The following is a 288,358-nucleotide window of genomic DNA, read 5'->3' as shown; positions in this document are numbered from 1 at the left end:
GCATCTTCCTCAATCTTCCTCCACCTTTCTTTTTGAGATGAGAATTTTTGCTAAACCTATAGCTCACCAATTCAGCTAGACTAGCTAGCCAGCAAACCCTTAGTGATCCTCCTACCTCAGTGTGGGGGTTTGATGCAGGTGTTCCCCAAAACTCAGGTGTTCTGAATGTTAGATTTCCAGCTGATGAGGATTTGGGAATTAATGTCTCCTGGAGGCAGTGTACTGTTGGGGGTGGGCTTATGGTATTATAACCAGTGCCCCTTTGCCAGTGTTTGGCACACTCTCCTGTTCCTGTTGTCCACCTGATGTTGGCCAGGAGGTGATGTCCACCCTCTGCTCATGCCATCATTTTCCCCTGCCATCGTGGAGCTTCCCCTTGAGTCTGTAAGCCAAAATAAACCTGTTTTTTTCCCCACAAGCTGCTGTTGGTCGGGTGATTTCTGCCAGCAATGTGAACCTGACTACAACCCTCCTCCTCCCCAGGGCTTGGATTGCAGGCACGTGCCACTGAGCCCAGCCTTTTTCACATGTGCTGAGTCTGAGTTCATCTTGCCCAGCAAGCACTTTCCTTATTGAGCCATCTACTATCCCTTACATGTGGTCTAATTTTAAGTGACATAGATGGAGCCATTTGTTTAACTGGAAAGACCTCCTCCTCCCCTCAAATAAAATTGATATAGGTCACCAGTGATTCCCAGTCTGGTGGATGGGGTCATTTTTGCGTCCTGCCATAATTTGTGTGATGGATGCATGAACAATCCTCACTCTGTTAATACTTTACTTTTTAATTCAACTTTCACCCATCACAGGCGGAGGGGCAGGTTATGTAGCTGGTTCTGAGTTGATTACAAGTGCCATGAATATGTTATTCACAGTGCCTGAGCAAGCAGTGAAACAGCAAGTTAAGTGACGTCTGCAATGGGACCATTCCTCAGCTCGTGGTTTTGAACAATAGGCAGTAGTGATTAGGGTCACAGCAGTTGCAGCACCAGTGTCGTGCGGAGGCCTGGCTTCAGCAAAGACTATTTTACCACACGTCTCAAGGGAGGGGGTTGGACCTACCAGTTGGAGTTTCTTCTTGTCTCTTGTAAACTAGGAATGGGAATTTTTAAAGATTTTTATTTATTTATTTATTTATTTGAGAGGGAGGAAGGGAGCTAGAATGGGTGCACCAGGGCCTCCAGCCACTCTAAATGAACTCCAGATGCATGCACCACCTGTGCATCTGGCTTATGTAGGTATTGGAGAATTGAATTTGGTCCTTGGGTTTGCAGGCAAATGCCTTAACCACTAATCAATCTCTTCAGCCCTAGGAATGGAAACTCTGGAGACTATCTTCACTCATTGCTCAGCATTGGTTTATCGGCTTCTATGTTAGACGATCAGAACCCACATTAAAACTCACAGGTCCTCCAAGGTAATTGCAGTCCAGTTGACCATTCTGTGAAGAGCCAGGCTCCTGAGACTGAAAATTACATGCAGACATTAACATGTACCTGGACAACTGGATATGCAGAGGAAATTAACAGCCCTTTCAATGCTGACTTTGCAAACATGAAGCTTATAAAACTCCTTCCAGTATGAGAGTGACTGTACCCATCTTTGGGGCAAGACCTTTGAGGTATACTGTGATCATGTGACTTGGATGTGATTCCTCCAAGAGATGACCTGGCTGGGGCATCTCACTTTCATTTTAGGTATTAACATCTTGTAATACCATCTCTTCTGAACCGCAAATAATTATTTGCCTCTGATTTGCTTCTTGATGTTGGTCAGCAGAGTTGTCCTCGGGGATCCAAGACAAATTTAATTCAAGCAATGAGATGTAATGAACCTTAGGGTTAAAGAGGGCCACAGAGAGGAGCTGGGGTTTTGAACCCTCAGAGAGCATCCATCAGCTATCCTTGAATGTGAGGAAAGATGACTGGGGCCAGGTTTAGGGAAGGGCTGATGGTGTCTATGAGTCATTTCCTTCCTCCTGGGCTCCTGTTTCTTCAAAACTCCCTTCTCTCAGAAGCGGAGTCCTTGCAATCCAGCTGCTCTGGCTGTTGGTGCTTGCTGCCTGTGGTTTTACTCTCCTTGCTATGGATCTGTGGAGGGGAGCCCGCTTCTTCCCTGGATTCTGTCCACCTAAAATAAACCCTTTCCTCCAATAAGCTGCTTCTGGTTGGGTGTTTGTTCCAGCTATGAAAAGTAACTGCAACACTAAACTGAAATGCAATTTCAGGTAGATTTCTATTCAGTATAGTTCAGCAATGTTGGCTATTTCTTTTTACTTCTCTGAAGCCCTAAGTTCCAATTATTCTCTCTTCCTTTAGAACAGGATATATTCCTGTATGTTTTCCGAGACCTCCCATTATTCCATTATTTTTATGAGGGTTTAAAGCCAACAATAGAGATAATGAATATGGATAATTGGATCCATGGAAAAGACCACCTATGGGCTGGGAAGATGGCTCGGTGGTTAAAGGCGCTTGCTTGCAAAGCCTGATGGCCAAGGTTTAATTTCCCAGTACATATGTAAAGACATAGGCACAAAGTGGCACAGGCATCTGGAGTTTGCAGTTGCAAGACATCCTGGCACACCCATTCTCTTTCTCTCTTTCTCACTGTCCTTGCAAGTAAATAAAAATTAAAAAAAAAAAGAAAAGGAAAGGATGAAGGAAGGAAGAAGGAAAGAAAGAGAGAAAGAAAGGAAGAAAGGAGAGAAGAAAGGAAGGATGGAGGGGAAGGCATTGATAGAGGAGATTTAATAGTAGTGTAAGTGGAAGCACACAGGAAAGAAAGTAAACTAGGGGACAGAGAAGGGCTGTCTGATTACAAAGTTGGATATCAAAGCAACAGGATAAAAGCCTGCAAATGGATCTGAAGCATAATGGTTCAGATGCTATGAAATGTGAAGGCTAAGGTTTGGAGCAAGAGGGGAACATACTGCGCAGGGCGTAGGAATATTCCAGCAAGGGGGAGCCACAAAGAGGGCATCCGGAGTAGACATCAATCAGGGAAAAATAGACTAATCGAATTAGCTCCAAACAAGAGATACAGAAATTGAGAGACAGGCTTCGGTTTCATCAGCTTAGATATTTTAAAGGTAATATGCATACTTTCATCTCAATCACTTTTACATCTTCCATTAGTTTAAAATATCATTCCGTTTTTGATGTTCTGAACTCCTACATTTAATTTTAGTGTTTAAACTATCTCAAGATGGAATCAATAAGGCTAAAGAGATCATGCTACCCCCAAATTTATTGATACATTGGATATTTCAAGCAGAAAGAATTTGAGAAACAAGCAATCAAACAGAATCAAGAGGTCCTGGTGACCTTCCTTGCCCCTGCCTCTTTCCCCGGAAGCAGATCTGAAATCGGAGGATTTTCTGAACCTGTCTTGAGGCAGGTCAGAAAATATGAAAGGTGTCCTTTCTGAACCTGGCAGAAATGAACATTCTTATCTCCAAAGACAAAGGGATATAGAAAAGAGCCTCAACACGCAGGACTTCCTAAATCCCACATGTTTTATCATGAGATTATGGTTTTTGTTGTTTCATCTTTCTGTATATCTACCACTTCTTTATCAAACAACCCTACTATAAAAATTTGTTTCTTGTCACTTGTTTCTCTATGTCTTTATTTCCATCTGAGGACTCATGTCGTCATAAGATACATTATAAAAGCCAATACATAGGTTGCCAGGGGCTTCCTCCTCCCAGGGCACGGGTCTCCCATAACTAAATGGACCTATCAGGCAGTAACAGGTGCAGTGCCTTTGTGAGGCCTGACTGGGAGAAGTAGGTCACTCAGACCTACCTTTGAAAGGCAGAGCTTGTCCATGACCACTCCTTCCTAGTTCCCATGGGGTGATCCTGCCTCTGTGGCCTCTAGCATGATCTTTCAGCTTCATCTCAGGCCTGCAGCAGTGGAGCCATTCACCATGGGCCAACAGAAACCTTTCTCCTTTGAAGCTGACTGCCTCAGCCACTTGGTCATTGTCATGAAACACTGGCCAACACACAACTAAAAGCAGGGAGAGCTACATAAATTCTTTATGCGTTCCCTCGGTTACAAGTGTGTCCTCTCTTCTGAATTGTTAAGTTTCAGCACAATACCAGCTCTGAGAACCCACGGTCACTCGCACAGGCTAAGACTGATAGTTCAGCTGGTTTATTTTGGCTTGAACCCAGCGGAGAGAAGGCGGTAGGAGGGAAGCAGAGTACAGGAATTGTCTCCCAAATACAGGAAGGAGCTCAGCTTTTGATTTTTTTTTTATCATGTTTTATTTTGTTTCAGGGTCTCACTCTGCAGCCCAGATTGATCTGGGGTTCACTATTTCGCCTAGACTAGCCTCAAGCTCACAGTAATCCTCCTGCCTCAGCCTCACAATTGCTGGAATGGCAGCTGTAAGCCACACCACTCTAGCTTTAATTTTTGTCTTTAAAGAACCTTATTTAGTATTCACATCCAAACCTTCCTTTCAGTTATGACATATTCTTAAAAGCTGCATGTTATCACTCTTACATTAGGGACTGCTACAAAAAGAGAGGAGTTAAATTGCATCTACTTGCAATTGACTCTAGGCTCCAGAGGGTTTAGGATGAGAACTTTGCAGTTGCTAAATGAAAATTACAACTCCTACAAAAGTCGTGATGGAACCACTTTTCCGGGGGTCCCGGACTTTCATCCGGGGAGTCCTGGGTGGCAGATAGGAAAAGGCCAGGGTCTCTGAGTGAGGCATCTACTGTTAGGCCCTGAGGAAGTATGAGACAAGACTGCCTCAGCTCAACTTCCCTACTGTCAAGTTGTGGAAACCTGTGAGATAGGTTCAAGTAGATATTTACTCAGACATGAACATGAACACCTGTGAAAGATGACAGGGGCTAAGGCTTCATGCCACCTTATCACATCCCATCAGCGGTGACAATACCAAGCACGGCTGGGCTACAGCGTCTCAAGCCCCTCCCCCAGCGACACAACTCCTTCCCGAAGGCTCTGCCTCCTTAGGTTCCATAGCCCAGTGGACCCGTGCCACCAGCTGGAGACTAAATACCCAACCACTGAGGCTGCGGTGGATATTTTTCATTCAAACCACCACATCTGGGGGTGGGGAAAGCAAACAAGAATAAACTCACGATGACTTCTCTCTTGCAGGCAGCAGCGTTATGTCTCTGGAGAAGACAGACAAACACACTGACACCTGTACTAACGAGTATGATTACAGGGCTGAGGGCGCAGCTCAGTGGTAGAACCTGGGCTGAGCGTGCAGGGTTTCCTTGGTTCAATCCCCAGCACTACAAAAAAGTACATGAGCATTATCCGAAAATTTTGTATCTCCCATCTGGTATTCTGAAAACCCATTTACTTACACACACACACACACACACACACACACACACACACACACACACCCCACAAAAATCCCAACAATCTATTATTTCTCTAGACGCGTTTTCTCTCTGGGTCTCTAAGTCTCAAATTCTCATCCCTCTCCTTGAGTACCACTGCGTGTCTGACCATTGCACATGGTATAATGTTTGTAGTTTAATTCATGGTCTCCCTCATACAGAAGAGAAAGCCTACCTCTTACCTACAGTCTCTTGTGGCGGTGTTAGTTTGGTGGTGTCGTGTATTGGAGTTGAGGTGTGGGAGAAATAATCCATGGCAATGGGTTCCTGGCTATTTTGAGGCAAAAGGGAAGTGCTTAGAGAAGGAAGCTGCTCTTTGCACGAGTAATACCCTGTTTCAAAGGTTATCTTTCCAAATCCTATTTAAAGTGCTCTCCCTGTCTCTCTCTCTCTCTCTCTCCTCTCTCTCTCTCCCCCCACCACCCTTTCTCTCCTTCTCCATCCCCACCTCCCTTCATTTCTTTTGTATATAAGACTTAGTCTTACTACGTAGCCCAAGCTGGTCTTGAACTTACCTTCTGCCTCAGTCTCCATGGTTCTGGGATTGCAGGTGTGCATCACCACACCTGGAACTTATTTGAAGGTCTTGTATGCTCCATTAAGTTTGGGTTGATCAGGCAGAGGGTGTAAATGAACAGGAAGAAATAAGATATTCGAATAAGAAGAGACCAGAAAGGATGACAGGGAGCTATGTAAACCACAAGTATCCTGAGGAATTCAGACAGCATGTTTTATATTAATCTTCCCATTTGAAGGGAAGCTTTTGGTTCGTGTTAGTATGGTTATACTTCCCTCTACTCTGTATTGACTCCACTCAGAGAAGTCTTAGTGAATGCAGAAATGAAGTGTTCTTGACAACCAGTAATTATGTAGCCTCTAAATGGGAGGAATCATCTGTTTCCCTTTACTCATGCTCAGCATTGATGCTAGGCCTTGTGTCTGACTCTCTCTGGTAATGAATCCTGATTACCAGCTCAGCTGGGTTGAGACCTGCCTGAGAAGTTAATAAAGCGCACCCCTGGGTGTGCCTGTGAGGGCATTTCCAGAGCGAGGCAGGCCTTAAGGCTCTGGTGTCATCAGTGGCTTAAACCATTGATGGACTCAGTCAACTATCTGATGGGCTGGAACTGTGGCAGGTGGCCTAGTTGAAGGAAGGAGGTCAGTGGGTATGGGGGATATCTTTGGGAGGTGTATCCTACTTAAACCCCATCCTGTCTCATCTCTGCTTCTTGATTGCCATGATGTGAACAGTTTGCTCTCCATGTCCTTTTGCCGTGGTGCTCTGTCCTCTTATAGGCTCAGAAGCTATGCAGCCAGCAGACCATGGACTAAAAGCGCTCAGACAGAAAGACCAGGAAATCCTATTTTCTTGTAAGTGATTGCTGCCACAGTGATGACAAGTCTGGCCAGTGCACTCCCTAGTTGCCATCCGCTGACTCTTGTCTCCCCGTCGCCTGGCGAAGACCGTCACTTGCACTTCCGTTGGTCGAGGTGGTGAGCAGAGGGCAGGTGCCCGTCGAGCCAGCCCGTGGTGCCAGGAACTACACGCACGCAATGACGAGCGATAGTGCAAGGGAATGATGACCTTTGCTTCTATGACTCGGGGGTGGACAGTGTCTAGGAGTAGATCCGTATCATTTGGCCATAAGCCTTCATCCATGAGAGGATGCCCGTCAGTCCACAGTCATCCATCTCCTCTATGAAGCATCCCTAACGGAGTCCGCCTGTGAAAGACGGCCCTTCAGGGTACATCTTGCCAGCCTAATAAACTGCGTTCTCTGCCACCAGCTTGCCTCTTGACTAATTGGCGTCCCCCATTTAGCGAGCAGTCCATGCCTGTGAGGAGTGTTGTCTCTACCTTGGGTTCAGTGCCTGGAGCCCATGAATCAAATTGATAAAGGAATAACTAACACATGGGGGGAGGGGGAGCCTTAATTTCATATATATGTGAAGGGATTTGCAAAGGAGAGACATGCCTCAAGGAGGTAACCAGACGATCCGAGTGCATGTAACATCTTAAGTTGAACCCAGGAATAGGTAATTCTGGGTTTCTGCACCTAGGAGACAAGCCAGGGGAGGTCGAGGAGACAAAATGTGTGAAGAATAAGGTTTATTTTACCTTGCTTTCAGATGAGTCTCAGCAGAGACTGTGTCTCCAGGTTTAGCTCTCTCCCTTACACAGGCAGTTTTCATCTATGAGTGCAAATTCTCTTTCCTAAATGGGAAAGTTTTATTTAGTTTTATGCAGTAGAGATTTTTTAAAAAAATTCTTGTACCTGTTGTTTCTCTATTGCTTTCAGCTCAAAATAATCCTTAGGCAAAATTGATATATTTTGGGCTGGCGTATTCTAGCTGTCTTCATTTCTAAGAATATCTAGTCTTAGTCTAGAAAACTATCCCAAATGATAATGCAATGTGGCTGACTCGTTGGCAGGACTGGGCCAAAGACTGCAGGATATTAAAAAAAAAAAAAAGAAAGAAAGAAAGAAAAGACTGTGACTGTTCCTTTGGGTCTTAGCCCTGCCGACATGTGTATCTCAAGTCAATTACTCTGTCACACTGCTGATTCAAATCCAAACACAAGTGCTGCAAGCAGTTCATCGGAAGCGGCTTTCTCTAGATGTGGTGTGCTTAGGATTTTGTCTGTGTCCCAACGTTCAGCTTAGGAGGAGCTGTCGGAATTGCATAAGGCGTCTTGGGGTCCCTGCTCTTGGCAGGCTTATCTCACGGTCTTGTGTTTTGCTGAACAGCCCCATTGCCATCTTTTTATGTAATTAGGCACAGGGAAAAATGAGGCTTAGGGTGAAACTGAGGCAAAATTATGGTGGGAACAAAATATGCGAGAGGCTACCATTTAAAAATTTACCTATTAATTTGCACATGTGTGTGTGCATGTGCACGCGTGTGTGCATGGGCATACCGGGTCTCTTCCCACTGAAAATGAATGCAAGGTGCTTGCGCCACTTTTTGCATCTGCCTTTACAAGGGGGCTGGGGAACTGAGCCCCTGGGCTTTGCAAGCAAACACCTTCAAGCACTGAGTCATCTCACCAGCCCTGAGACTGTGATCATTGTTTCTCAGGAAAGATTCCCATCTGTAAAAATTAATTTCCTAGGAAAAGTATTACTTTCTTCTTCCTCTATTTATGCATTAGCGTCTTAAGTCTAGGACGTGACCTTTGCCGTAAGGACAGACCTGGTTGTGTGCTGGCCAACGCAAGTCCTGATGGGACTAGAAGGCAAAAGCGAGTGCTGAGAAGGTACCGGAACTTTAAAGGATGAGAAGTGAGTGAGCTCTTCTGGTGTGGCACCACGTCTTACCCATTGTTGTGCCCCTCATATGACATGGGGTACATGATTGGCACAGGTTTGCTGAGCTGAATTATTGAAGACAGCTGAATCTGTAGAATCTGATGGGTATTCTTAATCTTTTGAGGTTGTTGTCAAGGACAACCTTAGTTTTCTGGGGGAAATGTGTATTTGTTCTTATTTTTAACTATATTCCTGAAGGTTCGTACATAGACATTTGATCAACATGGCATCCAATCCAAGGACATAGTTCATTTACATTCTGCTTGGTTTAAATTAGACTTAAGGAATGCTTACTCAGCATACTCTATTATTAATAGGCAACTAATGTATTCAGGGAAGAGAGTTAAATACCAAGTGGGCAAAGGCTTATTCTAACCAGGTATGTTTCCAGCAGTTTATTTATTTTTATCTTTTAAAATATGTTTATTTCTTTCTTTACTTGTAAGAAGAGAGGGAATGAGTGAGTATGGGAATGCTGCCAGGATCTCTTGCTACTGCAAATGAACTCCAGACACAAACGCCACTTTGTGCAACTGGCTATAGGTGGGTAATGGAGAACCAAACCTGGCCAACAAGGCTTTGTAAGCAAGCGCCTTTAACTGCTGAGCTATCTCCCCAGCTCAACTTCCAGCCTTTTAGTGGGTACTGGCTATTAAATAAAAATTCCAAGATCTCCTGTTTGGACTATGCTCCTGCCCTATTTCTTCATAGAGCAGGCTAAAAGTCAAAATGGGAGGTGCTCTTCCCAGAGCTCCATGACGCCAAGTGGCAATTAAGCTATTTATCTGAGTTTCTGATAACTCAGGATTAGCAAGATGATAACCAAATTGCCCTGTAGGTCAGCTTTGATTGGTCTACTAGGGAGGATATTTTCTTTAAAGTACACCATAATAAAGGCAACCTGCTATATATAGCCTGACACTAGTTTTTCTATTTATTCTGACCCCTCATCTCTGCTTGATTTGCTGTGGCTAATGTGCCCTACCCCTTCCAGGCTGGTGGGTCTCTGTCTGTAACAAGGAACCTGACCACTCTGGGCCTTGGAATCTGGCGTTCTGGTCTCGGGGTCACTGAAACCAACCCCTCGCTCCTTCTCTCTTCCTCTTGCCTTCTGCCCTTTCAGAATCTTCCCCAATGAAAAGAAGACCTTCAAATCTGTACTGACTTACACACGTGTGTGCGGGTGTGTGGGCACGCCAGGGCCTCTTGCCGCTGCAAAGGAACATCACCTGTTGGGTTCTCTGGACTACATTGGTGGCCAATGCCTCTAAGCACTGAGTTGTCTTCCCAGCCCCAAGAATCCCTTTCTTTGGTTCAGTGATCAAGCTTCTTTAGGAGATCAAAGAACATCGTGACATTGCTGACAGAGGAAGGCATTTCAGGCTCATCCCCAGATCCTGCCTGGATCAACACAGAATACATCAGGTCAAGGCCTCCCGTTTCCAAGTCCCCAGGTCTCCTCCACCCAACCCTTCAGCTGCTAAAGCAGAAATTGTCCTAACCCTCATGGAAATGGAATAAAGATCGAAGGAGGAGTATAACCAAGCAGTGGTGGTGCAGGCTCCTAGATTTTCCTGCCATCCCCATACCTTCTTTATTTTTAAAAATTGTAGTTATTTATTTATTTGCTTATATGGGTTAGGCATGTCAAGGTCTCTTACTGCTGCCGATGAAGGTCAGACACATGTGCCATTTTGAGTCCAGCTTTATGTGAGTGCTGGGGAATTGTACCCAAGCCTGGAGACTTTGCAAGCAAGTTCCTTCAACTGCTAAACCGTCTCCCCAGTGCCCTTCTTCTCCAATCTTCTAGCAGTGCATCCTTCTTACGTGGCCTTCCTTGGTGTAGCCTCTCCTCAATTCCTGTGTTCCTAGGGAATGACCTGTCAAAAAGTGAAGCATTTATCTAAAAGTTATCTAGAAGTTACAGGTGCTGGCTTCATAAGGCCCAGATGTGGAGGGACTTCCTGGAAGAGGCATGGGAGTTTCCTCCAAAGGGACAGGGCCTTCTCAGCATGGGGCTTCCTGCCCATCATCTCACCTTTAACCCATTGCGTTGCTCTGCTTGATTGTCAACATGACATGGTCTGGAATCAACTGAGTGCTACTGCTCTGGGGATGTCTGTGAAGATGTTTCCAGAAAGGATTATCTGATAGGAATAGAATCTCCTTGAGAGTGGGCAGTACTTCATAATGGACAGTTCAGATATAAAAAGGCCTGAAGGGCCGGAGAGGTGGCAGAGCAGTGAAAGGCACTTGCCTGCAAAGCCTAAGGACCTGGGTTCGATTCCCCAGTACTCAGATACAGCCAGCTGCACTAAGTGGCACAGATATATATATCATCTATATCTTTATCTATCTATAGCATCTAATATATCTCTATCTCTATCTCATCTATCTATATATCTCCAGTATGTAGACAGTCATTGTTGGACTACCTGGATCCTGTCATGTAAGCCAGTCTAGTGAATTCCATACACACACACATACACACACACACACACACACACACACACACACACACACGCATACTTGGTTCTGCACTTCTAGAGAACACTGTCTAATACATCTACGTCCTATAAAACCTCTGGGCTCTTCAGCGTGGGGAGGTTTGAGATGGATCTCCATTGTTTTTCTCAAGACCAGTCTAGAATGAGGCTGTTTAATTACACCACTCTGTTTCCTAGCATTTTTGGTATAGCAGTGTGCAGTACAGACCTTAGATTTTGTTATCAATTGTAGAACTGAAAATAAGAACAGTTAAGAGCCATGACCTAAAGTGTAATTTTGTCTCTGAGAGCACTGGGTACTATAAACCCCTTGCATTACCAAGTTATAAAGTAAGGTTTTTTAAGTTTATTTAGATCTTTAATATCAAATCATTAATTTAATCAGGTATTATACTTTATAAAACACATATCTTCTACATGTGTTGTTAAAATTTATGCCTGGATAGGTTTCTTTTTTTTTAGTTATGTACACAGTGTGTATATAGTGTGTACATAGTTGGTACCATCATTACCCTCCTCTCTGTCCTCCCCCCTCTGCAGGGACCCTTCTCATTGGGGAATGTGGGTCTTGCATTGTGGTGTTGGCCATCAGTTATAGGGACGAGCAATGTGTCTGTGCATAATGTCCCAATTTGTGGCTCTAACAATCTTTGCGTGCCTCTTCCATGAATTTCCCTGAGCCTGAGCCATGTTGGGCTCGTTTGAGGTCTACTTCAGCAATGAGGTCTTGGGAGCCTCTGTGTCTCGGGATCTCTGGCTTGGTGGGAGTTTGTGTTCTCTGTGTCTGTCTCCTTCACCCTTGTGCTGGTACCAGGTTCACCAAGAAAGCAGCACTCTTGCTGGGTTCTCCAATTACTCTTTTTTACTCTTCAGCCGGGGCCCTGGTGAGGTGCGATGGGTTGATTCTCTCCTCAGGATCTGTTTCCACCTGAAAAAGAGAAACAAATTCTCCAACAGAGAGTGCAGTCAGCACCAGATAAATGGGATAACCGTTTTCGTTGAGAGAGAATTTAGTAGGTGGAGGCCCTCTTGCAGCCCACGGTTGGTGGGATCGTGATAGTGGAGAGCAGGCTGGTTTTTTGGATATGGTTTTGACTTGTTTCCCAGCTCATGAAGTAAATTTTAAATATAGCATCTTGGAGTAATGGAATGAACAGATGAGTAATTGGTTGGTTTTATGTCTCACCCAGAGACTATCTTTCCCTCACTAAAGTTATGACCAGTAGACAGCTGTGCTTCCCTCAAGAATGGGGAAGTGCTCGTGATGGTCTTGCTTGCATGAGATGGTGTAGCAAGCAAACTAATGGGTGAAATGGGAGAGAAGTTAGCGGCCGCTCCAACAGCTCAGGGGTGTGTGTGTGTGTGTGTGTGTGTGTGTGTGTGTGTGTGTAAGCTAGAGAGCAAAGTCAGGAACATTGAATGCTGTCTACATTTTTTTAAGAAGGTGCTGGGAAAGCAATTTCTTTATAATTTTTTGTTTTATTTTTATTTATTTATTTGGCAGTGACAGACAAAGAGGCAGATAGAGAGAAATAGAGAGAATGGGTGCACCAGGGCCTCTATCTTCTGCAAAGGAACTCCAGACATGTGCACCTCCTTGTGCATTTGGCTGACATGGGTCCTGGGAAACGAGCCTTGAACCGGGGTCCTTAGGCTTTACAGGCAAGCACTTAACCACTAAGCCATCTCTCCAGCCCTATATTTTTTAACTAGGAACTTCGTATAGACACATTACGTATCGGTAACCATCATTTCGCCTCTCCCTGCCCCCATTCCTCTGAGAGCCTTTCTCAGTGGAATTGCTGGTATTCACTGAGAGGTGCGGGCTATGAGTTGTGAAAGCAGCAGTCAGTCAGTGTATGTGTGGAAGGGGCAAAGCCTTTGGATATTCCCTCCCACCTTGTGGCTTTTTCATTCTTTCTGCCCCTCTTCTGAAAAATTCCCTGAGACTTGGTGGGTGTGTTTTTAAGTCTACTTTAGTAATGAGCGTTCAGCAACTTTTTCTGGGTTTCTGTCTTGGCATGTTTTGAGTCTCCTCAGTGTCTGTCTCCATCACCCTGGCGCAGGTCGTCAGGCTCGCCATGGAAGCAGTGCTCTTTCTCATCTCACCAGTTCCTCTGGGGTTCACCTGAGCCTTAGCTGATGTGCGAGGGATGGTTCATCTCCTGACAGGGAGTCAACTGTCTTCCTGTCTTGCTCATAGATTTTGGATACCCCAGTAGCCCAGGAAATTAAACAATCACTCAACCAGTGGGATTTCATGGAGCTAAAAAAGGTTTTACACATGCAAACATACCATAAACAGAGCTAAAAGTTGACCCACAGAATGGGGGAAAATCTGTGCCAGTTGTACTATCACTGACAGAAGCCTAATATCTAGAATCTACAAAGAACTTGCAGTAAAAAAAGAAAACCAAACAATCCACTGAAAAAATGGGGCAGAGAACTGAACAGGGAATTCTCAAAGGAATAAATATGAATGGCTAATCCTCACTTAAGAAAACATTCAACATCCTTAACCACCAGGGGAATGAAAATTAAAACAATTATGAGATTCAACCTTCCTCCAGTCATGATGGCAGTCATGAAAAGAAATCAATGGACAATCCATGTTGGCAAGGGTGTGGACAAATGGGAATCCTTGTGTTTTTTTGTTGTTGTTGTTGTTTGTTTGTTTTGGAGGCAAGCCCAACATATTGTCTTTTTAAAAATGTACGTGTGTGTATGTGTGAGACGGAGAGAATGAGCAAAAGTGAAAATGAGAGAGAGTTGGCATGCCAGGGCCTCCAGCCACTGCAATCACACGTGTCCCCCGGTGCACATGTGAGACCTTGCACACTGACATCGCTGTGTCTGGCTTACGTGGGACCTGGTGAGTTGAACATGAGTCCTTGGGCTTTTCAGGCATGTGCCTTAACCACTAAGCTATCTCTCCAGTCTCCTCACCCCTCTTTTTTTTTGTTTTGTTACTGAGACAGGGGTTCTCAGTGGCTTGGAGCTCACTAGTTAGGTCAGCAAGCTCCAGGAGTCCTCCTGTCTCTACTTCCCAGTGTGATGATCACAGTGCGTCCACCAGGCTCAGCATTTGCTGACGTGGGTTCTGGGCACTGAGCTCGGGTCATGGTGCTTGGGTGGACAGCGCTCTACTGCTTATGCCATGACCTCAGCCCTCCACGGTCGGCAGGGGAGCCCATAGATGCGGAGAGTTCTCCTCTGCCAGGGTCCCTTTCCTCGTCACCCTCTCTCACCTTTGAGAGTCCATCCTTTTACTCTGCAACAAGCTCTACCCGTTTACCACATTATGATTAATTTATTTACTAGAAAGAGAGGGAGAGAAAAATAGGAAGAGAGAGAGAGAGAGAGAGAGAGAGAGAGAGAGACAGAATGGGCGCACCAGGGCCTCTAGCCACTGCAAATGAACTCCAGACGCATGTGCCACCTGTGCATCTGGCTTTACATGGGTACTGGGAATTGAACCTGGGTCCTTTGGCTTTGCTGGAAAGCACCTTAACGACTAAGCCATCTCTCCAGCCCTTGTCTGAATTCTAGGCAGAGATCTTGAGGATCAAGGAACCAAGAAGTAACGCAGAATGAAACCCTCATGACAAGAGTCGGAGCAGGCTGACATTGAGTAAATCTGCAAAGGAGCTGAATGCCGAGGTGGTCATCACCTCTGCATTTAAATGTCAGACCCTCTGATAACGTGAAATGCTCTGGGTTTATTAAAATCCCATATTAAGCCTTTGCTGGTAAGTTTAGGCAAGGGAAAAAAAAATGATGCCTGTATTCTTTCTGAGTTCCTAGCTGGGAAACCCTTGTAACAAAAGACCACTTAATAAGAGAGAAATAGGTATAAATGTATTAACATGCAGACTTCATGTATGTCTGGGAGATGTCCAGGGGGAAATGAGTGAAACTCAGAGGCATGGCTTTGAGTTCAGACATAAATGCCATCTACCTGAATCAAATGAGGTTGCTAGGAGGCTAGAGAGATGGCCCAGCGGATAAAGCTGTTTGCTTGCAAAGCCTGGGTTCAATTTCCCAGTACCTACATAAAGCCAGATGCACCAATTGGCACATGCATCTGGAGTTCATTTGCAGCTGCAAAAGGCCCTTGTATGCTCATACACTTTCTCCCCCCCATCTTTGTCTTTCTTCCTTTGCAAATCAATAAATAAAAATATTTTAAAAATGAAAGAGTATCTCCAGTTACATAGTTCTCATGCATAAACTTTAAGAAGGCTGTTTATTGATGGCATGAGAACCCCTTTCCTTTGGGATTACGGGCAATGGGCAGTGAGTCTCTGGGGAACCTTCCAGAGAAAGAGAGGCAGCCGAGTGCTGGGCTCAGGTTATCACTGCCCTAGAGGTGATCTCGGGTGCCCTTCAGGCCAGCGCGGTCTCAGTGGGTGGTCACCGAGGGTGCAGCACAGGCTTTGGAACAGGAAGGGACATATTGGCCCAGGCAGCAATGTGGACAGGGTCCAGGAGAGGGGCCCTCTTCGGGGCCACAGTGACGCCAAAGGGATGGACCGGTGGTGCTGACCAGGGCGAAAAGAGCTTCTCTTGTCCCCACCTCAGCTTGTCACCACTCACACGTGAAGTTACTTTAGGGGGAGGAATAAGTCGCTTCCACTCCCATCTTTCGGCTCTTGTTCCCTCAAGCGTTTGTTTTCAGGCAAAGGCAAGCCTCCCAAGGCTGCTCCGTCTCCTCTCCCGCGCATCTCTCTCTCTCCGTCTGTCTTGCACACCACCACGCCAGCAAGTGAACCGGAGGCGGGGTGCTGAGCAGCTGGGGTTCTCTGGGTGAAAAGTTGCTCGGCATGAGGAGGCGATGTCAAGAGGCTGGCATTTGCACCCATCGGGAGGTGCAGAGCTCCCTTGCCCAGACTTCCTGGGAAACGAAGGAGAAGTAACAGGCAGCTCACGTGTGCAGCCAGCCTGCCTGGGTGGTATTTCTTGATGGGAAGCCTCAGAAATCCTTCCTTGGGGGCTAGCGCTGGCTGGCTGGACTGGGAGAGGATTTGGGTGGCTTGTCTGCTCTTTGTGGACAGCCTTGGGAAGTGGAGGAAATTAAATTAAAGGCTTCAAGGCTTTTTTGGATTTTGGATTTACTGATTACAAGCATAACATGACATTAAAAATGTCAGAATTATCTTCTTTTGATGGCTACTGGCTAAAAACAGTTTCCTATCAGCCTGTGACTAACTTGATGGATAGCTCATTGTTCCTGTTTTTTTTTCTTTGAGAAAAAGATGGCTATAATCTGAATGCATCACCTAGTTATTTCTTAAGGACGTCTTGTGAGTCATTTTTTTTTTTTTAACATCTGACTTGGATATATTCGTAATAAGAGTGATACATATATCTATATATTGCCAAGTCCTCAGTCACAACAATGAATACAGGCCCACATTGCTTGTTTGGTTCTTGTTAGAGATCTCACTTCAGGGGAAGAGGGATGTGTGTCCAAACACAGTTAGCAAAACCAGATGACAAATATCGATGGGCGTGCTTCCTTTTTTTTTTTTTTTTTTTTTTTTTTTTTTGTTGAGGTGGTCTCACTTGGGCACTCTGGCCTAGACTGATCAGGAACACTCTGATTGGCAATGCTCTCTGTAGTCGCAGGCCGGAGGCAATCTCGTGGCGATCCTTCTACCTCTGGCTTCCAGTGCTGGGATTAAGAGAGTAGGAAGAGTCTGGTATTTCTGCTTGTTATGCATTGGGAAGATCACGTTTTGTGAGCTGGGGGTGGTCATAGCTTGCCAGTCCAAAACACCAACAGGCAAACAGATGAATACAATTTTTTAAAAAGCTCAAAATACTACAACAGGAAAGCCAGAAGCAATCGAATCCAGTAATATTTTCAATAAATTAATGGCCTGTGTATGTGGCAGCAGACACTTCGAAAAGAGAGAGCTGACAGATGGGCAAGAATAAAGCCACAGGAAGAGCAGGAAGAGTGGTAAATGGTGTCTGCGGGCCATTTTTATCCCCCTTGTTAATTAGCCACTTTGCTTTTCTTACAGCAGCTAAGCTAACTTCCCCCTTCACTCTGACATTCTTCCATTTGATATTACTTTTTAACTTCTCGTAGTTTCTCTCTTCTGGGGTTCTTTTTATATCTCAAATTTCAGTCCTTGTTGTTTTCTCCAACGAGGTTTCCATAGAGGAGAACGCAAGGACGTTTCCTTTACTTCTTGTCAGGTTCCTAACAAGTTTCTTGATATTAATGTCTAACAACTTTCCAGCCCCAGGGAATACACACACACACTCACCTTTTCTCTTCTAAAATGTGCGGTGTGCACAGCTGTCAGCACCTGTCACACAGACACACATTTGAAAAACAAACAAAAAAACCCATACCATATGACTGATCTCTTCCCAACCACCCCCCCCAACCCTTAGAAGAATTCTACAAATGAGTCAGATCTGTCCTGCAACATTTAAGAGTTTATAGCTCCTAATGTCCAGCATGGCAGTATGGAAGGGTCATTTAGTGAAGAAACACAGGCTTTGGAAATGGCCTTTGGTGTATGCTCTGGTTTTGTCACTTATTAACTGGATGACCTTGGGTAAATTATGTCATCCCTCCCCCCCCCCCCAAGCTACTGTCTTCATTCCAACAACACTTCCTGCCTATGTATATATCAACTGGCACCTCATTTCATTTCTTTGATAACAGAAATGGGGAGGTAATGGCCATTCAAGGGGACTCTGGGCCCCATCCTGAATTTCCCTTCCAGGGAGATTAATATCTTGTTTTCTACCAGAAAGAAAACACAGTTTCTGAGTCAAAGGAGAACTTTTTTTTTGAACAGCTTTCACTGGTCCCAATTTTGATTTTTGGATAGAGGAGACAAGATTTGGAGTCCCATGATCCAACAGACATCTGGTATACCTTCCTTGGTAGCCCTACACTTCTGTTTTATTTATAGTTCCCGGTAGGTTATTTGGAGGACATAGTGGGTAATATACAAGGATGCTGGTGAAGGTTGAAAAGCTATAATAAAATGTTCCGAGGATTTCACCAAGTTGAACGATTTAGCTCCAAGCCAACTCTCACCTCCTCAGAAGTCTTTTGGAACATTCAGTCTTTGCTTCCTTGTCATAGTCCCCAGCGCCGTAAGACATTACTAGCTCATTTATATGTGTCCTCGCTTATGACTTGTGTCTGCTTCCTTCACTGAAATCTGCATCTGAAGACAGCTGGAGTATTTTCCGTTACAGCCTCATTACTTAGAACAGTGGCGACCATAGCAGCCTCCTCCGAAAGACTTGTTACATATGCAATGAGGCTACGGAGCGTCTGATGTTGAAAATTAGCCAGGCGTCTACAAAGAACCACATGTAGCAAAAACGTAGTTTAGGGTGAGAGTAGCTAATTTTAAGTGTTTTTTTAAATGTATCAGTAGATAAACTGGGCATATGTGGGAAGTTTTGTTTTGTCTTTAGATTTTTTTCCAGTGATATAGCTCTCTAGCAATGAAACAACTGTACAAGAAGAAGCAGATTACACTTACAAATAATTTGTTTTGTAACTGATTACCCCTCCATTTAATAACAGCTTATAACATTTTAAAAATTAATGCATGTGCACACACACACACGCGTGTCTCTTGCTATTGCAACTGAACACCAGACTCATGCCACTGTTTGTGTCTAGCTTTACATGGATGCTGGGGGACTGAACCCAGGCTGCCACATGTTGTAAGCAAGCCCCTCTAACCACTGGGCCATCTCCCCACCCCTGTTTAGCTCATCTTATAGAGTACTCTTCTCTCTTGACTCACCTGATTGATGTCACCAGCACCCACATCTGTGCTCACTGTGGCTTCTTCACTTCTTCATCTTACTAATTCTGACTCCTTTACTACCCCTTTGACTCCTCTCTCTCCTCCCTCCCCTGTCCCTACTGTTGTCTCTCTTCTGTTCTCCTCTTTTCTCTTTGCTTCTCCTCTTTTCTGTCTTTGACACAGGAGACAGAATCTTGCTACATAGCCCAGGTTGCCTTCAAATTCACAGTGCTCCTACCTCAGCCTCTTGTGTGCTGGGATTACAGGTGTGGACCACGATGCCCCGATCTTCCTGGCCTCTCTATGGCCTTGAACACCTTCCTGTCTGACAACTGTCCCATGTAGATCTTCAGCCCAGACATACATCTCCAACTACGTATGTGCTACCTGAACTTGGTTATTAAGATCAGTCATGCTATGCACACAGCCTTTGCCATGTGGGTGCGTATTCCATCACACTGCAGAGCTCCACTCTTCCTGCCCCTTTGCCATCTTTCTTTTATCCTGTTGAGTCTGGGCTCAGACATGCCATCTTGTTTGACCATAACAGGAAACAGAAATCAAGGTATTCTAGAGAGAAAGAAACATCTTTTTCTACTGCTACTATGTCTGGATAAGTAGATATATTATGCCCACCAAACTGCCCTCTAAATATTTATGTTTATACTCATATATTAATGTTACTCTCATTTTTGGTTAGAGAAGCTTTTCTTTTCAGATGGCAGTGACCACTAGTGTTACTCAAAACCCACCAATGTATTGAGAAGTGACAGATGACAGTGAAGTGTTCAGCACTAAAAGGAAAACCTCTATCACACCCTTCGAGGCTCAGGGTCCATTGAGGAAGAGGTGGCAGAAAGAATGGAAGGGCCAAGTGGAGGAGAGGACTGCTTACAATTCTGTCTTCCAGACAAGAAGTGACATTTGATATTTATGACCTCACAGTGGCTGACACTACCTACAAAAGACCTATATAATCGGAGGAAAAATGGATGATTTCACAATGGAAGAGTGACTGTTGACAAGAAGAAGGCGTTTAGTGGAGGGAGTACTTGGAAGGAGGAAAAGTAAAGGGCTGTTGGTAGGACTAGCATCGTCGTATCATGTCTACATATGTATGGAAGTCTTCAAGATAAAGCTGAAGAAAACAAAGACATCTCTCTTCATAACTGCTCACGGGCATGGCTGATGTCTGTGTGACGAAAGATAGGTTCTTCCGGTTGTCTTCTCATTGCTAAGACAAGACCCCCCACCAAAAGCAGTGCATGGAAGGAGGACGCTGATCTCAGGCTTACGGTTTCCAGGGAGAGTTTCGGCCTGGCAGGGAAAGCACAGTAGAGCGAGGGCTGGGCATCTCATCTTGCCCCATAAATTGGGAGGTAGCGTTAAGAATGAGCTAACTTGAATGAGACCCCAGAGACACGCCTCCCCCAGCACGATTCCACTTCCCACAGGCTCCCGCAGTCAGGGTTAAGCATAATGAGGCTTAATCACAAACACATAAGACTATGGGGAAATCTCACAGTCAATCTGCCACATAGGTTAATAACAGAAAAACATAAGAGTTTATGAAGCACACATGTATCTTCATGCTTAGTTTTGATGAAGAGTGGATAGACATGGAGAACTGTGACTAGGAGACAGAAAGACGCGGTGGATAACCGGCGTGATCTTAGCAAGGCTCTCGGGTCAAAGTCTTCTCCATACCCTGTGTCATGAGAGAGAAGGATAGTCCTTTGTTCTCGGTATGTTGAGGATCCATTTCAAATGAAGGGCTTGTGACCTGTTTTAGAGGAGAGTCGAAGGCCTTTGGAGTGACCTTTGGTCTTAATGATCTGTTCCAGGGGAGAAGTGGGGAGGGAGGAAGGCGAGCAGACTTCCTGGTCCTGTTGTTATCTCAAATGCCAAGGTTCCCCAGAAGGTGTAGCATGTGGTGAACTTCAATGTACAAATTGCAAACCTAGCCATCAGCAGTGCCTCTGAATTTCCAGTGATTGGTTCTTGTATTTCTGCTGCCACTGTGAATAATGCCAGGCAAGGCTAGGCCTCTGGTCCTAACAGAATGAGAACAATATCAGAGCAGAGCTTCCTGAGGAGTTGGGTACGTTCACTGATCTAGATGAGGACAGGTGTCAAACTACTTGCAGGGATGTCATTGAATCCAGCTGAGAGTCGCTGGGCCCCCCTTTAGAGAAGCTGTCGTCATTTAGAGCAGGCTCATGAACTGCAATAAATAGTTATGGCTTTACGTCATCAAGTTTTTCAGAATTACTATGAGAGCCAAGCAAGGTGGCTCATGCACGCAATCCTAGCACCTGGAAAGTTTAACATTCCAAAGCCATCCTCAACTACACAGTGAAGCCAGCCTGAGCTACATGAAACCTTGTCTCAAAAAAAATTCTAATAGATCATTACTGTATCCATTACATACATTTAAAAGTTGTAACCAGACATGGTCCTGTTTAAACATTTGGCATCATTAGTATTTTTATTTTATTTTTTAATTTTAACCATTCTAGTTGACAGGAAGCAGTGTTTTATTACTTTTAATTGCATTTTTTCCTAATGACTAATGCCGTTAAACACATTTTCAGTGCTTATTGGCCATTAGTTTGTCTTCTTGTTTGGTTATTGTATTTCCCATATTTTACTCCATTTAAATCTGGATGATTCCTTTTCACTCTCTGGAGCTGTAAGGATCTTTATATTAGAGTCTGGATACCAGTCCTCTGTTTCATGACCTTGCGATTTCGCCCCCCTCTTGTCTGATAGCTTGCCACCTTGACCTCTGCACAGAATTCAATTAGTTCCCCCGTGTGGATTGTGCTCTCGCGCCCTATAGACTTCCGAGTCTTGTGGTGGTTTATGACTCAGCCATCGCTGGCTGAGACACAAATCTAATTGCTGTTTCAAAATGAAGGTGTCCAAAACTTGACTTTGGATCTCACCCTCTCGCCTCTTACACACCTGTTGCTGCCACAGTTGTCCTCATCTTCAAAGCTTCAATCCCTTTGTCCAGCAGTCAGGTCAGAGTATTGGATTTTTTGTGCCACCGCATGTACAACCATCATCAGTAATTCCTGTTGGGATCTACTTCAAATCTGTCCCCGTGGTCTCTTAGCAACTCCGCCACTGTTATCCTGGTCCAAAGTGACAGCATGTCTACTCTGTTGTGTCAGCACAGACTTTACTAACAATCTTGCGTTTGACTGTATCTCATCGTGATTCATACTCACCACAGAAGCCAGCATAACACTCTGAAAACTTTAAGTCTGATCATGTTTTCTTATCTGTTCGAAATCTCCCCAAGTCTCCCTCATCATTCAGAGCAACACTCAACATCTATGCAATGGGCTGGTAAGGTCTCCCAGTCAGTAAAGTGCTTGCCTGGCAAGCAGGAAGACCTGAGCTTGATCCCCAGAAGTCATGTCGTGGAAGCCAGCATAAGTATGCACCTATCATCCCAGTGCTGGGGAGAGGGGCAGAGACAGGTGGATCCCGGGGGCTCCCTCACCAGCCAATCTAGCCTACTTTGAAGCTACCAGGTTAAAGAAGACAATCCCTGAGGAGGAATGAGACCTGGAGTTGTCTGCTTGCCTCCACATGTATTCATAAACACACACACATGTATCTGCTCACGCATATGGACATAACTGCATGATTGGAGTCACCGCTGGCCAATATCAGATGGACAATAAGCAGCAGGAAAGTGTGCCAAACACTGGCTAAAGGAAGGTGGCTATGACACCCAGAAGCCTGTCTCCAGCAATACACTGCCTCCAGGAGACTTTAATTACCAAATTGCCATCAGTTGGGGACATAGCGTTCAGAACACCTAATTGTTCAGGGGCACACCTGAATCATACCACTACAGGGGTGCTGAGCCTTGAACCTAAAGTTTTGTACATGCTTGGAAAGCACTCTACCAACTGACTCTATGCCAGGACCCCTTGCAATAACTTCTTTAAAATTTTTTTTTTTTGTTTTCTGTTTTTTTCAAGATAGGGTCTCATTCTAGCACAGGCTGACCTGGAATTTACTACGTAGTCTCAGGGTGGCCTCAAACTCACAGAGATCTTCCTACTTCTGTGTCCGGAGTGCTGGGATTAAAGGCACAAGCCACCTTGCCCACCTTTCCTTGCAATAACTCTTAATCTTTACCCCATCTTTCCTTCCACCTCCACTCTCTCTGATATCATCAACAAACACTTTCTCTAGCTATAAGGTACTGCTCACACCATTCTGTCCTTTTAATTGTTCCTTCAATATTCTATCTATTTATTTATTGGAGAGAAAGAGAAAGAGAGAGAGAGAGAGAGAGAGAGAGAGAGAGAGAGAGAGAGAGAGAGAGAGAAAGTGATAAGGCAGATAGAATGGGTGTGCCAGGGCCTCCAGCCTCTGCAAAAGAACACCAGATGCATGCACCTATCCCTCTTGTGCATCTGGCTTACATGGGCCCTGGGGAATTGAGCCTAGATCCTTTGGCTTTGCATGCAAATGCCCTAACCACTAAGCCGTCTCTCTAGCCCCCTTCCATATCCTAAACAAACATACCTTATCCAAGTCTCCTGCATCAGATAATCTCTGTATCTGTAGTCATTTTGGGTTATGACTTCATTCACTTTCCTTTCTCTCTATGCAAATGTCACGTTGACTTGTAACATTATATTGTTCATTGTCGTTTCCACAACACTTCTCATCACTGGGTTTCTCTTTATACATTTGTTTGATATGCTTTCTTTGCACTTGGTTTCCCTCTTCCTGGCCATGGTTTCTGAAACTAAGACTGGTTTGTCATTTTGCTATCTTTCAGTCATCTTGGACTGAAAATTATAGACAACTCACGAATATGGAGTTGAAGTGTTAACCAATATGATATGCAAGCTATTTTTAGAATTTTCAGATCTGGAGTTTGATATTTGATAAGCAGAAATATTCTCAACAGTCTCTACTTTTGGAGGATGTGTTTAAATGCTGATGTTCTGGATTAGTCTGTTTAGCAATGAGAAGGGTAGCAATACAGCCATAGCAATTGCTTTTGAGAATTTTCACAACATAATGAGGATGGGGAGATGGCTCAGTGGTTAAAGGCACATTCTTGCAAAGCCTGATGGCCTAAGTTCAATTCCCCAGTTTCCTTGTAAAGCCAGATGCACAAAGTGGCACATGAATCTGGAGTACATTTGCAGTGACAAGAAGCCCCGATGTGCCCGTTCCCTCCCTACCTCATTCTCCCTCTGCTTGAAAATAAATTTAAAAAAATTTTAAAAGAGAGAATTACTCTCTCTCATTCTCTCTCTCCCTAAAAAATAAAAAGAGAGAATTATGTAACATATGTAAAGTAATTCTCTAGAATAACATTTTTCTTAAAATAGGATGAAAATTTCATATGTGCTACTAGTAATGCAAAAGATATGAAAATGAGGTGAAATACACATCACTATAGAAAGGTTACTTCTTAGTTATACAATAATGGGCTATTTGGGGGATCTTTGGAATTTTCACATTTTCTGTAAGTTTATTTTAAATAAGTTGGCATACTTCCAATGGTGGCAATAACTCCAGTTTTACAAGCAATGCCATCATCATTTAAGTGTACACAGAGCCATGGAGGCGCTCTAACTGGACAATATGCCCCCACATAGACGGCTTCTGAAGGGAGTTGCATGTGACAAAGTGACAAAAAGAAGAGAAATAACCATGGGGCAACCTGGTGCTGTTAATGTGGGAGATGGCAGTCTGCGAAATGTCAGATGCGATGCCACGACTTTACAGCAAGAACATGCCGGAACTTGCCCATGTGCTCTGAGAATACGTCTGCTTTATTTTATATTTATTCTCCCAAGGAAATCATTCTTGAATTATACAAGTTCAAATTATCCTGTATCTGGTGAGATGCATCCTTTATATGAAATAAGACCTCCTCACATTTTTTACAACCAGCCATAAGCAAACCTAAAAAACAAAACAAAACAAAAAGTAAGTGCTTTTTGGCACTTAAATAATAAACAAGTTCCAGGTTATCTTTTTAATAGGAAAAACTGCATTTTCAGATTATGTAATCCATCAATTTGAATTGCTTAGAAAGTACTTAGCAAAACCCCAAGTTCAAAGACGTGTGAAGGGAATGCTTCTTGGTGATAAGAATCGGGTAGTTAATATTTCTGAAGCATTTTGCTTAGATGTGTGAAGGGCTAAACTAATTTCCTTGAACTGTTTTGGAGAATGCTGTTAGTAATGGGATGCAGCTTCGTAGTGTGCAGTTCCTAGGAATGTTACAGTGTAATAGTCAGCTGTCCACATGATTTATGCCCTCGATTATTTTCAAAAGGAGGAGGGTTTTGCATTTATTTTTTTAAAAAACATTCCCATGTGTTAACCTGGGAAGAATGGCATCCTGTTTCTAGTTTCCACGTTGTTATAAAAACAAGTTTGGCTTTTTCCTTTTTAGCCACATGATTTGTGAATGTAGTTTCAATTTGTGATATGTCAGCCAGTGAACAGCAGATTAAATAACAGTTAAAAACCTTGAACACATAGCAGTGAGTGAAGTGATGTTTCTTTAGATCAATAGTATTGCCTGATTTTACTGAGAAAATAAATCATTTTGCCACATGGTTGCCAAAACGTGAAGGTTTTTCTGGATCAATGACACAAACCTATGTTATCTTTGAAGAGATCCTGGGGCCTTAGTTCATCAATCAAATCAACTTTAATTAAATTTAATTTAATGGACTACTGTCTAATGAAAAGGAAGTCATTGTTGTAGCACACAGGGCTTTTCTTTTGCTACTAACAACTAACCCATCGAAGGAAGAGAGTGCTGTAGTGAAAATGGCTTGCAGGTTCTCCTGCCTGGTAACTTTCAGAGGTTTCCTATGTCCGTCTTCTTTTCATGTACAGGAAGGGAGCAGCAGGGGACAGCCAAGAGCCAAACAATTCTTCAATTACTGTCTTGATGTTAAAAATTGGTATTATCGAGCCAGGCATGTTGGCGCACGCCTTTAATCCCAGCACTCCGGAGGCAGAGGTAGGAGGAATGCTGAAAGTTCGAGGCCACCCAGAGACTACATAGTGAATTCTAGGTCAGCCTGGACCAGAGTGAGACCCTACCTCGAAGAACAAAAAAAAAAAAAAAGAGGTATCATCAAAAAGTTGTTTTCCTCTCTCTACACACTTATGTTGTTAGTTTGTTTATTGAGACAGAGTTTCCCCATATACCCTTGAGTGACCTTGAATTTATTTTGTAATCTAAGCTGGCCTCCAGAGTGCTAGGATTACAGGTGTGTATCACCACACTCATTTTCCTCTTTCTCCATGTCTCCCCTCATATATATTTTGTAAAATATACATATAACCAAATATTTGCTATTCTAAATTTTTCTTACTTATTTATGTGTATGTCTGTGAGTGACTCTGTGTGTGTGTGTGTGCATGTGTGTGTGTGTGTGCATGTGTGTGTGTGTGCCACAGCATGTGTAAGGAGGTCAGAGGACCACTTTTCAGCTCTGCCCTGACTCTTCAATCTCATTTTTTCTCCATTTCCCTCTGTGTTTTTATTTGCTGCACTTGCTGACAGCTTGGGGAGGGGAGTATCCTGTCTTTGCCTCCCACATGCTGTGATTACAAAAGCCAGCCAAGGTTTCTGATCTTTTGCACAGAGTCTGTGGGTTGAACTCAGGTACTCAGATTCCAGCCTCGGTGAGTGGTCTTATCCACTGAGCCATCTCCTCAGCCCCGAGTTTCAATTATTTTAAAGAAACAATTGTGTGGTGTTATTGTCAGTGTTGCACAATCGTTGCCACCAGTTTCCAAAACGTTTTCATCACCCCCAGCAGGGGCTCTATATCCTGCGGGTAATAACTCCTCATTCTTCTCTTCCTCAGCCCATGAGCACTAGTAATCTAGTTCCCCTTCCATATGAATTTTCCTTGCTAAGTATTTCTCTTCTTGTTTTCTTCAAGGTAGGATCTCACTCTATCTAGCCCAGGCTGACCTGCCTTCGGTCTGTAGTCCCTGGATGGGCTCGAACTCACAGTGATCCTCCGACCTCTGCCTCCAAAGTTCTGGGATTAAAGGCATGCGCCACCACGCCTGGCTTAGTCTAGGTATTTCATGTAAGTGCCTCCTGTGTGTGGCTTCTTTCCTGGAACACAATGTTTTCAGTCTACCCATGTGGTAGCCCGTGCCAGAATTTTCTTCCTTTTGAAAGTCTTTCCTAGGTTGCTCAGATCAACCCAGGACGTACAGTGGCATAAGGATGAGATGGGCTGATGTGATTTGAAGGGAGCAGAGATGACTTCCCTGTTACAGTCATGTCTGAAACAAAGCCTGAAGAAGGTCAAGGTTATCCAGAAAAAGAGGAGAATGAGGACAAAAGCAATTTCAGGAAAAAGGGAAGGGTTTATTTGGGCCCTCCGTTTGAGACTCCAGTCACTCGTGGGGCAGGGGGAGGCGGGCAGAGTGTGTGTCGTTGTGTTGGCGGGAGCCTGAGGCAGCTGGTCACGTTGTGTCTGCGGTCGGGAGGCAGAGTGAGACCAGTGCTGGCGCTTAGCTGACTTCCTCCTTTACTCCTTTCTGCTTATCCAGGACGCCAGCCCATGGCAATGCTATCTACACTCAGGGTGAGTCGTCCCTCCTTCTCAAGAGACTGACTCCCTCAAACATACACATACACCCCTCCTGGGTGATTGCAAATCTGGTCAAGTTGACAATGAAGACCAGCCATCACCACCCTTTTAACTTAATTACCTCATCAAAGGTGTTGCTACCTCCAAACACAGTCACAAGGGGAGGTACCTGTGACTTCAACACAAGAATATTGAAGTGACATAATTCAGGACTGTAGACACCGAGATTGTCACAGTTGTGAGCGTGCAAATGATGCTTTTCTGAGTTGGATGCATATTTCAGCATCTCTCATCAACTCTCACTAAAGGCCCAGCCTGGACTGAGAACGGTAAGCTCCTAGACAATGTGGCCTTGTAAGGAGGCACCTGGGGCCCAGTGCACTGAATGAGAGATGGTGGGAAAGATCAACTCTAAGGGCTCCCTTCAGTCAGCTCTGGAGTACTCTCCTAGCCCCGAGAGCAGAGCCTCGGCTTGTTCTCCACTCACTTTCCCTTCCTATTGACACTTAAGATAGACTTTTTCTTTCTTTCTTTTTTTTTTTAAAATTTATTGTATTGATTTGAGAGAGAGAAAGAGGCAGAGAGAAAGAATGAGAAGCCACACCAGAGCCTCTAGCAACTGCAAACAAACTCTAGACACATGCACCACCTTGTGCATCTGTGTCAGCCTCTTTCGATGCTGGTCTGTAGGACTGTTTGCCCTAGTTCCCAAAAAACATAAGCAATGGCATGCTATTTTCAAAAATGCAAATGGTGGGAAATACAGTGTATACTTTCAGAAAGTTATAGATTCAAGGAACTGCCATCCCCAAACCCTAACCATTTCCTTGTTAGCAAATTTTCTGCGAAATTATTTATGGCATATAGTATGGCCTCAGTTTTGCTCTCTGTCCCTGGAAATTATGCCTTGCAGCAAATTATCGTTGAAGGTAGGGCCAATCGTCAGTGCTTAGGAGGCTACACTCCTGTTTCCTGGAAAATACGGGCTGCCAATAAGATAAAATATGGGCTGAGGGATGGCTTAGCAGTTAAGGCGTTTTCTTGCCAAGCCAAAGGACCCAGTTTTGATTCCCCAGGACCCACGTTAGCCAGCTGCACCAAGGGGTGCACACATCTGGAGTTTGTTTACAGTGGCTAGAGGCCTTGGCATGCATGCCCATTATCTCTCTCTCTCTTTCTCTGTCAAGTAAATAAATAAATTAAAATAAAATATTTTTAAAAGAATATAAAATATGTGTGAAAGAACAACATCTATAAGCTTTTATAATCATGCAAGTTGTAAAATTATGTTTGGAGTCATAAATAGGCATAAATGTCCTGTGTGTGAGGCAACAAGCACGAATAGGCCGTCACCCTCCCTGTGTTTATCTCATGTCTTCATATTTTCCAACTTTATTACAAGTATGACTCATGATGAACCCACAGCTAAACATACAACTAACATAATGTTTGTCTGTCTTATCATTTTGAGGTGATCTTTGGATAGAGTGTTTCTCAAATTCCCAATAATATTGTTCAAAAGGGGGAGGGTTGTCTTCTTTTCTCTTTGTTTAGCCACTGTTGTATTCAGATCAGATTATTTTCAGAATTACTCTCAAAAGTTCAAATCGTCCCTCTCATTGCGACAGCATTGTTATCATACAGTCACATAGCAAATCATGTTAACTCAGGCAGGGGTAAGGGGGGTCCTATTACCTAGGGTGGGTTTGCTTAAGTACACTCTGTGAGGCTGGCACAACAACATGCCACATGGATTCAGAACACATCTCCATTCCTGAGCCATGCATGGCAGTAGCTAAAGGCAGACTCTAAAAATGCATGGATTTTGACATTTGCTGTCCACTACCTTTTTCTCTTCGTTGCGTTCTTCTGTAACTGGCAAAGGCAACTTTCATCCAAGTGTCTGTTTTGACTGCACCAAACTGTACCTACTTCCTAGTTTCAGACCTGCCTCCCACGATGCGAGGCTTGTAGTGGGCAGCGAGAGGGGACGAGGAGGGAGAGGCGGAGGGCTCTGTCTTCTGGGCAAAGCCCACGTTGCCCTTAGCCATCAGCATTCATTGCAAACAAGGCCCGCGTTCCTGTTCAAGGCATTCTTCAGCTTCCCAGACTTTCTGGGATCGGATCATTTAAACAAGCCTAGCGCTTTAGTTGTCCTGTGCAGTTGCTATGGTACCTGACATCCAGCTTTCCTTTGGCCCATGTTCATCTGACTGGTGTGTGTGTGTGTGCGTGTGTGTGTGTACGCACACTCACATCTTGCAGCTGACTGTTTTGCTGGGAGGTCTGGAGGCCAAAGCCTGGTGCAGGCGGTGTCCTCCATTTGTGCGGGGAGTGAAGGAGATAAACGGTGCTGAGATGCTGAAATTTGGTTCTCAGGAATCTGTGTGTGTGTGTGTGTGTGTGTGTGTGTGTGTGTGTGTGTTACGTGTGCTGTATGAATATGTGTGCAAATGCCTACACCGTGTGCACACTGGTGCCCAGGTCGGAGGAAGACATCTGCTTGTCCCCTCCTTTATCACTCTCCTTCCTTCCTTCCTGAGAACACAGCCTCGCCCTGGGCCTGGAGCCTCGCTGTTCTGCCGTTAGCCAGGCTGACCAGAGAGCCCCAGAAACCGCCCTGCCTCTGCCGTCCTCAGCACGGGGGTCAGCAGAGCACCACCCTGCCTTGCTTTGAATTCTCACCTTTCTTCTAGGCATGTGGCCTCAGCCGGGCACCCTACATGCAAAACATCACTTGTGAATCTTAAGTTTCGTACCTTTCTTGAGTTCTAGTAAAAGACGACAGAGATGGCTGATGCTCTTCTCCCAGGACACCCCTTGACCCCGGGTTAGCATCCCCACACACACCCAGCAGAAGGGGTGGCCACAGGCTTGTAGTTAAGTCGCTGAAGGGTCACCCTGCGGACTTACTTAGAACAAAGGGCTGGTGGTGAAGCTCCGGAATACAGGATCTAATTGTGACCCCCTGAAGAGCAGGTGTCCTTTGAGAAAATAAAACAGTTGTGGTTAGAAACCTTGAACACGAGAATTAAATTGGCCTTGGGTGGGTACTTAATCAGTACATGTGGCAAACTCATGTAGAGAGGGCCAAGCTTAACGCCCATCAGTACTCCTCCACCTGGCTCCGAATGTTTACTAAAGCACACTTGTTTCTTATGGAAAGGGTGGGCTCTTCCTTTCATGGTCTATACCCAGGAAATGAGCTGCCTTCATTACCCAGTCTGGAAAGAGCTTAGAGGAGGAGGGTTTAAGCAAGGGGGCAGAGAGGCTTGAAGGCCAACCTCACTTCCATCTATCCTTTGGTCATCTCAGATACATGTCTTTGGACTTATTACACCTACAAAATCCATTAGAGTTGGAATCACATCAAACAGAGTCAATTTATTAATTTACAGTCTCTGCAAATGGTATTCTCTCTTTCTGGACATTTCTGAGATAACTAAATTCAGATCAGAACCCTGCTGGGTGAATATATAATTAGACTCCAAAGGGAGTTATGTCTCCCAGAGGAATAGTTCTAACAAGCTATGGTAGCTTAACAGAAATACCTTTCTTCTCTCTAGGGAGAAAGAATATTTCTGTTCAGCAATTGTCTGGAGAGAAAATAGCACAGCAGCCGAGGCTGAATTTGGGGACTTCCAGCTTTTATATGGTATGTGTTTAATTTTTTTTTCCCAATGCCCTGAACTCCTCTGAATTCAGAAAACTTATACTGCTCACAGCAGCATGAGCTAATAGTTATTTTTATCTTGGTATGAATTCAAATCAGCATTATCTTTTCAATGCATTTTGCATTTTAAAGTTTACCTCAAAGTGTGGGGCCCCCAAAGCACTGTACCTATGAAAGAAAATCCATAAGTCAACGGATGTGGGCAAAAAAAAATTTTCCTATTCTTTTTTCTTTTGGAGCTAGGATCGAAGCATAGGCCTTGTGTGTGGCCGCAGTACCCTTGGCCTTGACAGTGTTTCTTGGTCAGAGGGCAATTGGTCAGTAGTACTGACGCCGTATGCCATGGGAGGGGTCTCCTGTCTTCTCCATGAACAAGGCTCTGTTTCGGCTTTCAAAAGCCAGCACTGTTTGTATGGAATTATGTAACTGTTTGGTGTGTTTTCTGGAGGAAACGCTGACATTATTGCTCAGCTATGTTTTCCTAAACTCTAGGAGGACATTCCCTCCTTTTCGCCTCTTGATTTTTTTAACTCCCCAAGTACATTTCAATAACAGGACTTTGACGGTTGTTGCCCATTCCCCTGCAAAAAAATTCTCTCAGGAAGACAGCCATGTGTGCCAAATACTGGCATGGGGAAACTGGCTATAACACCCACAGGCCCGCCCCCAACAATACACTGCCTCCAGGAGTTGTTAATTCCCCAAATCCATCAGCTAGGAACCTAGCATTCAGAACACCTAAGTTTATGAGGGACACCTGAGTCAAACTACCACACTCCCCCTCTTTCTTTCTTCCCCCTTCCCTCCCTCCCTCCTTTCTTTCTTCTGTCCTGTCTGCAGTACTGATTATTGATTGATCCTGTGTCTGTGTGTGTGCTGAGTACACCTTTTGGCACCGAGTCTGTCTCTTGCATTTGCTAGACACATGCCCGTGAGCTCTTTATTCCCCAGCTGGTGATCGTGGTGAGTCCTCCTTTCATGTTTTCCTCACTCTGAGCTCAGGCTCTTGGCTATGGGCTATGTCACTGCTGTAAGGGTGTTAAGAGTGACAAGGACTGAGCTCAGGAGGATGGGATGTGTGCTAGCCCTCACACCTGGCACACCAAAGCTATAGGATGAGTGGATGTGAGATAATCACGAGCCCCTGCATTGGAAGATCTCTGTGTGAGGCTCTGCAGCGGTGTGATGTGTGGAGAGGACAAATGCCCTGCAAGCTAGTGCTCACCACGTCGCCTAGACGATGGTTGCTTCCCCCCCCCTTATTTCAGAATCTCCTTCCTACTGCCCTTATGTAGACATAAAGAGAAATGAGAACAAATGTACCAAGTCATTGTTTCACATCTGATCATTAATCAATCATTTATCCAAAGCATGCACCATGAAATTTAGCTTGAGTTACTGAAAGCAAATTATATCAAATTAAAAACTTTATTTATAGCCATAACTTTACTTTTATTCAAGTTGACCAACCTTTTTTTTCCACAGAAACCAACTGTATTTCTATATATAAGCAATGAACAAGTATAAACCAAATTAAAAAAAACACACCATTTACATTAACTCCAAGAAAATAAATATTTAACAAAATATATACAGGATATGAATGCTGAAACAATAAAATGCTGGAAACCAAAGATTCAAATCAGAGACAGACATCACGCTGAAGGGCTCACTCGCTGTGGTAAGAATGGGGAGCCCCATGCCCACACTTACATAAATTTACTACAATTCTAGTTAGAAGTTGACCAACTTTTAAAGATGTATTTGTTTGTAAGCAGAGGAGTGGGGCAGGAGGGAGGATGGGCACACCAGGGCTTCTAGTCACTGCAAAGGAACTCCAGATGCATGCGCCACTTCGTGCATCTGATTTATGTGGGTTCTGGGGAATTGAACGTGGGTTGTCAGACTTTGCAGGAAAGCCAATTTTTGAAATAACTGGCATATATTCATAGGTCAAAATATCTTGAAATTATGTTTCATGAAAAGTTGAGTTGCTCTTTCAGCCCTGCTTTCAAGCTCCTGTGTAACAGCCCCCAACATAATTACAATTCTTTTTATGTTCAGTAGCCTTTTTGTTTCTCTAGACAAATATATGTTGAGCAATTTTAAAATAAACCATAAATGGTAATATACATTTTTCATCTTGTGGTTCTTATTTAATATAGAATTTAGAGATTGCTATGGCCTGATCATGTCTCCCCACATTAATATATTGAGTTTCTAACACTCCTAAGGTCATGGTCTTGGGCATTGGAAAAGTACTTAGGTTAAACATAAATCTTCCATGATTGGAATCAATGTCCCTACAAAAGAGACCCTAGAGGCCTAGGAATCATGTAAGGCCACAGCACAAGAAGTTCCTGTAAGTCCAAGGACGTCCCACACTATAGAACTACAAGAAATAAATGTTGTTTATTACTCTGGTCTGTGATATTTTGGTTTCAGCAGCCCAAGTGGGCTGAGACAGAGATTGGTATAGCAGAGCTGCCTACTTTCTTTGACAGTGAAGCATTAATTCTATATAAGGTCATGTTAATTTGTGATACTTTCATCTTTTTTCTACTGATTCATGCCTGATATACCTGCTATTCTCACATATTGCAATTACAAGTATTTTTTTAAGTATTTTATTTATTTACTTGAGAAAGAGGCAGATATATAGAGAGAGAATAGGCACACCAGGGCCTATAGCCACGGCAAATGAACTCCAGACAAATGTACCACCTTGCACATCTAGCTGTACATGGGTACTGGAGAATTGAACCTGGGTCCTTAGGCTTTGCTGGTAACTGCCTTAACCAGTAAGCCATCCCTCTATCCCCATAAGTATTGTTTTATACATGACAACAATTACAGACTAAAGTTGTATAAAGGCGTGGTGGTCCATGTTTATTGTCAACTTGATTTTGAATTACCTAGGAGATTGATGAGGTATGCCTGTAGGTGTGGGGGTGAGGGAGTTTCCAGAAAGGATTAAGTGAACGTAAGCAGCTCCATCCCATGGGCTGGGACACTGGGAAGCATAAAAGGAGCAAAAGTAAAAGTCCAGCTGAGTGCCAGCGTTCGTCTTTCTTGCTACTTGTTCTGCCAATGACATGAAGTGTTCTGCTCCGCCCTGCCACCCCTCCCCCAGCATCCTAAGACACACTCACCTTTCTAAAACTTTGAGCCCAAATATATCTTTTCTCCCTTAAGTTCTTTGGGTCATATATTCTTTCTTATTGACAAAAACTTCACTAATACGTGTGTGTATATGTACGTATATGACTATATGATTGTGTGTGTGTGCGTCTGTGCGTCTCTGTACGTGGAGGTGTGTCTACATGTGTTCAGGTGCACATGCATGCGTGAGTGTGTGCAAGTGGAGGCCAGACGTCGACGAGGTCTTCCTCAATTCTCTTCCGCCTCATTCTTTGACACACATTCTCCTGATGAGCCTAAAGCTGTTTTGGCTGGCCTGGTTAGCCCGTGAACTCCAGGGGCTGCAGATCTCTCCGTCCCAGATACCACTACCCCTGGCATTTTGATGAGGGTGCTGAGGGTCTGAACCCAGGTCCTCATGCTTGTACAGTAAGCACTTTACCAGCTGAACCATCTTCCAGGCCACAGCCATTTTTTTTAATTATGTTTTTTTTTTTTTTATTATGTATTATGCAAGCAGAGGGAGAGAGGAGAGGGATGAGAGAGAGTGACAGCCAGAGAGAAAATAGCCACTGGAAAGTCTTTGTAGGCAAGTGGCTTAACTGCTGAGCCATCTCCCCAGCCCCAACCATTTATTTTATTTTATTTTTTGTTTATTTTTATTTACTTATTTGAGAGCAAGAGAAAGAGAGGTGTAGGGGTGCACCAGGGCTTCCAGCCACTGCAAATGAACTCCAGACGCTTATGCCCCCTTGTGCATCTGGCTAACATGGGTCTTTGGGAATCAAGCCTTGAACCAGAGTCCTTAGCCTTCACAGGCAAGTGCTTAACCACTAAGCCATCTCTCCAACCCGTCATCGCCATTTTTAACTTTTATACATAATGCAGCCCTTGAACATTGTGCCTGGAACTATAATTGCTAGCTAGTGTGGTGGCTTGAATGTAAATGCATGCCCACCATAGACTTAGGGGTTTTACTAAGCTTGTGACTTGGATCTCCAGCCACCTGGCTGAAGGAGGTGTCACTGGGGATGAATCCTGGAGTCCAGCCCAAAAGTGTAAGGGAGCAACTTGAGCTCTGGCAGACCTGCTTGCTGCTTTCTGGTGTTTGGGGGCTGATGGTGGTTTCTCTCTCTGCTTTTTTTCCTGGGTTTATGACTAGAAGTTTCTTCCGCCATTGATGGAACATCCACAGGATCTGTAAGCTTGAAATAAGACCTTCCTCCATTAAAGTGGGTTTGGTGGGACATTCATCCCAGCATTGGGGAACTGCCTACTGAAATTATTATTGATGCAAAAGTTATATTATTTAACCTTTACCAATAATATGTTTTAAGCATTTTGGTAATTGAACCTAGTTGAAAAGAATTAAGCATAAATATACATATATTATATATCCTAATTTGTCACTTCAACTGTCATCTGTCTAGTTCCTTTTGTTGCTGTTACAGAACATCCAGCAGAACCAGCTTGAGGGAGGAAAGATTTATTTTGCCCATGGCTTCAGGGGATTTCAGTCCATCATGGTGGGGAAGGCATGAGGGCATATGTGGACTTTGAATGATGTTCCCCAGTTGATTCAGGAATTTTGTTCATGCTTGTAACTTGTTGAGTGTCACTGGGTGGATGGTAGGTCCAGCCCTAAGGTGTTTGGGGGGCCATTGGGGGAAATTCCAATCTAAAGATGTGCAAAGTGCTTGAGCTCTGCATGGGCTCCCTGCCTTTTGGCTTCTGGGTTTTTCTTCTTGCTTTTGGTGGTGGGTTTCAAAGCTTCAAATAAACTCTCTTCTTCCATAACTGTGCCTTGTTTGGAAGTTCATCCCCACCACATGTAGCGGTGTACTATAACGAGGGTCTATTCCATGGTGACAGGAGCTTGTCGCTTCTTTTTTAAAAAAATATTTTTATTTATTTATTTAGTTACTTAGTTGATATTTGCAGTGATAACTTCTCTACACAGCAAGTTACCGAGAGCACAAAGTACTTAACACCACCTCAGTGTGCAACTCAGAGATACCGAGTGTGAGGAGAGCTTCGCTGATCTCGTTCTGCTCTGCTTCTTATGGGTAAGACACTAAGGGCCATGAAATTCAATCATTTGGCAAAGCTAAGTAGCTGGGCTCAAACTGACTGGCACAATTAAGGCAACGGATTACTTTGCTATGCTGTAAGATCCACACAGATGTCACCATACACTTCCAAAAGTGGACATGCTCAGCCCGGTTCTGCATCTGAGAACACTCTTTAGATTTGATCCATGATGTCCTGCTTTGAGAAGGGAAACTCCACAGACCTTTTCCTCAGTGTCTGTGGTAACACCATGGTAAGCCCATGTCCTAGGAAGTAAAACATGGGGGCCAAGGCTCAGCAAAGGAGAAAAAACAATCAAGGTTGGAAACTATCATGGTTTGAATGTGAAATGTTCCCCATAGGTTCATGGTTTTGAACACTTAGTCCCGAGGTAGTGCCACTGTTTGGAAAGGCTGTGGCGCATTTAGGAGGCGGCACTGGAGGAAGTGGATCACTGGAGGTGGCCCTTGAGGTTGTTATCAGCCAGCGACTCTTCCTGTTTGCCCTCTGCTCCGACTGCAGCTGCAATGTGACCAGCTGGTTTTCTGTTTCCGTTGCCATGCCTTCCCTTCAGTCATGCATGGTATATCCTGAATCTGTAAGGAAGAACAGCCTTAACCTGTTTCTTGTCAGGTGTTTGGTTACAGCAACGAAAAGAACAAATAATGCAGAAAAGTTAACTATGGCCTCAGTGGGCCAGCCTTCAGCCGATAGAACCACTCCCCCACGATAAGGGTGCATCCACTGGGCAGCTCCAGTGATCGCCCACAGAACCTTTTGATTATGTGGTTCAGTGAATATATTCTGGTGTAATTTATAGGATTGTAGGTCAAGCATTTCTCAGATTTCGTAAGGACTGTTGGGAGTTTACATGCTATTTACATATTTGCCTCAAAGTTTATGAAAAGCTAAACTATTTCTATCCAAAGTCATTCAACTGACCAAACCAGAATCTTAAGAATCAGTCACACTTCGATAAAACATCCCAACACAATAATCACCCATTGATTCTGAAGCCCAGTTTTGGGCGACGGGCTCTGGGCAGTTTAGCCTTGCCCTATCTTAAGCCCTTTGCTTCCAACTCACTGAAAGACAAATCACCCAGCAGGGCCGTCTGTGTGTATAAAAGGGTGTGTGCTCTGGGCAACAGCCAATTTCACGCAGTTTAGGAATTTTTTTTTTGCCTTGTGCAGAGCCAGTCCAAATAGCTTCTTTCCTTCAGGTATTTTTAACAATTAATTGCCCAAATAAAAACAAGTCACGGTACCTGGCCCAGCTCTGGTCGTCCTTCAGATGTGGAAACCCCTTTGTTTTCCTCTAGCCTCCGTAGGGTGACTCTGGGACACCGTGTCCTGAGGTGATTCTCGCTGCAGGCCTGGAACAGGATCCATCTCCACCTTGCGAAGATGCCAGGCTTCTCTGGGGTACAGTAATTCTTCCCGACATTGCTTTTAGGGATCTTTGTTCTTAAAGCACCTGGTGAATGGGAGGGTCTTGTTTTTCAACATGATGGCTTAACATGGAATTCTGACCGAGGGAGGGTCCTGGAATTGTCCTCCCCGTGTTCGCGAAGCTTCCAGGCTGCTGCGGCTGGAGGCCCCACCTGCTCCGGGACAGCGGACCCTGGACCTCTCTTCATTGGGCATCAGGGAGGAGGCGCGCCCTCCTGTGGCCCGAAGCAGTACTGCCCAAGGTAGTGGAAGTGTTTGCTCTGCCCACAGTGTTTTTCTTTAAATTTTTTTAAAATTAGTTTTCTATTCAGCAAATACAGACAGTTTGGTACCATTATTAGGCTCATCCGTGACCTACCCCCTCCCCACTGGCCCCTCCTTGTTGAGGTATATGGGTCATGCATTGTGGAGTTAGCCCTCAGTTACCGGTAGGATCAATGTCTCTGCATATCCTGACCCAACATGTGGCTCTGACATTCTTTCCAACCCCTCTTCCGCAAAATTTCCCTGAGCCATGATGGGTTCTTTTTTGGTCTGCTTCAGTGATGAGGTGTTGGGGGCCTCTGAGGCTCTGGCTCTCTGATTTGATAGGAGTTGATTTTTCTCTGTGTTGGTCTCCTTCCCCCTTGTGCTGGTATCCGGTTCATCAGGAAAACAGCACCCTTGCTTGTTTCACCAATTTTCCTTAGTTTCAGCCGGGGCCCTGCTGAGGAATGACGGGGTGGCTCTCTCCTTAGGATCTGTGTCTATCTGAAAAGGAGAAGCAGGTTCTCCAAAGGGGAGTAGGCTAGCTCCAGTCTGCCCTCATTCTTGTCATAGGGTAGGCAGTGAAAAAACAAAACACAAAAGCTCCTCATGTTATCCTACTTCGTATCTTTTCCCACCACTTTCCTCGGAAGGAAGGATGGTGGATGCTGAGTGAAGGACAAATGAACTGAATAGTTTTCCTTTTCAGATTTTCTAGGCTGCCAGCTTCCCTCGTCAGGCTCTGTGGACAGCTCACTGTGTGCGGAAGCCCATTTCATCTCTCACCCCAAGTCTTTCCCTCATCCCCACGGCTACTCCCCGGGGCGTTCCAGAAGGTCATTTCCTGTTCCCTTGTCTTCTCATTGATTCCAAGTGTCTGTTTCTTCCCACAGCCATGTAATTTTTATTCAGGCTTCTCACTATTGGTGGGAGGACACGCAGGAAGCAGTCTCATTTTTAATGTTTGGATAACTGCCTTCCACTTTAGGACACCATCCCCTCCCACCATGACAATTTTCCTTTGAAGAGGACTGGCCTGTGCTTGAAATTGTTAGAAGTCTTAGTACAGTCCTGTTCACAATTTCATTTCAAGCTCTCTTTGGTGCCTGTCTCTTCACCTTCAGGGTTCAGGTGGAGCTGGTTTTGTGAGGGTGTGTACGTGTGTGGAGTGTATTCACCTGGTTGGAGAATTCGCCTCCCATGTTATCTTAGGCCAGTTTCCCCCTGCCCCCCGGCCCCAAATGCAAGTACTGGATCACAGAATCGACAAAGAAAGCCTCACTCAGTATTTTTCAAAAGGGAATAGGATGGAATACAAATTGCAGAGTACTTTCGTGTAATGCGGTGTTATTACCTAAAAAGCATTTCTTCTCTCTCTCTCTCTCTCTCTCTCTCTCTCTCTCTCTCTCTCTGTGTGTGTGTGTGTGTGTGTGTGTGTGCGTGAGAGAGAGAGAGAGAGAGAGAGAGAGAATAAAAGCAGCGGCAGGTTCTAGTTACCTAAATGGAGCATGTTCCATAATGAACATCTCATTTACCGTGGTTCATGCTGCACACTGGTCTTCCAGTTTGGTAGTAGCTGGGAGATGGAGTCTGTAGGGGGCGAGGTGTTAAGGAGAAACAAGGAATCTCAGATGACTTAGTTGTGGGAATATGTTTGCTTCCAGCTCAGTCCTTGGCTGGTTACATACCTATGGTGGTATTTCTCCATTGCTGGCATTTGTTGTGGCTTTGGGGTTGCTTTCAGGGTGAATCTTGTTAAGATACTGCCATGATTTCACGTGGCCTGTCAGTGACAAAGGCCTTGGTCTTTTCTCATCGTTGGGTGGCCACATAGCTCCTGCCCTACCACTTACATTGTTGGTCACACGGGCCCATGGGAAATGGAGCTCTCTTCCACTTCTTTAAAACTTGCTGCGTTCTCATGTGTACGGCCATGCTTTTCTGTTAGCCTGGCTGCCTCATAGATCTCTTGCCTAAAGAAACATACAGGCCTAGGATGGACACAGGCATCTCTTCAAATATCCTCTTTAAACATCAATGGCAGACATAGCATCTGGTGAATCAGTTCATTTCTCTGGGAACAAATCTTTTGAAAGGATTTATTTATTTGCACATGCACATGGGAAAGAGGCGTAGAGAAAGACAAACTCAAGACATGTGCACCACTTTGTGCATCTGGCTTGACATGGCTCTTGGGGAACTGAACCCAGATCAGCAGGTTTTGCAAGCAAGTACTTTTAACCACTGAGCCACCTCCCTAGCTCAAGAAGCATCTTAAGGAAGGAACAGCATTTATTTTCAGCTTACAGTGTAGAGGGGAAGCCCATCATTGTGAAGATAACATGGCAGGAGCAGAAACAAAAACACAGAGTCACCCCATCACATTAGCGAGAGGAGGCAGAGAGCCTCGAGAAGCCTTGTCACAAGACTGGCCCCTGGTGACACACGATCTCTAGCAAGGCTCCTTATGGTTCCACAACCTTCCTGAACAGTGCCACCTATGGGATCAGGTATTTAAGTATTAAACACTTGGGTCTATAGGGGACATTTTACATTCAAACCACAACTTGAGGAAAGTGTCATACATGTCCCTTCCACACCTCACTGCTGGAAGACTTCTCAGCAGGCTGTACAATGCAGCTAATGTGTGGGTGAGAAACAAGACCACAGCACTTTCTTCCACCCTACCTGCAACCCTTACTTTGTGCCTTTTTAGGTGAAAGAGAGCCTTCATCTTTTTTGTTTTCCCACAGGAAAGGACCCACTCCAAATGAACAAAGTCACAGATCTAGTCTCTTCCCCAGCTCTCTGAGGGTAGGAGAAGGAAGTGGGAGGACTGGTTCTGAGCTGAATCCTGCAAACTCTGCAGAGGAATGACTGCTGCTGCCTTGACCATGCAGGCAGAGATACTTAGGGCTTGCCTGACCTAGCTTCCATTCGGGGACATTGACAATGACAACGGGGACGGTAGTGACATGTCCTGCCTGGTTGTTTATTCTTCAGGATTTCACTGGAAGATCCTGGGTCTTTCTTCATGCACTTTTTTTCCTAAAGCCATCCTTGTCTTACACACTTGGCTTCCAGTTCCTCCCGCTGTGATAATCCTACCACTTACATTGCGTTTTTCCACAACCTTGCGCTATCTAGAAAGCTTCTTTTCATCTAAATGGAAGGTGACACACACACCCTCTAGTGTCCCGTGTCTGGTCTCCATGTCTATTTTGAGATCTGTTTCATTTTGCCTCACAGGGGAATAAGGGGCTGCTTTGTCTGCTCCTCCAGTTAACTGCGTTTTCCAGAGGGGATGTGGGCCACAGCCTTCTTCCTATAACTGGCATGGCACTTTCCATTTTGTTGGTGCTGAAAAATGTGTTCACAGCACACTGAATGGGAGAAATAACTACTTGGTAATTTCACAAGACTCTTGTATATTTGTTTGTAATTTAGGACTGTTACCGTGAGCCAGAGCAGCAAGTTCTTTTCAAGTATTGGTTTGCCCAACCTGTCAAATAGCAATGCCTTATACTGACTTTAAATTTTACAAATTGTCCTACCTCACGTGGTGGTCTCATTTGAAATAATTTTAGTCTTCAGAATAGTTCAGTCAATTAGAAAGAGTTCATGTTACTGCCTTTATTTTTTTTAAGTAACGTACTTAAAGTATAAGAGGTCTTCTCAAGCCTTTCTGCACTGTTTATTCTGGCTTATGCTCAATTCTTTTTACCTTTTTACAGAATTGTAACATTTTCCAAGTCCTTCCCTGATCTCTCATGCTTTATGGGCAACTAAATGACCTCCAAACACTTTTCCAGGGTCTTCAGTGAATTGGTTTTTGTCCCATCTCCATCTGGTGCTGATTCACTAGCCTATGACATTGGGCAAGCCATTAACCTGTGCCCACATCTTAGTTCTCTCATCCTGAAAATAAAGATGACAATAGATGCCAGCTGACTTGGATGGTGTGAAGATTAATGAGATGGTGCAGGGAAGTACCCTGAGCTCCTTGGATGAAAGGCTTTGTAAACACAGCATCTAATTTTAATTTCTTAACAGTTTCAGGCTAGTTCTTGCATTTCAGTTTGGAGATGAGGTCTGCCTGGGAGGGATATTTTCCTCATGATCAGCAGCCCTCATGTCTGCTGCTTACAATGGTTTTCAGGGCTCCGCTCTGATCCAGCAACACTCAATGTACCTGTGGTTCTCATAATGAGTAGAAGTTACGACCCTAGGCTTTCTCTCCCTTCTTCCCTGCGCATAGGAAGGAGCAAGAGTAACCTAGTTTTACAGGAATATTTGGGTTGTGTTGATCTTAGGTGGGTACAGTTCCTGGTCTAAGTATGGCATTGTGGTATAACTTGCTGCATATAGCAAAAGGGAGGGAAGATCAGATTTGTCCAAGCTGTTGGGAGTCTAGATGACTCTGTCCTGAGCCCCAGAGGCTGAACATAGAGCTTCGGGGCTTGAAGTATGCCTTGCTGGGTTTTGGCATCACTTTAATTTGGTCTTTTCTGTGTTAGTTGACCTTCATTGTCAACTTGTTGAGATTTAGAATAACCATGGAAACGCACCTTTCAATGTAACTAGTAAGGTGTTTCCATAAAAGTGTAACTGAGAAGGGAAGCCCTCGCTCCCAGTGCGGGTGTCACCATCTCATGGGCTAGGGTCCCAGACTGAGCGAAAAGGAGGAAATGAGCTGAGCACCAGCGTTCATCTCTCTGCTGCCTGACTTCAGAGGCGATGCGATCCTTTCTCTCACACCCCTGCCTGCCGCTGTGGTTTCCCCACCATGACGGACTGTGCCATCCAACTCTGACACAAAGTGCACCTTTCCTCTTTCAAGTTGCTTTCGTCAGATATTTTTTCACAGCAGAGAGGAAAGTGGACTAGTACACAGGCAGTTAGAATGCAAAGAGTCAGCTTGAATGTCCACGGAAGATCTTCTTTCCTAGGTAGAGGGAGGTCCAGAAGACCTCTAATATCTTTCTTGACTTTCACAGGATGAGTTTGGAACCTTGGAGCTTGTGACCCACTGGGAAAGTCAAGAGGGAACTGTAGGGCTGGAGAGATGGCTTAGCGGTTAAGCGCTTGCCTGTGAAGCCTAAGGACCCCGGTTCGAGGCTCGGTTCCCTAGGACCCACGTTAGCCAGATGCACAAGGGGGCGCACATGTTCGTTTGCAGAGGCTGGAAGCCCTGACGCGCCCATTCTCTCTCTCTCCCTCTATCTGTCTTTCTCTCTGTGTCTGTCGCTCTCAAATAAATAAATAAAAAAAAAAATGAACAACAACAAAAAAAGAGGGAACTGTAGCACCATTGGCCAGTCATCAACGAGTTATGAAAGCACCACAGGACATCTAGATTATGAGAAAAATAAAATTAGTGTCCAAGCCACTACCTGCCACTTATTGGCAGAAACCTGCGAATGACACATGAGAAGTCCCCTTGTCATATAATGTGTGGTTCTGGATAGAGGGGAATCACAGATTCTCTGACCTGGTATGGTTTTGTGGATATCTAATGTTGCACAGTTTTTGGCTTTATTCATTTTCTACCTGACCCAATCTACTGTAGATCACTCTGTCAGCAGATACTTGTCAAATGATCTGCCTTGAATATAGAAATAAAGTTAGCACTGGAGGCAGCATCTAAGAAGTAGGAAGTGAAATTTATCTTTTCTCTTTACTCATTTCTTAGCTCCAGCTCCAGACATCCAGAACTTCTACTGCTCCTGGCTCTCTGCTGTTTCTCATCGTGATCCAAGCCTGCCTCTTTCTTGCCCTACTTTTCACAGATATATTTGGTGCTGGCTTCATATATCACCTTCTTAGGCGGCACTGGTATTTTTTCACATAATGGAAACAACTGGGTAAAATTGTGAAGCTAGTTTTTTTTTTTAATTTTTATTTATTTATTTGACAGAGAAAGAGGGAGAGGGAGAGGGAGAGAGCGAGGGAGAGAGAGAGAGAGAGAGAGAGAGAGAGAGAGAGAGAGAGGGAGAGAATGGGCATACCAGGGCTTGCAACCACTGCAAACGAACTCCAGGCACATGTACTTCCTTTGTGTAGCTGGCTAACGTGGGTCCTGGGGAATCAAACCTGGATCCTTTGGCTTTTCAGGCAAGCACCTTAACTGCTAAGCCATCCCTCCAGCCATGAAGCTAGGTTTTTGGCAGCTTTTATTCTCTTCTCATAAAACCTTTCGGATATCTAGATCCATTTTGATGTGGAAAAGGGCACTATTCTAATTGTAATAATTAGGAATTGTAATAATAAGGAATTCAGTAGTCATATTCCAAGATGAAAGAATATTTTTTCTCTGGTCCCAAACAGTTAACTCACCCTCTTATATTTTTGGACGATGTCTGGCCTCCCATCTTGTGCCTACATAGAGAGGTGTTCTTTCTGGCTCTAGAGAAATAATCATCATTTCATCATCCCGATCCATGCTGTAATGGAGAAAAATGACTCAGTAGAGGAGATTTATCTTCTTTGAATTATCTGCATTTTCAGAGATGATCTGTGTGGGAAATCCTGGAAAATTAAAACCATGTCTGGATGCCAGTGTGGAAGTCAGCTCCTCTGCCTTTGTGATCAGCACATTGCTGAAACAAGTACGTGAAAAACTACAGTGTAGCTTTCAGTCAGATTTCCCTTCTTTCTGATGCACTGTGGGTTGGGGTATCCCAAATTAGCCAAGACTTTCAACATTTAATGGCTAACCCTCTAGAAGGAATAAGAAGATTAGCTACTTGTCTCAGAAGCAATAGAACTTCAAAAGCAGCTATAGCTTTCCTGGCCATCTCTGAGGAAGGCAGCTTTCTGTTCTTGAGAAGTCAGTAGATACCTGGAGATACTTAAAGGACTGATAAATAGCTGAGCTAATTAAGGCATCCCCTAAATATCACAAATCAGGAAGATTAATGCTGAATGGGATGCTTCAGTGACTATTTGTTTGCCTGTAGAGGATATGATTTCAGATGATAAAGTTGCCAGGAGACTCTCACAAGTATAACGTGGTTGGGGAGCAGACTGTATTATGTTTTTCTCTCTGTGCATGAGAAAGAAATCTGTTGAATTCCAACACAGAGAAACTTGGTTCTCACAAGATCAAAACATACTGGTTCTTAGGCAATTAGGACTCCTTCCCAAGCAAAATGAGAAGACTGGCTCTGCCTTAGGTTTGGAAAGAAAGTGAAGTCTGTATGGATGCCAAGAAATACTGACCTGTGAGCCAATTCATTAAGATGAACAGCGAGTGAATAAGCAAACTGTTGAGGGATGTGCTATGCACACACCCCGTTGATGATACGTCCGTGGGCACATGGAGCTTCGCTCTTCCAGATTAATAGGGAATTTTTGTTTTCCTATTGCCTCTTGGGTCGCAGGTTTCTCATCCTGTCCTCAGTGATTAATGGCTGCCCAGTACTTCTAATATCCCAGAGCTAGCTGTGGTGATTGTCTGCTCCTTTGGCTGCCCTTATGCAATCATTGAACAAAATTATACTAATGGACCATGGAATGGGTGGTACCCATGTTTGGATTGAATGATCCAGGCCATCTACTAAAGTGGCCCAGTTTATTGTTTCATAATCAGCTGTGAAGTGAGCCAGCACTCACAGAGTTAGTGATTCAATTGTCAGAGATCACTGGTCACCATGAGATAAGAGCCGCCAGACAATGGGAAGAGTGCCCTGTGGGAGGGTGGTCGTGTTCTCAGATACTGTGCAGGCCCTTCTCTGGGTCGGATGTGCTAGGTTCCGAGAACATGTTGGAGGAGAGATTAAAAGATGAACAAGGCATTACTTAACACATTGATTGCTTTTATTGGGGGCAGGGAGAAGAAATCAGGCTTCATATATACTTTCTTCAACCCAGGAGAGAAGCTTCGAAAGTGTTGAGGAACACAGGGGTAGGTGGGACCATTTACATGAAGATTTTTCATAAAACTGTCAAGTATTGGGGCTGGGAGATGGTACAGGTGATAAGGTGCTTGCCATGCACGTGGGGGAACCTGAGTTCAGATCCCCAGAACCCACGTAAAATGCTGGACATGGTGGCACATGCCTGTGAACTCAGCTCTTGGGAAGCAAGGCAGGAGGATCCCCAGGATGAGGTGGTCACCTAGACTAGATGAATGGGTGAACTGTGGGTTCCCTGAAGAGACCTGGTCTCAAATAAGGTAGAGAATGATTGGTGAAGACACTCAACATTGACTTCTGGCCTCCACCACCCCACCTACACACAAACACACACACACACGCACATGCATGCACCCCACCACACATGCACATACACAAACGCACATGCACATACCCACACACACCTGCACGTACACACACACACACACACACATACACACACACATACATAAATGTCAAGCAGAATGAAGAGTAGTAGAAAGAATCTAACTCAAAGGCGCTCTTTAATCTCTGGCTCTAACCTGGCTGTTGTAACAAGGCTCCACAAATCAGAGGCTTGAAATACCAGGGGAAATTCACAATCAAAATGTGGTTGGGTTAATTCCCTATTGGGGCATTAGAGGAGGTCTCTGTGTGCCTCATTTCTAGCTTCTGGTAGTTTTGGGCAGTTTTAGCATTTTTGGCTTGCAGCAATGTTACTCATGTATTTTTTTTTAATTTTATTTTTAAGAGGCAGGGTCTCTTGTATCCCACACTGACCTCTAACTCACTTATATAGTTCGAGGATAGCTTTGAACACCAGATACTCCTTCTTTTCCCTCTCAGTGCAGTGATTGCAGGCAGGGCATGCACAGCTGGTTGATGGGGTGTGGGGTTTCAAATGCAGCGTTTTCTGTTAGCTAGGCAGGGACTCTCCTGGGTGAGCTATAGTACCATCTCTGTAAAGTCTTACCATCTACTGTCACATGGCCATCTCCCCTCTGTGTTGATATCTAGCTCTCTTTCCTTCTTCTCATCAGGACACTACTACATATTGTATTTAAGGTCTACTTTAATTCAACATGGCATTATCTTGGCTATGTTTATCCTTAGGCTTCACAGGCAGGTGCCTTAACTGCTAAGCCATCTCCCCAGTCCTGTTGTAATATATTTATATTTTTTATTGACAACTTCCATGATTATAAACAATATCCCATGGTAATGCCCTTCCTCCCCCCACTTTTCCCTTTGCAGCTCCACTCTCCATCATATCCCCTCCCCCTCTCAACCAGTCGAGACTCAAGTAGTGTTTTGAAAGGGAGAAGTGGAGACATTTTCTATTATGAAGTGGTTACATTTTACTCTCTTGCCTTTTCTTTTTTCTTTTCTTTATGAGAGAGAGAATTGGCATGCCAAGGCCTCTGGTCACTGCAATCGAGCTCCAGATGCATGTGCCGCCTTGTATGCATAGGTCGCACATGTGTCACTTGTGAATCTGGCTTATGTGGGATCTGGGGAGTGGAACATGAGTCCTTAGGCTTCACAGGGAAGTGCCTTAACCACTAAGCAATCCCTCCAGCCCTTTGTTGCCTCTTCATGGTGCTGGGGGGTGCACTAGCTTGGACACTGCATATAAGGTAGCACTGTAGTCTCTGGTTCTTCTCCACCTATTTAAAGTGTATACACCCATCAAACTCCATCCTGTGGAGCCTTCTTGTCTGGGGACAGTCCCTACCTCTTTGGAGCTCTCATGTACAGACACTTTTAACTCTGGAGAGACAGAGACACTGGGTGGGAAAATAAAGGAGGGAGTAGACAGCTGAGGTTGGTCTGGGCTCAGGATAATAGAGTAATGGGACATCTTGTGTTTTGTCTAACTTGATCAGAAGAGCTCATTTGGATACAAGAGTAGCTAGAAATCCAAGGCTGGTATTGGCCCTGGAATAATAATGAATCATTCTATGAATAATTCTCCTATGAATCTCTAGGATACTTGAAAATGCAGTGTTCAGAGGGTAGAGAATTCTAAACACTCAGGCCCAGAGAACCACAATACTAGTGAATGTATTGAGTTTATTGGGAGGTAGGAAGCCTACACATGAGGTCTGCAAGAGTTAGGGACTATCTCTGGATTGAAGGTTCCATGAGGATGAAGTCTAGCAGATGAGTCTACTTCAATAGGACTAGAAGGAACACAGACTCCAGGGATGTTTTATGTCTCTACTCTCAATGTGTGCTATTGATTTTGAAGAGAAACAGAAGAAGGTGAATTGGTCAGTGAAACCAATTCTTCCCCATGGATTAAAACCCACAGTGTGGGGATCATGAACTTTCCATGAGACATTCATAAGTCCTCATTCTGTTCAAACCATTTATACAAGTCAGTTTCTCTCCTTAGAAGTCTGCAATTGCATTATACACGATAAGATAAGTTGTGCTAAGGTAACGAATATCTCTAAAATCTCAGTGGATTAACACTAAAATTAGATGTCTGTGTGATCTGAAAGCTGTCATTCATATTTCGGGTTCCAGATCTTAGGGATCCAAGTAAGCAGAGGCACCATCTTGGTTCAGACTTTAAAGGTCACTGCAGCAGGGAAAAGAGACCATGACCAATGATCCATCGTTTCTTGCAGTTCATACTCAAATTTCATTCATTAGTTACATGGGGTTGAGAAGCTTAGTTCTACCTGCTTTGGTGACTTTGGGATCCCCTAGTGGAATAAAATAGAGGGACTTAGACAACAAAAAATGATTTATTTTAGTTTGGTAGGCTTTAAAGCCCAAGATCAAAGTTTTACCAGGAGTTAAAGATAGATTTTTACATAATGGTATTTTTCCTGGCTTGTACATACTTCTTGGTTCTCACAGGCAAGAGAGGGAACTTCAGGGTTAGAGAAATGGTGCAGAGGTCAAAGGTGCTTGTTTGCAGAGCCTCGTGTCCAGAAAGTCTGGGTTTGCCTGTCTACTATCCACATACAAGTCCAGATACCCAAAGTGGCACGCGTGTCTGGCGTTCGTCGTGGAGGCAGCATGCCCTGGCGCATTCTCATTCTCTCTCTCTCTCTTTCTCTAACAAATACATGAATAATTTTTTTTTTAAATAGAGGTGGAGTTTCAGTATTTTTTTTTCCTTTATATAAGGACAATTCCCACTATAATGGCTTACCTGCATGATCTCATTTAAACTAAATTATTCCCCAGAGTCCTCGCCTCCTGATACTGTTGGGGTTGGCGTTAATCTATGGTTGTTGTGGGGCTCCAAATATGAGAAATTTAGTAAAAGAGAGCTGGGGTATCCGGGAATGGCTCAAATGACTGCCACAGTTTCTTCACTTGTGGGTTGTTTAAGTTTAGAATCTTACAAATTGACATTACTGTTCTTTCCAGTTTAGGAGGAGCTTTTGCACCTGCAGTCTAGACCTTGAGCCAACAGAATGTGATGTTGGCTGTGCAGAGCAGCATTTATAAGCAGAGTCTTAGAACAGGACAAAGCCCATACGACCATGCCTTGAAGAGTCTTATAATTGGTGTTCAATAATTTAGGCTCCCAAATGCACTGGCTGACACAGAGGGTATAAAAATAACACATCCCCAGATATTCACTATTTATCTAGTGCATTTGTTTACTACTGATTAGAAATCTTGGCCAGGGACAGCCAAGCCCTGCAGCCATTGTGAGCCTCAATTAAAGGGCTGTGCTTCTGCCGTATTTATTTCACATTCTTGTCTGTGTGTGGCTACTGGGAGTTCATGAAGACACCTCTGCTGTGAGTTTCTGTTTCTGCGTCTCACAATTCCTTTTGTTTCTTTTCTCCTTTAGGTAGAATGGGAGAGGTTTTTTTTTTTTTTTTATTGTTTTCTGTCCTCCTGTAGGAAAATGTTTAGTGGTGATATGTAAGGCCTCTGCCATAATGAAGTCATAGTTCAGTGGAGTCGTAGTGCATTCTAGGGAATGCTACCAGTGAGGATGATGCTGAAATGAATAGAGAAGAAATAAGTACCAGCATTCCGTTCCAGAAAAGCCTTATCCTCGTTCCTTTGTTAAAAGGGTGCTCTCATTAACAATAGCAGTAGGATTTTCCCTTGTGCTGCGGTTGTCTGTGATGAAAAGGCCAACTATGAATAAAGAACAGTCTACCCTCACAGCAGGAAACACTGCTCCAGGAAGCTCCTTAATGATGCTGTATTTAATAATTAGACATATGAGCAGAAGTTGACCATCCAAGTTGGATATGTCATGATTCACTTTACCTGCTCCATGTCGCAGCGGGAGCTGTCACACATACTGTGACTAAAACCCCTGATAATGACTTCTCTGCCAAGTCCTATAAATAATCCCTTTGCCAAATGTGCCTGAGATGTACACGGCATATGCTTAGATCCAAGCAGGAGTCTGGATGTGGTAAGTGGTCTTGACTTTCCAGAGAATTTGTACCCTGTTTATAGGGATGGGATACACTGTACATGTGGCAGAATGCCAGTGTCCTCCAGAAATAGCTTCCTGCTCGTTTGAGAGATTCTTCTGGGTTATATAAGTTCCCAATAACAAGGCCCTATTTGATAGCATCTACTTTTTAAAGTTTCTTCTCTTTTTTTTTTTTTTTTTTTTGAGTTAGGGTCTCAGTCTAGCCCAGGCTGACCTGGAATTCACTCTGTAATCTCAGGGCGGCCTCGAACTCACGGTGATCTTCCTGCCTTTGCCTCCCGAGTGCTGGGATTGAAGGTGTGTGCCACCATGTCCAGCTTAAAGTATTTTTAAAAAATATATTTAATTTACTTGAGAGCGAGACGGAGAGGGGAAAAGAGAGAGGCAGGGAGGGAGAGAGAATGAATGAAAGAATGCACATGTCAAGGCCGCCTGCCACTGCTGATGAACTTCAGGCACATGCACCACTTTGTGCATCTTGCTTTACGTGCGTATTGGAAATTAGAACCCTGGCTGACAGGCTTTATAAGCAAGCACCTTTAACTGATGAGCAATCTCCCAGACACCAAAATATCTTTACATATTGTAGCAAAATAATGCTTTTAGGAAAATAAAAAACCAAAAATTCAACATTAAAAGATGATCACTCTCTGTTTCTCAGGTGATTTGTAACAAGCATCCTCACCTGGTCTTACTGCCCACTGTCCACTAGTTCAATACCTGTTCTTCATGGCTAAAAGGAAGAAGGCAGAAGGTCTGGATCACTCTGTGTGGTACTATTCTTGGAAGAACTAATGGTCTCACATCAAAGGAGGTGTTTCAGCTTCTGTTTCCTTTCTTGGTCCTCAGTGTTTGCTTTGCCCAAGTTTTCACGTCATCATGAGCGTGGAGACATCTTGCGGCACTCCTCCATTCCGTAGTGCTCAATAGTTGTCGGCTTCTCTCCCTGCCTTGGTCTCAATTCTGCAGCTCAGTGTAGAGATAAGGGCCTGGACCATGCTGGTGAGACCCTGGGGTATATCCTGGGTGTAATCAGTGTCTTCCCACAGATAGCTCCTGTCACTTGAGAATTTCATCTCGCAAGTGACGCTATCGAATCCATCAGTCAGCGTTTCAAGAGACTGGATGGAAAAGTGGCGGTTGAAGAGGCTGATCCTGTAGGTAAAATAGCAGACCAGGCCACTGCTGGCATCCTTCCCCCACCCCCGGGCAGGCTGGTGAAGAATGGCAGTTAGGATGAGCCAATCTCACTGCATATGGGCCTGGCGGGGAACCCACAGAAGAACACATCAGGTTCCTGGGCAGCCAGGGAATGTCGAGTGGAAGAGACAGAAGGAAACTCCACAGACTGCCCTCGGAAGGTTAATTCCTTGTAACACAGCTCATCACCAGCAGAGGGTCACGGCAAGGAGAAATCCACCAGCCTGGTACTTATGCTGTGAGGTGGAGCAGAACCTGGGGCATCCCCGAAGACCGTGTCGTTTGGCCACTGTGTCTGAGGACCAGTGGGAACTTAGTGCTGTTTCCAGCAAGCAGAAGGTGCTCTCCATTCACTGTGACCCCTCTGTGCAGTGGAGTCGCATGAAGGGAAATGTCTCTGTTCAGCCATTGACTTTTCCTACCCTCCTGCATGGAACTGTGAGAGAGTAGCCAAGTCACCTTCAGAGGATGGCTGCCACCTGTGTTCTGTCCAATTCCAGTGGCATATTCATAGGTTAAAAGAAAAGTCATAGAAGTTGCCAATAAAAAATAAATTAATTAAAAACAAAAGTCCTACGGGCTGGAGAAATGGCTTAGTGGTTAAGATGTTTGCCTGCAAAGCCTAAGGAGCCAGGTTCTGTTCCCCAGGACTCACGAAAGCCAGATGCAGAAGGTGGTGCATACGTATGGAGTTCATTTGCAGTGGCTAGAGGCCCTGGAATGTCCATTCTCCCCCCCTCCCTCAAATAAATATATAAAGAAAAATTAAAGTCCTACAAAATGAGCACAAGCCAAAGGATAGTTAAACTACGGTGTATATGTGTGTGCTCATGTAATATTCAAAGCAACAAGAACATATGAAGGATGTGCTTATAGCTTTTATTCATGTTACAATAGATTTAAAGACATGCTGAATGCATAAGTAGCATCTAAATATACATCCTAGGGAAACTGGAATAAACTGAGGGGCGTAAAGCAGTAGAACTCTGTGAATAGTTCCGGAGGTCAACAGTCTGAGGTCAAGGTGCTGGCAGGGTTTGTGTCTTCTGGGGGGCACAGTCTGTGCCCCGACAGGCCTAACATACCAGGCTCAGCCAATGCCCCTTCCTAAACCAATTGAAAGAGCCAGATTAATGGTGAAAAGCAGAAAATGAAGATTTACTTAATGTGGCAACACTGGAAAGAGAGATAAAAATAGATCTACTGATTCAGCCTCAAGCCCATGTTCAAGATGCAGACTCCACAGAGGGCCAAAGGTGTGCCGCACCCAGCAGCCTTGGGCAAGGTGAGGTCAAGCCCATCACTGTGGGCTCCTGGTCTCTCCCGCACAGTGGTGTGAGAAGTTACGAGCACTGCATGGAATTCCTCTTGGGGGAAGACAAGTTTTCCGTCTGACTGGCACCAGGCTTTGGCCTTTTCATTCTTACAGCACGAGCTTTTGCAAAAATTCTCATGTCTTTAGGTTAACTATTTTAAAATGTTTTACTTATTTGCAAACACAGAGAGGTAAAAGTATACAGACAGAGAGAATGGGTATGCCAGGGCCTCCAGCCATTGCAAATGAACTCCAAATGCATGCACCACTTTGTTTAACTGACTACATGGGTATTGGAGAATCGAAACCAGATTGTTAGGCTTTGCAGGCAAGTGTCTTAACCTCTAAGCCATCTCTCCAGCCCTGAGGTTAACTATTTTAATAGTCTGGTAGCCACAGGAAATGGCTTGAGTATCTTCCTTTCTGCCACGTCAGTTACAAGATAGTCACTCCCACACCTTTCTCCCAGTTTCAAGAAGTTACCACCAGCTCTCCGCCTTGGCTGGTTGAGGCACTGTCAGTATACAAGCCCATCATCATATGCCATTCTCTTCTCTGTGCCCCCGTATTAGTGCCCACATCTCCTTGTTTATAATGATGCAGGTCAATCAGGGTATCCAATTTGACCTCATTTCAACTTGACTATTTTATGAACAAAGACTTTTATTTCCAAACAAGTTCACATTCACTAGCTCTGGAAGTTAGAACCTGTGAACACATCTTTGAGGGTTGTTGCATGATTTCAGTCATAACAAGGCTTAAAGGCAAGAGAATTCAGTGAAAATGCCTTCAATTCCAGCACTGGGGAGGCTCAGGTAGGAGGATTGCCATGTGTTGGAGGCCAGCCTGGACTATAGAATGTGTTTCAGATCAGCCTGGGCTGGAGTGAGACCCTTGATTTAAATAACAACAATAAGATCTATCTCTCCCTTCCCTTTCTCCTTTCCCTTGTCACTTTCTCTTTCTTTCCTTTCACCTCGGGCCTTGCATATGTATGTTAGGTCAGTGTCCTACCTCTGAGCCACATCCCCAGCTAGACTCCAGCTAAAGACTTTCTAGACATACAACCACACGCACAACCTATAAGAGAGCAAATTGGTAGAGTGGGATTTCTTCAAAATAAAAGCCTACTGGCTTTTCAAAAGGTATTGCTCAGAATATAAAGACAAGCTTCAGACTACAGCTTTGACAGCGTATCTTGGCAAATCATATATATGATTATTGTATCCTGAAATGATAAAGAAATCTCAGCACTCAATAACTACAAATGATCCAATTTTATATTTTGCTTTTATTTATTTATTTGACAGAGAAAGAGGAGAGAGAGAGAGAGAGAGAGAGAGAGAGAGAGAGAGAGTGAGAGAGTGAGAGAGGGGGAGAATGGGCCCATCAGGGCCTCTAGCCACTACAAACGAACTCCAGACGTGTGTGCCCTTATGTGCATCTGGATAATGTGGGTCCTGAGAAATCAAACTTGGGTCATTTGGTGTTTCAGGCAAACACCTTAAGCACTATGACATCCCTCCAGCCCAACAACCCAACAATACAATTTTAAAAAGGGACAAAATAGGCTGATTGTGGTGGTGCATGCCTTTAATCCCAGCACTAGGGAGGCAGAGGTAGGAGGATTACTGTGAGTTCGAGGCCATCCTGAGACTACATAGTTAATTCCAGATCAGTCTGAGCCAGAGTGAGACCATACCTCCACTCCAAAAACCAAAGGAAAAAAAAAAGGAAAAAACATTTTGATACATCTCTCAGGCAGATGTACACATGAAAATATACTCAGCATTATTGATCCTCAGGATACTGTAAATTAAAACTCAAGTGAGAAATATAGCGCTATTACTGTTGTGCTGAAGTTAGAGAGGTTGACTATACAGGTACTGGGAAGATGTGCTTAACATGGGCCCCTCTGACAGTGCTGGTGGAGATGGAAGATGGTAAAACTCTTTGAAGACAGGTCGGCAGGTATCTTTAAACATACACCTACTTTAATGCTTCAGCCATCCCATTACTTGGTGTTTACCAAGAAGAGGCTATATGTGCAATTACGACTCTCCTGTTCTTATCAGCTTCCCTTATCAACAGCTCCTAACTGCAAACAAATTGTGGCATGTTGATAAAATGGAATACCATTTTCACCAACACAGCACAGTGAACTTTGATGTAATGATATTGATGAATCTCAAATAAATATTGCTGATGCAGGGAAACCAGATCAAAGGGAAAACATATATAATTCCATTACATATAAGCCTAGAAAATGTGAGTCTATATTGATAAGATGTATAAATAGTTACTGGATTCAAAAGGGTAGGAAGAGATGAGAGGAGGTGATTATAAAGCTGTGCGACAGAGCTTTGGGCCATAACAGGTATATTCAACTATCTCAGCTGTTGTGATGTTTTCATTTGCATACTTAAAAATACTGTATACTTAAATATATGGAGTTGATTTGATGTCAAGTATACCTCAATAAAATTCATTACAATGCCTGTTACATGTCAGATGTTTTCATGAGCTGTTCCTTCACTTGTGACATCATCATGTGGTGGGGTAAGATTGGCTTGCAGAGGACAGTGACATATTTATAGAATGAGAATGTATTCTACGGGGAGGAAGGAAGTGGAAGAGAAAAGGAAATAACACATGGACACCAAGTGACTCCTGAGGTAAGAGAAAAGGTATGGTCAAAAGCAGGGAAAAGAGGGTGTGCCGGATTGTATTTCCCAACAGCAGGTGCAATGTGAGGTCTGCTCGTTTTGCTTCCCCTTGAGAGGTGGCCAGGTTCTCTCTTCTTGAAGTCTGGGAAGCTTGTGAGGACCACAGAGGCAATTCTGGTTAACTGTGTAGTTATAAGAGGTGACTCCGGGGACCGGAGAGATGGCTTAGCAGTTAAGCGCTTGTCTGTGAAGCCTGAGGACCCCAGTTCGAGGCTCGATTCCCTAGGACCCACATTAGCCAGGAGCACAAGGGGACGCACGCGTCTGGTGTTCAGCTGCACTGGCTGGAGGCCCTGGCGTGCCCATTCTCTCTCTCTCTCTCTCTCTCTGCCTCTTTCTTTCTCTGTCACTCTCAAATAAATAAATAAAAATAAACAAAAGAAAATTAAAAAAAAAGAGGTGACTCAGCCTTTGCCTGGTGTTTTTGTGATGTTCTCCTTGGGACACTAGTACTGTGAGGAAGTCCAAGCAGTCAGATGCTCAGGATGACAGTCACTCCATCTGACCCTAGCCGACAGGCAGCATCAACCACCAGACCCGTGGATCAACGAGTCTTTGGGGGAGTCAAGTCCCAGCCCTTGAGTCACCTCTATCCTTGGAATCGTCCCAATGGGTGCCCTGAAAATTGTGCAGCAGGGATGAGGTGTCTTTCTTTGATGGACCCTTTCTGAATTCCGGACCCACAGGCTCTCTAAGCATAATAAAACGGTTATTACTTAATGTTTTTGTTTTTAAATGCAGCAATGACAACTTGAACAGGTGAGAGGAAAGTAGTAGGGAGGACTATAGAAATAATAAAAGAAATACGAAGATCTGGTCCTTATGAATAATTAGAAAACATTCTGTGGGTAGTTGAAGTAGATTTCGAGAGTAGATATGCTAGAGGTGTGTCCTACGGTTTTCTGATAGTTGGTAGAGCCACTGGCATATGGGCATCAGGATGGTGGTCACATAAAGTAACAGAGTGGAAGAAAACCCTTCATGCAAAACCACCTGGTCATCCTTTAAAAATATGAGTGTTGCCAAACAAACAGGGCAGAATTTGTCAGGTTCTTGTCCCAGGAAGAAAGACGTAAAAACACTGTGCTTTAAGTTGTTATATTAATTACATACGTTATAAATTAACATTTCTTTTTTTATTGCTTGAATCATGAGATGTAGGTCTCATTAGCAGATCATTTAAATAGAGAACCTTTGACCTAATTTTGTCTAGCTCCTGAGAGAAACTTGGTTCTTGATTATTATTCTTATTTGTGGTACTGGAAATTGAAGTCTGGGCTTTGCATATGCTAGACAAGCACTCTGTCATGGAGCTAACTACCCAGCCAACATCCTTCTTAAAAATCAGGGAGCACCTTCTCAAATCCACATACATAACTTTAAATTTTCTTTAACCCTTATGACAGTGAAAAATGAGTTTGCAAATGAATCGATCTGCAGTGAGCACTGTTTGTGTAGTGTATCTTATGTCCATAAGACTCTGAATGTTATTTGGATATATTGTGAGTTCTGCTATCAAAGTCTACTTTTACATCACTAGTGAACTAGTGTTAACCTTTAATCGATGTGCTTGTAATGTCACTTGTCTGAAATGTTTCCAGCTCTTTTCTGTGTAAGCCACCACATCTTTCTTTTTGCTTTCTACTAAGTAGATATAGTCTCCTTTTTATTGTGAATTTTAATCTTAGCTTGTATTCTTATTTAAAATATAGTTTCAAAGCTGGGCATGGTGGTGCATGCCTTTAATTCTTGGCAGATCAGTGCGAGTTCAAAGCAACCCTGAGACTACGTAGTGAATTCAAGGCCAGCCTGGGCTACAGAGCAAGACTCTACTTCAAAGAAACCAAATATATAATTTCAGATTGAATATAAGGTCAGTTGATACATCAAGATGTCCCTGTGTCTCTCTATCATGTGAATTGCAAACTGTAAAAAAAAAAAGTTAGAATAATTTTATAGATTTCTGGTGACCTGAACACACTACCGGTGTAGGGATGGTCATTTCTTGTCTCTTTCACTGATAGGGAACAGCATGGTGGTACACTCTGGCAGCAGAAAGGGAGTTTTCAAACACATTAGGAGAGGCAGGATCTCTTTCAGTCTTTAATATGAACTGAAATGGATTTCCTATTTTGTGCTTCTCCCACATTTCCTGATATTACACTACTAAACATCCTCCAAGGGACCAGAAGACCCAGGAAATTGTTTAATCATTTCATGCCTAGTATCACTGGGGAACCACATTTGCAGGATGTGGGGCATGATGGCCCCGTGTGGTTAGGATAACAGCTGTTCCCAGTTGTGAAGTATGCTATACACAGTAAAATAGTCCTGAAATCATCTTCAGAGCTTGTGGTTAAAAGGGAGAGTGTTATTAGAGGTGAATGTGGCTATATTCACATAATTAGCATGCTCTAGTGCCAAATTTGAGTACAAATTTGCATTTTTTGTTTTTTAAATGTATTTATTTTTATATTATTATGCCTTAACCTCCTGGAGGCTGAATAAGAGTTGCGTGGTTTCATGAGAGGTAAAGGCTTGTACAATAAGAAAGCTACAGATAAGAATTTCCTGGCTGTTAGTGCAGCGAGTAATATGCACAGAATCATGTCTCACTGACTCCCAGACTCTCTTTTGCCTTCTCTTATGTTTGGTCAGCATTCTTGCAGGATGCTGACACACTTTTTTGTTAGAAGAGATTCCCAATTCCATTCTGTTGGTAGGATGGGCCTCACATGGGTTGATGATATAATCTTCCTATTGCAGACAGGAGAAAGAAAGGAGGAGAGGAAAAGGAGAGAGGGAGGAACGGGGATAAGCTATATACCAGATGTTCTCAAAATGTGGTTCTTAGACTAGCAGCGTGGCATCAGCATTAATTACCTGGGACCTTGTTACGGAGGTAAATGGCTTCAGAACCACTTAATCAGAAATCCTGTGGGAGAGGTAATACAACCAGTTCTCCATTCAATTTTGATACATGTTACAATTGAGAACCATGACTATAATCTAGATTCTCAGAAAACCATTTTGATCACAACTGTCCTCAACTTTAGGAATAACTCTAGACTCTTCTTCAACAACTGAATGTCAAAGAAAGAGCTCTCTTCCCTCTGTTTCCACTATGTACTTGATTAAGCATCTACTGTAGGCAATGGACTATGCTAAGTATTACAGAGGCAGGGCTGATGAGTAGATAAGGCCCCAAACTCTGGTGAGTTTATCTACAGAAAATGAGCTTATTGCATTTGGTTTGGCAATAACGCAGATGAAAGTAGCACAGCATCTCACCTCATTGTTGTCATATGCCCACAAAGTGGGGAAATACAGGTATCATATCACTGATACTATTAAGAGACCCTTTGCTTTTTTTCAGAGCTGGGAGGATGAATTGTAAATTAACATCTACCTGGTCAGTAACCAAGATACTTCTTTGACATTGCCTCTGTGTTATGAATCAATACATTTCTAGGAGCTGAAGGTTAAACCAGTATCACAAAGTCGTCTACTTCCTCAACAATCAAATAAAATTTCCACAGACTTTCCCTTCTATTTAACTTTTATTAAAAGAAGTGCTAAGGTACTGAGATGCAGTACGTCATATTTATTACCAAAATTATTAACAAATATACAAAACTTATACATGTAATTCTCTTACATCCATTTATTCTCTATAATACTGATATTTTTTGTTGTTCAAGTAGGTTATCTACAGTATGTAAACATCCCTTGGATTGACCTCACACAGATTAGGAAAGCCCTCTAACCCATGCTTTTATCAGATAATTCTTTTTATTTGGCTTTCGTTTGTAGCATCTAATCTCCACATTTGGCACACGGAAGAGACATCTACAGTGCAAAAAGAGGCAGATTTTTTTTTCTGGTTTCTTTCTGAACACTTTTGGGGCATAAAGAGCTGAGAGGGGGAAAGAAACACTCTTTTAATTCACTGGTGTTGGACTAGTGATAGTGCCAACTCTTGGTTCAGCTATTAAATTTGAGCACAAAGTAAATATCTCTTCCTCCTTCTCCCACCCTCCCGCCCATCCCCCATGCAAGGCTGAGTCAGTCTTAACCTTGTCTCGAAAGGGTTAAAAGAAATACCATCCATCCCAGAACAAAGTAGGTTAGCTTCACCGAGGAATCTTTTTTCAGTGGTCGCTTTGTGTGGGTTGGTTTTCTGCTGTTTTATAATCCAGCAAGAACTCTTAAAATAGACAATAAAGATTAAAAAAAATAATAACAACATAAAAAAAAACCTGAAGGGTTCAAGAATAGAATTTTCTACTTGTGTTTCTTTGCCATTTTATATATATATATATATATATATATATATATATTTAATTTAAAACTACAAGCCTTCCTTTCTGTGGTGCCAAGGCCTTGGTGAATGGTACGAAAAGCTAAGCTTCAAGCCTTTAAAGTCATTTCAGAAAACATTAAAAAAAAAAAAAAAGTGGAGGGGGGAATAAAAGGTACTTGGAGATTCTGCCCTCTTCTTCCTGGGTTTCCTCTTGCTGACGTAACTTAATCTAACCAAGTGTAAAGCTGATCCAGAGAGCGCTCTGCGCGCCTCGCCCACTCGCTCCACCTCACTATTGCTCCGCCGAGGGCCCCGCGCCTCGTGCGCACGAAGCGCCCTCCGAGAGAGAAACGTCTAGGTTTGGACGCGCGCCCGCCTCCGGGCTTCCGTCACCAGAGGGGCGCTGGCCCCTCCGAGGCGCCGTAGAGCTCGGCTAGCTTCCGGAAGCGGGGCCCCCAGTCCGTGAGGAAGTCGAAGCTCTGCTCCGAGTCCGAGGCGGCCGACTGCAGGGAGCTGAGCGAGCCGGCCACCGAGCCGTCGCCCTCGAACATGTAGGTCTGCAGCGAGTCGAAGGGCGGCGCCCACAGGTCCATGTCGGCCTCGTAGAGCTTGGCCAGCACGTAGCCGTGGACCGTGCCGTGCATGGCGCACGCCTGGGGCACGTAGCGTGACAGGCTCTCGATCTCCATGTCGGGCAGCATGTCCTGGCGCGTTTTGGGGCCCGGGCCCGCCTGCGCCTCCCGCGGGTTCCACATGGCCGCGATGTCGAAGGCCTCCGTGTCCTCCTCGCCGCCGCCCTCGTCGTCGTAGCGCACGATGTTCTCGTGGATGTTGTCGTCGTCGTCCAGCACGTACGGCTGCTTCCGGTGCCGCCGCAGGGACACGATGAGCAGCAGCAGCACTGCGGGGACAGCGGTGCGTGAGGCCCGGAGGTGGGGGACAGGCGGCGGGCGTGGGGCCCTGGCGTGCGGCTCTCTCCGCACCCTGTGATGAGGGGGGGGTCCTCTGCCCCCAGCCCCCGCCACGTGACCCTGGGTCCCCTCCCCTCCGCCAACGTGCACTAAGACGGGGTTCTCTTCCCAGTCCTTTCCTCTGGCAAGTTGGCCATGTCAACCCTGGGACAGCCCCCTGGCATGGTGACTGAGTATACCTCGCAGTCGGCAGTGTGGGAGCTCGCTACCCATTGCCCTCTCCTCTGCTGAGCTGGCCATGTGGACCCTGGGACTGCCTCCTGGCATGATGACTGAATCTACCTCTCAGCTGAGTGGGGAACTCTACCCATTCCCCTCTCACTCCTCTACTGAGCTGGCCATTTCTCTGGGACTGCCCCCTGGCATGATGACTGAGTGAGTATGCCTCTGAGCTAAGAGGAGGGAACTCTACCCATGCCGCCTCCTCTGCCAGGTGGTCGGGTTAACCCTGGAACTTGGACTGCCCCCCAGTCCGTACCCACCTGTGCCCACCACCCAAGGCCGCTTTCTCACAGAGCTTTTCCACCTCTTCCCACTCCCTGGGTCTTGCTCTGTTTTTGGCTGTCCTGTTACAGGTGCAGTGCATCCCTCTTGTCTCCCACTCACTGTCTCTTCTTTCTCCGATGCACACACACCCCTTTTCTCCCTTTTCTCTCTCTTTACACTTCTCTCTCCCACCTCCCACCCCCCCCATTTCAATAAATCTTAGATCCAAGAAGCTGTCTTGGTCCTTCATCACAAACCCCAGAATTGAGCAGTTACTAAGAATTCTCTTGACTAAGCACAGACAAGGGAGCACTCAGAGTGGTGGTGAGAACTACGGTGTCTCCATTTTTGACCTCCGATGGCCATTTTACTGTTCGTGAGTTTCTGGTTCCCAGGAGGGGCCCAGGTCACCATTGCAAAGCCATGTGTGAATTGCCCTTTCTCTGAAATGGCCCAAATCAGGGCTATAACTGCTGCTGCCTTGAGGTGGCCCAGACCACCTAACCACCATAACCCCGATGTGGCCCAGCCCCAAAAGCAAAATGCTTTGCAAGGAAGAGTTCCAGTGACTCCACCGTCCCTGTAGCAACCCTCCATCCTTCTCCGACTTTCCCCAAACAACGCTTATCTCTGCCTGTTCCTGGCTTTTCTCTAACAGTGGTGAGCTCAGAGGGCAAGCCTGCATTTTAAATCTCAGGCAATGATCTGCCTGGTTCTCATCTCTTCTGCCTTGTGCACAAATGAAACCTTGTATTTCTTGGATCAGTTAGAAGTTAAATATAAAGTGTCCTTATTTCAGCCTGCTGCTTTATTTTTATTTTTATTTTTGGAGGTAGGGTCTCACTCTAGCCCAGGCTGACCTGGAATTCACTATGGAGTCTCAGGGTGGCCTAGAACTCACGGCAATCCTCTTACCCCTGCCTCCTGAGTGCTGGGGTTAAAGGCGTGCGCCACCACGCCTGGCTAAGCCTGCTGCTTTTAAATTGAGCGTGAATACACAACCAGCCCATAGGAAACCCCACTAAGATACCCCCCCCCAAAAGGCAAGATCTATGATGGCCCTGATTACATTCTCTGTTTATATAATAATGAATATACATTTATTATAATGTGAAAATCTCATGTAGGTGGAATTCTGCTTGCTTACATTAGCATCTTAATAGGATTCTACTCTATAAATACAATCACATATTAATGCATATGCATATAAATACAAGCTAAAAATGAGCTACAATCATTTTCTTTTTATATCACTTCTAGAAAATTATAGCATAAATGACTCTTCAGGTCCAGTAACCTTAGATTCCTCAGAAAAGCCTTTCATGAGAGATGTGGTTTGCTGGATCCAGTGGTTTTCAGGGAAGGGAAAGGAGGACCAATAACATTTTATATAATTCATCATATTATCAAAGAAGCACCATACTCTTAGATGTGCTCTTCCAGGTTTGGATAAAATTTTATCCCAACAAATGCATTTTCCCCCAGAGTATGTTCACTGGGGTTTAAAGGAGAGAGAGAGAGATAATCCCATTGAATTGTTTATCTTTGTGACTGAATTTGCTTTGCAGGAAGTATGCTGAGGTTTTAGTTGTAGAACTGCTATTGATTTTTTTTTTTCCGGTGTGCTCTGTTACAGCTGGTGGACAGTGAGAGCTTGACAGCACTGCAAAATAAGACCCTCGTTCATCCCAGGGGAAAAGGGAGTATTGTCGTTTGTGTGGTAAGAGACTAGAGACTGACTAATAAAACTCACACAGATGATTTTTCATGTTTTGATGAGCCTTTTGTATACATTGCAACTAACTAATGATGCAACTAATACCTAGTATTTTTGTGCATACAAGTGACAAAATACACACCCACAGAAAGCAGTGCCATTCTCTTGTGTATTTTCTCACCGAAAAATGAGGCATGGACTAGAACTGTGTGATTTTAGGAAAAGAGACTACTAGGATTCTCGGAGGGTTGGAAGGGCACTTGGATGCAGTGTCAAAGGCTTGAGTGTAATTGGATTGAAAGCAGCATAGAAAACGGGATTCTAAGTGGATGTGCTGTATTTGTGGGATTCCGTAAACACTAAACACAAAATTTTCAAGGCTTTGTACTAAGTGAGGAGTTGATGATAACCTGAACTTGCTAGGAGCTGCCAAAGCAAGGAGACTAAAGATGTGGATGACTACCACCAATCGGGCAGCGACAAGGGTTATCATTGGGTCACAAGGGTTGCCAGGAGTGGATGCACAGCCATTATTCCTGCCTGGAGGACTGGAAGGGATTCACACAGGTGACCTTGGAGTGGTAGTGATGGTATTTATTTTAGTAGAACATGCTAGGAAAGAAAACTGGATAGCCAGGCATAGTGGCCAGGGTCACTGAGGATAACACGAGTCTAGGAGTTTGACCATTTGAGATCAGTTTGGTCAATACAATAGTATACCATACCAGCTCTAACAATGAATAGTCCTTCAGAATGTTCTGGAGAAATTTGCTGAAGGTGGTGTATTAGGCAAATTGTGAAACTGCGTCATGTATTGAAAGACCAAGGTTATTACTCATCTTACTTTTAGGTAATCTGATTTAAATAGTGATCATCAAATTATGCCTTGAAATCTAGATTTTGGGGGAAATGGCTCTATTCAGCTGCTAAGCTCTCCTGATTCCCTGGGAGAAGCGTCAGTTTTGGAGAGTTTACACTTAAGGTACTGCAGGCATGCTATGTATGGCTTAGGAGATTTTTCTAGGAACTGATACATACTCAAGACCTAAGAACAGCCTTCAGAAGCAAGAATTATTGAAATTAACATGTCTTGTTATCCACAAATACTGTATTTTGTAAATGAATCAACTGCAACTCAAGTCCTTCAGGTTTACCAAGTATGCTTGAGATGGGATGTGTTCTCTTAGAACTAAAAATATGCAAAGCTGTCAGGATTTTTTGATACCTTTGCATAATTTAACTTCTGAGAACTGCTTACCTATTCTGTATAGGACACAATGGGTTTGGGAGGGACAGAATTATCTCTTGCACACTGCTTCTAGCCTGAGAGTTCCTCTGACCCAGTCGTTTACAGTCAGTCTTTCTGTAATAATGGCGCTTTGAGGGCCAGGGTGAACTTATAACAGTGTCCAAAGATAGAAATGAGAAGAGCCAGTCTGGAAATGTCTACCGGGAATGTTTCTTCAAAGGCAAAGTGTGGATTTTGTCCTCCTGCACTCAAGGACTCCCACTGCCACCCTGTGGACATTCCGGGAATTGCAGGTGGGGTTTCCTTGCCAGTATGGGTAGGGACTGGGAACTGGAACAGTTAGTTCTCTGACCCAGGCATCCAAGGACTTAGAAAGGTCATTTATAATGTAATACTGAGCAACAGCAAAACGAAGCCCCGCGCTGTATTTAAAATGTGGTGTGAGAAGCCTGCTCCATGGAACGGAGTACATTGCAGTGAGATGCTGACATTTCTCAGAGAAGAATTCCTTCCTTTGGTCTGACTCAGTCAGTTGATGTATAGGTAAACTACAGATCAGTGGTCAGTGTGCACATCTTCAAGGTTATTTCCATTTAAATCTTTTGTTTCTGTTTCATTTGAATAAAACTGATTTTTCTCTTAAAATTTTTTTATGAACTTAATTTTTTTGTGTGGGTACAATGTATATATGCGTGTGTTGATGTATGGATGCACGTGTTCCATGGTGTGTTTGTGGAAGTGAGAGCACAACTTCAGATTTTCTTGCCTTCTGCTTTGAGGCAGGGTTTCTCACTCACCATTGTGGTCGCCAGGCTGGCTGTCCTGTGAGCCTCTGCGTGATCCTCCACCTCCCTCTGTTCTAGGCTGAGGCGTGGCAGACACTCCTGCTGTAGCATCTGAACTCACGTACTCCAGCCTGCACTGCAGGTGCTTTATCCACTGAGCCATCTTCCTAACCCTGTTTATTTTTTGAGTCTGTTTTCATTATGTAGCCTAGGCTAGCTTGGACTTTGCTGAGTAGTGGGTTTCACACTTGGAGCAATCCTCCTGTCTCAGTCTCCCGAGTACTGAGACTATAGGTATGTGCTACCATGCCTTGATGTCAATTCTTTTCTCATCGTAGCCCAGGGTGATCTTGAACTCACAGCGTCCCTCTTACCTCCACCTTCCTGCTGAATTACCAGTGTGTATCACCATGGCTGGCTTTGGTGTTTTGTTCTGAAGGTTTTTTATATTATTGATTGATCTTATATTTGCATTTCTCTAAGCAGAATATACATATTATGGGTTAGCTCAGTCAGGAGAGGGGAGATACCTGCGCAGTCGTTTCTTGACCTGATAGATGATTTGTTTTTGAGGACCAAGTCAGGGAGCAGTTTCATGGGAGGCTTTTTGTCTAGGAAGTTGGGGAACTGCCTTGAAAAGCGAGTCGAGAGGAGGAAGGCAAGATCCTTTCCTTCATCACACTCTCCCACTAGTCTCTTGCCACCTCTCTCCCTCTCTTATTTTCTTCAGAAGAGTCAGCGTGGCTACTGAGCTGAAGTTTGTTAGATGACCACAGTACCTAGGAGAGCACCGATGCCCCAACCAGCTTATTTCACAGAAATTCACGTGGTCCGCCTTCCCTTACTGTCCTAAGATCTCCACTCAGAGTTCTCTGCAGCGAAGGCCTGGCTGACCAGCCTACTTGAAGTGCATGTACCCTTTGCCTAGTCTTCCAGACAACTCTTCTCTGTAACACTCAGAATCAGGACAGTGCCGTCCAAGCACGGTGTCCCCATGCATGGCCTGACTGCTTTTCAGCTCCAGCCTTGCTTCTGCCATCGGGCTGTGGGCCTCACATAGTCACTTACCTCTCTGTGGTTTACTGCTAACTGAAATGAAGGAGTGTTGTAAGAGGATTACAGCAGCCACTTACCTAAGAGGACAAAGATGCAAGCCAGGATTGCAATGAGGGCACCCCGGCTCAAACTGACCGGAAGCATGAAGGCCTCGGGGCTGCAGGACATGACGTGGCCACCATCGTCACAGCTGCACACCTGAATGGTCAGTGTGCCGGTGCTGCTCAGCACTGGCTGCCCACTGTCCGCTATCAGGATTGGCAGGTAAAAGACACTCTGCTCCTGCTGCCGGAAGCCAGATCTTCTAGTTAGAATCCGGGCAGTGTTATCTGAAGGATAAAGGGTTCCGGAATTGAAAGAGAGAAAGGGGAAAATGAGAGGGGAGAAGGAAATACAAGAATCAATAGTCGAAAAAAAAAAAAAAGAATCAATAGGTGGAGCTGGGGAGATGCTCAGTGGTGAAAAGTGCTTGCTGAGCAGGCCTGATAATCAGTTTGGATCCCCAGGACCCAGATACAAGCAGCACATGCATCTGGAAGCCCAGCACCCTACAGCAGCAGGAGGATCAGACAAGAGGGACTCCACACTGACATCCTAAGATTTCCTTTAACCTGCACATGGATACTGTGACACTGCCCATACACACACACACACACACGGTTAAGAAAAAAGAACCAGTAGGTGAATTAATTTCTTGGATTGAGGAAAGTAGGGAGCTGAAATATGGTACAGGAAAAAGAGAGGAGAGTCCAAAGGTGATGAGCTACAGCCATGATGGGTTGGCCTAGATCAATGTTCAGATTCAGAAACCAAGAGTTTTGCTTGCTCTTAGGCAAAACCCCGAGGCTTAAGAGAGAAACCCTTTTTTTCAGAGTGTGCCTTACCCTTTGTGACATCAAGTGCCCACAGCGAACTGTCAGCCTTCAGATCTAGCAAAATGTCCCTGGGAAAGCTTGACAGAAATGAACAATTGCTTGGCAACTGTGGTCACTGTCCCCGTTCAGCAGCTGGTCAAGGCCCTGTGTTGCGTTGTGCCTCCAGGACAAGAATGCCGAGGAGCCCGTGTGGCTGCGGCAGATTGCCGAGTTTGCCACTCTGCCCGGAATTCATGTCCTTTGCTATTTTCTTTTATGCCTCCAAAGCATCGCCATGAGCTTCCTGAACAACTCACTCATGTAGCAGAAGCTTTTTCAACCCCTGTCACATGACACACTCCTTTAACCTAAGCCTGGTCTGAGGTACACAGTTAATGTGTCACATGACACACTCCTTTCTTACCCAGACCTGGTCTGAGGTAAACAGTTAATGTGAAGTGGAGAGAATGTATTACCAATCAGTAATTCTAGTTATTTTTCCTCCAGTTTTAAGAAATAAATTTTAATTGAGATAACTGTACATTATGCAATATTTCAGTATAGTTATGCATTGATGTGATATTTCAAGGCTGCTTATCACCTTAAACAGCTATCATTTCTTTGTGATTACAGCATTTAAAAAACATCTCTTGGGCTGGAAAGATGGCTGAATGGTTGAAGGCGCTTGCTTGCAAATCCTGACAGCCTGGGTTTGATTCTCCAGTATCCACATAAAGCCAGATGTACAAAGTGGCACATGTATGTGGAGTTCATGTGCAGGGGCAGGAGGCCCTGGCCCACCTACACTCACTCTCTCTTTCTACTTCTTTCTGTTTGTCTGCCTGTCTCAAATAAAAAATAAAAATAAAAATAAAAATAGTCTTTAAAAAACTTACCATTGCAGCTAAATTACTAGATGTGTTTCTAAAGTTCTCTGTATTTACATTTGCCAGCACTACGCTTAGTATTGTTTTGTTCTTAAAACTCGTTTTCTCAAGTGTCTTTGGATTCCAGAGCAGGTATTTTTTTTTTTCTCAAAGTTCAGATCTCTGGAGCACAAGAGCAGGCTGCAGTATGCTGTAGGACACACAGGAAGTAAGCGCCTCTGTTTCACTGGGCTGACCTTGGTGGAGTAGGTCTATAACCCAAGCACTTGGGAGGCAGAGGCAGGAGGAGTGATAAAACTTTAGGCCAGCCTGGTCTACATAAGAGAGTTTCTAGCCAGCCAGAACAACAAGAGGAGATCCTATCTTAAAAACAAAGAAAAACAGCATACCAGTAATAGGGGCCTGTTTGGATTCCCAAACCCATGTGAAATTAGTGTGGTGGCATGTACCTTTAATCCCAGCACTGGGGACAAAGGGACAGGACAGTATCTAGGGGTGACTGGCCAGGTAGTTTAACTGCATTGGTGAGCTCTAGGCTAAGCTAGAGATCCTGTCTGAACAGATGTGGGAGGCATTAACTGCTTTGCGATTAGATTTGAGGCTTGCTTCACAGGAAGGGTTTCATGCCTGGTGCTGTAAACGTGGCCAGAAGTCCATGGTTAGGAATATAGGCCCTATGGGGGGGGGGTGCTACTACTGAGGTTATGCTAAATGGACTGTATGTCAGACTGCCTTCTGTGTTTCCATAGATGAGTACCCTTGAAGCCTGGATCACAGAAGTTCCTACTACAGTGAGCAGTGAGTAATGCACAGATGCATAGCTAGCAAAGTTAGAATAAGTGACTGCTATCTGCTCAGCTTCAAACAACATCTAAAACCCCTCTCCAAGGCTCAAGGAACCTCACTGAAGAGGGAGTCGAACGAATGTAAAAGCAAGAGGAGGGGGAGAGCTGAGAGAAGCCGTCATCTGGACAAACATGGGCATTACGCTCACAGGTTCACTCAGTTCTGGCTTCCCGGCGAGAGCCTGTCAGTGCGTCACCGTCCACGGGGAGGACAGCACCAGCTCCCGCACCTTCCGTACCAGCTAGTGGACACTGGGAGGGGTCGGTCATCAGTGGCGTAGTTATTGATAAGTGCCCATTCCACAGTAAATAACCCTCCACCCTCTGCTCAGTGGGTGAAAGAACTATGAAATAAGATGAAGACTAATTAGGAGGTAAGAAAAGGCATTGGGGGAAGATCAAGTAAGATAAAAAATTACATGTACAAAAATGGAAAAAGAAAGGTTGAGAATTATTTAGGAACACACTGAAGGTAGACTTCCGGCCTCTGTGTGGCACACATAAACAAAACACTCCCTGCACAGTTGTTTGCCCACACAAGAACACATACACACATGCTTGCACGGTATACATGTAACAGCAACAGACAAATACCAATACAGAGGAAAGCTAATGCCATTGCCATAGAAGGTTTCCTGAGGAGTCTCATGTTTGACGGGACATGGGCTCAACATTGCTAGTGCACGTCAGTGTTCTGATTCCCTTTCCCTTCCTGGGGCTAACAAAGGACTTTGTCTTGCCGGACTTTTGACTCTGGGCATAGATAGCTTGTGGTCATTTGTCTTAGTTGACGAATAATAATGACCTGTGTCACTTTCAGCCCCAGTAAAGGATAGTGGCAAGGCCCGTTGTCATTTGGTGGCTGGGCAGGCCATGCTTTCTCAAGATGTGCTGACTTTACTTTGCGATGCCTTGTGAATGGTGAGTCCCGTGCTCTGACTACTCTCCTGTTGCGGCAGCACAACTTTGTGCGACATTGGTTCCGGTCACCTTTCAGAGACCTGCAGCCTCTTGCTGCGTGTTTTCTGTTGATCCCGGCAGTAGGCTTGAGTATCTCGCTGGTAGTTTAAGGAAAGTTAATTTTTAATCCCACCTACTCCGGTTTCCTTTGTAAAACCAACCCTGAGGAGCTGAAGATTCTTTCTATAGAAAGGATAATTGAAGGATTCAAAAGTTGACCCAATCAAAATCCTATTCTGTTATGATTTATGTCCTAGAATCATCATAGTAATTTTAGACAACATGTAGAAAGCTGAATAATACTTCTACTTAGAAAAAAAGTTCGAGATTCCCAAGATTTATAGCAGAAGAATGTCACGGGGTTGAACTCTGACTTCAAATATAAAATGGTGAATGTTTGAGAATAAGACAGGCGATGCATGCCCTTGGCTTTGTTGTGACACTTTGTTTAGAGAGATGCAGTCACACGATGAGGCCACTGTACCCCAGAACAGTGATGACCCCCACCCAGGCCAGCTAGTCACCAGCAGAGGTCACAGAAGGGATTTGTCTGGCAGGTTTAAATACTTTTTAAATCTGTTCTCAACTTTGAGGAAGTTCATCTGGCTAGAGAACAAATCCCTGTTTTTCCCATCTGAGTCTAGCTTGTGCTGAGTACTCCACCCCTCTGCTGAGCCACATGCCTGGAGAAACCTTAGAATTCTAACTCAGCAGAGATACAGTGGAGCACAAACACTTTCTGCAATAGGAACCCTACCTGAGTATCATCCTCCAAACTGCAAAGTTGTCTGAAACTTCATGGTGGGACAGCATCCCGGTAATGCCAGCACCTTGGACGCCGAGGCAGGAAAATCACGCCTTTGAGCTCAGCCCAGGCTGCATAGCAAGACCTGAAAGCAGCCTGTCAGAGCTGGGGTGCTGTTTATGTTCCTATGTGTGCCTGTGGCTCCTTTATTAGCAAATATTATCTAGCCTTTGTTTCCCTCTGTTGTGAAGGTGCCACTTTGCATTTTGAATAAAAGTGTTCCTTCAGGCTTGTTTTCTCTTTATTGAGGTTGCTCTATGTTACTGTTCTCAGAGAGTTTCCATCTCTACAGAAAATGTCAGTGGGCTGTCACAGGGGACTAAAGGAGAGACGTTTGCCTGTGTGTCTTGAATAGTGGTGCAGAAAAGGGATCCCTAAACATTTGCCTCAGGAATGAACGTTTTGGAGACAGCAGAGGGCGTTCTTGGCCTTTGATGTTCTGAAACAGAACCAGTCAGCACGAATATCCTCCTTGCTGTGCAAGAGCGGGCACACTTTCCTTGCATGGATAGTCATTCCAGATGTCCAGCACCCATCTACTTGATTACCTTGGTTGTCCCTGACCGTGAAGTTGGGATTGTTTGCAGCCTCGGGAGCCAGGCTGTAGTAGAAATGCTGACCATGGTAAGGGTCGTCGTGGTCCACAGCACTCACTGTCTGGATCAGCTGAAGGAGGGACATGAAATAAGGTGAGCTGGAGCCACAGGGAAAAGCTGCAGTGTGCAGTGAGATCCTAAACCCTTGCATCCAGTGATAGGCTGTTTTCCCTCCTGAGAGGATGTGATGAAACTTACCTGGAAAGTATGTGCTGTCTGTCTGTCACACCATTTAGGATTTAATTCAGGCTTATTTGGGGTTACGAATATATTAAGGGAAAATACTGTGGTTTGATTCATGTGTCTCCCCAAAATTTAAGTGTTCTGAATGAGAGGTCTCCAGCTGGTGGCAGTTTGGGAATTGGAGCCTCCTGTAGGCAGTGCATTGATGGGGGCAGGCTTGTGGATGTTATAGCCAGCTTCCCCTTGCCAGTGTTTGGCTCACTTTCCTCCTGCTGTTGTCTGCATGATGTTGGTCATGAGATGATGTCCAACCTCAGCTTCATGCCTTGCTTCCCCCTGTCATCATGGAGCTTCCCCTCAAAGTCTGTAAGCCAAAATAAATCCTTTCCTCCCACAAGCTGCTCTTGGTAGACTGTTTTCTGCCTGCCATGTGAAACTAACTGAAACAGTAAAATTTGTACCAGAGGGGTGGGGCAATTGCTGCTAGAAAACTATGTGGCTTTTGGAACTGATTTGCAGGAGGAATGTGGGAGGATTTGAAACCTTGGCCTAAGAGACGCCTTGCAGTGCTGTCAGTACATCTTGATGGACCATCCTGGTCAGAATTGAAAGACCAGAATGCAGTAAGAACTGTGGACTCTGAGATCTGGCTTATGAAGTTGAGAAAGAACTTTTCTGGGACTGGGCTAGAAATAGTTCGTGTGAGAGGCTTGTTCTGTTCTGCCTCCCTGTGTCCTGAGAACGTGTGCAGGGTTGTGTTGCATTGAAATGGACTGGTGTGAGCAGAATCGTATGGCACAGAAGGAAATGAAATCTTAGGGCCGAAACTGCTGCGTGTTCAGCTGCAATTGCTTGAGAGATTATACACATTGAGTTTGGGAAAGCAGGAAGAATGTGGACACATTTGGAAGTAAGGGCCCGAAGGCTGAAGGAGTGTCCTGCTTTTCAAAGTTGGACTTATTTCTCCCTTGGATTAACAAATTGGTGGCCCACCTGGTACTATAGTATATACCAAATGCTGGAAAGAGAGAGTCATTGAATTTGCAACTTAATTTTGTTTTTTTTTTTTTAAATGGTCATGGGCAGAGTGAGGAAGTTTTGTTGGATTACCTATGCAAATGCCTGATGGAGCCATGAGAAGAACTGTGGAGATACCAGGACTACGGGATGGCTGCTGCAGAGAGCTGATGGCATTGGATGGGGTATACATTGAGATATGAGCACCTGATCTTGAGGGGCAGAATTGGGTCTCCAGAGACTCATCACTGGTTAGAATTAGCAGACTTGGAGACTGGTCACTGGCTAGAGTTGTCCAGCTACAGCTTGATGCTTGCCTTGTTTGTCTTACATCTTATATTGGTTGGCTATTTCTTTGCTATGCCCAGCACCATCTTTTGTAGTGTGAATGTTTATCTGTGCCATTTTGTTGTTGTTGTTATTATTTTGTATTGCAGCTCAGTTAAAATACCTTGGACTGAAAAAAATTAGGATTGGTGAAAACTATGGGGATTCTGAAAGTTTGACTGAATGCATTGCTTTTTACATCATGTATAGTTTTCAGTTTATGGGGCCCAGGGGCAGAATATGGTGGTTTGATTATGTTTTCCGAATGCTAGGTCCCTCGCTGGTGGCAATTTGGGAATTGGATCATCCTGGAGGCATTGTATTTTTAGGGGTGGGCTTATGGGTGTTATAGCCTGCTTCCTCTTGCCAGTGTTTGGCATACTCTATTGCTGCTGTTCACCTAATGTTGGCCAGGAGGTGATGTCCACCCTTTGCTCATGCCATGTTTCTTCCCACCATCATGGACCTTCCCCGTGAAGTCTGTAAGCCAAAATAAATCCTTTCCTCCTGCAATCTGCTCTTGGTAGTGTTTTCTGCCAGCAGTACAAAACTGACTGCAACAGGAAAGTCTGTTTTCTAAATACTTCCAATATACTATATTCCCACACCACAGCAAGTAGGTTTACGTAGTTCAAATACAAGTCTAAGTGAAAGGACTGAAATGTCACAAGGTCCTGCTTATCCACCATTTTCCTCTTCTCACCTGATCTACATCACAGCATCAAATGAATATTTCATAGGCAAATTGCTGTGCTTGAGAAATTCCTATTTAAGAAGGACTCCTACCTAGAAGGGAAGTCAGTGCAGTGTTAGGGTAACAGTATGCATGAGTGGCCTGGCTCACAGAGCAGTCATGTTTCGTAAGCTCAGCAGCTTGAGAAACAGACTAGAGTCAGAGTGTGAGTGCAGCGTAGTGGAGGAGGGAAGAGTGAAGAGAGGAGTGCAGCGTAGTGGAGGAGGGAAGAGTGAAGAGAGGAGTGCAGCGTAGTGGAGGAGGGAAGAGTGAAAGAGAGGAGTGCAGCGTAGTGGAGGAGGGAAGAGTGAAAGAGAGGAGTGCAGCGTAGTGGAGGAGGGAAGAGTGAAGAGAGGACACAGTCAGAAGCAGAACTTGTTAGTGATGCCAGAGGGCCACTGCTTGAGCCCTTGGGCCAAGTTGTGTCTTTTTCACAGGCCTCTTCCAAAGAGTGAATTCCATGAAGGCATGAGGACCAATGAAGCTATGAAAGAAAGTATGAGATGTCAGCCAGTAGGCTGCAGGGGTACAGGCAGATGTGGATCAGATGGTCTCCTGATCTTTGCCCATCTGACATTCTTTAGCGCAGACAAGTCCTACCCTGCTTGGGCCTGACCCTATGTGGCTGTCTCTCCAACACGAGACTATCAAAGGTAAATTGGAAGGCCTAGGTGGGTTATCAATGAAGGGTTTCCTCACATGTTAAAGATTATGCACCATCTGCTAAGGGACTTGCACACCATGGTTCAAATACCCCTCAGTGAAGGCTTTTTGCCCTGAATTCTCTTACATGTCTCTTCAGAGACTGCCTCCTTATGGATCTTACCCCGTCCCAGAAAAAAATAAAAGCTGGGCAAGGAAGCTCATTCCTGCAATTCCAGGACGTGGAAATTAGAAGTTGGAATAGTGAGTTCACAGCTAGACCGAGCTAGATGAGACCGTGTGCAGAAAACAGGTGGATGAGAGGACAGCGAGGCTGTCCTCTGGGGCACACACATGGCATGCACATTAAGGGAGGGCGGGCAGATGACTTGGCAGCTAGAGCACTGGCTTGCCATGCACTGTGAGTACTGAGTTCAGATACCCAGAACGCACAAGAAGCACAGGTGAATGGAACGTGAGCACCTACGGTGGGTGGGCAGGAGTGTCCCTGGAAACTTGTGAAAGCATGGGCCAACGAGAGTGCCCGCCTCAAACAGGGTGGAAGGTGAGAAGGTTGTCCTCTGACCTCCACGTGTGTGCTGTGACATGGGTCCCCCCATTCACACTAACACACACATATACACAAATACTTGGGAGGTGGGATGACAGAGTAATAACACCTTCCCTGTTGTTTAATATTGTCAGGGATTGGTGCTATATTTGCTTTAACAGTTGTTTCTGTGCTTTGAGATTTATTCAGACATCTGGCTCACAGCTTGCCTTACCTGCCCAGCTTTGGCATTCTCGCAGAGGAAAGCTTCGTAGAATCGGGGGAACTCGGGTGCATTGTCATTCACATCCAAGACTCTGATAGTGACAGCCACGCTTCCCACCTGGGAGGGATTGTCTAAGAAGAACATAGGGAATTGGGAGGTGAGAACTAACTCAGAACTTCAGGCAAGCAGCATTTTGCTGGAAGGAGGCTTTGCTTGTCACTCTGGTTGGTAAAGTAATTGATAACATGCATGGAAATGGGGACATGGTCATAGGATGTGTACGTGTTCTGCTGCGGTGGCTGGACACAAGCTGGAACAGAAGGAGGGGTCTGCCGGGCTTGCGTTTAACATCAGGAGTGTGAGGGGAAGGATAAGACTTAAAGGAAAGCAACTTCAAAAACTGAATCCTAGAATGAGGTCTTGACTGTCCCACTTGGCTCACACTCAGCAGTTTAGAATGAAAGGCAGGTCAGTTCTGTTCTCAGCTTTAAGTCCATCCCTAGTCTAATGCATTGGGTACATTTGGTTTTATTCCTGTTGGAATAACCAGTGCTTTGAATTAGGTTTCAAAATGTTTCCAGTTACTGGGATACATATAACACATTTCTTTCACCTCAGGATTAAAAGGATATTATAGAATCAGAAGTATGCCACCTCCATATCTGGGCTGGAGTAGGAGCCCTGTCTGGGCACTCATGGGGAAAAATGACTTTTTGGTCTGTGTCTTTTGCTTGTCTTTGTGACACAGCCCCAAGTTGTGACCTTCTTGTCCTTTTCTGTTTAGGACACCATTTGAAGGATTGACAAAATGGAAATTTCCAAGGCACAGGAAGTTTTGAGTGAATAATTTTGTTAATGTGTGGAATGCCCTGTTTTGGTTCACCTTTTGCTTCTCAAAAATGTCGATGCTCTACTTTGTTTCCCCATAAATCTGCTTAGACAACATTATTTCTGGAAATGATGGTAGGATAGAAGCTGTCTCTTTGGTGCCACAAATGCATTAACAAAGGACAGACTTCCAAAGGAAGAAAAGAGGAATGTTGTAGGACATGACAGATGATGAGCTACGGTTGCTAGAAAGCACGTGGAATCCGCAAAGCTGTGCAGCGAAAGTGAGGAGGTGATGGGCTCGGCGCCGGGTGACTGCAGGAGGAACACGACACCTCCGCAGACTCCATCCTCCCACTGACACACTGCAGAAGTACATGTGCCTGTGGGACACCTGATTCTGATGGGCTCAGCACGCGGGTGACTGTAAGAGGAACAAGACACCCCAGAAGACTGACTGTCCTCCCACTGACACACTCCTGAAGTAAATGCAGCCTTGTGGGGCACCTGCTCTGGACGGGCTCAGCACCTTGGTGACTGTAGGAGGGACACAACCCTCCAGAAGACCAACCATCCTTTCACTTCCACACTCCAGGGTTACAGACCCAGGACAAAGCTGCTTCAGTGCTTTGTCGTCTTAGAACATTTTCGCTGCCTTTTATTGCCTCTTCCCTTTCTTCTCTATAGTATGGATTTTCCTTTCTTTTTTTTAAAGAAGGCTTGTGTTTTTATTTTTATTCCTCTTACATTTATTTAATTTTTACATGTATTTTATTGCACAGTCAGGCTATTTCTTGGCTTTCTGTCCTCCTTCCTAACTTACTTTTTCTATATTTTATTTATTTACTTGAGAGAGAGAAGAGTTAGAGAGAGAGAGAGAGGAAGAGAGAGAGAAAGAGAGAATGGGCATGCCAGGGCCTCCAGCTACTGCAGGTGAACTCCAGATGCTTGTGCCTCCTTGTGTATCTGGCTTATGTGGGTCCTGGGGAATTGAACCAGGTCTTTTGGCTTTGTAGGCAAATGCCTTAAACACTAAGCCATGTTCTCCAGCCCCTTTCTTTTATGTAATCTTGCTCCTTTAGGCAGGATCTCATGCTCTCACTTTTTAGGTCTGCCTGGACTGGCCTAGAACTTATTATGTAGACCAGTCTGGCCTTGAACTTGTGGTACTTTCCTGCCTCCACTTTCTTTCTGCTAACACTATGTATGCCCAGTTCCATACCCATCTTTCTGTCTGTTGCCTTCATTTCAATTATTGTCTTTGCTTTGAACCTGGTGCATTTTTAGCCTCATAGCTTACTCTGTATTATTTTTGCTGTTTTCACTCTCATTGGTGGTGGAGTAGTTGGCTTTAATTAATTTTAAATATATATCTATATCTGCTTTGGTGCATTGCTTTTGCTGTTGTAGCAGCTTGTTTTCTGCTCTCAAAGCAGTACTGGGAACTGAGCCATTTACGTGGAGGTTGCTCTCTGAGAAGATATCTCACTTCATCAGATTTGCACATCACAACACAGACACATAGGAAACATGAAAATCAGACAGCATGGCCCCTCCAAAATAGCACAATTTCTTAATGTCTGAACCCAAAGAGAGTGAAATGGTTGAAATGCCAACCAAGGAATGAAAAATTCTAATTTTAAACATGTTCAGCGAATTCAGGGAAAATGCAGACAAGTGGGTAAATGAGGTAAGGAAGTAATTTCACTTTCTTGATAGGAAAGTATGTAACATGGATGAGAAATTGAGCAATAAAATAAAGATTTTGAAAGAAAAAACAGTTGAGAGAGGATGGAAATTAACACTGAATATGTAAAATAAAAAGAATGGGAAAGCATCAATGATAGACAAGATGAAGGAGAAGAAAGATGACCAGGAACTGAAAACAAGGTTAAGGAAATCCTGTGTTCAGACATCAACATAGACCAGAACAACTGAGCATTACTGCCATGATGTAGAACTCTGGGCCATGATGAACAATCCAAACTCAGGGATGCAAAGGGGAGAAAGAGTGTATATAATTTACAATCCACAGAAAACCTATTCAATGAAATTATAGCAGAAAATTTTCCAAGTCCGGGGAAAGAAATGGACATACAAGCACAGAAAGCACTTGGGGTCCCCAATAAATGTATGTGGAAAAGAACCTCTTCAGAACACATTCTAGTGAAAATGCAAGACTACCAAGCAGAAAGCATTATTAAGAGCTGAGAGAGGAAAGCCCAACTCACAAAGGTAAACCAAAGCCATCAGAGTAGCATTGGATCTTGCTGCAGAAATGCAAAAAGCCAAGAAAGTATGGAATTACGTATTTCAAGACCCAAAAGTGAATAACTGACAAACACAGTTACCATATCCAACAATCATCTTTCAGATCAGGTAAGAAAGTAAAGACCTTCCAAAATGAGTACAATTTGTCATCATATTTTAGCATCACTGAGCTTAATTCCAGGAATCCTACACACAGAAATGGAAGAATAATTTCATAAGAGGAAAAGTGAGCAACAAGAACCAGTTAAAAATCAGTTATGTTTAGAGCGATCCCAATTTAATAACCTAATTGTCCACCTAAAGGCATTGGAAAAATAAGAATTCAACATTAAGAGCTCCAGATGGAAAGAAATAATCAAGATAAGAAATTAATGAATGGGAAACTAAGAAATCAATTTTTAAAATGAAGAGCTGTTCTTTGAAAAAATAAACAAGATTGATAAACCCCTCACCAATTTGACCAAGCCAAAATAATTGGAAATGAAATGGGTGAGGCCACAACAGACATCAATGAAATTGGAAGTATCATCAGGGAATATTTCCAAAACTTTTACTCCACAAAATTGGATAATCTAGAAGAAATGGATGAATTCCTAGCCATATACCACCTACCAAAACTAAACTCAGAGCAGATTAATCCTTAAACAAACATATCACATCCATGGAGATTGAAAAGGTAATCAAAAATCTCAAAAAGAAGAGTCCAGCACCAGATGGCTTCTTAGCTAAATTCTATCAAACTTTCATTGAAAAATTGCAGACAATTTTTCTCAAACTGTTTTCATAGTGGAAGATAAGGAAATCCTCCCCAAATCCTTTTATGAAGCTAGCATCACCCTAATACCCAAACGAGACAGAGATGCAACAAGAACAGAAAACTATAGGCCTATCTTCCTGGTGAATTTAGATGCAAAGATCGTGAACAAAATCCTTGCAAACCAAATTCCACAACACATCAAAAGCATTATCCACCTTGATCAAGTAAGCTTCATCCCAATGATGCAGGAATGGTTTAACATACAGGACTTGGTCAGCATAATATACAACATAAGAACCACATGATCATCTCAATTGATGCAGAGGAGGCCTTTGACAAAATACAACACCACTTCATGATCAAAACACTAGAAATAATAGGCATGGAAGGTTTATATCTCAACACAACTATATATAAAGTACCTAAAGCCCAAACAATACATAATGGGGAAAGACTCATGGAGTTACCACTGAGATTGGGAACAAGACGGGTTCCCACACTCACCACTGCTCTTCAACATAGTACTAGAAGTACTAGCCCAAGCAATAAGACAGGAGAAAGAAAAGAGGTACACATTAGGAAGGAAGAATCATATTAGTCCTATTTGCAGAGACACGATCCTATATATAAGTGACCTGAAAGACTGCATCTCAAAACTTCTAAAGGTGATTAATTCCTTCAGTAAAGTGGCAGGATACAAATCAATGCATAAAATTAGTAACCTTTCTATATGTAAAGAACAAATATACAGATAAATCAGTGAGGCTGACCCATTTTCAATAGTAACAAAAAAGTTAAATACCTTGGAATAACACTAACCAAGTATGTGAAAGACTTATATGATGAAAACATTAAAAAAAAAACTCAAGAAAGAAAGTGAGGAAGACTTAAGAAGATGGAACAACCTCCCATGCTCCTGGATAGGTAGAATTAATAATTGTGAAAATAGCAACTCTCCAAAAGCAATATACAGATTTAATGAAATACTAATAAAATTCCAGCATCATTCTTCACAGAAATAGAAAAAAGTACTCAAAATTCATGTAGAACGGTAGCAGTCTTTGCATATCCAAACATATCTTTAGCAAAAATCAAAAACAAACAAACAAAAACACAACAAACACACCCTGGAGATATCACCTTACCTGATCTAAAGCTATACTGCAAAACCATAACAACAGCATGGCACTGGCATAAAAATAGAAACACAGACCAATGGGACAGAATTGAAGACATGGACCTTAGTTCATGTAACTACAGCTGCTTGATCTTTGACAAAGGTGCCAATAATGTAGACTGGAGAAAGACAGCATCTTTAACAAATGGTGTTTTATAAATCGGATGACCATATGTATGAAAATGAGACTAAACCCACTCTTCTCTCCATATCTCAAAGTCATATCCAGACGGATTAACGACCTCAGTATAAGACCTGAAACTCTTCTCCTACTGAAAGAAAAATAGGATTGGGCTGGAGAGATGGCTTAGCGGTTAAGCGCTTGCCTGTGAAGCCTAAGGACCCCGGTTTGAGGCTCGGTTCCCCGGGTCCCACGTTAGCCAGATGCACAAGGGGGCGCACGTGTCTGGAGTTCGTTTGCAGAGGCTGGAAGCCCTGGTGTGCCCATTTTCTCTCCCTCTATCTGCCTTTCCCTCTGTGTCTGTCGCTTTCAAATAAAAAAAATTGAAAAAAAAAAAAAAAGAAAAATAGGATTAACTCTCCATGATATGGGAGTGGGGAAAGACTTCCTGAACAAAACCCCAATAGTCCAGGAAATTAATCACTCAACCAATGAGATCTCATGAAGCTAATATGCTTTTGCTCAGACAAATATACCATAACCAGAGCCATAGATTACCACTGAATGGGAGAAAATCTTCACCAGCTATACCATTTACAGAAGCCAAATATTTAGACTCTATGAAGAATTCAAACAACTAAACAATAAAAAAAAAAGCAAAATCAAACAACCCACTCCACAAATGGGACAGAGAACTAAATAGAGAGTTCTTAGAGGAAGAAATACAAATGGCTAAAGCACACTAAAGAAATTGTTCAACATCCCTAACCACTAGAGAAATTCAAATTAAAATAACTGTGAGATTCCACCTTACTCCAGTAAGGATGGCAATCATTAAAAAAAATCTAACAATCACAAATGTTGGTGACGACAAAGGGAAAGGGATTGCTCATCCACTGTTGGTGGGAATGTAAACTTGTACAACCACTATGGAAACCAATATGGAGATTTCTGAAAAGGATAAACACAGAGCTAATGTCCCTTATTGGACATTCATCCTAAATGCTGCGTGCATCACTACAGAGATAGTGGCTCAAGTATATTTATAGCTGCTCAAATCATTATAGCTGAGAACTAATCAACCAAGATGCCTGTCATTGGATGAATGGCTAATGAAATGGTACATTTATGCAATGGAATTCTACTCAGCAGTAAGAAAAAATGATACAATGAACTTTATAGAAAAAAACTGATAGATTTGGAACAGATAATACTCAGAGAACTCACACAATCACAGAAAGATAAATGCCGCATGGTGTCGCTTATCTCCAGCTTCTAACTTGGACCTGCTGGAGTTGCTGTCATACCTTATAGGCAACTCAAGGCTCAGACAACAGGGATGGAAAAGCTTGGGGGGAGAGAAACGGGGGGGGGGGGGTTGTGAAGCAAACACAAAACTAAATCCAAAATGAGCTGGTACCATCGAAACCTTCATCCTTGGAGATAGCCTAAAAGATAAAACCCTCAAAAGAAGTAAGGGGAAAGCCCCTAAAAAGTGGAGCCCTGGAGAGGGAGGGAGGAAGCTAAAGCTTAAAATATATTTTTTTTTCTGTCTTTGCCCTGAAATTCCTAGTAGCAGAAATCAGTTGCTACCCACATTGAGCTTTTGATCAAAGATCCCTACAAGGTTCCCAAATCAAGACAGCTTTCTGTCAAAACACTCAATTACCTGCCTGAGGCAAAAGGTAAGACCCTATTGCTGAATATACCATATGCTGCAGACACAGGACATGGAGAGACCTGGTTGGAATTCAGAAGAAAGCCCATCCCGAGGCAGCCTCTCTAGTGCTGGAAAGCACTACTTGAGCTACAGGGGAAACTGGCCAGCGATGGTCTGAGCAACCAGAGGTCTAAGCTAAGCTACTCAGAAAGAAACATTCTGATAGGATGTACACAGCATTGTAGTACTGTCACACATCCTTGGTCGGTAACCAGTGGTTTTCTGATTTGCTAAGAGATCCACTCACTGTTATATAACCTGGATCTGGAATTGGGAGCCAGATCAGAATCACATGGAGACAAAGATTATGCTCTACAGTCTCAAGCTCTCACTAGTCTTTGACTAAAAAAGGGACTGCATACATCACATTCTCCCTAAATCAGTAGTGCTTTATCCCACTTAAGCTATGCTGACTTCACTGTCTGTTGGAGAATTTGGTCCTGTTTTTTTTTTTTTAGAAAGCAGCAAGATAGGAAGAGGTAAACTACCCCGTGCATGTCAGCCAAACCACAGCTGAAACCACAGAGGAAATGGGGAGATGAGCAAGAGTGTTGCTTCCATGCTGTTTCTAATAATAAGCACCAGGGTAGGTATAGGAGACAGACCCTGAGGGCACTCAAAACCCACCAAAGCAGAGATCCAGAGGCTCCTAAGAGCTTATCACTGAAGTAGACTTAAAACTCACCCACCACAGCTCATGGAATTTTATGGAAGAGAAGGTGGAAAGAATAATAGCCACAGGTTGAGATGTCATGCCCAGAGGTATTCCTTCCCCTCCCAGAATAGTTAACTGCTACTTCCCCACACATAAACCACAACCCCATAGAGAATACCTGCAATCCCACTGAGAAATGTACCCAGTGGAATGGGGGCAGGGACAAGGGCATAGAGGGTACCAATACATGAGGTACCATATGAAATATGTTGTTAATAACAACAATAATAATGATAAATCAGTCATGTCTAACTCAGCAACCCACCAAGCCCCTAATATAAACAGAAGAGAAAGAAAAGACCTAGTAATTCAAACAAATCAGGAAACAACCAATAAGGTTACAGGAATCAGAAAATCACCTCAAAAATAACATGAAATGTAAATGGTCCTAGCTCTTCAATTAAAAATTGCTGATTAGAGGTTGGAGAGATTGCTTAGTGGTTATGCCACTTGTCTGCAAAGCCAAAGACCTGGGTTAAATTCCCCAAGACCCACATAAGCCAGATGCACAAGGTGGTGCATGTGTCGAGTTTGTTTGCAGCAGTTGGAGACCCTGGCACACCCATTTATTCTCTTTCTCTATCTGCCTCTCTCTCTCTGAAATAAATGAATAAAAATCAAAGAAATTGCTGATTATCTGATTTGATTAGACAGTAAGACACAGTTTGTTCTTTGTGAGAAACAAGATATGCAAAGGTATGAAGCGAGAGGATGGAAAGTGGTACACGAATCAAGCGAAAGCTGAAAGTAGGCGGAGCTCCCCATACATGCCTGATGAAGCCAAACAAAATTTAGAAGTGATAAAGGTCCTACATGATAATGAAGAGAACGATCTACCAGCACGCCATGATTGTCAATTTATATGCACCGAATGTTGGTGCACCCAGTTTCATAAAGTAAGACATGAAAGGATAAAAAGATCCAGTTAAAGTATTTGCAGGTTATATCAGTACCCCACTGTCATCCGTAGATAGATCATATAAATGAAAAGAGAATTCAAACCAGATTAAGCTGTGCCATAGATAAAATAGGCTTAAAAGCATCTGTAGAATATCTAGTCAAGAGCTATGAATATCACATTCTCAGCAGCCCACAAAATTTCTCTAAAATAGATCACATCTTAGGTCCTAAAGCAAATCTTAATAAATACAAAAAAGCAAACAATTTCTAGCATCTTATCCAAAAGTAGTACAACAAAACTAGAAATCAAGAACAAGAAAAACCACAGAAACTATACAAACATGGAGACTGAAGAGTGCATCTTAAGTGATCATTGAGTCATAGAGGAAATCAAAGAGGACATTGAAAAATTCCCAGAGTCAAATGAAAATGAAATAAAGCTCATGAGAACCTTTGGGACTAGCAAAGGCAGTTACAAGAGGGGAGTTTATAGCAATGAGTGCTTACATTAAAAACTTAGAACTCATATAATTTAATAAATCACCTTAACAAAAAAGAAAACAGTAATTTCCCTGCTGAACATAGACATGGGAATTCTCAATAAAATAATTACAAAGTGAATTCTACTATATTACAGAGATCATAGAGCATGACAAAGTTGATTTCATTCTAAGAATGATAGGGTGATTCAGCACCTGCCAATCAATCAATCAATCAAACAATCATTATATAGCCCAGAAATAGACTAAGGACACAACTGATCTCAACAGATGAGACAAGGCTTTTTGACAAAGTTCAACATTCATCCTGATAAAAGTTACAAAGAAACTTGGAATAGACAGAATATTCATAGCATAATGAAGACTATATATCACATATTGATAGCCAGTTGTGTACTAAATGTAGGAAAACAAACCACATTGTCTAAAACCATAGTTTTCACTCCTATTCAATGTAATTCTTAAGGTCTGAGTCAGAACAATATGCAAGATAAATAAGAAGGAAAAAGTCAAATATTTGCAGAAGACATAATCCTGTACTTAAAACACCTTCAAGATTTTGGGCTGGCCCCATAGCTTAGAGATAAAACACTTGCCTAGTGAGGCCAAGGACCTGGAATTGGGCTCCAGCATTCTCCTTCTCAAAAGACCTGTGTTCCTGGAACTGCATCCTAAAGGTGGGACTATAAAACACTCAAATTTGATGAGCCTTTCCAGGACAGTATTGGGAAACAAAATCAATGTATACCTCTTCACTGCGTGTGCGTGTGGTGCGGTTTCATCTGTGTGTAGTGCACATGCCTGTTAGCACACACACATACCTCTTCACCGCGTGTGTGCGTGTGGTAAAAGTTCATCAGGAGCTTTTTCTATATACTAACAACAGACAGTAAGAAAGAGATCAGAGGGCTGGAGAGATGGCTTAGCGGTTAAGCGCTTGCCTGTGAAGCCTAAGGACCCCAGTTCGAGGCTCGGTTCCCCAGGTCCCACGTTAGCCAGATGCACAAGGGGGCGCGCACGCGTCTGGAGTTCGTTTGCAGAGGCTGGAAAGCCCTGGCACGCCCATTCTCTCTCTTTCCCTCTACCTGTCTTTCTCTCTGTGTCTGTCACTCTCAAAAAAAAAAAAAAAAAAAAAAGAGATAAGAAACACAAGTTAATTTACAATACCCTCAAAAAGTATCTAGGAAAACATCTAACCAAGGAGGTGGGAGACTTCCATATGGAAAACTTTGAGATATGGAAGAAATTGGTGAATACTCTAAATTATTGAAAGTTTTCTGATGCTCATGTGTTGACAGAATTAATAGTGTGAAAATGGCTAATTACCTAAAGTGATGTGATCTATAGAATCAATGTAAACCTCATCAAAGCTTCTATGAGATTCTTCATAGAAGTAGAAAACATTAAAATTCATATGGAATAAATAAAAGAACATAAATACACAAAGAAGTCTTGAGCCAAAAGAACAATTTTGGAAACATCACAATACTTGATTTCAAATTATCCTTCAGTCATAGTAACAAAAATAGTATGATACTGACAAATAAGACATTTAGTCCAATGGAATAGAAATAAATACACCCATCCACAGCCACAGGATTTTTGGCAAAGTGCCAAAAACATACTTTTAAAAAGCCTCTTCAACAAATGTCTCCAGGAAAATTGGGTGTCCACATATAGGACAATGGAACTCGATTTCTGTCTCCCACCTTGTGCACCAGTCAATTCACAATGGACCAGAGACCTTAATGTAGGATTTGAAACTTTGAAATTGTTAAAAAGAAAAGAACCATAGGGAAAACACTTAAGATACAGGCATGCTCAAATTTTTGGTAAAGGATTCCAACAGTATAGGAAATGATCCCAAGATATGACACGGGACATTTCCCTAATTTAGCTTCTGCATAGGAAAGGAAGCAACAAAGAGAAGAGAGAGCCTGTAGAATGGGGGAGAATCTCTGCCAGCTATAAATATGATGGGGATTAGTGTCTAGAATATGGGAAGAACTCAAAACCTGAAGCACACATACTTGCAAACACAATCCTAAATTATCCAGTGAATAAATGGACAACTGAGTTGATAATTCTGAAAAGTGCAAGTAGCCCATAAACATGTGAAAAATGTTCAACATCCTCAGCCACTAGGGAAATACAAATAAAAACTATGGGCTGGAAAGAGGGCTTAGCAGTTAAGGTGCATGCTGGTGAAGCATAAGAACACAGGTTTGATTCTTCATGTTCCACGCAAGCCAGATGCACATGGTAGTGCATGCATCTGGAGTTCGTTTGCAGTGGCTAGAGGCCCTAGTGTGTCCATTCTCACTGTCTCTCTCTCTTTCTCTCTCCCTCTTTCTGTTTCTAATAAGTAAATAAAAATTAAAATAAAAAATCTATATTATCTAAGTGAGGTCAGGGGAAGGGACTGAGTAAAGGAGAATGGGGAGAGTCAAAATTCAGGATATTGTGAATAAGCCACATGATAACCTACTTTTTTGGATAATGGAACACCCAGAAGCCATGTATACTAGAAAAATTTTAGTGCCAGGAATTCCAGTGATTTGTTGGCCAGGGAGGTCCTTGATGTCCCCAAAACATTATAGGCTATTGCCAAGACTCTTGGTTTCCAACCAGGAATAGATGATAAGACCCTATTGCTGAAGACTGTACATGCCTGGGCTGCAAGGTCACTGAAAACCAAAACTGGGGATGAGCTGAATACCTTCTACCAGTAGACTAGCTGACAGAAAGGTGCACTGCATGCCATCAATGGTGAAAACAGTGGACTGAAAGCCTCAAGTTTGGCCAGTAAGGCCAAATGAGCCAATGGGTACAATAGTGGCAAGTCTGTTATGGGAGATGCCAACTGCTCTCCAGTTGGACTGGAGACCCGCTGTATGGGAGGGAATACATGCTTGATACTGATAACCTAATCAAAAGCCTTTGGCAGGGGTGGTTATGAGTAATGGAGTGTAATGTCTGTTCTTGTCTAGCCAAATGCATATATTATGCTCACAAACTGCCCTGTAAGCACTTTCATGAACCCATATATTAATGCTACTCTAACTTTTGGTTAGAGAAACTTCTCTTTTCGGATGGTGGTGACCCAAAAGGCACCATAATGCTGAGAAAAGGTAATGGAGTAATGTTCAGCACAGTAGCATCTCTATCACACCTTCCAGGGCTCAGGGTCCATTGCAGAAGAGGTGGTGGAAAGAATGTAAGAGCTGAAAGAAGGGTAGGACTGCTTACAATGCAGCAGACCAGACAGAAATTGGCCTTGATGTCCATGACCTCACAGTGCTTATCATTATCTTCACAGGCCCTCATAATAGGAGGAAAAGATGATGACATCAAAACAAAAGTGAGACTAATGTAGAGAGAGATATGATGGAGTGCAGATTTGTGAAGGGGAAAGTGGGGCAGGGGAGGGAATTTTCATGGTTTATTGTCTGTAAGTATGGAAGCTGTCAATAAAAAGAAATACTATGTTAGGATTCTAATTGATCCCAGTAAGACCCTTTCAGAGTTTTTGAGAGAAATGACAACAATAAGTGCAGGACAGGATACAGGATAAATTGAACTTTTATACACTGCTGATGACATAAATTAGGGCAGCCACCATAGAAGTGGTTATGGAGGTTTCTAAGAAACCTGAAGCTAGGACTACTATAAGATACAATTGTACCACACCTAGGTATATGCCTGAAGGAGTCTCAAAACCCACACACCACAGAGAAACCTGTCCATTTATCTTCATCGCGACAGTACTCATGGTAGCTGAGATAGGAAATAGCATATATATGCAGATGGATTGCTAAAGAAAATGCCATGCATGCTGAATTGAGTTTTATTTAGCTACAAAGATAATGATATTATATAATTTTAAGGAAAATGTACTGAAATGGGTATCATCATGTTCAACGAAATAAGCCAGATACAAAGGAAAAATAATGCATGTTCTCTCTTATGTAGAATTTAGATTTAAATACCCACACACACATCATGAAAGCAAAAGGGAGCACTTCTTAGAGGATGGAAGGGAACTAGGAGGAGAGGGAACAAAACAGGGCATTTGGAAGTGAATATGAGTGAAATACATTGCATGCATGTGTGAAGATGTCCATCATAAAATTTCTTATTATATATACTAATTTAAAATTTTGTGTGGTAGGGAAAATTGTCTTATGTACCATTAAAAGTAGAAACCTTAAAAATGCACTTGGTTACCATAAAGTACCAACATTATTAAAATGTTTGTTTTAATTAAAAGGGGAATACTGCAGTGGAAATTACGTTATCTAAATCTTTGCTAATACCTATAGTTAAGATAATTACTAGCAGTGAAATCCCTGAAAACAGACAGGATATTTTGAAAACATTTGAATATATATTTGACAAATTTCCCTCCTGAATAACTTTGTGTAGTTATATCGCCAGTAGATATGAGTTTACTGTTCCTCGGCTCCTGACTATCGCTAAATAGTATGAAACACATTGAATTATAATAGCGTATAACCTAGGTTTGTCAGGTCTCTTATTTATTTATGTATTTATTTGGCAGGGTTGGGGACAAAACTCGAGGCTTTGTGCATGGAGCACTGAGTGACATCCTCAAACCCCTTTTATATCACATATTCAGTTTTTATTAACTTCCATTTATAACTACTATGATAGTAAATCTGCCATTTGTCACAGAATGCCTCAAGTTCTTAAAGTCATGGAAGTGTATATGTGTGCATAACAGTAACATATTAATGTTTCCTTTCAACCATAAATAATATTTCAAACTTTGTATAGTTACAATATTATTAAAAGATTGAAAGCTTCTTAGATTTCTTTTTGCTTAGAGCCATGTGGGGTAAGAATGGTATCACTGCTTTTGCGTATTTTATCTCTAGCAAAACACTAAGTATTGTAATAGATACTATAAAGGCAATTGAACCAACTATATCCAGTTTTGTATGAAATATAATTTAACTTAACTTACTCTCTTGAATGTATTTCATTTCTTTTCTTTTCTTTTCTTTCCCTCCCTCCCTTCCTTCCTTCCTTCCTTCCTTCCTTCCTTCCTTCCTTCCTTCCTTCCTTCCTTCCTTCCTTCTTTCTTTCTTCCTTTTTTTTTTTTTTTGTAAAGGTAGGGTTTTCCTCTAACCCAGGTTGACCTGGAATTCATTATGTATTTTCAGGGTGGCCTTGAATTCACAGCAATCCACCTACCTATGCATCCCAAGTGCTGGGATTAAAGGTATCTTTTTTTTATTTCTTACTTATATTTATTTATTTGAGAGGGAGGGAGGGAGGGAGGGAGCGAGGGAGGGAGGGAGAGAGAGAGAGAGAGAGAGAGAGAGAGAGGGAGAGAGGGAGAGAGAATGGGTACACCATCACCTCCAGCCACTGCAAATGAGCTCCAGACATGTGTGCCACCTTGTTCATCCTGCTTATGTGGGTACTGGGGAATCAAACCTGGTTTCTTAGGGTTCACAGGCAAGTGCCTTAATTGCTATGCCATCTCTCCAGACCCCCCTCTTGAACTCGTTTCTTATTAAAAGTGTATTTTTGTTACAACTTTCACTTTCAACATACATTTGTAAATGTGTGGAGACAAGTTTATCATGTAACTTACTCATTTCCATAGCAAGGACAGTGATATTATGCCAAGAAAACTCTTCCCGGTCTAGGGGCCTTGCAGTCATTAGGGCTCCTGTTGTAATGTCAACGTAGAAGAATCTTCCAGGGTCACTGCTTCTGTCAATGGAGTATCTGTGAGAATATGGATTATGTATGTCATTTGCATTTGGATAAACACAGGCCAGCGCCCCACAGGAGTGAACTGTTTGCACATACCATGCTAGATAGGCAGGGCTAGCTCTAAGTTAATGGATATTTGGAAGACTGATTTTAATCATGTTTAAAAACAAAAAGGAAAACTTCATATGAGAAAACTATTGCTTTGGTTTTCTTATTCAAAAAGTGAAATTAGAAGGGTGCAGAGAATCTTATGGCACTTAAAAAATCAGCTCATGCTGCTTAGAGCTTGAAAGTGCCAAAAGGATTTCAGGGCATGGTCAGTGTTAACCATGCTGTGATCTGAAGGTAAATGTCCCCCATAGGTCCAGGTGTCTGTGCTGTTAGGGAAGGTTGTGTGACCTTTAGGAGGAAGCAGGTCACCCGGGCTGGACTTCTGGTTGTCTGGACTCACTTCCCGTTTGTCCTCTGCTTCTTGTACTTCCTGACTCTGCAGTGAGATCAGCCAGCCTGCTGGTCACACTGCATGAAACTTCCTGAAAGTACAAGCTGAAAATAAACCCTTTTCTTTCCTTAAGTCACTTCTGGTTTGGAGCAGCAAGAAAGTAATGCCTACTAGAGGAAGTAGGCTGGTGGGGGCGGGCCTACTTCTGGTTATTCCCTTGCTTTCTGCCTCACACATGTGACAAGCTGGCTTCTGGCTTCTGCCACCCTACCTTCCCAGCCAGGAAACTAAGGTGGTATAAACCCTGTTCCTTAAGTAGCATGTGGTCAGGTGTTTGTTCATAGCAACAAGAAGTGACTCATACAGACACCTACAAGTATTTGTTAGAAATTCAGGTGGGCTCTCAAATGCTGACCTGAAATTGGAAGAAAGTGAAGATGGATAGCTTGGTGGTTCTGGTTCTTGGAATTAGGATTGCTTCTTGGGAAGGAGAGCTGTGCTCCAAGATGCTGTGAACACGTCAAGGACTTCTTCCTGACAGGTACAGGAATGCACTTGTAACCAGTTGAAGATCCCTTATCTTCTAGAACACTTTTAGTGCGACAGGCCAAGGTGACCTATGTTGCTTATCAATAACCCTGAATGTTATGCATCTATGGGGGAGAACCTGCTGGAAAGATGGGGTGAACTACAGAATCTGTAAGGCATCATAAGCAGATGTTCCGGTAGTCAGTCAGGTTTGTTGCTTCTGTCATGTTCAACTTGGATCACTATTCATCGTTAGGGAAAGAAGGAAGCTTAAGGCACTCATGAGGTAGTTTCTGGCTGCTCCCAAGGAAGAGTATTTGACTCACTGTGTTGGCTGTGACTCTGAATTGCTCATGCATGTGGCTCTGGCTGAGAACTGTAATGTATTTGGTAATGTGATTCCTTTGTGTTCTTGTTGTTTGGTTTTTCGAGGTAGGGTCTTGCTCTAGCCCAGGCTGACCTGGAATTCACTATGTAGTCTCAGGGTGGTCTTGAACTTGAGGTGATCCTCCTACCTCTGCCTCCCGAGAGCTGGGATTAAAGAAATGCACCACCACACCTGGCTTCTTTATGTTCTTGATACATAGCTATGATTAAGGACTGCCCTTGAGAATTTTGGTGAGAAAGACTAGCAATTATTATTGTATTTTATTTGACAAAAATGCATATGTGGCATATAATATGATGTTTCATTATATACCGCATATATTATTTATTTGTGATAAAAGCATTGAGAATACACCTTCTAGCAATTTTTAAAAATACAGTTCAGCTGGGTGTGATGGTGTACACCTTTAATTCCAGCACTCAAAAGGAAGATGCAGGAGGATCACTGTGAGTTCAAGGCCAGTCTGAGACTACATAGTGAATTCCAGATCAGCCTGGGCCATACTGTCCCCTACCTCAATAAACCAAAATAAAAAAATAAAATAAAAATATAGCTCATTATTAACTGATTTTACCATGCTATACAGTAGATGACAAGAACTAATCCTCCTGTCTTAATTGAAACTTTGTACCCATTATCAATATCTTTGTTTCCTCAGTCCATCAGCATTGTTGGTCCTAGCCTCTGGTAACCACCATTTTACTTTCTTGTATCAGTTCAAATCTTAGATGCTGTATTTAAGTAAGATGCATTATTTGCCTTCGTATCCCTGACTTGTTCCACATAGTACAATGTTCTCTAGAGTCATGCGTGTTATTTCAAATGACAAAATTTCCTTCCTTTTTTAAAGCTGAATAGCTTTCTCTTCTCTGTATATAAAATACCACATTACAAAATCCATTCATCTGTTGATAGATGCTTAGGTTGTTTTCATATCTTGGCTATTGTGAATAATGCTGCAGTTGACATCAAAATGTGTATGCTTCTTCAACATGCTGATCATACTTCCTCTGGCTGTATGCCCAGAATGGGATTCCCAGACCATAGTCTTATGTCCTGTATTTTCAGAAGCCTCCATGCTGTTCTCCAAAATGGATGTACTAACATATTTTCATACTAACAACATCCTTTGTTATCTTTCTTCCTGATGTTAATAGCCGTTTGATCAGGTAGCTCTCATTTCATTGTAGTTTCAAGAAGATGAATAACATGGTTGGGCATTTTTCATATATTTGTAAGGTAGTTGCAAATCTTCTCTAGAGAAGTTGCCTCTTTGGGCAAAACTTGCCTCTGTCAATTTTTGGCTGTACTGAGAATTGACCGCAGTGCCTCATACATGCAAGACAGGTGGTCTACCATATTCAACCTGGTGCATGTCTGGAGTCCTTGCAGCAGCAACAGACCCTGGCCCACCCACTCATTCTCTCTCCTTTTATGTCAAAGAAATAAATAAAACTACTACAAACAATAAAATTCTTATAGTAGCTTTGTAAAGCAATTCTCGTCATCACATAAACTAAAACTTAGGAGAGCTAAGTCACTTCCAATTAAAATTTGAAACCACACATGTGGGTTATAACTATAGTACTCTTACAAATTGTTTAAATAGAGGTCAGGGGAAATGCTGGGTTCTAAATTATATTTGAAGTTACTGGCAATTGCAGTCTATTTCCACATGTTTTTAAGGTGGAGAAACTGCCGTTTTGGTGGAAAGAACTTTCTTTAGCACATTGTTTTCTAACTGCAGCTTACTGGGTTGAGAAGTGGTGGATTGACTAGCATTGAAACAAAATGAAATAGGATGGAACATACGCATGCCATGTTATTGTGTGTGTGCGTGTGCGTGTGTGTGTGTGCGTGTGTGTGCATGTGTGTGCAGGGCGCACATGTGGAGGTCAGAGGACAAGCCAGGAATTAGGTTGCCCCTTGCACTTTGTTTGCAGCAGGCTATGTGTAGAACTGTGCGTGTGAAATGTCCCCACGTCCTTATGTGTTTCTGATTAAGCCTCTTACTCCATTCTTAGCTAGTGGCAGTCCGGGAGGCGGAGCCCCAGGGCTTCCCAGTCTCCACCTCTGCAGTACTGGGATTGTAGGTACATATCTACACCTAGAGTTTAAGTAGGTGCTAAAGATCTGAACTCAGGCCCTCATAATTAGCTGCAAGCACTTTACCCAGTGAGCCATGTCTCTAGCTGCTAAACATTTAACTTTTTCAAATATCTCAATGTGTAAATTTAGTTTGCATTATCCTAATGGGTTATAATGTTGAACATGTTTTCATTTGCTGTATGTAGCAAATACATGCATATGGTGCATACCTAGAGGAATGAAACTTTTTGCCCATTTTCTAATTGCATTGTTTTGGTATTTTTTTTTATTTTATTAAGGAAAAATTTGTATGGCCACTGTAGCAGACAGATTCAGGTTCGCTGACTTCCAGACCAGGCACAGTTATTGAGGAAGGGATATTTATTGAAGCCTACAGATCTAGGGAAAGTTCCATAATGGTAGAAGAAGCTGGCCTGCCTTCACAGGCCAAGCACAGAGAGAGAAGCACAAGCCTAAAAGCCAAAAGCCACAGCACACTTCAGGAACTCCAGCTAGGCACACTTCGCATATCTTTAGATTGAAATTGGAAACCCATCACCACAACTTTAGATCACCCAGTGACATTGCCTCCAGCCAGGTAGCCAGCAGATGCAAACTGCAAACAATAAAGAACTGAATATATTGGGGGCCATCTATTCTATTCAAACCACCACAGCCACATCAGGTGTTGGTACCATCATTTTTCTCCTCCCTGCCCCTCTCCACTGAGGGCCGCTCCTAGTGGGATTGCTGGTGTTCACCATGGAGTGTGGGTTGGGTTGTGAGAGCAGCAGCCTGTCACTGTGGGGATGGCTGTGTCTCTGGGAATTCCTTCCCACCCTTCACTGTGGGGAGGGCTGCGTCTCTGGGTATTCCTTCCCACCCTTCACTGTGGGGAGGGCTGTGTCTCTGGGTATTCCTTCCCAGCCTGTGGCTTTGACGTTCTTTCCGCCCCTCTTCTACAAACTTCCCTGAGCTTTAATTCTACTTTAGTGTTGAGTCCTCAGCAGCTTCTGGGTTTCTGCTTTTGTGCATTTTGAGTATCCTCAATATCTGTCTGCATACCCTGGCTACAGGTTATCACGCTCGCTTTGGAAGCAGCACGTTACAGTTCCTCTGTGATTTCTTTTTTATTAAAAAAAAAAAAAGCACATACATCTAGCAAATTCATTTAAAAAGGACTAGAGCATATTTTTTCTAGGCATAAAATATGATTTAGTTTTAATGTTTATCAGCTGTTTTTAAGAATTAAATTTTCTTATGGGGAAGAAAGTACTTTTTGGCTCAGGACAATTTGATATGTCAGTTGCTCAGACATGAGAAAAGCGCAGCATCTGGTCCTCAGAGCCATAACCCTGCTGGCAGCCCTCCAAGCTGTAGACTTAACACCGAGAGGGAACAGCCTATCAGGAACCAGCAACCTACAGCACCACAGCACATGTCACAGATGGTAAGGGAGATGGAGTGATAGAAATAGCCAAGCGACAGACCCCGGACAGAAATGCCTGGTCTGCACAGCAGGCGCCTGCCCTGGAAGCTTCTCTCCTCAACTTGAACCCTCCACTTCCCCAAGCTGGACCACAGTGAGGGAGTAATGGTTTCACTTCTCTGAACGGGGCATTGGGCCAATGTCCAGGGTTTGGAGAACAAATTGTGGGATTGGATACAGATAGAAAATGTAGAAATTGGGACGTACTAATGAATTTTGTAGGTGGTTTTCCTCTCTCCACCTGTAACAAACACTCTTGGCCACTGTGACACACACGTAGTAAACTGCCTGAAGCAACAGCAGCAGGGTGTGTTGTCCTTCCTGCTTGTTGGGGCGTTCTCTCATCGTGAGCACTAAGCAGGCCCATTGGCTGCGGGAGGGCAGGCTGTTTCCACACCAGCAGATGCTGATTTCAGTTGCCAAGTGGTTCAGTGGCCTGCTCTCTAGCAATTCCTCGAGGATTTTTAACAATCAGTCTAAACTTTGTAGTTTTCATATATGTAACTAAATTTGTAAACATTTGTTTAACCAGTAAATGATGGCCATTTTATACATGCAGATACAACATCAACCCTCTAGAAAGGATACTGAAAAATCCTAATAATCTTTTATTTATTTATTCCCTTATCTTTTGAGACAGCAACTCATGTAGTCCAGACTAGCCTTAAAGGTGAAGTCACTGAAATTTAGTGTGATATTGAACTGTACCTTAATAGTTGTTAAAAGTGTCAAATGGCCTTTATAACATTTTATCCTTGGGTAATATGTTAGTTTTGAGGTCACTGAATAGATCTTTTTTTTAAGTGAATATATCTCATTCTTTTTAATAACAATGTAGAATTATCCCCATAGCATATAAGTTATTTTAAAAGCATTAAATTTGGGCTGGAGAGATGGCTTAGTGGTTAAGCACTTGCCTGTGAAGCCTAAGGACCCCAGTTCGAGGCTTGGTTCTCCAGGTCCCACGTTAGCCAGATGCACAAGGGGGCGCACGTGTCTGGAGTTCGTTTGCAGAGGCTGGAAGCCCTGGCGTGCCCATTCTCTCTCTCTCTCCCTCTATCTGTCTTTCTCTCTGTGTCTGTCACTCTCAAATAAATAAATAATTAATTAAAAAAACATTAAATTTTACATAAAAATAAGGATGAAATAAGCAATTTGGGGAAAGAGAACAGAAAAAGATAATCTTACATAGGTTTATTAAATGAGAGTCACAGAGTTGCCTTTTCTGTACTTTGTCTTTTGAGAACCTATTCTTTATTGCTGACAGATAGCACATGATCATGGACCTTATATCAGCTGATATTAATTCTCTTAGTAACCAAAATTCAGAGGGAGACTCACACCCTCTGATGATTATTGCAAGGATGCCACGATCCCTGTGTCTAAGTCTATCTGGTTACCTCAGGTCTGCAGCCTGTCCTGCCGGTTCTCAGAGTCCGACCCCAGAAGAGCCTAGTGGACCTCATTTTAGACTTCCAGCCTGTTCACTTTTGGGTCCACACCTGCTTCAGTTAGAAGAGCCAGGAGCTTCTTTATGCCTAGGTCAACAGGGCAGGTTTCAGCTGCCCATCTGAAGCAGCAGTTTCTGTTTGCCAGACAATTACTTTCATTGGGTCTGCCTCATTTTCTCCATGCGAGGAGTGGACCTAGAACCCTGTGATTCCTGTTTATTCCCAGAGGGGTCCTGAGATAGCAGTCCCAGTCTGAGCACCAGGCACACACTCTACAGCCTCGGGTGCTCTTTGTTTGCTTTTCTTTCGCTAGTGATGTGCCTAGTGGCCCTTGCTTCCATGCCCACCACACAGGCTCCACAGCCTGGATGTGGAAAGATGATGAGGAAAGAAGCACAGCACATTCGGCCTGTCTTAGAACTTGGTTACATTTTTTTTTCAAGCTTGCATTATTTTATTTCATTTTTCTCCACAAAGTTTTATCCTCTGAGGTTTCTCCCCATAGTATCCTTTGATTTGAAGATGAATTTACGTAGAGTAATAAATATGTAATTAACAAATTGTGATCCTAATGTATATGTTCTTAGTTTCTGAAAATACAGATTTATAGCAGAATCTGCTGAATTTTTGTTGTGTCTGTTTTGGATACCACAAGTTTTTACCCGTTCTGTGTTACACTTACAAAGCTTAAGGTGGAAATATTTTGTTACATTGTTATAACTCAGATTCATTGTCTTTAAAAGCATAAAACAGAGGAATGAAAACAAAATCATTTTAGCCATTTTAATGCATAAACATGTAACATGTTTATTAGTTGGAAAGAGGAGGTATATTTACCCCTGAATAGTATAGTTATTCTCTGGAGAGAAACATTCTTGTTAAACTATAGAAGCACATTTTCATTAAATACAAAACAGTTCCAGGTGAGGGAAGTAGCCAGCTGATAGAAAAAGCACTTGATAAATTGGGGTCTGTTTAAAATGTGTTATCTGCAATGGGGCCCTGGATTCATTTTACTGTGTGGCTTTCCACAATTAATGTGACAGATGGCCTCAAACAGCATTGGAATTCTGATCATTTGTGTCAAGCTTCAGAGACTTGGCAGTTGCTGTGGAAGGTTGTGGTGTCAACCTGTTTACCAGCTGTCTGCACTTTGGTTCCAGGACTGACAGGAAACAGCCAATGTTCTGAGAGTACCTCTCCTGTCTTGGGGAGGAGGAAAGTATCTTGGTTGGAATCTTTAATTCCAAAACATACCCTGGAGAGGTAGAGATGTGAGATTTCAATATAAACTGTCTGGTTTGTCTGCTTGCCATCAGTCAAATCCATTGATCTCAGGAGTACTTCCTATATCTGCTCTTTGTATAGTATATAGAAATATATATGATGCATGTTATTTTGCTGTGTTTTCTTGAGAAGTGGCTGGCTGTGTGGCTGTGCATTCCTGGCTGGCTCAGAACTCACAATGTAGACCAGGTGGCTTCAAACTTGCAGTATTGTCCCTATTGCTTCCCTGGCATATGTAGACCAGTGAAATAGAAGACAGCACCCGAGATAAATGTACACAGCCACATCTACCTAACTTTAACAGACAACTGGATATGCATATACAGCTGACTGAACCTAGATCGGTATCTCTCACCCTATACAAAAATCACTTTAAAAGAAACCAAAGTCTTTAATGTAAGATTTGAAACATTGAAACTGCTATAGAGAAATATAGGTAAAACATTCAAAGATATAGACATAGGTAAAGTCTTTGTGTAAAGGACTACAACAATACAGGAAATAATTCTAAGAATATAAAAATGATCATGGGAAGTGAAGTAGCTTCTTTAGGGCAATGGAAACATCATGAGGGCAAAGAGATGGCCTAGGAGCGGGAAATACATCTTTGCCAATTATGCATCAGACTAAGGAACTGATAGGTAGAAGATGCACAGAACTGCAAAAATGGCACATCCAAATCCTCCCAATCCTCTTTGCCTCACTCGTGCACCAACCCATGCCCTTATCTCCAGATATTGGGATATGGAGGAACAGATAGGTTTGAGACTGGTGTGAGTAAACCCTCTCCTCTTCTTCTCTTCATCCTTCTACCTGATGCTGCACATTCCCCATAACCTGCCATTGTGAGAAGCTAGGACACAAGGTTTCAGTTGTGGTCAGGCACGTCCTCCACACTGACATTGTCATGTGCACCTGAGTGGGATAATCCCCTTCCCCTCACCGTGCGAGGGTGCACATAAAGCCGCATTGTGAATGGATTGACGTCTCCTCAGGAATTCTTTAAACTCTACCACATGGGTGCAACTGTCCATGGGAGCCAAGACCTGCACTGAGTTTCAGCATCCAGATTTCCATCAGCAACACTCCTCCACACCATGGGACCACCTCCCATAGCAACACAATTCTGTGGCCCCAGATGTCAAAGGCATCATGACTGAGATCTAGGTATGAGTGTGTGTGTGCGTGACACACATATCTGAACCAAGTGAAAGTGAGTTAAAGTGTCAATAGCACTTCTTTTCCAAGGATGGGATATAAAAGGAAGAAACAAAAGGGATCATGCTGTGGTAAGTGACATGAAAGGAAAATCAGATGTTGTAAGGAAAAAGCAAAATATGTGGCCAAACCTGATTGAGTTGTTGGTCACATCTGGATCCTTTGCAGAAATTATCTGAATGGTGGTTCCAATTGTCACGTCCTCAGGCACCTCCACAAAATAAAAGCCAGGTTCAAACACAGGGGGCTCGTCCACATCCTCCACAGTGATGTGCACAGTCGTCGTATCCTGAAATGGGCCAAGGCTGAGAAAACGCATCTCTATGTGAGGATTGGCTCCTTCTACCTTTAAGGTATAGCTTTTCTTGCTCTCATAACTCAGGGGCTGAAAAATAAGCAGAGGAAAATTGATTAGTGGCATATGTGTCAGAGCTCAAAAAAGTTCTTCATGAACTGGAAAATTGGCTCAGCAGTTGAAGTGTTTACCTACAAAGACTAATGACCTGTGTTCCATTCCCAGTACCCACGTAAAACCAGATGCACAAAGTGGTGCATGTGTCTGGAGTTTGTTTGCAGTGGCTGTAGGCTTTGGTATACCCATTGTCCCTTAGCTTTCTCTCTCTGCTTACAAACAAATAAGTAAATAATTTTTTAAAAAAATGTTTTTCAATATGGGTGACTCATTGAGGACCTCCCCAAGTCCATTAAAATTATGGGAAGAAGGGAAAGATAAAAATATAACTTTTTTCTCTTATTCTGTAGTTTTTGGTTATAACATCATCAGATTCAATCTTGCATAGGAAAGGCAGGAAGATGGCAGAATTTCTGAGGTGGTTAAAGACATCATTTCCTCTTGGAAAGCTAGTTTAATGTGCCTCCTCCATCAGCATGATCTGTAGCCCAGGGTTTGGAGAGCATCTTCTGTCCTGTTCTGTTCAATGAGGATTTGAAAATGGAAAGTTTCATTTCCTGAGAACTTCTGTTCTAGGCCACTGTTCCTGGATGGTTGGTCACCTTGTGGTCAGAAGTACATCCTCTGACAATGTGTTGTAAGTTCATGTACTGTTCTAGAGCGTCCCTGCAGCCATGCAGGGTTTTCTGTTTTCTCCCTGTCTTGAAGTGACGCTGTCTAGAGAACAAAGGGAAAAAGTGGCAGGGGGAGGGGGGGACAGGTGAGGTAGACGTGTGTGCAGGAATATGCTCAGTATACAGTTAACAACTATGAACGTCAAAGAAAGGAGAGGGACTATGCTGGTGACAGTAGGGAAGGAGAGATGGGGGAAATGAATATGAATGAGGCAGAGTAATACAAAAGTGTCATAATGAGACCTGTCATTTTATATGCCAGCTACAAAGTTAATAGAAAACTAAACAACATTTCTTCTAGAGTTCAAAGACAATAGTGATTCTAATGAACATGCTAAGTATCTCACAAGGATTCTTGAAACACTGTGTGAAGTCATTCTTTGTGTATTTGGTTTACCATAGATTGTCCCTCTGAGACTATATAGTGAATTATTTCAGGTAACCTGGGCTAGAGTGAGACCCTACCTCAAAAAACAAAAACAAAAAAAACAAAAGCAAAACCCACATTATTTTGGGGTAGAGGTGGCTCAGTGGCAAAGAGCACTTCCCATGTAAGCGTGAGTCCCCAAAGGGGCCTGAGACTGTGAGTTCAGTGCCCAGCACCCACTAAATAGCCACCCACTTCTGTAACCCCAGGCCTGGGGGAACCGAGATGGAAGAACTGTTGGGGCTTGCAAAGATGGCGAGCTTTTCAAGCCGTAAGAGACACCACTCAAGAAAGAAAGCATTGAGTGGTGAAGGAAGGACACCCAGACTTCTCTGGCCTCTACATTCATGAATGAGGGGTACTCACATCTGCACACACATTTGCGTACACCACACACAAAACACATACTACACACATGTACACAAAGAACAAATAGTTTCAAACCCTGTTCACACCCCACTTTGCAGATTCAGAAAGCTCAGAAGACTGCAGTAAGCCAACAGGGCTACATCATGTCATTTGAAATGTGGGTCCAGGTTACGGTTTCCTTTTCCACAGGAATTTCATCTCATAAAATAAATGTTTTGGTTGCACTTTCTTTTATTTAACCATACCTTCAGAATGTGCTATTTCAAAATAAATACAGCACTTCAGGGAAGAAAGTAAACTTAAATTTCTGAAGAATACTCAGTTAATTTTTTTTCTGGAAATGACAGATATATTTGTCTTTATTTTGTTTTAAGCAATGCTTATCTCAAAACACCAATCATAAAACATCATAGAAAGGCCAGTGCATAACAAAGCAGTTACTGGAGCTTAGGCATCAGGTGTCACTATGCTGACAGTTTTTCTAACTAAACGATTCAGTTGTGCTCTTCATAAAACATAGTGAATCTCAGCACACGTAACAGATACACATCTGTACCTAAAAACTGATTTTCTTTGGAAAAACAGCAGTGGGGCCTGCTTTAAGGACATCTCAAATGCTAATGACAACTTTTTTGTGTGTGTGGAGAGGGATTCAGCATTTCCTTGGTACCAGATGTTGTGGTCCATGTTGCATGCATCCTTGTCTTTTCCTTTCCTCTTCTCTATTCTTTGCTGGCATGAGTGTGCAGTGTGCATATGTCATCATGTTCGCATGCGTATGTGCGCGTGTGCGTGGGGCTGGAGGCTCTCTGTTCGCATGCGTATGTGCGCGTGTGCGTGGGGCTGGGGGCTGTCTGTGTTCGCATGCGTATGAGCGCGTGTGCGTGTGGCTGGGGGCTGTCTGTGTTCGCATGCGCATGAGCGCGTGTGCGTGGGGCTGGGGGCTGTCTGTGTTCGCATGCGTATGAGCGCGTGTGCGTGGGGCTGTAGGCTCTCTGTGTTCGCATGCGTATGAGCGCGTGTGCGTGGGGCTGGAGGCTCTCTGTGTTCGCATGCGTATGTGCGCGTGTGCGTGGGGCTGGAGGCTCTCTGTTCGCATGCGTATGTGCGCGTGTGCGTGGGGCTGGGGGCTCTCTGTGTTCACATACGTATGAGCGCGTGTGCGTGGGGCTGGAGGCTCTCTGTTCGCATGCGTATGTGCGCGTGTGCGTGGGGCTGGGGGCTGTCTGTGTTCGCATGCGTATGAGCGCGTGTGCGTGGGGCTGGGGGCTCTCTGTGTTCGCATATGTATGAGCGCGTGTGCGTGGGGCTGGGGGCTCTCTGTGTTCGCATGCGCATGAGCGCGTGTGCGTGGGGCTGGGGGCTGTCTGTGTTCGCATGCGTATGAGCGCGTGTGCGTGGGGCTGGGGGCTGTCTGTGTTCGCATGCGTATGAGCGCGTGTGCGTGGGGCTGTAGGCTCTCTGTGTTCACATGCGTATGAGCGCGTGTGCGTGAGGCTGAAGGCTGTCTGTGTTCGCATGCGTATGAGCGCGTGTGCGTGGGGCTGGAGGCTCTCTGTGTTGCCTCAGCTGTGCCCGCATTCTCCTCACTTTGCACCGCGTCCCTCATTGGTCTGGGGCTCACCAGCTGGCTAGTGAGCTCCAGTGATGCACCTGTCTCCGCCTTTTCAGTGCTGGGAAGACAGGTGTGCGCCACCACTCCTGGCATTTTGCGTGGCTTCTGGGGGTCTGAACTCTGGTCCTCACAGCAGTTTCCATGATGCCAAGCATCTTACCTGCAGCAGCCCTGCCTCCTTAGTTACAAGGAAAAGGAAGGGATCACACATGGAAAACTGCCAGCCTTATTAGGACATATTTGAAGGGCCAGCTTTACTAATTCATCTGTACTTCTTAAATCTACAGTTTTCCTGGTAAATTGTTTTCTCATGAAATTCTTTCCTTATATATGGGCAACCCAAAGTGGACACTTGACTGTATTAGGATTGAACCAGGTAAATTTTGTTTTCTCTTTACTTTGTTTTAAATTTTTCTCTTTCCTTTTGTGGATTTTCTGTAGTTTTTTTTTTTTTTTTTTTTTTGAGGCAACCCCAACACACTGCCATTTAAAAAATGTTTTGTTTGTTTATTTTTATTTGTTTATTTGAGAGTGACAGACAGAGAGAAGAAGGCATAAAGAGAGAGATAGAGAGAGAAAATGGGCAGAGAGACACAGAGAGAATGGGCATGCCAGGGCCTCCAGCCACTGCAAATGAACTCCAGATACGTGCGCCCCCTTGTGCATCTGGCTAACATGGGTCCTGGGGAATCGAGCCTCGAACCAGGGTCCTTAGGCTTCACAGGCAAGCGCTTAACTGCTAAGCCATCTCTCCAGCCCACACTGCCTTTTTTAAAATGCAAGAATTAGGGCGGGGAGGGGAGAATTGGCATGCCAGGGCCTCCAGCCACTGCAACCAAACCACATGTGTGTGCCCCTTGTGCACAGGTGTGACCTTGTGCTTGTGTCACCTTGTGTGTCTGGTTATGTGGGACTTGGAGAGTTGAACATGAGTCCATAGGCTTCGCTGGCAAGTGTCTTAGCCACTAAGCCATCTCTCCAGCCCTGATTTTATGTTTTTAAAATCAAGACATCATTTTTATACATTAACCTAGATCTTATTAATGTAAAAATTTTCAGGTGTGCTTTGCCACATTCAAGGATATGTCCCTTAAAGTGATAGGCTTAACAACCGCCCCCTTGGGCTTCCTTAACTCATTTTCCTACACAGCCAGGCGGGAGAGCTGCCACCCCAGGCCTCCTTGTAGTTAGTCTCTGCTGCACACCCAGCCTGGCGGCCACTGAGCAGCTTCCCTCATTGCAAGAATGCCATGTCCGTGGATTCACGTTGCGTGTCATGTTTTGAACCTGGCCTTCTCACTTTGTAATGCATATGTGGTATGCATGGGAAGTTCTTTTATTGTCAAGTGGTGTTCTGTTGTACGTGTTCTTTACTACAAGTGTGCTGGGGGGCAGGTTCCTATTTCTAGCAGTTATCAGCAAAGCTGCTGTGAACATCTACACATAGATGATTTGTGTGTGAGTATAGGTTAGCATTTACTTGGGTAAATGTCTGAATGTATGCTTGTGTGGTGGTATAGTAAGTATATTTAAAAATTTACAGGAAACTTCTAAACCAGTTTTCCAGGTGACAGTAGTGTTTTGCATTTCCAGCCTCTGCATCCTGGTTGGTACTTAGTTATGTCAGTTTTTAAATTTCCTTTTATTTTGGCTATCCTCCCATGGGTGAGGGTATCTCATTGTGGTTTTGATTTGTACTTCTCATGCCTAATCTTTGCATGCTCTTGAGGAGTGCCTTATACTTTCTACAGTCAAGTCCTCCATTAGACTTAGGACTTGCAGATATTTCCTCCAAATCTGTGATTTGTATTTTCATAGGTTTTTCTGCAGAACAAACTTTCTTTTTGGGGGGGGGGCAAGATCTCACTCTAGTCTATACTGACCTTTCAACTCACTCTACCCCAGGCTGGCCCCGAACTCACAGTGATCCTCCTACCTCTGTGCTCAAGTGCTGGGATTCAAGGTGTACACCATCATGCCTAGTTAAGAGCAAGCATTCTTATGGTTACAAAGGCTTATTTCTTTCTCTTCATCTCCCATTTTCTTTCGGAGACTAAAATTCTAGTGTCATATTGAAGAAATCATTGCCTCATAGAATAAAAACTTTTCTCCTATGTTTTTCTTTAAGAAATATTATAATTCTAGCCTTTTTTCACTTAGTAGTATAATCCACCTTATTTCTGTAAAGTATAATTGGGATTCTTTCTCTTTCTGCGTATGGTGTCCAGCTGTTCCAGTACCAACCATCTTGTAAGACTTTAATTATTGTCGGGATTTATTTTAAATAAATAATTTGATGATTTTTAGAGTATTAAAGATTATGTCATTCTTATGTCCACCTTTGAAATTGACAGTAAACATTGCCTTAAATAACCTCATCTTTTAATTTCTCCCACCACCATCCTTTTCTTTTTCTCCTTCCCTTTAGACCTAGGCTGGGCTTGAACTTATAATTCCCCTGCCTCAATCTACTGAGTAGTAAAGGTATGTGCCACCATGCTTGGCTCAGAATTATGTTTGTATTCCCAATGATATATCACATAGTATTAACAAACTGAGATTCCAAATTCAAGAATTAATTCACACTAATGCAAAACCACATGTTTTTAAAAATGAAGATTATAGAACACAACAACAATCCAGTTTTAATGAAGTTAATTAAGCAGAATTATGTGTCCTGTTCTGTTCACATAGAATTTTGTAGTGTTTCCATTGAAGCTCTTTGGACTTTGTATTGTAAATGCTTATTCTGTTTGTCCTTCCTCAGATTCAAGGGCAAGCGTGATGACCTAGTTGATTTGTTTTTAGTTTAGATGATTTTCATACTGTGTATACAGTGTACTTTGATCTTATCAATTCCCAGTTACCTTCTCTTATCCCCCTCCTCCCACTAAAACCTTTCTTCCCAGTTAACCCCATTCCACTTTCACACCTTTTTTGAGCCCCTGAGCTAAGTTTAGAGTTGCCTGTGTGCCCATGGTGAGGAGCTCTTTACAGAGCATGAGGAGCAACCCGCTGCTGAGCGAGGAATGCGATCCCTCTCCTGGCAACTTGGAGCTGCCTTTCGCTGCTCTAGGAGGTGTGGGGTCTTACAAAACTTCCCCTTACTATGATGGAAGTTTAACAGGCTTAACCTTGTGTAGGAAACAGCTCTGTGAATTTGTGAGTTGAGCTTTATTTTCCAGTGCCTAGCCAAGCCAAACTCCAAACTGCAGCAAACACTGGGTGCACTGTGTCATGGGCAGAGCTCCTCTATGTGGGCTTGGACATGCACTTTTTGGAGTGAGGATACATGGCGTGTTTGTGTTACCCAGTTCCAGTAATTCCAAAGTGCACATTGCTCATGTTATTGTACCTGGAGTTATGGTTGCTTTTCTAATTGATGACACCTTGCACGGAGTAAATGTGATGTGATGAGGCAAGCATGTCTCCCTATGTCATGAGAGCTCCTTAGGTCACCACAAGCATTGGACTACAAAGAATTGGCTAGAGTGTTGTAAGTCGAACATAAAGCAATGATGAGAATCATACTTCATGGCCTCTTAGATTTGGTGAAGTTTAGAATTTTTGTGTTTGGTCATCTGCCTGAGAGGAGAATGCACTGTCTGCACACAGTGACTTAGTGTATCTGGCAGACGGGAGGAAGCTGAAGGCTAGAAAATGAGACCATGTCATGCTCATGCAGAAGGAAGAAGATGCTGAGAGTTACAGCTCTCAAGTTACATCTCAGCTTTCAAGGTAAGAGACTGAAAATCAATTGATTGATTACTTAAAAGCTAAAAAGACTCCTGCTTCTGTTCAGTCATCAGTTTGAACTTCCATCAGTTCAACTTAATTTCTCTTCTTGAAAAACTATGTGAATTTTAGACAAATAATAAGCTTAAGGGAAATAAATCAAAACTGAGTTTCAATTTGATATGACATTATTAATGATGGAGTAGGAGGAGGTTGAGAGTCGACCAGGCATCGGAGACGGTGCTGTTTCAGAGGTGTGGTGGGAGGTCAGTATTTATTACATGTGACTGTGTATTCTCCAGTGTATTGACCTCTTCCTTCATATTTTCTGGCAGCTCATTATGTTCAGAAAAGAAATCAAAATGACCTCAAAAAACTTGATATATTCTTTTATTAATATAGTTTGGTTAATGACAATGACAGATAGTGTTCTGCCTTGTGACATTTAATCTTCTTTTCCAGGTAAGGGAGCTATAGAAAAGATAGTTTTAGTTTCTATAAATGATAATATTAATTTTTTAATGAGCTGGTTTTAATCTAGGCATGGTGGCACATGCCTTTTTTTTTTTTTTTTTTTTTTTTTTTTTTTTTTTTTTTTTTGGTTTTTCGCGATCGTGTCTCGCTCTAGCCCAGGCTGACCTGGAATTCACTATGGAGTCTCAGGCTGGCCTCGAACTCACAGCTATCCTCCTACTTCTGCCTCCCTCCCAAGTGCTAAGATAAAAGGCATGTGCTGGGTGTGGTGGCGCACGCCTTTAATCCCAGCACTTGGGAGGCAGAGGTAGGAGGTTCACCATGAGTTCAAGGCCACCCTGAGACTCCATAGTGAATTCCAGGTCAGCCTGGGCTAAAGTGATACCCCACCTTGAAAAGCCAAAACACAAAGAGAGGTTTTTAATGAGATTTAAACAATGTCATGATTAATATATCCCAAAGCTCTTTTTGTGATTATTTAATTTTTTTAATATTCAAGAAACATTAATTCTTTAAACTTTTGGCCATAAAATTACCAGCCATGGTTAACAGTGTATTATTGTTTAGTGCATACCACATAATGGGATTGTTCTTAATGCTGTGACATACAACACTTTATTATTTTTGGTCACCTCTCATCAATGTATCATGCTAGCTTTTTTTTTTAAAGAATGAGAGCAAAATAACAAATTATGGTTTTTCAATTTCATCAGTTTATTTGATGATTCCCAAGTTAATCTTAACATTTTGTACTACCTCAAGGTTGTGCACCAATCATAAGGATTTCTGGTTAGAGGAATTTTGAATATATCTCTCTTTGCTGTTTGGTTGTACCTAAACAAACACTTGAAGTTGTGCTGAACGGCCTTATTGTTTTTGTGGTGGTCACCAGTAGCCCCATCTGGGCGCAGCCTGCAGTTACTTTCCAGTTCTTTGCTGACGGAAGCATTGGCACAGGTGGTCACTCCCTTCTTCATGCCTGCTTTATACCACACTCCTGGATTTTCCTCATTCCCCTTGGCTGTGTTTGCAGGTGTCTCACGACTCAGGTCACTGTCCCTTGTCTGTCCAGGCTCAGGCCCTTGGAATCCATTCTGTTGAAGTATCATCTGTCTCCTTATGAGGCTCAACCTTCTCTTCAGCCCAGGGCTCTCCTGCAGACTGTTCACCCACAGCCGCAGTCACCAGCCGTTGCTGCTGTGAGTCTGAGGGACACTGCAGGCGTAGCTCCTCCTGAACACAGCTCCACAACTCGTCACCTCCTGCCATGTCTGCTTTCAGTTGCAGACTTCCCCGTGCTGCTTCATGGCAGCTCCATCTTCCTGTTGCTCGTTTACCCACTCTCTCTTCTTCCCTCCCTTTCTCCTTCCTCTCCCCATTGCCTCCCTCCCTCTTTCCCCCTTCCTTCCTTCCTTCCTTCCTTCCTTCCTTCCTTCCTTCCTTCCTTCCTTCCTTCCTTCCTTCCTTCCTTCCCTCCCTCCCTCCCTCCCTCCCTCCCTCCCTCCCTCCCTCCCTCCTTCCTTCCTCCCTCCTTCCTTCCTTTCTTCCATCGGCCCACCGTCTGTTGTTTTAGGAAGCCCTGTTGCTCTTACTTTACAGAATGCTTTCACATCCTAACTCCTTCTCCAAACTCTATCTTACCACACTGGGCCAGACCACAGCTTACCAGGATTGTTGTAGTGTCGGGTCAGCTGTTCTTGTTTATATACTTCTCTTTACATTTTTATTTCCACAAAACCCACAGAGTAATAATTCTGATCAGAAAAGCCTAATCATGTTACACATCTGTCAAAATCCTCCCATCAGTTTCCCTTTGTTCAGAGTAAAAATTAAAGTTCTTCCAGCAACCTGTCAGGTCCTATATAATGTGTAAGAGAGCCTGTGAGGTCCTATACAATGTGTGAGAGAGCCTGTGACATCCTATGTAATGTGTAAGTGAGCCTGTGAGGTCCTATGTAATGTGTAAGAGAGCCTGTGAAGTCCTATGTAATGTGTAAGAGAGCCTGTGAGGTCCTGTGTAATGTGTAAGAGAGCCTGTGAGGTCCTATGTAATGTGTAAGAGAGCCTGTGAGGTCCTATGTAATGTGTAAGAGAGCCTGTGAGGTCCTGTGTAATGTGTAAGTGAGCCTGTGAGGTCCTATGTAATGTGTAAGTGAGCCTGTGAGGTCCTATGTAATGTGTAAGAGAGCCTATGAGGTCATATGTAATGTGTAAGAGAGCCTGTGAGGTCCTATGTAATGCATAAGAGAGACTATGAGGTCCTATGTAATGTGTAAGTGAGACCATGAGGTCCTACGCAATGTGTCGGAGAGCCTCTGAGGTCCTATGTAATGAATAAGAGAGTCTATAAGGTTCTATACAATCTGGTCCGCCTTTTTTTAACTTTTTGACCTCATCTCCTAGGACTCCTTCTCACTCCTCAGCCTTGCATCTCCCATTGCTATTATGGAAACACACCATACACAGTTCCCTACCTCAGGATCCTGGCACTGACTGCTGTATTGTCAAAACACTTTTTTTTCAATAGCTGTATACTTGCTCCCACTGATCTAGTATGGCCATAGACACTTCTCTCAAATAGTCATTGGCTGTGTTCCTTATACAGTGATATACTTATGACATTCCTAGTGACTGCTCACTTTATGTCTTTGCCTACATCTGATTTCTCCGTGAGTCAATCTTTATCATTCAATTAAATTTGAAGTTATTTTCATTTTCCCTATGTCATTTACTTTGTTCCATTTTACCTCCTCCTCACATAGCAAATATCTGTGTCCATTTCCTTCTATTTCACTACTCTATTGGTTGACTAGCTGATTTTTTTTTGTTGTTTTAAATTTAAATTTTTTTTTTTTTTTTTTTGTGGTAAGGTCTCACTCTGGCCCAGGCTGATCTGGAATTCACTATGTAGTCTCAGGGTGGCTTCAAACCCATAGCAATCCTCCTACTTCTGCCTCCTGAGTGCTAGAATTAAAGGCATGTGCCACCATGCCCGGCTTTTTTTTTTTTTTTTTTTTTTGCTTTTTAATAGAATATAAGTTTCATGAGTACAGAGTTTTATTTTTTTGTTGTTGTTGTTTTGCTTTGTTTTTTGTCATTTTCTTTTTTCAAGGTATGGTCTTACTCTAGCCCAGGCTGACTTGGAATTCATTATGTAGTCTCAGGGTGGCCTGGAACTGACAGTGATTCTTCTACCTCAGCCTCCTGAGTGCTGGTATTAATGGTATGCGCCACCATGCCTGGCTTTGGATAGAGTTTTAAAATTTAATTTAATTTTTGTTTTTTTTTTACATTGTACATTCAATGTCCAGAATATGTGTAAAGTAGGCACTTATCTTGGGTTTTTAAATATATTCATAATTAGAGGATTAAATCAGTGTTTCCTAGTCAATATATTAGATATTTATTCATAAGGTATTACATTCAATTTTTTTAAAAATATTTTTATTTATTTATTTGCAAGCAGAGATAAAGGGAGGGGGAGGGAGAGAGAATGGCACACCTGGGCCACATTCATTTTAAATTTTAAAAATATTTTGTCTACTTATGAGAGAGAGAGAGAGAGAGAGAGGACAAACATGGGTGAGCTAGGGCCTCTTGCCTACAAACAAAGTCCAGACACATGTGGCCACTTTGTGCATCTGGCTTTACATGGGTACTGGGAATTTGGTTTTTTTTTTTTTTAAATTATTTATTTATTTGAGAGTGACAGACGGAGGGAAAGACGCAGAGAGAAAGAGAGAATGGACGTGCCAGGGCTTCCAGCCACTGCAAATGAACTCCAGACACATGCGCCCCCTTGTATATCTGGCTAACGCGGGTCCTGAGGAATCGAGCCTCAAACCGGGGTCTTAGGCTTCACAGGCAAGCACTTAACCACTAAGCCATGTCTCCAGCCCCAGGTACTGGGAATTTGAATCTGGGCCATAAGACTTTGTAATCAAGCACCTTTAACCACTGAGCAATGTCTTCACACCCTTAAATTCATTTCTTAAAAGCTCGTCTTCGAGCTGCGTCAATCTATATCATGCCACAGAACCAAGAGCTGACCTTCAGTGAACTTGATAATTATGAAACAAAGAAGTGTTGTGCTTGCTAAAACTTTCCTGTACTTAATTTGCATGTATGAGTCTTCAAGAAGCAATTAAAAAGCCCATGTGTTATTTATTGATTTATAGCTTATCATACAGTCTGCTTTGCTACTTATGTGCACTGTTGTAAAAATATGGGATTCAAATACTGATCAAATCATCATGTTAAAGGATTAAGCTATAAAGTTTTAAGTGGCTAAGTAGAAGTGACATATTTGTAATGTATTTTATCATAACTTGCTACTACTGTCTATGAAATATATCCACTGTTTTCACATAAGCACAAAAATAAGAGTTTTCTTTTACTAAAAGGAAGGAAGCTTTTCTCAGGATTGAGTCAATAGCTGTCCCACAGTCCAGCAACACCCCTTAGCATTTCCTGCATAAATCGCCACCAAAAGCAGCTGGGAGGGATGTGTCGGGTTACCTTCTTCACAGTTATGACGCCGACTTGGAGATTTGGGTCTGTGTTAATGTCAAAAGCATCTGCGCCATCTCCATCCACAATAGTATATTTCATCTCGGCATTGATTCCTTCATCCAGGTCCTTGGCAAACACTCGCCCCACAGTGGAGCTGACTGGAGCTGATTCCAGTACACTCATCTGGTAATGTTCTGTGGAGAAAGGCAAGATGTGCATTCTTGACAATGAGCTGCTACAAAAATACACCGTGCTATTCCTATAATGCATCAGGTGTACCATGCACAACATCCTTTTCTTGGTTCAGAAGTTAAAACTCGAGTTTTACAGATGAAAAGTGGAGTTCAGAGAGGCTAAGTGAATGGGCATTCAGATCACAGACTGCACCCAATGGTCAACAGGGAGGGGTCAAAATCCGACAAGATAAAGGTGAAACTGCTTCAGAGTGGTGGGAATCACATTGCTTCTCAATGTTTAGAATTCGTAAATATTAGATAGAATCCCACTCATAATGAATGAGAATATTATTCCCAGATGCCATTTTTCCCCAAGGTAAGAAAAACACATGCTGATAAGACACATATTTATTCTGTTATGTTTCAAGTGACCACATTTTTCCCTGTGACCTGGCTAGTGGGCTTAGGCACATCTCTGTCGCCTCTCGAGAGTGGTGGAGATCTGCGTCTGTAGGGGAGAAACAGCCACAGAGAGAAGCTCCGTGAGCCCATGTGTGGTCTGTTAACACGTGCTTGCAGCTGGAACCCTCTCTTTGGGAAGACTCCTAAAGCATCAGGTTCTCATTCTAGAACTGAATACCAGAAAAGTTCCCACGTATAAGAAGCTTGCTCTACATGGTAGTATTAATCTGCTCCTTCTCTTTGTTGAGGTAGGGTCTGACTCTAGCCCAGGCTGACCTGGAATCACTATGCAGTCTCAGGCTGGGCTCACACTCACAGCAATCCTCTCACCTCTGCCTCCCGACTGCTGGGATACAGGTGTGCGCCATCGTGCCTGGCTAGCGTGCTCCTTTCTGACTTGATTCCTTGTTCCCAGTTACCTGACGCTCATGTCCTTCTCTGTGCAGTTGTGTTTTTGCTCACTTCTGGAGCTCAGCGTTTTGTGAGTTATAGACTGTCTAAATCACAAACTGCATACACATTTCCAATGTTTGTGGTCTCTTTTATTTTAATAAAATCATAAGCTACTGGCAGGCCTGAGGCCTGGCAGCTTAAGTTTCACGGAGACTGGGGGAATCCAACAAGTTAGAGCACCCTCTCTTGCCCAGAAGAACTGATGTTTGTTCCTCACACGTGGGAGCCAGGACATCTCTACTTGCTAAGCTTCCAGACATCTGAATTGTATTATTTTTTTTCCCATTCATTCCCAATGTTATTGATCAGTTACACTTAGTTTTTATAGAACTTTCAGGAAAAACAAACAAGTACCTGCCTCTAATTTTCTCAACACCAAGAAAGCTTTGCTGTGTGTTTAAACTTATAGATACAGTTTCTACATATGATACATGTTATTAGAATCAGTAACTGGAGCTCTTCATATTCTCTCATATGTGGCTTTGATAACGGTGACAGAAACTGATCACTATGAAAGAGAAGTTTTGCCATTTTGTTAACATCCTACATTCAGTTATGGTAGTTATTTGTGAAAAGGAAGCTTAATGGAATTATTGCAATGAGGAATCAGAAGAATTTAAGATAGGGCTAAGGAATAATGAGGAAACTGGCAAGTTTATCTAAGATAAGGCTAAGGAATAGTGAAACTATTCAAATTCAGCTTTAGCAAATAGATGGTGAAATATTTACTGGTGAATTAAGGTAATGTTTTTCAAGATTCCAATAATAATGAACACTTTAGAAGAAACTATTGATGTATGAAGATTCCATTTTGTTTTCCAGGAAATGCACTCTACCCCAGAGTTTCCATCATTACTGAACTTTGAAGCAGAGACTACTCAAAATATAGAATGGTGTTAGGATTTGCAAGGGGGGCGGGGCGAGCTTCAATCCCCAGTCCTCTTGTACTGTGCTGAGCCGTGGAGAAGTGGCCATGCTTGGAGGGGCATGACTCACCCGCTGTGTCTCCCAATCCCTGAGCTTTGGAGCTTGTTAACAACTCAGTTCTTTGATGCCATGCCTCCATCAGGGTGGCCTATCTACTATCAAATTAGAAGTGAAACAGGAGCTGGCTCAGTGCTGCACAAGCATGAGGGCCTGATTTGGGTCCCCAGTACCCACATGAGGGCCAGGAGTTGTGGTGAACATCTGCGATGCCAGCACGAGGGAGGCAGAGAGTGGTGGATCCCTGGGTTAAGCTGGTTAGCTAGACTAGCCAAACTGGTAAGCTCTGTCCTCATGAAGAGATCCTGGCTCAGCAAATGAGATGGAGAGTGATCAGGGGACACAAAGCTCTCTGGCCTCCATGTGCACACACATATGTGTGCATGCACAAGAACACACATATGCACAGTATATACAACTAGTTCAGAGCTGCTCAAGGCTCTACAGTGTACAGTATGCAGTGCGAGCCACTCATGAACTGTGATGACGGAACTCACAGCACCAGGAAAGCCACAAGCCGCTCCATTTGCCATTCTACAAACTGCCGTGACGGAGCGTTCACTTGTGGGCCACATAGTGGTCTATGCATCCGTACCACTTGTGAGGTGCTCATCTAGTGCCCTGTCTTTTTCTTTTACGAATGCTCATAGTGGCTTTCTGAAAACCAGTTCCATATGAATATTTGAGTTCTCTTTCTGTATTTGGCATAGGTGAACATAAAGGTTTACTTGGTCTGGTTGATTACAAATGTAAGCTACTCAGCTATTAGTCTGGCTTGATTCTAGTTTTACTTTAGTTTTTTTTTTTTTTTTTTAAATTAACCCCATTTCCCTAGCTAAGGCATCCCTGGACAGCGACTGTTCTTGCTTCTCCAGCTTCCTTCCTGCAGGCACCAGCTTTTCGAAGTCCCACCTGCATCTCAGGGCTCTGCTCCACCATCAGAGCTCGGGGCTGCCACCCCCCTTCAGGACAGCCAACCTACTTGTTCGCCGTCTCTCTACGCATGTTCACATCGGAATCGTTTCCCTCTCTCCTTCCTTGACATTAGCTCCATGACACACCCCCCGTTTTTCTGTCCTTAGGACCGTCTTCCTGTCACCCCCAGTGAAAACACGATTGTTGGGCTGGAGAAATGGCTTAGTGGTTAAGCGCTTGCCTGTGAAGCCTAAGGACCCCGGTTCAAGGCTTCATTCCCTAGGACCCACGTTAGCCAGATGCACAAGGGGATGCACGCATCTGGAGTTCGTTTGCAGTGGCTGGAAGCCCTGGCATGCCCTCTCTCTCTCTCTCTCTCACTCTCTCTTGCTCTCAAATAAATAAATAAATTAAATAAACAAAAACTTTTAATTAAAACCACGGTTGTCGTCTTTCAAGTCAGAAGTCATTGCTTCTCATTTGTCCTACTCTGCTCCTGCTGACATTTCCTCAAGTCCTTATCTGCTCAGACGGGACCCTATGAAAGCTCTCTGATCACTTTTCTGCCTTACTTATTGTTGTTTTTAGTTTCCATTTTTGCCAGCCCATCCCCTTATGTCTTTCTCTCAAAACATGACCCTTGGCTTCTGTTAGAAATCCAGCACATTTGAAGATCAACAGCAGCTCTTGATTTTAGGAGTCTTTGAATGTAAAAATGACATAAGCAATTTTATTTTCAGACATATACATGTATTTCTTACATGCAAGTTCCTACTCAAATCATCTGTAGTACATTGGGAAATTTTTGTGTTCTGTGCACAGTTCTGAAGTCCACACCAAGAATGCTGCCTGGAATAGGCAGTTCTTCAATAAATGTGGCTTCTTGATTCTGGTGTGTCAATCTTTCTGCCTGTATAAATCTTCTCTGCCTGTCAGCCTCTGTTCAAGTCTCACCTCCCTGTGAAGCCTTCATTCATCTTAGCTTGTTGATCATAAAACACCAATGCGTATGCATTTCACCAGCCAACCATGACACTTTGTGCGTCCACAATGTAGGCCCAGTCTACTTAGTAACTACTTACTGTTTGTGCTCTTTAAGTGGCACACAAAATATTCCTGTATTGACTGTCCCCATCTGTACAGGAATATACACACTCAGGTGAGGAATACACTAGTGTCTGTCCCTCATGCCTGGTGCACTTTCAGAGAAAATACTTGCTACAGACTTGAGAATGACTGGTTAGTGCAAGCAGATGTGTGGTGTGTTCAGTTACAGCCCGGGCCTTAATTTTACACAGCCCGCTCTGAATGTCCTGCTCTTGGCTGCAAAACTTGGTTGTTGGTGGGGGAGGATGGTGGTGAGAATATCTTAGGTATAGCCATGCTTGTGACTCCTAACAGTTCAACCCTACCCAGCAAGTTTTATTTCTTAGCATTTTATTCTGTGCGGTAGCTATCAGAATGGACCCCGCAGGGAGGAAATAAGGAGAAAGAGCTTGGGAAACACTGGTTGGATGTTGTGGAAGCCGGGGCCCAGAAATGACGAGGTTGCACAATGGTGTAGGGAAGGAGCGTGCGTCACACTAGCCTACCTCGCTGTCCTGCGCTCTGGCCGGCTAGGTACTCACTCTGGGGAAAGCGAGGCGGGTTATCATTGACATCCGAGAGGGTGATGTTGACCGTCGTGGTCCCCGCCAGGCCTCCGAGCTGCCCGCCCATGTCCTTGGCCTGGACTATCACTTCATAGTACTGTTTGGCTTCTCTGTCCATGTTCATGAGTGCTGTCCTGATTATACCTGCCGGGTGCAAGCGACTGGGTTTAAAAGTGAATCCACAAATTCAGCTTTCCAAAGGTGCAGTTTTAGCTTTCTTCCTTATGCAGTGCACATCACCTGTTTAGTTAGACTTGAGATTGAAGCCACAGCCTCGCTAGTGCTGAACTGGCACACGTGGCAGGTAGCCGGTACGCTGGGAGGGGGTGCCGGGCGCGATCCCGCGTCGGCCGGGAGGGGGCAGCAGCGCCCCTCGTTCAGACGCGAGCTGCTGCCTCCCCAGGGAAACGGGGTGTTCCGGCTAGAAAGCAGCCTGATGTCTACAAATCTGTGATTTTAGATAATTCTCCCTGGAGCCCTCCCAGTGTGAAAGACTTCCGCAGCTGCCTGGCTCATGGGCCGCCCTCCCCTCCCTGCCCGCACCTGAAAGGAGGGTGAATCTGGGATGCGGCCGCCGCCAGCTTCACTGATGGGACCGAGTTGTCTGTTTTTAGCATAAAAGACGAGCTTCCCCAGGCGGGGCGGGCAGTGCGGAGCTGGGACCACCCCTCGGGTTCCTTTCTTTAAGAGGGTTCTGAGCCGAACCCAGGGACATGGGGTCTCACCCTGCCAGGGCTGTGCGCTGAGGTTCATCTCCTTTTCAACCCTTCAGCTCAGAAGAATTGACTCATACACGCTCCAGGAAGGACAGCAGGATTTATTTCCCACAGGCTTATGAGTGACCCTGAGCCAAACAGACCTTCTGCATGCAAAGGGAAGGGCCTGCCACTTGACTGCTCCAATGCCAGTGCCGCAAGCAGTGCAGCACTCCAGAGTAAAATGTGCCGTGTTTTCTTTTCTCAAGTACCTCATGGGCCCAGCAGTGACTATCCTTTCATGTACTCTTTGGCCTTCACACTATAGATGCCCCCCGGGAGCTGTCAAAATGATGTGAGAGACATGTCAGGATGTTCAGGACGACCTGCCCTGTTCCTGCCTGGGCTCTCTCCCCATGGGCAGGCCTTCTCTCCTCTCCCCACCCCAGTCACCTGCTTTATGGCTGTCCTTGCTGCAGCCTTTTCTCTTTCCTCTCACGTAATCTACCCTTCCGCACACTCTACTTTGATGATACCTTTTTCTTAATGCCTGGCACCCTGTACGACTCCTGGGGAAAAAAAAAATCCTACCATGCTATTATTAATAATAGAAATACATACATTTTCCTCTTTCAAATAAAGAGGTGACTTTGTTGATCACAGACTTGACCTCTGTGGGTGTGAGTTTCTTTTCTTACATCTGTTTTTCCACGTAGGAATTGGGGGTAATAATACCTACTGTAAAATTCACTATCTCTTCCCAAGATGACTGGGAAGCTCTCAAGACCGGTATTGCTCATTGTCATGGAAAGGAAAAGGAGAGAGCCTGGCCCAAGGGTAATGTAATAATGACATAAAAATTATTCTGTCCAACTCAAGCATTCTAAGGAGATCCCCTTTGTGGATTAAAACCTACTAATTCTGCGGTTAACTCTCTGAAACAAAGCCTCTGATTTTGTGTTGATTAGTGTCTTGGGCCACGCTGCTCCTGGCCATCAGCTGTCCTTGCCAGCCTCCCTAGCCCGAGCTTCCACCACACCGACTAGGTGGGGGCCACGGCCGTGCGTTCTTCCCGCCTCCATCTCACCTGTCTCAGCAATGCCTTGCACTCTGCCCCCGTGCTCTGCTTAGCAAAGGTTGGTCCAGCAGACTGACTATCAAACCCTGTGCCAAGGGGCTTCTTTACAACCCGATGAGCTTGGTTAGCTCTCAGTGTGTCTGCTCAGTGGATGGAGATGGGCTGGACAACTGCACTGAGGGCGGCTCTCTTTTGCTTTCACAGTCCATGATTCTGGACCTATAACAGGCCCAGGAGAATGTGTCAGTCTTCTTGGGTCTTTTGAGTCGAGTCCTTAGAGCCTGGGAAATACAACCATGAGCTTTGTGGAGACAAGTGAGGAGCTATTTCTGTGAAGGCAGGCCATGGCCTCTCCCAGCAGCCTCTGTACCCTGTCTTGGCATCACACTGCTCTCATTCTCTAGCGGGGGGTGGGGTGGGTGTGCACTCTTCATCCTAACGTTTTTAGTGGGTTTCTGTGCTTAGTACACGGCCTGGAGAGTCCCTGAAAAGGGGGTGCCTGTGTCATAAGCAGCAGGGAGCAGGGTTAAGGAATAAGCGCTTGCCTCTGGCTTTGCCATGCATAGATACCTGTTTTGGAGTCCACAGAAAAGTATGGCTGGCCCTGAAGAACGCTGTACACGACCCGGGCACTGTTGCCATAGGTGGGGTCATCAGCATCTGTGGCTGTCACCTGGATCACAGACGTACCTGGGAAGAGAAGCAGTAGAGAGTTGTTCAAGATGAGTTGTGAAAGGCTGAATGTCCCTGAATGGTCACCGTGGAAGCATTTGAAGATGTTGCACATGCTGCCTGAGAGAGTCCTTGACTGTGCCACACTCTGGGAGATCCTCTCACTGTGTCTCACTCTGGGAGATCCTCTCACTGTGTCTCACTCTGGGAGGTCCTCTCACTGTGTCTCACTCTGGGAGGTCCTCTCACTGTGTCTCACTCTGGGAGGTCCTCTCACTGTGTCTCACTCTGGGAGATCCTCTCACTGTGTCTCACTCTGGGAGGTCCTCTCACTGTGTCTCACTCTGGGAGGTCCTCTCACTGTGTCTCACTCTGGGAGATCCTCTCACTGTGTCTCACTCTGGGAGATCCTCTCACTGTGTCTCACTCTGGGAGATCCTCTCACTGTGTCTCACTCTGGGAGGTCCTCGCACTGTGTCTCACTCTGGGAGATCCTCTCACTGTGTCTCACTCTGGGAGATCCTCTCACTGTGTCTCACTCTGGGAGATCCTCTCACTGTGTCTCACTCTGGGAGGTCCTCTCACTGTGTCTCACTCTGGGAGATCCTCTCCCTGTGTCTCACTCTGGGAGATCCTCTCCCTGTGTCTCACTCTGGGAGATCCTCTCCCTGTGTCTCACTCTGGGAGGTCCTCTCCCTGTGTCTCACTCTGGGAGGTCCTCTCCCTGTGTCTCACTCTGGGAGATCCTCTCACTGTGTCTCACTCTGGGAGAGCCTCTCACTGTGTCTCACTCTGGGAGGTCCTCTCACTGTGTCTCACTCTGGGAGGTCCTCTCACTGTGTCTCACTCTGGGAGGTCCTCTCACTGTGTCTCACTCTGGGAGGTCCTCTCACTGTGTCTCACTCTGGGAGGTCCTCTCACTGTGTCTCACTCTGGGAGATCCTCTCACTGTGTCTCACTCTGGGAGATCCTCTCACTGTGTCTCACTCTGGGAGATCCTCTCACTGTGTCTCACTCTGGGAGATCCTCTCACTGTGTCTCACTCTGGGAGATCCTCTCACTGTGTCTCACTCTGGGAGGTCCTCTCACTGTGTCTCACTCTGGGAGGTCCTCTCACTGTGTCTCACTCTGGGAGATCCTCTCACTGTGTCTCACTCTGGGAGGTCCTCTCACTGTGTCTCACTCTGGGAGGTCCTCTCACTGTGTCTCACTCTGGGAGGTCCTCTCACTGTGTCTCACTCTGGGAGGTCCTCTCACTGTGTCTCACTCTGGGAGGTCCTCTCACTGTGTCTCACTCTGGGAGGTCCTCTCACTGTGTCTCACTCTGGGAGATCCTCTCACTGTGTCTCACTCTGGGAGATCCTCTCACTGTGTCTCACTCTGGGAGATCCTCTCACTGTGTCTCACTCTGGGAGATCCTCTCACTGTGTCTCACTCTGGGAGGTCCTCTCACTGTGTCTCACTCTGGGAGATCCTCTCACTGTGTCTCACTCTGGGAGGTCCTCTCACTGTGTCTCACTCTGGGAGGTCCTCTCACTGTGTCTCACTCTGGGAGATCCTCTCACTGTGTCTCACTCTGGGAGATCCTCTCACTGTGTCTCACTCTGGGAGATCCTCTCACTGTGTCTCACTCTGGGAGATCCTCTCACTGTGTCTCACTCTGGGAGGTCCTCTCACTGTGTCTCACTCTGGGAGATCCTCTCACTGTGTCTCACTCTGGGAGGTCCTCTCACTGTGTCTCACTCTGGGAGATCCTCTCACTGTGTCTCACTCTGGGAGGTCCTCTCACTGTGTCTCACTCTGGGAGGTCCTCTCACTGTGTCTCACTCTGGGAGATCCTCTCACTGTGTCTCACTCTGGGAGGTCCTCTCACTGTGTCTCACTCTGGGAGATCCTCTCACTGTGTCTCACTCTGGGAGATCCTCTCACTGTGTCTCACTCTGGGAGATCCTCTCACTGTGTCTCACTCTGGGAGATCCTCTCACTGTGTCTCACTCTGGGAGGTCCTCTCACTGTGTCTCACTCTGGGAGATCCTCTCACTGTGTCTCACTCTGGGAGGTCCTCTCACTGTGTCTCACTCTGGGAGGTCCTCTCACTGTGTCTCACTCTGGGAGATCCTCTCACTGTGTCTCACTCTGGGAGGTCCTCTCACTGTGTCTCACTCTGGGAGGTCCTCTCACTGTGTCTCACTCTGGGAGGTCCTCTCACTGTGTCTCACTCTGGGAGAGCCTCTCACTGTGTCTCACTCTGGGAGAGCCCCTGGCTATGCCACTCTCTAGAGATCCCCCTTGCAATGAATGTCAGATTCCAGGATCTCTTGTGATTGGGTGATCATCATTTGAGTTTAGATTCATAATAACTGGTGAGGACAATGCAATATTTGGGTCTTCGTGGTTATTCGACAATAGAAATGCTTCTGCCTTATGAAACACAACTCTGTGAACCTCTGTCTTTAATTTTATTGTTTTTGTTTATGTATGTGGTGTTCGCGTGTGTGTGTGCACGTGTGTATGCATGTATCGATGAGCAGACAGAGGACAACCTTGTGTGTCGTCCTGAGAAGCACCCCTCACCTCTTTTTGAGACAGGCTTTTTGGTTGGCCTCGAGCTCACCAATTAAGCTGGCTAGAAAGTTCCCTGTCTAGCCCTCCCCAGCACTGTGATTATAGGTGAGCACCACCAAGCCTTGCACGTAATCAGGGACTTGAGCTCAGGTCCTCATGCTTGCAAGACAAGCACTTTTCCAGCTGAGTCATCTCTGCTTCCTAAAGAATCAACTGGAACACGTGACAGGCATATGGCCAGTGGCCGATTCACATGTCTATTAGCTTCCTGCCTGCTGAAGGTCTTAGTGTTCAGTTTTGGTTCCATTTTATGACTTGTGATCTATTCTGAATCTTCTGCTCTTTTCTGTGTGATGCAGGCAGGGGCGTCTCCTACAGGGCACCTGCTGTGTGTGACTATCAGTGAGGCACCCCCTTACCCACTGGTGACATTTCTGGCACGGTGGCGACGTAAGGCCCGTCCAGGAACTTGGGCTCATTGTCGTTGATGTCTTGGATTTTGATGATGAACTCTGACTCGGGTTCCATCGGCCGGCCTGTCCGCCTGTCCAGGGCTTGAGCCCGTAATGTGTACTGGGCTCGTTCCTCACGGTCGAGCCTCTGGATGGCATGGATGTCACCAGTGGTGTCGTCGATGGTAAACACGACGCCTGCACCTTCTCCCGAGAGGATGTACTTGATGGAGCCATCTCCTCTGTCCATGTCTGAATGGAGCTGAGGGAACAAGCATCAAAGCCTCATTGTGGAGATGAACAGGTGTGGGAAGTAAATTATTATTTTCTATTCTTTTATTTTTACTTATTTATTTGAGAGTGAGAGAGAGAGAGAGCGAGAGAATGGTCAGGGCTTCCAGCCACCGCAAACGAACTCCAGATGCATTGCATGTGCACCCCTGTGCATCTGACTCACGTGGGTCCTGGGGAATCGAGCCTTGAACCAGGGTCCTTAGGCTTCACAGGCAAGCACTTAACCGCTAAGTCATCTCTCCAGCCCTGTTTTTAACGTTGACCTCCCTTCGCATTGGAATGCTTTTTCACCTAAATGCTTGATGGGTCTGTGGAGAGTTAATATGTTTTCAACATGATTGTACTAATAGCAACAAATAGCAAGTCGAGGGTGATGAACAAAGTCTGTTTTACTTTTCATAGTCAGTATTTGAACTCAGTATTTTTAAATTGAGCAATATAGAATGATATTGAGAAACGCATAAAACATCTTTAGAAAGTGTGGGATCCCTGGTGTGTAGGAGCAAGTGTCAAAAAGGAGAAATCTTGCCTTTCCATTTATGAGAAAAAGAAAATAAAACAGCCACCTCTAAACATCTTCAACTGAAGATAGATTAGTATAAGTTAATTTTTGGAGTATCAAAAAACTTTTCGTGACAATCAAGTTGGCTGAAAAGCTGATGAAGTAAGTCATTGAAAGGCTGTGGCCACTGCACAAGAAGCACTAGAGGCTTTCCCAGCCTCGCAGTATTTCCTTCCTGAGACAGAGTAGAACCATGCTTCCTGTGTTTCACATGTCAAGTGGAATTTAACTGCTGGGTAGAAAAGCTGTTAAGTGGGGCTAGTTACGGTGATGTCACACCGCAGAGAGACAAGGCTGTAACGTACTAGCTCTTCTTCATTCCCTGTGAGTCTCTAGGAGCCGAGCATAGAGACAAGGAAGGGGCAGGGCTCCCTGGAACCTTAGAGGGTCCTGTTGCTCCAAGGGTGGACAGCAGGGACACTGACAAGACACTGGAGGCCTTCAGGCCTCCTCAGAAAGGGAAGGCTGTGAAATTGTGGCTGGCTTCTGAGCTGCTTCACCCTTGGCCAAGCCATGGAGCTTAGAGTAACTCAGCTGGGTCTTATTGATAGAAGGGAAATAGGAATTTATTTATCAACTGAAAACAAAACAAAACAAAAGTGGTAGAGTGCAGTCATGGAGTGGCGGTAGGAATGTCCTCAGCCCTGGTGGCAAGAGCCTCAGTTCTGTGGCAATGACAGAGCAGGGCTTGGGAAGACAACCCTGGGAAGCTCTGGCTCACTCCCGCATTCATTCACTCTACCCCAAAGGATAGTGGAGGGCCGGGGTGGTGGCCAATGGGCTCAGTGACCTGTCCAAAGTCCCTGGAAGCAATTGGTAGGGCTGGGTATTGAGCCGCATGTGTTCACAGCTGAAACCCATGGTCTTAGCCTTTATGCTAAACAAGTGCTTAAGTTATTATTTGAATGAATTATTTTCTGATTAGTTCCTTGTCGCCTATTCTCTTGCACTTGGTGGCTCTCATAAGAATGTTCTCTGATTGACATCCAAATAAAGTAAACATAGAAAAAAGCCAGGATTAAAAATGAGATATGATATATAAATCAAGGGAACTTAAATATGAATCTTTTAAATACATTCATCAGTTTTCTCCTACTATTCCAAAGACTATATTAACCAATTCTGGAATGAAGAATCACCTGGGGTTTTTTTTTTTTGTTTGTTTGTTTTTCATTAAATTTAGTCCTCAAGCTATACCTGTGAACATGCATTAGTAGCAAACAAAACAACATAAAACCTCTCCTCTCCTTTTTGTGTTTCTGTTCTTTTCTCCATTCTGTTCCTCCAGACAGCTGCTGCTGAAGACTGCCTGGATGCTGAAAGTTTTGAGGCTTCTCCAAAACATGCTTCTAGTTCTTTCTACTCTGAACAGAATTGTGGAGGACAGCAGACTTTCTCTCTGACAGGTGTCTGGTACAGCACAGCTGTCTCAGCTAGTGATCAAGCCAAAGCTACTAGGTGCAGTTTTGGGGTTCTGAGCACAGACCTGGTGAGCGCTCATGCTCCACTCATATCCACACCCCATTCCAACACTGTAGACTCAGTACTGAGCTTTCTACCGGGCATCTCACCTTGCCAACATACAGAGGATCCGTCCCTGTGTACTCTTCTAGAACGAAGAACTGGTTCCAAACCCAGCTCCTCTTGGCTCGCTGATGTAACTGCATCTTGCCCGAAAAGAGTGCTTCTAACTGACCATGGGGTGTCGGGGTGCTGGAGAGAACAGGGCTGGTCAAGTCCATCAGTCCCCAGAAGTACAAGGACATGCCGAGTCCAAGCCAGCTCTTTGCATGGCACATTCTACCCGAAGTCCTCGTGGGCTTGCAGGCCGGTGGTCAGAAAGTAGAGTGTGGAGCGTGGGGTGAGACGACTGTGGCACTTGAGTGTTTCCCAAACTAGAAGCAAAGGAAAGCTGCAGCACTGTCTGTGGACACTCACTGTAGTCCAGGCGCAGTGGGCTCTTGGTTCCAGCGGGTCTCCTTGCAGCTGGCTTCCTGCCAGTGAAGAAAAACATGGTGATGAGGCTAGATTTTTCTGCTAGTTTTCAAGGACTGCTCACAGATAGTTTTCTACTCTATGATTTAGAGTCAATTGGTTATTACTTCAGAAATGCCTCTGTCATAAAAAAAAAAAAATGGCGCAAGCAAGACAATGTATCAGTCCCAAGTCTTGGGACTTGTTTTCTGTGTCAATAAAGAGAGTCAATGACTTTCCTCTTCTCAATGGTAATGTAATGTGCTTTGGTATTGATTGGTTTGAAAATTAATAACAAGTCCTTCAAAATAGTTATAATCAGGCAGCCTGCTAAACTCTTAATAGCATTTGCTTCCAGAATTTACAGTCAATAACGAATGTTTCCATAGGTTAACTGCTTCTCTCTTATTAAAAATAGCAAAATTGGGCTGGAGAGATGGCTTAGTGGTTAAGGCATTTGTCTGTAAAGGATCAGGTCCAATTCCCCAGTATCCACATAAGCCAGAGGCACAGGTGGCACATATGTTTCAAGATCATTTGTAGTGGCAGAAGGTCCTTTCTCTCTCATCTGCCTTTCTTTCTCTCATACATAAATAAATTATTATTTTTTTTTTAAGTAGCAAAATAGAACTTTTTGTGCCTACTTCTGTTACCGATGACCTAGGGATTGTAGGTTTCATTTATAAGCAGCTACGGGTGACTTCTGGCTTTAGTCGTTCTCTGAACTCATAAGAATTCAGGGTTCGCCTGCTCCTGCTTTGGATTGAGGCATAACTAGGGGCTGCTCATGTGACTGTTCTAGGAGGTGAGTATCCTTCACGGCAGACTTTCAAGTGAGGTCACTCCCGTGCCCTTGTGAGTGAGCTAGGAGGGGTCCAACAGACGTCTTTTCCTGACCTGGGAGATCTGTTTAGTCATTGGAATACTAGCCTCTCCTCGGGGGCACCTTTCCGTCAGCCAAACTACCTCTGTGGCCATAAAGCCAGGTTTGTCCGGGGCCCTGGCGTGTGGACCACAGCCTTGCTGCTCTTACTTGGCTGGGTTAATGAGGTAGCATTGCACCCAGTCCCTCCTCCAAGCAACAAGAGTGTTTCCTGCGCGTCTAAAGTTTTTACTGTCAAACAGAAGAACCGTCGTGTCTCAGAACAAACGCGTGCACCTGGTACTTTCAGATCTGTGCAACTAAATAACATTTCTTTTCTGAAAGTGGCTTCAAGTGAGTGCATTGACGCTCAGCCCCAGCTTCACCTGTCACTGTCAGAGCCGGTTTGGGCTTCCTCTGTAATGCTTGCTGTTGAAATGAACGAAAGTATTACACAAAGATAATCATCTCATCCAGTAAGGCACCACATTTTTCTATAAGAAATCACTCCAGGGAGAGGGGATAAAGAGAAAAAAGCAGGAGAAACAAGAGATTTGTGTGTGTGTGTGTGTGTGTGTGTGTGACATAATGGGAGCCTTGCCTCTAGCAAGTTCTAGTGCTAAAGGGAGATGATTGAGAAAAGCCAGCCAGGTGTGTGATTTCAGATGACACGTTTGTCCATAAAGAATAGTGGTGCTGGTCACCAGATGTTAGCAGCTCATTCTCCCCTTCAACTGAAAACCAAGAGCCACCTCAGGGCACTCTGCTCCCTGTCTAGGTGAGCTGTTCCGGGAGGGGGAGGTGAACTGGTGAACATGGCTGATGGGAGCTCAGAGGGCAAAGCCCCCTTTGTGCAAGCATGGCAGCCTGAGTTTGGATCCCCAGGGAGCGTCTGTGATCCCAGCCCTGCTACGGAGAGATGAGGGGTGGAGTCAGGAAGATCCTAAGACACTCACAGGCCAGCAAATGACATTTCCCGCTGGAAAGTTACAACTGACACTCAAGGCTGTCCTTGCATCTCCACATGTGTGCCATGGCATGTGTGCACCCCAACTCGTGTCCATGAACACACACACACACACACACACACACACAGACAAAGAAATCAAAAAACTAAAAAGATGGATGAGAGAGAGCGGTGCTCTTTTGGGGATCTACAAGATGGTTAAAGGCTCTAACCAAACAACAGCTGCAGCTAGAACAGTCTGCTTGGCAGACCACGGGGACTGGTCTAGGCATCGTAAGAGACATGCCTGTGACTTTCTAGGGAGCAATAGACTGAGTTATGCACTTAGGTTCCCACTTCTTTCTTCACCTTGGACTCATCAGTTCTGGACCGAGGTGATGGGTATTTGGCTCTGCTAGTGATTTCACATGATTTGTTTCCTTGTCTGTTAAGTAGGGATAACAATTCTCCTACCTACTTCATAGGACTCTCATAAGGAACTGATTCAGTAATGTCATTGAAAATACCGTAAATGACAGAAGTAGCAAGTCACATTTGGAGAATAGCATAAATTGCCTGGGTTATGTATGTGACAAGAGAAGCTGGGCCTATAGCATATAGCATGGACACATTTAGTATGAAAGTTCCTCAAGGCGTCGTGATGTGTGTTAGCCGTCCCATATGGCTCTACATGTGTGGTAAATGCTTTTTGCTAACAAATCCTAGCTCAGGCCGTGTCCATTGTAACCACACACTGTTCTCTCGTGTGTGGGGATTATGTGGGGCTGGCTACTAGAAATCCTCTTTCGTAGCAGAGAAAATTTTTTCATGGCTTGTACTCCTAGTCAACAAACAATGTGTGTGTGTGTCTGTCAGTCTGTCTTCTGGCTGAGGAATTTGTTTTCATATCGAGATTCCATTTTCCTTTGGCACACTTACCAGCTGTGCGCTCCATTTGCTTCAGCAGCGTGCTTTGGATGTGCATGTGTGTGGGTGTGCAAATGTGCCCTCCACTGGCTCATTTTCATGAACAGAATAAGGTTTGAAGAAATGCTGAGAGATTTTTGAGTAGTGAGCTTTAGATTGTACCATTTGCGTTCTTGCCAGTTAGACTCTGTCTTTCCCTGCAGGTGCGAGCTTAAGAGTTCAGGGAGCGTCGTCCCCGGGAGCCTGTGGTTAATGCCTCACAGGCAGCCTGGGTGCTTATCTACCTCTCTTGCCTATTCAGATCTCCTACAAATTAGCACAGAGTTCTCATTTTCTTCTCTTCACTGAACAAGCACAAAGGTGGCTTTGGGTTCCTTAGGACCCGTGGAGCCCTGGGCAGTTCTGTGAAAGTGGGTGGTCCCTGGACTCTCTCAGTTCACTAATGGAGACTGTCATGCCTGTAAACACTCTCTGTGTAAAGGAACTAGCCAGTGGCAGTTGATGGAAAGCAGGTTACCTCTCATGTTGAAATGCATGGCAAATGCTTCCTGCCTGAAGTTTTAGACAGGAGGAGCTGGGCTATGCGATAGTCACATTGTCCTTATCGCAATTAGAGATGCTTTATAACCCGAGAAGAGGACAGTCAGTCCTGGGAGAACTAATGACCATCTTGCAGTTATAAATGATGTGCCTCTCATAGTCATGTGTTTTCTAGAAATATGAATATATTATGTGCTTGAGGGTAATTATTCTTATCAAGGAATACACCAGCACGTGAATATTTGTATATATCGGTTAGTTTTGGGAGACTACACATGCTATGTGAAGACTACATTAGTGGAAATAGACTTCTGTGTTAAATGAGTCTTTTAAAAGCTCCCCCCATCCTCCCTAAAGAAAGCAAACAGCTTGGTAATGAACACAGTAGGAGGAAATTAAAGTTGTATGTAAAGTGTGTTCTCTCAATTGTTTATTTTGTTACTTAAATTTGTTGTGATATTTAAAATGTAGGAGAGAGGGATGGTTACAGCTTTCTCCTTGAAATGAACTGGGCTTTTATGGTCTTTCCTCTGATTTCTTTCCTCATTATTCCAGTTTTCCAGAGCTTTTCATGGTAGTGGAAGAGCTACCAAGAAAAGCTCAGATGAGATCTCTGCAGAAGCAGTTGACTATTAGTGACTCCCTGTGGGCAGGTGGGCTCTTAATACTCTGATGTGGCCTGATGCCTCTAATGAAGTATAAGTACTGTTATAGTGTTTTAGCGACTAGATTTCTTATGCTATCACTTTTACATATACAGAAAGCCCCATAGTGCACTTAAAAGTAAGAAAGAGTAACCTTATTATTAAGACCTAACATGACAGGGCACCACACAGTTCATCAGCATTAAAACAGAATATATGAATGTCACAGCATTATTTCATCTCCCAACCCAAGGTCTCTTGAGAAATATGAGTGAATTTATTTTACTTAGTTAGACTCCTTCACAGTAGATTAAAGAATCTGCACAGAATGACATAAGTGGCCATGGGTAAATATTCATATGATGGGCATCTGCTGGATCATGTGTGTCTCACAAAAGACATTCTCATCATAGAGTTCCAGAAAGAAGATGTTTTCAATGCCTTTGTAAGCACACTTTGAGCATTCCTGGATCTATTTGGAGAAGACTGCATAACGTGATTTTGTATGCAACAAGGTGGGACAGTTGTCTCATAGGAAGTCATTTTTACTTCCCACAGTGGTTCTGTTTCTCACCATTTCCTCCAGCAGCTATTTTATTAGGAGTTCCAGGCCAGTTTGCTTACCCACACCCCATCTATGGAGGCTCCCATCTCTCAATTGAGCCTGGACCTCCCAGGTACTAGACTTTTAATATGTTATTTATTTGTTTGCAAGGAGAGAGAAAGAGAGAGAACAAACAAATGAATGAATTAATATGGACATGCCAGGGCCCTTAGCCTCTGCAAATGAACTCCAGATGCACATACCACTTTGTGCATCTGGTTTTATGTGGGTGCTGGGTAGTGAACCTGGGTCTTTAGGCTTTTCAGACAAGCACCTTAATCACTGAGAAATCTCTCCAGATTTTTGTTTTTAATTTGTGTTATCGCCTTCATTTCAGCCCTCATGCCTCACAGTACCCAAGCTTAAGATTTCTGAAATGGGATGTATCATAAGATCAGTTTGTACACATTTTATAGGCTCATATTTCCTTTTTCCACCCCTCTAGGAAACCTTAGTAAATTGATGCTATATAAACAATGAGACATTTTGGTATTTAAAAATGACAGAAGAAGTAAAAAGACTAACCAATTCCCACAGAAGTTTCTTAGGGTAGATGATCAGACATGTATGTTCTAATTTTGGTTACTTAATTTTGTACCGATTTGCTTCTCCAAGTTCCTTATGAACAGTGGAAATCCTGAGCCTAAAGATCAGCTCATAGGATAACCACTGTATTCCTTTTCTCTTTCCTACCTCACCTTCTTGTTTTCCCTCCTTTCTCACAGCACAGCTAGTTTATGTGAAGGCATGCTCTCTTATCAATGGAACTGTGAAGTACATAATTGGAATTGTGGGGTGATGTGGGGAGTGGGAATGGTGTGGCTTCTTGAAGCTTGGGAGCAGTATCCAGTTTTATGTAAGAAAGGAGTGAGAGTGGGGGGAGAAAGAGGAGAGAAGTATGGATGAGAGGAGTAGAGAAAGGAGTAGAAAATTTTAATTATATAATCAAGACCTGCCTTTAAAAACCCTGACTGGACCCATCTTAAAAGCTGATATTTTCTGGTTTACATATTGACCTTCTAGCTATGGAGTCACTTGCTCGGGTCATGCATAAAGGTAGTTCCACTTTAGAAATCATCTTTCTGCTTTTCATTCCCATTCTAACCAATTTTCCCAGTTGGGGTGCCTGTCTTCTTCCATAGCCTCCAAGAGTAGTAGATTATTACTGACCCTTCCACACACGCTTAGTACCTCGTAAATGTTTTAATCCTCAAGGAGCCAGAAGTTTTGACCTACTTTACTCTTCCTCCAGTTTTCACTTTTAATCAAGCTAATAAAACTGCAGCCCAGTCCATGGGCAATTTCTCTGACTACAGTCAGACAAGAATGATCATCCTTGATTTTGGAGAATTGTCCCTCATGCACACTCATTTCTCATCTTATGGGACGTTTATAATTGCATCACATTTGTGCCTGTTAATTAGAAAAGCATTTGTTTAAAATGTAATTCTGTCTAAAGTTCTTGTTTAATAAGAAGCTCCTGCTAGATGTGAAGCACATGCTGTGATTCTGGCACTTGAGGGGCAGAAGCACAAGAATCAACACAAGTTTTGGCTGGTCTGATCCACAGACTGAGTTCTAGGCCAGCAATACCAATCTCAAAAAATACCACACCCCAAAGTTGTTGCAAATGATTGGTCCACTGCGTAGTTTCTCCAATTATTTGCCTTCTTATAGGAGAATAATGAATTACCTGTACAAAGAAAAATTTGGGGCACAGTTTGCTATCTAAACTTTAGGTTTTGTTTGTTTCCTGAGCCAGGGTCTTGCTGTGAACTCTAAGCTTCCTGTGGACCCCAAGTTTGCTTGGAAACTTTTATCCTCACCATCTCAAGTGCAGGTATTATAGGCATGTACCACCATGACCAGCTTAAAATCTAGACTTAAGATGTGAGTATCAAATATGCTTAATCAAAGACTGGATAGTGCATGAGTTACTTCCTTATTGATACATACAAATACCTGACCAGAAGCAGGGTGGGTAAGGAAAAAGTTTATTTTGACCTATAGTTCCTGAGAATGCACTTCGTCATGGTGGGGAAAGCCTTGTAGGGGTGGGCGGTGGGAGGCCAGCATTACATTTTTACCAGCACAGGAAGCTAAGCTTGAACAGGGTTTAATGCTGGTGGTGTAAGACCTCAAGGCTGGCCTCCAGTGACCCTTCTTCCAGTTCCGTTACAGTCCTGAACAGCGCCACCTGTTGGGGACCAGCTGTTCAAATTCATGAGTCTGTGGGGGCATTGTATATATCAACCACTGCAGATGAGATATAAACTCCTTGAGTTTGTTTACAGAGGACATGATTATAACTATGTTCTAGGGTGTATGAATTCAGGAAATATACATGAAACTCCTACCATAGTATTTGACAGACGGTTGGTCTTGTGTTTGAGAAATAGTAGGTGTTCAATCTATGCCGGTTGCCTTTGTCTCTTTCATTAAGTTTACAGTTTAGCGGGGGTGGGGTACCATGAACACTAGCGGTAGCCGTGGGAGGAGGAGGAGGAGGAGGCATTGGTGTAATAGCATCACTAGCTGTCATGGCATGCGTGGTGTGTTCCTTCCATGCCAGGCTGTGTACACTACTGCATTTGCTTCATTCATTAATCTTCACAAGAATTTCATGGGACAGTTTGATTTGCCTAATTTGCAAAGAAACAAACAGTGGTCTGTTTATGCTGCTGGTTCTCAGGAGAGTGGATTGGCATGGTCTGCTTCCTGGATGGACACTGACAGGGATGGCTCACTAGAAGAGGCTGAGCTAAGATTCTTCCTCAGGAGCTGTGTCCCAGCATGCGCTTGGCACATGACAGACCATAGCACAGGCTTGGCTGGAGGGCGGCGCCAGACTCCTGAGTGCATGGTGCGAGGCCAGAGAAGAAGGGGGACATGGTCTGTGGCCATGCCACCCTGAACTCATGCAAGTCCCAGCTTGGGTGGTCTGCCCAAGGAGAAGAAAAGCTTGCCGGGTTCCTCATAAAACTGACCACCACCATGATGGCTGAGGTCCATTATTTTCCTTGTTGAAGGAAGAGAAGCATGTGCTTTTAGAAAAGGTGTCTCTTGGGCTGGAGAGATGGCTTAGCGGTTAAGCGCTTGCCTGTGAAGCCTAAGGACCCCGGTTCGAGGCTCGGTTCCCCAGGTCCCACGTTAGCCAGATGCACAAGAGGACGCATGCGTCTGGAGTTCGTTTGCAGAGGCTGGCAGCCCTGGCGCGCCCATTCTCTCTCTCTCCCTCTATCTGTCTTTCTCCCTGTGTCTGTCGCTCTTAAATAAATAAATAAATAAATAAATAAGAAAAGGTGTCTCTTGTGGCACAATGACATGTGTCTTTAAGACCGGTTCCAATTCTACCAGTCAGTGTGTGGCAGCAGACAGTAATCATCGAGCTATCTTTCTCTGCTCTCCATACTGTAAGCTCCTGAAGGGAGTAACGTCTTTTACCCATGCATCGTTGACACTTTGTGTAATATTTGACACATGCTAGGTGCTTAGAAGTGATATATTTTAAATTTTAAAAAAGTAACAATTTTGTATTTCTGTTTTCAAACATTAGTTTTTATTGAATAGATATTTTCCATGGACACTTAAAAAAATATATATTTTATTTATTTATTTGAAAGCGAGAAAGAGGGAGAGAGAGAGAGAGAAAGAGAGAGAGAGATTTGGTGTGTCCGGGCCTCCAGCTATTGTAGACATATTCCAGATGCATGTGCCCTCTTGTGCATCTGGCGTACATGGGTTCTGGAGAATTGAACCCGGATCGTTTGGCATTGCAGGCAAATGCTTAACTGCTAAGCCATCTCTCCACCCCCCGCCATGACTGATTTTTGTTATCTATTTTTCTGCAGTGAACCCAGGGCCTTGCACTTGCCAAGCAAATGCTTTAACACTGAGCTCTATTCCATACCCTTTGATAGCCATTCTTACCAATGACACCTTAGTAAACATCTTAAGGGGCATAAAAAGACAATAGAACATCAGCCAAAGTCAAGAACACATTGAGATTTTACAAACAATATTCTTGTTCTTGAACAGAAAGCGCAATAAACTCCTTTAAATGTTTATTTATTTGGAGAGAGAGTGAGTTGGGGGAAATTAGGTGTTCCAGGGTATCTTAGTACTACAGAGAGTCAAACATGGGCCTTCAGGATTTGTAAGCAAGCACCTTTAACTCTTGAGCCACCTCTCTAGCCCTCGCCCCCACTTCTAAAATATTTATTTATTTGAGTATGTGCATGAGAGAGAGAGAGAGAGAGAGAGAGAGAGAGAGAGAGAGAGAGAGAGAGAGCACAATCAACTCTTAAGTGTCAGAAGTGTTCTAGAATCATGACATCACTTATAATGTGATGTTAAAGAATCCTTTGTAGAAATGTTTGGAAATTTCATTTGGGAAGTGGGATTTTTAAAAATTGTAAGAGCAGATGATTGTGTGTTGTGTATTTGCTGCAGTCAGGGTTACATTTCTGGTAGAAATCACCCAACTAAGAGCAAGAGCGGCTAATGGAAAAAAGAGGTTTATTTTGGCTTACAGGCTCAAGGGGACGCTCCATGGTGGCAGGGGAAAACGATGTCATGAGTAGAGTTGGACATCACCCCATGGCCAACATAAGATGAATGAGAGCAACAGGAGAATGTGCCAAACACTAGCTAGGGGACACTGGCCATAACACCCATAAGCCCGCCCCCAACAATACGCTGCCTCCTGGAGGTGTTAATTCCCAAATCTCCATCAGCTGGGAACCTAGCATCCAGGACACCTGAGTTTATTGTGGACACCTGAATCAAACCACCACACTATTCATTGTTTAGTTAAAAGGATTTGACCCTCAGAACACCTGTGCTGATTTTGGTTTGGTGAGAGGGATGTGACATGAGAGCTCTTTTTGTCCTAATTCTTTTCAAGGTCAACTTCCACCATTTGTTAGTAATCCTTCTTTTTTTTTTTTAATTAATTACTTTATTTATTTGAGGGCGACACACACAGAGAGAAAGACAGGTAGAGGGGGAGAGAGAGAATGGGCGCGCCAGGGCTGCCAGCCTCTGCAAACGAACTCCAGACGCGTGCGCCCCCTTGTGCATCTGGCTAACGTGGGACCTGGGGAACTGAGCCTCGAACCGGGGTCCTTAGGCTTCACAGGCAAGTGCTTAACCGCTAAGCCATCTCTCCAGCCCCATAATCCTTCTTTGTAGACTCTTCCTCGAACTTTATTGCCCAGTCTCTACTGCATGATTGTTTCCGTGTATCCTCTGAGGGACTAGATCCCGCATAAGCCAGATGCACACAGGTGGCGTGAGCACAAGGCTGCACACGCACGCCGGCTATCACAGCTGTGTGCAGCTCAGTTGCAGAGGCCGCGGCCCTGGTGGACTAGTTCTCTCTCTAAAAACATAGAATGAACGTTTCAATGCCCTGTGCTACAGGAAAACAGCGCTGATGCACAATAGGACATCGATCATTCTTTTAAGGAATACTGAAATACAACTGTGTGAAGGTGAGGTAGGGGAGAGAGGGAGAGAGAAAGTTACAAGGGGATTGCATCCATAACTGCGTGGCTGTGAAGCCGGCATGGATACCAGGAAAGGATATGCCAGTGTTTATCCTTGACAAATACACCACAAACACTTGAAGCAGCAACTCAAGTTCACCTTTGGGTCTTATTAATAATCACAATAGATACTGAACAATTGAATAAATTTTGGACAAGCCCGCAAGTAGACCTAGTGATTTATGTTGTTTTAGTATCTTTCACTTTTTTCTTTCTTGCTTGGTTTTTCAAGGTAGCATAGGCTGACCTGGAGTTCCCTGTGTAGTCTCAGGGTGGCCTCAAACTCACAGTGATACTCTTCCCTCTACCTCCTAAGTGCTGGGATTAAAGGTGTGTACCATCATGCCCAGCTTCACTTTTTTCTTTTACAGGGTCCAGAGATGATATCAAAACAGATCTTACAATTTACACAGATATGTTGCAATCTACACACATATGTATTAGAGTTATTCCTCCTCCTGAAATTTATAACTCATATTTCTGGAGTGTCTTTCCATTGTGATCTCAAAGGACTAAGGGAGTTTGAGTATGCATCAGAATAACATCTCACAATTATTCTCTTCCAGGCTGTAGAACATTTTTTAAGGCCTGCTATGAAATTTGTCTACTTTCTGGTTTCATTATTTCCTTTTCTCCGTTGTTATTTCTTTTCCAAATAAGCTCCACCTTAATTTGGATAGCCAGAAAAAGTCCTTCAGCTAACTTGTTTACCTATGGGTAACTGATGACACTCATCCATTCCTAAGGTATTGAGTAGTCAAATGGAGAAAAACTGAACCATCTACAGGTTAGTACAACACATGAAAAAACAAACAAGCAAACAAAATAAAAACCACTAAGGAAAGATGTAGGTGAATATTATTTTTATACTATTGGAATGGATAATTCTTCCCAAAGTACTATCAAAGTTGGTCAACCTGAATGTTGATAGAATGGGCTAAATAATTATTTGAAATTGTCAAATCATTACATATAAAAACCAGGTAATAGGCATGAGCAAACAAGAGCCTAGTCATCTTACCCTGTCAAGGAATCTTTATGCTCACTGTTGAAAGTGATCAGTGCAATAGAAAACTACCAAATGACAGCTAGAAACCCATAAATAACGGAAAGTAAACATTGTATGTGAAAAACATAACATCTCCTTTTATAAAGGCTTAATGCTGAGGAACACAAGTCAAGTGGTAAAATAAAAATTGAACCTAGTAAGTAAACTGGTCAACATTAGCCAGTCACTGGCTGATCAGTGGTGCTGAGCATGTGCTGTTTACGGGCATTGGGTGGAGGATAAGCTGATAAAAACTTCCAGAAGAAGATATTGCAATATGCATCATGTCTTTTAAATGACCAGTTTAGGGCTGGAGAGATGGCTTCTAAAGAGCTTCCTATGGTATATATTTTATTTAAATCTATATTGATTACAACAATTAATTAGAATAGTCAAGATTTGCAACAATAGATGATGTAAAAATTATGATACCAATTAGAAGACTATATATTCTGTTCTTTGAAGAAGGACTGAAAATTAGGTTTTTAGCTCTTTTCAAAAACATCATTTTGGGGCTGGAGAGATGGCTCGTTGGTTAAAGGTACTTGCTTACAAAGCCTGAGGGCCTGGATCTGATTCCCCAGTACCCACATAAAGCCAGATGCACAATGTGGTACATGCGTCTAGAGTTTTGTTTCCAGTGGTAGGAGGTCGTGGCATGCCCATCCTCTCTGTGTATCTCTCTTTCTTGTGCTCTCTGCTTCTAAATAAATCATATATAAACATTTTTTAAAACCATTTAAAAATAGCTTGTTTGTTATTTATTTATTTGCCAGGAGAGAGAGAGAGACAGAGGGACTAGAGACAGAGAGATGGAGGGAAGGGGGGATGGGCATGCCAGGGCCTCCTAGCCTCTGCAAACATATGCACCAGTTTATGACTCTGGCTTTGCATGGGTACTAGGGAGCCAAATCCAGGTCTTTAGGCTTTTCAGTCAAGCTCCTTAACTACTGAACCATTTCTCCAGCTCCCAACACACCATTTATCAACTTCTGAACACATGATTGCCGCATAACCTTCCATTGGAGAAACAGAATTCAGCCACTTCATAGTTTTGTGAGAGAGTAGATAACTATCCCATAGAAACACTTCCCAGTGATGTGACAGTTGAGTCTTTGTATCAGCATTACCTGGCCGAGACCAGCAGTGTCCCCTGCAGATCCTAGGTACAGTTTGGAAGGTGAGCATGCATGCTTGTTTACATGCCTGACATTCAGCATTTATACCTCCTTGAAACCACTGTGTCTTGGGTACCCACACTGTGCCCACAGGTGTGCATGGCCAGAGATGCTGGTTGATCACCCTTCAGGCTACAGCAGCAACAGCTCGCCTCTCATTACACTCATAGGGCAATATCCTCATTTTTCTAGGCTGCTCTTCTTCCCTGATGGTCCATCCGCAGTGTCCTCTAGCTTGGCAAATGAAGCCATCTTTCACACAAGCACGTGAGTAAGCATGTGAGGTGTGGGTATAATATGGATTCTGCTCCTCCCAACTGCTCCATCTCCTCAAAAGTCTAGCTTGATGGCCCCTGAGAGGATCATCCTACACACTTCAGTGTTTATCCTTCTTCAGAAATCCTACCATGTCACAGTGAATTCATTAAATAAACAGGTTTCCAAATGACCCAAGGCATGCTGTTCCCACATGAGGTTCTTCTAAATGAGGTAGAGGTGACGTGCGTCACCGGGAGTGAGAACCGTCCTGAGACAGAACTACCCCAGCCCTTAGGGGCTCGAGAGAGTCCAAGCTAGTTTGGGCAATGAGGCCAGCAGCTAGTAGATCAGGAGCCGAATTGACAGTGGAAATTTCAGTGTCATACAAGAGGGAAGAGGAGCCAGTCCAGTGGGTATCTGTTACTTGACCCTGTACTGAATCTCTTTGGTATTGAGTCTCATTTTCTGGCCAGCTACTGTGAAACAAATCACCTTCCAGTGCAGAAGCGTGAACGAGCAATCACTGACTCCGTTCTTGTGGTTCCTGTGGGGCAAGGGTTTGGATGCCTCACTAAGGTGGCTCTGCTAAGGGCTTTCCTGTATGTTTGCCACCAAATGGTGGCTGGACCTGTGACATCTAGGGCCTGGTACGGCTGGGACTGCCAGTCCTCTGACACTCCTTGTTGTCTCCTTTAGGACTGTGATGTGATTTTTCACACACACTGACTTGGGCTGTCTTGGCAGTGTGGGCTCTCCTCCTCTCAAAGTGGGAGCTTCATCTTTACAACACAACCTCAGGATTCCTTTGATTGCACTTCCTTCCACTGTGTTCTGCCAGTTAGGAACCCACAGCAGACATGCATACCAGCAGACTTCATACCCTCCTCTGGTGACACCTTCATGTTCTTGCTCAATGACAAATGGCTGTCCATGCCCATCGTTTCTTGGCACTCTCTCTTCCAGAAGCATTCATCAGTCTTTGGGAGGTCTTCTTTATCATGTGGCACTGTCCTTTATGTTAGAATGCCCATGTACAGAATTTGCATTCTCCACTAGTCCATGAATTCACTGAAGACAAGGCATCCTTAAAATTAGTAGAGTATCAGCCCCAAGTAAGAATTTTATAAACTCTGGAATAGAGTTAAATGCAATAAAAAAGTAAGCAATAATTCAGCCATGCAAGGTCTCCTTTCAAAGAGATGCTTACCACTTGCAAGCAACTATTGAAGGAGTTGTATCCAAGAGACCTGGGACTGGAACTAGGGTCCACACCACAGTGGTTAGTCTTGGAGAGCTCCAGCCCGGCTGGGCTTGGGGAGGGAGGATGCGTTGAAGCTCGGAGGAGGCTCAGAGGAGTCCACAGAGCCTAAGTGATTCAGGGAGAAGTCATTTAAGGCCATGGAAGAAAAGGTCAAGGTGCAGCTCAGTAATGATATCCACATTTAAAAACGCGTTATCACAGAGGATGGAACCATTTCATGAACCAGAGACAGGGAGTACAGCCTTATCAGAGAACAAGATATTTAGATGGCAAGATCCTGACTCTGATGCTTATAACCTGGCTTGGGAGACGAAGGTGCCTTCTGCTTCTTTATTGTTGGGCCTTTCAGGCGTGAGGCCTAGTGGAACTTCCTGAGCCTAGTTAAAGTTTGGTGACCTGTCTCTGGCCAGCTATGACTCAGCAGGATGCCTAATGGCTTCTGACCTGCTACTTCCATGTGTTAATTGTAATTACCATTTCAATAGTTAAAGTTTACTATTGGCCCTTACCTCTTCCCCCATCCTAAAATCCCCGCCTTTGTCCCCAACATGATAGATACAGGCAGCTGCTCAGAGTAGTAAAGCGAGTTGTTTCTGCATGGAAAAGACTCCCGACTCAGTGTGGTTTGTCTCCGGTGGCCAGGAGAGGTTTCTGGGTCGTCCGACGCTCATCGTCCCCTCAACTCCTAGGGAGGAACCAGCAGGCCTGGTCCTTCCCTTGGCACTACCTGAGCAGGAAGGAGCCCTGCACTTTATGGCCAGGGGCTGACGCTGAGAATGGAAGGTAGGAGGTTTGCCATCAATTTAAGTGTAGGGCTGCCAAACATGAGAAGTGGAGCTAAAGGGACTTTGGGTCCTCTACAAACCCTAGAAGTCCAAGAAATTTCTATCAGGAGTAAGTGTCCCTAACGCTTCACTCATACTTTCCCTGGGGATTTGTTAAATTTCAAGTACACAGCATATGTAAATACATATATATCTGGGTTTTAAAAAGTGTGACCCTAATTAGTTCTACCCTTGCTGTAAAATGTCATTGAAACAGAAAAGCTCCTCTCTCTGTCTCTTGTGTGTGTTTGTCTGTCTCTGTCTCTCCTTTCTCACTTAATGGCCTGCTACTTGATTTCTGGCACTCCTCATGAGCCAGAGTGGCCCTGTTTGCTCTGGTGTGTGGAAAATGGTTGTTACTTGGAATTACAGTCAGCTCCCCTTGCTTTGATGCTGGCATTTTCTCCCTTTCTGATATTTAAACACCATATTCTAGCAACACAAGGATTTCAAATGTTAGTAGTGGAAATAGCATTAGCAGCTAAAATTCCTCTATGTTTCTTTTGCATGTCTGTAAAGGAATTTGAGGGTTGTTTTTTTGGGGGGGGGATAAAAATATTCTTACACATATTGTGCAAAACTTAATTCATTATTCCTTTTTTAATGATCCTTTTCATCGTTCCTATACAGTAAGTACAATAAATACAGAAGACCCCTACAAACTCTGCAAGTGCTTGTCCTCAGACTCCAAGGTTACGAACAAAGCCCCTTAATCCACATTAAGGAAAATGATTTTTCAAATGTTTCTATGAAAAGTGTGAAAAGTAAATGAAGGTTAAAGAAATAAACTAAAATGAGAGCCTTATTAATGGGAAATACATTCTGATAAATCAAACTGATTGCAATCTTAATAGTCAATTTAAATAATGGAATTGGTTAATAGCATCAAATTAGAATTAAAGCAAGAGACGAAAATCTATTTCCACAAGTTGTTTCAAAATATAGCATTTACTGGATAATGCTATACTATGTCAGTCTGATTGTACTGTATGTAATAAAATACGCCCTTTGATAAAACCCTGCTGGGAGATGTGTTTAATCAGATGCTTTTGATATGATTTGAATGAAAGCTACTTTGGGCTAGAAAGAATCAAAGAGAAAAATCGTTGACTCTTGCAATCAATCTTAATCCACAATGGAAGTTAGTGCTTTGTACACGCACCACCCCGATCCACTCCAGACATAGGTATGACCTCACCACTAGGGGGTTCAGACGTCTTCAGAACCCATGAAAGATACTTGTTTTTGGTTCATAAGCATGTTCCACATTGACCATTTCTGAGTTTATCACAAAGAAAGTCAAGATAAAGATTTTCTTTTGGCAAGACTTTCAATGGCACTGCAACTTCAGTGCCCAGTGACCCACTAACAATGTAAAGTTCCAATCTCAGACAGCTGTGTCTGCTCCCAAAGGCTCTAAATGGACACATCCATTTCCCAAGACAATCTCCGTTTCAGTGACCAGTCTTTGAACAGTTTGTGAAGAATGCCACAGACATAACAGGCGAGGTGCAGAGTTTTCTAACTTACTTTTCTCCGTCTTCCATGGAGTGCTGCTATTTTTACATTTCCCCAAGCTTGCCGCTCAAGATATGGAGTTCATCTCTTGCTGCCAGCTCCCATGGGATATTGGAACAACTTAGAGGGCTAGTTTTAAATTGCTCTTTAAACTGTTATCACTCTGAAGGGAGCCACTGGATGCAGGGAATTGAGTCCTCTGTAACTTCAAAGTGAGAAGTCTGAGTGGTCTTTGGTGGGGATGTGAGACCCAGTGAGCCACCAAGTGGCTGATACAACCTAACATCCTTGAGAAGGGAGTGAGAACAAAGAATATCACTTCTGCTGGGGGTCAGAGCACCTGAGGGATGGTGGGATGGAGCCTGGGATACAGTGAGGGGCTCTGGCAGGTGCCCTTGTCTAGAGGGGAAGGACAGCCAATGCTGTCCCTGACTACTTGAGCCTCTAGGGGCTTTCTTAGCAGAATCCAGCCACTAAGTACTATTAGCAGCCTTGTGTAGCAGGAGCTATTTGGACATGATGGCCTCACACACTGCTGAAGAGATCCAGTGGCAAAGGCCTATCAGCGACTTACGTATTTCTGAAGTAAGGGATAATGGGAAGGCTAACAAATTGCTTGTCCTCTTCACTTACCATTGCTTAGTGTTTCCAGTAAGTAAATGCAGCTGAGCTGCTCTTTCAAATTATTGTTAATTAAATAATACTCCCTAAGAAATCTGTCATTACCGGCAGCCAGGAATGGGCTTGTTGAGCTTGCCTGAGGCTGCTAATGCTCTAACAGTCTCCTAATTGCTGTAAGAGGTGATTTCACTGGGGACTATAGTCCACTTTCCCACTGTTTCATAGTGTGTTTTATATCTTAAACTTTTCCTTCTTGTTTCTATATGTGGGGCTTCATAAGGCCGGAGGGATCATTCTCTAATTATTCATCCACTGCGTAAGTCACTCTTGTAATGGAAAAAATAAAGCATGCATGTTGTTATTGAATCCGTAAGTCTCCCCTGTTTCCATTATAGCTAAAGAGAAGAAACTAATAACAGATTTTAAAATTAGCCTAATTTCCTCTTACTCACTTTATTATTGGTTCTTTAAAATCAGTGACTTTTGCTGGGAGGAATCATCTTGGGTATGTCAGAGATCCCACTCTTGCCATTACTTCCTGACAACTGTCTTTCTGGAAGACGGGAGGTAGGGTGGACAGAAAACGATCGCCGATGTAGATGAAAGGGGAAGAGGAGGCATTTGCCTCCAAAGAGGAACGTGCGCCAGAGCCTGGGACTGAAGGTGACCTTATCTGCAAACATTTTCCTTCTGTTCATGAGCAGAGAATAAGGACAAGTATTAAGAAAAAGTCACTTTTCCTCAGTGTTAGAAAAGCCTCCATATGCCATTTCCAATAAAAGTGCTATTTCAGCCTTTTCCTAAATGACCTCACTTTCATCATAATTCAATATATTTCTTTCACCTTTTGATGGGTGCTTCAGTTTTTTAATAAAGTTACATGCTTGTTTCCAAGGAATTACACTTTAGACTGCATCTCGGTGGTATTTCACCTGAAAAGCTTCATTTGGTTGAATTAATGTGCAGCTTGCTTCAGTGCGGTGGGGAAGGAAAAGGGAGAGATCCCATAATCCACCTTCCATGCATAACATCGCCTTCCACATTTCAATATCACAATAGTAACCTGTGTTTACAATAAAAAACGATATAGCTGAATAGTACTGAAATACATGAAACTACATTTTATCTATCTATCTATCTATCTATCTATCTATCTATCTATCTATCTATATGTTTTAATGCAACTTCATACTAAAATCTCTGCGTCATTTCAATGATTTGCTTTCAAATCATTAGAATCATTTCTGTTCTTTCTGTTTACATCTTGATTTTTATCCCATATTTTTAAAGATGTCACTTGATAATCTTTCATCTCCCCTTCCCACCGCAGTCCTTGCCTTTCGCTCTTCCTCATTAAGACATGAATGGACAGGCATTCCAGCCAATGTGTCTGTACATGGCTGAGTACACTTGGAGAAAAGCATTGTTCCTCTGTCTGGACCCTGGGTGACCACATGTCATTATGCACCAAAGGGCAGGGCCTCCCTCACTGTAGGAACTGTGCAGTAATTGCCAGAATAAATTGAGCTCAGACTTATCAGTTTTGTCCCTCGTTCAGTTGGAAGATGGAGGAACCAGGAGAACAAGACCTTTTTTGACCAGTGACAGTGCAGCCTAGACATAGATTGGATACAGCCAGTGTCCCACTGCGTGGGCGGTTCCCCAAGCCAAAGGAGCCTTGTTTTCCCAACGTGCTGTCGAGCATCCTCACGCACAGCAGTTGCGCAGCATCTTAGCAGACTCCCCAAAGCCAGCCAGCCAGCCGGGGAAGCACAGGGGATGTGGTGGGCAGAAGTGACACTCAGCTAGTGTCCACCAGATAGCAGGGAGAAGAAAATGGTCTTTGGCAAGAAATCTGAACCTAGGGAAAATAAATTCATTTAGAAATCCCATCACATAGTTCCCTGCATGTCTTTATGAGAAAGTCAATGAGTCATTGGTCTGTCTTACACATCTCTCCCTGGTGTGTGTCTACACATCTCTCCCTGCATTTGGCACCTGTGTGTATGCGTGTGTACACTTGTATAGCTTTGCGTTTTTATTCACCCATTAACTTCATATGCATACAGGTGGCTGGAAATAGTAATGCATGCATGCAGATGTGACTGCAGAGATGCAACCACCCAGGCGACTTTCTCTTACATGCAAACATGTGTGCACACACTTATACTCCTAAGGCTGATTCTAATCTACCCCACCATAAGCTCCTTCTAAAGATTTCCGGCTGGGATGAGGGACTGTGCGATATCCGAAAGCCACTTACACAAGCATGGCAGTGGACTGTTTCGTCACTCCAGGATGTTTGGGCGGGGAAAGGCCCGGAGGCAAAGGCCTTTGCCAAACTGGGCAGCGAGCCTGGTGTTTCAAAACTGCTAAGACAGCCAGACCACCTGTCTGTGTGACGGCCAGTCTGTATTTTTAAAGTAGTATTATTTATATAAACATTTGGAAGTGTGCATATGTGTTAATTCTCATTCAATAGGGGTGAGGCTTTGCTCAGCTGCTTCCAAAGTGACCAGAGGTGGAAAAGACAGGAGGCTGAGATTTTCCATCTGCCTCTGCCTTGCTTGCAAACCACCATCTCGACTAACTGGATTCAGCTTTGTTCCTGCTTTTCTTTCCCTGTTGTTGCTCTGATCTGTGGCAGAGGCTGACATGAAACAAACATGGCATTTCCTTTTGAAAATTGGGTTCTGAAATTGGCTTCCTCTCTCCAGCAGTCCTGTGCTCTTGCAGCTCCTTCTCAGCCTTGTGAATGTCATCAAGAGTTTGCACAACAGACTGAATCTGCAGGCAATCACTGCATTTGTTTTCTGAGGTTTGTTTTGACTGGGGGGCATTTGGCTGTTCTGCAGTGGTTTTGAGGGGGGGGTGTCTGCTTGGTGGTGGTTGTTGGTATCATGGAAGGCTGTGTTATGATGGTTTTTGTCTAGTTGTTGATATCACAGAAGGCTGTGCTATATTAATGGAGATTATTTTCCCACTGTAGAGGGCATGATTCAAAAGTGGAACAATTTAAGAGTCAAAAGCACATCTTTGGCCTTTTATTAGCAAACATGAAGTGGACATGGCAACATGTGGAGTCATCCAAATGTGGCTCTGGAAGAACTTCACGGTGTCAATCTGGATGGGCATCTCCCAGGTCATGGCCTGTGGCCCACTCACTACGTAGAAGAGATACTTAGTGTAAGGCAAGTCCCCTAGACACAGAGTGTGTCTGCATGGACAGGCATGGACGGTGGCGCATTTGCTGATTTGAAATTGGACAACTTTTAATGGGGCAGTCAGAGGGGGAAAAGTGAAATGGACAGAGTCCATTAAGTGTCTCTTAGCAGTAAATGTACTAAAAAGGCGAGATAAGAGAATAATGGCCTCAGAACAGAGTCACTAATGCTATTTGAGACTGGACCCTTTTCCTTTCCATGCACACACAACGCACGCTCACGTACACAACCTTCAGAAGAAGCAAGCAGGAATTTCTTCACAGTATCCTCAATACATCTGATGTGTTGAATCCTTAGGAGCTGCAAGGAATATGAACTTTCAGGGAAGAAGTGAGCATTTGAATCCCAACTGCCTCGATTGCTACTTCTGTCATCTATCCTGGAAGAACAGACAAGGCTTGCAATATTAATTCAGTCTCACTCCGAACTGTGGCAGACACTAGGTGGCTCTGGCAGATAGCGCTGAGGCTCACTGATTGAGTGAGAGTCGTGGCCAAGATGGGATGCAGGATACCCGCAGAACCAAATTCTCCAGAGGAGACAGCTTAAGTGCTATGCTCTGATCACGTCGGTTCTCATCTCTTCTTTCACAGGCTGTGTAAACACACACATTTAACTTCTTGGTACCTCCTCCTCACACCTGCAAGATGGAACTAGTAGAAACTAGCCTCCACACCTGTCTCTTAAGTCAACATGTGGGACGAGCTTAGTGCGCTCTGCGAGCACTAACACTAGCTAGCAGCGGCAGCACTAGAAGTGAAAGCAGGGCTCTGCACTCAGTCAGAATCGGGTTCACGTGCTACCTCGTACTGCTTGGCAAATGGTGTAATCTTTCTTAGGCTCAGAGAGTTCTCAATACAGAGAACTGCCAGGTTGCCATATGTATGAAATTATATATGTAACAGGGAAATCACAACACTCGGGCATGAAAGTTTCTCTCCCGAGATGGGAAACACAATGCTGCTATGGTGCAAACACTCATTTTAGTCTTTCTGCACAACTGTTACGACCTTTTCCTTCATGTTTTCAGATGAGGAATGACTCTTTCCACCTTGGCATTTTTATGCCAGGTATTTTCCAGCAATGATGGTTTCCCACAGCTATTGATGTTGTAAGCTGGGTCCTTGGTGGGTGGTGGAAAGTGGGAAATGGAAGCACTTTAGCAATGAGGTGAAAATTCTGCCTGGCTCGTCATAAGAACACTATTCTTGACATATTGTTTGGAGGGAGAGAACCTTTAATAACCGCAAACAAATTTCTTCACTGGGACATGTAGGAATTTTCAGATTCTCAAGAGAGGAGAAAAATTACATCTCATATATCTCCCCAAAGATAGAATAGGAAACATACTTTGCGATAAAATGATTTATGTACAATCCTACTGAGAGCATCTCATGTGGCTCTCTGAACAATATGTCTCCCTACAGACGGTGGACTCACCATTGCAAATGGAGACTTAGAGATGGTATTTATTTGGGATTCTTGCTCAGCCTATTTCGGCCTAAGAACTGTTTCCACCCAAGAAGGTGATTCACTGCAGTCTCATTCTTAGCAAAGGACTCTGCCTCCTTCCCCGGGCCAGAGCAGTCAGCCCAGGTTGGCATGTGATGTGTAACCAAGGGCTGGGTCCCTGCCCTGCCCAAGCAGGACTAGGAAGTGGCACAAAGGGCAGGTGGGAGGGCATGGGCCGCAGGACTCTGGCCTTCTCTGCTCGTTCTCTGGGAAGCTGAGCTGAACCGCTTGTCGCAGATCCCGTGAGTTTCCAGTCATTCTGCACGAAGATCTCCCTTTTCCTCAAAGTGAGTCTGAGGGAATGCTGGATGATGGTGGCCAAAGACCTTTCCTGGGAGGAATCACACCTGTCTCATGAACAGTGGCCTCAAGTTGTGGGTCCAAGGAAAACACTGCCCCACTATCCTCAGAGAATGAATACTTTTTTGATTTTTTATTAATGAGATGAACTGAGCAAGGCCCACTGAACAAGGTGGCCCTTGAAGAAATATCTATGATGCCATGAACAGCATGTTCTGAAACTTGATATGACTAGAACCTCCTGCTATAGAGGGATTTATGAATACTAATTTTAAACTTTTTTGTTTATTTTTATTTATTTATTTGAGAGCAACAGACAGAGAGAGAAAGAGGTAGAGAGAGAGATAAAGAGAAAGAGTGAGAGAGAGGGAGAGAGAGAGAGAGGGAGAGAGAGAATGGACACGCCAGGGCCTCCAGCCACTCTGAACAAACTCTAGATTTGAGCACCCCCTTGTGCATCTGGCTAACATGGGTCCTGGGGAATTGAGCCTCGAACCGGGGTCCTTAAGCTTCACAGGCAAGAGCTTAACCACTAAGCCATCTCTCCAGCCCCATTTTTAAAAAAAATTATTTGTTTATCTTTATTTATTTATTTGAGAGCGACAGACAGAGAGAGAAAGAGAGAGAGAGAGAGAGAGAGAGAGAGAGAGAGACAGGAGTACTAATATTAAATGAGATGATTTATGATAGCATTTAAATGAAAGTAAGTTTCTATGGTAAATCGTGGAAAATGACCTTTGAACATGTATGACATAAGTCGGGTCTTAAGTTGCTTTCATGACCAGAACACCAGCTTTCCGGGACAGCTCCTTTGGTGGGGCGTCGCTGAGGGTGAGGCTGTTGTTTCTGACGTTGTCTTCACGCGTGTGTTCCACGTGTGCTCCATGTGTGTTCCACGTGTGTTCCTGCTGTTTCAGTTGCCCATGCTGTCTAACCCTCTTGTTTTACAGCAGTGTGTATATGTATGTATACATATATGTATGTTTGCAAGCAGAGAGATACAGACAGAGAAAGAAACAGAAGGAGGGGAGAAGAGAGGGAACATGGGTGTGCCAGGGTCTCTAGCTGTGGAAATTAATTCCAGACGCGTGCACCACTTTGTGCATCTGGCTTTATGTGGGTAATTGAGCCATGTTGCCAGGCTTTGCAGGCAAGCACCTTAACCATGCAGTGTTTCTTTTTAAAGCAAGCAATTAAAATTCACTTGGCTTGATCACAGTTTCCACTGTAGGCAATTCTTTCTCTGAAATAAGAATTATTTGTAGACATTAAAGTTTAGAAATGTTTTGGGAACCAGAGTGCCAATAAGTTTTTTGCCAACCTGGTAATTTTAACCAGCTCCAGGATTTTTATTTTATTTTCTCCAATGGGATGGGAAATGTGTGCTAAAGGCCCACTTAGGGACAAGATCAGCCATGCGCCATTCTTTGTGGGACATGATTATTTTTGCTGTCGTGTACAAAGTTACATTGGGGGTCTGGGGGACTGGAGAATGAGTCGCAGTAATATATTTGGTGCTGTGTCCTTTGTTTTTCTGACATATTTCTCAGGGGTGGTTGGAGTGCATGTTTGTGAAAGTGTTCATTTAAATGATCCTGTTTCAACTTAAACTTCAACTTAAAATAGTATCAAGCTATATTTTTGGATAACTAGGCCAACCAGTTCATCTCCCATTAATCCTAAGGTAAGTATATTCAAAACATTTTCAGAATTGACCTAGACCCAAGGTTGTTTGACATTGTGAGGCTTCTTCTAATGGCTTGAGTCCATGTATGGGAACTGTCATTTCCTGAGGTCAGTTAGGAATCAAGATGACTGTCACACAGTGATAGACAGGGTTCAGGATTTCCTAACTACTGCCAATGGCTTTCTAGGTTTCACAAGTCAGCACAGTGCCTCTGCCAACCATGATGGAGAGTTCCCACAGTCTCAGTTGACTTCAGCTCTGGGGCTTGTTCATGAATGTCTGCTTTCAAGTTTGAGAAGTCCAGCTGTCTTTCCCTCTGACGCTCACATTTCCTCCTGGCCCAAGATATTGATACATGGGGTGTGGTTGCTTCCAGCTGCTTTGGCTGCAAGTTGCAGCCCTCATTCAAGTTCGCTGCCAGCCAGGGATCTGACCAGTGACTTTGCAGAGCGTGAACTGGCGGTGCCAGTTTCTGCAGCATTCTCCGCGTTCCCCAGACTGCGGGTTCAACTGCACCCCTCAAGAGACGTAGTGGGGGTCTCCTAGAGGCTGCCTGGTCTTTGCTGGCAGTGACAAGTGAGTTCTTCCTAATTTAAGTTTTCAAATGAGGGTAAAGGCAGGAGAAATATCCTCATCAGTGCTGAGCGGATAATGGTAAGTTGGTGAGGATGACCCGGGTTAAAGGTGAGGCTGACTTTGGATAGGAATAACAAGAAGTGTAGTGAAATCTCACACACCCACAGGTTGTTAAACAACTTTCCTTTTAAGGCTTAAACCAGTATTTTCTTTTCTCTCAGATGGTCCCTTGATTTTTTTTTTTTTTTTGAAAGGTAGGAACAGGTAGCCATAGCTAAGCTGCATAAGCAGAAAAACTCTGAGCCTACATAATGTGTGTAATTATATTATCAGTACAGTTTAGACACGAAGTTACCATAGTGGAACATACTTAATTATGCACACACTTCTTACTGTTCTGCATGGTAATAATGGCTAGCGGATCACCTAAACACTGTAGCTGGTGTTCTTTTTGATAGGGAAGGGAGCTAGTATTTGTTGAATTTCTAATATCTGCTGGGCTCCTTGCTGGGTGCTCTACATGTGTTGTCTTCCTTAACGTATTTCTTATCAAGGTGTCTCTCTAGGGCCTGTGGGTAGAGGAGGGGGAATTAAACTCCCCCGTCTTTCTGAGGCCTTGGATTCTCGTTCCCTTGGCAGGGTGCACATTTCTCCGTCTTTGCTTTCTTGGGCTTAGGAGTTTGCATTTGTTTAATCTTAAATTTCGCTTTGAAACCTAAGGCCTTGTGCCTGCTAGAAGCTTTCTGCCACTGAGCATGCTGACTCCTAGCCTGGGTGCCCACACATCTTGAGCCCAGCAAACTTCAGTCCATCTGCACGGAGTGAGCACACAGCCTCTTTCTTGCACATCCCATCTGGTCTTCCCTTTTCACTAGAAACTGGGGGTTCACCAGGCAGTCACACTCTAGCATTCAAATGCTAGTTCTAAGTACAAGGAGGCAGAATGCAACAATCCTTTGAGTTCTTGAAGGCATACATGAAGGAGAACTTCTGCAGCCTCCAGGTTGGGTCTTCTCTGTTGTCTCCATGCACAGCCAGGGGCTGCACTCTGGGGAAGCCCCTCCCATCCCACCTTCTCACGCCCCTGCAGGCCCATTCCTGCCAGTGCCCCGGCATGGCATTTCATCACTGAGATTATGCTTTCTATACTTGGGGTGAGGAAAACCCTTGAAAGTCTGCTGTGACCCCCTTCCTAGGAACAGTAGGTGGATAAAGCTTCTTGGTGTAGAGGTTCTCCTAGAGCACCAAAGGAACTCCCTAGGAGGATGGAGATTTCTGTTGTGCTTATCAGCGGAGCAGTGACAAGCCAGCGCTGGCTAGAAGCAGCCAGCACCCAGGAAGGAGCCAGAAGGAAAAGAAGAGCAATCCAGACAGGTGGAAGGGGTTCACAGGGGTGCTTCAAGGGGAAGATGGGAAAATCATGCTCTATGTCTATTTAAATGCTGGCACAGGGGCTACAGAGATGGCTTAGTGGTTAAGGCACTGGCCTGTGAAGCCTAAGGACCCAGGTTTGATTCTCCGGGACCCATATAAGCCAGGTGCACAAGGTGGCGCAGGCATCTGGAGTTTGTTTGCACTAGCTACAGGCCCTAGCATGCCCATTCTCTCTCTATATATCTACAGCTCTTCTCTATCTCTCTCTATCTTAAATAAATGAATAAGTAAATAAAGTATTAAAAAATAAATGCTGGCACAGAACTGTAAGAAGAAGAAAAAAGACTTACTTGCTATGAGATGTTAAGTTCACAATGGCATATAATTTAGTGTGCCTTATGCTTTCTAAACCTATAAATGTTATCAAAGGATGACTAATGTCATTCTGAATTATTTATAATATTTATACAGTAAATGACTTTCACCACTAAGGCTTCTAACTTTTCCCCTTGACAACTCTTTTGAACTTACCTTAAATTAATTGGGTCCTGGGGCCCTAGGGCCAGCCAAGCAGATGTATTTCTGCAAACTTACGGGATCCTTTTTTCTTTTCTGTGTTGAACTGAGAGCCATACACATTTTAGGCAAACACTTTATGACTGAGCTAATACCATCCCTCAGTTTTTTAAAGACAAAGTCCTGGAGTGTCACTCAGGTTGTCCTCAAACTCAAGAACTTCCTGTCCTCAAACTCAAGATCTTCCTGTCCTCAAACTCAAGATCTTCCCGTCCTCAAACTCAAGATCTTCCCGTCCTCAAACTCAAGGTCTTCCCGTCCTCAAACTCAAGGTCTTCCCGTCCTCAAACTCAAGATATTCCTGTCTTCAAACTCAAGGTCATCCCGTCCTCAAACTCAAGGTCTTCCCGTCCTCAAACTCAAGATCTTCCCGTCCTCAAACTCAAGAACTTCCTGTCCTCAAACTCAAGATCTTCCTGTCCTCAAACTCAAGATCTTCCTGTCCTCAAACTCAAGATCTTCCTGTCCTCAAACTCAAGGTCTTCCTGTCCTCAAACTCAAGATCTTCCTGTCCTCAAACTCAAGATCTTCCTGTCCTCAAACTCAAGATCTTCCTGTCCTCAAACTCAAGATCTTCCTGTCCTCAAACTCAAGATCTTCCCGTCCTCAAACTCAAGATCTTCCTGTCCTCAAACTCAAGATCTTCCTGTCCTCAAACTCAAGATCTTCCCGTCCTCAAACTCAAGATCTTCCTGTCCTCAAACTCAAGATCTTCCCGTCCTCAAACTCAAGGTCTTCCCGTCCTCAAACTCAAGATCTTCCCGTCCTCAAACTCAAGATCTTCCCGTCCTCAAACTCAAGGTCTTCCCGTCCTCAAACTCAAGATCTTCCCGTCCTCAAACTCAAGATCTTCCCGTCCTCAAACTCAAGATCTTCCTGTCCTCAAACTCAAGATCTTCCCGTCCTCAAACTCAAGGTCTTCCCGTCCTCAAACTCAAGATCTTCCCGTCCTCAAACTCAAGATCTTCCTGTCCTCAAACTCAAGATCTTCCCGTCCTCAAACTCAAGATCTTCCCGTCCTCAAACTCAAGATCTTCCTGTCCTCAAACTCAAGATCTTCCCGTCCTCAAACTCAAGGTCTTCCCGTCCTCAAACTCAAGATCTTCCCGTCCTCAAACTCAAGGTCTTCCTGTCCTCAAACTCAAGGTCTTCCTGTCCTCAAACTCAAGATCTTCCTGTCCTCAAACTCAAGATATTCCTGTCTTCAAACTCAAGGTCTTCCCGTCCTCAAACTCAAGGTCTTCCTGTCCTCAAACTCAAGATCTTCCTGTCCTCAAACTCAAGATATTCCTGTCTTCAAACTCAAGGTCTTCCTGCCTCCACCTCAGTGCTGAGATTTTTTGCATAGGCCACTGTGCCCAAGTCTTATAATCAGAGCTAGTGTGTGTGTGGGTGTGTGATGCAGAAACCAGAGGTAAATGTTAGGTGTCTTTCTTAGTCACCTTCCACTTTATTGTTTGAGGCAGGGTACATCACTTAACCTAGAGCTCACCAATTTGGCTAGACCAGTTATTCAAGCCCTTGGAAACCTCGTGTTTCTGCTTCCCTACTGCTGGGATCACATGTGTACATTGACTGAGGCACTGTGGGTACAAACTCAGGTACTCATGCTTGTGTGACAAGCATTCTACCCACTGAGCCACTTCCCCAACTCCCATACTCTTGGTTTTCACCCAGGGTTTCTGGTTCTTGTTGCCATGGCTAGACACACTTGGGCATTTTAGGTTTCAGAAGCAATCCTCAAGCATGCTGCCTGGCCTAGATGGCCTTTTCTCTTCTGCAAGAGAATCTGCATGTAGTATTGGCTCAGTGCTTCAGACTAGCTTGATTTCTAATCACTCCTTATTTTGTGAACAGAAGTTTTATTTTAATTTCTTTGGAGCAAAGGTAGAATAAAATGTTTTCTGGTAAAGTTTTAGCTATGTTCTGTCACTTACAAAAACACTTGTTACCTGTGAGGGGCTGAATCATGCCCACTCAAAAAAAGACATGTGGAAGTCCTAATGCCTGCTACCTGTGAATATGACCTTGTTCTGCATTTGCAGATTTGATGAAGAAGCCATTGGGGTGGGCCCTTAATGCAATATGACTGATGTCCTTGTAGGAGCAGAAGACAGACAGATAGACAAGGAAGGTGGTCCTGAAGAGGTGGAGGCATAGGCTGTACTCATGCAGTCACAAGTCAAGGACTGCTGCGGGCTGCCCCGACATGGAAGGGCCTTCTCACCTTGTCTTTGGAGGGAGGATGGATGGCACATCCCCACCTGGGTTTTAGCCTGTTGCTTTCAAGCTGTGAGACAATGTGTGTCTGTTGGTTTAAGGTCCCCAGTTGGTGATACTTCATTATGTAAGCCTAGAGAACAGACATACCACATTCCACTACTTTTCTATAGCATCTTTTTGATCGTGTTTTGAATAAGTTCATTGGTTTTATAGCGATTACGTATTTCTCTTTGAGCATCTGGCTTTGCATGGCTACGGGGGGAAGTGAACCACAGGCTGTCGGCCTCACAAGCAAGCACCTCCCACTGCGGAGCCATCTCTCTAGTCCCGTGCTTCTTTTAGAAATGGGCTAGTCATTGTCATCATAGAAAGTAAAATGTTTCCCAATTAACACTCGATAACTTTCACTTGTATAGGTCACTTAATATTATATTTTATATATGCTATTACTGAAATTTACCTTTTCCTGAAATGCAAAATTGGCATTACTTTTAAAACTAAAAAATACTAGTGACATATTCTTAGTGATGTAAAGATGTGGTTAATAACATTGTAGCTTTGTTCGCGCTTATTACTCAAGACACAAGTAACAGCCTGAAACAAAAATAGTAAGAAACAAATTTCCTCCTAAATCAGTAAATACTTAGAAAAGTGGTTCAATTGGGCTGGAGAGATGGCTTAGCTGTTAAGCGCTTGCCTGTGAAGCCTAACGAACCCACGTTCAAGGCTTGATTCCCCAGGACCCACGTTAGCCAGATGCACAAGGGGGTGCACACATTTGGAATTTGTTTGCGGTGGCCGGAGGCCCTGGTGTGCCCATTCTCTCTCTCTGTGTGTCTGTCACTCTCAAATAAATAAATAATTAATTAACAACAATTTTTTAAAAAGTGGTTAAATGTTGCCTGATTATTAGCAGCGCTTGATTTCTGGAGATGAAATTATTGACAATGACAAATTGACGCAACTCAAGAAAATACGAACAAATAGATAAAGGAGAGCTTCCAGAAACACTGAATGCAACAAATTATATGGTGAAAGTCAAGACTCTGGGTTTATTTTGAGACCAGAGTCACTCTGATCCTTCAGATTCCTTCGGAGGAAGGTGTGGGAGCTGGCCCCGGGGTTCCCATGAGGCGTAAAGGGCGTAGATTGGTGACCACACGCTTTGCAGTGGTGCTTGCCCATTTATGCGGTTATCCCTGTGGCATTGTTATACATATTTTTGGGTTTTATCCATGGTTTCCTGCTCTTTACTCATAGCCCTTGCTGCTTCTGAAGTAACTAGAGAAATGTTCAAACCCTTAGAATTTCAGAAGCAGCCCTCAGAAAGCGAGGTCTCTCTGACCTCCTACCACCTTTCACCTGTTTCCATTTTCTGTGAGGCAAGGGCCTAGAAATTACAATTCCTCTTTTCCAAGACAGGAGGTGGAAACTGTAATCCTTCCCCACCATTTTGACTGACCACTGGCCATAAAGAACTTCTCTGACTTGCTTTGTCTGATATAGATCACAACACCTGCTTTCATGAGGGGTTCTGTCCCGGACCTATGAAAGAAATGTTGCACACAGAGACCAAGAAGACCCTGGTCAGACAGCCTTGCTGGGTCTCCCCACCTCACCCATCATGTTAGACCTCTCCAGACACCTTATGACAGGGTTGGCCCTGGTTCAGTTGTGCCAATGCCACGAAGTCTATGTGAAACTCAAAGGGCAGGTCTCAGAGAGGTTCCGTAGCTGAAGAGGTGGAGGCTATGGGAGGACGGCGTGATCGCACAGGGCGTGACAGCTCCACACGCCTGTGTCTTGTCCTACACACGCCTTGACCTGCATTTTGTAGTGCCCTTTATTTTTTTCAGGAGCCAGTAAGTGTATTTTCCTTACTTCTGTGAGCCCTCAAGCAAATTAATGAAACTTGAGGAAGGGGCTGTGACGCCTCCGTTTAGAGCTGCTTGCTTGGACGCACAGGAAGCACCTAGGCCTAGCAGCATCCCCATGGGGATAGGGGCTGCCAGCTGGCATCCGAAGCAGGGGTGGAGCCCTTGAGTCCTCACCCTTGTGACCCAACTCTACATCCAGGTGGACAGTGTCACTTTCCAAACTTCTTACAGGACCCCCACCACACCACTGGTGGCCTGCTGTGGCAATGAGAAATGGCTCACAAGGGTGATCTGACTTGTGAGCAGAGGAAGTGGCACTGAGTTTTATGTTTTCCTTTGTCTCACACTCCCTGCTATTCTCCATAAGTTCACCTTCACCTGCAGCTGTGGTGGATGTGGTTTAGGTCTCAGAGCACAGCTTGCTTTCTGTCATCCGCCTGCATGAGATTTAGCATAGAGTCTGCAATTTTGAGCTTAGTGTTGGGAAGATGGAGTTGCATGGGTGTCCAAAGGAGCGAATTCCAAGGTGGCTCTGAGATCTGAATTTCATGGCAGAACCATTCCAAGGACACCTTTTTTGTTTATTTTCTTAAATTGTTTCATGACTTTAAAATGCCTTTGGAATTCCAACTCTAAATTCTAACCCCTTTCAGTGAGCTCAGTCTCTGGGCAAAAGTTGCTTTGGTTTGCTGGATAGGAAGCATCTGGATGGAATACAGGATTTAGGTCATTTTAAAACAGTGTACCCTCTAGAAGAAAGAAAAGCAAACCTAAGGACACCACATAAAGAATGGAGTAAAACAGTTCCAACAGGAGCTTTCTTCCCAACAGTTAGTTGTAAACAAGAGCACAGTCCTTTCCCCTCTTCCCCATGTCTACATGCTTCAGATACCAAGGGCTGATTTGCATTTTTCAAGTTTTAGCCTTCTTCTATTTTATTTTATTTGAATTTTTGAGTGACAGAGAGCAAAAGAGGGAGGGAGGGAGGGAGAGAGAGAGAGAATGAACAGGTGTGCCAGGGCCTTTCAGCTGCTGTGAATGAACTCCAGATGCATGTGCCCCCTTGAGGTACATGTGTGACATTGTGTGTTGTGTCACTGTGGGACCTGGAGATTTGAACATGTGTTCTTAGGCTTTGCAGGCAAGTGCCTTAACCACTAAGCCATCTCTTCAGCCCCTTTCTGTTTTTAGTATCACTGAAGCATTGCTCTTTGTTAAGGGAAAGGATAGCCCATGCCAAGATTGGAACCCCTAAGGCAAAACAGGGATGTTCTCTTGATTCCTGTGGAGGTTTCTAGAGGGCTATTGCTTAGTTTCTCAAGCACATAGAAAACCTCCTTATTAGGTCAGACTGGGGTGAGGCCTGAACCTTTGAATTTTTCAGAAGCTTCTGGATGGTAATGAGTTAATAGACAGTGGGCCATATCTTGACTACCATAGGTGTTAGGATTTCATGACATGTAGTTCATGCCAATTTTCTTAGATCCATCTTTCTCCAAACATTTGGCCATTTCTAGTTGGATGTAGAATGCCCCACACAGGTTCTTGTGTTTGAACACTTTGTCCGCAGCTGTCAGGGAAGTTGGTGGGGCCTAGCTGGAGGAAGCCAGTCTATGGAGGCAGTCTCTGACGTGTGTAGCCTGGCTCAACTTTCTGGCCGCTGTCTGCGTCCTGGCTGGCTGAGATGTGAGCAGGCAGCTCCTCATTCCCACAGCCACAATTATGAGCCGTGTCCATGCCCCGCCTCCCCTGCCGCGGTGGGCTGTGCCTCAAACCTTGAGGCAAACTAAATTCTTTCTACCCCAAGATGCATCTTGTTGGGTCTTTTTTTTTTATCATAGCAATAAGAAGAGTAGCTGATACTCTAGGTTTTGGGTCAGTTTTACATGGAACATGCTGGATTTGGTATCATTATTATCCACCCACAGATGGATGTGCTCCCACCACTTCGCCTTTCTCCTCTAGCCCATCTAGCCCATCTCAGTCCTCACTGGTATGTGAAAAAGCAGAGCACACATATCCTTGTCCTTAAAAACAAAACAGTCTTAATTGAGTAGAGAGAGGGAAAGATGTGTATCCACATTGAACCTGTATCTTATCATCATAGAACTCAGAATATAATTTTGTCTGAGATGATAGAATTTCATTAGCATTTACTTAGCATTAAGGTAAGTAATGGCTAGAATAATGGCAGATTGAGTCATATTTAATTTTCAGCTTTCCATGTGCTCTAAATAATAATAATAATAAAAGATTCTGGTAATGTGACCAAAGCTATTACATCCTCAGCAGCACTTAAGACTGATAGATATAATGTTCCACTTAGGAGCTATTATGGTGCAATTAACTAGATGGTATTAAAAAGAAGTTTCTTAAAACACTTAAAGTTGTAAACCTATTCAGAAATAGATCTGTTCTTCACAAGTAAACACAAACAGGGACTGGAGTCATTTGGGAGGATAATAAAAGAAATCAACAAGCCCAATGCTAGCTCCCTGTAGATGAGATTTGAAGCTACACATCTATGCTACTTTCTGCAATTAACATAAAATACACTTAAATTCGGGAGATTTACTCTGCCATCACCTTCCCACACAGCAAACACAAATCCTAGGCTAATTTGCCTTCATTAGTTCACATGCAATTGCAAGGCTGACTTCTGCTCTCAGATGCCGATCATCTACCTTTAAGTGAAGTGACTGGGTATGGGCCTTTTAGTTTCTGTTCAATCCTGAAGGAATCACAAGTTACCTCTGTAATGAGCCTGATGCCTCCTCCTTGAGGGAGGCCCTACTGAGTTACATGGAATTAAAGAGATTGTGAGCTGGGTTCTTGCCTATTGTTCAGCAGAACTGAGACCCGGTGGTTTGGTTTCGCTGGGGAGGGGCCTGTGATGGACTCCTACAGGAGGAAATACCTTTCAAGATGCCCTGTGATGAGCGACTTTGCTGAACCCTTACCCTCCCCCATGGCCAGGAATAGTCTTGTAAATTATGAAGGAGGACTCAGTAACTCTTTACAGCTTCCAGTGTTTGGGCGTTCCTTTTGGAAAGGCAGATTTTGAGCATTCCACTCTTGTTGTCAACTAAAGGAACCTCATTCTAAGATGCAGCAAGCAATAGGTAACATACTGGTTCAACACAGCCACTTACAGTGAAACAGAAGGGGACGGAACAAGGGAAGGAGGTTGAAGAGATTGTGAGAAGCATGTTTGGCAAGAGGATATGGCAGCAGAGGATGTAACATAGGGCGGAAAGACATGATATCATGTTGGGTTAAACATGTTCTGCTCTATCTGAGTGGTCAGTCCCTTCACTCAAGAAAGGAGTCAGCCAAGAATCCAGGTTGCTTATGGTACAATTTACATTTTAAAAGTAGATCTAGCAGAGATGGGGGCAGCCATGGTATGAAGAGAAGGCAGTAGGTTGCCATAGCAATGGAAGCTCCAGGCTGACTGCATGGAGAGAGGGATGGAGCGGAGGCTGGGGAATTGTCACTGTAAGTGTTCAGAGTCCTGGGTTGACTCTAGAAAGTACTCATTTGTCCTAAAGAGCTTAGGGATTGCCACACATTTGTATGTTCTGTGTTGCAAAAAGAGCTACAAAGAGCAAGCCCGTGGAGCAGAGATGACGCATATTAACACTGACATCATCCTGTCAAATGGTAGGTGACACTGAGATCTGGTGTTGAAGCGCTTGAGGAAATTCACCAGCTTGGAAGGAGTATACAGTGGGAGCAGCGGGTGATCTGTCACTTTGGTATTTTGGGCAAATAATTAAACTTTTCTGTATTTTGACTTTCTTTCTATAAAATGATGATGCTAATACAGGCAACTTGACTATCCAGGTTGTCTTCATTAATTGATAGTATAGCAGACAGGTTAAAGAGTGTCTGACTAAACTTTAAAGTGCTTAACAAATGCCTATTATCATTGTCAGGGAAGACTTAAAAGTTCAGACCGGGTGCTCAGGTTCAAATCCATAGCTCATTTCAGTAAGCTGTGGTTGGGCACCTACTGGAGCATTAGTGAATGCCCAGAAACACCACCTCTGTTTACATGAGCAGAGGTAGATGAACAGAGCTGCCAGCTCTCTAGATGTGCAGAGATACTTGATGTCTTAGGCTCTGACTCTGTATCAAGAAGAAGATTGCTGCTGTGCAATGGAAGAAGGAATGGAGTTTTGAAACAGAACAAAGGGTATGTGTAAGAGGATTTCTTTTTCAAAAATATTTCTACAAAAAAATAGATTCCTGGGTTGGAGAGATGGCTTAGCAGTTGAACACTTGCTTGTGAAGCCTAAGGACCTTAGTTCAAGGCTCGATTCCCCAGGACCCACGTTAGCCAGATGCACAAGGGGGCACATGTGTCTGGAGTTCGTTTGCAGTGGCTAGAAGCCCTGGTGCACCCACTCTCCTCTCTCTGCCTCTTTCTCTTTCTGTCTGTCACTCTCAAATAAATAAATAAAAATTTAAAAAAATAGATTCCTGTTGTGGGCAAAGTATGCTTTTCTTCCCTCAGAATTCATATGTTGACACTGTAGCTTCCTATCTGATAGTATTAGGAGATGAGGACTTTGAGGTTGGATCATGTGGATAGAGTCTTTATGAATGAATTTCGTTAATTTGTAAAAATAAGCTTGAACTGAGCATGGTGGCCTAAGTCTGTTATCCCAGCACATGTAAGCCTGAGACAGGAAGATTGTCATGTTTAAGATCAGCCTGGATTACAGAGAGATGGCTTCTCTGTCAGCCATGAGAGGGTACAATGAGACATACATAAGCCATTGATAAACTTGGAACAGGTTCCTGAGCAGGCAGCTCATCTGTGGACACATTGATCTTGGAAGCTTGGGCCTTTAGAACAAAGAACCAAATGTTTGTGATTTTCATCACTTTGTAGCATTCTGCTGTTGCATGCCAAATGTCTGATGCAGATTCATCAACTAGGGAATCTTGTTTTCTATTAAGATCAAGTGTTTCCATTGCAAAATATCTGTCATACAAATATAGGCTTCTATAGCTAAAATTTTCTCCTCCAAAACTTTTTTTTTTGTTTTCCAACAGTTATGCAATTATATAGTCTGTTGAATCATGCAGAGATTTTATTTTTTATTTTTAACATCAAAACAGCTCTATTAAGATTAGAAGTCTTAGGGCTGTGGAGATGGCTCAATATGTAAAGAGCTTGCACACGCACCTGAGTTCGGACCCTCAGAGCTGTGAAAACCAGAGCTGGGAGCTGGAGACCGAGGAATCACAGACACCCATACCCTGGGGTGCACACAGGAGGTGGGAGGTGGAGAAAGAAGAATCTGGAAGCTGGCAGAGCTGATGGCCAGTGCTGACAGCAGCTACTTGTGAGAGACAAGATGCGCAGAAATTGACCTCTGACCTCTACGCCTGCACAATGGCATGTGTGCCCACCCACAGAAGACCACACATGCACATACATCATTCACACACTCACATACCTACAAGATTAGAAGCCCTTTACATATTGGAAAAGGTTGCATTTGTTGGTTTTAAGTACCAAATACAAGAATGAATCATATTGGTATCACCCCAAAGAGCAAACAGAAATGACCATAGACCTGAGAGAACCTAAGAGATGCATCTCCGAATCCTGTGGACAGCATAGGATATCCAGGCTAGCGGAGGCTTTGAAGTCGGTAACCTGAAGAGCAGAAATAAATTTGAGCCCACGACTAAGTGCATCGAAGTTTATTATCTAGTGGCTGTTTGATTTTGTAGCTACACAGAGGCAAATAAGATGAATGGGCATCCAAACTACAGAACAAAACAACACAGTATGGAGTGGGGGCATTTCAAACTATGACAGTATTAATGGAGAGAATTTCTCAGAACTCTTTTTTTTTAAAGATTTTTTTGTGTATTTATTTATTTGAGAGCAACAGACAAAGAGGCAGAGAAAGAGAGAGAGAGAGAGAGGAGAGTGGGTATACCAGGGCCTCCAGCTGCTGCAAATGAACTCCAGATGTGTGCATCCCCTTGTGCATCTGGCTAACATGGGTCCTGGGGAATCGAGCCTTGAACCGGGGTCCTTAGGCTTCACAGGCAAGTGCTTAACCACTAAGCCATCTCTCCAGCCCTCTTAGAACTCTTTAATGATAAGTTTTATAGTAAAGAAAAGTTTAGAATTTAAGTTTATAAGCCTCTTTTACAATGTTTTTTAGTAATTTAAGAACCTCTTGTTTCAAAGAGACCAATGATATTACCTGTCCTATTTATGTGACAAACAATATTTTGATATGGAATTAAAAGAAATCTTTTTGATATCACTTAGCATGCAGTTATATGATTCTTGATCTTTATAGCAAATAATATTTGTCTTCCTGGTTCTATAACTTGAGTTCTTATAATATCATCACACTTCACATCTGGCAAATAACTGTATTGTAGAATCTCTGAGTAGATGATTACGTTGTCAAAATAATTTGTTAGAATAATATGACCTTCCAACAGTTTTAAGAATGTCCACATTGAAGACACCCAGCCCATGGAAAAGTAACTCAGTGCTCTCACGGAATCTCCTCCAGAAAGACAGCAGTAGACACGGAAGAGACTGAAACCCAGCAGAGCAGAAGTTTAGAGGCTGCAGAGAGCTCAACACTAAAGGAGACTTATGGCATGCCCTGTAAAGCGCAGGGACCATTGTGGAAGAGGGAATGGAAGACTTGAAGAGCCACATGGTGGGGAGGAGTATCCTGAGACTTTGCCTCCGCACAACCGAAACTGACAGGTGCTTTCGTAATACCACTACCACTGTGAATCCCGATAACCCCACCGAGTGGGGTCCTCCGTGACTGGGCGGGAGAGGAGAGGATGTAGACTATAACCCAGTGGGAATATTACCACTATGTTCATACAGTAACTTCACAATAAAAACAGGATTAAGTAAAAAAAAAAAAAAATGAAATGTGACTTAATGCTTGTGACATCTTATATTTCCTTATGTATATTCACCTCTAAAAAGAAGAGATGACTTATTCTTCAAAGAATAATTTGTCAATAGCTCTCGAAACTTTGTGTTTCAAAGTGTTCTATTAAAATTTTTATCCATTACTCAGATTGATTAACTCAAAGTACAGATTTCTGCAATTTTTCTTCTTATGTCTGTTTCTAATTCCAAAATTCATTCTGGGACCCTGCATTGCATCAGGGTGTGTCTCTTTAATCTTCTCCAATTTGTGAGATTTTATTAACTGTTTCACATCTTTTATAAGACTGATCTTTGAAGAAAGGACTAGGTATTTGGTAACATACCTATCATACCTCCAAGTGAAATTTCCATATATTTTCAGTGGAAATAAAAAAAAAAAAACAACAAAACTTACCATCTGGAAGTGACCTCAAATTTTATTTATTTATTTATTTATTTATTTATTTATTTATTTGGTTTTTCAAGGTAGGGTCTCACACTAGCCCAGGCTGACCTGGAATTCACTGTGTAGTCTCAGGGTGGCCTTGAACTCACGGTGATCCACCTACCTCTGCCTCCCAAGTGCTGGGATTAAATAAAGGCTGCGCCACCACGCCCAGCTCAAAGTTCATTTTAATTGATCAATTTATGTTCTTGATTCAAATGGATGGAAGGCAAAGCCTGTAGGACTTAGACTGTTCACTTAAATCAGAGGGCAATGAATTAAGGCCAAGACTAATGTTGCCTTGATTCATGTTAAAATTTTATATATAAGGTATGTAAAACACAAAATAGTGAGATGTGGGGAGCAGAAAGTACAGGATATATGTGAAGAAAATATTAAAACTGACAAGGACGATAAGGACGGAGTGGAGGGAAGAAACATCACTGGAAGGGGCTGTAAGAGGTTTCGTTTTAAGTTTGTCTGGAATAGCTAAGGGGTAGAAAATAATGTGTAATTTGTGTTTTCAGAAGTTAAATGCATTTCTAAATCCTTTTCTTTAACAGAATGTCTTTTTCTTTTTATTAAATATTTTATTTATTTATTTGAGTATGAGAGAGAGAACAAAAGAGGCAAATAAAATGAGAGAGAATGGGTGTGCCAGGGCCCCCAGCCAGTGCAAATGAACTCCAGATGCATACATCACCTTCTGCATCTGGCTTACTTGGATCCTGGGGAACTGAACCTGGGTTCTTTGGCTTTGCAGGCAAGAGCCTTAACGGCTAAGCAATCCCTAAAGCCCCTAAATGCATGTTTAAAAGCTATAATGATTTAATAATTTCATTACAAAACAAAACACATAGAAAGCTCCACAGACCAGAACAGAAATAGCAGACTATAGAACATATATGTGGTATTTCTCATTTTATCATGGGAAAGCATCTCAAACAATGATTGCTAAGAAATAGCATGTCAGTAAATATTTAACAGCCAGACATCTAAAAGTATGTAAATATACATATACATGAATTTATTATACATTTTACTAATATGAAATGTATGAAACAATTCATAAATAATAAAAGTACACAATGCTCTTTATTGCAAATAAGTGTAAATCTGTATCATTGTTGATTCTCAAAGAATGCTTTTCCTGATTTTTTTTTTTCTACCTTGGAATGATCAGTCAACGTTCAGCCATGATTTGACAACTGGACTGGAATTCTAGCCTTATAATTCTTCTCTCAATAAATTTATTATCACTAACTCTTACAAACGGCTAACCTGTTTCACACCCTTGATGCATTATAAAATGAAACTGTCAGCTTCAGCATGAAATGAAGACCTTCTTGTCAATGTCCACATTGTGTATATTTCCACTAGGAAATAATTTCAGACCACCAACATAACTGAATGTTGAGCTGGGTAAGACTCAGGATAGTCGCTTCTTATACTGTTTCTACTTTCCAGATCCCACAGTCATAGCTGACTTGGAGCACATGCATAGTATTCAAACTGGAAGCACCACACTTTTAATATTTAAAAAACTTCCAAATTTATTTGCAAAGAGAGAGGTAGAGAGAAAAGACAGATATAGAGAATGGGCATTCCAGGGCCTCCAGCCACTTCAAACAAACTCCAGATACATGTGCTACTTTGTGCATCTGGTTTTATGTGGGTACTAGAGAATCAAAATCTAGGTTGTTAGGCTTTTCAGACAAGTGCCTTACCACTGAACCATCTCTCCAGTTCAACACTTTGAATATTTTAACCTTTGTTTCTATTCTAACTCATTTAAGTAAAATTTTAAATAACTTAAAAATAATGGCTATCCTGGGAAATGGAACCAGCCTAGATGTCCCTCAACTGATGAGTGGATAATGAAGATCTGGCACATTTATACAAATGGAGTTCTACTCAGCGGTAAAGAAAAATGAAGTTATGAAATTTGCAGAAAAATGGATGGACCTGGAAAGGATTATACTAAGTGAGGTAACCCAGGCCCAGAAAGCCAAGCGCCACATGTTCTCTCTCATATGTGGATCCTAGCTACAGATGATTGGGCTTCTGCGTGAGAATGAAAATACTTAGTAGCAGAGGCCAGCAAGTTAAAAAGGAGACATAAAGGGAAAAGAAAGGAAGGGAGGAGGGTACTAAATAGGTTGATATTGTATATATGTAAGTACAATGATTGAGATAGGGAGGTAACATGATGGAGAATGGAATTTCTAAGGGGAAAGGGTGGGGGGGGGGAGGGAGGGAATTACCATGGGATTTTTTTTTATAATCATGGAAAATGCTAATAAAAATTAAAATAAATAGAAAAAAATAATGTCTATCGTTACAATAGTTTCAAAATTCCTGAAAATTTACACTTGCCATTCACAAGTTGTAATTCTACAGTACTGTGTCCCCACGACAAACCTTCACAGTAAAGTATTTGAAACTTCCTGGAATATGTAAATTGTAATCCAAGCTTAAAAGGTTTAAATAGGGCTGGAGGAATGGCTTAGTGGTTAAGACACTTGCCTGCACAGCCAAAGGACCCAGGTTCATTTCCCCAGGACGCAAGTAAGCCAGATGCACAAGGTGGCACATACATCTGGAGTTCGTTTGCAGTGGCTAGAGGCCCTGGCACACCCATTCTCTCTCTGTGTGTGTCTCAAATAAATTTAAAAAATGAAAAAAGTTTAAATAATAGATAGTAGATTATTTACCGTTCTGAAAGACAAGTTACCAATGCATATAAAAATATCAAATTGATTGTTTCTTTGACCAAGCCATTTTACTTTTCTTTTGTCGGCAAAGTTATTAGGATCCTACCATGTGCCAGAGACTCCTAATTTCACAAGTGCATGAAATATACAATATACAATAAAGGAGCTTTGCTATATTATATTTACAATAACAAAATATTAAAAAAATAAATTCACATCATTGAATAATTGGCCAAGTAAATGATAGTTCAATGATATAATGGAATATAAAGTAAGCATTATGAATAAGAACATTGGTCTAAATGAAATGTATCCATTGAACAATTGAATTGAAACAAGTTTTAAGGCTGCTCAGAGAATAACAACTGACTGTTTTGGAAGTATTCCATATAAAGCACATACATGTGAAGAGAAAGTCTGGATACATATGTGCAACTCATTAATCAAGACTGTTGTTCAGATTTGCATAACTGTGACAAAGTGCCTCAAATAAGCAGCTTGAGAGGAGGAAGCTTCTATTTTAGTTCATGGTTTCAGGGATTTTACTCCATAGTCAATTTTTTGAGCCCTTGGAAATTCAGAGCCTCATGGTGGAACAAGGCTGCTTATCACACAGTGGCCTGGAAGCAAAAGGAAAACCAGGAGGAACCCAGTGTCCCAATACTCACATCAAAGGATGACCCACTGACCTGACTTCCTTTTTAAAAAATATATTATTTATTTATTTATGAGAAAGAGAGAGAGAGAGAGATTGACAATGGGCTGCCAGGGCCTTTAGCCACTGCAAAAGAACTCCAGATGCATGCACCACTTTGTGCATCTGGCTGTCTTGGGCTCTGGGGAATCAAACCTGGGTCCTTAGGCTTTGCAGGAAGTGCCTTGACCACTAAACCATCTCTCCAGCCCCTTATAATAGACCACTTCCTAAAAGATCTACAACTTCCAAAGAGCAGGTCTTTAGCTTAGGGCATTTGGGGACCATTTAGAATCCCAACTGTACAGAAGCAAACCTTTGAATGAACAGTAAGGACTTACATTTCACATTCACTTTTCTCTGTCTATGTGACCTTGATTGTAATATTGCCTACTCTGTGCCTCATTTTCTTCTCTGAGATGCAGGATGGACTGACCAATCATTTACTCCCTGGAAACATTGGTTTTCATGCTAAAGTGTTCTGCAGTTTTAATTTTCCTTTTGAGAAAAGAGGGGATAATGGTAATTTAGCTACATCACAGCTATTGTATCAGATATATTAAGAGATGTGCCTGGTGTTTAAGAGGTTATGATTATTCTTATTACCTATAAAATAGGATGCTGATGTTGGTGATACTAAAATAGGCCTCCAGTTTTATTGTTTGATTAAATTAAGTAAAGCAGCTGACATCTATTAAGTGTTGACTAGATTCTAGCTGCACCCACACTGGTAATCAAATTGACAAAATCCTAACTAAGTGTTCTTTATCTCTAGAGTAGCCAGGATAATTTATAGAATCTCATGTCCAGAATATAGGTAACATAAGAATCTGAGCTTTTATTCATTGAAGAATCAAAGTTGTTTATCAATTATCTAACATATTGTTCTATTTCAAGCTAAAATTTAGGCTATTTTATTAAACAACACAAATATTTCTGTTTAATTTTATTTCCAGAAATCTTCATGGGATCTTCTTAATTCTTTATGATTCCATTAACTCAAGACAATTTATACTGCCTCACTTGATATTCTCTGTAAATGGAAGCAATACAATTATATTACTTTAAATAATTTAACGTGCCGCATTCTTTACCACCTATCCATCTGGACAGTATATTATTCTGTCTATATGGCTATCAGATGCCAACATGCTGCCTGGTCTTTTAACGCAGAGCCACTGACATGTAAGGATCAGATACTAAATATATGTGCTAATTATATATTTTAATTTAACACATGACAGCAGGAAAGACTAAGTGACAGATCATACTTAGTTATAAAGAAGGAAAGAACTCCTTGCCTAGGTATGTTAAGTCACAGGTGAATAGCAAAAGGATTTTATTTCTTCACTGACAGAATAAATTTATCTCCTTAGAAGTCACCTTTATGCTTTTATCCTTATCCTCAGGAAGGCTGCATTCTGTATTTCAATTTTATGTGGACAAGACATTAATTTTAAGTGAAAGACAATGTTCAGTACTAGAATTAAATGAGGTCATTTTTGGTTTGAGTGGTAAAGGCAGAGGGTTTGGGTTCATGTTCAGGTTTAATGAGGAAAGCACTCCCTGGATATGGTTCTCTTAATGTTTTGGCATTGAAAGCAAAATGCGAAAGGGCAGTGAAGTTGAAAGTCACCAGCCACTCTGTATGTCATTCTGGTATCATCTGCATGTGAACATATCAGTCTTTGTTCAGTCAAATGACTGGTGAGGTAACTTAGAGGTGATTTTAGGCAGTGAGGAGGGTTGACTTGTCATTGGTGACTTGGTTCAGCTCTTTCATCAGAAATGTCTTTTTCTTACATGATGCACCAGGATTTAGTCACTTCTGTTATGCACACATTAGCAAGGTGGCAGAACAGAGAGAAAGGATTAATATTTATTTTCATTTTTCGAACACATTTTAGGATGAATATTCTAACAGGTTCATTGTTGATAGCTTAATCCCCAGCTGATTGCGTGATTTGGGGGACTCCAGAAACTTTAGGAGCCAGGTCTCAGCTAGAAGAAGTAGTGGTATCCTAGGGGGATATATGGCGACCCTGGATTTACTCTGACTCTTAACTCTCTCCACCTCCCTCCCTTTCTTTTCCTCTTTCTTCCTCCCTCCCCCAGTCTCTCTCTTTCCACCCACCGCGAGGGCCGTGGCCTCTGCTATGGGCTTCTACTGCCATGTTGTGTCTCATTGTGAGTCTGCAGTCAACAGACCACTGAGTCTTGTTCATAAAGTGCTGAGGAACGACCCCAGGGTTGTGTGCATGCTGAGCAACCATCTTACCAAGTGAAGCACACCCACAGCCCCTTTGTTTTGACTTGTAATGAGCATAGGCAAAACACCATGTTCCACATTTGAGATATAGGACCTGATTCAATTTCCTGCTGCTTCCTTAGAGGGAGAGAGTATCACCTTCACTGTGTGGCCGAGAAGAGTGGAGTCAGTAGTGGGCACATCAGGAAGCTAGTACAGTCCAAGCTCAAGTCCTTGTCCGGTGTGGAATAGCAGGTCACTGCTGCGGGCAGCACACAGCTGGCCAGACATGGGTTTCTCAGGACGTCCGTTGCAGGAGCAGGATCTGAGCATATATTGGAGGCCGGGGTTTGCCGGGCAGGGCAGACGGGCGAGAACGAGCAGGCTTTCGCGTGTGGAGGTCGGGGATGTGGCTTCAGTGCGGTGGCCCAGGACAGTGACTGACGTCGTGATGCGCACTTACATCTTCCAAAGAAAACTGTTGGTTTTGCTTACTCCTCTTCCAGCGACTATTTGTGTGTCTGTTTATGCCACAGGCCACGCACTTTGCTCATCTTTGTTGTCAGTGTGTCCTCAGCCTGTAGTGCCAAGGCAAGCGGATGACCGTTGCAGTTCTCTTTCCTCTTGACATTCCTTAATACTTGTGAGCACACTCTCCAGGGTGTCCTCCACACTCACTCCTCCTCTCCACCCTGCGGGCTCTGCTCCTCCCTGACACCCTGCTGTCTTCAAGAGCACACCTTTAGCAGGCTACCCCACTTACGTTGTAGGGAGTATAAGCTCCACCCACTGTCTGAGCTCACCCACATCTAACATCTCCAAAATCAGTTTGAGGTTCTCTTCCGAGCACCATAACTGTCTGGGTATGATCTTCTGGAAAACTCTCCTTTGGAATCTCACAACAACTTCAAATTTAGAAAGTCTGTGATCAAGCTGAACACCGTAGACGTCCACCTTCAAACAGCTTGCCCCTTCTTTGTAACAATTCTTTCTAAAAGCTGGGTGTAAGATTTTCAGTAAGTACTTTAAAGTTCCACAGCCCAGGAAGAAAAAAAAATAGAACTATTGCACATTCTTCCCCGTCAAAACTTTCCCATTAATGATAGTCCCAGTGGTTGGAGCAGACACTTCTGTGCAGAATTTAAAATGTTGACCATTGCAAGATTCGAGGTCAAATCCTTTGCCTCTTGTAGCGCTAGCGGTAATCTGGTGTGCACGTGTGGCACTTGCTGTGAGCTGTAATTGCTCATGTGTTTACACTGGGCCCTGCTGTGAAGACTGGCCTTCCTCTTGCTATGGTTTGGATTTGTCTGTGACAAGGACAAACATGTCCCTGGACATCAAAATAGGAACAACTTTAAGGAAAGACAATAGACAAATATGCCAAATGACAAGGGAAAAGGAGAAGTAGAAATGGGAACATGTTTTTAGGGGACTAGGGAGTAACTGAAAAATGTTGAGGAAGTCATTTGAGAGGAGTTGAAGGACAACAAGACAAGCTACACAGTGATAAAACCAGTACCGTCACCAAAGGAGGCATAGGGAATCTTCAAGTGCTAGAAAGGGTGGTAAAAGGGTAGTAAAAATTTCTGCCAGTGGAGCCCAAACTGAGAGATGACGGGCTTAAAGCGTGTGGAGGGAGGGATTGGCTCGACGGGGAAGAGGGCTCACGGCAGGAAACTGGGTGATGCCGAGGTGCAGGAGGGGTTGCTCCGTGAGTAGCTGGGCTCAGTGCAGAGGAGGGCGGGAGTGCCCGTGGACCAGTGCCTGCGGGGCTCAGCGCGGTGCAGTGTGAGAGCGGCTGTGGGCTGGCGTGTGCACTTTGCAGCATGCTGCACACGCTCCCGTGTTTGTCCTTTGAGGGGTGTGTGTGTGTGTGTGTGTGTGTGTGTGTGTGTGTGTGTGTGTGCTTTTCTGCTCACCTATAGCTGCCTTTCATATATATATATATTTAACAAGTTCTCTCTGCCTCCCTCTTGGGGTATTGGCCACATAATCCCTGCCACTGTGCTTTGGGGAGTGCAGGCCACATGGAGGAAGAACCTTGAATTCTATTCCCAGGCTTAGCACCCAGCCTCATCCAGCAGTGAGCAGCAGTCTTGCAAATAAATTCCATGGGAAACAGGTGAGCAGGTCTTTGGTTTAACCAGCACACAACAGTTGAGGCCCATGGCACACAGAGCAATATTCCTTGCTGAGCCCTGCCCTGCTGCAAGAGTCATGATTATTGTTCTAATTATCTAATAAAACTAGATGGTGTGTATATAGAGATAGAAAACTACACTAGGGGTTTAGTAATTAATCAATGAGGGTGTCTCCATCTTATGTCACGGTGGGCTGTCTGAAAAGCAAGAATGCACTGAGTCTGAACCTTTGATCGTTTCTGAGCTCTGTTTTTGTATGTTTAACATGTGAGTGACACAGGCCATGTCAGATAGTACAGGGATGTGGAAATGGTGCCAACATGGCGGTCATCCTAGCAACGGTCCTTTTTGTTACTACGGAGCCAGGAGACGAGCTCGAGGGTCGGCGTCCACTAGATGTGTGCGCTCCTTGCGGCTGCAGCGCATTCTTCGTGTCAGCGCAGGACAAAGCACACTGTGCAGAATGTTGCAGATGAGAAAAAGCATCTGCAAAACACAGTGCCAAACTCCTGGCGCATGGCAGGCACTCAATAGTCATAGGCATAGTGATTATAAATATAATAACTCATAGTAGAGCCATGAATATCCTCTGGTATTTAGAGAACTTGGGAAAGAAGGAAATTCAGAAGCAGGCTGTGAGGTTTTTGAGGAAGTTGGAGGAAGCTTCTAGGCATCAGTGAAAGAAGATGTTGTTTCTGAAGAGGTAATATTAATCAAAGATATAAATATTAAATGGAGACACTTTTGAATGATGGGAGTAGAATAAAGATATAGAAACACAGAGTAACCACTTCTTTCTACTAGCACTGCACATAGGAGGAAATACACTAAGGAGATTAGAAAAATGAGTTTTGAAAATATTAGAAAGGGCCACTAAACTCCATCACAATGGACATGAAGATATGAAAGAGCCAAGGAGGTCAAGAGCCTGAAAGCACAGTACTGTAAGTGACCAGCAAGATTGTTCCCAGGACCTTTGGTACAGAGGGGGGAGCCTGGAAGCCCTGCCTTGTCCAGTAGACAACACCAGCCGAAGCTCTGAGTGGTGCCCTCCCATAAGCCACACACGTGGTCTGGTCAGGGCCTTCCACCTTCTGCCTGACTGGGTCTTAAATGTTCTGAGACAGAGTAATCTACTTTTATTTTTATTAAAGATAAGTACTATCATGTATTAGGTTAATGTTCAGGAGGTTTCTATCTTAATTTCCTCACTCCTGCTCTGTCCAGTCCTTCCTATAGGAGCTCCACCTTCAAACAGTTTCCCTGAGTAATTCAGTAGATAGCACGTATCCCTTTTTGGTCTGAACATTTAAAAAGTTATATGTTTATCTGCTCTGTTGTACAATTTGCAGGCCTCACTGCTGGCCAAGAACAGTGATGAGCTTTCTCTGGAAGTCTGCAGAGCTCTTTCCAGCACTATGAGAGCATGCCAGCAGGGAGGGGCAGGAGCAGGGGAGGAGGGAGAGGAGGGAGAGGTAGGGGAGAAGGGAGAGGAGGGGGAAGAAGCAGCTTCTAGCTCAGAGCCAGCTTGATTTCTTAGTATCTTGCAACTGAGTGTCTCCAGCAGTAGGGTATTACAGTCGTGGGGAAACTAAGAGAATTGGCAATAGTCTGTGCTGTTTGAGGGACTCAGAGGCCTCCTTTTTTTTTTTTTTTATTTTTTTATTTTTTTTTTATTTTTTTTTTTTTAAATTTTTATTTATTTATTTGAGAGCGATAGACACAGAGAGAAAGACAGAGAGAGGGAGAGAGAGAGAATGGGCGCGCCAGGGCTTCCAGCCTCTGCAAACGAACTCCAGACGCATGCGCCCCCTTGTGCATCTGGCTAACGTGGGACCTGGGGAACCGAGCCTCGAACCGGGGTCCTTAGGCTTCACAGGCAAGCGCTTAACCGCTAAGCCATCTTTCCAGCCCCTCAGAGGCCTCCTTGACCAGCAGCTCACTGGGAGGTTTTCCATCTCTGGCATTGAGATTTTTCTGATAGCAACCCATGCCTTACGGTGGATTTTCCGCTGTCTAACAGAGAGCGGGTGTCTATGGGTTCTACTCACACCGCCTTTAGTGTCGGTGGATGTCCCCTCACCTCCGCTCTTCCACCTGCCCCCTCTCCACCCTCTCTAGGTCTTTCCGGGGTTCTGCCCGTGTACATATTTGCTCTCCTCCCCTCCTCCTCCTCCCCTCCTCCTCCTCCATGGCTTCTTGTAGCTTCCTGGCCTCCAGTACTCACTGTTAATCAATTTCACATACAAATCTAAAATTTCATTTCTATTACCTGTGCATGAGAGAAAACATGCACTTTCTATCTTTCTGTACGTGGGTTACCTCAGTATAACATTTTCCAGGTCCGTCTATTTTCCTGAAAATTTTATTTTACTTTGCAGACGAATAAGGTGCTATTGTGTATCTGTTAGTCGGTTGTCTAATGAGCCTGCTGGTGCAATAGTGAGCCACAGGTCTGCTTGGATCCAGCTGCTGTGTGACTGGATTTGAGACCCACTCCACAGGGAGAGTCCACGCCTCGTAGTGAAAACCTAGTTAAAAGCCCATAGCTTAGAAGGCCATAGGCACTACTGGGAAAGCTACTACTGCTGTTTCGTTAAGGGATATGTTGTACCCATCAAATTACCATTTAAATATTCATGTTTATGCTCATATAGAAATGCAGCTTTCACTTTTGATCAGAGAAGCTTCTTCTCACACAAGGCACTGACTAATGGGGAGACTCAGACTCACACTGCTGAGGAGGAATAAGGAATAAGGAGGTTAAGTGCTCAGCATTAAATGAGATGTCTCTGCCACATCCACCAGGGCTCAGGCCACACTGGGGAAGAGGTGGCAGGAAGAATGTAAGAGCCAAAGGCTGGGGAGGCGTGCTTTGAAACATTGCATCCCAGACACATGGTAGCTGCTGCATTCATGGTCTCACAGCAGTCGCAGTTAGATTCATAATTGAGCTCATCAGTAAGTCACAATGGATGATGAAGGAAGGCAAAATAAAATAAAAATATCAAAATAGTAGTGGGCCTGGTTGGGGAGAGGAGGGAGTTCAGTGGAAGGGATATGGGTGAATATATTCAAGAGAAAGTGGTGAGAAGTAACTAGAACTGAAGTACATCTTTATTTGTAACTTTTAAAACTTTTTCTGTTTATTTTTATTTATTTATTTGAGAGCAACAGACAGAGAAAGAGGCAGAGAGAGAGAGAGAGAGAGAGAGAGAGAGAGAGAGAGAGAGAGAGAATGGGCACGCCAGGGCCTCCAGCCACTGCACGCGAACTCCAGACACGTGAGCCCCCTTGTTCATTTGGCTAATGTGAGTCCTGGGGAAATCAAGCTTCGAACCGAGGTCCTTAGGCTTCACAGACAAGTGCTTAACCACTAAGCAATCTCTCCAGCCCCTGAAGTACATCTTATACATGGATAAAACTTGTCAATAAAATGTTTTAAGAAGTAATATGCCGCAGTTCCCAGTCTGTCTATGAAAACCCAAAATAATAGTTTCTCATTCTACCCGGGCGTGGTGGTGCATGCCTTTAATCCCAGCACTCTGGAGGCAGAGGTAGGAGGATTGCTGTGAGTTCTAGGCCACCCTGAGACTCCATAGTGAATTCCAGGTCAGCCTGGGCTAGAGTGAAACCCTACCTCAAAAAATCAAAAAAACAAAAATTTCTCGTTCTAGTGTGATGTGTGATGTGTCTGTGTGTATATGAACCTGTACCTTTGATAGGATATCGTTCACTCATACTGTTTGTGGGGTGTCTATGTATTGGACACTGGCCTAGACACTCCTGAACTTACGTTCTACGGTGGGTGATGGAAGGGCATGGCAGTGACGGGGAGACATATGATAAACAGAGACAGAAGTCTCACTGAAAGAACATCCACGCTGTGTGACAAACCTCAGTCAGCTACAAGCTCCAAAGTCGTGAGCTCCTGAAGGAGCCCAGGTTTCAGATATGTTGCAGGCGGGGACATGTCGTCATTCTTGGTGGCCCATGGCCTGTCCACCCACAGCGGGATCTTCCTCCCCCACTGCCCCTGTGGGTTCCCTCCAGGGACGTCTAGAACCACAGGAATGTTCTCAGACCTTGCGAGTGGTCTACTGCCTCCTCTCTCTTTCTCTTTCTTTCTTTTTCTCTCCCTCACGGGAACCTTTGCTATAAAATGCCATACAGAGAGAGGGGCCCTGCAGGTTTCTTCCAAAAGCTGTGTTACCCAGAATGCAACCAGAAGGAGATAAGGAGCTTGTTGTGGAATGTAAGTCAGCTCCCTGCTTGTTCTGTAAAGAAGTCCCCCGTGGAAACGGTGCTGGCTAGCCAGACAGCACTCTGAGTGGAGCGGCTGATTGACACTGGGGTGGCCCCCGTCCTTCTGACACAGGGTACGTTGTGGACAGGCGCTGATCAAGCCACTGTCCTGCAGTGTGGGTTACTTGCTCCGGGTCCTTTCTGCTGTGCGTGGCCTTCCAGACATGTGTTTTTTTGCCCTGCATGGTGTTACCAGCATTTTAAAATGGCAAGACTTCCACAGCAAATTCTAGCTTCCCAACCTTTTTCTTTTAAAAAATATTTTTAATTTTTATTCACTTACATGTGAGCAGAGATAGGCAGGGAGACAGAGGAAAGAGAATTATAATGGTCACACCAGGGCCTTTTGCCATTGCAAATGAATTCCAGATGCATGTGCCACTTTGTATATCTTGCTTTACCTGGGTGGTGTGGAATCAAACCTGGGCCAGTAGACTTTGCCAGCAAGAGTCTTTAACTGCTAAACCATTTCCCCACCCCCCCAAGCTCTTTTCATTGTACTGTTATTTTGTGTCCTTCAGGCTTTATTAATGGGGTTCCATATTCCTACCTGGCAAGGTCAGTGGAACTTGCAGGTGACTACTGTCTTTATGCACTCCTTTTCAAGGAGCCCAAGGAGCAAGCTCGGCCCAGTCTGTTCATTCGCTTTCCCTGCTGGCCCGGTGGTGCTTGATTTCATCACTCTTAAGGATTGTGAGGCTCGTTGACCAAGCAGACCTGTGGCTCATCCCTGGACGGGAGAACCAGGTCGCTATGTGGTTTAGACTACTCCAGCTCCTTCCTTTCTTCCTTCCTCCATGAATAGGTATGAGATTCCTCTCCTGCTTTTTCCATCATGAAAACACTCAAAACTTGCCACTTAGAATCTGCTCAGCCACGGGGAAGGTATAGAAATGGAGGAAAGGTGACTGTGCCTACACTCTCATCTCAAATAGTACTTCAAGTTGGCACCCCATTTTCTCCAGACATCTGGGAATTGGATCTATACACCATAAGTGAGGACTGAAGAGGCCATCTCCGAAAAGCATCCTTGTGTACTGAGCTGACCTGCGCTGACCATCCAGAGGCATTGCTGTCAACCTTCCCAAGAGAGCAGGCTGTATCAAAGGGCTACTCTAGAAAGTGCTTTTTGCTTTCTTATGGCTCAGTGATCTGCTTGGCACAGAGATTTCCCGTTTACTGTCTCCTCTAATCCTTACAAATTTTACAAAATGGTGTTTGATGTAACTTCTCTGAAAACACATCAGAGTCTCGGGTTTTAGATTTCTTGAAGCTATTTTCCTGACAGTTTAAAGCTGAGCATATATTTTCTCCTGCTCTGTGAGGGACACTGATCGTAGAGTCTCCAGTGGGCACTGGCAGTGATGGAGGAGCCTGGGTTCTGGGATCTGGCCCCGAGCCGGGTTTGGCTTGGACGGCACTCTAAATGTCACTCGCTGTCCAAGAGCCCCGCCTGGCATGTTCCCATGACCAGCTCTTGGCTTGGTACTTCCTGATTTCTGTTTTGCATTTCTTGGCTTTCACTAATTTTCTCAATGTAAAACAGTGTGACAGGTTGAGGTCGTGAGTTCAGGGAATGGAGGGAAACAGGTTGTCAGGTAAGCTTCTCTTCAATCTAAATCCAGGCACAGGCTTGCAGACACGGAACAGTCCAACTGTAAACTCTACGCCAAGAACCTCATTGTCAAGTTGTGTGCACAGAAGTCCCAAAAGCCACAGTATAAGCAACTAGATCCTACACTTTTGGGAAGAAAGTATATAAATGGAAATGTGTTTTCATTTAATACAAAATATATAAGTTAAACAGAATGTCAAGGTCCTGGATTGAAGGGACACAGAATCAAAGGGGTGATGGAATGGGAGTAGTGTTAGCTACTTGGAGGAACCTGGCATTGCAAGAGGCGCTGGCTCCCAGTGACGTCAGCCTGACTGTGTTTTGTGGCACCCTAGCTTGTCAGTGTTTCTTATCTGTGCTGCGCCATCTTCAGGATATTTATAGAACACCTTGTGTATGCAACGTCTACATTTATTCTTTATTGGTTCACCAACAAAAGGACAGGATCAGAAGGAGCTCTAGGTCTTCTTTAAGTTCAGTAAAATCAATTCACCAGGATGTTTAACACACACAAGGCATAAATATGCTTCATTGAATCAATGCTTTACTAGATGGACATGGAGAGGCAAGCTAAAAAGTAAAATTATTAAAAAAAAAAAGAAAATAATAATTAGAGTCCTACCACTGAGTATGATAGAGTTGCAAACCTAAGCTTTCCAACCTATCACTCATTTCCCCAAGAAAAGGGATATTGAGGTGAATTTTAAGAAATGTAATTAATGTGCAAGCATGAAGATGGAGCCTTATAGGGACATGAGTGACAGGCAGCTTGCAATATCTGACCTTGTAATCAACCATTTTGAATGTAGGAAGATCTTGTGAACAAGTATTAACAGTCATTTGCTACGAGTACTTTCTATATTCTGTTTGGATATTTTAAAAGTTGATTTTGTTTTCTGTCACTGAGTCTCATTATTTATCCTGGACCGAGCTAGATCTTATTATGCAGCCCAGGTGGGCTCACACTCACAACCCGCCTGCCTCACTTTCCCAAGCGCTGTGATTATAAGCATGAGCCACCTGGGCCTTCTACTTGGATTTTCCCCCAGTACTGGGGATTGTGCACAGGGTCTCATGAATGCTTGACAAGTGCTCTACCCTGTGGAACATCCCAACTCTCTTTAATACTTTTAAACTTTTAAAACCGAATATCACTAATTTGCCCAGGCCAGCTTTGAACTCACTCTGTAGTCCAGATAGGCCTGTACTTTCAATATTTCTGTTTCAGCCTTATGTGCATTTGGAATTATAGGCCTGTGACTCCAGGCCTGCCTCCATTTGGGCTCATCATTCACTGTTTCATTATATACGCTGAGCTGTGCTAAATTGATTGCAAAGGGGGCTGCCGTTCTCTGCCCAGCCCTGTGCCCACCCACTGCGATGTGACTGCAGCTCCAGTGAGTCACCTGTGGAGTCTCACAGCACAGGAAGAGGCAGGAGCCAAGCCAATTGCACAGGCAACACACGTTCAGAGCCTTTGCTGGCATTTCATAGCCTCTACTGAGACTCGAAGTCACATGCTGAACCAAAGTCAAAGTGGCCGCATGGACTTTACTGCAGCCCTGCAAAGTCACAGGGCAATACAAGTGTGTGAACTGGTGATGGAAAAGAAGTAAAGACTTGGGAACAAGGAGAACTCCTCAGAAGTGGAATGGAGGAACTGTTTTCTGAATTACTTCAAGCTCAAGGGAATAAGAATTTGTCTCAGAAAACCACAGCAGCCCATCAGTGCCCTGGGACAATTTGCTAGTATGAGCTTTAACTATTTTCCTGAAAAATAAGTTTTTTGGAATAGGAATATACCAGAGATGTTTTCCTTTTTCTTGCTTTGCTCTTGTTTTCTGGATCCTGTTCCAATTTCTGCCAGTATGTGTGGGGGTCATACGCTGCTTCTCCTCTCTGGGGTGTATGATTTGATACCCTCTCTTCAACTGGGATTCCCATGGGTCGTAATATTCTAAACATAGGAAACTATCTTTTTCTGTGCTCTGCAAAATGCTATAGACTGCAAGCTGCTATATGCTGCTGTAGACTAATATGCACTGTAATTATCAAAGTAATTCTTATTCTGAACCGTAAATTGATTGAAACAGCTCCATCAGAGACTGAATGCATGCTATTACAGACTAGAGAGCCTGGCGCGGGATGCAACATGCCACACACGAACGTGCTGCCGCACCGGTTCTGCTCAGAACCTTGATTCTGTCCTCCAGCCGAGGGACTTAGAACACAGGCATGGCTTTTGTGGCTAACTTCTCTCACGGACAGACAGGTTTTCTTTGAACACTGCCACTTCATCATTTGGGAATGCGACAGTCACAAAATCACATTTCTTTCTTAAAAATAAACACATACCAGTATTTCAGCATCTGTAATCATGTACCAGGTGACCTGGCTTAGAACAGTGTTAGAAGATGGATCAGCTTGCCTCAAGGGATGGTTGTCAAAGGTGGCCCCTGTCTGCCCATGTGTCCGCGGGTCAAATGTTGTGGCACTTCCAGCCACAGCACGTGTCTCTGGGGAAGTTCAAGCCCTGTCCAGGCATCATTTTCTTCCCCATCAGCTCTTGACTCCTCTTCCGGTCACCACCCACACACCTGAGCACCTGCCATGCCTGGAAAGAAGCCGGCCATGCCCTGCAAGAGCCACGGATGTCAGAGGAGCTGCAGAGAAAGCCAGAGAGATGGTGGGGTGGGCAGTATCAGAAGCCAGCCTCATCAAGCAGAATAGGAAGTAGGTGGGAGAGGAATTGGTGGAAAAGTCCCATAGTAAGTTTGGATGAAAAGAGTTGGGGACCAGCAAGCCAAACCATAAAGCTCAAATGAAAACCATCCACACCATTTTCTAACCTTCGAATATTTCTTACCACCATACATGGCACAGCTGCTCAACCTCTCTCCCCTTGGTTGGGGACTCCATGGCAAGTACAAGCAGTTTATCAGCACCACCTTGAAACTCCTTGTATTCAGGCTTTCTTCCAACCCAACCTGCAAACATAGTATAGCTGGAACTAATAAAGGATTCACCTAGGAGGAAAAAGTGGGGCAGTAATAAATTGTACACTGAATATTTTTATAGTTTTGAAAAGTGTCAAAGCTTTCTAGATGCTGTACAACCAACCATTCTACAGGTTGTTTGATATACTGAGAGGCAAAATAACTTTCTTAAGGTAGTGTGGATGCCAGAGCCAGTACCTGAATTAGGCTTTTAAGCCCTAAGCCAGCACTCTTTATCCAGAGTGTTACTTCTTCATGGCCTCATCGAGCCATTAACAGTGATCTTTGTGCAAGGAACAATGGGGAAATGTTGTGGTGACTTCCTGTGGCATCAGTGGGGTTAACAAATTCTTTCACCATGCAGGCTTTGTAATGCATCTATTCGGCCCTTCATTTAACCATGTTTAATAACGTCTATTGTAAGTTCCATGTCTTATGCAGTAAGCACATAGGGCCGATAATATTTTATGCATTCTCATCAACAGTGAAATTGTCAGGGCCATAAATGGCCTGATGGAAGAGGATGATGAACGTGCGCTCACAAATCATGTTTGCTATACTGAAAGAGCTGAGGCGCTGTGGTCAGGAAACCTTCTGCTTTTCCAGGCTCAGGGGAGAGCCACTGGCAAGAGGGCAGAATACAGGAAGACATATGCCATTTATGTTTGTTTCTGGCCACAGGCTTATTTTAACAATAGAATGGGTGCCCTTTTTGCCCATTAACCTAGATTTGCATGTACTGAATACAGTGACTGTAGAGTACTCGGCAAGGACAGGACACCGTGCAGGTAGAGGCATCCCTCTAAATCTGTGATTCTGGGATCTCCTGGGGACACCAGAATCCACAGGCACTCACTGGTTTCTTTGAATGGTATGGTATTTGCATATAACCTGTAAATATCCTTCTGTGTATTTCAAGTCATGCCTACGATATCTAATCAAAGTGTAATGTTATGTATATAGATGTCACTTAGGAAATAATACAAAAATGGCCTGTATAGAATCAGTATAGGAACAATTTTTTCCAAATATTTTTAAAAACATTTTTTTTAAACTTTTTTTAAAAATTTTTTATTTATTTATTTGAGAGCAACAGACACAGAGAGAAAGACAGATAGAGGGAGAGAGAGAATGGGCGTGCCAGGGCTTCCAGCTTCTGCAAACGAACTCCAGACGCGTGCGCCCCCTTGTGCATCTGGCCAACGTGGGACCTGGGGAACGGAGCCTTGAACCGAGGTCCTTAGGCTTCACAGGCAAGCGCTTAACCGCTAAGCCTTCTCTCCAGCCCTTTAAAAACATTTTTAATTTTTATTTATTTGAGAAAGAGAGGGATAGAAAGAGGCAGAGAGAAAAAGAATGGGCCCTCTAGCCACTGCAAATGAACTCCAGACACACGTGCTACCTTGTACTTCTGGCTCATGTGGGTACTGGGGAATCAAACCTAGGTCCTTAGGTTTTTCAGGCAAATGCCCTAACTGTTAAGCCATCTTTCCAGCACTTTTACAAATACTTTAATAGAAAGTTGATTGAATGCATAAATGCAGAACTCATGGGTGCTATCTTTCCTGTTGCTATGATAAAATATCCAAGCAAAATGACTTATAGGATGAAGAAATTATTTTGGTTCATTCAGAATTTCCAGCCAGTGGACTCTAGGCTCTGTTGTTCCTGGGTGATGGACAGGCAGAGCATGGTGGGGAAGCCTGTGGGAGCAGAGTTGCTTACCCAATGGCTGAAAGGAAGCAGTGATGAAAAAACAAGGGCCTCCTGACAAGACATGGCCTTCAAGAGCACATCCCTCATGACCTACTTCCTTCAAGCAGACTCTGTCTCCAAATAGTCCATTCACCTACACTTCATTAATGGTTTGGTCCATTGATGAGGTTAGCATCTCTCAGTACCACTGGCTGGGACCAAGACCTCATTCAGTCTAGCATTCCTCTGGGACATTTCATAACTGAACCATAACACTATGGATATAGGGGGCCATCTATACATTCATTCATTCATTTACTATTATGTGCCAGGTCCTTTTATATACTCTTGTCAAAGGAAACCAAGATTTAGAGAGATTGAGTAAAACATCCATTAGTCACACAGTCATTTAATGTGCAGGTCAAGATTCAAACAGACAGGCTGGGCTTTTAGTCACTAAATATACAACCTCTCCTGACATTAGAAAATCTCTAGACATAATATAGAGCAGGAAGAGCATAGAATTAATTTAGAAATAGTCTCCTGGTGGGAATATGAAATAGTACAACTGTTTTGAAAACCCTTTTCAGTCCCTCAAAACAGTTACTCAGCAATTCCACTCAGTAGTAATTGGAAGCCAGGTGTTGTGGCATATGCTTTTAATCCCAGCACTCGAAAGACAGAGGTAGGAGGATTGCTGTGAATTCAGGGCCAGCCTGGGACTACAGAGTGAGTTCCAGGTCAGCCTGGGCTAGAGTGAGATCCTACCTCAAAAAAAAAAAAAATAAGGGAAAAACAATAACAAAATAACCGGAAACCTAAGTCTACCAAAAAGCTTATATATATCCATGCCAATAATGTTTATAGTAGGCAAAAGGTTGAATCAGTCCAACTGTCAAGTGTTGATAACTGGGGAGCCAAAATATGGCATAGCCATACAGCTGAATATCACTCAGACAAGAACAGGAGGTGTGGGGCTGGGAGCATCGTGATGAGAATGGCTGCCTTCCAGAAACGACAGGGAATATAGATCTCACACGTGCATAAACAATGAAAACAGCCAAATCAAAAGAAGTAAATCACAAAGCACCATAGAGCATATCATGTGCTGATTGATAGGAGACATCTAGAACAGATAAACCTCTAAGTACAGAACGTAGGTTACGTTTGCTTAGCGTTGTAGTGGGATACATGTCAGTGTGGAAATGGAGAGTGACTCCTGTTCTGCACAAGAGGATCTGGAGTGTTGATATACTAAGATTGACCACGGTGATAGTAGTGTGCTCTGCAAAGATATTAACAACCACTGGATTGTGCACTTTCAATGGATGAATTATATCACATGTGCATTAAACCTCCACGAAGGTGTTTTATACAATTTAAAAAATCTTGGATGCTGCAGAAGTAGCTTAGTTAAGGCACTTACCTGCAAAGACAAAGGACTCAGATTAGATTCCGTAGTACCCACATAAAACCAGATGCACATGGTGGCACAAGTGTCTGTAGTTTGCAGTGGTTAGAGGCCCTGAAGCACCCATTCTGTTTCTCCCCCCCCCCCCTCTCTCTCTCTCTCTCTCTCTCTCTCTGTCTCTCTCTCAATCTGTATCTCTCCCCCCTCAAATAAATAAATAAATCCTTTTTAAAATCATGAATTGTCCTGTTCCATGTCTGCTCATGAATCTGTTCGCTCAGATATTTGCTTTTGCTTGGACAGTCCATCATTTGCTAGTGAGTGTGTGTGCGTGTGTGTGTGTGTGTGTGTGTGTGTGTGTGTGTGTGTGTGTGTGTTGGGACAATTACATGAAACTTTGCATAACTGCATCATATATTGGTACCATCATTCCCCTCTTTCCTGCTCCCATTCCGCTGAGGGTCCTCCTCAGTGGGATTGCTGGCACTCACCATGGAGTTGTGGTTTATGAGTTGTGAGAGCAGCAGTCAGTCATTGTGGGGCCAATGTCTCTGGATATTCCTTCCAACCCTGTGGCTCTTACATTCCTTCCACCACCTCTTTAGCAAATTTCTCTGAGCCTTGGTGGATGTGCTTTCTGATTACTTTTAATGCATTAAATGGACCAGTTAAGTGATAACATTTCTATCATCAAGGATCCTTTAACTGATTCACATGCACCATAAGTTTTTACACGATTTTCTATGAATACACACACACATGTACTTTTAACTGCTAGTGTTTTGGAACCCCCCCAAAATATGTTTTTCTATGTGTCTCAAAATGATAAACTTTTTCCCATGGAAATTCTGGTCACACACCCAAGAACTCAGTGCCGTCAATGTTGTATTGATTCTACCCTAAATTTGCTTCTAAGATTGTAATTTATAAGCATAACCAGAAATGGCATTGGCTGGGCTGCGTCCTGGGTTCTTTCTATGTGGAGAGCCTGCCTGTGCCCTAGAGGAAGACCAGTGGCAAGAGTGGCAACCACAGAGACCATCCCCAGCACAACACCAGGAAGGCAGCTGCTCAAACAACATTAAGGAAACAGTCTGATGATCTGTATCCCGTTTAGACACACAGATCACTCCACGGAGCTCAAGATCGATCCCTGACCCAGATGGAGCACGTGGTCTGAGGAGCCGATGCACAAGAGAGCCGAGGATCTACTAGAAACACCGTGGTCCTCTAGCTGTACTTGGAAGTGGACCAGTCATCCCACGAGACACTGAAAATTTTAAAGTGGTCATTCTGAGCTGAGGATGCAGCTCAGTGGCACAGCACCTGTCTAACATGAGCAAAAAAGGCCCCAAGTTTTATCCTTTGCATCACCCAAGTAAAAATTTCAAAATTTTTACTTAGGTTTTTTTTTTTTTTAGGCAATCCTAACAGACTGGACTTTTTTTATATAAGAGAGAGAGAGAGAGAAAGAGGGAGAATTGGCACGCCAGGGCCTCCAGCCAGTGTCATCGAGATCTAGATGCATGCACAACCTTGTGCACATATGTCACCTTGTGCATCTGGCTTACAAGGGATCTGGGGAGTCAAACATGGGTCCTTAGGCTGTACCTTAAGGCAAGCACCTTAACTGCTAAGCCATGTCTCCAGCCTCCAAATCTTTATTTAAAAACATGATAATTCCTCAGGAGATGGGAAAACCTGGAGAGTACCTAAGAACTGGTAATGTGTGATGCTTGTTATTTTATTATTTATTTATTTCAGTGTGAAAAGCATGATGTGCACATGTGTGTAAGTGTGCGGCTGCATGCATCGATGGTGAGCACAGGGAGGCCAGTCTTCACCTTTGACCTCAGTTAGCGCCAGCCTCTTGCTCACCGCTCTATTTGCACACCTCTGAGAAACGCTCCTGTCGCCCGCCACCTTCCCCGTTGCTGAAGGTGCCCTGGGATGGCAGAAGCCGGTAACAGCTCCCAGCCTGGACACGTGCTTTGGGGAGCTGAGAAAGTACCCAGAGGACAAGCAAGTCCTCAGAGTTGCTTGGCAAGCACTTTAGCCATTTAGCCATCTCCCCAGCTCTCATTAATGATTTTTAACATATGCTTGTCCATGTTGTATTTTAAAATAAAAACTACAACACAAAAAAGGAACACTCAATATGATAATGCAGATCAATATTTAATCACAGAGCGATTGCTTCTTTCTTAGCGAAAACAACAGGTACCTGTTTGAAATGTTTGCATGACCTCATGTTTGAGAATGTTTATGTTTTAAATCCCAATGTCGAGGAGTTATTCTGGCTCTGGCACTGTACCTAGTAATTTACATGCAACTTTTTAGTCCTGACAATAATAATTATGATAATCATAATAATAAGGTACATACTGATAATAGTTTATCATTTCTCTTTGTTTCACAGCTGTAAAAACTGAGGCTGGAGAGGTCAGATAACTTGCTCAAGGTCACACATACAAATGTGCTTGATGCCAACAATGTCTCCATGTGGCTTCACTGTCAAAAATAGGTGGAAGAAACAGATGCTGAACAGAAATTTTATCTGTGGGTGATGGTAGAATTCATCTTTCTAAATGCACGTGTTCCTGTTAATCCTGGCTGGGATGGCAGCATAATTGAGGACTGTCTCTGACAACCTGGGAGGTTTGGTCACCCTAGAGAAGCCAGATATATCAGGAGGATTCAGATGCAGGGGAAATAAAGGACAAGGACATAAGATAACTTTCAGAAGCTACCTTGTTAGTCATTAGACAACAAATACTTCTTTCTGATTGCCATTGTCTTTTATAATCATCCACTCTCTCTCTGTATGCGTGTATGATGCAAGGGCGCTAGAGCATGCGTGCAGAGGTCGGAGGACAACCTTTGAGTGCTAGTTCTCTCCTTGCACCCTGTTGAAGAGAGGGTCCCTCTTGTTTGAAAGGTTAGCTGGCCTTCAAACTTCAGGATTCCCCTGACTGTCTCCTTTGCCTTATGGTGCATTGGGATTTAAGAATCAAGGGCTCCTGTGCATCCGGCTTTATTTTTGTAGCTAGTTAAAAACTCTTTTATTTAGAGCATGGAGGCACATGGCTATAATTTCAGCACTTGGAAGTTTCAGGCAAGAGGATCATGGGTTTGAAGTTAGCTAGCTGTGGTGTTTTGAATGGATGGTCCCAGTATGTTGAGGATTTTATTAAAGTGTGTAGTTTAGATCTGCAGCCGCTTGGCTAGAGGAGGTGTCATTGTGGGAGGACCTGGAATTCCAGTCTAAAGATAAGCAGAGAGCCTGAACGTAGCCTGGATTTCCTGAAGTGTGCTTTCTTGCTGCTGGTATCTTGTGACTGTCCTCTCTCTGCTTGGGCCTGTGAAAGTGGGCCAGCTTTTTCTTCCATTAAGGAACTTCCCTTGAATCTGTCAGCTTCAATAAATATCCCTCCCTCCTTATATAACTGTGCCTGGTTTGGCAGTTCCTTCCAGTGACCTGAGGCTATCTACTACACTAAACCTATGCAGTGAGTCCAAGGCATTTGAGCTACATATCAAGAGTGTCTCAACAACAACTTTCAACAATTATTTTGGGTTTTGTTTCTTTCAAAGTGTTACACTCATACTAATTAACTATATTTTTAACATGATTTAGTATGGTTCTTCCCCATGGTCTTGTCTCGGAAGGTTGCAGAACCTTCAGCATGTGGAGCCTGGCTGGAAGGATTGTGTCACTGGGGGACAGGCCTGGAGGCCGAATGCCAGCTTTCTGTTCTCGCCATGCTTTCCTTGCCATGATACAATGTACCCGCTAGAAACATGTCAGAGTAAATTCTGGAAATGCTTCTGTGACTACAGCCATACCACCCTGCACATGTCTAATCTTGTCTGGAAGAGCCCCTGTGGCCAAGGCACAATTGGACCTGAAGAAACTATTATAGAAACGCATCATGGCCCAGAGTATAAAATAAATATTCACTAGTTAATATTGATATAAAATAATAATTATATAACAAACTGAGTGAGAGGAAAGAGACAAATCTCACAGAATTATTGCAGATAATTTGTGCACATACTCTACAACCAAGGAAATAGAACTTCTTTCCTCATTCCGTAAGTGTGGGCGCCATGGAACTTCGTCCCACGCCCTTGTAGTGTGGGAAAGTAAGTCTGTAGTGGCCTTGGCAGTGTGCCCGGAGCCGCGATCCAGGCTCACATCAGCAGTGTTGCCATGTTGCTTCTGCCCACATGAGCTCGGGATGTGATGTGAGGAGACTGGCACTTCTTGGTCTTCTGAGCACGTATTAATATCTGTTGCTGTTTGAAAGGAGAGAGGGAGGAAGGAGAGGAGAGGAAGGAAGGAAGTAGAAAGGGAGACTCTTCCAGCCTCACAGAGGGTATCATCTAGATGCTGCAAGATTTGTGTCCCTGAGATGATGAATGTGCAGAGCCATCGCGACATTGTAATGGTTTATACTGGTTGTCAACTGGACAGGACCTAGCCTCACCGGCGAGAGATTGTGTAGACTAGGCTAGCCTCATTGCTTGTCTGTGAGGATTATTTTCATTAGGTTGTTTAAGGTAGGCAGACCCCCATAACCGCGGCTGTATCTCATAGGCTGCGGTCCTGGCAGCCCTCCTCCCTCTTTGGTTTCTTCCTTCCCTCTTTGGCTCCTTGCTGTGCTGAATGTGACCAGCTGCTTCGAGTTCCTTCCGCCATACTTTCCCTGGCATGGTGGACTTTAACCTGAAGCTGTAAGATGAAATAAACCCTTCCTCTTTTTAAAAAATATTCTTGTTTATTCTATTTATTTATTTGAGAGCGACAGACAGAGAGAGAAACCGGTAGATAGGTAGAGAAAGAATGGATTGCCAGGGTCTCCAGCTACTGCAAACGAAATGGAGATGTATGCGCCACCTTATGCATCTGGCTTACGTTGGTCCTGGGGAATCGAGCCTAGAACCGGGGTCCTTAGGCTTCATAGGCAAGCGCTTAACTGCTAAGCCATCTCTCTAGCACCCGACCTTTCCTCTTTTAAACTTATTTTTGCCAGGTATTTTGTGCAATCAATAAGGAGTTGACTCTCAGACATTTTCCTGAATAAACAATGACCCAAGGAGTAAGTGGACAAGAGCAGTGAGGGGACAGAGACTGGCGCTCACACTCTGCTGTCATTGCTGCGTCCTTCGGTGGAGCCAGGTCAGCATGACTGGCCAGAGCACCACTGGAGTTGTGGACCTCTTGCAGTTTCAAGTGAGCATGACACAAAGCACAGGAGTTGAGGTGTAGGGTGCCAGCAAGAGCACCGTCTGGTGCTGCAGCAGTACCAGCAGTAACCGCCAGTGCTTACTGGGAAAGGTTAGCAAGGGCTCAGTGTGAAGTGCCCCTCCCCCCAGAGCTTCTCTCCAAGCTTTATTGAGTAGGAATGTGGCCAAGAATTGGGGAGCATCGCCAAGGTGGTTTAACTCTTTTGTGTTGAGGGAATCTGGGGAGGAGAGGCCGTCCAGATTGCCCGTGAGAACCAGAGGAGAAAGGATGCTGTGCATTTCCTCCAGGAGATGGGGGCAAAAGTGAAAGGCAGGAGAAGGCTACGATGATGTAATCAGACCGTCAGCCCTGAAGAAGAGAAGCCAGCCTTTCTCTGCAAGACAGAGGTCGCTGGGGAGCTTGCACTGCTGTGCTAGTTACTTGCACAGCATACACAATTTTAATTATTTGGAGATCATAATTAATCTACGGGACAGGGCACACAAAAATCAGATCTTATTTTAAAGCTGACTTCCAGATAAGTTAGAACAACCGAGAGTGAAGCAGAACTCTAAGATGCAGGGGATGTCCTGCAAAGCCGAGCGGGGCTGCAGCGCCGCATCAGTGCCACGGGGCGAGTGCAGAGGACCAGCTGGGCAGCACCCGGGAAAGCCGCGGATGAGCAGCCCGTTTGTTCATTTAGCTTTATTATAACCATTAACACTTTTTTTTTGAGGCAAGCCCAACAGACTGCCTTTTTATGCAAGAGGGATTGCAAGAGAGAGAGAATTGGTGTGCGAGGGCCTCCAGCCACTGCGCTTGAACCCCAGATGTGTGTGCCCCCTGTGTGCATGCGCGCCCTTGTGTCACTGTGTGTTTGGCTTACGTAGGACCCGGAGCATCAAACATGAGTCCTTAGGCTTCGCAGGCAAGCGCCTTCACCGCTAAGCCATCTCTCCAGCCCATTGTTACTAACACTTTTTGAAGTGGTGAGTATCAAGTGTAGGGCCTTGCACACAAGGCAGTTTCTCTATACTGAGGTACCTTTGCAGCCCTATCAATGCACACAGGTTATATGCACTAGTGAGGCTCTCAATAGTATTCCACACATGTACATATCATGTATTGATCATGTCTGTCCTCCCCACCTCTACCTCCTTCTCATTTCTGAGTTAGTATTTACACAGTTCACCCCATTATGACTTACCTAAAAATTACTTTTTCTGGAATTTAAAATAAGGAACTCTTTATCAGTCATAGGCCTATGAACCTCTGCCTAACATCCTGCCTTGTGGAAATTTGGATGCGACTCCCCTCACCACCTGGGACTTCCCACTTGACTCTACTGCTGTGGCACTGAGATGTGCCACAGGGCGTGGCGTGTGTGGAGGCTTATTTACCAGAACACCAGCGTGATTTAGGCCAGTGGCAGTCACTATGCATAAAGACAAGAGACGCATGTCGAGCGGTAGGAGTAATCTTGATTATTCCGGCATGTCTGAGGGGAGGCTGGTGGGAAGGCTCACCATGAGCCTCTTTTCCTGGAAAGAACTAAGGGAACTGGGATGGTCTCACTTCCAAGGGGAAGGTGTAAGGCTAACTCAGGAAGAAAGGTTTGTCTCGGGCATCATGGGCATTCGAGACATGTGGTGGTTCTTAAATTCTACTGGAATTTTTGGGCCCTGTGAGCTCTGCAGTGAGTTCAGTACAAGGGGCATGGGCTCCACACAAACTTGGTTCTGTGGCAGGGGAGCGGAACATGCACAGAGGAAAGGTATGCACACCGAGAGAGCTGCGATGCCGAGAAGCAGCACATGAGCTGCTCTGGCTCTTCACAGAGACGGGAAAGGGAACCGGTGATCCTGCAGCAAGACCCTCCCCGTCGGGCCCTGGAGACTGTCTGGCTGAGTCATCACTGGTGCATGTTTAATCCAGGAGACTTCACCACCACAAGCCAGGCCAACTGGGAGGAAAATGGCCCACGATGCCTATGTATTTCAGGAGAACTCATTACAGAGTACAGGGGAGACATCCTATGGGGCCAGCCAGACCTATTATGGGAGAAATGTTCAAGTGGGAAAAGGTCAGAGATGCTGGTGCTTGGGGAAACACAGTATTTTGGCATTGCACAACATCCAATTCTGGGATCCCTCTTCTGGTATTTCATATTTGCAGTATTCAAATAATGTTGATTGGGCTGGAGAGATTGCTTAGTGATTAAGGTGCTTGCTTGCCAGCCTGATGGCCCAGGTTCAAATCCCCAGTACTCATGTAAAGCCAAATGCACAAGGCAGTGCATGCATCTGGAGTTTGTTTGCAGTGGCTAGAGGTCCTGGTAAGCTGATATTCCCCCCCCACACACACACTTGCAAATAATAAAAGTTTTAAAAATAAATATTGTTGATTTCTGAAGGACAGGTGGTAATAGAGGTTGTTTGGTTGGTCTCAGACAATGCATGAGACCACATTTGTAGTTTTCCATCTCTCCAGAGGAGCAGCACAGCTTGACAATGAGGCTGGAGTCTCCTGGTGGCCATGCAACGTCCTGGGTCTCCTCAATGGGGATGGGTGACCTTAGAAACGTACTCAGTCATCGTTCCTCACGCTTCTCACTTGTAAACTGGGGTTCATGACGATGACAGTAAAGTCGGCCATCATTAATTTTTATAGGTGACAAATAGACTCAGGAGTGTAAACGAGCAGCCTGAGGTTACAGTGTGTCAGTTACTTTTCTCATTGCTACAGAAAATACCTGACAAGAGCAACTTAAGGAGAGAAGATTTTATTTTGTCTCACAGTTTGTGGTCATGGTCCAGCATGGTGGGGAGGCGTGGCAGGAGGAACATGAAGCGTATCCGGTCCCAGTGTGACCTCACTGGGGAGGCAGGGAGCCATGAATTCTCCTGCTGAGCTTCTCTTTTTCCTTGTCTTCGGTCTGGGCCCTGGCTCATGGAATGGAGCCACTCACAGTTAAGATGGGCCTGCCCACCTCAGTAGAGCCTTGTAGAAACCCACTCACACACACTCAGGAATTTCGTCTGCTGGATCATTCTATCCAATCAAGTCAATTTACTACTAACCATACAAGATTCCCCTTTCTCACAATTTACTCTCTGAATCTCAACTTACTCCTTACCACCAATAACAACGTTCTCTTCTTTCTCACCTGCTCTCCTGTCACTTTATTCTGACCTCTAATTTGTTCTGTGTCTCCTTCATGCTTTTTTGTTCCTTTTTTTCTAAAAAAATATTTATTTATTTTCAAACAGAGGGACACCAAAGAGTGACAAGAGAGAATGGGCCCTCTAAGGCCTCCAGCCACTGCAAATAAACTCCACATTCATGTGCCACTTTGTGCATCTGGCTTCATATAGGCACTGGGGAATCAAACCTGGGTCATTAGGCTTAGCAGGCAAGCACCTTAACCATGGAGTCATCTCTCCAGCCCCATGCTGTTTATTCTTAAGATACATTTCAGTCACTGTGGCCTTAGTCAGGCCTCCAGTTAACCAGCCACTGGCACAGTCATTTTGTTCCCTTGTTTGAGGCTTTCATGTCCCTGCTGGAGTCGCCACATAAATCAGCAGGGTTAGTGGGTGTCCTGACACAGCATGCATTCTTGCTGCTTAACGAAACCTCGAGGTCATGTCACAGGAGCTCTGCTGCAGAGCTGAGCAGTGACTGCAGATGTTTATTAAAATTATGGCCAACTCCCCCCACAGAAAACAAATCACACAGTATGCAGCTGATGCAGGCCATTCGGTCAGTCCTGTGGGACAGCTGAGCACCATTCGCTGGTTATGCAGAGACCTGTGAGACACTGGACAGATGTTCCTATTCTCCTTAGACTTCACCCACATGAAGAAACAGATTTATTTGTAAGGCTGGATGTGGAAAGCTTTACTTATATTTGGTTGAAAAAACAAAAGAAAAAAACCCACACAAATAAGCCACAAAAACAAGAACACCCTTGCCAGTTTCCTGGGCCTACTGAAGAATTATGTACTTTGAGAAGGTAAAGAATGCCGTTTTCCTCCCATAACTCCACTCCTCATCTAAGGCTTTGAAAAATATTTTCACACTTCTTTCTAAATTGAATGTCCTTTGCCCACTTGTATGCCATATTGTATTTCTTAAAAAGTGATTCAATGAGAGCTCATTGTCTGCTGGGCACTGTTCTAACAGCTGTACAGATGTGGATTCATTTATTCTTCACAAGAGTCTGGGAAGGTGCTTTCTTGATTCCCATGGGGCTCAGAAAGAGGCAGCGAGCATCAGGGCTATGTGTTTCAGCAGGGATCCTGATACCCATCACCTGAGGGGTGCTGAGGGAAGACTGGGAACTACCACCCCATTCACACTCCTCCCTTGGTCTCTGTCTCCTGCCAGATTTCTGCTTCTTTCGGTGTCTAGGGCATGCTTTCTGTCCTGGGGTGCAGATGTGGATTGTGGACGGAATCTCCACCACTGTCCTGTTCATCTGTCTCTGCAGACACCTGAACAGACCACAGTCTGACATCAGCACGACAGGATCTTAGCTTTCCCCACTGAATACAGTTCTTAGTCTTGCCTTTGAGTTTCACTGAGATATTTTCAGAAGTAGGGAGAGAGCAGACCACTAGAACTAGGGAGGACCATCAGTTAGCATTCTATTTGTGGGCACTGTATTCATGGATTCAGCCAACTGGGGCATCAAAAATATTTGGATGTCTCTCCAAACTGACTGCTGCTCCCATAATACTTAACCCACAATCCCGTGGGGGAACACCTTCAACCCCACTTAGAAGGGTCCCCAGCGGAATGGGAGCAGGGATGGGGGGAAAAGAGGGTGCCAACACACGATGTATCCATAAAAATATGTTGCTAATAATAATAAATTAAAACATATTTGGAGAAAAATTATCTGTATATTTTCTTCTCATTATTTCCTGAACAGTAAAGCATGACATATTTTTGCAGGTTTTCTATCATACCAGGTATTACAAGTACCTTAGACAGTTATGAGAGGATGTGTAGAGGTTATATTCCAGCGCTGCACCATTTTTATAAGGAACATTTCTGGAGTTTGGTATCCTTAGGAATCCTGGATCTAATCCCCTATGGACACCAGAAAATGAGAGATGATAGGCATGTGTGTGTGTATGTATGTATGCAAGCATGCATGTATGTATTGAAACTATTTAGTAATGAAAGATACTTTAGGCACTCTTGAATCTTAAATATTGACATGGCATATGTCTTATTTTTTATTGTTTGTGGGAAAAATGGGATTAAATATATTGATGAATTCCCTAAAATAGTTTGTGGCATGTTCTAGGTCATATTTTTTTGTCATTTTATTATGCAAGAAAAATTTATAAAGTAAGAAGAAGCAATAGTAGGTGCCTTAAATTCCATAGGCAGATATTCTTATGTCAGTAGATTCCAATATTAGCCTAGGGACACTAAGAAGCCTCCCCGAAAGCAAATGTCAAAAAGAATATGCATTCTGGGAAGTGCTTTTCCACAGTCGACACTGACTAATCCTAAATCAATGCTGTATGACATTAAATAACATTAGGATATACAGAAGTCGAGATGGATGAAATCTCAGAAGAATAGTCACTGTATATTTTGTAAGTCTCGATAATATGATGGATATTGTATCGATCTGGAAGGGCAGAATCTATCACCTACAGCAGATTAAGTCTGATTTAGACACCGATCATAAACAGTGCTAATACTACCATGCTTCCACTGCCGAGAGAGAGAAGACTGCTTCCTGGTCTTGGCATCCTCCCATTTTCTGAAAGTTGCACAAGATGGCAGGTGAATCTCCAGTGCCTTTAGCATCCTGGTTGTAAGATGAAAGTCCCCTTTTCACACAGTCCAGTTGGCACTGCATTCAATGCCAGGTTGTGTTGTCTGCTAAGTTTTTGTGAGTATAGAACAACCAGGGGTACACTTGCAGAAATTGGGAAGAAGATAACATCAGGACGAAATTACAGACCTTTAGAAACATGAAAATCTTTGAAAATGAGATTTTGACCTTGGAATGCATACTGCGTCCTTCAATTAATTTTAGGAAAATTTTAGGAAATTTAGGAAACTATGAAACCCTGTCATGTTGAAAAAAAAAATTACCTTAGCATTTGGAGTCAAGACACAGACAGCCCATTTTCAAGCATCTGAATGTAAAATATAAACAACTTAGATGAAACTAAACAATTTCCTAGAAACTTGAGTTTACAGAATTAGATTATAAAGCTTTGTATTTAGTGATTTGTATGAAGAGGAGGGCAGGAATGAGAATGAGTAGAGGATTCCAAAACATATTATTATTGAATAGTAGCTTTTCTTGGTAGCATAAACCCATTGCCTTGAAAGGAAACAAACGTAAATAGCTGGCGTGGTGGTCCTTCCATGAGGCACAGCTGGAGGCATCTTGAGTTGGGAGGCCAGCCTGGGACATAGGGTAAGACTGCCTCAAAAAGACAAGTCTGAAAAAGAAGAAACATTTCTTGAAAGAATCAGTAGAGACTTAATTTTCAAGTTTGTGGCAAATCATATCCAGGAGAGGAGAGTACAGGGAGCTGGGGCACTGACCCTGGAGGATGAAGTCTAAAATTTGGTATATAGACTAATGGCATTGTGTAGTTCCAGTAAGAGTGGGTTGTTCACACCCGGAAGTCCTCACTGCCACTCAGAAGCTCAAGGTAGAAGAAGGTCCAGCTTGGTGCTCTGGCGGAGCCCTTGCTGGGCTGTTAGATACACGCAGAGGGCCAGGGGCCTCCCACACCACGCTCCACGCTCTGGGAACACCTCCTCCCTCAGCGTCCGTGAAGCTGATCTGCCTCTTGTCCACATCCTTCATGGTCCTCTCTGCACATGATTTCTGACTTTCTCAGCATCAGTCTTCATTCCTACTTCCCACACTGGGCCAAGCCACTGCCTATCTAGATGATAATGCTGAAGCTGGACTTTTATTTCAGCAATAAATCACCATCTATCCATAAGACTTAACTGGTCCCCTCTTTTGCCCCTGCCACTTCCAGGAGAGCTATCTTGCTCAGAAAAAGAGATAGAAAAATCACAACTGCTTTATATACTCAGAAAGTACTTCCTCCTTTCTAATTGCTACTATATACTCAAAGATAGGAAATAAACAAAAGAAATAGGAAGACATTGCTTTATGTGTCAAAAGAATCTCATTATGAACCTAGAGAAAACTATGGTGATCATTGCAATGTATTTTCTCCTAGTGTTACATAGAAAAGTTTATCTATAGATAACTTTTTATCTATAGATATATTTATCAATTTGAAATATATGCTCATAAATATATGCTTATAATATGCTCACATACATATATCATTAAAATATATATTTTTTCCTTTCAGTATTTGCCCTGAATAATCTCCTTTGAAATCTTAGGCAATCAAAAGCTCACGGTGTGATGATGTATTTCAGAATCTTGGCTCCCATACTGAGTAACAGTAATATTTCCCTGAGAAGTCAGATTTCTTTGACTTTTTTTCAAAAGTGTAATTTGTAGTTATAACTATGTCATTTTCTCTTAATAACAGTGTCTCCCAAAAAACACAGAGCAAAGGTCAACAGAGAGCTTGGGTAACTGGAAAGCAATTAGAGAAATTCACATTAATTTGAGTATTTGATATATATATATATATATATATATATATATATATATATATATATATTTTACTTTTAAAAACATATTTTTTTCCAGTAAAACACTAACTTGTAATTAAACAAATAATATCAAGACAGAGGAGGGTGAGGTGAACAGACAAAAGGCACATTTGAAAAGCTGCAAGGCAGTTTATAAAGAACCAGTCATTTTCTCTTGACTTGAAAGCTGCCACTGGCTTTCTCTGCAGCTGTATCTGATGAGTTCAAAAGAATATTCTTGAAAGAGAAGTGAAGTATATGTTTAATTATGTCTTTAAGCATATGTACAAAATCTCTTTTCTGTCCTATGGCGCTAAAGAGCCACTCATGTTAATTTAGCAGTGCATTTTGTGAATTTTTTTTTTAGATGAACTTCCTGATTAAGGTCATGAATACATTGACTTAAGACCATATTAATCTCAAATCAATATCCTTCCATTGTTAGTTTAGCTATTAAGCACAGTACATATGGTATTGTATAGATTTTTGATAAACACCTGGGAAAATGAGCTAATCTTATAATATGGATACTGTTGTAAATGGAATTTGTGATTATGTAGATGAAACTACTGACTCCCCCCCCATTACTGGCCCTGAACAAATCAAACTCAGATTTTCCAAGGGAATTAGGATTAACTCTGTTAGCAGGTGCCCTTCTAAAGAAGCAGTGATCATGATAGTTTATATTTGTGAGATATTTACAAACAAAGGGCATATCTGCAACTTTATAGTTACAGATTGCGTAAGTATATCACAAAACATTTAAGTCTGATTGACAGAGATGCAGAGACTCCAGTTCTGGGCTTCCCTTTTGGAATATGACAGTGGGAATTATGCCTCTAGTGATAATAGTAAATTTTCAAATATAACAAAAGAATATTATGAAGTTCATTAATTGAATACATCTTCATGGTCCATAGAATAAATTACTCTGGTTTGTTTTTTAAATATATTTTATTTATTTGTTTGAGAGACAGAAAGAAGCATACAGAGACAGAGAGAGAGAGAAAGTGCAAGAGAAGAGAATGGGTACGTCAGGGCCTCCAGCCACTGCAAAGGAACTCCAGATTCATTCGCCCCTTTGTGCATCTGGTTTACATGGGTCCTGGAGAGTGGAACCAGGATCCTTTGGCTTTGCAGGCAGATGCCTTAACCTCTAAGCCATATCTCCAGCCAAAATTACACTAGTTTTAAATGTGTTCACTGCCATATTTTTGCTACTTTCTTGGTTTTTCTATTCTGCATCATTTGTTTACAAATAATTCTTGAACATTTTTAGATACCATTTTAAGTTTACCATTCTCAGAGCTGGTCAAATATATAATGCCAACCTCAATACTTAGTCATTTAAACTTTGAAAGATCAAGGCAGGCCCCTAACCCTATGTACTCTATAGTTGGAAAGATTTCAGAGTGGATTATTTAATAGGAGGCTGTGAACACTCGGCAGGGAACATGATGAGGAAGAGGAGGCAGCTCGGGCATTGCAACTTCTCTCCAGACTACAAGCTACTAGGGAGGCCTCATGCTGTCCTGGGCACCTCTGTAGCTCAGGCACCACACCCAGTACCTCACACGGTAAACCACTCAATAAACATTTAGAAAGAATAAAAAGAACAGTGAGGAAATGCAAACAAATGTTAGTTTCTATTTTGATGCTTCAGCTATTGGTCTGTCATACTACAGGACACTATGCTCGAAGTGTGCTCGTACTAGAGCAGAGCTGTTGGCCAGTCTGCAGAGGCTCCTTTCTGAGGAAGGCAAGCGTAGGTTGCAGGGCTGTGACTCCAGAGCCTGGCTCTAAGTGATCACTCAAATTATTCATCAGAAAGTAAAAGTTTGTAGAGACAAGACATATGGCATGTTGTGTCCTAACGTAAATCATTTCCATTAAGATGATTGAAGACACTCATAAATTAGGTGATAATAAAATTACAATTCCCAAACAGCTGAATGGGTTGATGGGATAAGCAGAAATTCAAAAGATGAAATATTAGGAGAATAATACAAACACTTGGCATCTAGGCTCAAAGAGTATAAACATATATGCTGAGAAGGATGTAATTTTCCCGTCTTCAGTATAAATTAGATGTAAGATATGGTTGATTGCAAATTCAATGTCAATCAGTAATAATATGATGCCAGTATTGAAGTATAAATGTGATTTGGTGCTGCATAAATTAATAATTAACCATAAATATATGGTCCATGAAACCTCTGGGCTGGCAGGGAGTGTTCTCCGAGATGTCTTGGAAGAAACATAGCAAGTAACCTATTTGATCTACATGAAGACACTGCATATAGACCATCTGGTCTAAACATTTTGATGTGTAGATGGAAACTGCTGACTTCCCTTCAGCACAATTTACCTCCTAAGAACTTTCAGAAAGGGGAGGATCCATCATCCACTCTGGCAAGGAAAAAAATGTTTTCCAGTATACTTCTTACTTTATTTTTGATATGTATGACTATATTACTTAAGTTTTATAATTCATCTGCTTCTCCATGTTGATTAAGTTTTATGAATGGACTGTTTCTCCACCTATTGTATTTTTATTTCTCTGTTATAATCTATATATTTGCCTTCTCATTGCTATCACATTTCCCTTTTCTCTTATATGCTGTCCCCTCCTGTTTTACTTGTTCACTATGAATGAATCTCTATAAATTTAGTTATATATAAAGACCACTTATCCCAACAATATCTCAACTTCTTCCTTTCTTTATTTTTAAATATTTTATTTATTTATTTATTTGTGTGTGTATATGTGTGTGTGTGTGTGTGTGTGTGTGTGTGTGTGAGAGAGAGAGAGAGAGAGAGAGAGAGAGAGAGAGAGAGAGAGAGAGAGAGAGAGAGAGAGAATGAATGGGCTTCTACCCACTGCAGATGAACTCCAGGAACATGTACCACCCTGTGCATCTGGCTTATGTAAGTATATGTGAGTACTGGGGAATCGAACCTGGGTCTTGAACTTTGCAGGCAAATTCTTTAACTGCTAAGCCATCCCTCCAGTCCTCAACTTCTTCCTTATTATTCTCATTTCATTGTTCTGTTTCTTCTTCTGTTGTTCTGATGCTAATTACTAGTCTTATTTGGCTTATATTCTGTCCATTCCCTTCCTTAGTAACCAGTATATTAGTATACACTGTACCATCCTTATTCGTTTGTTCCCCCAAAGTCAGTGGAGTTGAGGATATTTTCATTTTTAATTGACTATACTGTATTTGATTGTTGGCCTACTGATTAGTTGTAGTTGTTTTGTAGTCTTCTACTCTCAGACTAGGGGTTGTTCCCAGTGCCCTGAAAATATAGACTGAACATTTAGCAACTGAGCTGCACTCTGAGGCCGAAGTAAAGGGATGACCCCTTGACTCCAGTATAACCTAGTCCTTCTTAAACATTGTAAATGCTTCATTGGAACAAACAGGGTGATTTTTAAAACAGAGGAAAAGTATGCTGTGATGTCTCCAGGTACACAAGTTCCAATGCAGAAACATAAGAAATGTGAAAATCAAAGGCATCATGACTCTTCCAGTAATTACTAATTATGCAGTAATTGTTCCCAATGAATGAATTAGATAAAATTCCAAAGAATATAAAAAAGATGATTTTAATAATGTGTAATGAAAGTAAGAAGGTACCATCTCAATTACTTTCTCATTAATGTGGGAATATACATGACAAGAGACAGCTTAGGGAAGGGAAGAGTTTAATACAGCTCACAGTTCCAGTAGGTAGAATCCATGTGCCATATGAAAGAGCAGGAAGCCTGTGTCATGTCATAACATCAGCAGGGAGGGAGGAGGTAACAGGAGAGTGAATAGTGTATGGGGTCAGCTTAAAATAATTCAAGGCCCATTCCCAGTATCACACTTCCTCCAGCAAGTGTCTACATCCTAAGGGTTCTACAAACTTCCAGAACAGCACCACCAGACAGGGATTACATATTTACATACATGAGTCTATAGGAGACATTTAACATTCAAACTACCGAAGACAGAAATAAACTCCCAAAATAAGTCAGACAGTACAGATAAATAGCTGAATGAAATAAAGAAGTCAATATATGATATAAAAGAATTCAAGAAATACTGAAAAAAATCTGAAGTGGAATATTAGAATTGAAAAGCTCAGTAAGTTAAACTGAAAAAAAAAAAAAAAACTGAATGGGAAATTTCACCAAAAGAATGGATGAAGCAGAAGATAGAATTTCAAGTCGTAAAAAAACTGGTAGGTCACTTAGAAAACCCCAAAACAAACACAGATAAAATATTAATAAATATCAGACAGAAAATATCAGATCTATGGGACATGATTAAAATACAAAATTTGTAAATAATTGTCTAGAAGAAGTAAAACTCTAAGGTAAGGGCATAGATAATATTCTCAATAAAAAAAATCATACCAGACATTTCCCTAAATTTAGAAATAAATGGCCACTCAGATAAGGAGGCATTTAGAAACCCAAAGAAACAAGGCTACAACAAATCCTCTTTGCATAATACTATACTTAAAATATTAAATATGCAGAACAGAGAAAAAACATTGAAATTTGTGAGAATAAGATGTAAAGTCTTATAAAAGGCTAGCCCATGGTAAGAGCAGAGTTAAAATCCAGGAGGGCATAGTATGTTATATTTAAATTTCTGAAAGACAATAACTCTGAACCCAGATGACTGTATACAGTAAATTTATCTATCATTTGAAGGAAAAAAAAAAAAAAAACTTTCTGTGAAAGACGTGACAATCAAGGATTCATGACCACTAAGCCAGCACTATAGACCATACTTAAAGGAACCCTACATACTAAAGAGAAGGACAAACACATCAGTGAGGTCACAAGAGTGAACACACCATAGTAGAACAATAGATAAACAAATGACCATTAGGAAATTACCAAACATGACAAAACATCAAAATGAATACCTTTCAACAGTAACTCTAAGTATTACTGGCTGCTTCTATTTTCCACTCAAAAGACAACTAGCAGATTGAATTACATACACACACATACACATACACACACAGACACACACAGCAGGAGCCATCTAATTGTTTTCTGTAAGAAACACACCTCCTTGTGTGGGGGCAATCATAGTCGTAGGGTTAATTAAAAAAACAAAACACATAATAAAAGACATTCCAAGAAAACAGAGCTGGAAATCAAGAAGTTAAACTAATTGTAATCTGACAAAGCAGACTTCAAACTGAAATTAGTTAGATGAGATAAATAAGAAAATTTCATATTGAATAAGGGAGCAATATATCAAGAGAGTACAACATTTCTAAACAAATGTGTACTGAACATAGCCCAACCTAATTTCATGAGATAAACACAACTCCATGTAAAGGTATCACTTGACTTCAACACAGTAATAGTGGATGATTTCAATTCTATACTCTCATCAATAAGCCATACAGACAAAAAAAACCGAACATTGGTTAAATAGCATTATAGACCAAATGGCCTTAACATATATCTAGGTAATATTCTACACAAATACTGTAGAATACACATTCTTCTGGCAATCTGTGGAGATCTCTCTAAAGCAGAACATAATTTAGAACACAAATAAATTCATTTAACAAATAGAGAATATTGAAATAATTTCTTCTATCTAATCACAATGGAATAAAACTAGTAATCAAGATAAATTATAGGAAAATATGTAAACTCATGGAGATTTAACACCATGTTATTGAACAATGTAAGGGTCATCAATAAAAGTAGAATGGACATCTAAAAATTACTAAAATTGAATGAAAATGCAATGAGAACCAGTGAAATACAATGCAACCAGTTCTAAGAGATTTATAACTATAGGTTCACACATTTTAAAATACCACTGAATCAAGGAATGAAATGATCTGGTCATTTCTCCATGCTTATTTAGTATAGTGCTTAGTGTCTTAACTAGAGTCATAAGACAGGGAAATAAAAGGAGAACCAATAGGAAAGAAGAAATCGGAGCATCTTCATTTGCATATGACATAAGCCCATGTGTCAGAGTCACTAAAGACTCTAGCAGAGACCTCTGGATGTCATGAACACTTCAGCAGAATTGCCCTATGAAAACACCAGTATGCAAAAACTCAGCAGCCCTGGTACATATATATAGAAAAGTAATATGCCGAGAAACAAACCATGAAAATAATCTCATTAACAATAGCCTCAAGAAACCATAAAAATAGCCTAAAGTCCCCCAAACCTTTGAATAAGCTTAATCAAAGAAGTGAAAAAACAAGCAAACAAACAAAACCTCTATGATGAAGAATACTGAAGAGGACAGCAGATGATGGAAATACCTTCCCTGCTGATGAATCGGTAAAATTTGTACTGTAAATGACTTTATGACCAAAGACAGTCTACAATCCAATTCCAGTCAAAATTCCAATGGCAGTTCATAGAAAAAAAGCAACCCTAAAATTAATATTTAAGCACAAAAGGCTTTGAATTACCAAAGCAATACTGATCAAATAATAATGCTGGCAGTATTACCATACCTGATTCCAAGTTTTGCTATACAGCAAACATCACAAAAAACAGCATGGTACAAAACATGGACTGGGATTGAGAACCCAGCAATAAACACTCACAGCTACAGCTACTTGATTTTTAAAGAACAAAAATACCAAAACAAAATACATTGGAGAAAGAAAGTCTCCTTAACAAATGGTGCTAGGGCAACTGGATTTCCAAATATGGAAGAATGAAACTAGACCCTATCTCTTACCATGTACAAAATCCAGTTCAAAACGGACTAAAAGCAACTCTGAGACTGTTAGAAGAAAACACTTCATGATGTGTTATTTTGTTTAGTTTTTATTTACTTATTTATTTGTAAGTAAGAAGAAGATGAGAGAGAGAGAGAGAGAGAGAGATTGGAAGGGAAAGAATGAGAATGGATGCACCAGAGCCTCTTGCTGCTGCGAACAAACTCCAGATGCATATGTTACTTTGTGCATCTGGCTTTATATGGTAATGGGGAAACAGCTGCAGGCTGTTAGGCTGTGTAAACAAGTCTCTTTAACCATTGAACCCTATCTCCTAAGGACTTGATGAAAAGGACTCCAATACCTCAGCGAGTAAATCTAAGAACTGTCACATGGCAGTGTGTGAAATTGGAAAGCATCTGCATAGCAAAGGAAATAATCAAGTATAGAGACAGCCCAGCACATGGGAAAAACTGCAAGCTTTACATCACACTGACTATATAGAGAATTAGAATATATAAAGAACTAAAAAAACCCTAGTGAAACTTAAAAAAAATTAAGCACAGATCATTCTGCAAAAATGAAGTATAAATGGTCAAAAGGATTGGAAATATTTATCATATTTAACCATCAGAGAAATGCAAATTTAAGATACACTGAGAATTTTGACTGTCTCCATCATGCTCAGGGTTTGTGTGGGTAACCAATGTTGGTGAGTTTATAGGTGAATGGTTTTGTTATATCCTGACACCAGAGATTCCATCTCACTCCAGTCAGAATGGTTATCATTGAATAAGCAATTAACAAGAAACTGGTGAGGCCGTGGTAAAATGTGGTACATTGCTGCTGGTAATGTAAATTAGTTCAGCTTCTATATATCACATGCTTAATAATCTATCTGTAAATAAATCTGTTTAGCTAGCAAATAATGATTTGCCCTCAGTCCCTTACACCTGTCAGAGTTCCCATTGTGCTCACACATTCCTGTGGCTGAGCCAAATTCATTTCACTAGGCAGCTTCCTTTGTGCTTATCAATTTTCTGCATCAAGCTACACACAAGATTCTGAGATGTTGTTCTCAAATATTCAATATCCAAGACAAAATGGGTTCCATATTTTGGATCTGTTCCATATGTGTCTGGTGTTTCCCACGGGTTTCTTTCCATCCCACACTACCCATTGTGCCGTCTGTACCTGCACCACTAATACTTTACTTTTTGTTTCTGGAATATGATGCTGGGACCATGACATCCACAAGAAGACTCACTCTGAAACATTAGATGTCATTGGTCAAGATCAGAAGGCAAGGGAGCACAGAACCCAGTGAGAGATAAAACCGTGCCAGGGTAGAAATGAAGGCTCTCCATCTGCTGAGTTCCATTATTGTTACCACTACTATTATTTATTACTTTAGGTACATTCCATTATACTAAAATATGTGAGATTTGCATAATGAAGTGTGACAGAGGAAGTGTTTTAAATGTTCCCTTTGAAAATTTCTTTTTATTTGTATGTTGAATGTTTCTATCATATTTCTAAGGAGACTCTTTTTTCTTAAAATATTGAAATGGTTTTGCGCTTCTTTTCATGACAAGGATTTTTCTGCAATTTTTTAAAAGCATTTCCACCTCTGTGGTCATTTCAGAACACTTACTGAGGATATAAAAATATATCATTGTGCATTGTCTTGATGTCAAGAGAGCTGTGTGTTTTCATGCCACTGTGATGTCAGAACAATGCAGAATATCTTTCACTGTGCCAACTCACTGGAATAAAAGGTCCATTCAGAGAGAAACCCTTGGATGGTCACAGTTTTTACAAGTTTTTATGCATGGCCACACAAGCTTATAACTTTATTTAAACTTTTTTTTTATAATGCATTCTATTCTCTTACTGTTGTAGCTGAGCTTTCAAAGAGAGAATATTTTCATATATATCAGCTAAAACAACTATTTATTCTTTGTTTTAAAAAATTTAAAAAAATGCTGTCTAGAATGACAGCCTGCCAAGGCCAGGGTTAGGACACTTCATTCATGCTACTTCCCAAACTCCCTGGGGTTAAGATTGATGGCTGAATATGGATTTCATAAGTCTTGCGCCATAGTCCCCCAAATAGCGAGTCACAGTTTCAGTTTGGATGGACTAGTGGATTGGAGACGAAATGACAACATTTTGTATTTTGTGCCCAAAATAAACACAAAGCGTTTCATTTTAGAAGTCAGGCTTTAGAAAGAAAATAAAGCACTTGCAGTTCCAGAATTCTCCTTCCTCTGACTTCATTTTATTGTTGATAAATTTCTTTTCCCTTACAAGTTCATTTTGTCTACTAAGGAAATTAGAAAATAGAAGTAAAAATAATACTATTTTTTAATACCTTTTTCTCTCCCACTATGTTGTTGTATGTCTATATGTTGGTGAATGGTATTCTTGGAACATATATATCACAAAAATGGTTCCACTGAACATATGATGTTATAACCATATTCTAATTGGTATATAATTGCCCCTTTCCTTTATAAATATGTATCATTAAAGCATCATTTTATTGGCTGTAAATTATTTCATTATAGATCAACTATTAGCAAAAAGCTTATTTAGGATACTTAGGTTATTTTTGTTTTCCAAAATTTATTACTAGTGATTTTAAGTTGGATTTGGATTTTGCCCATCTTTGCTCTTCCCATACTCATCCTCAGATGGGCCTTTGCATTGCTGCTTTTTGTTTATACTTTCCAGTTAGAAAAAAAAAACAAACTTTTTTTCTCACACACTTCCTTGACGCTGCTGTCTTTCTGCACGCTATGCAGTAGGGCTCCTTGAGAGAGAAGATCTGGGTAACGGAATGCGACCTTTTTGTGTTTTAATAGATGGTCAAATAGTTGTTCAAAAGGCCTTAATGCCAGGGTAATGCGCAGTCCCATTTTTATACACTTTCAGATGTGAGTAATAGAATGTGACCTTTTTGTGTTTTAATGGATGGTCAAAGTGTTGTTCAAAAGGCCCTGATGCCAGGGTAATGCGCAGTCCCATTTTTATGCACTTTCAAATGTGAGTAAGGAAAGTTTTGCCAATCTTGAAGGCAAAACTGCATGTGTAGTTTAACTTCCTTTTCCCTCTTACCCTGTTTTTCTTTTCTTCTTTATTCCATTCATTTTTCCCTCTTATTTCCCCTTTGTGTGTATGTGTGCCTGTTTGCATGTGTATATGGGTGCATGTATGTGTGCAGGAACACACAGTGGCCCGAGGACAACCTTAGGTGTTCTTGTTCCTCAGGCACCATCCACCTTTCCGTAAACTGGGCCGCTCACTCACCTGGAGTTTGCTGAGTAGGCTGGACTAGCTGACACGTGAACCCCAGGACTGGCTCCTCAGTCTCCCAGTGCTGGGATTACAGGCATGGCCACCAGGCTCAGCTTTCTTTGCATTTCACATTTACATCCCCACATTCTATTCACTCATTTACCAAAATTTTTTCCTGGAAAAGAGTTTTCCATCTCAGACGTGGTATATGCACCACATTCACAGGCCTAAATCAGGATCCAATACGTGAGTGGAGGCCTCTGTAAGGGACAGTGTATTTTAAAGTGACCTGTGCTCAGTCCCAGAGATCTAGGCTTATGCTGGGACATTTCTTGTCACTCTGTGCTTCCCTTAATCTCTGTGAAGAAATGACACATCCAAATAGAACTCTTGCACACCCTAAAAATGATCCGCTGTTCTGCTTCTCCTAATTTTAATGTCTTACATGTATTATGAGTCATAGAAAGCAGGAAATTGCCGCGATACAATGTTATTACTTAAACTACAGCACTCGTTCATCTTTCATTTGGTGTCACTCCCATATTTCTGGTTCAGGATCCTACATTACATTTATAGGTATATCTCTTTAAAGCCCCACAATTTGCTACAGGTCTTTAGTCATTCTCTTTCTTGACTTTTTTTTTAAGTACTGTCTGGTTCTATAGAATATTCTTCAACTCATGCTTGTCTGTTTGTTCCGTGATTGGATTGAAATTATACATTTTGGGCAAGAACATCATGTCAAGGGCTTAAAAATTATAAATTAGATCATGTCACAAACCTTCAGTTGTTTTCCATTTCTTTGAGAGTAAAATATAATCCATTCCAAATCCTGCACTACATTGTCAATTACATTACTTCATGAATATTGTAAGGGTGAGTACAAATTAAAAATAAGATGCTTTTAAACATTTTTATTGAAAAAATTTATAAATGAACATACTGTAATTTGATCATCATTGCTTTCATTTTTTGTCACTTCTCCCCTACACCCATTTCTTTTAACTCCTTTCTAACCAATCCCTCTTCTATTTTTGATCTCTCTCTCTCTCTCTCTCTCTCTCTCTCTCTCTCTCTGTCTCTCTCTCTCCTCTCTCTCTCTCTCCTTTCCATGACAAAATGATGATGGGCTCGATATTGTGATAGGGGGAAATTGCCAACAGCTGCTATGAGGTCATGAATGTGGTGGTCACTTTAGTATTCTCTGTCGAGAATAAAAAGGCCCACCCTCCTTGTTCCTGGGCCATTAACTTTAGAAAACGTGTACATTCTTTTTTTCTCTCTCTCCTTGAAATGCATGGACATCATTTTAAGTCAAATGAGCCTCTTGCCAGTTTCAGATCCAGGACTGTCTTTGTCAGGGTCTTTGAGCCAGCTTTTGGCACTCAATCAACCAGGAAGACAGTACCCATCTCTCAGATTCTGTGGAACTTGGCCTCCTTGCCCCACATTACAAAACTTCCTCTTACTATGGAGTCGTCTGGCTTTCTTCCATATGTAGAGCCACTTAGCTAACCTGGCCACGTGCAACCATCAAGTTCTTGTAGGTGGAACTATGTTTGACAATCAGTACCTCAGGTTCTCCCATGTGAGGATACCTCATTGTTTATCCTGGGAAGCTTAGAAGCCATGCATGGCATTTGCTTGGCTGAACAAAAGGGTGCATTGTGCCTCAGTCTCTGTCCTCTGTTAGTGGATTACCTGTGGTGTGCGATTCTACTTTGATATGATTCAGTAATAGAATTCCTTACTGTCTTTGTGGGGAAGTTTTCTGGAGGGGATATGGTGCTTTTAGTTGTAGTCTCCATTATTTTCCCTGTCGAATCAATATGGCTTTCACTCACGTGTGTGTGTGTGTGTGTGTGTGTGTGGAGAGAGAGAGAGAGAGAGAGAGACTGTGGGTACACACATGCTATGTAACCTTTATGGAGGTCAGATGACAACTTTCAGATGCCTTTACTTCCACGCCATTTTAAAACAGTTTTTATTTATGTAGCAGACAGTTTCACATTGCCTAGGCCAGGCACAGTAATGGAGGAAGCTTATGAAGCTTACGGGTCCGGAGGAACTTCCATAATGACCGAAGAAGCTGGCCCCCTCTTAAAGGACCGAGAGAGAGAGAGAAACCACAAGCCAAAACATGCAAAGAAAACCAAAACAAAACAAACAAACAACAACAACAACAAAACTACACCACACACAAGCACACTTAAGACATCCAGGTACTTTGTGTATCTTTAGACTGGAATTTTAAATCCACCATCACCCCTTAGGGCTGAACCTAAAGACCTGTCTAGCCAGTTGGCTAGAAATCCAGGAAGATTTAATGAACTCCTGATTCTCTTGAGGGCTCTATTCAAACTGCCACAGTTGAGAACTTTAACACATGGACAAGATCATGTTCCCACCCTTGATCCTCTTGTCCCTCTCCTCCATCCCCATTCAACCATTCTACCGACCACCCTTCCTGTAAGCTGTCCTTCCTTTGTTCATATGTCTCGTTCTTTTAGTTCTCCTTAATCCTCCATATCAAAATGTTGGTGGGCTCAGAATTGTGCCGGTCTATGGGGACAATGACACCACTGAGTCATGAACGCACTGTTTCCTTTCCAGAGGACAGTGCTTGCCCTGTTTTGAGGCAGGGGTTCTCTTTGGATCAGGATGTCCTCTACTGTTGTTGTTTTTTTTTTTTAATTTTTTATTTATTTATTTGAGAGAGACAGACAAAGAGAGAAAGACAGATAGAGGGAGAGAGAGAGAATGGGCACGCCAGGGCTTCCAGCCTCTGCAAACGAACTCCAGACGCGTGCGCCCCCTTGTGCATCTGGATAACGTGGGACCTGGGGAACCAAGCCTCGAACCGGGGTCCTTAGGCTTCACAGGCAAGTGCTTAACTGCTAAGCCATCTCTCCAGCCCTCTACTGTTGTTTTTGCTGCATTCACAGCTGATGGCTTCTGGGACATTCTCCTGTCTCCACCTCCCCATCTTGCTATCAGAACGTTGGGATTACAAATGCCTGCCACAGCTTCTGGCTTTTTAATTTGGAACCTGGGGATGGTGGAGCTCCGGTCTGCAGGTTTCAGCAGTGAGCAAGAACATCACTGTTTCCCAGCCCTCTCTCCTTTCTTGAAAAGTGCTGAGCCCTCCCTTAACGTGAATGGCCCACAGCCTGCAATCCTTTCTCTCCCTCTTCATCAAAGTGTCTCCTTCTATTCTTTAGAACTGAACTCATATGTACTCACCCTAAAGATACCTTTCTCCACATCCTGCCTAAAAATACCACCTTTTCCTGGGGTTTGATCACACCATCCTGTTTATATCTTGCAGAATACTTAGTACAACCCACAGCAACTTATTTATTGATTGCTTGATGCCTTTACAATGCATTTCCCTCCATGGTAATGCAAGTTATAGGAGGAAGAGACTCCACTACCCTGGCCCACATGTCCTGTTCACAGCTGATCCTCCCCTCCCTGGTCGGTGCCTGGCATATAGGGTGCTTGGTGGACTTTCATTTGTGGAGTGAACCAGAGTCCATGACTAAGCTGCGGATGCTACGTAGCTTGGGGCAGTGGTGTGATGAAGATGCACATCTGTTTTATTTTACTCCTTACAGTAGTACTTGCATGTAGTGAGCATATAACACACTTACGTCAAGGGAAAGATCAAGTAAAATGCACCTTCCTACTTGAGTGAAAAATAGGCCTAAATGCTTGTTTTTCAAATAGAAAGGTCTCTGGTGTTTAAAAAAGAACCTAGTCAAATATTTTAGTAATGTGTTCATGTTAATTCTGGATCCAGCTAGGGCCATTGGCATTGTAGCATTCGTGAGTGGGCCAGTGAGCATAAGTTAGTCCTGAGTGAAGGACAGGAGGTACATGCCAACAAGGGAGAAGAGGGGTCTCAGATTGGTCAACAAACCCACTAGGTGTTTGTACAACCTTAAGGACAAAGAAGGGACCGTCTCACCCCAAGAGAAAGAGAAAGCATGCTGTGTTACACTAACACTTATGGCTTAAAGCAGTGCCTCTGTCCACAGCTCCCCTGTACCTTGAGGGCTTGTTTAACATGGTTTTCTGAGCCCCTCCCTCAACATATCCCAGTTATGAGTGCTTGCTGGGATGGGGTCCAGACTGACACTGTAATCAGTTTCCAGTGGTGGAGATGTTGTTGGTCCAGGCTCAGCACTTGAGAACTAAGTGCTACTTTGCTACCAAAAGATGGCCTTCATTTGTATGACTCTTTTTCAAGGTTGGCCATGGCTTTGTGAACATCCCATGTTTCACTTGCCAAGGAAAAGGGTCCTTACACACGCCCTGTTTTCCCAGGCCTCCTGTCACCACATTCTACCTATCATTTACAGAGCATACAGTAGTTACCCACATTATTTCATTTAATCCTTGTAATCACACACCAGGGTAAATGCTATTATCTCCATATTACTCAGAAGAACTTAAGCCTCAGAGCCATTTGATCCTGCCTTGAGTTTCACACCGGACCTGTCATATGACCACATCTTCAACAGGTGCTCAGACTCTGGGTGGAGTTTCTCACCGTGCTGCTTCTCAGCCTCAGAGAGTAAAAGTAACTTTAGTTTCCTAGTGGGTAACACCTTGTGTTGTAAGACTGAAGTAGAAGATGCCCATTTGATTGAGGCTAGCCCCTTCTAACATGAAAGGGTGGTTAGCATCGTTTTAAAGTCTTAATATTAATGAAGTACCATACCTTGATGATTTGTTACTCATGAAATATGGGTACACCAAGATGGTAGGGTGTTTTATTATAAACTGTATCAAGGCACCCATTTCTCCTTGAGTCTGAATAATTTTGTCTAGATTGCAAAAAACATTTTGACATTTTCTGCACTTTGCTTAATACCCTGCATGGTTTACTGAATTCTTCATGAGAAACCAAGACCAACAAAGTTCTACTTAACATCCCAGAAATGCTTGGATCGCCATTGAAATCTCTGAAAAATACTAACCCCAAGAAGCAAATGACTGAGCTCATAATTGCTTCTCTTTCTGTAAGCCAAAATTGATGGCCAGTAGGGAGGCATTGAAATCCAGAGCACATTGACACTGTTTATAAGGCCTTGATATTTTAAACTTGTATTGTACCATTCATCCTAGAATCATAAAAATGGTTGTTAAAATTTATACCATATTAATCTGATTAATACTGAGACAGGCAAAAATAAAGGATTGAGGAGAAATATTTATTTCACAGGGGTAGGGACTTTAATATACAGAAAGCTGCATAAATCTGCAGATGTTCTAATTAGATTCAGCTCAAGTGCCCCAGTCTGCAGGATAACATGGATTTACTCTGGCAACCACTAAGAATAACTTTTCTGATGCAGAGAATGTTGAAGTTTCAATATTGAAACATAAAATACCCCCAGCCCAGGGGACAGATTCCTTTCACATAAATTTCATTGGCTTGGATTATTCTAGCACTTAAGTTACTTCTTTATTATAAAACTTAAACAGGATTTGCTAAATGGTACCCTAATGATAGTCTCCTTGGAATGTAGTATCAGGAATCCTGTTTTCTGTTAATAGTGAACATTAACCTAAGATCACTAGAATATCATCAAGCACGTATTCATGCGATGTTCAATGTACATTCAGGGAGTAGTTTGGACCAGGAGAAGACCTGGCTCATAAACAGATGACATTAAAGAACTAAGGGACGGTTTGGAGAGGTGACATTAAAGGGCTAAGGGATGGGCTGGAGAAGTGGCTAAGTGGAGAAACATGAAGGCCCGGGGGTCCTGAAACCAGCTCCTCTATAGACCACATGGAAACAGCTGGGTATGGCCAGGGTGCCCGTCACCCCCGTTCAGCCAAGGGGAACAGACACCAGGAAGTCACTGGGCTTTTGAAAAACAGCACGCTCCAGTATTAGTAAGAGACTCTGGCTCAAATGAGAATGGGTGGCAGAGGAAGGTAGTGGGACATCTTAACTTCTGCTCTGGCCACCTCAGACAAGTGTATGGGACACACCAAGGGTACACACACATGCATGTAACACATACACACACCACATTACATACATACACCCATACACTATAAAAAAGAACCAAGAACTAAGGAGATCTAAAGTGATGGCTCAGTGGCTAAAGGTGCTTGCTTGCAAAGTCCAACGGCATGTGTTTGATTCCCCAGTACCCACATAAAGCCAGATGCATAAAGTTGTGCTTGTGTCTAGAGTTCGTTGCAGTGGCAGGAGGCTCCGGTGTGTCCATCCATCCATCCATCCTCTCTCTCTCTCTCTTTCTCTGTGTCTCTCACAAATAATTAAATAAAATATTTGGAAAAAATAACTGATTTTCACTTTTTTTCTTGGAGATATGTCAATTTTTAATCCCTTGTGTCTCCGCACAGTAAACCTGTGTTGTCTTGCATCAGGAAGCTAGGACCTGGTGATAGGGAGATGGCTCAGGAGTTAATTAAAGGCACTTGGATGTAAAGCTTGACAGCCCCATACCCACCTAAAGCCAGAACAAAGTGGTGCGTGCATCTGGAGTTCATTTGAAGTGAGCCCATTCTCACTCCTTCTGTTTGCTTTCATATAAATAGATAAGAATATTTTAAAGAAAGAAGTAGTTGAGCTTCAGTGAATTTCACTGGAGGCATTGTTGAGGCCCAAGTATAGCCAGGGTGAAGACTGAACCCTCCTCTGGCATGATGACCCTACTTGATCCCCAAATACACGGAGACACTTTTGGTGTCTGACTTTGGACAAGTCCTTCAGCACGAAAGGTCTTACACTTTCATTAGTCACTGGACCTTGCTGTTAGATGGATCTGGGGATTTTAGTTTAATTATTTTTGCCAATAGGGAGTATTATGGTTAATCTCCAATGTTTTGACAGGATTTAGAGTCATCCTGGAAAGAAACATCTGAATCTAACAATGAGAGATTTTCTAGATTAGGTTGATTGAAATGAGAAGACCCACCCTAAACATGAGCAGTGCCATTCCATGGGCTGAGGGCCTGGGCTGCATAAAAGGGAGAAAGCCAGCTGAGGCCGAGCGTTCTTCACTTTCCTTATGCCTGGATGCAATGCGACTGACTGCTTCCTGTTTCTCTCGCCATGCCATCTCTACCATGATGGGCCATATCCCCACAAGCATGAGCTAAAAGAACCCTTCCTTCCTTCCTTAAGTTGCCTTTGTCAGGTATTTGCCACAACGATGAGAAAAGTGAGCAATTCAGAAGACAAGGTAAAAGGGAACGTTCTTCTCAAAGGATGTCAAGGGGAATGTGATTGAAGATGTGTCTTGAACCTCATGTTCTGCTGACTGCCCCTCAGACAAACTACACTTAGGTCAATATTCCTCAATTATATTTGATATGCCAACCTATTTTCCTTAATTAAAATGTTGGCAGACTATCTTCTTGTGAAGTTTTGCCAAGGATTGGTTGTACTCTGTGTTTTATTATTTCCCATTTTGAGTAGTGAAAGAATAATTTCATGAGTCCTTCTAAAGGAGAGCTTCTTACAAGTGCCTTTATCTCCCTCATAATTGTTTTGGATCTCTGTGAATGTGAAAGGAACAAAAAATAATGCATTGCTTAAATATGCTATGTTTTAATTTATTAACAAAACAATGTGTGAAAAGCATTTACAGGAAATTGATTTGTAATAGATGTTAGCATATGCATTAGTTGGCAACATTAGGGACAATAATCAAAGAAAATCAGCATTCTTTATAGACTTACCAGCTACTATTACTATAGAACCTGAGTTAGGAATATTATAAAGCCTATGTCACCAGGCCTTGGCATTTACAGTTAGTACTTGGTCGTCCAGTGTATAAGCCAAATTACCTTGTTTCCTATATGTATGCGTATATGCTACGTAGTGCACGTGTTATATTTGTATCATGTATGCATGTACATTGTAATAAATACTTGCATTTATGATACACATGCTATAATCACTGATATAAAAACAAACTGGCCACTCACATAAAAACTGAACAGAACCTATAGCATATATAGAACATGGAACATATGAATTTCTCTTATCCGTCCTATATCTTTTTCTTATTCCTTGGGCATTCATTCGCCTTTGGATCCCCACTTCCATTGAGGATATGTTGGGAATTCAAAGGAGATGGAATTGGGTTAAGCTTATTACTATGCTGTGCAGCACATCGCACAGGGAAATATTGGCAGATGAATTTGAACATGGCTAAAATGAGAACAAGAATGATTAGTACCTCTCCTCATTCCAAGGCAGCATTCTTATTAGCATGGATCCTGGAGACACAGCTGCACGGAAGGCAGAAACTGATGTCAGAGCTCAGAGACACTCAACGGAGCCAGGCTTTCAGTGGAGCAGATCACATGTTTGCAGTTTGAGGAGGCCAACATGTCAACTCTGCCCAATGGCTTCAACTTCCTCTTCCCAATTAACTATTTACCATGACTCAGGGTCTGATCATCTGTGGCTTCCAGCCCAAGAGGACTGAATGCCACTAGGACATTAAAGGCTGATTCCCAGTCACCCTTGATTCTCAAGTCCAATTTGCTCACCAAGCTGGGTTGCTGCTTGGACACTGTCTTAGTTGAAAAATTTTCTTTATGTTTGAGGTGAATGACTTGCCTATTACTCTATCACTTTATCACTCTAGAAAAGAGCATCTGGCCCCTGTGAATTAAGTCCTAGAAATAAAATGCTGCTGGCATCAGACTGCTGCATGTCCCTGAGCCTAGCAGAAGCACTTTAGAAGCAGCTGGATGACTATATGCAGGGAAAGTCTGAGATGTGCTCCTTTTACCTCTTCTGGGCTACTGAAGCCCAGTTATTGTAGCAAGCCTTCCTAGGTTCAGCAGATACTTAGCCCAGCTCCCTCTGCTCATTTCACTTGCAAACCATGTGGCACATATCAGTGAAGAGAGTCTTCCTTTTGCCTTGAAATCTTCAGCAAGTTAAGCAAGGCAGGGATTTTTAGATTGACTATTATCTTACTGAGCACATCTACTCCCAAGTTAAACAATATCTACTTTGCTTTGTCTAGACAGAGTTAAAGCTCATTAGCAGTCTGCAGAGTACCCTGGACTTTGTTTGCCAGATAATGTGATATCACAGCTTCCTCCTCTGATAGAATCTGGAAAGAGGCTGAGACTACAGGTCAGGGAGAGGGACATGCGACAGGAAGCAGCTCCATTGTCCCTTCTCTTGGTAACAGGCTCACAGTACAGCAACACATTCAGCTCCCAGGATAAAAGCAGGTGTTTTGCTTTAATTAAGACCAACAAAGACGTTTCTGTTCTCAATAGGCTTATATTTTTAGACATGAAGGTAAGAAGGAAGAGAACATTATCCCATTCTGTGCATAAAAATAAAGATTCAGCACAGAACTGCATAATTAAGAACTGAAAGGGGGAAATGCAATTCAATTAAAACTGACAGAATAATATACGGAATCAATGGCTTTATTTGGTGTTTAATGATGATACTGTTTTCATTTCATTATACACGAGTCATAACCAGCTTTGCCTCACTTTAATTGTACTTCTTATAGAGTAAACCCAAGTATGCAATTTGCAGTAGAATCATCAACTTAAAAGAGGCTTATTTAAGATGATCATATATTGATCCCTGAGACTAAAACCAAGAATTTCCCATTCAAATTTTTGGAATTATGGACATAGTGAGAAGAGTAGTATGCAAAGGGTAACGTGACTGATTTCCATGGGAAAAGTAGTAACAGTAGTATGACTTTCAGGGGAAAATGATATGGCAATGTGGTTTTGATCCAGTGAGCTGAACAAAAAGCATGATGGGATTTTGGGTGAGAGAAGAAATGCTAGATTGAACTCTTATATAAGATGAATCACAATATTAAGTGTAAAGGGGAAATATCATTTCTATATATGGTCTTATGGCTATTTTGAACTTTTTGAGATGCCTTAAATTTGCTGTGTAACCCAAGCTGGCCTCAAATTTGTGGCCCTCCTGCCTCAGGTTAACAAATACTGGAATAACAGGTGTGTGTTACCAAAGCCAGTACCATTTGGTTTATTTTTTTTAATGGAATTTATAGAAATGAGAAAACAAAAGGTAAATGCTGGAGTTAGACTAAAGTACTTGGTAGAATATAGGACTTTGTGCTGTTGGGCACATGCACTACATTGAACTCTAAGAATGCCTCCTAATATGGCACATGCTGATTCTCACTGCTCTGGGAAGCTCACTGCAGACCCACTGCGAAGTAGCAGCAAATAGCCAATGAGGACTGACAGGCTCTGAGAGGTTGGTCATGGAATATGTGCCTAGCTTGTGCCTTATCATTAATCAAGTGGATAAATTCCAAATGTATTGCATAAGCAGATAAAGAGACTTTTATTTACTCATGGAAGTCTTGAGCTCCTTGAGAGAGCTGATACTAGATTTGTTAGAGGAATAGTAATTCTCACCTTCCTCATCATGGGGTCAAAGGGACCAATATACCTCAGCTGCATGGCTCAAGCTAGCCACCAAAACAAGCCGTTCTTGTGTGGGCTAAACCTTCCCATAGTAAACGTGTCTGTCTGGTTCATTTCTGTTTACTAATATCAGTACAATCAGATTGAGCCATGCTAAGTCAACTCTCTAGACCAGTGGTTCATTTCCAGAGACCTTACATGGACAGAGAGAAAGCAAGGCAAGGAGAAAAAAATAATCTGCATAACAGTCTGAAAGCCCACAGAGTAATGAAACAGGAAAGCCTGTGTTGGGCAGATATGCTAATCAAATCCATAACAACTCATCTGTATGAATGTTTATATCATCTTTAAATACTTTAGATTTTCCTTTTCTTCTTGTTCTGAGGTTAGACATTTTTAAAAAATCAATATCTGGATTGGCAGGAAGACTTTTCAGATATTTATGAGGGTTGCCCCTAAATTCTTAAAATTGAAATTGATCTTCAAAACTTGCTGTATATAGGTAAATATGTACACATAGATACATTAATTTTCCTCATAAATAATTTCAAGGAGACTAGAATTAATTATTCTACTTAAGTTCATGTATTATTATTGGCAAATGATATTTTTCAAAGGATGTTTGAAATGAGAACTACCTGTAGGAAGCAGATGAAACTACAATGCATGTTGTGTGTATGATTTGTATCTTAGCTATGAAAACCAAGCCCTGACCTATGCAGACTCTGTCTGCATTACAGCTCATTAGCCTCAAGTTTCAGGTGCTCAATGTTCACATAGATGTAGGGATGCCACTACAGGCTATGGAGCAATGAGCAATGCCACCTTCTTAGGAGTCAAGGCATGACCTTGATCTTGCTGCATTAGGCATTAGCTGGTGGAGCAAGTAAGTCACAGAGAGAGAGAGAGACACTATATTTATTTGGATGTGTAGTGTTCACTCATTCATCCATTCATTCACCCATGTCTCCAATGAAAAATTTGATTTGCCTGTCTCATACAATTTTAGGCATTATGTGAAATGCTAGATATTTTGATTAATAAACACTTTATAGAACCTACTATGTACCAGGCATTGACTCATCTCTTAATTGCTGCCTAGAGGTCAGTCTGTTTACAAATGATCAAAATAAGTCACCGGGAGTGGGAGAACTTGCCCAAGGTCATAGAGCTAGGAGATGGTAGCACTGAGTTTGGAACCCAGGAAAGCTGGCTTTACAGCTTCACAAGAAATATAGGCTTTCTGTTTGCAACATGTACTGAGAGATGGGAAATAGACAAATAATAGGTAAGAAAGACAGAAACAATGATAATAAGAGCAATAAACTGATGGGCAGGGTAGGGTGGTCCATATGGGGAGAGGGCAGGGAGATAAAGTACAGTGGGCTTCTGCTCCAGGGAAGTGGCATGAAAGCTGAGGCAGGCAGGGAAGGAGCCAAGCAGGACTGAAGCATACTCTGCCCTGATAATTCCCAAGTGTTCAGGGGGGCTGCTCAGGGGCTACTGTGCTGGCTTCTGTTTGTCATATCAGGGGAGTTGCAGGCCAGAGCAGGGCCCCAGTAAGAGTGCCTGGAAAAGCTGGGCGTGGTGGCGCACACCTTTAATCCCAGCATGTGGGAGACAGAGGTAGGAGGATCGCCATGAGTTCAAGGCTGCCCTGAGACTACATAGTGAATTCCAGGTCAGCCAGGGCTAGAGTGAGACCCTACCTCGAAAAACAAAACCAAAAAGAAAGAAAGAAAGAAAGAAAGAAAGAAAGAAAGAAAGAAAGAAAGAAAGAAAGAAAGAAAGAAAGAAAGAAAGACAGAAAGAAAGAAGGAAAGAAAGAAAGTTAGTTCCTGGAAAGAATGACCTAAGGGGAAAAAATAGTGGGGCAAGATATTTCTGGGAGCGTGGTGGGGTGTTAAGAAGGGATGAGACACACACGAGAAACAAGACTGTCAGACACAGGTGTGGGTCCAGAGAGCACCAGGTAAGTCACCAGTCCTTGTTAGTCTCAAAGACACTGAGCTGAGGTCACCCACTATCCATCTCCTGAAGTGTATAGATGCTCATGGAAACAGTGCCCCACCTGCTCCCCATCTCCTTGAGTATACAGATGCTCTTGGGCCTTAGGGACACACAGAAAGAGAGAGTGGTGGGGGGGGGGACAGCTATTCTCAAAGACATAATGCAGTCAATGCCCTGAGCATGTCTCACAACCATATAAGTTCCCCTCTCCTCTAGAAAGTTAGGTGACCCCCACGAAAAGGGAGGTGGATTGTTGGGGGTTAATTGCTTGAGGAATAAAGGTTGAGAAGGGAAGGGACTCATGCTAAAAATAGTTAATCTCTTGCACATCTGAGTCCGTGGACTGAAGTTCCTACTGTTTCATGGGAAGCCCTCTTCTTGCATTGCTAAGAAGCTCCTGCACCAAACACCCGCACCGTGGGCCGATCACAGACTCCAGGAGGAAAGCCAGAGCACCTGGGACAGCACACAGGACCGTGGGAGAAGCGTTTGGCAGAAAGGAGGTTAGCGCTCAGTCACTGTGGATCTGGGGAGTGCCCGTGGGCTGTGATAAGACAGTTTGACAAAGCAAGAGAATGTTTCAATTCCCCTGGGCAAGTAAAAATCATCTTCAGAAAAGGGGGAGAAGAGGCGAAGATATGTCCTTAGTTTGTAAAAACGTTGTTATCTCAGTAAATTAAATTGTTGATTTCCAGAAAAATATATCTAGCAAATGAGGTGGTTTTGAAAATTATTGCTTATTTTATTTATCTGTGATGTCAAGAGAAAGGGAGAAGATGGGCTTGCCACAGCCTCTTGCCACTACAAATAAATTCCAGATGCATACGCCACTTTGTGCCTAAGTACTGGGGAACTGAACACGAGCTGGCGGGCTTCATAAGCATGTGTCTTTAACCACTTTGCCATCTCTCCATCAATGAAAATTATTTTCATAGCTTCCAATTTGCGCTGTAATTTGTCTCAATGAACAATGCCCACCCAGGGAAATTTCTGAAGTGCCCACTAAAGTGAGAGAACTCTGCTTTAAGAAGCTGCCCATGCTGCCCCACCCCTCCCTGAGGAGTGGTTTTCTTCAGCTATGTCGTCACTGGTACTTGCCTTGCACCGGTGAGTAACCCCTAGCCTGTGCTTGTGCAAGCCACCCTCCTTAAACTCAGTGGGCAACAGACGAGGAAAGCAGAGAGCAGGAGGAGGGTTGGGGTCTGGGTGCAGTAGGAACTGGATAAGAGAATGTAATGGGCGGTGAGTGTAATCAAAATTCATCCCACATGCGTGAAACTGCGAAAATCTACACTCACAAAGAAAGGACTGCAGAGGAAGCAGCCTCCCGAGTACCGGTCCTAGTGCCAGCCAGACATCCACGTCCCGAACATAACAGCAACCACCACAGTGACCTGAGCTCCATCATACCAGAAACACACAGGCTGCAGAGAACCCAGCTGGCTGGCAGCAGAACCACCAAGGCTTAGGCACTGTCGCAGAAGAGAGGCGGGCAGATTGTAAGAGCCACAAGGCGGGAGGAAGAGCTGACCCAGCGCTGCCCAGGGACAGAGGCCCTGCTCACCACACAGGGCACACAAATAACCCTCTGAGGAGGGACCACTGGGGGCAGGGGACGCACTACAAGTTGTGTTTAAAAATTAATAAAAATATATGTATTTTGTATATGTATATGTACATACATATATATATTATAATATATATGATACATATAATATATATTACACACATATATAAAATATATATTATATAACATATGATATTATATTGATATAACATACATATATATTATATATATGTATGTAATATATACAAAATAATATATGTAATATTACATGCATATAGATAATATATATTGCATATATATTATATAGGTTATATATAATATATATAATACATATACGAAAACGCTACCAAAGTAAACGTCAGTCAGGTCTCCTTCATGGTACCTGTCCTAAATTTGCCAATGATAGTCTCTTTTCTGAGACGTAAGACACGAAACATGAACACACATGTGCACAGACACACACACACAGACAGGAGATGCTATGCCTGAGGAGAGAGTAGGGAATAAGACTTCTCTGACAAGCTGGCACACAACCACAAGAAGGGAGGCTTTGATGGTGATGGAAAAAAAGATGTTCTGTTTTAAATATGGTTTATTTAATGAATATTTTTGCATAGAATATCACTTTAAAGGGTGTTCTGATGGTCAAGTAGACCAGCATGAATGCGAGCGTACAGGCTATGCTTGGAGGTGCCTATTTGCCTTTTGAAACAGACGTCCGCGACTGATACTGACAGCTACAACCAGGGGTGGGATTGGGAACCAGCAGCCAGAGACAGCTGCTCACACACCCAGTGGTTATGAGGGAAGCTTGTGAGTCATGCCTACTGATGCATTTAAAAGAACAGTCTTACTGCTGTGTGCAAGAGACTACCAGAGGGAGGGAAGGATTGAAAATAGGTTAAATTCACCAAAGCGGTTTAAATGGTTTCACAAATCTCTGTGGAAAGGCTCATCTCACTGAGGACAGGCATGGAGAGAAGCAATGCAAGCGGCAAATGAAGCCAGGGAGGGTTGATGTGTGTGGAGAATGGCAAGCGTGCACTGGAAGCTGCACAAGGCAGTAGAATTTTATTATGGACAGCATTCGACCAAAGATTATTTTTAGTAATAACAGATAACTTTATTTAAAAACTACAGGTTTGGAGAGACAGCTTAGTGGTTAAGGTCCTTGCTTGCGAAGCCTAAGGACCCGTGTTTGACTCTCCAGATCCCTTGTAAACCAGATGCACAAGGTAATACAAGTGCAAGGTCACAGATGTGCACTAGCTGGTTCACAGGTCTGGAGTCTGATTGCCGTGGCTGGAGGCTCTTGTGTGCCAGCTGTCTTTCTCTTTCTGTCTCTCATAAATACAATACAATACAAATACAAAGCACATATGACAAAACATTCACCTGTGATTGGAGTTTGGGTCTTAATTTCAGAGGTTGGAAGTGGTATAGATTTTGAAGTGAATAAGGCCAGAATGTGTTCAGGGCCATCTGATGATGTTAAGGAGATGTTGTTAGATGTGAGGAGACTAAGAAACAAAAGCCAGGAGTTGGGATGGGTCTCCCAAGTGTATGTCTGTGGGGATGAACTTTAGCAACAAACTGTTGGAATGAACTATAAACTTGTGATTCAGGAATGAACTATGGGAAAGAGCTGTGGGAATATTTCTTATAGCCCTCACAGATAACTTTTCTGAGGACACTGCTGTGAGATGTTTTTTTTTCTGCTAAGTTTCCAACTTGTAACTTGCCCTGAAGTTAATGTTATAACCACGTAATCAATCCATCTAATTAAAGCAATATGACCCAGTCTCCTGTGCATTGGTGTACCTTTAGCCTGAATAGCACCGAGGGCGGGTGCTGACAAGGTGTGTTCAGAGAGGCTGACTGGTCTTCAGCCGTGCTGTTTACACTTAAAAAAAAATATTTTATTTACTTATTTATTTAAGAAAGAGAGGGGTAGGGAGAGAGAAGAAAAGGCAGATAGAATGTGCACCTCCAGCCCTTGCAAACAAAGTCCAGATGCATGCACCTTGTGCATCTGGCTCATGTGGGTACTGGGGAAACAAACCTTGGTTTTTACTTTTCACAGGCAAGTGCCTTCATGGGTAAACCATCTCTCCAGCCACTTGGTCGCACTTTTTTTTTTTAAAAAATTATTTATTTATTTATTTATTTATTTGAGAGCGTCAGACAGAGAGAAAGACAGATAGAGGGAGAGAGAGAGAATGGGCGCTCCAGGGCTTCCAGCCTCTGCAAAAGAACTCCAGATGCATGCGCCCCCTTGTGCATTTGGCTAACGTGGGACCTGGGGAACCGAGCCTCGAACCGCAGTCCTTAGGCTTCACAGGCAAGTGCTTAACCACTAAGCCATCTCTCCAGCCCTTGATCGCACTTTTGATTGAGAAGAATTGTGCATGTGTGAGTGCGGACCACAGCACTGAAGACAGTGCAGTCAGCAAGGAGTTGTCCTCAGAACTACCACAGATCTGTGGAGGACGACCGGCGGGCTCAGTGTAACTGCATTTGTGAACAGAGGGTGTGTTCTGGATCACCAGAGTCCAGCAGATCACACCCCTAAATCCCTTCCTTAACAAATGTTTAAATAATTATTCAAAGCTGAAGCTCCTTGCCTTTCACTCATGTGTTGCCTGTACTTTGCCCTTGTGATATAATTCTTCATGTATGGCTGAGTTTTGCTGTTCCATGAAAACACTAATTAGTGCCCGTCAGCAGAAGCTGTACATGCACAAACATCCGAGCAGCAGCAACAGCAGAGGCAGCAGGTTCACCCTGGGTGTGCATGACTCCAGGGATCGGCTTTCCAGTTTCCTTGCAGGCTCTGCTTCAAGAAGCAGGCATCCCACTCGTGAGCAAAGAAATCCAAGAGTCGGTTTCTGTAACTCCGGCAGTGCCCCGACAGGACATGCGTCAAGGACACCAAGAAAGAAGCTAGTTGGTACCCTGCAGTGAAAGGAGGAAGCTCAGATCTAAAAGTTGACGCCGGGTACGTCTACGTCCCTAACCTCCTTTGTGTCCCGTGCCCGTGCTTGTGTGACTGGGGCAGGACAGTGGCAGGTGTGAACCTTAACAGGACGAGAGGGGCTACAAGGGAGAGGGGAGGAAGCAGTCGCACTTGGCACAAACTTTTGATCTGGTAGCAGGAGTGGCTTCAAGTGCAGAAACTCACCATGCCTCACTTCCTTCCATAGGCTTGAAATCTAGGACCAAGGCAATGACTGGCTTTGTTCCTTGAGGGCTGTGGAGAGACACTGCCTCAGGCCTGTCTCCTAGCTCCTGCTGGTTGTTGACAGTCTTTGATGTTCCTTGGAGGGTAGACGTGTTACTATGGTCCTTGTCTTCTTGGTGTGGCTTCTTGCCCATATGCATCTATGCCCAGATATCCTTTTTCTCCTGAGTGTATTAATCATATTAGATTAAGGCCGACCCTAATGATCTCATCTTAAGAATTAATAGCATTTGCAATAACACTTTCCAAATAGAACATATTCTGTGTTGCTAGGGGTTGCATTTGTCGCATAAAATTTGAGAAATGCGATTCAGTCCACAGCAGAAGATTTCAGGCCACTCCCATTGAATTTGTTATCTCTGTGAACACCTGTGCAGTCAGTGTACTTTTCTACAGTTTTTAGTCCCCTTTTTGTTATTATGAAATATCCGAGGCAGGCTACTTTGTGAAGTACTGAGGTGTGCTTTGGATTGTTGTTCTAGTGAACTCACCTGGTGATAGCCTTCTTGCTAGTATGACAAGATATTAGCAAGTGCATGTGTTCATCTGTGTATCTTCTCTGTCCTTGTTATAAAGCCATTGAGACTTCATCAAGGTGGCTTAATCCAAATGGGCTCATCTCAATTTAGTAATTTCCCAAGACTTTACCTCTAAACACGACTGTCAGATTACATTTTCACGCTCCTTCTATACCAATAACATGCACCTTTGCAGATTAAATGCCTACCTGAGTTTTGGGGCAGGGACATCACACCCAAACCATAGCATTGGTGTAAGGGAAAGATGTAAATGAATGAAAGGAACAAACCTTCTGGCTTCAAGGTCCTGGAGAGGTAGAGAAATGCATAGGTTATAAAAAAAAATCAGACCTTCATTCATCAGTACACTCTGGTAAGTGTGAGATGCAAGCGATTATATTATATGATTGAGAAGAAGAGACTTACGACTAATGAGAATTACATGTTTATTTACTGGTTTGTTTTATGGGTCAGAAATCTCATTTCCAAATATGTTAAATGATCTGCTGAAGGTCTGCCAACTTAAAAAAAAATCTGCCATTTCAGTTACAGTGTGAATATAAACACATGTATAGGTCCATTTTGCACTGTGTCAAATGTCTTTGAAATACATTATTTTAAAAATAATTTTCATAGAGCTATTTAGGAAATAATTATAAGAGTTTGTGGACATAATGTTTATAAGAAGTTATATAGACATTTATATCTATAACAAAATGACTGAGCTATTGACTATAAATCCTCAACCACTCACTATCTACAGGTGTTGATCTGCCTACAGCTATACACAGTTTATGTAATATATGTTTGATGCCAAAATATACCATGTTTCTTCAATCCTTTGAAATTAAAATTATTTGCCACCTTGAACCACCATAGGCTCCTTCTTCTTTAAAATCCTTATTTTTCCTAAGAGTTCAGCCTAGCTTGGCAGAGAGAAGACAGCAGCCCTCCACAAACAGACTCAGACTCCTCTCCACATGGACAGATGGGCAGTGATGGCTGACAACGTAGCTGCAGGTTGACATTCGCAGTCCTGAGCTGGGAACAGCTTGATAACCAGGGGGAACAAAATGTCTGTTCTCAGTTTCCTAGTTGACTGTGGGTAGGTTTGGTGGAAATTGTGGTCTACAGTGGACAGCCCAGAAAAAGTGAATGCAGATAAAGGGCAAATTGGGCTTCCTCTTTTTAGTTTAAGGTAAAAATTTCCCAAGAAAGTGAAATTATCTTAGGGCCATATTGAAAAAGAGAACTAAGTAAAGACCTGGAATCATCAACTCAACAAGAATTTCTGATTTTATTCTGTATGTCTATGAAAATCTGAACAGGCTTCATCACTGATCACTTAGGAAGTCAGGGTTCTGGGTTCAACATGGGCTTGGCACTCACGATGAGAGTTGCAGAGTTTACTATAAACTTTGCCCTGGCGCTGACCTGGCCCTTGACGATGAGTCTGGCATACTATCTTCATCAATAAGCATAAAATACTCCAATGATCTGGTTTTATAAGTAAATTTTTAGTAGAAAAAAGTACAAAATTTTTGGTTTAAAGTTTGTAATGAATTATATGTATTCTTACAATAATTACATTTGTATAGCTGCCCATCTGCTCCTCATAGATGCCAAATAACAAAGTAATAGAATCTCATTGTTCCCTTTCATGCTCCCCACTCCTTTTACTGGTTAGATATTGAGTCTCTCTGACGTAAGTCAATCTCTAAAGTGTGTTCACGGGGCTGGGAAGATAGCTCAGAGGGTAAAGCACTTGTCATGCAAGCATGAAGACCTGAGTTTTGATCTTTGAACTCTTGCAAAGCTGGACATGGTGTTAGGTGTCTGTAATTCCAGCACTCCGGGGGCAACATAGGAGGCAGAGACAGGAGGATCTCAGAGGCTCACAGACCAGTAGCCTGTCACGTATAGCATGACAAGAGACCCTGCCTCAAACAAGGCAAAGGATGATCACTGATGGACGGAGCTGTCCTCAGACTCCGATATGCATATGCCTACACTCACACACTCAAATGCAAATGCATGCACACATGCACGCACACATGCATACACAAGCTTTCCAATGTGTTAAAAACATAGCAGGGATACAACAATGAGGAAAATTGACACTGTCCTTGACCTAGAGAGGGAGATGGGCAGCTGTAATCTATCCACTAGCATGTAGTTGCAAACGCTGACAAGGTGATCAAGGTAAAAGGAAGACTGCTGTGTGGACATATAGATGGAGAGCTGATCCGTGGTGTGTAGCCAGGGATGACTGGTCTGAGGAGACTGTGTTTGTGTGGAGTGCAAAAGGGGCCTTAATCAAAGAGGTACTTTGCGAAGCCAGTATGGGCATGAAGGCTCCGTGGACAGAAGGACGAGTACAAAGAGCCAAGGTTGGAGTGTGCAGGGGGTGGTATAAGGGAAAGGAGGCCATTGTGGCCGGGGGGTCACAGCAGGCAGAAGAGAGGAGAGGAGAAGAAAGGAGTGAAGAAACAGAATTCCAGGGGCCTGAGCAGGGACCAGATTAGGCAAGAGGTAGGAAATAGCAATAGAAAAATCTTTCCAGTTTTTATGTATGGAGTGAGAGAAAGAGGTAGTTAGCATTGTAGTGCTATCCCCATGGCTAATTGGCAGGAGGAAGACCTGGGGGACCATGAAATAGAGATGTGGAAAAACGATGGGGAAAAATAGAATGGGGGTGACTGAACAAATACTGGGGAGTTACAATAGTTTTGTAGCATGGTTCTCTTCCATTTGATGTGCTAGGAATCTCTTTCTACATTTTTCAGACTTGTAGGTCTCCATCATTAGATCTCCATAGTACTTTCTTGAATGGATCCAGAAGACATATTAAGCAGTCTACTACTGTACTTGTCTTTTAATTATAAATTACTGCAAAGACTACCCTTCATGTGTTAGTTGTCTAATTATTCCCTGAATGGATATTTTACATTAAATATTAACTAGAAACACTGCACCAGTTAACTCTCACAAGTCATGTTTAAAGGTTCCATTTTCCATCCTCTTGCCAACCTGATGTATCATCAGTCTTTCAGTTTTAGCTGGAATGTAGGTATAGGGACATCAATATTCTAACACACTTCCTTTAAATTTTTTAAAATTTAATTTATTTATGAGAGAGAGGGAGGGAGAAAGACTATGGGCACACAGGGCCTCTTGCCACAGCAAACAAACTCTATCCCTAAGTGCCCTTTTGTGCCTCTGGCTTTATGTGTGTCCTGAGCAACCAAGCCTGGGGTGGCAGGATTTGCACAGTTTACCTCTGAGCCATCCTCCAGCCCCCGACATTCTTTTGATTCATATGAGGCTTCTGCCACTTTGTGTGTTTATTCACCATTTATCTTTATTCTTCTGTGTCATATCTACCATACCCTCATGCATGTTTTGGGGTGTTCTTGCCCCTGCTGAGTCAACATACCTCATCTTTAGCTCTTGTCACATTATATGTGTTGAAAACTGTTTGCTTATATTCTGTTTGCCTTTAATCTTGTTGACAGGGATTTCTAGGGTTTTTTTTTTTTTTTTTTTTTTGTTGTTCTGTTTTGCTCTTACCGTATACATTTCACTTTTAAGTAATTGAGTTGGTCACCTGTCAGTGTTTTCTGTGTGGTTCTAGCTTTGCTGGTATGTTCTTAAAAAGCCTTACTTTAAGGCTAGAAAACATTTCCAAACACTTTATTTTCTATCATGAGTTTCTTTGCAGTCTGTGTCAGCGAGGGAGAGTGATCCGCTCGACAAGCACCTTGTCCATTAGTTAGTGAGCTTCCACTCCTTCTTCCCCCAGTTGGTGTAAGGCTCGGGAGTGACCAGGACCACAGAGACCACTCTGAGGCAAAGATGGAAGCTTTTATTAGAGGCGGGGAGGGACGAGCTGCCAGGACTGACTCTCAAGAGTGCATCAGTGGACTGGGGATTGCAAACAGTGGACTATGTAGTGCTCTTTAGTTGGAGGAAGGCGAGGAAGGGGGAAATGAAAAAAGAAAAAAGGTTTCTTTAGGGGAGATCTAAGATAGCCAAGGTGTGACATCAGAACAGTAACACGTGTCCTGAGAGATAAGGGGGCAGGAAACCTAGACCTGGGCATGGCTAGGCAAGGAAGGGATGATGGCGGTTCCTTGAAGAGTGTGGACAGCCCCCTTCCGTAGGTCTCGGTCGCCCTCTTGCTCTCACTCGACTTTTGTCTTGACCTAAGAGTTGGGAGTGCTATCTTTTCATGTACAAGATCTGCGGAGACACGGATTCTCAGTTCTGAACTCCAGGTTTGTTTCCTGCCTCTCATCTTGTGCCAGAATCATGCTGTTTTAATTACTGTTATTTTGAAACACAGTTTATATATTGAGTAGTGAACTTTTACCCACATTATTCATCTTTGTCAGAATTTTCCTAGTAATTTAAAAATATTTATTCTTCAGAATGGATTTTAGGGTTATTTTGCCAAGTTACACAAAAGTATCCTGTTGTGACTTTGGTGGGGATTAAATGACAATTATAAATTAATTTTAGCATGCCAGGTCATTATAAATTTTCTTCAAATAGTGATGGAGGTCATTTGAACTTGGGATCCAGTGGAGCCTATGATATATTGTGATCTATTTTTCAAAAATATATGAGGCATTGGAAAGTTCTGAATTATGAAATTCACTGAATGACTGTGGTTTTAGATGATTTATTCATTCAAACAAATATTTACTGAGCTAGGCATATGATAGGCATGGTTCCAAATGCTGGAAATGGCAGAAAGATGGGGACCCCTGTTCCCAAAGTCCACAGAGGAGACACTGGAGTTTGTCTCTGAACATGGATGGGGTGGGCATTAATTAGGATAAGAAGGCCACAAGGACTTCAGACATGTTTTCAAAAATATTTACTTTAGGGCTGGAGAAATGGCTCAGCACTTAAGGCACTTGCCTGCAAAGCATAATGATGCTGGTTTGATTCCCCAGTACTGACATAGAGGCAGATGTACCAAGTGGAACATGCATCTGGAGTTCGTTTGCAGCAGCTGGAGGCTGTCATACACATCTCTCTGACTCTCTCTATCTCTCTCTACTTGCATATAAATAAATAAAAAATACTTTTTAAAAGACATTTTGGAAGTTGAGTGTCATTTAACTAGGGAGATAAAGAGGGTTTGTAAAACATGAGCTGTAGGAACATACATGAGGCATCATGATTACCAGGAAATGGGGAGATGAATAGGTGGAGCTGAAGGAGGGTCTTGAGATATCCGCATAATTTACTGAAGGCCAGAATAGGCAGCACATGCTCTGTACATGCAAAATTAGATGTAGGTGGGCACAGCAAGTTCAAAACTCAAAAGTTAGAGTGGGCCCAGGTACTAGTGTTCCCTTAACTAGTGAAAAAAAAAGAGGACAGTTCTTTCTGCATGGGTAATAACCGTGTATATGATACTACAATAACCCTTCCCCATTTCAGTGAAAGCAGATGTTTTATGCCAGTGGTAAGCCTGGGCGTCATAATCCCTTTGTCAGTGAGTTTCATAGTGTCGCCATCAGAGCTTCATAGTGTCGCCATCAGAGCCTAGTCCAGCACCTGGCAGGGGCCTGACAGGTCTCACGACAGAGCACGCACCCAGGTGGGGAGTGCGCCACGGCTGTTGCTGGCTCCACTCTGCAGGGGGCGTCCTGTCTTCAATCCACACATGCGCTGCTCCACGGCACGTCTACGTGGGCGCGTGCTGCTTGTCTTACTCACCACATAATTGAGCACAAAAGGCACTGGGCTTGGAATGTAAGACTGAAGCACACTTATCTGGCCTGTCATGTTTTAGTTACTGAAAGCTGAGAAGGTTTTTAGCTTCCCTTGGTTTAATTTTTATAAAATAAAGTAATTGGAGTACTTGGTGATTTTCAACCCTTCTAAAACATTTTCCTTTTCTCTCGTCTTTCTTTTCTCTTTTCCTTTTTCTTCTCCTTCTTCCTTGCTTTCTTTCCCTTCCATTTTTTTTTTAAAGACATTGTTACCTTGTTTATCTCTGGATGTCTTAGAACTTTCTATGTAGCCCAGGCTTCCAAATGCTGGGATTAAAAGCATGTGCCAACATGCCTGGCTTGCCACTGGACCCTTGACAATAGAAGCTTTCCTAGAGCCCAGCTTAACAAGCAGAGAACCCAGCCCCCTTGAGATGGAAGAGGACATGCAAGAGAGGTGACCCCTGGGCCTGCTCCACTCTTCCTGCATCTCACTGTTCAAGACCTCTAAGTTGGGTTTCTTGGAGCAACATTTAGACACTTGCATTGATTTCCTATATGGTCTTTTACGGTTGTAAAACTTCTGATAGGTATTGCCTGATGGGATGTTAGTGTCATGAAACAAGGAGTGTATCATGTCAGTTCCCAAGTGGAGAAACTCATCCAGAGGTTATCATTTGGTATCTGCTTAGCAAATGGAGGAAAGAGGCTGGAGCCCCCTCTTCAGCTCTTTGTTCAGGCAATCTTTCGTTGCTATCCAATGACCCCCTCACTGGGCCCATGCTGACTCAGCACAGATGCTGGTGAAAACACCTGAAAGAAGCTCTGCCGGGAACTAATACCGCACGTTTGTGCTCCAGCTCACATTCCCACATGTGACGTGAAATTGCTTAAAATGTTTTCCTGCGTGGTATTCTACACTTGAATTAGCTGAGTTAGGAACCTTTAATCAAATTGCTAAAAAATAATGAGATGTGAGGGATTATTATAATTTCTCCACAGAAATCTCTAAAATGCAAATCAGATGAATTGACAGAACACTTAAATCTGTTTAATTTTGAAGTCAGTTTTCATTTTTGAAATAACCTTCGCATTGAGGCAGATGAAGCCTGTAGTCTTGCTTGACATGGCATACATTCAGTGAGAGACTGATTGTATCCTGAGTGCGTACTGAAACGCCAAGCATGCATCCGAGCGAGCACTGAGTTGGACCGAGACAGCAGCCTGGGTGGCTCCATCTAACAAGGACTCTCACCCTAGGACACGCCTAGGATGCTCTGTCTTCTCGCATCTGTTTCCTCAAGCTGTTGCCCTTCCTGTTGTAATGTTCTTATTGATCACATACATGTATCATCCTTCATATTATAAATTGCTTCCCCTGTGAAGATTCCTTGTTCCCTGGGTCCTCATCTTCCTGGACAGAATTAATCTCCCCTCCTCGGAGAGCTCCCCTACTACTTGGTACCGTACTTGCAGCTCTCTACAAAGGCATAAGCCTAGTTGTAAACTCTCCTTCCTCCTTGCCAGTCTACACATATATTTTTTTTAATTTTCGTAAGAGAGAGAGACAGAGAGAGGGAGAGAGAGAATTTGTGCACCAGAGCTTCAGCCGCTATACTGGAACTCCAGAAGCTTGCGTCACCTAGTGGATATGCGCGACCTTGCTCTTGCCTCACTTTTGTGCATCTGGCTTAGGTGGGATCTGGGGAGTAGAATGTGGGTCATTAGGCTTCACAGGCAAGTGCCTTCACCCACTAAGCCATCTCTCCAGCCCAAGCCAGCATACAGTTCTGCAAGAGCAGTGGGCATATAAAAAAATGCTCAGTTCTGTTCTTATAAAAGTAATGTTTTACTCAATCCATGAAAATTTGCAAAAATACAAAAATGAAATAAAAAAAGGATCCCTTCCTCACCGCAAGTAATGCTTACAAATTGAAATGATTCGAATGTGTCCCTTGCCACATACCACGAATGACTGCCCTCGAGTGGGCACAGCTGGCTTCAAGAGTTACCTCAGGCTTATTCAGCAGTTTAGCAGGGGGGGATGAGTGGCAGTCTGGTCATTCACCAGATTAAGCAAACAGACAGCCTCCCCGGAGCGAAAGCATGCTCCCAAGGGCTCTCCTCTACTGGTCTAAAAGTTAGACGTGAGCTTCACGTCTCAGTGACCTTTCCATCATTAAAATAAGGACCACAATTCTACAGCTTCAAGCGCAGGCCCTGGTTTCCCCTCCTCCAGTCCCTACTTCTTTTGGCAGGACAGACAGTGTGCCTGGGGAAGAAAGCCAGGTTCCAGGACAGCAGCGAAGGCATGCTTGCAGTGAGGGCCACACTATTGATCACCAACATTGTCACCCTAATGAATCTCAGCCTGTTCTATTTGTGAAAATGGGATAGAAATATGTGTGACAATAGATGACTCATATGGGAACTTCTCACTGACAAAAGTCTGATTAGGTGCTTGCAAAATATCTCATTAGTTTCAGCCCACTTATAACATTTTTAAGAGAATAAAAATCATGCAGGTTCCTTTTAATGGTTTTGGCAAGTTCAGAAATGTACAAAGACACAGAAATAGGTCCTGTAGATATTTTCATTGCTACATTTAGTCATCTTCTCCTAATATATAGAGACATAATTGAAATTCCTATCAGGTGCTGTCCTCATTCTGGTGACAAAATGCATGACAACAGCAACTTCAGGAAGGGTCAGTTTGGGGTCACAGTTTGAGGAGGTGCCATTCATCATGGTGGGGAAGACATAGTCCTGGGCTGTCACACTCAATCCATAGTCAGGAGCTGAGGAAGAGAGGGATTATCAGCTGGCTTTTTATTTTTTCCTTTTTATTCAGTCTGGGCTCATGGGCTAGTGTCACCAGCATTCAAGTTGGGTGTTCCTTCTTCAGTTAAACTCTGGAAAAACCACACAAACATCCCTAGAGCAGTGTCTCATTAATGACCTGGGTGCTTCTCACCTGTAGAAGTTGGCAATCAAAATTATCCATCACAGGGTTTGCATATAGCTAATCTATCCTGTTTTCATTTAGCTTATGATACTTGCATCTTTTATTTAAGTCATGTTTAAGTAAACAAATGTTAATGCAACATTTTGAAAATGAACTTAGTATTCTGGCCGAAAGATGAACTACAATTAATTTAACCATTCTCTATCATTAAGTAGTGAGGCTGGTGCCAGTTTCTTTTTCACTGTTACAGATATGACATGTCAAAAAAAAAAAAACCCTCCCTTTAAAAAAATATATTTATTTGAAAGAGAGAGTCAGATAGAGGGAGAGAGAATGTGTACACCAGGGCTCTAGCCACTGCAAACGAACACCAGATACATCTGTCACCTTGTGTATTTGGCTTATGTGGGTCCTAGGAAATTGAATCCGGGTCCTTTGGCTTTGCAGGCAAGTGCCTTAACCACTAAGTCATCATCACTGCAGCCCAAAGGATGGCCATTTTAATATTTTCTTTTACTTTTCTTGCAAGGAGAGAGAGAGAGAGAATGAGTGTACCAGAGACTCTAGCCACTGAAAACAAGCTCCAGATGAATTCATCACTTTTTACAACTGGCTTTACATGGATATGTGGGAGTCAAACATTAGGCTTCGCAGGAAAGCATCTTAACAGCTGAGCCATCTCTCCAGCCTCAAAGGACAGCTTTTTATATAAACCATTGACCAAATTTCAAGTCAGTCCCTTAGGATGAATATGTATTATAGGAATTATTTGAACATGGATAGTTTAGTTCTTTGGGGGTTGCTATAACAAAATTCCATGAACTAGGTGGTTGCAAGCAATAGGAATTCATTCCTCATAGCTCTGGAGGCTGAGGAGGGAGGCAGCCCATATTCAGTATGAGGGAACAGCAAAGCTAGTGGAAGAGCCTTTCTTAGCTCGTAAGGAGAATATCTTAGATGTGCCTTTTCACTCAACAGTGGCAGAAGCAAATCTCCTGGGCCATTTAAGGGTACCATTCATGAGTCCTTACAACATAATCACTATCCAAAAGCCCTCCCATAAATATTCTCAGATTGTGGATTAGGATGTGGGAACTCTTGCATTTATAGGTAAGTTTCTGACCAAAGAAATTAAAGAAATTTATTTCTCTGCAAGCTGTTATTCCAGGTACCTTCCGGACATATTGGATACTATGTATGAACTGTTAATATTTTAATAGGCATAGAATACCATATTGCTAAAAATAATATGCTTTTAAAAATTGTATTTATTTATTTATGAGACAGAAAAAGAGAAGGAGAAAATGGGTACTCCAGGGCCTCTAGCCACCACAAATGAACTCCAGATGCATGTGCCACCTTGTGCATCTGCTTTGTGTGGGTACTGGGGAATTGAACCTAAGTCCTTAGACTTTGCAGGCAAGTATATTAACCACTAAGCCATCTGTCCAGCTCAAATGATGCTCTTGATTGCTAGTGAATCTTTCACATATTTACATACTTGCATTAAAAAAATACTTTATTTTTATTTATTTGACAGAGAAAGAGGGAGAGAGAGTGAGAACATGGACATGCCAAGGCCTCCAGCCACTGCAAATGAACCCCAGATGTGTGTGCCCCCTTGTGCAGCTGGTTAACGTGGGTCCTGGGGAATCAAACCTAGGTCCTTTGGCTTTGCAGGCAAATGCCTTAACTGCTAAGCCTACCTATATAGAAAAGCTCATCTCTCTCTTGGTCTTTTTCATTGTGGAAGCATAGGGCAGGGATGGGCAGGTCTTCTGCTAGAATACTGAGAAATACATCGACTTGAAAGTCCAGGCTCTAAATGTGGCATCTCATTTTGTTAATGTCACTGTAGTTTCAAACAAATGAAATTTTCTACTTTAAACAGTAGATTTTTAAAAGAAGAATATAACATTTCTGGTTGAATGAATCCTCAAATACACTGCTGCTTCTCTTTAAGAATTGAGGAGATACGTCAGCTCTGGTATAGAGTCCTGTAATGCCCACCTACTAGGGAGACTAAGGTGGGAAACCACAAATTCAAGTCCAAGTACTTCCTGGACTGCAGAGTGAGGTCAAGGCCAATTTAGGCAACTCCGTGTGACCCTGTTTCAAAATTAAAAGTGCTGAGAGGGCTGGGCAGTGGTAGTGAGCTTGCCCAGGACTCCAGGGGCCTGAGGCTCAATCCCTAGAGCCACAAAACAAGGAAACACACAAAACAGTAACAAAAGGATCCAGGGCAAAGAGTGTAACTGACATGGTGCATGTATGTGCGTGTGCGTGTGTGTGCACACGCGTGTGTGTCTTGACAGTGCAGCTGTGTGTGCACTGGGAGGTCCTGGTTTGCCGTTAGGTGAGTCTTCCTTGCTCTTCCTCCACTTCCTTTGCCGAGAAAGGGTCTTTCACCTGAGCTTAGAGATTACCAGTTCCTCTAGTCTAGCTACTGAACTTTAACGGGGATCCTGAAAGCAGAGATTATAGCAAGGACTGCCATGCCTGATGGGCATTAATGTGGGTGCTGGGGATCCAAGCTCCAGGCCCCATGTTTGCATGTCAAGTGCTTCATCCACTGAACAATCTTTTCAGCCCATGTTCAGATTTTCACACAAGGATTATTGATGATACTGTCTTGCTCAAACACAGACAAATGCTTCTGTGGTCACTCAGCACAGGCCAAGCACTGTCCTGAGTGCCTTTTAGCAAATAAATCCTTATCTGTATGTTTATTTACCTTGGCCATAGTTACAGTGAGTCAACTCTGAGGCCCTGAGAACTGAAGAGACTTGTCCTCCACAATGAGCTAGCCAGCAGAGATCTGGGAGCCAAAGCTATGCAGTCAGAATTGAGTCAGAGTGTTTAACCCGCACTCCAGGTTCTTCCTGCGCCTGGGCAGTTCCCCTTAATGCTGTGCACTTGAGTTCTGTATGTTGTATCTGTACATTAATGTGTCTCCTCAAGTTTCCATTCTGCCCTCTCCTTCTCACCATTTTTATTCTCCTTGCCTTCCAATTTACTATTATTCTTCAAATTCAAGCTGAGAAATTAGAATTAAAGAATCTTGGTATAGTTGTGTGTCATTCCTAAGCATAAATACTCTTGGTTTTGGATATAAAGTGGGTAACCCAGTCTTTGGGGGAAGTCCTAGTAAAACGAGCAGTGATAGTTGTAGTTATGAAATGAGTGCCCACTGCCATTTTGCACTATATTCTCAGTTTCTGTTACTTCATTTAAAACCTCCAGTAATTTCCTAAGTGGAAGCCAGGCATGGTGCTGCGTGCCTTTAATCCCATCAGTGGGGACTGGACTCACTGTGTTCGTGAAGGAGGGAAGTAGAGCTCGGAGACGGCATTGTCCTTACCTGCTTCTACTCACCTAGCATGCTAAAAGTGGTTCACAACTTCCTCACTGAAATGCCCTTATTTTTCTCATTCAGTTCTTAGGTTTACTCAGTTTTCTTTAGCCAATGTGATTCCACATAAGCCATTTTGCTTATTGTATAATGTAATTTCTGTCAGCACTAATAGACTGAATGCTTTTAACCATAGACTTGTGAAAGGAGATGGTCTGAAGCTTGATATTCAGAAAGGTTTGGAGGGTTCTAGTAAGTAGTGCCCGACCAGAAGCAGCATGTGGGAGCAAAGGGTTGATTTCGGGTTTCCGATTGCAAGTGGAAGCTCCATCACGGTGAGCCAGCTGGCTGACCTCATCACTCATCCACAGCAGAGAGAGAGGACAGTAGTAAGTGCGAGCTAGCTCTGAGCACACTGGTGGGCTGGACTCCACAGCCGCTGGTCTGCCCCCAGAAAATATAGCCGCTTCTAACAAGGCTCCACCTCCCCCAACTGGGGACTGAGTAAGCAGCTGAATCAAAACTAGCTGAGACTATGAGGGGACATTTGCATTCTAAGCACCACAGCGTCCAGTGATATTCGTCATTCTAATAATGGTGCATGGTGATGTGTCATATTGGAGTCAGGTATGTCTGAAGTCTAGAAGACCATTGCTAGCATTGGTATAATAGGACATTAGGATGTACTAGGGCAAGAAAATGGGAAGGGTGAGCAAAAATGAAACCAGGAAACGTTCTGGACCTGGGAATAACACAGTGACGGGCAGAATGGCAAGAAGTGATGAGGGAGGGTCAAGGATGGCTGTGGAATTTCCAGTTTGTTTGACTCGGTGAAAGAGGTCTTGTGCCCAAAGATGTGGATATCAAAGACGGAGTGACTTTTGAGTTTTATTTAAACATGTTGAGTGTGATGAACTTAAAACACATTCGGGAAGAAATGCCACACCTCTGAAAATGCCAATCTGATATCTGATCTCCCCTCACAGTTCTCAGAGATTCTGTGGGTTCCTGACCACCACTTCAGTGACTTTCTTGTGCGTCACACAGTTTGGGTTCATTTCTGGAGCACCTGTGCCTCCCTTTGCTCTTCTTGCAATCACCCAGCTTTTCCTATACATCATGGCTGATGCATCTCTCATGTGCCTTTCAGCTCTTTAGCTAGGTTCCTGTGTGTGGGCAGGGCACTGGTATGACCTTAGGGATACCAAACTTTGAAGTCCTGTAAGAAACATATAAATATACCCATGTCAAATCTTCTATTTTGGAGGGTGAGGATGCTACCTTTTCTTTTATTCTTTGTCCAAAATGATTCTTGCAGACAGTGCTCCAAGTAAGCTGTCCTGCCAGAGATTAAATGAGGCCTTCAGTGCACATACCATTAATGGTTGTGTCGTTAAAGCTAAACATAATGCCTGACTTATGGTCCCAGCATCGGTGTGCCTCAGGACCTCTTATTTTAGCTCCAAACAACCTTGTTCTCTTTGAATGACTGGCAAGTTGGTGATATCGTAGTTCCTTTCCTTTTCATAATGTTTTAGTTTTCAGTTATCAAGTCGGTAGGCACAAAAGTGCCTAGAGCCTTCTTTAAAGTGACAAAAATGCCCTCGTCCCCAGGGGTTGTCAGATTTATGTCCTCAGATGAAAATAATTACATTAATAATTTTAAGAACTAGCAAGCATTTTATAGTAAACACATTGTTCATCACATAAAAGGGAGTGCTGTAGTCAGGTTTGCGTTGCTGGCAGAAATCACCCGACCAAGAGCAGTTTTTGGGAAAAAAAAGGGGGGGGGGTTATTTTGGCTTACAGACTCAAGGGAAGCTCCATGATGGCAGGGAATTGACAACATGAGCAGAGGGGGGACGTCACCCCCTGGTCCACATAAGGTGAACAGCAGGAACAGAAGAGTGTGCCAAACGCTGGCAAAGGGGAAACTGGCTGTAACACCCATAAGCCTGCCCCCAACAATACACTGCCTCCAGCAGACATTAATTCCCAAATCTCCATCAGCTGGGAACCTACCATTCAGAACACTTGAGTTTATAGGGCACACCTGAATCAAACCACCATAGGGAGGGATGGCTGTATTCTTTGTACAGAATAATTGCTTTTCAAGTTCAGATACCATTTATCTTACTTCAGCAATACACACCATCAACTGGTCAAGAAACACTTCTATGTCAATTTTTCCCCCTGAGTCTTAAGACTTAATTAATTCTTACAACAAAAGTGGCAGAAACGGACATGTGAACCAGGTACAATTTTTGCATTTGTGAACAACAGCAATGACCACAAAAATCCCTCCCACTACCCTGTACCGTGCCACACTTGGCTCACCTGTTTCTTGTCCTTAACTGTGTTGAGGTGTTTGTCGCACTTGCACTGAGGCCACCCATTGCCCTGCTCAGAAATGCAGGAAAGCGCTGCCAGGCTTTCTTCAGTGTATCACACTTTGCTTCCTCTTAGCTTTTACAACCCCAAAGGCAGCCGTGGATAAATCCAAAGAGATTTTTCATGATGATATTGGCCTTTCTCCCCAGAAGCCCCCTTCAGGGGTTCTGATATGCCCATACAAACCTTCAGTCTTTCCCTTAATCAGCTGTTACAGCAACTCCAAATCGACAGTCTTGTCAGAACAGATGATCTGAAACAAACATCCACTTGTCTGCCCCCATTTCTAATCCTGTCAAGGCTGCCTTTGCCTGAATCAACTCCAGTCTGACTGTCCTTGAATACACTCAGCTCATCGGGTACCCAGTGAAGAGAGGACACAGGGCTGGTGTCTGACATGGTTCATGATGTTAAAGCCCAGGTGAAATCGAGGCCCACCTGTCTTCTCCCTCTCGGTATCGTTCTCCATGTTAATTGTCATCTCATTTGAGTGAAACCCTCCGAGTCAGTCAGCAGATTATTTTTGAATGCCTTTGACAGTAATTGTTTATGGATAAAGACACTAGATGAGGGAAGACAGAAACACATCTCAAGTCCATACTTTAGCTAAACTCCCTTCTAATGTTCTTTTAGCTTAATAATGCTCACTAAAACTTGGATACATTTGGGATTTATGGTGGGAGTTACCTTATGATATCAACTATCAGTTAATGATCAGCACTCTGACTGTCTTAAGGAATAATGTGTAGGGTTTTCATAGTAAACTATGCTCTGTGAGCCTCAATAGAAGAAAAAGTGATGACTGTACATGCTGTGTCTTAAAGTCTTTATGTTTGTGTACACTGTATCTTAAGTAGTTATGTTTGTATATGCTGTATCTTAAAAAGCCATTACATTTGCATACTCTATCTTATAGTTATGCTTGCACACTCTGTATCTTAAAGTTGTTATGTTTGTATACAGTCTATCTTAAAGCCAATACAGCACCATAAAGGGAAAAATTCTATTAATGCCTTCAAGTCCAGTGTGCCCAGCAAAGCTCTTAAAATTTCAGCATTTCAGTTTTCTAAAAATCCCAGCAAAAAAGTTTAAGAGAGAATAATAATGCTTAAAGGCTGTTGAAATTTTATAATCCTAGCACAAATTAAGTAGAAATTGCTTGATTATTAGGTTTATCTGATGAATTTAAAAAGCCAGCTAAAATAGAAGAAATTGACTGTTCTGTAATCTCAACGGATGGGCTGTGGTCTGCATACCCTATCTAAATCAACATCCTTATACATCCCTTTAAGGATAAGGACAGCCTATAAGTCTACAAGTTATATAATGGTTGTGCGAGGGATCTAATTTTAAAGTTTATTCTTAAGTTTTAATTTCATCTGCTACTTAATGTTGGTATACCAAGTTTTAACATTATTGGAAAAGTCTAAGAGCAGAGGAAAACACGGTGCCATCCATTTTGTCTTCTTAAATTACCACATGTTCTCTCCCAGACATTTTGTAGCGTATGTTCTCTTCCTGGTAAGTGGCTCTGAATGTCTCCTACTAATTCTTCTTGAGGGTGTTTTTTTCCCCCTTAAAATATATCTCCAGTCACACCTAAGCTGAGGTGACAAGTACCCATCCTTTAGGGTTTTCTTTTTTTGTTGTTGTTCATTTTTATTTATTTATTTGAGAATGACAGAGAGAGAAAGAGGCAGAGAGAGAGAGAGAGAGAGAGAATGGGCGCGCCAGGGCCTCCAGCCACTGCAAACAAACTCCAGATGCGTGTGCCCCCTAGTGCATCTGGCTATCGTGGGTCCTGGGGGTCCTTAGGCTTCACAGGCAAGCACTTAACTGCTAAGCCATCTCTCCAACCCTAGGGTTTTCTTTTTAATTCAGAATTGTTTTCCTCATTATTTACCTGATATTTTTGTCACATTATCTGATTTAGAATTTTTACCAAAGAGAACAAGCTCAGCCAACATCTGTAGTGGTTCGCTTTGTATGTCAACTTGGCTGTGCCCTAGGGGTTCAGACGCTTGATCAAACACTGTTGTGGATGTGTGTGTAAGGACATTTCTGCAGGAGATGAGCCTGGAATCTGAGTACGAGCCTCACTCATGCACTGAAGACAGAGAGGGAGCCGAGTAAATGGGAACTTTGTTCTTCTGATCTTTGACCTGGTACATCAGTCTTCTCTTGCCATTGGATGTGAACTGATATTGGAACCTTCACTATCAACTTTCCTGGGTCGCTAGTTTGTAAATTCAAGATCTTAGGAATACTAACCTTGTAGATCTCTATTTATCTCTCTCTCTCTGTCACACACACACAAACACACACATGCACACATATCCTCACTAATTTTCTCCACTTCTTTGAAGATAGTACTTAGAACAATGGACTAGGGATGTGGCTCGTATGTGTGGATCCTAGATCCACTCATTCCTGGGGATGCGCACACTATGAGGTGACCATCTCATATCACATAACGGGCTCTCAGAGAGCGTTGGTGGCTCTACTCTACTTAGGGGGGGAAAGCACGTGTCCATAAGCTGTTATGGGACTTCTGTTTGAATTATTATTCATCTAGAACTGCTATCCAGTGCTTTGTTATATTAAGAAACATTTTGTCGATGAATAATATATGGTCTTCATAATAGAAACCTAACCTGTGCATTGGTGTGGTTCTCTCTGAGTCAGTCAGTGTATTTTTCAGCCAGTACTTTTATTCTATCAATGGGTATGTATTTTAAACATCAAAATTCTTAATTATTGAATCACTGATTTAAAATACAGTATGAACAGTTAAATCCATACAGATTATAAGAGGATGAGGGGCTAGAGAGATGACTGTGGGCAAAAGCATTTGCTGCCCAAGCATGAGGACCTGATTCCGGGACCTCAGCACTGACCCAACGCAAAGGCATGGTGGTGTGTGCCGCCAACAGGTTAAGCAGGAGACCCTGTCTCGAGCATTCATGTGGAAAGTGACTACAGGAGACACCTGGACACCTCTGGCCTCCATGTGCATGCACACACAGGTACACATACATCTGCACATGTGTGCCCACACATATGACCATGCATACCCATCCACGGGCACACTGCAGAAACATATATAAACACACATGCAGGATGGAGAGATGTTCTAGTGGTTAGTGAGCTGGCCTGCAAGGCCTAACGACCTGGGTTTGATTCGCCAGTACCCATTAAAGCCAGGTCCACAAAGAGACGCATGCATCTAGAGTTGTTTGCAGCAGCTAGAGGCCATGGCACACACATTCTCTCTGTCTCTCTTCTCTGTATCTGTCTTTGCTGGCAAATAAATGAATGAAAATATTAAAAAATATATATTTGGGTAAATATTTTTTGCTTGAAAAAGTTGGGCAAAAAAGTTGCCCCAAAAAATGAGCAAAGGGGCACACATCACTTACCAGTTTTCTTTTAAGCCTGATGAGCCCTGACCGATGCAGGAGATCAAAGGTAGAAGCATGTGGCCCATGATGCATATTAAAAGTAGGATGGCGTCTCCACTGGTGCATGGTTAGTTATGTTCGCTTAAAGGAATGAATACTGTCTGCTAAAAAGGATGGCTATGGAAAGGCTTTGTAGATTGTTGACACTTAAGACAAATATGGAAGTGTGGGAGCTTGAGATGGCTCACTGAGCAACCTCTAGGTGTTCCCCTATACAGCAGGAATTTTGTAGTGTCCATGGAACAATGAACCATCCCAGAAATTAGCACTGTGTGAAATGCTTCAGTAGTTACATGCAACAAAGGTGCAGGAATAAACATCTGTAACGTCCTTTAAATTATACTGTGAATGAGCACTAAACATGGACAAATCTTGAAAATTATCAGCCATTGCTAAAGTCAGTTTGTTTTTTTTTTTGTTTTTGTTTTTTAAGGTAGGGTCTCATTCTGGTCCAGGCTGACCTAGAATTAACTATGTAGTTTCAGGGTGGCATCAAACTTATGGCAATCCTCCTACCTCTGCCTCTGGTGTGCTGGGATTAAAGGCGTGCACCACCACTCCCAGCCTAAAGTCACTTTTAATAGTGAGAAGTGAGAAACCCAGTGTGGGCCAGGCTGGACATGTCAAAGGAAGAATCTTGCAAATGAGCCATGTTTTGTAGCCTCTCTAATGCGTAGGGATTGGAATTTATCCCATACAATATGGTCAGTCATTTTCAACTAATCTAATATTTTTTTACCATCTTTAGAAAAGTGCACACCAAGAACCTGCATTCCTATGGCTAAAGAACCCTAAATTTGGAACATCAACAGAACTTCCCAGAGTAAACAGAACAGGAAATCAGTAGCTTTTGCAAAAATGCACAAAAGACATTTGTGTGTTTGCATTGTGTAGACACATCTTTGGTGACCTAGATCTGAAACCACAGGGACACAGTTCAGCCTTTAACAGACAACTGGATGCCAAAGTATTGAAGCCTCAGAGCTCTAGAGTCTCTGAAGAGTTTTAGAAATGGTTGAAGCAGAATATAATGTAAGAGTCCTAAAAAGACTAAGCACAAAATTTCGTGTAAAACTCTGGCTCACTTCTTTCTACTGTTTTGTAAAACAAATGCAGGCAAGATGTAAAAATATCCATTTCCAAAAGAGTAGACTGATTTTAACTTTCAAATATTTTGATTTTTTAATATGCACTTTATAAATGCTAGTAATTTTGGTTGTAGTTCATATTCAAAAGACTGAACCTAACATGTTTTGGTTTTCATTTAATTATTTATTTTTAGATAGAAAAATTGATTAGTAAGGCATTACAGGAATTTTCCTTGATTTGGAACAGACCCTCTTATTGTTCTTGGAGGAGTAAGTTTAGTGGCGGGCATTAGTAGTTTCACACATGTCCAGTGAATCTCCATCCTGGACTCTCGGGTAGTGCTTATGCTGGAACAAGTCAGTAACGAAACTTTGCATAATGGTGCCACATGCTCTCTTCAATAACGAGGTTGAGTGTAGGACTAATGCTCCGTTAGAGTCAGATGGCAATCAACAGCACGCTATAAATTTGAATTTAGGCTGCTTACACTGAGGGTTTTGGTTTGATACAGGTAGAACCATGATTAAAGATGGGACTCAGAAAAGATCCTGATTTTTAAAATCACTTCAGCTTTGAGAAAAGCTTGTGACAGAATGAGAGACCATTCAAAATTTGGGAAAGAAGAATTATATGACAGATTTTACCAGAGCCATGGTGCCTAATCGGTCCCTAGCTTTTGAAAACTGGCTTCCAGTGAGGACCATGACATATGACTTGGGGTAGGCATGGGGAATGTTGCAGTCAGGTTCGCACTGCTGTCAGAAATAATCCAACCAAGAGCAGCTTGTGTGAAAAAAAGGTTTATTTTGGCTTACTGACTCAAGGGGAAGCTCCATGATGGGAGGGGAAAATGATGGCATGAGCAGAGGGTGGACCTCACCTCCTGACCCACATCAGGTGGATGACAGTGACAAGAGAGTGTGCCAGACACTGGCAAGAGGACACTGGCTGTCACACCCATAAGCTGGTCCCCAACAACACACTGCCTCCAGGAGGCGATAGTTTCCAAATCTCCAGCAGCTGTGACGCTAACATTCAGAACACCTGAATCAAACCACCACAGGTAGATTTGGAATGGATGGACTGGTGTCCTGCTCTTTTCCCAGGTACTTGGTTGGCGCCCCAATGCTAAGGCAAGAGGCTGGTGATTGGTTTCTTGGAAGGAGGAAGAAGGCAGCCTGTGGGCGTGATCTAGTTGGCTGCCTGCCATAGTTTGTGCTGTCCTTTCTTCTGTCTTCCCTCAGCCGTCATTGAAGATCTTTAGCGCATGCATGATGTGGAGAATTCCGCATTTGAAAAGCAGCAGCAGAATCTGTAAGCTGACGTGCTGGTGGACGTTATGGTCCGAGAGGCCCGTGAGCATTTCTGGGAGTGGCAGGTAGTGCCTTTCGGTCCCTCAGTCACAGCTGTTTAGCTCTGCAGCTGTAAACAGATGTGTTCCAATAAAACTCTACTGACTTTGAAATCTCAGATTCATGTAATTTTTCATTTCATGGGTTAGTATTCTTCTTTTGATATTTTTTTTTTCCCCCAGTGATTCAGAGCTGGTGGGAGAGTAGAGCCTCTAAACTTCTAGGTCATACAAAAGCATGCAGTAGACCACAGTTTGATAGCTTCTAGTCTAAATTTGAAGTTCCTGTGGGGATGAATGTTGCTCACTCCAGGGTATTTTGGGAAATTGTGTAGGGGGATAAATTTTGTCTTAGAGTTTGTCAAGCATCCACATAATGGAACACACATTAGTTATATCCAAAATATGTTCCTTTTATTGATCGGTCATGATCAAATTAGAAATGAGTTGGACATTTGAATGGATCAACAGACTCAGAGAACTGTTTGAGCACGGCCTCCTGCGCAGCACAGCACAGTTAAAACTAGGAGAGCGGATTACGGGCATCCCCAGAGCTAGGAAAGACAAACAGGAATTTATAGTATGTGCCTGTCATTTCCAACATTTTAGCTAGTACAATCTCCTTGTTCACTAGCGTAGTGTACCTTTTTTATGTACACATCTTCAGTGAGTGTAAAGGGTCAGGGCTTTTATAGCTTCATTCCCTGACTGTAACCCCAACCTCCTTCCTCTAGTGATAGTTTCTCATCTTGTAATTTTACTCCCACGGGGATTCTAAGAACATGACTTTCAGGCACGAGGTGGGAATGAGTATGTCTGGAATAGCATTTGTGAGGTCCGTATATTTCTGAGTAGCCCAGCTATTTACAGGTAGCTGCCCTTCACTGGAATCAGCCGTCAGACATGTGGACTTGCAGAAGTGTGGGCTCCTGTGATGAAAGGAGGGAAGGAGGGAAAGAGGAAAGGAGGAAGCCCACTTGGAAAATGTAAGGCCAAGAATCATGTTGGTCACAACTTCAGCTGGGGGAGGTAGGAAGTCATTGATAGTTAACTTCTAACGGGCTACTTTTCTTTCAGCCGTTCATTAGTTTTTCTTAAGACCAAACCTTCTGGGCAGCTGTCAGTTATTATTATATAATGACACCTAGGGCATGGAGTATTTTTGTGTTTTTGTTTTTGGTGTTTTTTATTTTTTATTTTTTAGAAAGAAAATCAATTTTTCTCTTTGGTTCTATTAAAAGGGTTTTTGTTTTTCTTTTTATAGCTAAGGCAGTGCATGTATTTATATCCTGCATGCAAATGTGTTTAAAAACGCATGTGACCTTATTTTCTCAAGTCCAGCCTCCTCAACTCAGGGCATGTTATGCTGCAATAACATGGATAACGACTCCAAAGAGTGTCACGGAAAAAGTGACTCGACATACAAAACCCATAACAAGGTTCGATTCAGGAGAGAGAATATATCATTATATATATTCAGCTTGTGTTGTGTTTTGTTTTTAATTAGGAAACAAAAACTGAAAACAAACCGACTATAATGAATATGGTTTTGTCTCATCAGTTATAGGACAAAACTCTCAGATTAATATGAGGTATGCTGACACAGGTTAATTACAGGTTACAAATCCCCACAGCTCCTTTTCTTCAAACCTAGAAAACACAAATGGGAAAGATGCTCTCTCTTTTTAAAGGGTTTTGTTGTTGTTGTTGCTGCTGTTCTCAAAATGTATCCTATAGTCAGGCGTGGTGGCACACACCTTTAATGCCAGCACTTAGGAGGGAGAGGTAGGAGGATCGCTGTGAGTTTGAGTCCACCCTGAGACTATGTAGTGAATTCCAGGTCAGCCTAGGCTAGAGAGAGACTGTACCTCAAAAAAATCATTATTTAGAATATCCGATCTAAAATTATAGCTGTGTCAACAAAAGGCTTCTTGGCTGTTCAATAAAGTAGATTTTATCACCATCAGTAACTATCACCTGGGGCTCTTGCCTAGTCTAAGTTTTTTATAGTTTGATAAAATTATGTTGTTGCATTAAAAAATGTTCTGATTCTTGTTTTTGACTTTAAAAAAATGACCTTGAGGGCTGGAGAGATGGCTTAGCGGTTAAGCGCTTGCCTGTGAAGCCTAAGAACCCTGGTTTGAGGCTCGGTTCCCCAGGACCCACGTTAGCCAGATGCACAAGGGGGCGCACGCGTCTAGAGTTCGTTTGCAGTGGCTGGCAGCCCTGGCACGCCCGTTTTCTCTCTCTGTTGCTCTCAAATAAATAAACAAAAAAAATTTAAAAAAAAATGACCTTGATACTTTTCAAAAGAGATACCACTGATGCTGTCTGCTGTCACAGAGTCAGTGCTGAGAAGGGAAAATCCGTGCCCTGGACCAAGACAGTTTCCATTACTGCAGTATGAGTAAATTGTGGCTGACCAGATGGCAGCTCAACGCTATGCCGGTACCTGAACTTCACCAAGGTGGTGGTTCTTCCAAGCTCTTACCACATCTGTTAAGACAGTAAGAAAACCATGATAACTGTGTGAGGTGGGCAATATATGGTTTGTGGTGATTATTTCATAATGTATACATATACCAGAAGTCACATTGTGTATCTTAAATATACATAATTTTTATCCGTTAGAAGTAAGGAATAAGGAAAATGTTCACACTGGAAAAAGTCATATGGTGATTATTAAATCCCAAAATGAAAGTTACCCTCCATCGAGTCAATATGAGAAGTAAAACAGAGATGTGTCACTTCTGAGTAAGCTACCTCAGACATGCCCTACCAACTTTTTTTTTCTTCTTCAAATTTTTATTAACAACTTCCATGATTATAAAAAATATCCCATGGTAATACCCTCCCTCCCCCCACTTTCTCATTGAAACTACCAACTTTTTATAAAGGTATTTTTATTGATTTATTTGCGGGAACACCAGGGCCTCTTACCACTGCAGTCAAATTCTAGATGCATGTGCCGCTTTGTACACCTGGCTTTATATGTTTACTTGGGACTCAAACCCCAGGCCAGCAGACTTTGCAGAAGAGTGCCTCAGCCCCTGGACCATCTCTCCAGCCCTGTTGTACCAACTTTTGAGAAGCCTCACCATGACCACCAACACTAGGCCTATTTGTTGATAGGTTTTCTTTGTCCAGAGGAGGTTAAGTGAAAATCATGTGACCAGAATGACAGAGGACATAGCAGTGAGAGCAGAAATCCTGAGCAATGAGGAGTCACAATTCAAAGGCAGCTCTAGGAGAGGGAAGTGTCTACGTTCTCCTCTTAGAATACATCACCGGAAACAATGAGGCTGAGTATTTAGTATTACCAGGCGTATTTTCAAAGAGGAATTGTAATTTCAGTATAGATTATGCTTAGAATTATGTACTCCCCAAGTCACATTATCCTCCTGCATGAATGTTGTCAACAAAAGAGTAAAAACAAGAATTAAATATTCCTGTGAAGCATCTTCTGTAATTAAGGAGATTAGGATGCATATGGTATGTTTGCTTCTGCATCAGAGAAGCAGCCTGGAGCAGAGCATGGCTTCTGTAGTCACAGAAACCCAAGGTCAGTTCCCTCAAGATTTCATCTGTTTAAGTCTTAACATTTGAGGTACCTCCCATGGCCACTTAATTTGGAAACAGAGTCTCTGCAGAGGGCATCAGGTTAAAATGAAGTCACTAGAGCACTAGTTGAATACGGGGGTTGTCTTACATAAAGAAAAAGGATGACACATTCAAATGCAGAGGAGAAGTGTACTAAAGGTGGATTCTGAGGCCGGAGCAGTTGCCCCTAAGAGGCGGCAGCCTGAGCCAGACCTGCCAGCTTCCAGTGCAATGTCTAACATCCACAGCTGAGACAGACTGTCGTTTAAGGAACCCATTTGTGATAATTCACTACTTAGCTCTGGGAAACTAGTGTGGGTCCTTCAAATGCAGAGAAAGAAAGCAGGCGTCTCAGAATGACTCACGGGGAGAAAGGCTTACTAGCCCTTGCTACCTTTGAAGTTGGCAAGGGGCCATAAGCCAAGGAATGCCAGCGCCTGGAGAAACTAGGAAAGACAAGGCCACCAACTCGCCCATAGGACCTCTGGGAAACATGCTGGCTTGCTGACATCTTGCGTGTTGGCCAAGGAGACCTAGTTTGGCCTTTGGAACTGCTCACCTGTACAGTAATAAAGGGCTGGTGTCCAGCCATCCGGGAGCAAGTTGTGCAGCAGCTGCAGAAAACTTGCCATGAGCGAGTTTAATTTCTTTTGCTATGAATCCTGATTCCCTTAGGAATCTTCTCTTCTCTTCTTTTGTTCTGGTTTTATCTCTTTGGGGTTCAAAGCTTTCAGATTCTCCCTCACTTTTCCAGCTACTATTGTAGAGAACATGTAAAAAGCATTTCTCTCTAACGGGTCTTGGAGCCCGCACGTCTTCTCTTCTCACTTCAAGAATTGCAGGCTCTTTAAGGTGCTCCCTTGCTCTACATAAGAAGCAGCGTCTAAAAATGTGCACCTCTTCCAAAAGAGACCGGAGAAGCTCTTTATGCGAAGGCAGACAATAGACCCGCTTTCCTAGGCCTTCTTCCTCTGAAAGGGCCAACCGAGCGCCTTGTGTCACAGAGGACGGGACCGTTCGCTCAGTAGGAATTAACAGCTGATGGCTGTTTCTAGAGGCTCATTTCTAACTCTGTGGTTTGTCCCTGTGACTTAGTCTTGTGTGTAGTAACGGTTAACAAATTATCTTCAGGGAAAATACAGCCATGCAAGGAGAGACTGTGGTTTCATCACATCTCTGCTTTGTTTCACTATTGAAAATGAAATTAGGGAAAGGAATTATGAAAAGCTGGTGTGCATATGTGTGGGGTAAACTACACTGTAATTTTTCATTTTTTTTTCAACTAATTCATATAATGAATGATTTCAAATGGTAATGAGGACATGTTGGAAACCTGAGCTTGTGGCTATTTGTTGGAGATTAATTTCATCTTAATAGGTAAGAAATACAAGTCTTATTATTTGTAGATTATGCTTAGAATTATGTACTCCCCAAGTCACATTATCTCCATGCGTGAACACTGTCAATAAAAGAGTAAAAACAAGAATTATGTACTCCTGTGAAAGCATCTTCTGTAATTAAGGAGATTTGGATGTGTATGGTAGGTTTTCTTCTGCATCAGAGAAGCAGCCTGGAGCAGAGCATGGCTTCTGTGGTCACAGAAACCCAAGGTCAGTTCCCTCAAAGTTTCATCTGTTGAGGTCCTAACATCTGAAGTACCTCACATGGCCATAACTTACATTGGTTGCTATTTTTTAAAAACTCAAGTATGTGTTGTAAAAACACAAATATCTATGGGGATGTCTAGATCTTTAGTCCATATCTTAGAGAAATTAAATCAAATTCACAGAACAGACATTAAATTTTCTTAACTACATAACCAATGTGTTTTAATGAAGTCTAAGGATTTTTAAATGGTCAAAAGAAGGTCATGAGGTAAGCACAAGCCTTTTCCCTCTAACTTTAGAAAACACCTTAGGATTTGCAGTGCTTGCCACAAATAGTGTCGACACTAATGATGTTGGCTTAGATTCCTTGCTTTATGTCAAATGGTAGAGTGTGAGTTTATTTTTCTCTGGCTTCTGACATTTGCACAAGAAATGAATAATGTGTAGGGTAAGAGAATCCTGAAGGCCAGATTAAAAACTAAATGAAATCTGAGAGTTTAGTGCAACATATTAATTGATAAAGTTCTTGCAGCAGTGGATATTCATGAGTGACCATCATGGAATCCCAGTTAGGCAATACATGTAAGCAAGCATAAGGGGCTTAAAATGTGAAAGCACCACAAGTTGTACTTTATTGGGATCAAGACTTAGTAATAACATTCTAGTATTTATACCAAAAATTTACTGAAGAATTTTTAAATATTTTAAAACTATTAAGCATATGCATCTTAAAAGACCATTTCTTGCTGGGCATGGTGGCATACGCCTTTAATCCCAGCACTCGGAAGGCAGAGGTAGGAGGATTGCCGTGAGTTTGAAGTCACTCTGAGACTCCATAGTGAATTCTAGGTCAGCCTGGGCTAGAGTGATACCCTACCTCAAAAAACAAAACCGAACAAAAAGACCATTTCTCTCTAGCTGAGAGACAGGCTTGTGAGACTCAGTGTATGGCCTAATGTGTCATGGGGAAGCATGACTTTTACTATTCCATTAACTTGCAGAATGTATGAATTCCAGAAACCTTTTATTTGACTGAGGGCTGGATTTCCAAGAATTTATGAACCTATTGTAACTACAGGATTTCTTGAGGTCAGAAAATATATACTCTCAGATACTTCATCTGAGAAATGCCTAATTGACAAAGAACCAAAAATTTAAAAAAGCTAAAAGGGGGAAGGGAGGGAGAGCTAACCTGAATTTTCAGGAATGAATTCACAAAAGCCTGGCATTAAAATTTTTATTTTTACAAGTCAGGTGTGGTGGCGCATGCCTTTCATCCCAGGACTTGGGAGGCAGAGGTAGGAGGATTGCCGTGAGTTCAAGGCCACCCTGAGACTCCACAGTGAATTCCAGGTCAGCCTGGGCTAGAGTGAGACCCTACCTCGAAAAAATATATATATATATTTTTACTTATTAGACCAACATTTCTAAAAACCCATTACTCTGTCAAAGAATCTGGGGCAGGGGGTGATTTTCTGGCTTTTTCAGCACATTACAGATGATAGTTAAAATCCAAAACTTGAAGTAGGAATTTGAAGCCCACAGCATCGGGGACTGCTGACTCTAGAGGCAAATGATACTGCAGTCCTCAGTGGCACCAAAGGCATCGTCGTGACCATCTTGCTCAGTCTTGGGCACTGCAGCCAGTGGCGAGGGCACTGCTGACACCCCACAGAGGCTCTGCCCACCCGCTCCACGGGAAGCCAAGGAAAACTCCTGCTGCCAAGGGGCAGACTTGGAAGAGGAGAGAAGTGATGTCTAGATTGGGTTCTGTGCCCTCAAGTGCACACATGAAGACTGTTAGCAGCGCAGGCTTTTCCAGGTTCAAACCGTGGGATTCTGTCAACATCAAAACAATAATAGTAGTTGCAGATGTTCTAAGTTGTAAACCTCAACAATAGCTTAGCTTTACCATGCTTTCTCCTAATAATTGACTTGGGGAAGTTTAATTTAAGGAATTTTAAATAGCTTTTGGTAGTCCCAGAAATGTCATCTAGTTGGTTCAGGGACGGAGTTTGAGTCACCCTCACCTGTTCTATTTCACCCTAGGAAGATGCTCATAACTAGTACTTTCTTTTGCTGGTGTTCTCTCTCTCTCTCTCTCTCTCTCTCTCTCTCTCTCTCTCTCTCTCTCTCTCTCTCTCGCTGTGCTATTTTTTAAATAATATTTTTAAAAAATCCCCCAAGAGAAAGTCTTCTATGTCATTTCATTTAGGTCACGAAGCTACACACCAGAGAGGGCCATTGTCTCCTCCATAATCTACTTCCAGCTGTAATGTAAGAAAAACTGTTACTACCAGCCGCTGGGGTGAATTCCCTGACTCTTGCTTTAAGTAAGATAAAATAAAATTTTATAGACCCTCTTCATAACTCTGCAGTAAGTCACTATTCTCTTTCTGACACCTAGCACATACCCAGAACAAAGCATTACCTTAAGCCTCCCAGTTGTTCAAGATGGACAAGCTTTCTGCCCAAAGAGCAAAAGTTTTGCAAATTTACCAAAGCACACTTTTCACCTGTTAATTACATAACACCCAGTTTATGAAAGGAATGCTAAATTTTATTGCCCTTATATATCTCATTCATTTTTAAAACTTTTAAATTTTACCTATGAGAGATCATCTTTATCAGTAGAAATTAGCTACTATACAAAAGGTGACATTATTCCATGCTTGCTACATGACTACTTGGTGGGGAGGCTTCCTCGCTAAAGCAATTCTTGGGTATCATAAAAAGCATCTGCTCAACAAAGATTTGAACCGAAGGCATCTGTACAAACCTTCTAGCATGCATTGACCCATGTTTGTGCCGACAATGCTCACCTGACCCTCTATGGCTCTGGAGACGCCCTAAGTTTGTCATGTTCAGATCAGTCAAGCTAGATTAGAAACTCCACTAACCAAACTAAGCATCCTCTTTTTGTTTTGTCCATAAGTCAAGCATTGGTCTGGGCATGCTACGGGCACAGGACAACTGCTTGTTAATTAATCATAATTGGTGCATCTGTTCTCTACTCTGTCCCGTGGGTCACAATGAGGCAGAAGCACTGCTTGGAACTTTCCCAAGGCATTTGAATCTTCAGAGTCTCATCTCAAAGGCTATATTTTCTGTGAAGGTCAGTGAACTACAATTTTGTTTTGAATGCTGTCCATCATTAGCCAACAGTGATGATAGTTCTGTGAAGTCTGGAGTAAATTACAAGTGTGTGTGTGTGATGTCAGAATTATACATTTCAGCAAAGACCTATGATGTCTCTACCATGACGACTTTGCCCCAAATTGCTTCTTCTTTTGTTCACATGCTCCTCTTCCTCATTTCATTTCACCACTGCTTATCATTGTCTCAGTTCATATGTAACGTACTCATTTTTATGTCTATTCTCTGTATGTGCCACTAGAATGTAAGCTGCAAAAGAGCTGGCATTTTTGTTTGATGTTTGTTTGTTTGTTTGTTTGTTTTTGAGACAGGGTTTCACATAGCCCAGGCTAACTTTGAACTTTTCATTATTCCTCCACTTTCCACATGCTCACATTGTGGGTCTGTACAGCCACCACCAGCTAGGGCTGGGACCTTCCTTGTTTGTATCTTCAACACCAAGGAAGACACTGGATATCACAGGCCTACTCAATAATTGCGTCCTTAATTCATCAGCAAGAGAGACAGAGTGGATGTGTAGACCGGGCGCGGGCCAGAGGCTTGCTAGGTGATGAGCCCTGGCTCTGCGCAGGCACAGTTTATGACAGGAACAAGCATGCGAGTGATTGATACAAAACCAGAAGAATCTTCAAGTGACTATCCTGAGCCCTGCCTTTGAAAACTATGAGCACATCGATTCCTCTGTTGTTACATCTTACTAACTTTTCTGGAATTTCACTTTCAAGTTATGACAAGATAGAAAAACAGGAAACCTTTCTTGCAGTGAGGTGGATTTATGAGAAGACCTGCTCCTCAGTTGGCCTGTCTCTGAGACTCTCACTCACCCTCCCTGGAGAAGGATTTCTTCTATAATGTGGACATGCATCATCCGTTGGGTTGCTATCAGACCCAAAAATTGTTGTAAAAACCTAACGCACAGTGCACCTGCCAATTAATATTACAATGATTATGGCCTGTGAAAAGCCACAGGTGTGTCTGAGATCAGGGTACCTCACCATCTGTAGTGAAGGATGGGCTGGCTTTATTTTCTATATTTTTGATGCTTTTATAAAATATAGCAAAAACTTACTTGCTAGAAAAGTGAAAGGAAAGATCATAAACACCAGTCAGGAATTTGAATTTGACAGACAAAATACTTCTCTCTCAAATCGCTATCAACGCTGAGAAGCATCCCCAGCGCCTGTGCCCAGCTGCTCAAGGTGGGGTACAGGCCAGCACATTGGGAACCCCAGACCATCTTCTGTTACTACAGCCATTGAGTGTGCAGAGAGGCACTACACAAGAAATTCTGTTCTTAATTCCATAGTTGTTATTTTCCTTGGATGTGTATGAATTCTAATGCCTGATTTTCATAGATGATAACTCAAAATGAAATAAAATCAACAAAATTGAATAACTAATGATCAACAGAGAAAGTGCCATAAATTGTCTAGCAAGTTTGTCCCCTTGTTTTAAAATCCATTTCCATGCCCAGAGTAGACAGTGAAGAGTCTGGAGTATGTGTTGGGGGCATGTCCATGAGTTCACATGCTTACGACATTCTGCTTTATTTTGTCACCACCACACAATATGCTACAGACAAGGAGAAAACAAGCCCTGAGCAATGAGGGGAAAGGAATGGAACTTATTTTGGCAAAGCCATAGACGTCCATGTGCTCACCACACTAGCAGGCGAGGGACTTAAATAAAAATTGTCTGAATGATAATCACATTAATCCTGGTTACAGGTAGAGCCTCAGACTGGGCCTCTTGTGGAAACGCTGAGGCACAAATCAGGGAAATGTCTACTCTGCGTAACACCCATGTGGCAAATAAGAAATGAGTTCTGAAAATCACAACTACAACATTAAAAGGACGTGATTTGTATAGAAAAATTTGCATGGATTCCAAGGCAGCCTTAGGAAATGCCATCTCCCTCCACTTCTCTCCCTGCCTTCAGCCTTGGGCCCAGGGCAGCCGGAAGTAGGTGTGTCCTTCCACCTGGCTGCGCTTAGATCGTCCCTCCTCCCTTTCCCTGGACTGTCCCCAGCTCAGTCAGCAGGTAAAAATCTCTTGTTCCTTTTCTGGTACATTTGTTTTGCATAACACACAGCATGGTGGTTTTCATGAAGACATTATTTCGGCTGCCCCTTTTGCCAGTCCACTCAACCCAGCCTCCTCCCGGCCTGTACCCTTGCACCCAAGTAGTACCGTGTCCACTCTCATGTCACATGTATTCTCCTCCTCCTCCTTGAGGCCTATTCCCTCCCTTCCGTGATCCCCGTTTCATGACCTATATCCACACCCACATAAATACTCATGTACAAAAATTCAAATCTAGGATCTATGTACAAGACAGAATAAGTGATGTTTGTCTTTCTGAGTCTGGGTGACCTCACTAAATGTAAGCATTTTAAGATCCATCCATTGTTGCCAGGTGAATTCTTTTTCATTGCCTTCTGAGGTTTGACTCAGTGCCCCACAGGGGCGGCATGCAAGCATCGCGTGCCTGGCACAACCCCCTTCCCCTGCTCTGCTCTTCCACACCTCTTTCCTCCCTCCTCTGAATGCTCTGTCCTGCAGGGGGCAATAGGGTGCTTCTGCAGGACTCAAGAGACTCTAGGCACTCGGTGGTGGGGGTTGTTTCTTTTTTATTTCTTCCTTAAATGGTAGTGAACAAACACTCTATTCATCCATTCATCTATGCTCTTCTTCCTTCCACTCAACAAGCTAGTAGCTACCATCATCAGGTTTTGGAGAACAGGCTTAATTTTAAGGCACGAGCTATATGTATCCCCATTTCCCACATAAATATTTGAGAGGGTCATTGACATCCAAGCCACCTGCAGAGGTCATTAGAGGTAGGTTTCCAGGTGCCACACCCCCCCTCTAGAATATCCGATCTTAGTTTAGCCCTGTCTTCCCTCCATCATCCATGGTCTCCACCCTGGTCTGATAGAATTCTAGTGAAAAGGAAAATGACTGCTTTTGTGATTTTTTTGTCATTCTCCCATGCCTTGAAACTTGATCATGGATCTTTCTTCCAATATGGCTAGTGATGTCCTACAATTTACAAGAAGCATTTTTCCGGGGGTGGCTGCCTGTGTCAGTCTGCTGTGAGGCATAAATCGGGCTGAAGCCACAGAAAGCAAGAGCGCGCGAGGCAGTCCCTGTCTGGGGGCCTGCGGGGATGACGGATGGCGCATGGCCGCCACTGGCTAGAGCCACATCAGAAAGATCAATTTTGGGTCACCTCTAGGAAACATCCTTTTTTTGTTGTTTTTGTTTTTGCCTCCATAGATGTTTAACTCTCCAATGATAGGGCAATTTTATGGCTTCCTTTAAACCATCCTGAGCCTCAGGCATCAGAAGAGGCGCATCCCTTAATTTAGCACTATTTTCTTTTTTTACTTTTACTTTCATCAGATATTCCGTGATTCCTGCCCTTACTCATTGAAGCCAAGGGGAAAGAAAAAATAAATTCTCAAAAAAGTTGGTCACAAACATGTTAGCATTTATGTCTAAAAAGGAAAACGAAAAAGATTTCTAAGCCTAGCACTTTTTTTGTTTCTTCTTTCTTTCATTCCCTTTTTTTAAATTTTATTTACCTTCTGCTGTAGGCTTCTTCTCCCTACAGCCAGACAAATGAACACAAAGGAAAAACCTTTACAAGATTTAAACACGGTAAATGTTAAATCCTCAGAGTAGAAAAGAAAAAGGCCTGGTATAATACTCTACAAAATGTATTGTGAAATATGAAAAAAAAAAAAAAAAAACATGATGGGGTAAGGAACCAAATTCAGGGAGTAAAAACATTTGCATTTAAAGATGTATGGATGTGTATGAAAGTAGGAGGTGAAAACTAAATGTTCTCATTATTCATTTCATGCAGCTTTCTAGAAATGTCTGTGAGCAATTATTTAATGTATAATCTTAGATTTAAAAAAAAAGAAAATGGTATAAGACCATTTGTGGATAACAGTCCCTGGAATGTGGAGAAGCACTGATAAAGTTATGAAATAATGCTGATTACAACAATATGTGGAACCATTCAAAGCAGTCTTAACAGTGGTGGAGAAAGCAAAGGTGTGAAACCCATTTGATACCATTTCCTGATACCTCATTTGTTAGCAAGGATTTCATGCTTACACAAACGAAGTGAGAAATATTAGAATCTAGAAAAAAAACATGAAATGTCACTGAAAATTCAGGTAGAATTAGTGTTTGCTCATTTCAAAGTAAGAACGTGGTGGAGAGATGGGTTGGTCTTTGAAAACAAGTCATAAAACCCGATGGATCCACTCACTGGGTCAGAGGAAAGCTGTCTGCTTGGCACCTCCTTCTGGGACTGAGCGGCCTCTAGGGCACGGAAGGCAGCAGAGACAAACAAGAGCCCCTAAGAGGAAGCTCTGCTCCAGCTCTTTCTAGATCAACATTCGGGCACACGCGCAGCAGGTCGGGGCACGGCAGCGCGCTGTGTCCTAGCTGGCGTGGGTCACACGTGGACACAAATGGCCACTCAGGCCAACCGTCAAGAAATACCTGCGCTGTGGACATGATGCGGCCGTTAAAGGCTCTTCCCTGCCTACTTGGCCTCACTCCTCAACTGCCCACATAAGACACACACAAAAGCTGGTACAAGTGGGTGGCATTCATTTGCAGTGGCAAGAGGCCTAGCATGTTAGCTCCCCCCCCACATACACACACCTCACAAATAAACTTAAAAAGAAATAAATCTGGGCTGGGGAACTGGCTGAGTGATTAAAAGTACCTTTCTGCTGGATGTACACATCTGGATTTAGTTTATAATAGCATGTGTGCACGCACACACACATACCACATAAATAAACTTAAATTTTAAAAATGCTATGAAGAAAGTAAGTACTAACAGCAACATCTAAGAGGTAGAGGGCTACATATACAGCTCGGAGACAGACTTTACCTAACATGTGAAAGGCCAGCACTGTGCAGAAGAAAGGAAGAGGAGGTGGAAGAGAGGAAAGGAAAGAGGGTAACTGGAGGTGGACTCTCAGAGGGATCAGTCAAGGCTGCCTGAGTTGGTGAGAACGCTTCCTGATTCCCGAAGCTCAGGCATAAACGAGGGACTGCTTGAGGAAAGACAGGTCCAGGTGGAGGAAATAGCTGGCCCCATGATTTAAAAAAAAAATATGATAGAGAAAGTGGGAAGGCTTGAAACATGGAGAAAAGATTAGAGATAAGTCAGGATAGGGTTAGCTAGTAAACATGTCAGCTACTACCCGTGTTCAGCCTTCTTTCACCCTGCCCTCTTTGTGTGTGTGTGTATGTGTGTGTGTGTGTGTGTGTGTGCACGCGCGCGTGCGCGTGTGAGCGCGTGCACATGTAGTAAGTAAACCACAGACATGAATACACGAGGCATACGTATGCGTGTCCTTTGCTTGTTCTCCTTCTTCTTGCTAGGAACACGGATCCTGTGCCTGGAGATACAGTAGCCATTTTGTACCTACAAGGACAAAAGCCACCCAGCAGACAGAATTTGATTTCTTAATAAGTGTTGAACAGCTGCACCAGCCCTGCACAGCCAACCTCTTGACCTCTCGGTACAGGAGGAAAATAAATCTCGTGTTGAGTAGCACATTAACAAACAAAGGGCTGAAGCCATGGTAGTTACGCTCTTCATTCCTGAAGCTGAATGGGGACCTGGTCAGGGGTGAGATCGCACAGAGTTCATATGCTATGGTAAAGAAATGCTCTGGATTCTGATTGCAATAAGAACACTATGAAGGGTTCTCAGAAAAAAACATATATACTGATATAATCTAGTGTGTTCTTGGATAGTATTCTGGCTGCTGTGTGTAAATGAGACGGCAGGGAAACAGGATGGAAGCAGGGAGAGCCATTTGAAGGCTGGTGTGAGGGAGTTTATGCTCTCTTTCCATTTGTTTCCCTTGTGTGCATAGGTACAGTGCAGACAAGCATTAAAACACCGGGTGCTGCAGTAGTGCTATCTGGCAGGCGACTGGACACATTCCTGTGTGTCTGGGGTACAGGACCAGGGCCACTCCGAAGCAAGCTCTTCCAGGTCCTGTCAGCAGCATAGGGATACTTCAGTGTCACCTCGTAGCTTGCGGATGTTGGAATTGATAGTGTGAGTTAATTGGCAGTTATGTTCTCTGTCCCACTGTCTAATCTAGTTTATCCTGACCACCATAAATCTCCTTGTATCTTATTTATCCCTCATCTGTTTCTTTTGCTAGGGATCATTAGCATGTTTACCAGAGCACTCAGCCAAACTAATTGAAGACCACTTGCCTTAAGGATCATCCTAGTAAGAAACAAGGGACTTAGGAAATGGAGTGAACTGGGTTTCTTAACTTCCAGTAACTGTGTATAAGATTGGGAATAAAATTTGGATTTACCAAAGTAAAATGATAGCATATAATACTGATTAGTAATTGTTTCCATTTACATATTTTGGATGTGGAAGCAAAGAAGAATTTCTTGAGTAATAACATGATCTTCATTTTAGTAACCAAGGGCCAAGAGAATTATGATTGTACAAAATAGCACTATACTTGTAAGTACCTAATTATAAGTGTGCAATTTCCAGATTGAAAACATGATAATCTATGTAAAGAAAAACATTCTGAAAAAGTCATAAATAAAATGAAAAGATTTGGTACTATTAAAAGGTAGGCTGAAAAATGTTCTACGTCACTAGTCATCAGGGAAATGCAGATTAAAACTACATTGAGATTCCATCTCACTCCTGTCAGATTGGCCACCATCATGAAAACAAATGATCATAAATGTTGGCGGGGATGTGGAAAAAAAGGAACCCTTCTACACTGCTGGTGGGAATGCAATCTGGTCCAGCCATTGTGGAAAACAGTGTGGAGGTTCCTAAAACAGCTAGAGATTGATCTACCATATGACCCAGCTATAGCACTCCTAGGCATATATCCAAAGGACTCATCTCATTTCCTTAGAAGTACATGCTCAACCATGTTTATTGCTGCTCAATTTATAATAGCTGGGAAATGGAACCAGCCAAGATGTCCCTCAACAGATGAGTGGATAATGAAGATGTGGTACATCTATACAATGGAGTTCTACTCAGCGGTAAAGAAAAATGAAGTTATGAAATTTGCAGAAAAATGAATGGACCTGGAAAGTATTATACTAAGTGAGGTAACCCAGGCCCAGAAAGCCAAGCGCCACATGTTCTCTCTCATATGTGGATCCTAGCTACAGATGACTGGGCTTTTGCGTGAGAATGAAAATACTTAGTAGCAGAGGCCAGTAAGTTGAAAAGGAGACATAAAGGGTGGAGAAAGGAAGGGAGGAGGATACTTAATAGGTTGATATTGTATATATGTAATTACAATGATTGTAATGGGGAGGTAATATGATCGAGAATGGAATTTCAAATGGGAAAGTGTGGGGGTGGGGAGGGAGGGAATTACCATGGGATATATTTTATAATCATGGAAAATGTTAATAAAAAATAAATAAATAAATAAATAAATAAATAAATAAATAAATAAAAGGTAGGCTGTATCCATTTGCTAACCATAGGAGAAATTTTTTTAAAAAATGACAACTTCAGAACGAAAAGGTTTGATCATAATTGAGAATTATAGCATTATTAAGTTTGTATAAAAATGACCAGGAGTCCAAGGGTAGAGGAGAAGAAGGAAAGATTTCTTTAGCTCACAGTTTCATAGATTTAAATACACAGTTCTTGGATATTTTGTTGCTGGGTAATAGTGATGTAACATATCATGATAGTGTGAGCGTGTGCAGGAAACTGTTCATCCACGTTAGACAAGAAGCAGAGTGAGAGGGGTGTGTGCAGGAGGATGTTCACTCATGGTGACAGGAAGCAGAGTGAGAGTAGAGGGAAGACCTTGCTAGGCACATCCACATTGACCTGCCTTCATACTGTTCCTACTCCCTCGAGTTTCACCACCTTCCCTAATGAAAGACGTCCGCTAGTTTCCAAGCAGGGAAAACTTGTACTTTCAGATGATGTTTTTATTCAAACCAAAACACATTTTTTTAGTTTGTATGAGAGGCTTTATTTACTTCTCAATATATACTTCCAATTTTAGATTTTTCAACCTTAAGAACTCTTGGGCTCATGTTGGTTATTATTCAGTTTGGGTGTTTGAAGCAGCCTCTTCAGCATCAAGGATTGTTATATGATGAAAACATTAGCTGACTAACATTTCAGATCTTGTTAGAAGAATCCCACCCAGTCTTTATCTCCTAGTTTCTGTTTAATATTATTGTTTTGTCTTTTTCCTTCAATCATTCGCTATGATCTTTACTAAAATTTTTGCTCTGTTGAAATGATGGCACAGAGCATGGTGAAAATGGACTCCCAGACAGATGGTTTTCGTGTGCTTTCAAGTGCTACCTTCATCTTATTCATTCTCTTCCCAGGGTCTGTTCTTGGTTTTGTCATTATTTTAAACAGGGTTTATGTTCCATGGTTTAGAGTTTTCTTAGAAATCTGTGGATCATGATGGCTTAACTGCTAAGCCATCTCTCCAGCCTGAAATTAGTTATTTTTAAAAACTATTTATTGCAAGTCAAGAGATGAGAGGAAGAGAAAAAGAGAGAGTGAGAGAGAAAAGAAAGAGCACACCAGGGCTTCTAGCTCTAATGAACTCCAGTTGCATGCATCACTTAGTGCTTCAGGCTTTACATGGGTACTGGGGAAGTGAACTTGTAGTCGTCAGGCTTTGCAGGCAAGTGCCTTAACTGCAGAGCCATCTGTCCAACCCTACACATGTTTCTGTGGTGGTTGTTTTTCTTTTCCCTCTGTAAACAAGATTGCTAATTTCACTCATCTATTGAATGATGAAGGTAGTAAAAGGATGATGAGACTGAGGAGTGGAATTTCTGGTTTTAATTTCCATTAATACAAGCTTCACACTGAGTGACAGCATGTGGTTAGTGATCACCCCTTGAACCATGTGGATAGAAACGACGCAGCAGTAATTGAGATGGCAAACAGGGGCAAACTTGTAATAGGTGATGTGAATTTGAAGGTATTAAATTAAACCTAAAAATGTTAATACACATTCAATTATTTGCAAAGCACTGTGGTGGACATAAGATATTAACAAAGCAAGGAAGGCTGCCAGGGCAACTACAGATCTTACCACCTCCCGACCCAAGTGACAAGAAGGCGGGGCGGGCCTCACTACCCGAGAATTGTAATTCACAGTCAATCTCATGTCCTCCAGGGGAGGACACGGTGAGCACAAAGCCTTGGTATTTTGAGAAGGTGTTGGAGCAAATCCAGGTCTACAAAAATAGTCAGCTTTCAAGAGTGAGAGAGAACGACACTTGGCTGAGAGGAGCCCAGGGTCATAAATGTTAAAAATGAAGGAAAACTATGAGTATATGTCCTGCCAAAAGGGTTATGTAGACGTAGACAACACAGACACTAACACCACACCAAAACAAAACAAAACCAACCAACCAAACAACAACAACAAAACAATGTTTTAAACTCTGGGTTCTGAACTCTAGACAATTAAATGAGTATTTCGAAGTTGAAAACTGCTGTGTGGGACCTGCGCTTTAACAGAGACACGTCTCTGCGGTGAGTGGAGGGGAGGAAGTGGCCTAGTGAGGGTGACTGCAGGGGAGAGGCTGGCTTCCCTCCCATGTTTGAAGGACGTTACAACAACAGATGGGGTGGACATCACCCTGCTTGGGGGTCAGGGGCTGAAACAGTGCTGACGACGTAGACAGTGGATTTGCCTCAATAATGAAAGCTTCTATAGATGGAAGAGAAAACTTGTAAAGGTAGGTAAGCGTGCTTTCTAGCGAAGTTTTAGGGCCCGAAGGGGTCTGTCTGGCTTGCTCTGGGTTCAATCTCTAGGACCCAAGGAAATAGGTGGGTGTGGTCCTAAACACCCACAACTCCAGTCCTGTGGGGAGCAGAGACCAGCGAATCACTGTGGCTTTGGAGTGGGTGAGACCCCTTCTTAAGGAAGCCCTCAGATGAATGATGTGCAGGACACCCACCTTCCTCCTCCGCTTCCACATATGGCACACAGGGGGCCATGCACATCTGCACACGTGCATACAGTACACACGTATGCACACCATATCCTACACACACACACTAATAATAAGTTCTGGTGTCCTAAGAATTTTGTTGTTGGTTGTTACAGATTTCCAAAATTTGATGGTTTCAAAATTTAAGAGTTCAAGTATTGGTCAGAATGGAAAGAGGGAGAAGTTAAAATAGCTAACTTTTAACTTTACAAGGAAGAATATTACCTCCCCCAACTTTGCCTAAATTCTACATTCTACTATTATTATTACCATGTAAGTCAAGAAAGTTTTTTTTTTTTTTTTTCCCTTCCCAGTAACATCCTACACACCTACCCACAATGCTGGAAGGTTCTCCTTTTAAAATAAAAAAGTAGCCCATTTCCAAAACCAGGTAGTAGGAATTCTGATTCAACTCCTCCTCTTTCTACTCTGCCCTCATGATGTGGGCGGTGCATCTCTGAAGACTTCATCTCCTCCTTCTCTTTTACCTGGCCACTACTAAGTAATAATATGTAAGTTGAAATAGTAATTACTGTTTGTTTAACTCTACCAGGCAGCTTAGTCCAAGACCTAAGGCAATTGTTGTATCTTAAATTTACATGGGAAGAGTCATGATTGTTGAAATGGTATCACGGTGAAACCCTGGGGAATCAGTAGCACTCTGACAGGAATAAGCTGGTGGGCCAGGCACAGAGTACTGTAATAATTAGCACAACAAATGTCATTTACAAAGCCTCCAGACACAGTAAAAAAGAATAAAAAGGAGAAATGTGAGGCAAAAATAGTTATCACAGAGGGCAAAACTTTCTGTTTCTTTATTATCATAAATCACGAAGCTCCTTGATGCATATTTTATCACAGGATTCCTGCCATGAGTGATCTGAAGTTTCTGAGTGTATCCCCGGGGACCGCGGTAACTGAAATAGATAATCAAGAATTCCTTTTATGCTCCTCTCAACACCGCGGCTGTTCCGAGCAGAATTAGCATCTTTTACAATGAAATACCCGTTGCTGTCACAAACCTACATGACAGCTGGAGAGAGAGGCCTGTTTGTCCCGTTATTCTTCATGTCTTTGGTTCATCATGGTTTATTAAGATGTGTACTGTAAGTTCCTGAATGAAGAGACAGTTGATATTTTGCATAGTGATTATCATTTGAATGGAGGTTTGAAGAAGCCATTCCCCAGGGGAATAATGAAGGTTGAAAACGAGAAACACTGTTCTCTCTAGCCTCTTCTGGAAACCCTCACCGTTCATCCGATCAAAATATGCCACATAAGATGGCCTTTCTCACCTCCTCGTCTGAAGCATCCCTTTCAATTACAGATCCATTTAAGAGTGGCTCGGGAATCTCAGTCACCACATGCTGACTACTGCCATGTGAAAGGAACGATGCGTACTAGAGTTGTCCCGTGACAAAGCCATCACGGAATCTGAGGTTTGCGGTTCTGTTTTAAAGAAAGATGTCGAGTCACTTGCCCACAGACAGCTCACGCACAGATACAGGCATTCATTCCAAAAGCGCTGCCTGAGCCCTGTGCCACCTGAAATACAGCTCTACAAGAATTCGATGTTATAGTTACTTTTGTTGGCTGAAGGTAGATTACACACAGTCTTTATATTCTGTTAATAACTCTATGTGTCCCCTATATCTTAGGAGGATACGAAGTGTTTACCTGTGGGTAATCAAATGCAGTGCCTTTGACATTGGCATTATTACTCTTTTAAAATGAATAAGCTTGGGCTGGAGAGATGGTTTAGCATTTAAAGTGCTTGCCTGCAAAGCCAAAGGACCCAGGTTCGATTCCCCAGGACCCACATAAGCCAGATGCATAAGGTGGCGCATGCGTCTTGAGTTTGCTTGCAACAGCTGAAGGCCCTGGTGTGCCCATTCCCTCTCTCTATCTGCCTCGTTCTCTCTCTCAAGTAAATAAAATAACTTTTAAAAATTAAGAAATAAAATGAGTGAGCTTACTTGGATAGATGAAGTAACTTGACTAAGGGCAGAAACATTGACCTAAAGCCTATCAGACCCCAACATCTAACAAATGAGGCCTTATTCATTGCTTCAGGTCTTAGTTCTCAAATTAAGGAGTGACACATGCATAAAAAATAGAATGGCTTATGACTGTGGGGGTTCTCAGCAAGCTGTTCTGGGACCAACTTCATCTGTATCCAGACGGTCTGAAGCCAGAGAAAATGTACCTACCCATTACACAGTGGTGTTTCCTCATGTCTTGAGCATTTTCCAAAAGAGTTTGTATTTCATTTATGCTTATTAAACTGGAAAAACTGACAGTTAGTTGTTATGCTTCCTTCTCTTGTGCCCCTAAAATAAAGAGAATTCACATCGAGTCAGGGTGCTGCTTGGTAGTGAGGCAAAGGTGTGGCGGTGCGGTGCGCATGACAAGATGCCAACTCGACTTGTCCACTTCCCCTTCCCTTGTGACTGGAAGAGTTTGGTTCTTACCTGCCCTCAGGCCAGAGTCTTATGACATGAGTCTTCCCAGTGGAAGGCCTTTCTCAGCACTAGCTAGAAAACTTTCTGAAAGATCCTCAGTTCTGTCTGTCTTTGCACTTCTCTGACTTGGAGGAAAGATTTCTTTTTCTCCCCACCCCACCCCAGTACTTCTGTATTTGAGCCACAAGGTGGAAGCAACCTGGGTCGCTACTCAGAGGAAACCTCTCAGGACCATTATCATAGATTGGAACTATGATCCTAACAAGAAGGAACCTGCTGCTGGGTTCAGCTGCTGAGCTGTGATGTTTTGTTATCACAGCTGGCATTTACCAACCCACTACGTTGTTGGCTCTCACTTTAGCTCTGCCTGTGGTAACAGCCTTGAACTTATCCTCTGTACTCTTTCTGTTTCCACTGTATAAGCTTCAGTCATCCATTTGTGGTTCCACTGGATCGAGAATGGGGTCTTGCTTGGATTTGCCCTCCACCTGGATAGTTACCTTGACCTCGAGTCTCCATTGCAGTTTCATTAGAAAGTCACATGCCCTGGGTGAAGGGAGAGAATGGAGGCCTGGAGACCAGTAAATAATTTTACGATGTAAATTAAACAAGAATGATTAAAGTCAGAACATGATGCAGTGAAGTAGGAAAGAAAACAGATCTTTGGGTATCACTGGATGTTACTAAGCAACAGAACACGAAATGGCCACCTTCTCTCTGCAAAAGGTGGTGATGGGGAAGGGAAAACATAGTGTACCTCACGAAAAACGGCATGTGGGTTCTGGAATCCAGTATCAGGTTAGTGACCTGCTGTGCGACCACTGTGAATGTCACTCACAATGAGTGGATTTCAAGCAACGTGCAGTGACTTTAGAGCTCGGTTGCTCTGGAAGCACACAGCAGCCCTTGGACTTGGCTGTTGGAAAGCCTCTTCTGCTTAGGTCCTTTAGATGTTCAACTCAGGTAAGTTTGAAGAGATAGCAGTCAAATTTCATTATAGGAAGCTTCAGTGTGAAAAAGAACAAAGGTTTGTACTTGTGTGTGTTTGTGCGAGCGTAGGCGAATGCACGTGTGTGTGCTGGTGCAGGAGTGTGTGTTCTAGAGCACATATGTGTATGTGCTGGTGCATGTGTATGTGTGGGTTGGCGCACATGTGATTGTGATGTGAAGGCAAAGGTCCATTTCCAGTGTCTTTCCTCCGGGCTGTCCACATATCATAAGACCGTGTCTCTCACTGGCCCAGAGCTCACCAAGCAGGCTAGACCAGCCGCCCCGTGATCTTTGGACGACCTGCCTCTCTTGGCCTCCTCAGTGCTGGCATTACAAATGCACACCACCACATCCATGCTTTTATACATGGGCTGTGGGGGTCCAGCTCAGGTCCTTACGCTTGCAAGGCAATCACTCCTCTGACTGAGAGATTGTCTCAGTCCAAAATGCCTGCTTAGGTCACTGTGTGCTCATCTTCCGGTGGTGGCAAGTAAGAGGCAGTTCAAGGAGTTTGTGTACTCTTTGGCCTAAGCTGAGGCAGTGTCGTGTTCGCCTCTTAGTCATGGTTTAGAGAGATGTGGCTTGAAGAAAGATGTTACAACTCTAAATTCAGGACTATGTGCTGAATCTATAGCTATCTATGAAAACAGGAAGAAGAAAGAAACAACAATTGCTACTATCATGTGTGGGAGGAGAGCTTTAAAAAGCACATGTGAACAACAACGAAAAGGCCATACTTCTTTACACAGCAGAAACAGAATGGATTCATTATGGAATCTGTAGGAAACATTCATTAAGGACTCAAATCTCTTCTAAATTAGCCTATTTGCTCGATGCCTCGCGTGTATACATCACAACCCGAAATGGCACACTGTGCACTAGATTCAACTTGTAAATGAGCATTTGAAATGGCTAATAGGAACTCATTTCTGTAGGTCCCCCCGGGGCAGCTGCATTCTCCTGGGTGTGAATCAACAACCCAGTCCCTTCATCTTGCAGTTTGCACGCAGGCTATGGGGCTGTATGTGCCAGGAAGAAGCAGAGAGTGAGAACTGGAGGGTTTTAGCTGTAGACACTCAGAGAAGGACATTCTGATTTTTTGTTTTGCTAATTCCAACAGTCCCTCTAAAAGTGACCAACTGAAAAGTGGATATTTACTCCCCTTCAGAATTCAATTTTCAAAGCACAGTCCACATGCAGTTCAAAAATTTTTAAATAAGCTAGATGCACAAAGTGGCACATGCATCTGGAGTTAGTTTGCAGAGGCTAGAGGCCCTACTGTGCTTATTCTTTTCCTCTCTCTCTCTCTCTCTCTCTCTCTCTCTCTGCATCTTTCTCTCTAGTAAATAATGAAAGTATTTTTTTTTTAAATTAAAAAATAACTCTACATAGCTAGTGTGGTGGTGCACACCTTTAGTCCTGGTGCCCACTAGCGGAGCATTGACATAGAGCATCACCATGAGCTTGAGGCCAGCCTGGGCTGCAGAGTGAGTTTCTCATCAGCCTGGTCTAGAGAGAGATCTTGCCTTGGAAAAAGAAAAGCATAAAGACAATAAGTAAATAAATTTCCTTCGCTCAGTGTATTATAAGGCCATTTCTAGATTGCAATGAATAAAAAGAAACTGTAGTTATTTACATTTTAAAAGAGCCAAATCTTCCCTTTGCTATACAATGCTGTGTTTCTGACTCTTCCAAACTCCTTTCTTAACTCTCCTTCTCCTTGTTTTGGTGCTAGTTCAGTTCTCTTGCTACTCACTTTCCCTTTTCATAGTCTCTCTGTGAAACGGGTGACAATCTGGATTTTATCTTTTTGTATAGATCAGATAACATGCTCACTAACAGGAGTGTGGTCTCAACATTCCCAGCCCTAAACCTGCATAGGAGAATGTTCCAGGGATGCCCTGTAGCACAGGACTCCCTCCAGTCTGAATGGGGAACTTTGCCAGACAAAAGAGGAGAGAGAAAATATATCTCTGAGCCTACAACTGTGATTTATGAAAATGCCATCAGACACTGTGTCCAAGGGTACAATAATCCAGGAATAACATCTGTCTTGGAATAAAGACAAAGAAATCTGTGGCTTATGGTTTGAAGTCTTCTTCAGAAAGAGAAGTTTAGATCTATCTTTTGGAACAAATGATCAGAGCTAGTTGGAAAGAAATGTGCAGTCCCCTCAAAGAAGGAATACAAATGAGCCATTGGCAAGAACAGTTCCTAGGAGTGTAAGAGTAAAGAGAGTGGATCATTTGGGAAAGTCCATATTTCCACTGAAAAATGTTAACTGAGACTACAAATGTGCAAGTAAATCAAGGATACATGATTAATTAGGGCTGAGAGAAAAGTTGTAGGTAGATAATTGGAAAACATGGAAGTAACACTAGTGAAACTAAAGTTTGCATTAAGAATGTTCCATAAGCCCAGGAGATGGTTTTATTTCCATAATCATCAGCCAATGAATGACAGTGTTTGGTTCTTTAGCTGCATACTGCCCTGGATGGGGAGCCATTGATAACATTTAGCTGTAAACCCACGCGTTTCAAGAAAACATCAGCAGTGTGCCTGTCTGAAAGAAGAGGAGGGCTGTCTGTGACTTTGAGTCTCTCAAGAGATACATATACACTTTCTCCTTTTAAATTAAATGGAGAAAAGTCGAGATCATCTTGGAGGAGGTCATAAGAGGAGAAGGTAGAAAAGGGATAAATAAAATGTGTTTGCTCCAAGGAAAATTATTATTCAAAGTTTATTGACAGCAGCTCACCTCCTTAATTATAACTTTGTTGACATTCATTTTGCATGCACAAAATTTTTATTGAAAGGCTTCATACTCCAGTTGGTCTTAGAACTAGAGAAATGTTTAATGGGTGATTTTTTGTTGTTGTTTTATTTTCAAACTTTTGATAGTGGTAAACTGCTTGGGCACAATTAGACCTGTGTCATGTCACTAGCATTTATTGCTGGGGCAAAGCTTCTTTGGTTAATCCTCCCAACACATCCTCCTATATCTTGCTCTCAGGCAGGCACACATGCTCACATCTAGTTTTATATTTATTTATTTTAGACAGAGAAAGAAGCAGATGAGAGAGAGAGAGAATGAATGAATGAATGAATGAATGAATGAATGAATGAATGAGTGGGCACGCTAGGGCCTCTAGCCACGGCAAATGAACTCCAGATGCTGCATCACCTTGCAATCTGGCTTAAGGTGGGTACTGGGGATTCGATCCCAGATCTGTGGGTTTTGCAGGCAAGTACCTTAACAGCTGAGCCACTCTGCAGCCCAAGGCACACACATTTATAAAATCACAGGTGCTATAAAGGAACATAAAATGAAATCAAGACCCTAGCTGAGCTGCCCCTGGGCGCCCAGCACCGTTAGCGGAATGTAAGCTCAGGCTGTTTTGGGTTCGGGGCCCAATGGCCCACAGGGGCCTGGAGGGAGGGAGCTGCATTGCTGGAGAAGGCGAACGAGAGCAGTTTCCGAGCACGGGCACCCAGGTCGACCTCCGAGACCTCTGTGCCGCTGGGAAGACTTCTACTCAGCCCCCTGACACCGCCCTTATCAACTACAACTTCTTTCAGATCACTCATAGTTCCACATCATCTGTCAGGCCTCTTCCGTACTCTCAGTTGGTGAAGATAATAATTAAATCATGAAATTAACCTCATAGCTACCTTGATTTGTCTTTTTTTATTTTTTTGCCAAACCTCAAAGTGAAATGTATGTGTCAAATTTACATTTCATTTTAGTATTTTTGTGTTCCTTGAAAAATTCTACTTACACTCATAAATAAAGAACACTTGTCAGAAGTTATGCTTTTCAATTTTCAAAAAACAAACATTTTCCTGAACTCTTGCCATAAATTGTTCATTGTTCAATATGACTGTGACTTTCCAGTATAGTTACTTAGTTTGATGTCATCAGTCTGCCTTAAATATTTCTTTCACTCAGCACCAAATGTATAATGATGGCTCTTTCCATCTCAGAAGTGCAAGACTCACCTGTGCTGTCCTCCATAGAACAGCAAATTGTGGGTAGAGGTTGAGGAAAGGGAGTTGAAATTCTTTAAACGTAAAGGTCCCTATGTAATAAAACTTATAACACGAATGTGTTTCTTCTCTTCCCCTCTGATAAATAGGTCATGACTTAGTGACCATTCTATTATATGTATCACTTACTCTAACCCTAACAATTACAAACTCTAGTCAATGGAAATTTAATAACTAGGGCAATAAGTGGTACTCCAAGGTTGCCGTGGCTTAAAGTCAGCTAATCTCTGAAGTCTGGATCGGGGTTCGGATGGCTGTTGTAATGACTCTGACATGCTAACCAAGGGAGCCAGGGGTTAAAGTAATAGCACTTGTCTGTGCATCCTTAAACACTCATGGGATCTCTTTGGTGTGAAGTTTGGTGAATCTAGACAGGGTAGCACCTGCTTTGCTTTCCTCATTAATCCTAATCTATTACACTCGAATTCCCCCAAGTAGCCTATCAAATCCTCCATCAGGGTGGGTTGTATAGAATGTAAAACTTGCTTCTCTGAGCTCACACTAATTTTCCACACTTCATTTTTTTTTTTTTTTGAGGTAAGCCTGATAGAGTGACCTCTTTTCTTGTTTTAGTGTGAGAGAGAAAGAGAGTTGCACACTGGTGCGCTAGGCCCCAGGCCCTGTGACTGGACTCCAGATGCACGCAGCCCTCTTGCACATGTGCAAACGTGCGCACTGTGTCATCTCGTGCGTCTGGCTGATGTGGGATCTAGAGAGTCAGACATGGTCCTTAGGCTTTGCAGGCAAGTGTCTTAACCGCTAAGTCATCTCTCCAGCCCCACGCTTCATTTTTTAATGGCTTTGGGGGATACTCACGTTTCATGAAGAAGACATCTGAGTACTTGATTGATAATATCTACCATCATGAAATATGGTGAGCACATTTTTATAAAGATTTATAATCCTTCTATGAAATAATGTAAAAACTCATGGAAGGGGGCTCTGCACACAAAACCTCATGTGCTCATGTCTGTGCTTCCTGAGACTCACATCAGTGCTCTTCAGGCCACATCTGACTTGTTGGCACGGTATTCAATGAGCAAATGTCACAGGAAGAGGTTCAGCTAGGCAGTCATTTCAGACTTGTGCTGGGATGGGCCGCCCCAGGCTACGAACATCCAGCCATCCAGCAGAAAACCATTTCATTAACAGCTGATGACCCAGGTCACCGAAAGATAAGGAAATGGGCTTCTTTGCAGCTTTGAAAGTTAGAAACCCCCGCAAAGCCTCCAGATTTTGGCAAAATATTCAACACCGAGTGCTGAGTACGATGCAGTTTTCAGTTCTGTGAAAGCACTCCCCCACCCCACACCGCCGCAATGACCTTGATGCTTTGCAAGAATGGCAGGCACAGGACTACGCGCCGCCATCAACATGCAAACACATGCGAGCACCTGAGTAGCTCTGACCTCACCGAAGGCGAATGCCGAGCATTGTGTGAAGTTTCTGGCTGATGGTCGTCCTGAACGGCGACCGTGGAGCAATGCTTCCCAAGGACAGGAGGTCTTAGGTTTTGTTTACAAAGAGAAGATGTTCTCAGATGCAGCACACTTACAGATATTCAGGGTCCTGAGCTTTGCAGGGAGAATGTCTGACTTGAGGCATTTATTTCATTGGATTTTTTTTTGGGGGGGGTGAGGGAGGGTTACAGAAATAATAAAGACAGACAAAGTAGTTTTCAAAATCAGTTTGGTGTTTGAAATATCCAACAGGAAAATCATAAACTAGATCAGAATGGGGTGATGGCCCAGTTGGTAAAGAGCTTGCTGCAAACCATGAAGACCCGAGCTTAGATCCCTAGCACCCATAAAAGCTAGGTGTGGCGGGACACACCCACGATGCTAGCACTGGGGAGGTGACGGGGGACCCTGGGGCTTTCACATTAGCTGGTCTGGCTGATGCGGGAGATTCAGGTTTAGTGAGAGAACCTGTCTCAAAAAGTAAGGTAGAGAGCTGGAGAGATGCCTCAGGAGTTAAGGCACTGGCCTGCAAAGCCTAAGGAACCAGATTTGATTCCCCAGGACCCACGTAAGCCAGATGCACAGAGTGGTGCATGCACCTGGAGTGTGTCTGTGGTGGCTAGAGGCTCTCATGCTACCCTTCTCTCTCTCACTCTCTTCTCTCTGTCTTTCTCTGCTTACAACTAATTAATTAATTAGTTAATTTTAAAAATAAGGTAGAGGGTGATTTAGGGAAACACCCAAAGTCAACCTCTACCCTGTACGTACATACATACATACATATGAACATGCATATACATACAAAAAAGAACTAAAATAAAAACAAATAACTCAATAAAGTAATTATAATCAGAAATGACAGCAGTCTGCGATGATATAATTAAACAAGGACAACGAAAGGTGAGGGCTGGGACTTAGCGAGCGTGTGCACGTGGAAGCTATCCATTTTGTTTCATGTACATTGCAGCCTGGAGGTTTCCTTGCTAAGCCCTAATTTCCAGAATAGCATCTGACATGCCGTCATCAATCTTTCCTTCACAGAGTTTTAAAAATCTCACTTTGCTCATTTATTTTAAGTCAACTTGTGTCAGTTCAAACTATTGGAAGGGAGTAGTATCACTTGTAATAGAAAACAACAAATAATTTTTGAAATGATGCATTTCAGTCTTTGGAAGGTGTTTGGGGTATTTGCATAAATAGCCCATATGTCTCAAACTCTGGAGCTTGCCAACATCTCAAATAAAATCACACATCCCTGCTGAACTGGTGATGTGGTGCATTGCAACAGCTAAAAAGAGGATAAAACAAATGCCGGGCGTGGTGGCGCATGCCTTTGATCCCAGTACGCACTCATTCAATCGGGAGGCCGAGGTAGGGGGATTGCTGTGCGTTCAGGGCCAGCCTGAGACTACATAGTGAATTCCAGGTCAGCCTGGCTACCTCAAAAAAAATGAAAAATATAAAAGAGAGACTTTGTAGTTTTGGGCAGACTCGGGTTCAAGCAGAAAGGCTGTAGTTACTAGCTGTGTGATCTGTGTAAGCGCTGAAATGTCTCTGTGACTCCGTCTTTAGTCACAAATGGTGATGGTACTCACTCCTACGTCACTGAGTTCTTGTCGGGGGCAGAGGGGACCATACTAGCAAAGTGCTTTTCTCAGTGCCTGGTACTAGTATGCGGTTCTGACTGTGTTTGCCTTATGGAGAAATTCCCTTTCTTGCTTATTCCATTTTCCTTACCCCAGTGACTTTGAATATATGGGTTGGAGGAACTAATAGATCTTTTATTTTTCTTAACACAATTACAGAGTAGATTACAAGGTCATCAGTAGCTTCAAAGGGGGAAAAAAAAGTGCAGCTACATCCAGGGTAAGACAGCACCTTGGAGAGCTCTGACCCATCCAGCCACCGGATGCCACAGGCCAGCCATCTCCACCACCCCCGCTGCTGCCTGCCCCTCTCCGCTCCCCAGGGAGGCCCACTCCAGTGTGGGACTTTCACACTCGAGGTAGCATCATTATGCTGGAACTAAATGTGCTTCCCAGCAGTTTCTAGTCAGTGGTTCTAGTTCAGGCCTTCAAGTCAATGCAGAATGAATTTATTTCCCATTTCTTATGAGCTATCCCTGACACTTGAAGTTCCCTATAATGGGCCCTTGTAGCCTTTTGTAGGTCAGATCTTCCATTTGAAGACCTTTAACCATGTGTCATCTGAAAGGCATATGGTGGACCTCTTCCCAGGCCATTGGCCACTGTCTGTCCTCATGACTCAGGTCAAATAAGATGAGTGGAACAGAGTGCTTTGGGGGGGTCTTCTGACAGATTCAGGGACAAACAGGCTTGCTGAAAACACAAGCATGTGTCTACTGCCCGCGTGTCAGCCTTGGCTCCGCAGAGTGTGTCCACAGCTAAGTGGTCTTTTGTAGGTGGTCGTAGGTCAGAACCTTCAGTCTCCACCTAGCTTGTCTTCTTTGCCAGCATGGATTCATGTCAAATTTCACCTGGTCATTGCACTTCACCCTGGCCCCAGCTGAAACCATACAGGAATGGGGAAATGAGTAAGGGTGTTGCATTCTTGGTGAACCTGGTACCAGCACAAGGGTGAAGGAGATCAACACAGAGACCACTCAACTCCTACCAAACCAGAGATCCAGAGACATAGAGGCTCCCAAGACTTTATCACTGAAGTAGACCTAAAATGAACCCATCATGGCTCAGAGAAATTCGAGGGGGGGGGGAGGAAAGATTATTAGAGCCACATGTTGCAATATTACACATAGAGACATTGCCTCTTCCCTATTACTGGTGGCCACCCCACAATGCATGACCCACATTCCCGATAAGGAGGCTCCCTTTGGAGGGGAGGCAGGGATGAGGGTAAGGATGGTCCCAATAAGTGCTGTTTATACACTGAGTGTGTCCATAACTAATAAAAAAAAATCACCTGGTTAGATCAGCATCTGCCTCTTTGATCCTATTTCTTTTTCTTTTTTTTTTTTTTTTTTTTTTGGTTTTTCGAGGTAGGGTCTCACTGTAGTCCAGGCTGACCTGGAATTCACTCTGTAGTCTCAGGATGGCCTTGAACTCACGGCAATCCTCCTACCTTTGCTTTCCGAGTGCTAGGATTAAAGGCATGCGCCACCACACCCGGGTGATCCTATTTCTTCATCTGTTATATCTTCATTCTGGTTCCATGAATTTATAAACATGATTGGCATATGCTAATATGCACATCTGCACATTATCACTGATTGAAATAAATGTGTTATGTGGCAAGACAACAGACATTCAAATTCTGTCCTGGGTTAACAAGGGTCATTGATTCATTGGAATTTATTACTAGGGGTTGGCTCAGTGGTAGAGTGTTTGCTTTGAATGCATGAGACTCTGGGTTCAGTCACTAGCTGTGGAGTGCGTAGTGAGAGCACGCGCATAGTACTTTGGACTTGTACCTCGACATCACACACACACACACACACACACACACACACACACACACACATATACACACACACACACACTCTGAATAACTAAAACTGGGTGGGGTGGTGAATGACTATAGTCCTGGCATGCAGGAAGCTAAGTAGAAGGGTCAACATGAGTTTGAAGCCAGCCTGGACTACAGAGTGAGTTCCATGTCAACCTGTGCTACAGTGAGACCCTGCCTCAAAAAATAAATAAGTAAATAAATAACCACTGATTGCTAGATACCATGGTATGTATCTGTAATCCCGGCAGTGGGCGGGCAAAGGGAGGAGGGAGGAGGGTTGTGAATTCAAGGCCAGCCTGAGCTTAGTAGTGACATGCTCACCCTCTACACACATACACACAAAAACAAAAACAAACAAATCAAAACCCCACAAAAATGAGAGATAGGGATGAAAATCAGTGGTAGCGTGTTTATGGAAGATTACAAGACCCTGGGTTCCATCTCTAACACAGTCAAGTATTGAGTTAGGCAGATACTGCCTCTGTGGACTTAGAATCAGTGGGCCACTTATTTATTTATTTATTAAAGAGAGGGAAAGAAAGGGTGGGGGGAGAGAATGTGCACACCAGGGCCTCTGGCCACTGCAAACGAACTCCAAACACATGTGCCACCTCGTCCATCTGGCTTATGTGGACACTGGGGAAACAAACTTGGGGCCGTAGGCTTTGCAGGCAAACAAAAGCCATCTGTACAGCCCTATCATCCATTGATTTTGAAGGGAAGTGTGAGTCAAATTTCTTCAAACCTGTTCCAGCCACTGTTGATACAGAGAAACAATCTTTAAAACAAAACAAAGCATTTATTTGTAAGCAAAAAGAGAGGATATGTGCATACCAGGGCTTCCTACACTGCAAATGGACAACAGATACATGCACCACTTTGTTCACCCAGCTTTACGTGGGTGCTGGGGATTTGAATCCAGGCCATCAGGCTTTGGGAGCAAATACCCTTAACTGCTGAACCATCTCACCAACCCAGAGAAAAATCTTTGTACCATTATCTCCCAACCAGTTCTAAAGGAAATGACTTTAGTAGGGAGACACCATCTTAATGAAGACATGCTGATTTAACACTTTCTCCCCAAAGGATCATCTTAAATATTTTTTTTCTTTTTTTTTAATTTTTTCTGTTCATTATTTATTTATTTATTTGAGAGAGACAGACACAGGGAGAAAGACAGATAGAGGGAGAGAGACAGAATGGGCGCGCCAGGGCTTCCAGCCACTGCAAACGAATTCCAGACGCGTGCGCCCCCTTGTGCATCTGGCTAACGTGGGACCTGGGGAACTGAGCCTCGAACCGGGGTCCTTAGGCTTCACAGGCAAGCGCTTAACCACTAAGCCATCTCTCCAGCCCCATCTTAAACATTTTTATACTTTATATTTTAACGTGTCTAACTATGAAAACTATGATGTGGAAAGCAGATACCCCATCCTTAAATTGAAATGTGTGTCTTAATAAGCAATGCATGGTGTAGTTTTCAGCCAGAGTAATTCTGACCTTCAAGGGGCATTTGGCAATGTTTGAAGACATTTTCGGTGGTCATAAGTGGTGGAACATTACTAGCATTTACTGGACATAAGCTAGGGTTGCGACTAAATGCTCTGCAATGGATAAGTCGGAACTCATCAAAACTAGCTGGGCAAGATATTGCTGGCATTGAGTCTGAGAAACCCTCCTGAAGGGGGGCAGTGTTGCTGAGTGGATAGTGAGGTGCTGGGAATCCCGGGCTGGAAACCTACCTGCATTGACTACTCACGCCTGAACTGCAGTTCTTGCATCTGTAATACGATGATGTCAATAAGGCAGAGAGCCCATGGGGACAACGTATGTGAAACGTGAAGCACAGTACCTGGCCCAGAGGTAAGAATATGTAAAAGGTGGCAGTTTTATTGCTGTTTGTTTTCTCTCTGCACATCACACATTTTAATCGACAGGACAGGAGCGACTATTTAGATGGAGCTGAAGAAACACATAGCATTTCTATCTCACAAACAAATACATTGTTGCTCCCTGTGCTTAAAAGAACACACCTGGAGCTGGAGAGATGGCTTAGTGGTTAAGCGCTTGCCTGTGAAGCCTAAGGACTCCAGTTCGAGAGCCAATTTCCCAGGACCCACGTTAGCCAGACGCACAAGGGGGCGCACACGTCTGGTGTTCGTTTGCAGTGGTTGGAGGCTCTGGTGCGCTCATTCTCTCTCTCTGTCTCTTTCTCTCTCTCTGCCTCTTTCTCTGTCTGCCTGTTGCTCTCAAATAAATAAACAAAAAATTAAAAAAGAACAGCCCTAAGCAAATTGATCTCCAAACGCCAGCTGCATGCCTTGAGTGGTATGCTCCATGATGAACTGCCAGAAGTATTCCACTGAGATACCGATCTCCAAATGGATTAATTTTTTAGTGAATCCTCAAGGATTTTATTTACAAATGTGAGGACACCTCACACTTTTTTTTAGATGGAAAAAAAAATGTCTTCAACAGTATGGAGATGAGAGTTCAGGTGAAAGGTGAAGATGATTCAAGTATGAACGTCCAACACTACAATGTCAGCGCACATGGGCTGAAGTTCTTAGGTATTACTTGCTTTAAGTTCATTTCATAACATCAGGAGTTCTTGTCAGTTTGCACTAAGGATACCCAGAGATCTAGCTTCTTATTTATTCCCCCCAGCAGCCTATAGGACACATGTTTCAAGTGTGTAACTTGCTTACAGTGATGTAATGTGTAATGTTGTGAATTTGTACACAAAACAAGAGCTGCGGTGCAAAGACTTGGGGACTTAAAAAGGGGGAGGGTGTGGGCTGTAGAGATGGCTTAGCAGTTGAGACACTTGTCTGTGAAGCTTAAGGACCTGGGTTAAACCAAAGGTACAAGGTGAAACATGTGTATGGAGTTCATTTGCACTGGCTAGAGGACCTGTCGCACCCAGTCTCTCTCTCAAATAAGTAAAATATCTGTAAATCAAAGAGAGACTGGAAATGATATTGTTTCTTCTATTAAGAAATACAAAGAGGGCTGGAGAGATGGCTTAGCGGTTAAGCGCTTGCCTGTGAAGCCTAAGGACCCCAGTTCGAGGCTCGGTTCCCCAGGTCCCATGTTAGCCAGATGCACAAGGGGGCGCACGCGTCTGGAGTTCGTTTGCAGAGGCTGGAAGCCCTGGCGCGCCCATTCTCTCTCTCCCCCTCTATTTGTCTTTCTCTCTGTGTCTGTCACTCTCAAATAAATAAATAAATAAATAAATAAATAAAAAAGAAATACAAAGAAGCAATAGACCACATGCTTGTGACCTCACAATTAATTCTTGCACTGAAATTTTAGCCCCCAACATGGTGGTATTAGGAGAGCAATATTAAGGAAGTAATGGTATCATGAAGGTGGAACACTCATAAATGAGATTCATGTCCTTATAAAAGAGAGCCTTTGGGCTGGAAAGATTGCTCAGTGGTTAAGGCACTTGCCTACAAAACCTAATGACCAAGGTTTAGTTCCCCAGTTCCCATGTAAAGCCACATGCACAATGTGGTTCATGTGTATGGAGTTCCATTTGTAGTGGCTGGAGGCTCTGGTCTCTATCTCTCTCTGTTTCTCTCTGCTTGCAAATAAACATAATTAAAAGTCTTTATTTTTATTTATTTATTTTGTTTTTTGAGGTAGGTTCTCAATCTAGCCCAGGCTTACCTGGAATTCACTATGTCATCTCATTGTGGCCTTGAAGTCACAGAGATCCTCCTACCTCTGCCTCCCGAGTGCTGGGATTAAAGGCATGCACCACCACACCTGGCTAAAAGACTTTATTTTTAAAAAGAGGCTCTAAAGAGGTCTCTTGCTATCTTTCAACAATGTGAAAACAGAGTGAGAAAATGGTGGTCTGCAACCTGGACGATACTCCTATCCTGATTTCAGACTCCCAGTCTCCAGGTCTGTGAAAATTAAACATTTGTTGTTTACTAGTGACTCAATCTATGGTGCTCTGTTACCATTGCAGTCAGCTTCGCATTGCTGGCAGAATCACTGCACCAAGAGCAGCTTGTGGGAAAAAAGGTTTATTTTGGCTTCTAGACTTGAGGCAAAGCTCCATGATGGCAGGGGATACAATGGCATGAGCAAAGCGTGGACATCACCTCCTGGCCAACATCAGGTGGGCAACAGCAACAGGACAGTGTGCCAAACACTGACAAGAGGAAGCTGGCTAAACACCCGTGAGCCTGCCCCCAACAATACACTGCCTCCAGGAGGCTTTAATTTCCAAATTGCTATCAGCTGGGGACATAGCATTCAGAATACCTAAGTTTATGGGGGACACCTGAATCAAATCTCCCCAGTTACAGTAGCCAAAACAGGACAAAATGTAATAAGAGAACAGAGGGGCCTGCGCTGGGACAGGCACAGAGATGTCCACAGCACGCACTGGTCTCTACAGTGCTCCTGGAGATTTATATAGGAGCAGGCAGGTGGTACCACTTTACACCTATTCAGAACATTTGCATGGGAAAGAATTTCCTTAGTTGCAAAGATTAGCTGCTCATTTCCCTTTGTTTTTATACTCTTACAGACTTTTAATACTCTTCAAATTAAAATATATATATTTAGGGCTGGAGAGATGGCTTAGTGTTAAGTGTTTTCCTGTGAAGGCTAAGGACCCTGGTTTGAGGCTCAATTCCCCAGGACCCACGTTAGCCAGATGCACAAGGGGGCGCACATGTCTGGAGTTCATTTGCAGTGGCTGGAAGCCCTGGTGCGCCCATTCTCTCTCTCTCTCTCTTTCTGTCTCTGTCAAATAAATAAATAAACAAAAAAATTTAAAAATATATTTATATGACGACCTTTGCAAATCTCGAAAATTTCTCCTAAATTAAATTTCTTTAGTCATTTTCCTATGAACTTGTTCAGTGAAATTATGTCTGCTGGTTTGTAAATAGGCAAGTTCATTAACCATTCAATACATATACAATATATACAATTTGATCCCTCATTAGGACTTAACAAGTGGTTCTAAGACATGGATTTTATACTAAAGAAAGAAAGTGATATGATAAATTATACACTATTCAGTCAAGAAAATATTTACACTAGCTTTATCCACCAAAATATTTCAACAATTATCTAAAATAGTTTTCCTTGGGTTCACTTAAAATATCTGTCCAATAATTTATATTAGCTGGTATTCCATAAGCCATATTTTGAATGAGTAGTGGAAATCAAAGTTCAGCTCACCTAAAGATATTAAGTGAAAGTGTGGCTTTATCTACAACCCTAACTTTGAATCCTGGCAAACAACTCTCTCTCTCTCTCTCTCTCTTTTCTCTCTCTCTCTCTCTCTCTCTCTCTCTCTCTCTCTCTCTCAGAACCTGAGGTAATTGAATCTTCATGCTAATTCTGCCCTGGCATTTTGCTTACCACTAGATTTCAATTATGCCAACACATCACACTATGTACTATTCTCTGAGAAAACTTTTACGACCATCTTGTTTATTCAACATTCAAATAAGGGCAGAGGTTTTAGAAAAGGCTAACCATCAACTCATGGTACACTAATTCCCGATAAGCAAGAATTAGCTTTTTAAATACTTGGGTAGGTGGTCAACATAGCTTATTTTCAGTATGAATAGAATACAGAAGCAACACACATGAGCGTATTGGCCACAGTGACTTCACATGTGGCGTGTGAAGGGTTACTTCCCCAACCTGCGGACAGCTGTGGTAAGTACAGAGCTGCATTGCATGGTTGAGCCTGACCATTTGGCTACATGTCAAACAAACTTCTATGAGCACCAGATGTAGACATTGCTATGGAATGAAATGATCATTGTATTAATTACCCATTAATTAGTTGATACAGAAAAGAACAGGCAGTAATTGAGTAGTAATCAGTCTGATTAGGGGACAATACTTAACGGGTAGGTGTTTGACAACTTATAATTTTTTTCTAAAAAGACATTTCATGACAGTATTAGTTTTATTACAAAGAGTTACTGTGCGTTTTGAGTTGTTACGTACGCAAAAACACATTAGGTAGATAAACTACAATAAAAATCAAAGCCTCTAACTTAAAGTTTTTCTACATTCTCATCTTCTTCAGGGCCATATCAGAACATTGCCAATAACTATTTCTATTGCCACTAACACATCTTGCCTGTTTTAAGAAATGATTTAAAATAGCAAAGACAACTCAAGAATTTGACTTTTAGTGTAGATAATTCATCTAACTCTTAAGATGCCATTGAGTTAATTTTATTGTGAAAATCATCAGTCCTTATAAAAACGCCAACTTATAAAGCTTCTGCACAGCAAAGAAACAACAAAATGAAAGGGGAGCTGGAGCCTGCAGATTGGGAAATAACATTTGTAGATCATGTATGTGATGAAGAGTCAGTATCCAAGAATTATAAAGTGCCCATACAACCAAATAACAAGAAAACATTAAAAATGAACCTCATTAAAAGATAGGTGGAGGGTTTGAATTCACATTTTTCTAAAGACAGCATAAGATTATCTGACAAGATGCTCAACATGACTGGTCCTCAAGTCATGCAAATCAAAACCATGACATCACCTGAGACCTGTTAAGTTAGCTTCTGTGAGAAAGACAACAGGCAGTCAGCACTAGTGAGCATGTGGAGAAAAGGGAGTCTTTGTAAGTATCAGTGGGCGTGTGGGACGGGCATGGGCACAGCCATTATGGAAAATGGTACGAATTGTCTTAAAGAAATCAAATAAAATTATGATGGCTCTGCAATGTTGCTACTGGATGTAAACCCAAGGAAAATGAAATCATCACCTTGTAAAGATATTTTCACATCCACATCCCTGTAAACATTATTCACAATAAACAATATACAGAATATAGAAACAAGCTAGGCACAATCTCATTTACTTGAAGACTCACAAAAAGGAAGGAAGGAAGGAAGAAAGGAAGGAAGGAAGGAAGGAAGGAAGGGAGGGAGGGAGGGAGGGAGGGAGGGAGGGAGGGAGGAAGGAAGGAAGGGAGGAAGGAAGGAGGGAAAGAAGGACGGGCAAAGATAAGAAAAGTAGAAAATAAACCAGTGGTAAAGGTTGGGGGAATGGAGATGTAGGCCAAAGGATAATTACATTAAGCTAAACTAGTCCAGTGAAGACAACAGTTAACAGTGGCATACTGTATCCAGCAGTTTTGCTCAATGAGTAGATTATAGCTGGTCTTGTCAGGAGGGAAAATGGATAACTTTGGAACTATGTGAAATGATGGATGTGTTAATTTGTTCCAGTAGAATAATAATTTTATGTGTTTGTATGCTTTATTAAAAATATACTCTTAATTATTTGAGAGAGAGAGAGAGACAGAGAATATGGGCATACCAAACACACTTCAGTCACAAGCGTCACTTTGTGTGCCTGACTTTATGTTGGTATTAGGGAATTGAACCTGGGCCAGCAGACTTTGTAAGAAAGTGCCTCTAACCTCTGATCCATCTTCCCAGCCCACTGGCTATGATTTTTCCATCTATATTTTCATGCAGGACTTTGTCTGACCAACATTTACTGCAACATTTACTGCAAGAAGTGAGTGATATTATTAAAACTTTAAATGTTTTTAAAAGATGCCAGTGTTTACAGCTTCCTTTACTATTTTACTGTGCAGTGATATGTTACCATGGCAAATGTTCTCTCTTTATGATCCTTTAAACTTGAAAATATCACCATATACCTTGAGGTGAATAGGGCCATTTCTATTTTGCATCACAGTTGAGTAATGCTTTAAGTTAAGTGTATTCAGGGTTCTAAAATTAAGTCAATCCATATGTAATTAGGAATGTTCTTAACTAGACAGTCTTGGTAAGCTAGAGACTGGTAGATTATTCTGGAAAGCTATATAGCAAGCCATGAATAGCAATTAAATGAGAAAAGGCTAAATTCTCTTTAAAATGGGTTGTTGCCATATCTTAATGTGGCAATATGATTTTCTATTTTTAATTGCTGCAGAAAATGCATTTTGTAAAGTAGATTTTTTTTTTCTGCTGAGAACTAGATAGCTTCATAAGTTTGGACCACTTAAGCCTTGTAACCCTCCAGTAGGCATCCTGCCTTTGAAATGCCTTTTGATTTAAGATAGATAAAAGAAACTAAAGGTTAGTAAAAATACTGTCATACTTCTTCAACAAAGAGACAAGATGAATATCTTGGAAAAAACTAAGTATTTCTCTTTACAAGCCTTCATGACCTTATCATAATTTATTATGCCTTCTTCATAAGAGTGCTTTGTATTCCCAGAACGATTATACTTAACATTGACACTCAAAGATGTACCTTTTAAAATTCATACAGTGAGAGCTTTGCCCCATATTCCACATTAAGACCAGGGTTTAAGGAGAGTCTTAATCCAATGAATACATGGTTACTTGGCCCCTTCCAGATACCATGGGCCTCCTGCTCTCTGCGAGCCTCCACTCATGTCTTCATCGAAGGGGTCACTTCAGAAGGACTTGGTCACAGTTACATCTATTAGTAAAAACAATATGTCACAGCCTACTGCCTGTCATCATGATAGACGTTCAGTTGCTTACATCACCTTTATTCCTTATAATACATTTCCTTGTCTCTCAGTTAGCATGAAAATTCAGAGGAAGCCATTTCATCAATTAAACGCGAAGGATTAATCATTGTGGGCAATTTGTTTTAAAGTAGAAAATCAGTAAATGTCAGGAGTGGAGTATTTACTTCTTAATCCTTACATGTCTAGGAAGGAAATGTTGGAAATTAAAAAAAAAAAAAAATCTGGAGGTATTTGTACCTATTTCAGTTGAGTTGACAACTGAGGTTTATACACACTACCTGTTAATAGTGGCATTATTAGATGCGCCTTCCTTCTTGCTACCATTTTCACATGCTGCTTTCAGAAGATGAAAAGTTTTGTTCCCAGCCAAAGTAGAATATGGAGGGAGTAGAGACTGGCAATAAAGTGTCAGCTCTCCACTGTTCCTGGGAGATCTTTTCATTTCTTGAAAACTCACCAAGCTTTTGCAAAGTTCCATCAAAATGGAGTAAGTGATTATAAAGTGGTAACTGTGCTTTTCCTATTCCCCTTGCTCTTATTCTCACTCCTGATTGCAGTACCGCCCGATCAGAATGAACAATCAAGCATCTAATTATTCCAGTCACACCAGCCCACAATGAAATCTTTATTCTGTGTTTACAGCAATCTTTGGCAGAGGCGGCCTTGCTGTTTTTAAACTAAGGAGAACTGCCCCTTGGCTCTTCTCGGCATCAGCTGCCTTGGTTTCAGTCCTGGGTGCCAATAATCAGACCTCTTTTCTTCCCAAGTGGGCATTTTTTTCAAGGGTGAAAAGACCTATTATCACTGCCCCTCCATATATTCTGGCTGATTTATGTCCCAGCCACTGCAGCTCTTCCTTCCGTATCTCTTCACATTTTCCCTCCTTCCCTAGGCTACCACCAGGCAAAATCACATTTTAGTCCAAAATTGTTTAAAAAAAAACATGCTTAAGCAAACAGTGGTTGCTACTATAAGAGAAAGAAAAAAAGACTATTGGTTTATGGGTATACAGAAAAATCAAGAAAGCCCTCTTGCTTGTCTAATCTGCTAATTTGATACACCCACTTTTCAGCAGCTCCCTTGATGACTTCCAACTCTTTACTAAAATTTTTCAATAGTCTTTGAAAAGTTCAGAAGTTAAGTGCTGACAAACATATCAGGGTCCAGAAGCACACCACTGAGTGTCTGCCCTGGTAAAAACTCTTTCGCGGTTCCAGTGGGGGGGGGGGGAGAGCGAGACAGCAAGAGTGAGGACCAGGGGCTGGGAGAGAGAGAGAGAGAGAGAGAGAGAGAGAGAGGGAGGGAGAGGGAGAGAGAGAAGGAGAAGGTGGGGAGAGGGAGAGAGAGGCTGCTTCCCAGTGCAAAGATACTTCTACAGGAGGTGGGGAAAGCTCTGTGCTTTCGCCTTGGGACCATCTGAATCCAACAACACAAGACCAAGGTTGGATGTCTGACTGGTGCTGCTCAGTTGATCTTCCCAGACCACTTGGCTGCTCTGCCAAGTTGGTGCCATGTTACTTCCCATTGCAGTCTCCAGACTGAAGTGAAGACTCGCCCAGCAGCCCTTCCCTCTCTCCTCTCAGCCCCAAGCACTTACAATAGTCACATTGCCTCTCCAGTGAGAACTAGGTCAGAACATTCTACTGAGGAGGAGAAAGGTTGGGGGGGGGTTACAGTAGTATACACACTAATTAAATTCCCAGGCAAGTCTCCCCAAATGAAAGATAATTTCTCTACAAGTATGCACAAGAATGTCAAGAATGCTAAGTCATTTTTTATGTTTGTGCTTTCCTTTTCCATCTTGATTTCACACTGCCACATGGCCCACGAGCTAAAAATGTATCTTCTTAACCTGCGTCGCAGCAAACTTTTCACAAAACATTAACGCCGCGTGTTTTATAGACTGTCCTTTCTCAGGATACTCCTAGCAGTTTCTAAAATAAAAGAAATTAGTTCATCGCGTGGCAACAGTCCGAATAAAAAGGCTGAACTCCTCATGTCTTGACAAACAGGGAAGCTCACAAGCTCTGGAGAGAAAGGTCACTCCAAAGTCAATGGCCACAGCCTAGCAGATGCTAAGAGCTTGGTTCCAGTTTAAAAAACTTCCCCCGTGCTTTTCATCTCTTTTCTCTCTGTCTCTTTCTGTCTCTGTCTCTCTCTCCCTCTCTCTAGCTCTCTCTCTCTCCTTCCCTCCCTCCCTCCCTCCCTCCCTTCTGGCAGGACGGATGAGTCCAGTTCCAAGGCTCCACCTCATCTCCTGTACTTAGCTTAACTCTGCCAGGCAGTGCTCTCCCACACTCTGGCCCTGTTTTCTGTCTCATCAGTGGGCCAAAGCCTGCACCCTGGAAGGGATCTGACCAGGACCCAAACCAAAGGGAGGCCTCTGCAGGTGCCCCTGCAGCCTCCTCCAGGGTTGGTGGGGGAAGGCTGTCTCTGCCAGGGAGCGTGCGGGATGGGGGACAGGGACCACTGCAGGGGGCACAGTAGCTGCTCAGGAAACGACTTGTCCAGCGTGTGCAGAGACATGTAAAGGGAAAAGCTGGGTTGGGTGAGGGGTGCCGGGTGGTCTGCCTCCACTCTTCCTCAGCCAGAGGAGACCAAGAGAAGCCAGTGGACAGGATGGGTGCACGCCCATGAGTTAGGACTTTCTGTGGCTATCTGGTGGGTTCCTGTCCTGAGCCTGGTCTTGGATTCTACCCCAGTTGGGAGGATCCGTTTTCTCAGTGACAACACGTCACAGTAGAGGAGGTCCGAGGGACAACATATGCAGGAGGGAGAGATGTGCAAGCTCAGTTTGCAAGCGATTACAATTTTAAAGAAACGAAATCATTCATGCCAATAATAATAATAATAATAATAATAATAATACAACCCCAAAGCCCTCCAGCGCTCAACTCCTCATGTCTCAGTGCCAGGGTGCCAGTCTCTCTTACCCTTTGCTTGGGGTCAGCAAGAAAAATAACCAAAGGGTCTGGAGCTGCCTCCCAGCTTCTCTTGGGGATTTCAGGTGTTACGGAGGTCCAAGCCTAAGGCGAGACAAAGGCTCCTGCTTGGACACAAGTCCAGCTCACAGGCTGTCCCTGTATCTAAGGCCACCTTGGGAGTGCGCGGTAGCTTGTACTTCGCATATCTGAAAACTTCGCCCGAGCTGACCCCTAGCCCCTCCACCCTCTCACCTCCAGGCTCCATCTAAGCATCACCGCCACCACCAAGCAAATCCTGGTCCACCCGCGCGCAGTTCAGAGCTCTCCCCGGGAGTGCCAGAGCCCCGAGACAGGAAATCCGGGCAGTTTGTGGCGTCCGGCAGGTGGCAGGGACGCGAGCCACCACCACGTTCTCCTCCGCATCTCGGAGGCACCACTTAGCTTGCAGACCTGGGCTGCCCCGAGGTGCCTGCGTTTCCCCAAAGCCTCAACCCCGTGGTCCGGTTCTCCGAGTGCATCACCGCGCCGTGGATGCGGCCACCCTCTCCCCTTGCCAGTCGGAGGGAGGCGCCGCTAGCCGGCCGCTAGGCGAGCGCAAGAGAAGCCGGTCCTGGCGCTCCCGCCACCCACCCGCGCTCCCGGGTCCCCTGTCACCATATCCAGGCGCGCACAGCCCCAGCTCCCAGCATCGTCTACCTGCCCAGTCTGGTGACCATGTTCCTGTTCCCAGAAAGCAGCTCGCCGAGCCTAGGCAGCCCCTTCCCGTCCTCTTCCCCTCACCCCAAAGTCCCAGCAAGTCGAAGCCAGGCCGGCGGGGACACTCGCCAGGGTGGGCGGTAGTTGCGGGGACAGGATCAGCGCGGCGCAGAGCCGGACCGCGCGCTGCGCCCGGATCTGGGGACCCCGAGCCCACCTCTACTTTACCTGGCACAGCCGGCGACTCTCCGCGGACGCTGAGACTCCTTCGGGGAGAGTATCCAGCTCACATCGCTGCCTCCCACGCCGGGCGACGGGCGTACCGCTGGGTCCCTTCGCCCCCACCCCACTGTCCCCCCCCCAAAAGTGTCACAGCTTTTCTGCCTTCGAATGTTTCGCAAAGTATCCGCGATCGCCTGGAGTTGGGGGGTCGAGGCCAAGGCGCGCCAAACCCGAGGATGCTCGGGCGCGTTCCTCCCGCGGTCGGTCCCCAGCGCGCTCGGAGGAGTTGGAGATGCGCCGCCGGGTCGCGGTCACCGTCCCCCGAGCACCGCGCTCGGTTCGCGTCCCCTCCCTCGCGCCCTCCCCAGCCCGAGTGGCTGCCGCCTGCCAGTGCCGCGGGTCCTCACTCCCCTGCTCATGAATATTCTGACAGAGGCGAACGCTGTGGAAGTAAATTGAATTAGCCAATTGGTGCCAGGAATGTGCGCGCCTTCCTTCCGACGAGCTGTCTGGAACCCTACCAGATGAAAGCAATTACACGTCCGGTTGGCACCCTGTGGTTTAGACCAGCGAGGGGCAAAATGGGTTAATTCTTTAAATGCCATTTAACAACCGCATTTAAATGTTTAAGCTCCTTGATCGTCTGGAGAATGAGGGACGCTGGCCAGAGATGGATGGGAGGGGAGGTGGGCGTTGAGGGGGGCGGGGCGTACACCTAACTTTCTGGTGAAGTTCAGGTGGCTTATCTTACAGAAGAAAGAATGGACTTATGAAAGGAACATAAAAAAAGACATGCAACTAGGATGAGAAAGGAGACGAGTGTAAATTCGGCTTTAACCTTGACCTTGAGCATGCAAAACAGGCTGATGATGAATTTGTGGAGTGGGGGTGGGGAGTAGAACTCTCACTCATTGACTTTTGCAGTGATTTTAATCCAAATGCTCTGATTTCTTTTGTGCTCATAACAAAATTATAGGGTTTCAAGCCTAGAGAAAGCCATCAAGACAAACTCAGGGTAGAGAGTTTTAGGGGGGAGGCCTGTGGATCCACCCCACCACACACACTCAGACGGGGAGAGGGAGAGAAAGAGAGAGAGAGAGAGAGAGAGAGAGAGAGAGAGAGAGAGGGAGAGAGAAGATGTGTGTGTGTGTGTGTGTGTGTGTGTGTGTGTGTGTGTGTCCTTCAAGTCCCGTGGGACCGATCTGGAAGGCAATTTCTGTTCTGAACTGTTCGGGTCTTTGTTGCTGGAGTCAAAGGAGGGACAGAGGGGGCCCCTCTTTGGCCTGGCTCCCACAGGGCCAGGCCCAGTGATGGACCACAGCTTGGTGTTACAAAATGAGCAGAGCAGGGCACTTCGTCCTTCTACTTGTGTGCCTCTTCACCCCCTCCAGGGAGAACTCGTGAGGATCTCTGACCCCACCACTGATTTCCTAAATATACAACGTAATCTTGATCAAAGTGGTCCTTTATTAAATGATTTAGTTTTGTGGCCAGATACACTATGTATACAGGCAACTGATAAAAATAAAACTATGCCTATAAGTAACCACCAAAATTCTCAAGTGGGTGGCATGCAAAAGTCTTCCTGCTAGTGCACTTGTGCCATATTTCAGTAGAAATCCCACTGCAATAGTGATTATTAATACCAAGCAGCTAGTGCTGGTTGAGAGCTAGTGTGTGCGCGCGAGCGCCTGTTTGTGTGTGTGTGCGTATGATTGTGTGCGCGCATATGTTTGTGTGTGCACGTATGTTTGTTCGTGGTGTATGTTTGTCCGTTTGGTGTGTTAGTCATCACATGTGATTTACATACCATACCCAGAACTCATCATTTTTGCATTTAACTTTTTTTTTGTTATTTTTATTTATTTATTTTGAGAGCGACAGAGAAAGAGACAGATAGAGAGAGGGGAATTGGGCGTCAGGGCCTCCAGCCACTGCAAACGAACTCCAGACGCCTGCTTCCCCTTGTGTATCTGGCTAATGTGGGTCCTGGAATCCGAGCCTTGAACTGGGGTGCTTAGGCTTCACAGGCAAGCGCTTTACCACTAAGCCATCTCTCCAGCCCCTCAAAAGACATTTTTTTTTTTGATGATGTTTTAGTTCATTTTCTATTGCTATTAAAAAAAAATCTCTAAAAGTAATTTAGGGCTAGAGAGATGGCTCATGCTTAAGGTGCTAGCCTGAAATGACTAATGACTTGGTTTTGATTCCTCAGTATCCATGTAAATCCAGATGCACAAATGGCATCTGCAGTGTGTGGAGTTCATTTGCAATGGCTGGAGGCTCTGGTGCACCCATTCATCCTCTTTCTTTCTCTGCCTTTCTTTCTCTCTCTCTCTCTCTCCCTGTGCAAATAAATTTTTAAAAATAAGGTAATATAAAGAATATATCAGTTACTTTTTATAAAACATATTTTTCTGATCTATTTGTAAGAGGAGCGAGGAGAGTGGGTGTGCCAGGACCTTCTTCCACTGCAAACGAACTCCAGAGGCATGTGTTGCTTTGTGCATCTGACATGGGTACTGGTTAATTGAATCCAGACTGGCAGGCTTGGCAAGAAAGCTCCTGTAACCTCTGAGCCATCTCTCCAGCCCCAAGTCACTTTTGTATAGCTGTGACCAAAATGCCAAAGAGAACATCTTAAGAGATAAACGATTTAATTTGGCTCAAAGTTTCAGAGATTTTTTAACCCATACTTCCTGGCTGTTGATTTGGGACCTGAGCTGAGGCAGAAAGAACATTGTGGTTGCAGAGTTGATAATGACGAGGAGGAGGAAGAGGAGGAGAAGGAGGGTGCAAACCTCATGGTGGGTGGTAAGCGAAGTGTGAGGAAGTTTCTGGTGCCTAAATATAAACCTCAAGGCACACATCCAGAGACCTACCTCCTCCAGCAAGGACCCCTGCTAAAGTTTCCAGAGCCTCCCACAGCAGCACCGGAACTCAACAAACACATGAAACTCTGTGTGACATTGTGTGTCTAAACCACAAGACAAGTTTATTTGGCTCATG

At 43.2% G+C, this 288,358-nt stretch overlaps 1 protein-coding gene across 3 annotated transcripts; it reads right to left on the bottom strand.

The window, feature by feature from the left end:
- Positions 1-60,195: 60,195 nt before the first annotated feature.
- On the bottom strand, positions 60,196-285,664 carry Cdh20 (cadherin 20). Of its 3 annotated transcripts, none has more exons than XM_045135259.1 (12): positions 285,356-285,664; positions 123,361-123,783; positions 120,901-121,195; positions 117,815-117,934; positions 115,412-115,615; positions 110,836-111,023; positions 98,743-98,996; positions 89,596-89,732; positions 74,993-75,114; positions 71,258-71,375; positions 66,436-66,687; positions 60,196-60,995 (listed from the first exon to the last, which is right to left on the bottom strand). In XM_045135259.1, the coding sequence occupies exons 2-12, from the start codon at positions 123,586-123,588 to the stop codon at positions 60,484-60,486; spliced, it is 2,430 nt and encodes an 809-aa protein (XP_044991194.1). In that variant the 5' UTR covers positions 123,589-123,783; positions 285,356-285,664; the 3' UTR covers positions 60,196-60,483. The 3 variants fall into 3 exon arrangements, with proteins under 3 accessions (XP_044991194.1, XP_044991195.1, XP_004654842.1); XM_045135260.1 differs by lacking the exon at positions 285,356-285,664 and adding an exon at positions 284,684-284,767; XM_004654785.2 differs by having other exon boundaries at positions 60,198-60,995; positions 115,448-115,615.
- Between the last annotated feature and the right edge of the window lie 2,694 nt (positions 285,665-288,358).

Source organism: Jaculus jaculus, chromosome 15 (genome assembly GCF_020740685.1).
Source record: "Jaculus jaculus isolate mJacJac1 chromosome 15, mJacJac1.mat.Y.cur, whole genome shotgun sequence".
In the NCBI taxonomy this organism is placed as follows: domain Eukaryota; kingdom Metazoa; phylum Chordata; class Mammalia; order Rodentia; family Dipodidae; genus Jaculus; species Jaculus jaculus.
The sequence above is the reverse complement of the archived record's forward strand: the minus strand, read 5'-3'. Positions and strand labels throughout refer to the sequence as shown.

Bases quoted from the DNA above. Each gene is read 5' to 3' on its own strand.
- Cdh20 (XM_045135259.1), bottom strand. From the start codon at position 123,588: ATGTGCCATGCAAAGAGCTGGCTTGGACTCGGCATGTCCTTGTACTTC. The intron at 71,376-74,992 runs GTAAGGCAAGCT...TCCCTCCTTCAG, and splicing joins AGAATGCCAAAGCTGGGCAG to CTGATCCAGACAGTGAGTGC. The intron at 66,688-71,257 runs GTAATCAAGTAG...TTTATCCTTCAG, and splicing joins CACGGTCAGGGACAACCAAG to ATAACACTGCCCGGATTCTA.